Below are 288,358 nucleotides of genomic sequence, written 5' to 3'. Positions count from 1 at the left end.
GAAGAACTCGTACAGCGAGCAGAAGCCGCCTTACTCTTATATCTCTCTGACAGCCATGGCCATCCAGAACTCCACCGAGAAGATGCTTCCACTGAGCGACATCTACAAGTTCATCATGGACCGATTCCCTTACTACCGGGAGAACACACAGCGGTGGCAGAACTCTCTGCGACACAACTTGTCCTTTAACGACTGCTTCATCAAAATCCCCCGGCGGCCCGAACAGCCGGGGAAGGGCAGCTTTTGGGCCCTGCACCCAGACTGTGGAGACATGTTCGAAAACGGCAGCTTTCTACGCAGGAGGAAGCGCTTCAAACTGCTGCGCGCTGAGCACATGGCCTGCAAGAGCTCCCCAATGATGCACTATTTCCACCACCAGGGCAAGCTGAGTGGAGGGCATCATGAGCACCAAGGCCCCGCCGCGGCAGTGGGAAGGCTCCCCCACTTCCAGAGCTACGGCAGCATCAACTGCGGACAGTCCGGCGGCTTCAAGCACCCGTTCGCCATTGAGAACATCATAGGTCGGGACTACAAGGGCGTGATGACAAGCGGGCTGCCCATCACTTCGGTAATGCAGCACCTGGGCTACCCTGTGCCCGCGCAGCTCAGCAGTGTGGTCAACTCAATGTGGCCGCACGTCGGCATGCTGTCAGATTCCATGAGCGCCATGCCCCTACCAGTCTCCTCAGAGTACGCTCCCTTTGGCGTGTCCATGAAGGATCTCTACCACCACGCGAGCGGACAGACGCTACCCACCATGCCCGTGCCCATCAAACCGACCCCGTCTATGGGTCCGATGCCCGGTCTTTCGGGCCTTCCGCCCGGCCCATCGCATCTCTGCTCCCCTTCTTCCTTGCTGGAGAAGAATGGTTCCGATCCTTTGGAGGGCATGGGCAATCCGATACACCCGGTTCTCCTGCTGCCTTAACCGGATAAAACGTCAAAAACTCGATTCTGTATCGACGAGGGAACAAACAACATAAGGGGCAAGAGCAGTATCTAAAATGTTAATCATTTAGCCTATAGTTGCCTAAAAGTTGAGCAGGTATGGTGACCTGTGAAGGAATTCAGACTGTAGGCCTATCATTCTAGTGATGAGTTGGCTACCACGCATTTCAGCATAATTTGTTCTTACTCCATTAGCACATTGTGAAGGCATTTGCCACATTAAAAGTGGCACTGAAATACAATCAGGAATTGACCCAAAGAGAGTTTTGATTTAATAATCATAATTAATTCAATAAAAATATAGAGGAAGATCAAAACTTGCTGCCTCAGTTTTTACATGTTTGAGTGGATAATATAAATTGTTTTAAAGTTTTTGTTCATTAGATTTAATTGAATAATTAAATGTGTAGTTTAATAATAACACAATGTATATGGACTGTTGTTATTAGCACGTAAGATAAATGTTATAACTGTAAAATAACATTATTTATCTTAAGAGATTTATAAAGAACTTTAAACGAAATACATGATCTGTCATGAGTTATTGTGTTAAGTTTTAATTGGAATGATTTCTTTGAATTATCGAGACGTTATTTTTCTGATGTTGTTTGCTAGTTTTCATTTAGTGCGTGACACCTCGTGCGAAAGTCATGAGAGCAAGTTCAACTATTTTGCACCTTATTAGGCCTATAGGCCTACACACGATATTTCAGGTTTCAATTTATGCGGTTACATTCAAGCTTATTCAAACTCATTCACACTCTTGAAAATGTTGTAATACAAACATAAAGGCAAATGTTTGCTTTGAGGGGTATCGTGATATTCACAGAGCTGGTCACGGAGCTGAAGAGTAGTTTATGCCTTTTATGGTTATTGTTAGGTTTGAAACATCTACACATTATCACACACATGGGCGAGGCCAATAAAGCGCCAAAAAAACGTTCTGTCTCGCGCGGAACCTAACCCAAATGAAACCGTTTATTAACGAGTGATTTCTCAGTGTTTGTATACAAGCCAATGTCCCACATATTGAATTATATTGAAACATCCTGTTAGGCTATGCTAACATCAAATATAATTTCCAGAATATTGTTGTAACATGTAGCATATAGGCCTATAATTGGAAGCTCTAAACGTTAATTATTAAATGAATAGGTTATTAAATCTGTCAATCAAATTCAGTTTTTTGCAAGAACTCAAGAGGTAGCACTGTGTGTGCATGTGTGCCTATGAGTGTGTGTGCCACAAAAGATGGATGGGGGGTGGGGGGTATTATATATCTCCATAACTTCAAAAGCGGGCATTAGATGAAGTTTTCTTTTGTTTTTCTCTTTTCAACATAATCCCACCTTTGAAGTCCAGGGAGCAGGTCCCCTCCAGAACACAAAGGGCTTGGTACTGCCCACTGACAGTGACTTACTTTCAGGCTGTCTTCCTGTTTAGCATGCCAAAGGCAACCATAACCCATGCCATTGTCACACCAGCCTCTGAACAAATAATTGAGATGCACAAGTGGAGGAAAGACGTGGGAGCTAGGATTGAAATTGGTCTGTGTCATTATTAACGAGGTCTCTGTCACACAAACACACACGCATGCACACACACTCTTTTCTTTCAAATTATATTTTTTATAATTAATCTCTCTTTCTCTCTCAAGTCATATCAAATCAAGAGACAAAAGACACAGAGGTATGAATCTGAATAGGGTTGAAAGTGAGATTATGACCATTTGTTTGCAAAAGGCAAAAACTTTATTATATCTTATAAAAACTGTTAGCATGAACTAAATTGTATGACATGAATATGAATCTAACTTTTGTTCTGTGAAAATCTGTTAATCATGAATAATATGACTGTTAAGATGAATAAAATATGAGGTCAGGGGGTCGTTGCTGCGCGACCCTCCCAAGAATAATGCTCCAGTCTTGAATAGGAGATGAGACATTAACCATAATTACCCAGACTCCATCGGGCCAGGGTGACAAATTCTACATGCGTTTTTTTAATGACCAACAAGAACAGGCCATCATAATGAGCAGCTTAATTCATTAATGCTCTCATTCATCCACACACACACGCACGCACGCACGCACACACACACACAAAGCAGAGCAGAGCAGAGCAGAGATATGATATTCTCTGAAACGGATCGTACATTTTAGTATAATGGGTAACATTGCATGAGAGAAATTTAGTCAATTGGTAAAAACATATAATTGCATTGATAGATTCATTATTTAATCCAGTAGAATTTAGGGTGAACAATGAGATTTCTCTGTGCCACTGCTGCAGTTATCTATAGTCAAGTTAAACCATCAGTGCGGACATAAACGAACAGGTCTACTCATCCACACAGGCTAAACTATAGAGAAAAGGGGTGTGTTTGAGATTGACTACATTGCAGTTGGGGATGGCAGACTACCAAAAAAACACAATGAGCCATCATCACTAATGGTGAGGTGATTTGTAGATCATCAGTTAGTCTCCCTTCGCCAACTGCAATGTAGTTATTCTCAAGCATGCACAAAGACCCTTGGACTGCAGCAGTGCATTTTTTCTCCCTCTCTGCACAAACTCGTGGATTTAGAAGACGGGAGACAGTAGAGAACGAGACCCCACACAAGGGCACAAGGGCTTCACTATGTAGCAGTACTAATGAAATTATAATATTCTTAAGAGGTTTCTTTTTCAACTAGAATCTTCAGTGCCAGAAGAAGTGTGAGCTCGGAGATACATCTCAGGACCTTGAAAGAGCAACTCCACTGTGCAACTGAGAAACTTTACACACTCGATCCACAACATTAGAATATATCAAAATGCTGACATTTAACCATTGTAATTATATGTCACCTACAGTATGCTGACGTGCTACTTACTATACATGTCACTCCTGACAAACTCCTGCAAGCCTGAGGGCTAGCACACTACCACCTGTGCCATAAAGGTCCACACATCTCTTGCCAGAGGCCGTAGAAGTACAACCACACACAAGGAGGCTACTCTTTTGTTGACCAGGTAGTAGTAGTACTATGCACTCCAATAGCCTACATCTGTACACAGCTGTCTTCAAAGCCAGCCTTACAGACTGCCTGAAAGAGTTAGCTTCATCGTGCTAACGTATGTGATTCACTGCTAGCGGGCGCTGGGAGTATGGACCACAGCTGCTGCCACTCGGTAATGGCCGCCTCACCGTCTGTACCACACCAGCCTCTTGACGGTGGGGATAGTTGGCACGTGTCTGCTGCCCGTGAAGCCAGCCAAGCCTGACCAATGAACAGCTCACCTAGGCAGCATTAACCATCAGCTCAGGCGACAGAGAGAAGCTGTCAGCGCTAGCGCTATAAATGGTAGGTCACCTAGAGAGGACCACAGATTACAATAACTCTCTCTATTCATTGTCTCTCACTCTTTGCCCCACCTCTTCTCTTTCTCCAACCCTTTCATTCTCCCTCTCCGTTATATCCACCCCTCTTTCCTCTTGCTCTCAATCCCTTTCTCTCTTATGTTCTCTCTCACTCTATGATTGAGGGTGATTCAGTGCTCAGAGGGTCTAGCTGCCCTCCTGGCTGAAGTAAGCAATCTCCGTTGAACAAGGTCCTCTGACGCAGCTCATCCAATCTCCATTCTGCTGTCTGCTTTAATGGTTCACATTATTTTACCTGATTAGACATTATTACTCTTTATTATGGATTGCAAAAAGAGGTTAGGGGGCAGTCTTGTTGGCCTCTGTCCCAAACTTTCTCCTCTTTAAATCTTTTCTCCTCTTTCATCTCTCATTTTCTCACATTGAGACACAGTCCAGTCGGAGAAGAGGTCCCAGAAACTTTCCAACCTTTTGAGGAGGTTAAGGTGGGAGGGGATAAGCGCTCATATTCTTATTTATGGCCTCAACAATAGAAACGGAGGGTAAAGTACTCAAAAAATACTGAAAGGACAAAGTCAATATTTGTATTTTCTCTGTATGAACGATTATAGTTTGAACAGTTACATTTAAATCTGCTGCTGCCTACTAGACTTTCACACATGGGTTGTATACATTAGACAAAACAGAAAAAAAGAAGAAAAAAACAGCCTGAAAACGTGAGGGACATTCTGTGCTCGTTTTTGTTATCCTTTACAAAACATTTTGCTATGGTGTGCCCTAATGAATATGACCATGCCCTGATTGGGCTCTACACTGTTCCAGCTATTTACCTTCCCATCCCCATGTCATTACCCACCTCAGGGGATATTAAGGATCTATAGTTGGATGTCTGACCGTCGGACTGAACCACAGCCCTCTTTGTCCAGTAAGAGAGTAGAGGCAACAGGACTCTCCCTGCCTTAAGGCCACAGATATGGAGTTACCGGGCCTGCGGGGAAGGAGGAAAGAGAGAAACAGAGAAGAATCAGTATGTATATTTCTATGATGTCTGTTTTAGATGTTTATTTACAGGGGCGTTGCACCCCAAAAATCTGAGGGGGCACAAATTAGGTGAGGATCGCTTTTTCTGCATTCTGCTTAATTCTATGTAAAAAAATAAGTATATTTTACTGCATATCTATGTATCCCTCTGACTGGTGGTTATTTATTTATATATGTTTACCCCATCTTGTCTCATCGCTGCAACTCCCCAACACGCTCGGGAGGCAAAGGTCGAGTAATGCATCCTCCGAAACGTTACCCTCCAAGCTTCTTAACTCCCACCAGCACCAATGTATTGGAGGAAATACCATTCAACTGACGACCAAGGTCAGCCGGCAGGTGCCCGGCCCGCCACAAGGAGTCATTAGATTGTGATGAGCCAAGTAAAGCCAAGTAAAGCCCCCCTGGCCAAACTTTACTTAATAATATACAGAACCAGTCAAAAGTTTGGACACACCTGTCACGTCTCTCATCAGAAGGCATGGACCAAAGCGAAGCGTGGTAAGCGTTCATGATAAATGTATTAATCAAAACACTCAAACAAAATAACAAAGAGTGAAAACCGAAACAGTCCTGTCAGGTGCAGACACTAAACAGAAAATAACTACCCACAAAACCCAAACAAAAAAGGACAATATTTTACCTTCATTTAACTAGGCAAGTCAGTTAAGAACATATTCTTCTTTTCAATGATGGCCTAGGAACAGTGGGTAAACTTCAATTTCAGGGGCAGAACGACAGATTTGTACCTTGTCAGCTCGGGGATTTGAACTTGCAACCTTTCAGTTACTAGTCCAACGCTCTAACCACTAGGCTACCCTACCGCCCCATATATGATCCCCAATCAGAGACAACGATAGACAGCTGCCTCTGATTGGGAACCACACCAACATAGAAATAAAGAAATTCGATTGCCCACCCTAGTCACACCCTGGCCTAACCAAGACAGAGAATAAAAGCCTCTCTATGGTCAGGGCGTAACAGTACCCCCCCCCCCCCCAAATCAAATCAAATCAAATTTATTTATATAGCCCTTCGTACGTCAGCTGATATCTCAAAGTGCTGTACAGAAACCCAGCCTAAAACCCCAAACAGCAAGCAATGCAGGTGTAGAAGCACGGTGGCTAGGAAAAACTCCCTAGAAAGGCCAAAACCTAGGAAGAAACCTAGAAAGGAACCAGGCTATGTGGGGTGGCCAGTCCTCTTCTGGCTGTGCCGGGTGGAGATTATAACAGAACATGGCCAAGATGTTCAAATGTTCCTAAATGACCAGCATGGTCGAATAATAATAAGGCAGAACAGTTGAAACTGGAGCAGTAGCACGGTCAGGTGGACTGGGGACAGTAAGGAGTCATCATGTCAGGTATTCCTGGGGCATGGTCCTAGGGCTCAAGTCCTCCGAGAGAGAGAAAGAAAGAGAGAATTAGAGAGAGCATATGTGGGGTGGCCAGTCCTCTTCTGGCTGTGCCGGGTGGACATTATAACAGAACATGGCCAAGATGTTTAAATGTTCATAAATGACCAGCATGGTCGAATAATAATAAAGGTGCGGACTCCGGCTGCAAAACCTGACTCTAAAGGGGAGGGTCCGGGTGGGCATATCTTCACGGCGGCGGCTCCGGTGCGGGACGTAGATCCCTCCGCTTTGGTGGCGGCCCTATTGCATGGACCTTCACTGGAGGAACCGGGCCGTAGATCATCGCCGGAGGAACCGGGCCGTAGATCATCGCCGGAGAAAACAGACCACCGATCATCGCCGGAGGCTCCGGACCGGGAACCGTCGCCGGAGGCTCCGGACCGGGAACCGTCTCTGGAGGCTCCGGACTGGGGACCGTCTCTGGAGGCTCCGGACTGGGGACCGTCTCTGGAGGCTCCAGACTGGGGACCGTCGCTGTAGGCTCCAGACAGGGAACCGTCTCTGCAGGCTCCATGCCATGGATCGTCACTACAGGCTCCGTGCCATGGATCGTCACTTGAGGCTTCGTGCCATGGATCATCACTGGAGGCTTCGTGCCATGGATTATCACTGGAGGCTCCGGGCCATGGATTATCAATGGAGGCTTCGTGCCATGGATCATCACTACAGTCTCCGGACCATGGATCATCACTGGAGGCTTCGTGACATGGATCATCACTGGAGGCTCTGGGCCATGGATTATCACTGGAGGCTTCGTGCCATGGATCATCACTACAGGCTCCGGGCCATGGATCATCACTACAGGTTTCGTGCCATGGATCATCACTGGAGGCTTCGGACCATGGATCATCACTGGAGGCTTCTTACGTGGAGCCGGAACAGGTCTCACCGGACTGAGGAGACGTACTGGAAGCCAGGTGCGTGGAGCTGCCACAGGGTTTACCAGGCTGGGGAGACATACTGGAGGACTGGTACGTGGAACAGGAAAAGGTCTCACCGGACAGGGGAGATGCACTGGAAGCCTGGTGCGTGGAGCAGGCACCGGATACACTGGGCCGTGGAGGCGCACTGGAGATCTCAAGCGCAGAGCTGGCACAACCCGTCCTGGCTGGATGGTTACTTTCGCCCGGCAAATGCGGGGCGCTAGCACAGGACGCACTAGGCTGTCCAGACGCACCGGTGACACAGTGCGCAGAGCCGGCGCAGGATATCCTGGGCCGAAGAGACGCACTGGGGGCCATCCGTCCTGGCTGGATGCCCACTGTAGCCCGGACAATGCGAGGAGCTGGAATATAGCGGACTGGGCTGTGACTGCGCACTGGAGACATTGTGCGCATCACCGCATAACACGGTGCTCGACCAGTCACACGCTCCCCACGATAAGCACGGGGAGTTGGCTCAGGTCTAAACCCTGACTCCGCCAATCTCCCCGTGTGCCCCCGACCCAATTTTTTGGGGGAGCTGCCTTTCAGGCTTTCGTACTAGCCGTGACCCTTTGTAAAATTGCTCCTTCCTTGTGGACACCCCTTCAAATTAGTGGATTCGGCAATTTCAGCCACACCCTTGCTGACAGGAGTATAAAATTGAGCACACAGCCATGCAATCTTCATAGACAAACATTGGAAGTAGAATGGCCTTACTTAAGAGCTCAGTGACTTTCCACATGCCACAGTCATTTGTAAATGATGTCTGAGTGTTGGCGCGTGCCTCTGGCTATCCGGAAGAAGAAAATAAAATAAACAAGTAAATGATTCCTGATGGTTTGCTTTAGATAAGGATTTTGAAATGATTTAAACGTTTACTTTTGATCCTTAAGTATATTTTAGCAATTACATTTACTTTTGATACTTAAGCATATTTAAAAACAAATACTTTTAGACTTTTACTCAAATAGTATTTTACTGGGTGACTTTCAGATTTACTGAGTATGAAAATTGGGTACTTTTTCCATCCCTGCTTATATGTGTATTAAAGTACTAAAAAGTGAAGTATTTGGTCCCACATTCATAGCACACAATGACTACATCAAGCTTGTGACTCAACACATTTGCTGTATGTTTAGAAGTGTTGAGAAACATATTCGATACGTATTCGTATTTACAATAAAAGTGATTCCAAAATGCTATGAATATGGGACCAAATTCTTCATTTTTGACTACTTTAATACATATATAAGTGAATTTGTCCCAATGAATTTGTCCCTTTCCTCCCCTAAAGCAGGGGGACTATGTACAAAAAGTGTTGTAATGTCTGAACGGTTCACCTGATATGAATGAAAATAACCTCAAATTTAAGCTGACAGTCTATACTTTAACCTCACAGTCATTGGTTAATTTCAAAATAAGATAAAATACTTCACTGTCCCAATAATTACGGAGGGCACTGTATATTAACAGGACAAATCTAAAGGGGGCACGTGCTCCTGTGCCCCCTATGGGCATGATGCCTCTGTTTATATAGTATGTTATGTGTGCCTGTGCGATATGAATGTGTGATATGCATAGGAACATGTCTCTGTGTGTAGTTATGGGTATGGGAGAGACACACAAAGGGAAAGAAGGAAGAATCTGCATGTGTTAGTACTGTAGTGCAGTAAAGGGGCGTGAGACCTGGGTTTGAACTCTTAGATAAACCACAATGGATAAGTATGGCATAACTTGAGCAGGTATAATTCCGAAGCTCACATCAATCACATGAGCCCTGAGGGTGTGTGTGTGTGCGTGCGTGCGTGTGTATGTTCGTATGTAAAGTATGAGTGAATGTATGTTAGAAGATACAGGTGCTCACATTACAGGTAGGTGTAGATTTCTTAATCACAAGGAGGACAATCTGTCTTCTGCAACCAACAGTTTGACATTGACATAGACATTAGGGTGCTTGCTTTCACATTACACTGTAAGTACACTTCCTATAACACAGGGCCCGTAATCATAAAGTGTCTCGGAGTAGGAGTGCTGTTCTAGGATCAATTTTGTCTTCAAGAATATAATCAATCAACAGCGGGGACCTGGTCTTAGATCAACCCTCCTACTGTTAGAAGCTTTATGAATATGGACCCAGGTTCTAGCTACTACACACTGTTCTCTCTCTCTCTCTCTCTCCTTAGTGTTAATTGAGGCTGTGGCAGTAGTGAAAGGAAAGGTCCTCCACTGACTCCCTGATCATTTATCTCTCCATTAGAGGAAGCACTTGGGTTTTTATTGGCACAATAAAATATATCTTAACTCCCACAAAAAGTCACCTGACCCCTGAGATCGTGGGGGCCCCGACTCACTCTGCATATTCATCATCTCACTCGGAGCGCGAGGGGACACGGGCATGTTGTTCCTCCCAATCACTTAATTAATGTTGTCTTTAATTAGGCAAAGAAGGGGAACTAATCGCACAGACAAAGACCCTGCTGCGTAGTGTATGTGTGTGTGCATGCGGGTGCGTGCGTGTGTGTGTGTGTGTGTGTCAAGGCATGTTCTCTCTCCGGGCTCCCGAGTGGAGCAGTGGTCTAAGGCACTGCATCTCAACGCTAGAAGCGTCACAACAGACACCCTGGTTCGATTCCAGGCTGTATCACAACTGGCCGTGATTTGGAATCCCATAGGCTGGTGCACAATTGGCCCAGTGTTGTCTGGGTTTGGCTGGTGTAGGCCGTCATTGTAAATAAGAATGTGTTCTTAACTGACTTGCCTAGTTATATATATATATATATAATCAAATCAAATGTATTTGTCACATACACATGGTTAGCAGATGTTAATGCGATTGTAGCGAAATGCTTGTGCTTCTAGTTCCGACAATGCAGTAATAACCAACGAGTAATCTAACCTAACAATTCCAAAACTACTACCTTATACACACAAGTGTAAAGGGATAAAGAATATGTACATAAAGATATATGAATGATTGATGGTACAGAACAGCATAGGCAAGATGCACTAGATGGTATCGAGTATAGTAATGTAGGGTATGTAAACAAAGTGGCATAGTTTAAAGTGGCTAGTGATACATGTATTACATAAAGATGCAGTAGATGATATAGAGTTCAGTATATACATATACATATGAGAAGAGTAATGTAGGGTATGTAAACATTATATTAAGTAGCATTGTTTAAAGTGGCTAGTGATATATTTTCCATCAATTTCCATCAATTCCCATTATTAAAGTGGCTAGAGTTGAGTCAGTGTGTTGGCAGCAGCCACTCAATGTTAGTGGTGGCTGTTTAACAGTCTGATGGCCTTGAGATAGAAGCTGTTTTTCAGTCTCTCGGTCCCTGCTTTGATGCACCTGTACTGACCTCCCCTTCTGGATGATAGCGGGGTGAACAGGCAGTGGCTCGGGTGGTTGTGTGTTGTCCTTGATGATCTTTATGGCCTTCCTGTGACATCGGGTGGTGTAGGTGTCCTGGAGGGCAGGTAGTTTGCCCCCGGTGATGCGTTGTGCAGACCTCACTACCCTCTGGAGAGCCTTACGGTTGCGGGCGGAGCAGTTGCCGTACCAGGCGGTGATACAGCCCGACAGGATGCTCTCGATTGTGCATCTGTAAAAGTTTGTGAGTGCTTTTGGTGACAAGTCGAATTTCTTCAGCCTCCTGAGGTTGAAGAGGCACTGCTGCGCCTTCTTCACGATGCTGTCTGTGTGGGTGGACCAATTTAGTTTGTCTGTGATGTGAACGCCGAGGAACTTAAAACTTACTACCCTCTCCACTACTGTCCCATCGATGTGGATAGGGGGGTGCTCCCTCTGCTGTTTCCTGAAGTCCACAATCATCTCCTTAGTTTTGTTGACGTTGAGTGTGAGGTTATTTTCCTGACACCACACTCCGAGGGCCCTCACCTCCTCCCTGTAGGCCATCTTGTCGTTGTTGGTAATCAAGCCTACCACTGTAGTGTCGTCCGCAAACTTGATGATTGAGTTGGAGGCGTGCATAGCCACGCAGTCGTGGGTGAATAGGGAGTACAAGAGAGGGCTCAGAACGCACCCTTGTGGGGCCCCAGTGTTGAGGATCAGCGGGGTGGAGATGTTGTTACCTACCCTCACCACCTGGGGACGGCCCGTCAGGAAGTCCAGTACCCAGTTGCACAGGGCGGGGTCGAGACCCAGGGTCTCGAGCTTGATGACGAGTTTGAAGGGTACTATGGTGTTAAATGCTGAGCTGTAGTCGATGAACAGCATTCTCACATAGGTATTCCTCTTGTCCAGATGGGTTAGGGCAGTGTGCAGTGTGGTTGAGATTGCATCGTTTGTGGACCTATTTGGGTGGTAAGCAAATTGGAGTGGGTCTAGGGTGTCAGGTAGGGTGGAGGTGATATGGTCCTTGACTAGTCTCTCAAGCACTTCATGATGACCAAAGTGAGTGCTACGGTAGTCGTTTAGCTCAGTTACCTTAGCTTTCTTGGCTTTCTTGGGAGTGTGTGTATTTTAAACTCTGTAATTGTGTCACTTTGTTATTTATTGTCTGACTGTTAATTTTACAACATAATAAACATGACAAATTGTTGCCGTGCTATAATAGACCCATGGAAAGAATCAAAAACCATCCATTGAAAGATACTTAAGATACGAGACACTGTGGATTTCTTCTTTGATATTTATCCATTGAAAAAATAAATGTTAAAACCCCCAAATAAAGCCATATACAAACATGTTTGAAGAAAAATCTAAGTAAAATCACCCTGGATCTAGCCATATTGGCATCCAAGGTTAAATTCAGTCTGCTTGCACCCTCTAGTGGCCATTAGGATTCATGTTTTCATGGACAAAACCTTTCAAATCAAATGCTGCATTTTTTTTATTAACCTTTATTTAACTAGACAAGTCAGTTAAATAACAAATTCTTATTTACAATGACAACATACCAGGGAACAGTGAGTTAACTACCTTGTTCAAGGGCAGAACAACAGAACAACAGATTTTGACCTTGTCAGCGCAGGGATTTGATCCAGCAACCTTACTCTCTTAATGTTCTAACCACTGGGCTCTACCTGCCACCCTGAATGTAGAACAGGTGTAGGCCTTACAGTGAAATGCTTACCTACAAGCCCTTAACCAACAATACATTTTTAAGATTTTTTTTTTTTAAAGAAAATAAATAAAAGTCACAAATAATTAAAGAGCAGGAGTTAAATAACAATAGCGAGGCTATATACAGGGGGAACCAGTACAGAGTCAATGTGCGGGGGCACCGGTTAGTCAAGGTAATTGAGGTAATATGTAGATGTAGTTTATTAAGTTATTAAAGTGACTATACATAGATAATTAACAGAGTAGCAGCAGTGTAAAAGGGGGGGAGGGGCAATGCAAATAGTCTGGGTAGCCATTTGATTAGATGTTCAGGAGTCTTATGGCTTAGTTTCGCTTCGTTTATTAATTCAACCATTTAAAAAAACAAGCACACATAAAACTTGAAAAAGCCATACATGCACATTAATAAAATCATTGAGGATAACACACAATAAAGTCTGGGACTTATTTCCATTGTGGTCCTTTTGTGACAAGATGGAACACAGTATGGCAGTGAAATAATAAAACAGAAAGAGAGAAGAATAACATCTATCTCATCATTCCAGTTACATCATAGTCATATGGTCGCAGAAGACAATAAACATATTTTACTTTATTTTTTAAAGCTGCCCAGAGAGGACATTGTTTTTATGGGCAGAGGCAACACATTCCATTCAGAGGCTCCAGTATACAAGAAAGTACCTTTCCCAGCATTACTCCTGAACCTGTATAAGCACACATCAGCAACACCTGATCTGGTGCTGTGATTGTGTGCATCCCTAACACGAGAAAAGTAATCACTTAGATATCTGGGCGCAGGACCATAAATACTCCTGTAAACCAAACCTAGTCTAATCTGGGACACCCTAGCCACAACAGACAGCCAATTGAGTTCCTGAAAGCAGCTCCTGCTTATGTGAGTACATGGACTCACCTTCAATACTACCCTGATCAGCTTCTTCTGGGCTATCTGGAGCTTCCCCTTCATAAGTTTAGATAAGCCCCCAAACCAGGAAGTACTAGCATAGTCAAAATGGCATTGAATGAGGGCAGTAGCTAGCACTTTCATGGAGTCCTTTTCAAACAGCTTGAACTTTCTAGCCAGAAACTTAGTCCTGGCATTAACTTTCCCTTCCACTTTATTGGCCATGCTCACACCTCCCAAGCTTCCATCAAGGATACATCCCAAGTAGCTAACAGAGGTTTTAGTAGTCAGCATCTCGCCCCCTAATTACACACTGATTTCAGAGGACCTACTCAATTTAGGTCTGGATCCAAAAATAATTGCTTCAGTTTTCCCTAAGTGCAGAGATAGCTTATTATCTCCAAGCCATTTGCTAATGTTAGTAAGCTTTGTGCTAAGTATGCTCTCCAACAAAGTTTAACTTTTGTGAGACACCAGAAGTGTAGGGTCATCATAATAAAGAAAAAGACGGTAAGAACAAGCATCTTTCATATCGTTAATATAAAATAAAAACAGCAGAGGCCCAAGCACGGTCCCCTGCGGAACACCACAACTAGTTTGTTTTGCCCGAGACAGTGATTAATACCTGTTAAGACTAGGCATAATACTGCCCCCTTTGGATGAATTGCGTGCCCATAGTAAACTGAAAAGAATTATGTCCAAAATTGCTAATATATGCATATAATAATTATTATTGCATAGAAAACACTCTAAAGCTTCTAAAACCGTTTGAATGATGTCTGTAAGTATAGCAGAACTCACAGGGCAGGCAATCTCCCAAACTAGTTTTGGAATACTGAAAGTTGGGGCAACTTTAACGTCATCGCCCCCACCCTTCCCAACCAGCTATGGATCTGGAGACACTTTCTATGTCTTCCACTAGATGTCCTCATTCAGTAGAGCGTTTAATTGTGCAAATCCCGAGTTTTGACCCTTTGGGAGGCGAAAGAGTGGGTGTTGCGAGAAAATACAAGTGCGTTAGGGTGCGCTTTGGGCACAGAGCTTCCTTTGTTCCAGCTCGTCTGAGAAGAAGTGTGATTGTCCGGTTGAATTGAGAATTGTTTTGTACGTTTATAACATCCTAAAGCTTGATTCTGCACTTAGTTTGACCAGTTTAGTCGACATATAATATGTAATTTTGAAGTTTTGATGCGCAACTGTTCGGGACCAGAAGTCATTTTGGGTGCATTTCAGCTGAAAGTGGTAGCATATGCTAATACAAAGACACACGACTTGAAACCAAACGATGTATTGGGTAAGTATGACCCCTTCCACTACATTCTGATCGAAGACCATCAAAGGTAAAGGAATATTTATGTTGTAATTTTGTATTTCTGTTGACTCCAACATAGCGGAGAAATATTGCTTACGTCTGAGCCCTGCCTCAGATTATTGCCGAGTGAGCGATTTCTGTAACGTTAAAAATAAATGTAACACAGCGGTTGCATTAAGAAGCAGTGTATCTTTCTAACTATATGTAGAACATGTATATTTAGTCAAAGTTTATGATGTGTATTTCTGTTATCTGGCGGAGCTATCTATAATTTCTCCGGACATTTTTGAGCATTTTCTGAACATGGCGTCAATGTAAACTGAGATTTATGGATATAAATAGCATATTATTGAAAAAAACATAAATGTACTATGTAACATGTCCTATTACTGTCATCTGATGAAGACTTTCAAAAGGTTAGTGAATTATTTTTCTTTTAATCCTGCGTTTGTGATTGCATCTTTTGTTCGACAAAATGGCTGCATATCGTCTGTGTCTTTTTGGTGGTTTGACATAAATATGTGCTATGTTTTCGCCGTAAAACATTTTAGAAACCTGACTCGCTGGGTAGATGAACAAGGTGTTTATCTTTCATTTGAGCTATTGGACTTGTTAATGTGTGGAGATTAAATATTTCTAAGAATATTTTTGCATTCCATGGGGGGGGGGGGGCGTTCCCTGAGAGGAACACCTCGCTTTAACAGGTTTTAACCTCTACTACTTTCTCACTTCCTGATATATAGGACTTTACCCAGCCTAGAGGGATACTGCTTAACCCCAGTGCCTCCAGTTTGGAGATTAGGAGATAGTGTTTAACTGTATCAAAGGCCTTCTGTAGGTCAAGCATTACCATTCCACACAGATTTCCCTCATCAATCTCTTTCCTGATGAAGTCAGTCAAGTAAAGTCGACATGAATCAGTGGAGTATGTTTTTCTAAAACCCGACTGAAAATCATACATTAGACTTTGTTTGTTGACATTCATAAATTTGCTCATGTACAATTCTCTCCAGGATCTTTGATATTACATAGAGGATAAATACAGGATTATAATTCCCAGGGTCAGATTTTATCCCCTTCTTATACAGAGGTATAATTTTAGCATGTTTCATGTCCTGGGAAAGGTACCTTGTTCAAGAGAGAGATTAACAATATGCATAATACAAGGGCCAATTTGCTCAGCAGAATCTATAAGAAACCTTGCAGGAATATTATACAGGCCTGTGGCTTTGGAGCATTTAAACTCTGCCAGCATACTGACTATTTTGGCTGTTGCTACCTTTGCAAAAGAAAAAGAGTAGAAGGTGTTTAGAAGCCTCTTGGACCTAGACTTGGCGCTCCGGTACCGCTTGTTGTGTGGTAGCAGAGAGAACAGTCTATGACTAGGGTGGCTGGAGTCTTTGACAATATTTAAGGCCTTCCTCTGACACCGCCTGGGATGGAAGTCCTGGATGGCAGGAAGCTTGGCCCCAGTGACGTACTACCCTCTGTAGTGCCTTGTGGTCGGAGGCCGAGCAGTTACCATACCATGCAGTGATACAACCAGTGAGGATGCTCTCAATGGTGCAGCTGTAGAACCTTTTGAAGATGTGAGGACCCATGCCAAACCTTGTCAGTCTCTTGAAGGCAAATAGGTTTTGTTTTGCCCTCTTCACGACTGTCTTGGTGTGCTTGGACCATGTTAGTTTGTTGGTGATGTGGACACCAAGGAACTTGAAACTCTTAATCTGCTCCACTACAGCCCCGTCGATGAGAATGGGAGCGTGCTCGGGCCTCCTTTTCCTATAGTCCACAATCATATCCTTTGTCTTGATCGCATTGAGGGAGAGGTTGTTGTCCTGGCACCGCACGGCCAGGTCTCTGACCTCCTCCCTATAGGCTGTCTCATCGTTGTCAATGATCAGGCCTATCACTGTTGTGTCATCAGCAAACTTAATGATGGTGTTGGAGTCGTGCCTGGCCATGCAGTCATGAGTGAACAGGGAGTACAGGAGGGGACTGAGCATGCACCCCTGAGGGGCCTCCATTTTGAGTTTCAGCGTGGCAGATATGTTGTTACCTACCCTTACCACCTGGGGGCGGCCTATCAGGAAGTCCAGGATCCAGTTGCAGAGGGTGGTGTTTAGTCCCAGGGTCTTAGCTTCATAATGAGCTTTGAGGGCACTGAGCTGTAGTTCCAATCCCAAAGCAACCTCTAAAACCCTACCTACCAGAGGGCTATCACTTTTGTACTGCTGTCATTAGGCTGCACTGTAAATAAAACCTATATTTGCACCACATATTTATTCTCTGGTTTATTCTGTGTGCTCAAACACTCCTAATTAGACAGTGGGATCCCACTATATCTTAAAAGACTGGAAAGGAAGGCTATAAGCAACATGTCATATTGCCTAAAGGGATAGTTTGGGATTTTGGCAATGAAACCCTTTATCTACTTCCCCAGAGTCAGATGAACTGGATACCATGTTTATGTCTGGGTCCAGTACTCTGGGTCCAGTATGAAGGAAGTTATAGATAGGTAGCTTCACGAGCCAATGCTGACTAGAGCTAGTGCAATGACTGGAAGTCTATATTGCGCTAACGCTAGTTACCATTTGCGCTAACCCTAGTTGGCCGCTTCCTTCAAACTGAACACAGACATAAAAATGGTATCCATGAGGTCATCTGACTCTGGGGAAGTAGATACATCTTGATCTATCCCTTTTAATATATCCATCTAACCTCTTTAGATCCTATCCCATGACATACTCTGTTTCAGTCGTCCCATCATTTCATGTGAAGATGAAAAGAAGAAACAAGAAGACAAGCCCACTAGGACTATTCATATGCAGCCGCAGTATACAAGGAGACAAGCCCACTAGGACTATTCATATGCAGCCGCAGTATACAAGGAGACAAGCCCACTAGGACTATTCATATGCAGCCGCAGTGTACAAGGAGACAAGCCCACTAGGACTATTCGTATGCAGCCACAGTGTACAAGGAGACAAGCCCACTAGGACTATTCATATGCAGCCACAGTGTACAAGGAGACAAGCCCACTAGGACTATTCATATGCAGCCACAGTGTACAAGGAGACAAGCCCACTAGGACTATTCATATGCAGCCACAGTGTACAAGGAGACAAGCCTACTAGGACTATTCATATGCAGCCACAGTGTACAAGGAGACAAGCCCACTAGGACTATTCATATGCAGCCACAGTGTACAAGGAGACAAGCCCACTAGGACTATTCATATGCAGCCACAGTGTACAAGGAGACAAGCCCACTAGGACTATTCATATGCAGCTGCAGTATACAAGGAGACAAGCCCACTAGGACTATTCATATGCAGCCACAGTATACAAGGAGACAAGCCCACTAGGACTATTCATATGCAGCCACAGTATACAAGGAGACAAGCCCACTAGGACTATTCATATGCAGCCGCAGTATACAAGGAGACAAGCCCACTAGGACTATTCATATACAGCCGCAGTATCAAGCCTGCCTGACACAGAGGACATGAGAGCTATTAGCCTATATATCACTAGGTGTCACTATTTGAACGGCCTGATATTACAATGGGCCAGGGCTGCCTTTCTCTCTCTACAGGACAGTATGTACAGAGGCTACAGTGGTGGCAGAGGGGCGGGGGGTCGGAGGGAGGTACGGGGTGTACTGAGTGTTAAGGTCAGTCTTTGAGGTGGTGTGTGTGTAGGCCAGGTTAGCTGCTGTCTTTGAAGGTCTTTGATGTAGACTTCAGTTAGAGAGAAGAGTACAGTGACAGTGATGCTACTTTTAGAGAGGTTTGAAACTATGTAATATGGCACACATTACACATTTCATTGCCTTGGTCAAATCAATCCTGTAGCTATAGTCACATCATGCAGTCCCCTCTTTATCTCACCACCACCGAAGTCTATTTGACCTTTTGGAGGTCTTTTCTGTTTTTTTCTTGATTGCTTGAATACTGTCAATACAACTGTGTGTGTGTGTCTATGTGTGTGTGCAAATCGTTTCCTGGCTGCGGGTGCAGCAGACTAGTGACGCAGAGAGTGACATTAGCCTTTAAAAACACCTCTCCTCTGTCTCTCTATCACTCATACACACACTCCCATTCATGGAACACAGCACAGAACACTCCCTCCAAGAATGCTTCTAACGGATTCCTACCCAAAACCTCATTCAATTAAAAAACAGTTAGCACTGTGTGGCCACTAACTTCCAGGAAGGGAACTGTTGGCTTCAGTTGTGGCTGTTTCTTCCAGTTGTAGATCAGTTGTTTGTTGTAAAAGTGCATACCAGTAATTTACAAATCTTTGGACTACACAGGTGAGAAAACATTCATGGTACTGTAAACTTTCTTGATGTCAGAAGTGAATTCTTGCAATGAAACGTGTGTTATTATAGATACCGTGCTATACATGATTTTAGCTTGAGTCGATACACTACATCATGACTTTAGATTTGAGAATGTTCATGAGAATAGTATTCCGATACCCATTTTGTTTTAACAGGGTTAACTAACCTGGACAGCTTGGTCAAGAGTGAACACCTGCTAGCCAGCAGAATGTGGTTCCTGGGAAAGATCCGAGAGAGCATGGAGAACATTCCCCTAGAGCTTGGACGCTACGTGGGAAAGAGTGAGGAGGATCTCTCAGCCAAGGCCAGCCTCTCCAACAAGTTGCACAGTAACATTCTGACTCCGGACAAAATCCCGGAGTTCTGCTTGCCCCCTCGGCTGTGCAGGAGCCTAGCGGCAGCTGAACCTCACGCTGTGAGTCAGAGGCTCACCAGTCGAGACTGTGGTGCTGTTGATTTCTCTGTGACTCCGCAAGTTAAACAGATTGAGGAAATGAAGTTGACAAAAGTCAGTGGGGTGGCCTGGAGGGGTAAGAAGCCACTGCCATTCTCCGCAGAGGGCTACGGTTTGGCAGGGATGTATGAGAGTCCAAACACACGGAGGAAAGAGTCGCTGTTTCACTCCAAGAGCACTGGCTACACACTGGACAGGACCCTACCCAGGCCCACCACAAGGGTGGCGATAGAGCAAAACCATTGTAAAGCACCCCCCATCCATTTGGGGCTTGAACTAGGGCTCTCCTGTAAGAGCCTGTCGGAGTCAGGCAGCACAGAAAGCGATACGCCCTCCTCAAATGACTCCTCCCCTCTGGGCTCTCCTCTGCTCAGCCGCTCTTGCTCTGGCCTCTCACTCTCTATCATCGGGTTAACCGAGGGTCACCCAGGTCTGCAGTCTGCCTTCAGTGGCACTTTGGGACTGGAAGGAGCCCCCTCATGCTCTGCAGTTAACCCCAGAGGACGGAGGGGGGCGATCTCTCCCATTCCCTCCACCTCCCTTATCGAGCCCTGCTTCAGTCCTCCCTTCGTTGTCAACTCCCTGGCGCCCCCTGTCCTGTTCCCGCTGGACGTGCTCCACTGCCAGGAGCGGATGCAGAGAGAACATGTCCTCCCACTGCCGGAGGGCCGCGGCAGAGTCCGCCTCTCGGCCGAGCACACATTGTCGCCCTCTCTTCTGTCCATGGTAGTGCGAGTGAGGGTGGTGTCCGTGGAGGGTCTGAGGGATGAAGGGGACCCCAGAGCCCTCCACTGCTGCCTCAGCCTGAGCTTAAGCCCGGGGAAGCTCCAGAGACAGGACAGCGCCACAATCAGGAACTGCAGGAGCCCCGTGTTCAATGAGGACTTTTTCTTCACTGAGCTGAGCCTGGACAGCCTGGGTGGCTTGCGGCTCCAACTGAAGGTGTTAGACAAGGCCTCCGGGCTCAGACGGGGCACGGTGCTCGGGATCATCATAACTGAACCCTTGGCCCAGCTACTGCCCCTGTGACCAGAGAGGAAATATCTTCTGCTTCAGCCAACCTCTCTATGTGTTATTGTTATGCCCATGGCCAGGACTTTTTCCTGACCATTTCTCCCTTGACCAGGGAAAACACCTAGTACTTGTGGTTATATAGTGTACATAGCCTAATAATCTCCAACCCCTCTGCTCTAGCAGAATTAGCTTTAGCTACCAGGCCAGTAAGTCCTATCCAGGTCCCTAGCCATGCATAATTATTATTAATCGTGGGAAATGCGCTCTTCAAATGACATTTGATTATTATTATTATTATTATTATTATAATGCCTTCTGTCTTGTTGTTCCGGTATGCTTCACTTATGTGAATAGTGAGAGCTATGTGAATCTTTAGAGACATAGTATTTGGTTTTGCCAATTGCAAATGTTGTCTGCAAAAGTGTGCAAAGCAAATCGTGACAGATCATAGAATGTTTTATGGAGCATAGTTTGTTTGGCTGTTGTTCTGTGGTTCACTGCACCATTAGGCTCCGAATCGCTCAAAGGCATCCCTTTCCACATTCTTACAATGTGTACATTGTGTGTGCATTTAAAAAATTTCAAACTTGTTGGAAGGGCTTGACAGTCTGACAGATAGTCATTGACCAGGCAGACAGAGGGCTGGGATGTTATCTTCTACTTTGTGAACCTAACCGTTTATCAATAAATAAACATATAATAATACTGGAATTCATTGACAGCAAAATAAGGCTGTCTCCCTTTTTTCACATGTTGTTATGTTTGGTCCAATGACATCAGTCTCTCCATCAATTTAGTGTTCTACTGGAGAAAAATATACAAAAGAAAAAGAACATGTTCTGGCCAGTGCATATCAGAATAGGAAAAGAATATGAAAATGTGAAAACAAAAGTGTGTTGTACTTTATAAGATGGCGCCGACAGAGATGGTCGCCTCGCTTCAGGTCCTTAGGAAACTATGCAGTAATTTGTTTTTTAAAATGTATTATTTCTTACATTGTTAGCCCAGAAATCTCAAGTGTTATTACATACAGCCGGAAAGAACTATTGGATATAAAAGCGACGTCAACTTACCATCATTACGACCAGGAATACATCTTTCCCGAAGCGGATCCTTGGTTCGGACCTCCACCCTGGACATGGGATCTAATCCCAGAGGCCGACCCAAAACAACGCGGTCGCCGCAGGAGAGGCAGACGGAGCGGCCTACTGGTCAGACTTAGAAGTCGAGCACACCATCCACAGCTTCAGAGCATATTACTCGCCAATGTCCAATCTCTAGACAACAAAGTGGACAAAATTAGGGCACAAGTTGCCTTCCAGAGAGACATGAGGTTGTAACATTCTCTGTTTCACGGAAACATGGCTCACTCGGGATATGTTGTCCGAGTCAGTACAGCCACCTGGTTTCTTCATGCATCGAGCCGACAGTGACAAACATCTCTCTGGTATAAAGAAGGGCGAGGGTGTACGCCTTATGATTAACGACTCATGGTGTAATTATAACACACAGGAACTCAAGTCCTTTTGTTCACCTGGCCTATAATTCCTTACAATCAAATGCTGACCGCATTATCTCCCAAAATAATTCTCTTCGATTATAGTCAGAGCCGTCTATATTTCCCCCCCCCGAGCAGATACCTCAGAGTCCAGTGAAGTTCTTTCAGGGTCATCATGTAAACTGGAAACCATATATCCCGAGGCTGCATTTATTGTTGCTGGGGACGTTAACAAAGCTAATCTGAGAACAAGGCTTCCAAAATTCTGTCAGCATTCTGGTAGCATTCTGGACCATTGCTACTCTAACTTCCGCGATGCATACAAAGCCCTCCCCCGCCCTCCCTTCGGGAAATCTGACCATGACTCCATTTTGTTGCTCCCATCCTATAGGCAGAAGCTAAAACAGGAAATGCCCGTGCTCAGGTCTATCCAACGCTGGTCTGACCAATCGGATTCCACGCTTCAAGATTGCTTCGATCACATGGACTGGGATATGTTCCAGGTAGCCTCAGACAATAACATTGACGTACGTATACGCTGACTAGATGAGCGAGTTTATTAGCAAGTGCATCGGAGATGTTGTACCCAATGTGACTATTAAAACCTTCCGTAACCAGAAACCATGGATTGATGGCAGCATTTGCTCAAAACTTAAAGCACGAACCAATGCTTTTAATCATGGCAAGGCGACTGAAAACATGACCGAATACAAACAATGTAGTTATTCCCTCCGCAAGGCAATCAAACAAGTGAAGCGTCTGTAACGGTTTTCTTTAGGTGAAGGAGAGGCGGACCAAAATGCAGCGTGGTGGTTATTTATGATTCTTTAATAAAGAAAACTATACATGAACAAACTAACAAAAACAATAAACGTGAGAAAACCTAAACAGCCTATCTGGTGAACAAACAAACACAGAGACAGGAACAATCACCCACGAAACACTCAAAGAATATGGCTGCCTAAATATGGTTCCCAATCAGAGACAACGATAAACACCTGCCTCTGATTGAGAACCACTCCAGACAGCCATAGACTTACCTAGAAAACTCTACTAAGCCACAAACCCAATACCTAACAAAAACCCCAAGACAAAACACACCACATAAATAAACCCATGTCACACCCTGGCCTGACCAAAATAATACAGAAAACACAAAATACTAAGACCAGGGTATGACAGCGTCAGTATAGAAACAAAGTAGAGTCGTAATTCAACGGCTCAAATACGAGACATATGTGGCCGTCGATCATGGATTACAAAATTAAAAACAGCCCCCTCGCGGACATCAACGTCTTACTCCCAGACAAATTAAACAACTTCTTAGCTCGCTTTGAGGACAATACAGTGCCACAGACACGGCCCGCTACCAATGCCTGTGGGCTCTCCTTCTCTGTGACCAACGTGAGTAAAACATTTAAACGTGTTAACCCTCGCAAGGCTGCCGGCCCAGATGGCATCCCTAGCCGCTTCCTCAGAGCATGCGCAGACCAGCTAGCTGGTGTGTTTATGGACATATTCAATCAATCCCTATCCCAGTCTGCTGTCCCCACATGCTTCAAGATGGCCAACATTGTTCCTGTTCCCAAGAAACCTAAGGTAACTGAACTAAATTACTATCGCCCCTTAGCACTCACTTCTGTCATCATGAAGTGCTTTGTGAGACTAGTCAAGGATCATATCACGTCCACCCTACCTGATACCCTAGACCCACTCCAATTTTCAAATTTTGCAGTGTGATGACGCAATCGCCATCACACTGCACACTACTCTATCCCACCTGGACAAGAGGTAATTTTCATCATTGGTACACTTCAACTATGACAGACAAAATGAGGAAAAAAAATACAGAAAATTACATTGTAGGATTTTTTATGAATTTATTTGCAAATTATGGTGGAAAATAAGTATTTGGTCACCTACAAACAAGCAAGATATCTGGCTCTCACAGACCTGTAACTTCTTCTTTAAGAGGCTCCTCTGTCCTCCACTTGTTACAAGAATTAATGGCACATGTTTGAACTTGTTATCAGTATAAAAGACACCTGTCCACAACCTCAAACAGTCACACTCCAAACTCCACTATGGCCAAGACCAAAGAGCTGTCAAAGGACACCAGAAACAAAATTGTAGACCTGCACCAGGCTGGGAAGACTGAATCTGCAATAGGTAAGCAGCTTGGTTTGAAGAAATCAACTGTTGGAGCAATTATTAGGTAATGGAAGACATACAAGACCACTGATAATCTCCCTTGATCTGGGGCTCCACGCAAGGTCTCACCCCGTGGGGTCAAAATGATCACAAGAATGGTGAGCAAAAATCCCAGAACCACACAGGGGGACCTAGTGAATGACCTGCAGAGAGTTGGGACCAAAGTAACAAAGCCTACCATCAGTAACACACTACGCCGCCAGGGACTCAAATCCTGCAGTGCCAGACGTGTCCCCCTGCTTAAGCCAGTACATGTCCAGGCCCGTCTGAAGATTGCTAGAGAGCATTTGGATGATCCAGAAGAAGATTGGGAGAATGTCATATGGTCAGATGAAACCAAAATATAACTTTTTGGTAAAAACTCAACTCGTCGTGTTTGGAGGACAAAAAATGCCGAGTTGCATCCAAAGAACACCATACGTACTGTGAAGCATGGGGGTGGAAACATCATGCTTTGGGGCTGTTTTTCTGCAAAGGGACCAGGACGACTGATCCGTGAAAAGGAAAGAATGAATGGAGCCATGTATCGTGAGATTTTGAGTGAAAACCTCCTTCCATCAGCAAGGGCATTGAAGATGAAACGTGGCTGGGTCTTTCAGCATGACAATGATCCCAAACACACCGCCCGGGCAACGAAGGAGTGGCTTCGTAAGAAGCATTTCAAGGTCCTGGAGTGGCCTAGCCAGTCTCCAGATCTCAACCCCATAGAAAATCTTTGGAGGGAGTTGAAAGTCCGTGTTGCCCAGCAACAGCCCCAAAACATCACTGCTCTAGAGGAGATCTGCATGGAGGAATGGGCCAAAATACCAGCAACAGTGTGTGAAAACCTTGTGAAGACTTACAGAAAACCTTTGACCTCTGTCATTGCCAACAAAGGATATATAACAAAGTATTGAGATAAACTTTTGTTATTGACCAAATACTTATTTTCCACCATAATTTGCAAATAAATTCATAAAAAATCCTACATTATGATTTTCTGGATTTTTTTCCTCTTTTTGTCTGTCATAGTTGAAGTGTACCTATGATAAAAATTACAGGCCTCTCTCTTCTTTTTAAGTGGGAGAACTTGCACAATTGGTGGCTGACTAAATACTTTTTTGCCCCACTGTATATGTACATATTCTTATTCATCCCTTTACATTTGTGTGTATAAGGTAGTCATTGTAAATATGTTAGATTTCTTGTTAGATATTACTGCATTGTCGGAACTAGAATCATAAGCATTTCGCTACACTCACATTAACATCTGCTAACCATGTGTACGTTACCAATAAAATGTGGTTTGATTTGATAATAAATTAATGAATTTTAACTAACTGCAATCCAGTGGCAGAGTGGAATCAACACTCCTCCCTCTCGGCCCCTCTGTATCCATCTAACCCATGGAAATCGATCTCCCACCAGGCCTTAAAGCCATCTATTGTTGACTGTGTTGAACCATGTATGTGTGGTGATGGCTGTTGAAACTGGCTGGTAGTAGTACTTTACCACACAAGCACCAAGCACCAAGGAAACTGTGACTTCCATGAACACAGGGATCTCTTCTGAATAGACAGTGTCAATGGCCAGATAGTCTCCTACATTGTATTACACATTGTTCACTGCAATGGACTTTGTCTTGGTGACATATTTTCCTCTGATGGCTTCTCCGAATCTGGCACTTAATACTGCATGGTCAGAGTTTGGAAGAGCATGCAGTGGGACGTCTCTTGTGTCCTTACAGTGTGTTGTTTTGTTGCCAAGGCTTTTGTTGGTTTGCTCCAAGCATGGTCCGAGCTGATGTCTTTTAGGCTGGGTCTTTTCGTTATATTTTTGAAGTTTCCCTGCTGAGAGCCTCTTGAAATATTGGTGTTTCGCTTCAAATCGCATTGTGGATCAAAGGTCCATAGGCAAGTAGCAGGCTAGGATAGTGGACGAGGTAGTGCATCTTTGGGATGGTCTTCCCTGGAAACAGCTCCTGTAAGAGAGCTTGAAATTCAGGGATTTTTTCTGCCGTATATGGGATCCAGGATCTTCTTAAAACTTGGGCCAAGATTATGTTGGATATCTCTCGAAGCAGGAGGCAGAGATCCTAAGCACTGACGTTTTGTATTTGACTACCAATAATTTGAGGGAGAAAACGGAAAAGTGTACATTTTTCTGATGCACTTCCAGATAGATGGCCATTTTTCCTTAGGGTTCTCTCGGATAGTGGGACAGGTTTAGAAGACACATCTTTTTTGCCATAACAAGTTCTCAATCTCATAGTTGATCTGGGCCAAAGTAATTTGCCTCTCTTGAACCAGTTGTTGCAGCACTATTCTGAGCACTGTGGGTATGATGCCCTCATGAAGGTCATTTTATTTTACCTTCATTTAATTAGGCAAGTCAGTTAAGAACAAAATCTTATTTTCAATGACAGCCTAGGAGCAGTGGGTTAACTGCCTTGCTCAGGGGCAGAAAGACAGATTTTTACCTTGTCAGGTCAGGGATTTGATCTGGCAACTTTTCAATCACTAGTCCAACGCTCTAAATACTAGGCTACCTGCAGTCTGGTGGCATACATAACGTCTGGTGGAAACAGATAGGTAATTGGAGATGGCACATGATTCAGCTGAGAGAAGTAACAGGCTTTTTTGATGCCATACATCGATGCATTGTCTGGATTTTCTTCCACAGTCTGCAAATGGTACTTGTATACTGAACAAAAATATAAACACAACATGCAACAATTTCAAAGATTTTACTGAGTTACAATTCCTATAAGGAATTTTAATTAATGAATTAGGCGTCAATCTAAGGATTTCACATGACTAGGCAGGGGTGCAGCCATGGGTGGGCCACTTGGCAGTCAGGCCCTCCCACTGGTGAGCCAGGCCCAGCCAATCAGAATGAGTTTTTCCCCACAAAAGGGCTTTATTACAGAAAGCAATACTCAGAACCCTCCCCTACCCCCTTCAGATGATCCTGCAGGTGTAGAAGCATGGAGGTCCTGGGCTGGCATGGTTACACGTGGTTTGTGGTTGTGAGACTGGATGGATGTACTGACAAATTCTTTCAAATGACGTTGGAGGCAGCTTATGGTAAAGAAATTAACATTAAATTATCTGGCAACAGCTCTGGTGGACATTCCTGCAGTCAGCATGCCAAATGCATGCTCCCTCAAAACTTGAGACATCTGTGTCCTTTTATTGTCCCCAGCACAAGGTGCACCTGTGTAATGATCATACTGTTTAATCAGCTTCTTGATATGCCACACCTGTCAGGTGTGGATGGATTATCTTGGAAAAGGAGAAATGGTCACTAACACAGATTGAAAACAAAGAAAAATAAGCTTTTTGAGCAAATGGAAAGATCTTGTGATTTTTATTTCAGCTCATAAAACACGGGACCAACATTTTACAACAACACTTTACAACTTGATGTTTGCATCGGAAGAGACTGTCACTGGCAAACATGTTTACAGACCCAACAACGTTATATAGTATTCCCTTATCATGAAGAAAAGCACATGAGCTAATAATAATATACAAAGTAAGCAAAATAATTAAATAATTCCAACTTTGCCTAAAATAATGACTAATTTATCCGTTATTTTACCAGGTAAGTTGACTGAGAACACATTCTCATTTGCAGCAACGACCTGGGGAATAGTTACAGGGGAGAGGAGAGGGATGAATGAGCCAATTGTAAACTGGGGATTATTAGATGACCGTGATGGTTTGATGGCCAGATTGGGAATTTAGCCAGGACACCGGGGTTAACACCCCTACTCTTACGATAAGTGCCATGGGATCTTTAATGACCGCAGAGAGTCAGGACACCCCATCCGAAAGACGGCACCCTACACACGGCAGTGTCCCCAATCACTGCCCTGGGGCATTGGGATATTTTTTAGACCAAAGGCAAGAGTGCCTCCTACTGGCCCTCCAACACCACTTCCAGCAGCATCTGGTCTCCCATCCAGGGACTGACCAGGACCCACACTGCTTAGCTTCAGAAGCAAGCCAGCAGTGGTATGCAGGGTGGTGTGCTAAGATACTTATATGATAGACTATGGCATAAGAGAATGATGAGCGTATCATTTTATTTTATTTAACCTTTTTTTAACTAGGCAAGTCAGTTAAGAACAAATTCTTATTTACAATGACGGTCTACCAAAAGGTAAAAGAAGGCCTCATGCAGGGACGGGGGCTGGGATTCAAAATAAAACATTTAATTGAAATATAGGAGAAAACACACATCATGACAAGATAGACAACACAACACTACATAAAGAGAGACTTAAGACAACAACATAGCATGGCAGCAACACATGAAAACAGAGCATTGTAGCAACACAACATGACAACAACATGGTAGCAACACAACATGGCAGAAGCACAACCTGGTAGCAGCATAAAACATGGTACAAACATTATTGGCGACATACAACAGCACAAAGGGCAAGAAGGTAGAGACAACAATATATCATGTGAAGCAGCCACAACTGTCAGTAAGTATCCATGATTGAGTCTTTGAATGAATAGACAGAGATAAAACTGTCCAGTTTGAGTGTTTTTTGCAGCTTGTTCCAGTCGCTAGCTGCAGCGAACTGAAAAGAGGAGCGACCCAGGGATGTGTGTGGTTTGGGGACCTTTAACAGAATGTGACTGTCAGAACGGGTGTTGTATGTGGAGGATGGGGGCTGCAGTAGATATCTTAGATAGGGGGGAGTGAGGCCTAAGAGGGTTTTATAAATAAGCATCAACCAGTGGGTCTTGCGACGGGTATACAGAGATGACCAGTTTACAGAGGAGTATAGAGTGCAGTGATATGTCCTATAAGGAGCATTGGTGGTATAAGAGGCCAATTGTTTTGAACACAGCAAAAGTCATGCTGGATTGACAGCATGGCCAATGTATTCAACATTTTGAATGTTTATTACTTTAAGCTAGAAAAATACACCCTTTCAGACAGATGTTTTAAAACCTTAAACCTAGTCTTGGACCACACACCCTCTCCACCGAATAGCAGGCAGGGGAAGCAAAATAGTGATAGCTTTGCGACGCTCGCAGTTAGCCACTGATTCCATCCAAACCACTCATTGTTAAATTTGCAATTTGTTTTTATCTTCATAAGACAAGGATTTGCCCGTAGATTGTCGCTGTGATTCACAATGTGATTGTCTAGCCTGTTAGCTAAACATTTGAACGTATGATGTTGACATGATCAGTCCAATCAAAGCTATGGTAGATTTGACGTAATTTTGTCAGAGGCCAATGACCTTGAGTCTTCTTGGACGGGCACTTCTAATGCAAATCTATGGTAGCAACCAAGGGAGCTTGAACTGCCTAGCTCTCCCTGTAGATTCTGCAGTGAGGTAGTGTCCCCATGACTGACAGAACACTGAACCAATCACGACACAACTAGAGAAGATTACCAACGCCTACTCTGTATTTTTGCTGGCTGCCCATCCACAACAGAAAGCACTGAGCTAGGCTAAAACCTGCATTTTGGAGCTGCCTTACTCAAAGAGTACGGCAGAGTAATAAAGGCGGTTTTATTTTTAACTCCCTTTTTTAAATGTATTTTTTTACATTGTTTGCAAGCTGATATGTGACACAAATTAATGCCAAAATAACATGCAAAACAGGGACTCTGTCCCACCTGCCCTGAATGACGAGTTGCCAATGATCAACACTTATACAACAATTACCAGCTAGTCTATGTAGCTTGGCTAGCTGATGAAAAAACGAAGAGTACATTACATGATGTATTGTTTTTAAAATGTTTAGATAGAAGTTTCATGAATTATAATCTTAGCTAGCGAATAGCTAAGGTTCACTCACCTTTCACATAGGATCCGTTGCTTGCATCTCCAACCATCCGTGTACTTTCCGCTTGCACTTTAGTGCGTCTTTTGAACAATGTTCTCTGAATTATACTCACAAGAGCCCTTTATTCATGAGCGCACTGATGGTTCCAAAATGAATCCCTCTTTTGAAAAGGGTTCTTTAAAGCACCGTTTAAGTATATAAAAGTTAAAAAAAAATAAACGAGTGGCAAAGTATAGGTTCTTAAATGAACCTTAAGATCCTTAACCTTATATTATCCTAAAGGATCCTTCAGGAACCTCAAGGTACATTTCTTTATCTTAAATTATGCTGACGGTTCCTCCTCAAATTGGCACATTTATAGCCCTACATTTGTGCGCAGTCCTACTTCTATATGCGTAATCAGGTGCACGTCCTTATATAACATTTACTAGGAGCGTTTCAAACAAAAGATCATTAATAAATTGACAAAACTCGTAAATGGAATGAAATAAACAAAAACTTGTTTCTCACAAGTGTAGCATAGGTTGTGAGTTCTGCAAAACACATATCCACTCTGACAAGGAGAACAGTAAATGACGGTAATAATAATGTATTCAATGCATTAACAGGAATTACCGTAATCAAACAAACATTGCAGATTAGAAATGATGGGAATTAATGGTAAATGTATGCTGCTACTGGTGATATATTCATGGGTAATTGATAGACACAGCAAACAATACAAACAATTAAGTTATGAAACAATGAATAGCCATGAAATGGCGGGAGAGAGTGCATTCTAGAGAGGGATGTGCCTGGTGCATCTGAGCCACATGGACCGTTGCATACCCGTGCCTCCTCAACGGATTAGTCCACTGAGACAGGCACAAATCTGAAAGGTGTCTCGTGTGCCATGAAAAAAAATGATCTATTCGGGACTGCTCAACTAAATGAAATCGAATGTTTTCAATACAGACCCCTTTTGTAATACAGTATTCCATATAAGAAACCCAGACCTTGTGAAGGTTGCACAGTATACCCTTAATCTTATAATAAATCAAATCTAGTGATGCATAATTTGACATTTCTGCCATCCATTGTAGCATTGTGGGAGGATAACCAACCTTCCAATTAATAGCAAAACATTTCTTAGCCACTATAAATGCTAGGTTAGACAGTTTCCTCTGATAAGTCTCCAGTATCAACATTTCCAAGCAAACAAAAACAGGGAGAAGGGAGAATCTGTATCTGACAATGCTGAGACAAAAGAACATACTCTTTGGCAGAATCCAGCCAGCCTTCACAAGCAAGATCATACCATATGTAAATATGTCCCCTTTTGTGTTTTACACCTCCAGCAGAGGAATTACATTTCTGAGTGCATGATATTCAGTTTCACTGGCATATAGTATGTCCTATGGATGGTCTTAAACTACAGTAATTTATGCTTGAGATTATATGAACATGACTGGGCATTCAAACATATCTGTATCCATTCATCATCATCAAAATCATTTGATTCAGATGTAGTGTGATTGAGGCAAAAATAATAGCTAAAGTTAGTGAGCTAGCTTGTTAGCTAATGTTAGCCAACTTTTGGCTAGCTCTAATGGTACATCAACTTGCCAAAACTAGTCAAGTTCATTTACTTCTGTGAAATGGGACAAAAAGGCTACAAAACATTCCATACACATGTAACGGATGTGAAACGGCTAGCTTAGTTAGCGTGGGCGCTAAATAGCGTTTCAATCAGTGACGTCACTTGCTCTGAGACCTTGAAGTAGTAGTTCCCCTTGCTCTGCAAGGGCCGCGGCTTTTGTGGAGCGATGGGTAACGATGCTTCGAGGGTGACTGTTGATGTGTGCAGAAGGTCCCTGGTTCGCGCCCGGGTATGGGCGAGGGGACGTTTTAAAATTATACTGTTACACACACAACAGCTGTTTGATGCTGCTACTTGACAGATAGCTAGAGGCTAGAGCTGAACTGGCTGTGGTAGCTACTAGCTAGCTAGTTCATTCTCTTCAGACAGAACACAATTTGAGAGGGGGATGAAACATTAGCTAATGTTACATGTCAGTTACACTACTAGCTTAGCACTGGGAATAAATACTTTTTTTCTGTTAAGTCAAAGAGCTGTTTCCTTGCCAGCTACATCCGTCAAATAAAGAGTAGCCAGTTTCTGCTCTTCTTTCTTTTACAACCCGGAGAAAAAGCGCAACACACAGCGACCGCATCTGCAGACAGCAGCACCATGCGGGTCCTATAATAATAGCTTTGCCTTCACACAGCCTGTCCGCCTGCTCTGTGGTGTCCTTGTGGTCCTAAATCCAGTCGACTGAAACAGCCAAACAGCCTACCCAACAGCACTGAGGCGTCCGCATGGTCTTAAAGCACATTGATGCTGCCTTTGTATCACAGTGCGATTATAAAACTGGGCGGGACACAAATTACGTTTTAGAATGTGGGGGGGATCATGCCCCCCCTCCCCATTCCCAGTCAAAGTTGCGCCCCTGGGTTCGAGGGACATTTATTTTACTTTTACCCTTTTTTCTCCCCAATTTCATGGTATCCAATTGGTAGTTACAGTCTTGTCTCATCTCTGAAACTCCCATATGGACTTGGGAGAGGCGAAGATCGAGAGCCATGCGTCCTCCGAAACACGACCCAACCAAGCTACACTGCTTTCTTGACACAATACCCACTTAACCCGGAAGCCAGCCACACCAATGTGTCAGAGGAAACACCCTACACCTGGCGACCGTGTCAGCGTGCATACGCCCGGCCTGCCACAGGAGTTGCTAGAGCGCAATAGAACAAGGACATCCCTGCCGGCCAACCCCGGTCACGGCCGACTCTAACCAGGATCTCTAGTGGCGCAGTGCCATAGACCACTGCGCCACTCGGGAGGCCACCGAGGCACATAAATAGGGAAAATTGTAAAATATAGAAATAACAAGCAATGCTTATTATGGGTTAAAGGTTTAAATGTGCTTGTTTGAACCATGTTAACAGTAACAAAGAAACTTGAATATACAAACACTCATTCAGATAAACCAGAGAAGAAGAGGCTAAGCGAGGGGGATAACTGGGTCAAAAATCTGTCTTCTGCAGCAGGTGGTGTTTTTTCCACTCACCAAGTGAGGAGATTTGTATGCTTATTTTGGCATATTTGCTATGTGTGGCTCATTTAGTATATATCGAATAGAAGTTTCGTATTGCCTTAGGTTGTTACAAGTGTACTGATATAAGTAGGACACTTGACATCCCCGGCAACTTTGAGAGAAAAAAAACCTTTCAATCAGATAAAAACCTTGTGACCCATTCAAAAGTGTCACACAAGCATGAAGATGTCATGCACCAGGGCAGGGTTGCCAGGATTTGCTAAAATTTCCAGACAATGACCACTCAAATCCCGCCCAAAAGAACTGACACCTATGCCAAATTGATACAAATGTCACAGCAAGAGGAGTTTCCATATTTATACAATAAACTATTTTTTCCATAATTTTATCGAGCCAATTAAAAAGGAATATCGTAGTAACTTGTTACGACGTTATAAGCAAAATTCGGTTTTCCTCAAAATAATAGCTACAGTTACCCATAGCTGGCTAGCTAGTTATATCGTTTGGTAATTTATTCCAATACATTTCAGAATTGCAAAAAATATATTTATGAATCTAGCAACGTTTTATAGGCTCCTCACTACGAGACTAAGCCAATTTGCTAACGCTAAAATCAATGTATATATATATATATATATATATATATATATATCTTTTTTTTTTTTTTGCAAGCTAGCTTCATACTTTTTTCTAACATGCCGAAAATGCAGCCCTGTTTATTGAGTTTGACATGTGACTATAGTTTGCATTGAATTGTGGGTCATATTAACCCGTTGAGGGGATAAAATAATGTGTTTGGAATGCAGCCCTAGTGTATTCATATGTTTTGCGAAAATGGGTTGGAAATAGGTGTCTCCATAACGACCATCTAAATGTACTTATTATTATTTGTATTTATTGCAGAAAAAACAGTATACAAACGAATCTAAATAGCCTATGTACAACTTGGCAAAAAGTTGTCAGGACGTGCGCTGCTCCCTCTTCTCTCGCTCACATGACTCAGCCAATAGCTGTAGTGCTCTCTCAACACACACCCATCCGTCCCTCCCCAACACTCACTCCCTCCCTCAGCAACAACCTGCCTCTACCAGACAGTAAGCAACAAGTCACAGTGAATATATTTAAATATATATTTGTTAAGAGAAATGCCATGGCGGACGCAGTGCAACTTACTAATAGCCCAAAAAACGTAACCAATACATTTTCACGTGCGACATCGTCTTCAAAGTAGCCCCAATTCGCGAGAAAACAGCAAATGTGCAACACTGCTTGAGAGGAACCAATGGGATAATCGAGGTGGGGCACATGCAGGAATGCCCAAACACAGGAACGCCCCAAATTGCGGGCTGCAGTTGCACACTATTGGCCTTTTATTTTCTATATGCCATAGACTATGGTTGGGAGTCGAAAGTAGTCAACTCCTGTGGTTAGAGTTGAAAGAGGCGACTCTTGCTTGACGCGAAAGCACGCTGAAACGGATGCGGACACGCCACCCCATTACAGTCCTACTAGGAAGACTACATGTGCGTTCTAGAGGACTGACATGAGCATGCCCATTTAGTCATCAATTTAGCCTATAAAAGGCCTATTTTGTTTGAATATAGAAAATAATGTGTAGGAACTAGAATATTGCAGTAATATTTATGCTTTGTGCAGCCTTGACGGATCACATGGGATGATGCTGGTACTGTGTTGATACACCTATTCTTCCCCCCCATCCTGCTGATTTGAGCTGCTGAACCATATTTGCACTTGAGATGCGTTTAAGTGAATTTACCATTTCCAAAAAGTTTAGCGGGGATGTCCTGCTTTGACAGCTCTCCAACCCTGTTCATGGAGCGCTACCATCCTTTAGGTTCACTCCAACCTTAATCTAGGGCATCTGATTCAATAATTAGCTGGTTGATCAAAATAATCTGGTTGGAGCGAAAACCTAATTGTATTACTAGGTGTGAAAGATGTCTGTGAAAGATGCGAGAGTTTGTTCTCGAAGTAAAAATACTGAACCTTAGGAGTCTGTCTATTCATAGTGGAATCGAAGCTTGACAACTAGAAATGGGAGTCGACTGGCAAGGAATCGATTATTTTGGATTCGACTCCCCACCACTACTCTACTGACGCAACCAAATGCTTGAGAAACAGGACTAGGCGCGACAGGTAGCTAGCTAGCTAGTCAAGAGAAACTTAATGTAAACAACTTAACATGGTGACCGAGAGGTGAACGACATAGCAACATGGTCTTCGAAAGCGTGGTGGTAGATGTCCTAAACAGGTTTCTGGGGGACTATGTTGTGAACCTTGACACCTCACAACTCAAGCTCGGGATTTGGGGAGGTAAAGTTACTTTGACGATTAAGTGTTATGGTTTGCAAGACAACGGGCACACTATTTTCACGGCACTTAAATACGAAGTGATTTTGGATAGCCCTGGTCCATTTCCTAACCTGCTACGAAAAAGTCACTTCGGTAACGTTACTAGTATCGAAGTGCCGTGAAAAGAGTGTTTCCCAGAGTAATACATGGCTGGTTTGCTGAGGGAAAGTACTGCTACTATGCTTGCTTGTTAAGGTTTTGTTGGCAACTGGCTAGCTATTATGGGGTTTTATTTGCTAACTAGGTAGCTACGTTTGCTAGCCTACATCGGTCAACTAGCCCAGGTAGCCATCTTCACAGGTTTGCTCGGAAGCCCTACCCCCAAAAAGCCAACGTTTTTTGTTTGGCTGGAGTCCAAGTGTGGTCACGCCCGTTTCTTATTATTTGTCTTCTTCTATGGTATAATTGCGTTCGCAACAATTAGAAGTGCATTCCGCCACTTACTGTGCGGGTGGATAATAAGGATCCCAAAAAGGAAAACATTCGAGTAAAAATAAATAGACAAACTATCATTTTTTTATTTTTTATCTACCTGCTTTTCTGTAAAAACCTCATTCTAATCAGGTCCCAATACAGGCTCAGAAGCCTGAGGGCCTCCACATAGGAGAATCGTTATGCAGCCCTGATCTTTGACACCTCGACCTCATTCACCCTAACAGGGCACTCAAGGCAGTTCGGAGTATGATCCCCACCACAGTTGCAACATTTTCCATTCACAGATTATTCAATATCATACTTCTCCCATCTGCAAACATTTGACACGTGGCCAATTTTGCATATTTTTTATATTGATTTTTATCAGCTCTTCAACCAAAACCTAATATTATCTGAGTGAGCAAGTAACACAACAATTACATACTTATTTAATTTATTTCATAAACAAAGTTATGCAACACCCAATGATGCTCTGTAAAAAATGTATTGCCCACTTACACTCAATAACCGGTGCCACCTTTAGCTGCAATGACTCCAACCAAACACTTCCTGTAGTTGTTGGTCAGTCTCTATTGTCGCTGTGGAGGAATTTTGGCCCACTCTTCCATGCAGGACTGCTTTAACTCAGTGACATTTGTGGGTTTTCATTCATGAACTGCGCATTTCATGTCCTGCCACAACATATCAATTGGGATTAGATCTGGACTTTGACTAGGCCATTCCAAAATGTCAAATTTGTTGCTTTTAAGCCATTTTTATGTAGACTTGATTGTGTGTTTTGGATCATTGTCTTGCTGCATGACCCAGCTGTGCTTCAGCTGTGCTTCAATGGATGGCCTGACATTCTCCTGTAGAATTCTCTGATACAGAGCAGAATTCATGGTTCCTTCTTTTAAGGCAAGTGGTCCAGGTCCTAAGGCAGCAAAACATCCCCAATTCATCACACTACCACCACCATGCTTTAGCATTGGTATGAGGTTCTTACTGTGGAAGGCAGCTTTTGGTTTTCGCCAGGCATGTCATCCAAAAAGTTATACTTTTAAATCATCTGTCCATAGAACATTCTTTTTTTTTTGATAATCATCCAGGTGCTTCCAGATGTTTTTGGCAAACTTGAGTCAACTTTTTGTACATCACATCATGGGTCCCATTATGCCTGGCGAAAACCAAACAAAGCATTCCACAGTAAGAGCCTCATACCAACGGTCAAGCATATCAGAGAATTCTACAGGAGATTGTCAGATCATCCGTCTGTGAGCTGAAGCTGAAGCGCAGCTGGGTCATGCAGCAAGACAATGATCCAAAACACGCAATCAAGTCTACATGAAAATGGCTAAAAAGCAAAACATTTGACATTTTGGAATGGCCTAGTCAATTTTGGAATGGTCTAATCCCAATTGAGATGATGTGGCAGGACTTGAAATGAGCAGTTCATGCTTTAAAACCCACAAATGTTGCATTTCTGCATGAAGAGTGGGCCAAAATTCCTCCACTGCGATGTGAGAGACTGATCAACAACTACAGGAAGCATTTGGTTGCAGTCATTGCACCTAAAAGTTGCACAATCAGAAAGATATGATACTTGGAGTTGTAAGTTCAAAGCCTGACACATTGCCAACAGACAGAGCACATGATAACATAAGGCGCCGCTTGCCAATATTTGTATAGTGAAATGAGGCAAAGTTATTTGTCAGCTTAGGTTCAGCCCTATATGTTTCCAACCTCATGGTACTATGTATCTATTAGCGCTGTATATTCATGTAACAGTGCTTCTTGAGTCTTTTTAAACCAATATGCTTTTTTCCCCCCTAGGTGATGCTGTGCTCAGAAATCTTGAAATAAAGGAAAATGCCTTGGTAGGTTTTACATGAATGGCTAGGCCTACTGCTAAACGTATCAGTTGTTAATTATGTAGGTACATTGACATTATATTGTGCTGAATATTTTTGTTCTTGTTTCAGAGTCAACTTGACATTCCTTTTAAAGTAAGAGCCGGACATATAGGTAAGATTTGTACGATGACTCTCAACCCAACACCTACCGTAACCCTATGACATTTACTATAGTGCCTCCCTCCGACTCCCTCTTTCTCACTCTTCAACCTCTTTCTATTTGTTCTCTCCCTCTGCTGTGTGTGTGTGTTTGTGTGTGTGGTTCTGTCAGGACGTTTGGAGCTGAAGATTCCATGGAAGAATCTGTACACCCAGTCAGTGGAAGCTACACTGGATGGAGTTTACCTGCTCATCGTGCCCACAGCCAGTGAGAACCTGACCGTATCACCGATATGCATGAACCCTAGCTGTAGTGTGTGTGCATGTGTCTTTGCTTTTGTTAATGGGTAGCCTATGTCTTTGCATGTTTCAGGTATAAAGTATGATGCAGAGAAGGAGGAGAAACAGCTTCAGGAGGCTCGTCAGAGGGAGCTGCAGAGGATCGAAGAGACCAAACAGAAAGCAGCGGAACAAGGTCAGAGTTCATGTGTCTGTCTGTTTTTGGCAGTTAGTTACAGTATTATACATTTTGAGTCTTTGTAAGTTATGTATAGCTTCAAAATGTTTAAAACCGTCATGTGCATCTCAGACTGTCAGTCAGTGTTTACATTTCCCCAGATGCACCCCTTGGCGGGGCTGCCTTTGGGTTAAAACACAGACTCAGGACTGTGACTTTAATGCATGTGTTCTTATATCATGTTCATTGGTGTCACAGAAAACCCCGCACTTGAGAAACAAGACACCTTTGTGGAGAAACTGGTGACACAGGTGATCAAGAACCTTCAGGTGAAGATCTCCAACATCCACATCCGCTATGAGGATGACGTGAGTATTCTGCCTAGTGTACTACAGTAGTACTACACTAGTTCTACAGTACTAGAACTATGTATATTACTACTGTGTTGCATTACTGTAAGTTTCTTTCTTTCTCCTCTCATCTCTTTCTCTCTTCTCTTTCTCAGGTCACCAATCCCAAATGCCCATTATCATTTGGAATGTCTCTACAGAACCTCAGCCTTCAGGTAATGTGTGTGTCGCCTTCTCATGAAATCTTTCATTCATTGTGGATGATGTACAATCTAAATTGCAGCGGTTCGATTTAGTTAATGTCTGGATGTGGGATGTGTGATGTTGCCGTGGTTAAAGGGATAGTTCACCCAAATGACAAAATGTGATATTGGTTTCTTTACCCTGTAAGCAGTCTATGGACAAGGTATGACAGCAATCCATGCTTTGGTTTTGTTATGGTTGTGGTCAGAGTTATGGTCTATTTGTGGTCTGATGCTGAAACAGTATCACGTAACTTCTCAACCCCAAAACTGTGTTACCCCACAGACCGCAGATGAGAACTGGAAACCTTGTCTTCTGAATGAGAAAGCCAAGCTATTTTTCAAGGTAGAGTATTCTTTACAGCAATGGTTATTCTGTAGATGAGTTTTACATACATTATGACACTATTATACTGTCAACAGCATTCTAAGCTGTTTTCTGTTGTGCTTTTTCCTCCTCAGCTTGTCCAGTTGGACAATCTCTTTGCCTACTGGAACGTGAACTCAATGCTGTACTCCAATCACATGCCAGACGAGGCCCTGGTGAGTGACCGTGTCATCATTCAGCACCGTTGCTGAGCGGTGTGTCTCTTAAGTGAGAGTGATGTCTATCTATGATGTCTAATTAAGTGTCTCTTCCTGTCTGTCGTTTCCACAGCGATGCCTCCAGAACAGCATGGATATCTACAGTTCCACCCCCATGAAACACGATTTCAGTGAGTGTTGCCTAGTCGATACAGGGGTGTGACATCATTCATCGTCTGGATCAGTCTTGGTATTCATGTTGCCATCCACCTGATACAGGGAATCCAATCAGTCATTTGAGTGTATTGTAATTGAATACTTTTTCTCATTATTTAAACCCACTGTTGAATTGTTGTTTAATTTGGTATCATATCCTTATTAACCTAATTTTCCTGTTCAATGCTGGCAGTTTTTCGTCCGATAACGGCCAATGCGAAGCTGAGCATGAACCCCCGGTCAGACGTAAACTTCTCTTCACCCAAGGTAGACTTGGTAGTCAACCTGAGAGAGGTGGCCGTGGAGCTGAACAGGCCACAGGTGAGACAGGAAAGAGGCCATGAAAGAGAGGGCGAGAAAGGGCTACATTTTCTTCAAGCAAAAGAGCACATTTGCCCCAAAAATACTGTAAAACTCATTAGAATCTGCATTGTAACTTCAACTATGTGCATAATAAGGAGGGTGGCTATTATTTAACCACAGTGAAGGACACTGATACATGCAATTTCCACAATTTTGCTATCCTGTCTATTTGAAATGTTACAGTATTTTTACCAATATAAAATCGGGTTTATTATTTCCCTCTCTGTCTTCTTCGTTGACCCCTGAACTCTGACCCTTTCCCTCTCTGCAGTATATCAGCATTCTGGAGCTCCTGGGCTCGGTGGATATGATGTCACGCAACCTGCCATACAGGAAATACCGGCCGCAATTCCACGTGCACACCAACGCCTACATATGGTCAACACTCACTCTTTTGTTTCTTATACAAAAAAATACTTAAACCCTTTTCTCTTGATGTATTGATAACAATTGTGGTTATTGTTAATGTTTAGGCAGTGAATGATAATTGTGTCATGTTGCATGCCACCCAGTATAAGATTATTAGACACATTTTTCCAATCAATTGAGTTACAGTGATGTACACAGACTAGGCCCATTGTGACTGTCACTCTGCTTGTGTTTTCATCTAGGTGGCAGTATGTGATTATGGGCATCATGGAGGTGGACGTGAAGCCACGGCTGCACATGTGGTCGTGGCAGCGCATCCACCGCCACCGGCAGACAGTCAAGTGTTACAGAGCGCTCTACAAGTCCAAGATCACCAACAAGAAGCCCACTGAGAAGCTGCTCAGGGAAGTGGAGGTGTGTGGAGATCAGGGTCATGTCCATTAGGCACCAAATGGAGAAAAACTGACAAATATGAAGGGACTACCTGGACTTGTACAAAAAGAAGCACACATTAAAATGTTCTATTGCAAAAGGTTTTGAAACATTTTCCGTTGCGTTCCCTAAAGAGCGGAACCCAGACCTGCATTCAAATAGTATTTGTTTTGTTTCCAAAACTTGAGCAGTGCTTGATTGAGCTTGCCTGGCTATAATTTGACCAATGGAATACTCCCCAAAGTTCAAGCCTTGCCCATCTGGCACTTCGGGCTGACTCAATCAGGCACTCAAAGTATTTAAAAGAAAACAAAATGCTCACCAGGTTTGGTGGAGATTGAGAAGGGCCTACTCCTCCCTCGCTTTCAGAGTTGCAACCCCAGTCCTTTTCTCTACTCTGCTGCATTGATTGATGGACGTTAAGTAATTGATGAAGTAATAATTGATCAATTCCCATAACGGTCCGGGAACAGTTTTAATGGGTCCATCTTTCCCTCCATGTGCCCAGGAGACTGAGCGGACTCTGGATATTTTTAACATCACGCTGGCCAGGCAGCAAGCTGAGATGGAGGTACGGATTGAGCTATCTGTTGAATTATTCCTAGCTAACTACCTCTCTTCTCTGCATCTACTGTAATGTGTTTAGCCTGTCTGTCCGTCAACTAACTAATTTGTTCAAAATGGCAGTAAAGCATGACAGAAATAACCCAACTTAGTCACACTGCCATAGCGTAACCACCAGTGCAACACGTGGTCACAGTTTAACTAACAGTGGTTCCAGCTAGTGGTTGTGGCTGAGGCGTTATGTGTAGACTGTGACCAGCAATGGTTGGTTGTTCCAGGCGAGCAAGGCGGGTCTGCGTATCTTTCGTCCGGGGGTGAAGGTGGAGGAGGAATCTCAGGGCTGGTTGGGCTGGATGTGGTCCGGCTGGTCAGGAGATGACGGCGCCAAGTCCAAGGAGGTCAAGACCGGAGGTGAGACTGCCCACATACCCAATCACCATGCCCCATTTTGTACATACATTCTTATTAATTGAGACATTTCACATTTGATACAGGGTCTCACTTTGACTAATAAATAAACGCAGAATGTCTGTTAGTGCCAGCATCCTGCCACAGCTGCAATCTTTTTGGCTTGCAAGCTTGAAGTAGGCAGTGGCTAGCTAAATGGCATTGTAGGCCTACCAAGTACAAACCTAGCTACAAAAATTGACAATGGCGAAACAAGGCACTTGAAAAGACCCCATACTGATATTGAGGTGGAGAATTCCTGTCAATCCACTGTGCATGTTGTTCCTCGGCCTAGTCCTTTAGCCTTGGTTTCTCAAATGATTGCCTCGCCTGGTTCACCAACTACTTCTCTGATAGAGTTCAGTGTGTCAAATCGGAGGGCCTGTTGTCCTATCCTTCCTATTTCGCAACAAAGCATCCTTCACTCATGCTGCCAAACATACCCTCGTAAAACTGACTATCCTACCGATCTTTGACTTCGGCGATGTCATTTACAAAATAGCCTCCAATACCCTGCTCAATAAATTGGATGCAGTCTATCAGTTTTGTCACCAAAGCCACCACTGCGACCTCTACGCTCTCGTTGGCTGGCCCTCGCTTCATACTCGCCGCCAAACCCACTGGCTCCAGGTCATCTACAAGACCCTGCTAGGTAAAGTCCCCCCTTATCTCAGCTTGCTGGTCACCATAGCAGCACCCACCTGTAGCACGCGCTCCAGCAGGTATATCTCTCTGGTCAGCCCCAAAACCAATTCTTCCTTTGGCCACCTCTCCTTCCAGTTCTCTGCTGCCAATGACTGGAACGAACTACAAAAATCTCTGAGACTGGAAACACTTATCTCCCTCACTAGCTTTAAGCACCAGCTGTCAGAGCAGCTCACAGATTACTGCACCTGCACATAGCCCATCTATAATTTAACCCAAACAACTACCTCTCCCCCTACTGTATTTCTTTATTTATTTAGCTCCTTTGCACCCCATTATTTCTATTTTGCACATTCTTCCACTGCAAATCTACCATTCCAGTGTTTTACTTGCTATATTGTATTTACTTTGCCACCATGGCCTTTTTCTTTTTTTTTTGCCTTTACCTCCCTTACCTCATTTGCTCACATCGTATATAGACTTATTTTTCTACTGTATTATTGCTGTATGTTTGTTTTTACTCCGTGTGTAACTCTGTGTTGTTGTATGTTTCGAACTGCTTTAATTTATCTTGGCCAGGTCGCAATTGTAAATGAGAACGTGTTCTCAACTTGCCTACCTGGTTAAATAAAGGTGAAATAAAAAATAAAAACCGTCCATTGTCCAGGAGGCTGTCGCTCCTTTCCGCAGAATCCTCTGACACAGGTGAAGCACGGTTGGAGTTTAGAAGACCGCATCGGCACATGCATTCTGAACCAACCAAACATTTATTTTATTGGAAGAAATTGGCAGCAAATCAAAGTTGTTACTTTGCAAAGAGATGCATGGGCACCGTGAGAGGAGAGTGTCCTTGGATTTAGACAGACATATCAGCAATAAATGAGATCAGACGAGTAGGCTACCAGGGCACCAATGCTTAGTCTTCTACAGGTCGCCTTGCCTCTTTTCTCATAAGGCCAACGTGCCAATCATTCGGCTGGTTTACTGTGTGTCATCCAGCTGGTTTCAAAATGACATCATCGGGGCGCATTGTGTGATTTTAACCAATTATGAGCTGGCATTGCCTATTAATTGTCTTGGTTGATGATGTCATTGGAAACACTTTCTCATCTTTTTTACTTCAAAACATAGAAATGTGTCATTTTCACATGTTGATGTCGGGGTGGTGCTGAAGATGATGAATATGAAGTAAAAAAAAAAATTGACATTTCCCTTTAACCCTGTCCTGTCCCACCCTATGAATTATCAAGTATTGAATCATGTTGATAACAAGGTGCTCATGATGATGATGATGATAATAATGGTTTTGGACCAGTTATGTCTTTGACTTGGATTTAATTGCGCACTTGGAATTGCATTTAGCATTTTCTTCCCTTTTGTAAAGTTGATTTGAAATGATCTTGATGATAAGGCGCTCCTGATGAGGATGATGTTTTAATGTTTGTTTTTGTGAAGCTAGACACATTTTATGGACAAAATAAAAATAAACATCTTTATTCTCCTCAGCTTTTGGTGAGCTTATGACTCCTGCCGAGAAGGCCAAACTCTACACCGCCATTGGCTACAGTGAGGTAGCTGTCAATCACAACCTGCCAAAGAACGTGAGTGGCTACTGTATATTTCCTACACATCGTAGTGCAGTACAGCAATCCCTGGATATAGAAAGATAACCCAGTACACTATTCACAATCTCTCTTGTCCCTCTCTCATTTTGTTTTTGCAGTTTGAGGACATTAAGATACATTTTCACATGAAGAGGATGTCTTTCTCAATGAAAGACAACAAGGATCAGAATGAAATCCTCAAGGTCACAGTTGAAGACCTGAAATCCATGCTGACCCAGAGGCCCGGAGCACAAGCCATTAAGTATGCACAGTACACACTCTGGGGTGTGTTCGGTGAGGGGAAACATTCAGAACGTTGCACACAGAAATGAAGAGCTGACATGATGTCAAAATTTACATGACAGAATATCATATCTGTTCTACAAAATCTATTTATAATCGGTAACTCTGTACACTTGTGAACAGACCCTGCGTTTAAATACTTCCCCCTCCTTCCCTGTTGTAGTGCTTTATCAATGGGATATTGTTGCCAGGTTTTTGTTGTCGTGCCATAGTCCAAGAGCAAACTTGAGAACAGCTGACGACACTATTTTGCGATGCTCGGTTTGTCGGTATCTCTCTCATTCTCCCCCTATGCTTTTCCCTCATCTATCTCCCCTTTCTCTCTCTCCCCCTTTCTCGCTCTCCAGACTTCTCTCTCTTCCACTGCTCCCTCCACTCTCTGCCCTTGGTTCTGATTCTGCTGGTGTTGTTGTTGTTGTTGCCCTCAGGCTGTCGGCCCAGCTTAGTCTGTTTGAGGTGAAAGGACTGGCCAATAATCGGCCGGCGCCCACGCTGCTGTCGTCGAGGAAGGCTGCCACGGTAACAGGGACCCCCCTACTTGACATCCTGTTTGAGACCAACCCTCTGGATGAGAGTGCTGACCAGCGGCTCCACGTCGAGTCCCAGCCTCTGGAGATCATCTATGACGCTGTTAGTGTGTGTGTGTGTGGGTGTGTGTGTGTGTGTGTGTGGGGGTGGGTGGGTGTGTACCTGTTTACATTACTATATCAGTTGTTCCTCGGTTCAATCTGGCGTGGAGTTGTTAGAACAAAAATGAGTGTGTTTGCTTGTGTAACAACATGGGTACCTGTGTCTCCCTCCGGCAGGTGACGGTGAACAGCATGTCTGCGTTCTTCTTGCCGCCTGATGACCTCCAGCTAGACGAGCTGACCAACGCCACTCTCATGAAGCTGGAACAGTTCCGAGACCGCACCTCCACAGGTCAGAGCCCCGCCTCTAGCTCTGACTGACAGGCCACACTCACTTTCCTGGGCTGAAACACAACACTGATGGATTTGTTTACATATGCTGCAGGCCCAAATATGGAGATCTATTCATTTATTTTCAATGGACATGGAGGTTGGTGAGGTAAACTTATGATTAATCAGCCAGGATATCCGCCTCATTGACCTCAATCTCCAATCCATACTTCTTATTTCCTATTGACAGACACCCCTCCCTCCCCTTTCATATCCTATATTATGTAAGAACGTGTTGAAGTATGCCGTCCATTATATATTGTTGTCTGCAGGGCTGATGTACGTGATTGAGACCCAGAAGGTTCTGGATCTGAACGTCAACCTCATGGCCTCCTACGTGATCGTGCCCCAAACCGGCTTCTACGACTCCACTCAGAACCTCATGCTATTGGACCTGGGTCACTTCAAGGTAGGTCACTTCAATTGACACAGCACACACATTTGTGTAGAGACAGCGGTTCGATCTGACTTGAGTGAGTGAGAGACGATATACGGAAAATTTGCGAACTGTGATTGATCCTGTCATGTTGCTATATTTCACTTGCCCAATAAGGCAACCACTGAGCAGACTCAACTTGCCTGACTGTTTAGTTTACTAGCCCCGGGCAGCCGAACCCTGCATAATAAACAGGACCTCATCCAGGTGTGCTATGACAGGGATTTTCAAACTGGGGTCCATACATTTTAGCTTTGTTTTGAAAAACTATTTGGGGTATTTTTGTACGTGAAAAATGATTAGTTTATGAATATCGCTAGCTGCAACAGAATACTGTCATGGAAACCATTTGAATGTCTCTATGTCCAGTATGAAGGAAGTTAGAGGGAGTTTCACGAGCCAATGCTAACTAGCGTTAGCACAATAACTGGAACATCTACAGGAACATTTGGCATACTAGCTGTTCCTGTTCATCCGACTCTGAGGTAGCAGATGAAAAGGGCTTTATTGCCTGGGAAGAAAAGTTAGAAAATCCCTGTTCTATGCCATTGTGTTATCAGGTGTCTAGTCTGAGTAGAACGGGGCTACCCCAGCTCTCTGTAGGGAGCAGGACTATACAGGACATCATGTCCCAAGCCTACGACAGCTTCAACATCAAGCTCAGCAGCCTACAGTTCCTCTACAGCAAACCAGGTACACACACACGCATACAATTATCTGCCCAAAATGTGTCATGTGACACAACTATGCAGGGAAGTCGTTTTCTGTAGCTTATTGCGATCTTGCGTTGCATACTTAGGTAGAATATAGTTAAATTAGGCTTAACAGTGGTTGTTGTGTTGTGTATTAGACGGGGACTGGAGGAAAGCCCGTAAGCTGAAGCAATCGGCCCTCCACATCCTGGAGCCTGTTGATGTCAAGGTGGTGTTCAGCAGAGCCATGGTGGTCACAGACTCACGCATGCCCAAGTAAGAGGGAGGGAAGAGGGGTGGGTTCTGGGGTAGAGAGAGGGGTGGAGGAGGAGGGGGTGGGTGGGTTCTGGGGTAGAGAGGGGTGGGGGTTGGTGGGTGGGTTGGTTCTGGGGTGGAGAGAGAGGGATGGGTGGGTTCTGGGATGGAGAGAGGGGTGGGTTGGTTCTGTGGTGGAGAGAGAGGTGTGGGTAGGTTCTGGGGTGGAGAGAGAGGGGTGGGTGGATTCTGGGGTGGAGAGAGAGGGGTGGGTTGGTTCTGGGATGGAGAGAGAGGGGTGGGGGGGTTCTGGGGTGGAGAGAGAGGGGTGGGTGGGTTCTGGGATGGAGAGAGAGGGGTGGGTTGGTTCTGTGGTGGAGAGAGAGGGGTGGGTGGGTTCTGGGGTGGAGAGAGAGGGGTGGGTGGGTTCTGGGGTGGAGAGAGAGGGGTGAGTTGGTTCTGGGATGGAGAGAGAGTGGTGGGTTGGTTCTGGGGTGGAGAGAGGGGTGGGTGGGTTCTGGGGTGGAGAGAGAGGGGTGGGTGGGTTCTGGGGTGGAGAGAGGGGTGGGTGGGTTCTGGGGTGGAGAGAGAGGGGTGGGTTGGTTCTGGGGTGGAGAGAGAGGGGTGGGTGGGTTCTGGGGTGGAGAGAGAGGGGTGGGTTGGTTCTGGGGTGGAGAGAGAGGGGTGGATGGGTTCTGGGGTGGAGAGAGAGGGGTGGGTTGGTTCTGGGGTGGAGAGAGAGAGGGGTGGGTGGGTTCTGGGGTGGAGAGAGAGGGGTGGGTTGATTCTGGGGTGGAGAGAGAGGGGTGGGTGCGATGCCTTTTTTGGACTACCACTATGTATAATCGTGTTTGTCAAAAAGCTGGTCAGATGAATGATATGAATAAAGTGTGTGTGTGCGTGTGTGTCAGGTTTAAGCTCTTCGGGGAGATGCCTCTCTTGTCTCTGAGGATCTCTGATGATAAGGTGCGGGCCGTGCTGGAGCTGATTAACAGCATCCCGCTGCCGGAGAGCAGGCCGGCCCCGCGCAGCACCAACACACACTCTACACCTAAGGTACTAACTACTGGGAGTCTCTCTGCCTGTCTGTGAGTTGACTTTCTCTGTCTGTCTGTGGGTTGACTGTCGGTCTGTGGGTTGACTCTCTCTATCTATCTCTGCCTGTCTGTGGGTTGACTCTCTCTATCTATCTCTGCCTGTCTGTGGGTTGACTCTCTCTTTCTCTCTGCCTGTCTGTGGGCTGACTCTCTCTTTCTCTCTGCCTGTCTGTGGGTTGACTCTCTCTCTCTCTCTGCCTGTCTGTGGGTTGACTCTCTCTCTCTCTCTCTCTCTCTCTCTCTCTCTCTCTCTCTCTCTCTGCCTGTCTGTGGGTTGACTCTCTCTCTCTCTCTGCCTGTCTGTGGGTTGACTCTCTCTCTTGCTCTCTCTCTGCCTGTCTGTGGGTTGACTTTCCCTCTCTCTCTGCCTATCTGTAGGTTGACTCTCTCTCTCTCTCTCTCTGCCTGTCTGTGGGTTGACTCTCTCTCTCTCTCTCTCTCTCTCTCTCTCTCTCTCTGCCTGTCTGTAGGTTGACTCTCTCTCTCTTCCTGTCTGTGGGTTGACTCTCTCTCTCTCTCTGCCTGTCTGTGGGTTGACTCTCCCTCTCTGCCTGTCTGTGGGTTGACTGTAATGTTGGTTGTTGTTTTGTGTGTAAATAGATTTCTATTGGGTTGTGTGTGTGTTCGTGTCTAATTTCTGCTTGTTTTTCTTCCGCAGGCTCCAAAGCAGTCGTACACCCCTCAGCTAACCCCCAGGCAACCAACCATGGCTGAACTGCGCAACTCCCTCATATGGGAATCAGGTGAGAGACATGCACGCACACATACAGCCCATACAGCCCATTACAAATGGATCTTTGTACTTTACGTGTGTGTGTGTGTGTGTGCAGGCTCAGAGGAGGACCTGTTCTACGATGCTCCCAGCTCTCCTATAGGCGACAGTCCGTTCTTCCCCGACAACATGCCCAGCCCCTTGCAACGCTCCGACTCGGTCAAGAGGAGAGGTCTGGTCAAGAAAGACCCCAAGAAGAACATGACAGAGTTCCTCATGACGTTTGAGATCAACAAGGTATGCTTAACATAATATACATCTGTGTGTGAGAGAGTCCTTAAACACTTCATTTAGATGTTTTCACTCTGATTGCTAATAAAGCTGTGTGTGTATATGTGTGTACTTGAACTCCCTCATTCTGCTGTCTAGCTGTCTGTTCAGCTGTGTCGTCTGTCTAGAGGCCAGGAGGTCACAGTGTTACACCTGGACGTCGAGCGTCTCGGCACCGAGCTAAAGATTCGCACCTTCGACATGACATCTAACACCTTTCTACGCGAGATCTGCCTAGAGTGCTCAGAGTATATGGGTAGGTGAGGGTGTGGGTGGGAATCATTGTCTCTTAAAGGTAGGCCTGTCAACTAACTGATCCAGAAATTCACTATCGAAAATGTATCTTAAACATTTCAATATTCAAATAATAGTTTTAATATAATTAGCATAGATTTACATAAATACGTAAATGTACAAATCTGGGTCTTCTGCGCCTTCGCTACAGCCTTCTCCATACCAGCTCTGACATTAGGGGAGACGCCAGAAAAGGTAGCCACACTTGAATGTGCCTGTTTATGCCATTGAAACCAGCATTTCTCTCCTGTTCTATTTGTTTTTCAACTGAACTTTATTCCGTTGTCCACCACATTCAAACGTAGTAATCTAGTCATGTTTGATAGCAACCTATTCGAGTTGTTGCATCTTTACATTGCCCCTCTTTCCACGCTTTTAACATATGTCACATGAAATCGCTTGCATCTGGTGTGTTTTTTGAATGGTGTTTTTCCCTCGATTGCATTTTTGGAACATTAGCAAGACGGCTCTGTGCACCTTGCTGCGTTTGGAATGCGAAGAAATGATTGTCTAGATCTTTATGAAATAAACGTGATATGCTGCTTCCTCGTTGGCGGTTGTGTGGCATGTCTGCAGACTTCTCTGTGTGGTTTTGGTGTGATATGATTTTCTGGTTTGATATACTTGTCCAGATTCAGAGGAGAAGAAAGTGCACCTGATCACCACTCTAGACAACACAGAGGAGGACCTCCTCACATTGGAGTACACTAAGGTGTACACACACACACACACACACACACACACACACAGTCAACACTGTTTCATACATTCTTCATCCAATGTAGATTAACAGTAAAGCAGGTCTAAAAGCTTCAATGTCTCTTTCAGGCTGATAAGAACGGGCCAGAATTCAAGTCTCAGTACAAGAACACTGAACAATCAGTAAATGTAAGATCTTACAATACAACTGTGTTAACCCACATTTGGAACTTCAACATGATGTTGATTTGAGCTCAGTACTCTGCTCAGTTGTGTTAGTGTGTTCATTGTGTCGGTGGTGTGTGCGTGAAATCTCTGTCTCAGGTGAACTTCTCATCTCTGGATGTACACCTGCACACGGAGGCTTTGCTCAACGCCATGAACTTCCTGAACAGCCTCCTCCCCCCGACCAAGGAGGCGGTGCCTAGCAAGGAGGAGCTTCCCACAATCGCAGAGGAGGACGAGGGAGAGGGGGAGGAGGGAGAGGGGGAGGAGGGCGAGAAGGAGGAATCGGCCGTGGCAAAAATAACATGTAATTATCAGTTTCATGGAATCCATTCCGGTTACTGGAACTAAGACTTTTCCACTGTTGAAATGTATTAGAATTTATTTCATGAATCAAAGTTAGTCGAAAGTGGAAGAGAATTTGGTTCGGTAATATACCTGCTGTATATTTGTTGCATGTAGAGATATTGAGTAGACACATGTCCTCCATGTATTCTCCTTCTAATACGTAGCTAGCTAAACCAAATGTAAATTCTCTGCCATTGTATGGACCACTTGACGTTTGATGTATTGTGATGCAAACAAAATCATCTTCTCATCAAAGCGTCTTTTACGTTTGGACAAAGGAACTACTCTTTCATCAATGTCTCTCTACCCCACTCTCCTCAGCTTCTAAGAAGTCAAAGTTTGCGGACGTGGTGAATTTGCACATCAGAGCTGATCTCAACTGTCTGAAGGTTTTCATCCGAGGCCATAGCCACATGATAGCAGAGATCTGCATTGAGGGTAACACAAGTCACCGTCCGCAGCACAAGTCACCGTCCGCAGCACAAGTCACCGTCCGCAGCACAAGTCACCGTCCGCAACACAAGTCACCGTCCGCAACACAAGTCACCGTCCGCAGCACAAGTCACCGTCCGCAACACAAGTCACCGTCCGCAACACAAGTCGCCGTCCGCAACACAAGTCGCCGTCCGCAACACAAGTCGCCGTCCGCAACACAAGTCGCCGTCCGCAACACAAGTCGCCGTCCGCAACACAAGTCGCCGTCCGCAACACAAGTCACCGTCCGCAACACACGTCCGCAACACACGTCTGCAACACACGTCTGCAACACACGTCTGCAACACACGTCTGCAACACAAGTCACCGTCCTCAACACAAGTCACCGTCCTCAACACACGTCCGCAACACAAGTCATCATCCGCAACACACGTCCGCAACACAAGTCATCGTCTTCAACACAAGTCACCGTCCGCTACACAAGTCACCGTCCGCTACACAAGTCACCGTCCGCTACACAAGTCACCGTCCGCTACACAAGTCACCGTCCGCTACACAAGTCACCGTCCGCTACACAAGTCACCGTCCGCAACACAAGTCACCGTCCGCAACACAAGTCACCGTCCGCAACACAAGTCACCGTCCGCTACACAAGTCACCGTCCGCTACACAAGTCACCGTCCTCAACACAAGTCACCGTCCTCAACACAAGTCACCGTCCGCAACACAAGTCACCGTCCTCAACACAAGTCACCGTCCTCAACACAAGTCACCGTCCTCAACACAAGTCACCGTCCTCAACACAAGTCACCGTCCGCAACACAAGTCACCGTCCGCAACACAAGTCACCGTCCGCAACACAAGTCACAGTCCGCTACACAAGTCACCGTCCTCAACACAAGTCATCGTCCGCAACACACGTCCGCAACACAAGTCACCGTCCTCAACACAAGTCACCGTCCGCTACACAAGTCACCGTCCGCTACACAAGTCACCGTCCGCTACACAAGTCACCGTCCGCTACACAAGTCACCGTCCGCTACACAAGTCACCGTCCGCTACACAAGTCACCGACCGCAACACACGTCACCTTCCGCAACACACGTCACCTTCCGCAACACACGTCACCTTTCGCAACACACGTCACCGTCCGCTACACACGTCACCGTCCGCAACACACGTCACCGTCCGCTACACAAGTCACCGTCCGCTACACAAGTCACCGTCCGCTACACAAGTCACCGTCCGCTACACAAGTCACCGTCCGCTACACAAGTCACCGTCCGCAACACACGTCACCGTCCGCAACACACGTCTGCAACACAAGTCACCGTCCTCAACACAAGTCACCGTCCTCAACACAAGTCATCGTCCGCAACACAAGTCACCGTCCTCAACACAAGTCACCGTCCTCAACACAAGTCACCGTCCGCAACACAAGTCACCGTCCGCAACACAAGTCACCGTCCGCAACACAAGTCACCGTCCGCAACACAAGTCACCGTCCGCAACACAAGTCACCGTCCGCTACACAAGTCACCGTCCGCAACACAAGTCACCGTCCTCAACACAAGTCACCGTCCTCAACACAAGTCACCGTCCTCAACACAAGTCACCGTCCGCAACACAAGTCACCGTCCGCAACACAAGTCACCGTCCGCAACACAAGTCACCGTCCGCAACACAAGTCACCGTCCGCAACACAAGTCACCGTCCGCAACACAAGTCACCGTCCGCAACACAAGTCACCGTCCGCAACACAAGTCACCGTCCGCAACACAAGTCACCGTCCGCAACACAAGTCACCGTCCGCAACACAAGTCACCGTCCGCAACACAAGTCACCGTCCGCAACACAAGTCACAGTCCGCTACACAAGTCACCGTCCTCAACACAAGTCATCGTCCGCAACACACGTCCGCAACACAAGTCACCGTCCGCAACACAAGTCACCGTCCGCTACACAAGTCATCGTCCGCAACACAAGTCACCGTCCTCAACACAAGTCACCGTCCTCAACACAAGTCACCGTCCTCAACACAAGTCACCGTCCGCAACACAAGTCACCGTCCGCAACACAAGTCACCGTCCGCAACACAAGTCACCGTCCGCAACACAAGTCACCGTCCGCAACACAAGTCACAGTCCGCTACACAAGTCACCGTCCTCAACACAAGTCATCGTCCGCAACACACGTCCGCAACACAAGTCACCGTCCGCAACACACGTCCGCAACACAAGTCACCGTCCGCAACACAAGTCACCGTCCGCAACACAAGTCACCGTCCGCAACACAAGTCACCGTCCGCAACACAAGTCACCGTCCGCAACACAAGTCACCGTCCGCAACACAAGTCACCGTCCGCAACACAAGTCACCGTCCGCAACACAAGTCACCGTCCGCAACACACGTCTCCTTCCGCGACACACATCCACAACAGCGTGCATGAATTATGATATTACATACAATTATGTGTTTGTGTGATTAGTTGTGTGGACAGGACATGCACGCACACACATTATAATGATGCTAGTGCTACCTTGTGGTAAACATGAAGAAATACTCAGGCCACTGATGATCTTTTCCTATTGGTTCTGGAACTGATATGAACACACCTTTGTGGTGCCCCACCATGAAATCGGGGGGGGACTATGGATCTGTCGCCGTCCGCTAGTACGTATGTTAGTTAATCATGTGATATCTCAGACACCGCTGGCCCGATTTTGACAAAACTTTGGTGAATGATGTGCCATACCACAGAGATATGGCATTTACAAAATTACACTGATTGGCCAAAGGGGGCGCTATAGTAATCAACTGAAGTTCCAAACTTTGAACAAGCTTGCATCATTCGTTATTTGTGGGGGACGACATGTTTACTGTTGCCTTGTTTTAGACTTGTTCTAGACCTAGACCTGCTCCTCAGTGTTCTGCCTATTTGTTCTATGTTCCAGGCCTGGTGTCGGAGGTGCTGATGAGGAGAAAGGCGGTGGAGGTTCTGGCCAACCTGAAGAACATAGTCATCCTGGACTGTGATAAGGAGGCACTGTACAAGCAGGTAACTTTTGCTCAATGTTTTCCTTTGCGTTCCCTAATGAACACGACCCAGCAGTCATTGACATTTGTTTTACTTTAGAGATGTTATTTTCCCAGTCAAGGGGCCACATTCACGAGAAATGATGATTGTTGTTTTTGCTTTCTGCTGCTATATTTGTACGCCGTCTGCATCCTAGTGTGTGTCCATAGCTGATAAGGAGGTGTTTGCTTTCCGCATGGTGAACCACACGGACGCCACTGAGGGCGATGCCTATCTAGACATGGGTAAAGTGGACACCAGCATCACCCTGACGGTGGGCTGCATCCAGGTCATCTTCCTCAACAAGTTTGTCTCCTCCATCCTGGTAAGAGACACCATCTCTCTTAACTCCACTTAACTATCACTTATCCTTTTATGTGTTTCAAAAATTCAGCTGCCAACAACACTTTTCCAGAGTGTCGAAAACCATGGCCTTACTTATAGTACCGGTACCAAAATGCCCCAGAACTTACCAAGCCTAATCACATTCGGTGCACTTTTTCGGTTCTGGATTGTCCTACGTCATATGACCATCGATGAGAACTCTGTAACGTGACTGCTCTTTGTCCCACCCCTTCTCTTCCTCCTCATTCACCTCCCTCTCCCCCAGGCTTTCATCAACAATTTCCAGGCGGCCAAGGAGGCCCTGGCTGAGGTGACGGTGCAGGCAGCGGAGAAGGCAGCCACAGGGGTGATGGAGCTGGCTGAGCGCAGCGTGCGCATCTCTCTGGATGTAGACTTCAAAGCTCCTCTTGTCTTCCTGCCGCAGTCGTCCTCCTCCACCAACGTCACTGTGGCTGACCTCGGTATGGTCACGGTCAAGAACTGCTTCGCCTTGGTCGACTCCCAGACGCATGTCAAGATCCCTCCCATCATCGACACCATGACCGTGGTCCTCAGTGACCTGAAGATGTACAGGTGAGACAGAACAGGGTTGCTAGTAAAGCACACCAGTAGTCAGCCAATTCTGTATACAGAACCAGAATTAAACCTCATGGATTCGCAGTTGTTTAAAGTGAGCGGATGACTTCATTTGTTCACAGGGATGTGAGGTGTTTCTTGACAATAGACAGATTTCTGTGTGTCTCAGTTACTTTTGTATATCAGGTCGATGGACCTGGATGTGCAGAAAATCAGAACCTGTAAAGCCGTTTCTTTGTTTGTTGTGTTTGATTGTGCAGAACCACATTTGAGAAGGGGAGATTTCAGGGGGAGATCCAGGTTCTGAAGCCGGTCAACCTGGACCTGTCCATCCAGAGAAACCTGTCAGCCTCCTGGTACCACAGCATCCCTGACATAAAGATCACTGCCCACCTCAAACCTATGAATGTGAGTGTGTGTCTGTATGTGTGTATGTGTCAGTGTGTGTGTCTGTGTTAGTTAAAGCCAACTCTCAATAAACAAGAAATGTTCATTTGAAATGATGGTTGTTGATACATTTGTGTAACGGTGTGGATGTGTGTGTGTGTTTTTGTCTTACTAGCTGATCCTGAGTCAGGATGACATGACGGTGGTGTTGAGGACTCTGGGTGAGAACATGTCAGAGACGTCAGACGCTGTTTCTCCTCGTCCTCCTCCGTCTAGAGTGGATCACTCCGACACTGCCACTACAGGAGGTACTGGTACTATCTCCACCAGCGGTGAGAACAGTTGGGTTGAATGTGTGTGTGAGTCTTAATATTTGGATGATTGTGATATTGATAATCATGTTGAACCCTGTCTGTAGGCAACATAGTGGTAACTGCTGCAGTGGTCGAGACCCAGAAGAGCACTAAGCTGAAGAACATACTCAAAGTAGACTTCAAGTTTGACTCCATGACTCTGGTCCTGTACAGCCCCAATGGGACTGAGGTGACTATTGCATCACTGCACACCTTCACAAACACTAATTGACCACAGAAAACTCCATCCGCTTAGATATTCTTACCAGAAAGTGTGTGTATGTGCCTGTCTCTGTGGGCGTGTGTCTCTGCCTATGTGTCTGTGCCTGTCTCTGTGGGCGTGCGTCTCTGCCTATGTGTCTGCCTGTCTCTGTGGGCGTGCGTCTCTGCCTATGTGTCTGTGCCTGTCTCTGTGGGCGTGTGTCTCTGCCTATGTGTCTGCCTGTCTCTGTGGGCGTGCGTCTCTGCCTATGTGTCTGTGCCTGTCTCTGTGGGCGTGTGTCTCTGCCTATGTGTCTGCCTGTCTCTGTGGGCGTGCGTCTCTGCCTATGTGTCTGCCTGTCTCTGTGGGCGTGCGTCTCTGCCTATGTGTCTGTGCCTGTCTCTGTGGGCGTGCGTCTCTGCCTATGTGTCTGCCTGTCTCTGTGGGCGTGCGTCTCTGCCTATGTGTCTGCCTATCTCTGTGGGCGTGCGTCTCTGCCTATGTGTCTGCCTGTCTCTGTGGGCGTGCGTCTCTGCCTATGTGTCTGCCTGTCTCTGTGGGCGTGCGTCTCTGCCTATGTGTCTGCCTGTCTCTGTGGGCGTGCGTCTCTGCCTATGTGTCTGCCTGTCTCTGTGGGCGTGCGTCTCTGCCTATGTGTCTGCCTGTCTCTGTGGGCGTGCGTCTCTGCCTATGTGTCTGCCTGTCTCTGTGGGCGTGCGTCTCTGCCTATGTGTCTGCATTCAGGTGCAGGTGTTGGACTCCAGGGATGATCAGCTGATGCTGGCTGAGTTCACCTTGGGAACTATCTCTACATCTGTCCACATGTTCTCAGACGGATCCATGAAGGCCACCGTCAAACTCACAGACTGCCTGCTAGACGACAAGAGACGCAGAGTCAAGAATATCACTGCCAGGTAAAACACACACACACAGTTACCTTGGTACTGAGCCTACGTACACATTCACAGACACTGGGAGAGATACCGCAGAGTGGTGTGTGTACTGTGAACATATGAGCGCGTGGCTCAGTGCTGGCGTTGATGTACGAGGCTCAGTGTGTGTTCTCCAGCGTGGCATAATGTTCATCACTGCTTCACCATCTGTCTGTCACACAGGACTGTCACACAGCTAAGATGAATGGCTTTGGTTAGCAACCCCATGATAGTCAAAGCAGCTTTAATTTAATCTCGCACTCCCAGTTCATCAAAACCCATGAGTATTTCCATCTGCAATCTCCAATGTCAATTGTTTTGAGAGAATGGAATCTTTGAATCTGTAGAGTAGAATAAAAAGTTACTCACTCTTCTATGTAACATCATATGACAAACAGATTACAAGGTATTTAGTGCACTTATGATAGGGTGTGTTATTAGGACCCTTGCTGTAGGGATTGTAGGGATTGCTCTTTCTGTAGGAATCATCATGTACACCTGTCCCTCTGGCCTCTGTCTGTCAGGATGATGGCGATTCGTCCGAGCGCTGAGAGGAACGTGATGGTGGAGGTGAACTACAATCAGGGACGTGAAGGCACCTCTCTGGAGACGGTGGTGCAGGATGTCTACCTCTGTGCCAGCATGGAGTTCCTGCTCACCGTGGCCGACATCTTCCTCAAGGCCAGCCAACAAGGTTTCTCCTCAGCCGCCCCCAAGAACAGCAGCACTAAACCCACAGTTACAGCCACCGCCGCTTCCAAGGAACCTGGTACGACATGTTCACATTTCACACTACACAATATTCACCACAAATGTCATGTTTGTATGACGTACAATTAGTGCAAAGTGAAATGTCCAATAGTTTCACTCCGTTTCTGACAGTCATCAAATGGTAGAAAACTAATGAACACACCCCTGCTTTCCTCTCTGTCTGTACTCCAGCTCCAGTGGCAGTCAAGTCGGAGATGAATGTTCTGGTGAAGAACCCAGAGATTGTCTTTGTGGCTGACCTGACGCGTGCCGACGCCCCAGCCCTGGTCATGACCATGGAGTGCGAGCTGGTGATGAAGAGCAACCCGGATGGTCAGCTGATGACGGCAGTGGTCAAGGACCTGAAGGTAGTGGCCTGCCCCTTCCTGAGGGAGAAGAGGAGGAACAAGGAGACCACTGTGCTGCAACCCTGCCAGGTGTTCTTCAAGAGCGCACAGTCCTCCACCTCCCCGCAGGCCATGGAGGTCTCCATCAAGGCACTGACACTCAAGGTAGGCCATGGTCAAAAAACGGAACAGGAAGTGGCATCTCACTAATAAAATACCTTGTCACTTTTTCTTATGTTTTTATTTCTGGCACAGCTGCCACAACCAGAGTAATGTGTCTTACATTCCATTCTCCTCTGTGCCCCCTTCCCACAGGTGTCGCCCATCATCATCAACACAGTGATCACCATCCAGTCGGTGCTGAGCCCGGCCGGTGCAGACATGCCCCAGTCGGAGCTGGAGAGCCCCGTGCCCCCAGACCTGTGGGAGCGCCGGTCCTGGCGGGATCTCAAGCTGTGGTTCCTGGAGGAGGAGGGTAAAGACGAGGATGCCCAGTCCCTGGTCCGGCTGATTCCCCAGGGTGAGTCCCTGCAGGTGGCCATTTCCTCCATCTGCCTGACCCTGGAGGCAGGGGTGGGCCACCGTACCGTCCCCATGCTGCTGGCCAAGTCCTCCTTCCACGGGGACGTCAAGAACTGGAGCACCCTCATCAACCTGCACAGCCAGCTCAACCTGGAGGTCAGGCACCGCACATCTCTGCATGCGACCTCTACACTACCTCTAAACAACATCTACAAAACATTTACACAACCTTTACACATCTACACAACATTTTCACAACTTCTACACAACCTCAATTCAACTAAAATATACAGTTGAAGTTGGAAATTTACATACACCTTAGCCAAATACATTTAAACTCAGTTTTTCATAATTCCTGACATTTAATCCTTGTAAACATTCCCATTTGCGACCTGACTGATGTCTTGAGATGTTGCATCAATATATCCACATCATTTTTCTCCCTCATGATGCCATCTATTTTGTGACGTGCACCAGTCCCTCCTGCAGCAAAGCACCCCCACAACATGATGCTGCCACCCCCATGCTTCACGGTTGGGATGGTGTTCTTCGGCTTGCAAGCCTCCCCCTTTTTCCTCCAAACATAACGATGGTCATTATGGCGAAACACATCTATTTTTGTTTCATCAGACCATAGGACATTTCTCCAAAAAGTACGATCTTTGTCCCCATGTGCAGTTGCAAACCGTAGTTCTTCCTTGCTGAGCGGCCTTTCAGGTTATGTCAATATAGGACTCGTTTTTACTGTGGATATAGATACTTTTGTGCCTGTTTCCTCCAGCATCTTCACAAGGTCCTTTGCTGTTGTTCTGGGATTGATTTGCACTTTTCGCACCAAAGTACTTTCATCTCTAGGAGACAGAATGCGTCTCCTTCCTGAGCTGTATGATGGCTGCGTGGTCCCATGGTGTTTATACTTGCGTACCACTGTTTGTACAGATGAATGTGGTACCTTCAGGCTTTTCGAAATTGCTCCCAAGGATGAACCAGACTTGTGGAGGTCTGCAATTTGTTTTCTGAGGTCTTGGCTGATTTCTTTTGATTTTCCCATGATGTCAAGAAAAGAGGCACTGAATTTGAAGGTAGGCCTTGAAATACATCCACAGGTACACCTCCAATTGACTCAAATTATGTCAATTAGCCTATCAGAACCTTCTAAAGCCATGACATCATTTTCTGCAATTTTCCAAGCTGTTTAAAGGCACAGTCAACTTAGTGTATGTAAACGTCTGACCCACTGGAATTTTGATACAGTGAATAAGTGAAATAATCTGTCTGTAAACAACTGTTGGAAAAATTACTTGTGTCATTCACAAAGTAGATGTCCTAACCGACTTGCCAAAACTATAGTTTGTTTACAAGAAATTTGTGGAGTGGTTGAAAAACAAGTTTTAATGACTCCAACCTAAGTGTATGTAAACTTCCAACTTCAACTGTGGGTTTAGTCAGACTGCATTTGGTGTACTGTAACATAGTGTTGTGTGTTTAGGTTCACTACTTCAACGAGGTGATGGGGGTGTGGGAGCCTCTGCTGGAGCCCCTAGAGGACGAGATCAGAGATGGCTTCAGATCCTGGACTCTGGGATTAAAGGTGACCCTTAAAGGTCGACTTTGGGCACGAAAAACGGTCCAACTCCGCCTCTTACTCAATTTTCTAACAGAAATGGGGTGTGCCTTTGGTGGTTCATCGATGTGTCATTCTGGTCATGCACGCCGCAACAAACGTTGCTAGTTCGTTAGCTAAGCTAGCCACTGTGCAAATCAAATTTTATTGCTCACATACACAGATAGCAGTTAGCAGATGTTATTGTGAGTGCAGCGGAATGCTTGTGCTTCTAGTTCCAACAGTGCAGCAATATCTAACAAGTAATCTAACAATTCCACAACAACTACCTAATACACACAAATCTAAGTAAGGAATGGAATAAGAATATAAATATATGGATGAGCAATGTCAGAGAGGCATAGGAAAGATGCAATAGATGGTATAAAATACAGTATATACATATGAGATGAGTAATGCAAGACGTGTAAACATTATTAAAGTGGCATTATTAAAGTGGCTAGTGATCCATTTATTAAAGTAGCCAATGATTTTAAGTCTGTATGTAGGCAGCAGCCTCTCTGTGTTAGTGATGGCTGTTTAACAGTCTGATGGCTTTGAGATAAAAGCTGTTTTTCAGTCTCTCGGTCCCAGCTTTGATGCATCAGTACTGACCTCGTCTTCTGGATGGTAGCGTGGTGAACAGGCAGTGGCTCGGGTAGTTGTTGTCCTTGATGATCTTTTTGGCCTTCCTGTGACATCGGGTGCTGTAGGTGTCCTGGAGGGCAGTTCGTTTGCCCCCGGTGATGCGTTGTGCAGACCGCACCATCCTCTGGAGAGCCTTGCGGTTGTGGGCGGTGCAGTTGCCGTACCAGGTGGTGATACAGCCCGACAGGATGCTCTCAATTGTGCATCTGTAGAAGTTTGTGAGGGTTTTAGTTGACAAAAAAGCTAGCCAGTAACTCTTCCAGTATGTGTTGATGTCATTTCACAGGATTTATTTTTGGACGGAAGCTGTAGAGATATGGTATGATAGTGCATTGATCAGTTATACAGCAGAAAACGTTTTTTTTTAAGATTTTCTGCCCAATGTCAACCTTTAAATAATTTCTCAGTCACACCACACACACACAAACTCACAAACACTGTCCCATGTTCCACACACATCGCTCATCCAGATAGTGTAAACACACTGTCCACCACACACTTAACGGCCATGATTTCCCCCAACTGCAGATGAAGAAGAAGCCAGTAAAGTACTCAGGTATATCAGATGAAGTAGACTACAGCATCCCAGACTACAAGACTATCATCAGCATCAGCAGCAAGGACCAGCTCAACATCACCCTCTCCAAGTGTGGACTGGGCATGCTCAGTAACCTGGGCACGGTAAGTCAATGACGTCACACACCAGCACTCTTGTATGTGCTATTCAATTGACTAGCTGAAAATATTACTTTTTTGTGAACAATTTAAAAAATAAATTATGGAATCACGTAATCTATACTGTCAATAATAATCACAATAAAACATTTTAAAGAATAACTTTTTATGTCTAAGTGGGTTTTTTGTTGGGATAGCTTGGTGTAGTCCATATTTCTTGTACATCCCAACGTGCTTGTGAATGCATGGCAGGCCTTTGCGGAGGCGGCCAAGCAGACATCAGAGTGTTTCCAGGAGGACGAGGCGCCGTTCGTGGTGAAGAACCGTCTGGGTCTGACTGTGTCAGTGGTGTACAGTGAGATGTTCTGCCCCCTGGGCTGTGAGGCCACAGAGAACCGTGTAGAGCTGCAGAACGGCGAGAGTGTCAACATGGACTACCGTCGCACCACCACCCACTCAGACCAGTTCTCTGCCATGACCTCGCTGGTGGCCAAGGACTACTACATACAGCCCAGTAAGCAACACAGTTACAACAGTTACACCAGTGCAGACCAGCACCCATATTCAGAGTAGGACTTCTAATCTAGGGATCAGTCTTGCTTTTTATATCATAATGAATAAGATTATATGGACACGGGACCTGATCCTAGATCAGCGCTCCTACTCTGGGTTGCTTTATGAATACGATCCTTGATATTTAGACCCTGGGTCAAAGACAGTGTTGGCGTTCTGACCTAATGCTCTGGCATTTGTTTGGGGAGCTAACACAAGTAGTTCGCTGGGTCTAGGGTCAATTTAGTCGTTGATCTCATGGCTTTTGATGTTCTTGTCCTCAGCTCCGGCGGGCCACACTTCAGCCAGCATGATTCCGTTGATCAAAGTGGGGCGTGGTATGTACAGTGTCATGCACAAAGTCTCTGGGGTCACCCGCTTCCTGGTCTGTCAGATCTACTCTGTGCAGGGAAGCAAGCACATCAAGATCCGCTCTCCCTTCCAGGCAAGTTACAGTCACCGGGGGGGGGATTGCTTCCCTACCCCTCTTCCTTCTCTCTCCACTGTACTTAACTCGAACCCCAGAATGTACTAAACGTGACCCCAGAGAATATAATTTATATCTGAACAACGTGTCTCTTTCTCATGTCTCCCTTACAGATCATAAACCACTTTTCCATCCCGTTCAGAGTGATGGAGGGCTCCATGTGTCTGGGGATGTCATTACCTACAGAGGAGTTCTGCGTGCCTCTCGACTCCTACAGGTAGCACACATACATTTAAATACTTTGAGTCCACCAATCAAATTTACAGTAAAAAAGGATCCAAACATTTCATAGGTTCCTGTATGCATGAGGCTGTCCAAGCGTGCCACGAGGGGCTGGTATTTCAGCAGCTTATCGGCAAAGGCCTGCCCCATGTAGCCGTCAAATGAGTACCCCCCCCACAACAACAACAACATCTGGCGTATTTGGTACACAGGAAAACACATTCATAATTTAGATCAAACCAGCTTCCTGGATGTGTGCTGTTGGTGAGACTACCGGTCTCACCTCGCTGGCTATCAGGTCGACAAAAGGTCATGACTAGCAATAGTACAAATCCTTGTATGAACAGCAACCATTCACAACATGGACTCCATTACATTTGACACATGTATAATACAAAATGGGTTATGGCTTGCAGGGTACCAGAGTACTAGTTTATATTTTGTTGGTAGAACTTGCAGCCTCGCCTTAACAGTAAAGGTGATAATGTCCTTGCCAATGGCAGCATTCTGGTACATGGAATTTTATTTTATTTTACCTTTATTTAACTAGGCAAGTCAGTTAAGAACAAATTATTATTTTCAATGATGGCCTAGGAACAGTGGGTTAACTGCCTTGTTCAGGGCAGAACGACAGCTTGTCAGCTCGGGCATTCGATCTTGCAACCTTTTGGTTACTAGTCTAACCACTAGGCTACCTGCCTCCAATGGGCGACAGTGGTCAGCACAGTCCAGGGCAGTGAGTTTCCCCTGCTGCCTCAGGCCAGTCCAGTGTTGCAGTAGCTGCATCCGTCTGATACCAAGAAGTGTTGTCCTGGATGTAGGATGAGATGTTCCATCATGGGTGACAGAAGCCTCCACAAAAACACTGCAATCTGCCACAATTGCATCAGAGGCAGTCACTGGCTCAGTTTGCATATCAGTCCATGTTCATCAGAGCTCCACTCTATTCCGGTTGCACATGTCATTGAGGTCTGACCAGACTCCAAACCCTGCAGCACGAGTGTCCAATTTTCCATTGGCCTTCCTCCTGAAGCCCGGGAAGTTGTCCTCAACACACACACACACCACACACACACTGACTGCTGTGTGTCCACCCCCCTTAGGTCAAAGTTGAGCCTGCAGCCGGTAACCGAAGGAGACAATCAATATGATTCTTCCGAGGGCTTCAGCTACGAGTCAGTGAGTCAGCAGCCTGGCGCACGTGTACAGCAGACCTGTCATCGACATGGCAACAGCGCCAGCGTGCTAATGGTCAACATCGTACCTCTGAAAGACACAGTGACATCACAACACACGGGAGTGGCCGGGGAGCACTTTGATGAGCCCTACATCCTGCACCTGTGGCCCTCCGTCCTGCTCCGGAACCTTCTACCCTACCCCATCACCTATCGCCTACAGGTACACACACACACACACACACTTGTTTTTTTATCCTTGTGGGGACCAAACGATCAATGAACAATCATCGTCATTGAAAACAATTGATAAGCCTAAAATAGCCTTTTCCTTGTGCGGACCGGCGAAATCTCCCTACTTGTCCAAATTTGACTTCTTTCACTATTGTTGTGAAGAAAACCAAAACACACACACATAGACAGATCAGTGGCTACTACCCACATTACTCCTGAGTCCCTACGCACCAGCAGAGAAATGGACCTACAGTATGTTACAACTGCTCCTCTATCACCTTCATACTGCACATAGATATACAGTTGAAGTCGGAAGTTTACATACACCTTAGCCAAATACATTTAAACTCCGTTTTTAACAATTCCTGACATAAAAATTCCCTGTCTTAGGTCAGTTAGGGTCATCACTTTATTTTAAGAATGTGAAATGTCAGAATAACAGTTGATAGAGGGATTTATTTCAGCTTTTATTTCTTTCATCACATTCCCAGTGGGTCAGAAGTTCACATACACTCAATTAGTATTTGGTAGCATTGCCTTTAAATTATTTATCTTGGGTCAAACGTTTCGGGTAGCCTTCCACAAGCTTCCCACAATAAGTTGGGTGAATTTTGTCCCATTCCTCCTGACAGAGCTGGTGTAACTGAGTCAGGTTTGTAGGCCTCCTTGCTCGCACAAGCTTTTTCAGTTCTGCCCACAAATTTCCTATAGGATTGAGGTCAGGGCTTTGTGATGGCCACTCCAATACCTTGACTTTGTTGTCCTTAAGCTATTTTGCCACAATTTGGAAGTCTGCTTGGGGCCATTGTCCATTTGGAAGACCCATTTGCGACCAAGCTTTAACTTCCTGACTGATGTCTTGAGATGTTGCTTCAATATATCCACATAATTGTCCATCCTCATGAAGCCATCTATTTTGTGAAGTGCATCAGTCCCTCCTGCAGCAAAGCACCCCCACAACATGATGCTGCCACCACCGTGCTTCACGGTTGGGATGGTGTTCTTCGGCTTGCAAGCATCCCCATTTTTCCTCCAAATATAACGATGGTCATTATGGCCAAACAGTTATATTTTTGTTTTTACGTCTTAGTGTTGGAGTGTGTCCCTGGCTATCCGGAAATTAAAAAAAAAACAAGAAAATGGTGCCACCTGGTTTGCTTAATATAAGGAATTTGAAAGGATTTATACTTTTAGTTTTGATACTTAAGTATATTTTAGCAATAACATTTACTTTTGATACTTAATTTAAAATGAAATACTTTTATACTTTTACTCAAGTAGTATTTTACTGGGTGACTTTCACTTGAGTTATTTTCTATTAACGTATCTTTATTTTTACTCAAGTATGACAATTGGGTATTTTTCCACCACTGCAATTGAATGCAGGAAATGCAGAAATTATAAAAGTGCTGTAATTTGTTTTGGTTGAAGTTGAATTGAACAGTATATAACAATCAGAATGGAGAAAGACTCATTGATATCACTTAGAATGTATGTGTCGCCACCCTAGGATCACTCACTACTCATAAAGCAAATGTATAACTTTTATTATTCAAAAACTAAAAATACCGTCATACCGTCCATTTTTTTTTAAAAATACCATGATATAATATTTTGGCCATATTGCCCAGCCCTACCGTCTGCTTTGCTTTATTTAAGGAATTTGAAATCATTTCTACTTTTACTTATATTTTAGTAATTACGTTTACTTTTGATACTTAAGTATATTTGAAACCAAATACTTTACTCAAGTAGTATTTTACTGGGTGACTTTTACTTGAGTCATTTTCTTTTTAAGGTATCTTTACTTTTACTCAAGTATGACTACTGGGTACTTTTTCTACCACTGGATATATATGTATGTCATATATCCTCAGACCTTCACATGACTATTATTGGTCACTGATTGATATTGTGTGTGTTGATTGGCTGACAGGATAGTGAAGAGCCCGCCCCCATCACATTGATGGACGGCCACTCAGCAGAGCTTCACACCGCCGTCATGGACCTGTCAAGCCTGGAACTCCGCCTCCTCAACTACCTGGGGCAGGATTGGAAGGCCCACTATGGTCTCCGTGGCGACCAGGACGAGATCACCTTCATTGTGTTCCACTCCCTGCGCGATGAAGAGGAGGAGGATAGATTAGGGGAGGGTGGAGAAAGGAAGCGGGCAGAGCTGGACATTGCGGTGCATGTGAAGTACGATGCGGGCCTGACTGAGGTGGCCATCCATTCTCCCTACTGGATGGTGAACAAGACGGGTCGCCTGCTACAATACAAGGCCGACGACATCCACCGCAAACACGCCATGGACTATGACATGCCCCTGCTCTTCTCCTTCAAGCCACGCAACTTTCTGCACAACAACAAGGTAGTGGGTGGGGATTGACTTAGGTCAAAGCGCACACCAAATGGCGGGCCTGCTATTTTTTTATTTAAACAAGGACTGGGCTTTTAAATGATAATGCCTAATCTTAAAGACCTAATCCTTACTGCTTGTCTCGCCGAACCTTTCTCTCTCCCCGTGGCAGGTGCGGCTGATGATCTCGGACAGCGAGCTGTCTGATGATTTCTCCCTGGATACCGTGGGTAGCTATGGTGAAGTGAAGTGCAAAGGGAGGCTCAAAGATTACCTGGTAAGTGGTGGTGAATCAAGACTACTAGCAGAGAACCAGCTGGGAGTTTATTTGAAGTGACACCAGCAGAATTATAGTGTTGGTTGATGTTCACCCTTTCAACAACTTTTAGAATGGTCTTGGAGTGTGATTTGCTGAAAATTGAACAATCCACAGATGATGAGTGGATTGATTCAGGTTGATTGTGGCTTTCTATGGTTTGATTGAAGATCGGGGTGAAGATCGACCCCAGCAGTTTCAGCCTGACCCGTATCGTGAGCTTTGTGCCATACTACCTGTTGGTGAACAGGACCAAGCATGTGATCTGGGTGGGAGAGGAGGGCCAGGACCACTGGACCAAGGCCAAACCACACCAGGTACCACAACTAGAGCTACCTACTACCCCCAATGCAATGCAATTCAATCCATTCAGGAAGTGCAATGAAAAGTGCTAATAGTAAAAATATGTTCAAATCAGGGCTTGAATATCAGTTATTTTCCTAAATTGACAGAATTTTTTAATGGAATAATGGAGCCCTACCCTGCATACAGTAGCATATCCATGTAGTGAAACTGACCTCTCTGTTTTTGTCTCACTCTCTTCTCTCTCTCTCTTCTCTCTCTCACTTGCTTCTCTCGTTCTCTCTGTGCTACTCAGGCAGCCATCCCATTCTGGCCAGAGAGGGACTCCAAGAAGCTCAAAATCAAGGTAGAAGGCTGTCAGTCAACCCCTCAAACCATGGACTTCACCAAACCAGAAAACTGCCTGTTGCTGCACCTGGACAACACTGTGAGTAATGCCTGAAATTGCACTACACACACACACACAAACTTAAGGACTCTACTGGAGTGTTTGTGGGTAACTACTGTATGAGCTGATGATGTGGCGATAAATACATTTTCCAAGTTGGGTTCCTTAATGTACTAGTACTACCACTTTTAATTTGGCTTTCCTCCTGTATTTTCCAGCTGGGCGGAGTCATTGTGGACGTGAACCTATCAGACCACTCGATCATTATCCGTTTTTCGGACTACCACGATGGAGCCGCCCCCTTCCTCATCATCAACCACACCCTGGAGCAGACGCTGGAGTTCTACCAGAGGTAAAGGAAAGACTGGAGGGAGGGGGTGGATGGGGGAGGAGGGGAAGGATGGGGAGTGAGGAAGGTAGGTAAACGGGGCAATAAGCAGAAATATGTTAAATGGGTGACATTTTATTCTTAAAACAGGTGCAATGCACTGAAACAACCTATATTCCTCATAAATCGTAGTCTATCTTGAAGTGGGATGTCTCAACTTTCCTTTTAGCAGTGTCCTTGAGATGGCGATTATTTATGGGGACATAAGTTAACAGTACAAAATAAGTGTTGAGGCTGTCCTCATTGGTTTCTGAATGAAACCTGCATGTTTACAGCCTCAGGTTCAGCAAACTTCCCAGGCTGTGCTGCGTGCAGGATACACCCCTATCTTTTGTTTTTACTTGTTGTTCCTCAGTTTTCTTTGTTGTTTGCACTTACTTTTTATTTGTTTTAATACAGGGTTTTTGTTTTCTTCAATTTTGTGTTTTGTCTGTATTTGCCCTGTTTGCATGGATGAATTTCCTTTGGTTAGTGACTTGTGATTGACACTTATTTTGCTTTAAGTCAGAATTCTTTGCTAGTGACACATTGTTTGTCTGAAATGTGAATTTGTGCTCTTTCTTGTTGACAGAGTTTGTGTGTATTTATGGATTTGTTTGGTTTTTGTTGGGACGGGCAGATTGCGGAGAGACTCGTCAAAATGCTTGGCAGACGAGCTGCTCGAACTCTCCTTCTCACTAGAGGAGACCCAGCGCAGGTAGCAGGATCCAGCCCCACGGGTACTCTGGCTCTCACCCACTCAGACCTTGGGGGGAGGGAGAGGGATATGGGGTAGGAACAGACTGAATGAGTGACTTGCTTCAGATGGGGTGGACATATTGGGGAACTTTAAATTCTCTCCCTAGCATACAATTACTAATGCAGAAGGCATGGGCCATAGAGCGAACGTACACATATACGGTGGTGTTTGCAGTCTGTGTGTTCCCATTTCATGGTTCAGGAGTGGTCAGAGTGTGGTCAGAGCTGGACCCCCAGGTAACCGCAGGTGAAGGGGAAGAGCCTTTGTTCGGTTTTGGTGCTTACATGCCACTCCACAAGAAAATAGATTATGTGCATTATATAAATGCTTAAAAATATTGTATTACATATTAATATCACTGTATGGTTCAACAACCACGAGTCAACTGATTGTTAGTGACCAAACTACAGAGTGTGGAGTGATCAAGGAGGAACTCCGGCTTCACAATGTTATAACTGTTTGCCCTTTGACCTCCCCCTATATTCCAGGTTCATTTGCTTCATAGTGGGGCTCTGCTGCTGCTTGGATGGGACTATGGCAATGGGATCTGACCTCTGCTTACTAGTGCCTTCCATTTTCCCCAACCCATTTCCATCACCCATGTTTTTTTCTGACTGTCAGCAATCTTCCTAGTGGTGGGGTTTGCGTTGTCTTCTGTGTGTGCTTTCTAACTCTTTCCCGTTACATGTGTGTGTGTGTGCGTGCGTGTATGCACAAGTAGCAGTCAGAAGGAGAAGGACAAGCTGAGCCCGGGGAAGGCGGTGTACTATACCTGGGCTGAGCCCACCGGGTCACGCTCCCTGGCCTGGCAGTGTGGTAGCTACAGTGGCGAGCTGAAGAGTGAAGAGGTACCGTAACACAGCTTTCTATTCACTTCTACTAGGGTTGGGTATATTACCATAGCACCGTCTATCGGGGATGATGAAAAATGAGTACAATTGCATGAAATGTGTTATAAAATTCTAAAAGTCTTCTCTCAACCCCAAAGCAAAATGTGTAGAATTGCAACATTGCTTTAAAACTGCAACATGTTCTCTACGCCCCATTATGAAAATGTGTAGAATTGCATGAAATATACTCTCTGTCAAGAGGGGAGCTGCTAAAAGGTTTTGCTTGCAATACGGTGTTGGGGTGGTATGCACATGTGGGTACACAATCCCGCAAGCTATTTTTTTCTCTCTCTCTGGATATGACTTGACCTATTAAGCTTCTCAGTTTTATGCATCCTGGATTTCTCCCACTGCGCTATTTCATGACTAAACAATAAATGAATTGAACAGTTCTAGTAGGCTTAGAAAGTTTTTAATTGTATTTGAATAAGATAAAAACATGGTAAGGTAATAATGAGATTGATAGAACAAACAATAGCAAGATAAGAAAACATAAAATGAGTTGTTTCGAACGAACCTTACATTTGAGCAAAGCTTGTAGGCTAGTATAAGAATGAAATGAAGCATGCATGACAGAAATAAAATGCCTCATTGCCATTGTGAACCAAATGGCCAAACGCCTAGACTAATCCAAATAACTGAAATATCATAAATGACAAGTTATGAAGTGTGTTTCCCAAATATTATAATAACGTGTTTGTCCTGAAGTTGCACTTTCAAATGGGAATGAAAGTCGTAGTCTATAGCTTGGCTATTCTCAATCACAGTTTTATTTTGAATGACAAATATTTCAGGCCACAGTAAGTGAAATTGAGCGAACAATACCAAAATGGAAATGACTGAGAAATCAAACAATACCAAAATAGAAACGAATGAGAAGTCAAACAATACCCAAATGGAAATGAATGAGAAGTCAAACAATACCCAAATGGAAACGAATGAGAAGTCAAACAATACCCAAATGGAAACGAATGAGAAGTCAAACAATACCCAAAATGGAAACGAATGAGAAGTCAAACAATACCCAAAATGGAAACGAATGAGAAGTCAAACAATACCAAAATGGAAACGAATGAGAAGTCAAACAATACCAAAATGGAAACGAATGAGAAGTCAAACAATACCCAAATGGAAACGAATGAGAAGTCAAACAATACCCAAATGGAAACGAATGAGAAGTCAAAAGAAAACTTTATAGCTGAGCAAAATAAAATAATTGATGGTTGGCCTAGGCCTATTTCCATATTATTCGAGCAATGTGCAACCTACCTACAACGCATAGTAGCTTAGGTCTTGCGCTCCATTCAGACCGACAGCATCACTGCTGAGTAATACATTCTGAAGTTAAACTTTTGTCATTATGTAATCCCAACATTTTTGTCTATGTGTGCAACTAAAGTTAAACATTCACCTTTTGCTACTATTTCTGTCAAGTCTAGACATACAATTTAATGCGTGGTGTAGTACAATTGTTTTAGGGGAGGGAGCTCTTTAAAAAAAAAAATATGACAACATAATTTCTCAATCAAAGTTTGTACCGAATATCATTATGGAATATGCATAAAATGGTTCCTCCAATTGCATCGTCTGCCCACACATATTGTCTCAAAAACAATATATATATATATATATATATATATATATATATATATATATATATACATACAGTTGAAGTCGGAAGTTTACATACACTTAGGTTGGAGTCATTAAAACGTGTTTTTCAACCACTCCACAAATTTCTTCTTAACAAAATATAGTTTTGGCAAGTCGGTTAAGACATCTACTTTGTTCATGATAAGTAATTTTTCCAGCAATTGTTTTCAGACAGATTATTTCACTTATAATTCACTGTATCACAATTCCAGTGGGTCGGAAGTTTACATACACTAAGTTGACTGTGCCTTTAAACTGCTTGGAAGATTCCAGAAAATTATGTCTTGGCTTTAGAAGCTTCTGATAGGCTAATTTACATCATTTGAGTTAATTGGAGGTGGATGTATTTCAAGGCCTACCTTCAAACTTTGCTTGACACCATGGGAAAATCAAAAGAAGTCAGCCAAGACCTCAGAAAAAAAAGTGTAGACCTCCACAAGTCTGGTTCATCCTTGGGAGCAATTTCCAAACACCTGAAGGTACCACGTTCATCTTTACAAACAATAGTACGCAAGTATAAACACCATGGGACCACGCAGCCATCATACCGCTCAGGAAGGTGACGCATTCTGTTTCCTAGAGATTAATGTACTTTGGTGCGGAAAGTGCAAATCAATCCCAGAACAACAGCAAAAGACCTTGAGAAGAGGCTGGAGGAAACAGGTACAAAAGTATCTATATCCACTGTAAAACAAGTCCTATATCGACTTACCTGAAAGGCCGCTCAGCAAGGAAGAAGCCACTGCTCCAAAACTGCCATAAAAAAGCCAGACGACTACTGTTTGCAACTGCACATGGGGACAAATATCGTACTTTTTGGAGAAATGTCCTCTGGTCTGATGAAACAAAAACAGAACCATTTGGCCATAATGACCATCGTTATGTTTGGAGGAAAAAGGGGGGTGCTTGCAAGCAGAAGAACGCCATCCCAACCGTGAAGCACAGGGGTGGCAGCAAGTTGTGGGAGTGCTTTGCTGCAGGAGGGACTGATGCACTTCACAAAATAGATGGCATCATGAGGATGGAAAATGACGTGAATATATTGAAGCAACATCTCAAGACATCAGTCAGGAAGTTAAAGCTTGGTCGCAAATGGGTCTTCCAAATGGACAATGACCCCAAGCATACTTCCAAATTGTGGCAAAATGGCTTGAGGACAACAAAGTCAAGGTATTGGAGTGGCCATCACAAAGCCCTGACCTCAATTCTATAGAAAGTTTGTTGGCAGAACTGAAAAGGCGTGTGCGAGCAAGGAGGCCTACAAACCTGACACAGTTACACCAGCTCTGTCAGGAGGAATGGGCCAAAATTTACCCAACTTATTGTGGAAGGCTACCCGAAACGTTTGATCCAAGTTAAACAATTTAAAGGCAATGCTACCAAATACTAATTGAGTGTATGTAAACGTCTGACCCACTGGGAATGTGATGAAAGAAATAAAAGCTGAAAATCATTCTCTCTACTATTATTCTGACATTTCACATTCTTAAAATAAAGTGGTGATCCTAACTGACCTAAGACAGGGAATTTCTACTAGGATTAAATGTAAGGAATTGTGAAAAACTGAGTTTAAAGTATTTGACTATGGTGTATGTAAACTTCCGACTCCAACTGTATATATATACTAACGTTCACAAGTTTGGGGTCACTTAAAAATGTCCTAGTTTTTTAAAGAAAAGCAAATTTTTTGTCCATTAAAATAACATCAAATTGATCAGAAATACAGTGTAGACATTCTTAATGTTGTAAATGACTATTGTAGCTGGAAACGGCAGATCTTTTATGGAATATCTACATAGGTGTACAGAGGCCCATTATCAGCAACCATCAGTCCTGTGTTCCAATGGGACGTTGTGTTAGCTAATCCAAGTTTATTATTTTAAAAGGCTAATTGATCATTAGAAAACCCTTTTGCAATTATGTTAGGACAGCTGAAAACTGTTGTCCTGATTTAAAGAAGCAATAAAACTAATCAAATCAAAGTTTTTGTCACGTGCGCCGAATACAACAGGTGTGGGGTAGACCTTACAATGAAATGCTTACTTACAGGCTCTAACTAATGGTGCGGAAATAAAGGTGTGTGTGTGTGTGTAGGTAAGTAACGAAATAAAACAACAGTAAAAAGACATTTAAAAAAAAGAGTAGCAAGGCTATATACAGACACCTGTTAGTCAGGCTTATTGAGGTAGTATATACATGTAGGTATCGTTAAAGTGACTATGCATATATGATGAACAGAGAGTAGCAGAAGCGTAAAAAGAGGGGTTCTGGCTTTCTTTAGACTAGTTGAGTATCTGGAGCATCAGCATTTGTGTGTTCGATTACAGGCTCAAAATGTCCAGAAACAAATAACCTCCTTCTGAAACTCGTCAGTCTATTCTTGTTCTGCGAAATGAAAGCTATTCCATGCGAGAAATTGCCAAGAGACTGAAGATCTCATAAAACTCTGTGTACTACTCCCTTCACAGACCAGCGCAAACTGGCTCTAACCAGAATAGAAAAGAGGAGTCCTGGGTGCACAACTGAGCAAGAGGACAAGTACATTAGAGTGTCAAGTTTGAGAAACAGACGCCTCACAAGTCCTCAACTGGCAGCTTCATTAAATAGTCCCTGCAAAACAACAGTCTCAATGTCAACAGTGAAGAGGCGACTCCTGGATTCTGGAGTTATGCATACCTAATTTCAAAATAGGCCACCATCACTGTCAATTGTGAATGACATTATTCAGTTTTACCGGTGAAATGTCGAAACTGCATGCCAATAATTTTTTCTCAATTAGTTTACATCTTCTTGAATTACTGTTTTGTGAGCAAATTAGAGCAGATTGTGTTAACTAATAGCCTTTCTTGCATTTTGTTTCAATACAAGCATACAGTGCATTTGGAAAGTATTCAGACCCCCCAAACTTTTTCCACGTTTTGTTACGTGACAGCCTTTTTCTAAAATGGATTAAATTGTTATTTTTTCAATCTACACACAATATCCCATAATGATAAAGAAAAGCTAAATAAATAACTGATCACATTTACCGAAGTATTCAGACCCTTTACTCAAATATTTTGAAGCACCTTTGGCAGTAATCACAGCCTTCGTGGGTATGACGCAACATGCTTGGCATACCTGTTTTTGGGGAGTCTCTCCCATTCTTCTTTGCAGATCCTCTCGAGCTCTGTCATGTCGGATGGGGAGCATCGCTGCACAGCTATTTTCAGGTTTCTCCAGAGATGTTAGATTGGGTTCAAGTCCGGGCTCGCGTGGGCCACTCAAGGACATTCAGAGAATTGTCCCGAAGCCACTCCTGCATTGTCTTGATGTGTGCTAAGGGTTTTCCTGTTGGAAGGTGATCCTTCGCCCCAGTCTGAGGTCCTGAGCGAACTGGAGCAGGTTATCACCAAAGATCTCTGTACTTTGCGCCATTCATCTTTCCCTCGATTCTGAGTAGTCTCCCAGTCCCAGTCACTGTAAAACATCCCCACAGCATGATGCTGCCACCACCACGCTTCACCGTAGTGATGGTGCCAGGTTTCCTCCAGACGTGACGCTTGGCGTTCAGGCCAAAGAGTTCAATATTGTTTCTCATGGTCTGAGAGCCTTTAGGTGCCTTTTGGCAAACTCCAAGCGGGCTGTCATGTGCCTTTTACAGAGGAGTGGCGTCCGTCTGGCCACTCTACCATAAAGGCCTGATTGGTGGAGTTCTGCAGAGATGGTTGTCCTTCTGGAAGGTTCTCCCATCTCTACAGAGGAACTCTGGAGCTCTGTCAGAGTGACCATCAGGTTCTCGGTCACCTCCCTGACCAAGGTCCTTCTCCCTCGATTGCTCAGTTTGGAAAGGCCAGCACTAGGAAGAGTCTTGATGGTTCCAAATTTCTTCTATTTTAGAATGATGGAGACCACTGTGTTAGTGGGTACCTTCAATGCTGCAGAAATGTTTTGGTACCCATCCCCAGATCTGGGCCTCGGCACAATCCTGTCTCAGAGCTCTACGGACAATTCCTTCGATTTCATGTCCTTGTTTTTGCTCTGACATGCACTGTCAATTGTGGAACCTTATACAGACAGGTGTGTGCCTTTCCAAATCATGTCCAATCAATTGAATTCACCACAGGTGGACTCCAATCAAGTTGTAGATGATCAATGGAAACAGGATGCACCTGAGCTCAATTTCAAGTATCATAGCAAAGTGTCTGAATACTTATGTAAAGGTATTTCTATTTTATTTTTTATTTTTAGAAATGTGCAAACCTGTTTTTACTTTGTCATTATGGGGTATTGTGTGTAGATTGATACAAAAATATATACAGTACCAGTCAAAAGTTTGGGCATACCTTCTCATTCCAGGGTTTTTCTATATTTTTACTATTTCCTAAATTGTAGAATAATAGTGAAGACATCAACACTATGAAATAACACATATGGAATCATGTAGGGACCAAAAAAGTATTAAACAAATCAAAGTATATTTTATATTTGACATTCTTCAAAGTAGCCACCATTTGCCTTGATGACAGATTTGCACACTCTTGGAATTCTCTCAACCTCCTTCATGAGGAAGGCTTTTCCAACAGTCTTGAAGGACTTCCCACATATGCTGAGCACTTGTTGGCTGCGTTTCCTTCACTCTGCGGTCTAACTCATCCCAAACCATCTCAATTGGGTTGAGGTCAGGTGATTGTGGAGGCCAGGTCATCTGATGCAGCACTCCATCACTCTCCTTCTTGGTCAAATAGCCCTTACACAGCCTGGAGGAGTGTTTTGGGTCATTGTCCTGTTGAAAAACAAATGATAGTCCCACTAAGTGCAAACCAGATGGGATGGCGTACCGCTGCAGAATGCTGTGGTAGCCATGCTGGTTAAGTGTGCCTTGAATACTAAATCAATCATAGACCGTGTCACCAGCAAAGCAGCCACACACCATCACACCTCCTCCTTCATGCTTCACGGTGGGAACCACAAACGCAGAGATCATTCGTTCACCTACTCTGCATCTTACAGAGACATGGCGGTTGGAACCAAAAATCTCAAATTTGGACTCATCAGACCAATGAACAGATTTCCACCGGCAAGTCTCTTCTTATTGGTGTCCTTTCGTCGTGGTTTCTTTGTAGCAAATCGACCATGAAGGCCTGATTTGACGCTTGCTTGCTAACCCGGCCTGCTAACTGCTAGCTTGCCCTGGTCTACTAGCTGCTAGCTTGTTTAGCTCCGGCCTGCTAACTGTCTGAATCGCCGTGTCCCCAGCCAGCCCAACCACTCACTGGACCCATATGTTCACTTGGCTACGCATGCCTCTCTCTAATATCAATATGCCTTGTCCATTACTGTCCTGGTTAGTGATTACTATCTTATTTCACTGTAGAGCCTCTAGCCCTGCTCAATATGCCTTAACCAACCATGTTGTTCCACCTCCTACATATGCGATGACATCACCTGGTTTAAACATCTCTAGAGACTATATCTCTCTCTTCATTACTCAATGCCTAGGTTTACCTCCAATGTACTCACATCCTACCTTACCTTTGTCTGTACACTATGCCTTAAATCTATGCTATCGTGCCCAGAAACCTGCTCCTTTTACTCTCTGTTCTGAACGCGCTAGACGGCCAGTTCGTATAGTCTTTAGCCGTACCCTTATCCTACTTCTCCTCTGTTCCTCTGGTGATGTGGAGGTTAATCCAGGTCCTGCAGTGCCTAGCTTCGTTTCATGCATGTTAACATTAGAAACCTACTCCCTAAGTTTGTTTTACTCACTGCTTTAGCACACTCTGCCAACCCAGATGTCTTAGCCGTGTCTGAATCCTGGCTTAGGAAAACCACCAAAAACCCTGAAATCACCATTGCTAACTATAACATTTTCCGCCATGATAGAACTGCCAAAGGGGGCGGTGTTGCAATCTACTGTAAAGATAGAAAGTAATACAGAACTCTGCAGGCTAAGTCTGTACCCAAACAATTTGAGCTTCTACTTCTAAAAATTCACCTTTCCAGAAACAAGTCTCTCACTGTTGCCGCTTGCTATAGACCTCCCTCTGCCCACAGCTGTGCCCTCGATACTATATGTGAACTGATTGCCCCCCATCTATCTTCTGAGCTTGTGCTACTAGGTGACCTAAACTGGGACATGCTTAACACCCCGGCCATCCTACAAACTAAGCTTGATGCCCTCAATCTCACACAAATTATCAATGTACCTACCAGGTACATCCCCAAATCAGTAAACACGGGCACCCTCATAGATGTCATCTTAACTAATTTGGCCTCCAAATACACCTCTGCTGTTTTCAATCAAGATCTCAGCGATCACTGCCTCATTGCCTGCATCCGTAATGGGTCTGCGACCAAACGACCACCCCTCATCACTGTCAAACGCTCCCTGAAACACTTCTGCGAGCAGGCCTTTCTAATCGACCTGGCCGGGTATCCTGGAATGACATTGACCTCATCCCGTCAGTAGATGATGCCTGGCTATTCTTTAAAAGTGCCTTCCTCACCATCTTAAATAAGCATGCCCCTCTCAAAAAATGTAGAACTAGGAATAGATAGAGACCTGTCTGCCCTTGACCAGCACAAAAACATCCTGTGGCGTTCTGCATTCTCATCGAATAGCCCCCGTGATATGGAACTTTTCAGGGAAGTTAGGAACAAATATACACAGACAGTTAGAAAAGCTAAGGCAAGCTTTTTCAAACAGAAATTTGCATCCTGTAGCACTAACTCAAAAAAGTTCTGGGACACTGTAAAGTCCATGGAGAATAAGAGCACCTCCTCCCAGCTGCCCACTGCTCTGAGGCTAGGAAACATTGTCACCACGATAAATCCACTATAATTGAGAATTTCAATAAGCATTTCTCTACGGCTGGCCATGCTTTCCACATGGCTACCCCTACCCCGGTCAACTGCCCGGCACCCTCCACAGCAACGCGCCAAAGCCCCCAACATTTCTCCTTTACCCAAATCCAGATAGCCGATGTTCTGAAAGAGCTGCAAAATCTGGACCCCTACAAATCAGCCGGGCTAGACAATCTGGACCCTCTCTTTCTAAAATGATCTGCCGAAATTGTTGCAACCCCTATTACTAGCCTGTTCAACCTCTCTTTCGTATCGTCTGAGATTCCCAAAGATTGGAAAGCTGCCGCGGTCATCCCCCTCTTCAAAGGGGGTGACACTCTAGACCCAAACTGCTACAGACCTATATCTATCCTACTCTGTCTTTCTAAGGTCTTTGAAAGCCAAGTTAGCAAACATACTGACCAATTTGAATCCCACCATACCTTCTCCGCTATGCAATCTGGTTTCAGAGTTGGTCATGGGGTGCACCTCAGCCACGCTCAAGGTTCTAAACGACATCATAACCGCCATCGATAAGAGACATTACTGTGCAGCCGTATTCATCGACCTGGCTAAGGCTTTCGACTCTGTCAATCACCACATTCTTATTGGCAGACTCGACAGCCTTGGTTTCTCAAATTATTGCCTCGCCTGGTTTACCAACTACTTCTCTGATAGAGTTCAGTGTGTCAAATCGGAGGGCCTGTTGTCTGGACCTCTGACAGTCTCTATGGGTGTGCCACAGGGTTCAATTCTCGGGCCGACTCTCTTTTCTGTATACATCAATGATGTTGCTCCTGTTGCTGGTGATTCTCTGATCCACCTCTACTCAGACGACACCATTCTGTATACTTCTGGCCCCTCCTTGGACACTGTGTTAACTAACCTCCAGACGAGCGTCAATGCCATACAACTCTCCTTCCGTGGCCTCCAATTGCTCTTAAACGCAAGTAAAACTAAATGCATGCTTTTCAATCGATCGCTGCCCGCACCTGCTCGCCCGTCCAGCATCACTACTCTGGACGGCTCTGACTTAGAATACGTGGACAACTACAAATACCTGGGTGTCTGGTTAGACTGTAAACTCTCCTTCCAGACTCACATTAAGAATCTCCAATCCAAAATTAAATCTAGAATCGGCTTCCTATATCGCAACAAAGCATCCTTCACTCATGCTGCCAAACATACCCTCGTAAAACTGACCATCCTACTGATCCTCGACTTCGGTGATGTCATCTATAAATAGCCTCCAACACTCTACTCAACAAACTGGATGCAGTCTATCACAGTGCCATCTGTTTTGTCACACCATCCGTTTTGTACACTCTTGTTGGATGGCCCTCGCTTCATACTCGTCGCCAAACCCACTGGCTACAGGTTATCTACAAGTCTCTGCTAGGTAAAGCCCCGCCTTATCTCAGCTCACTGGTCACCATAGCAGCACCCACTCGTAGCACGCGCTCCAGCAGGTATATCTCACTGGTCACCCCCAAAGCCAATTCATCCTTTGGTCGTCTTTCCTTCCAGTTCTCTGCTGCCCATGACTGGAACGAATTGCAAAAATCTCTGAAGCTGGAGACTCACATCTCCCTCACTAGCTTTAAGCACCAGCTGTCAGAGCAGTTTACAGATCACTGCACCTGTACTTAGCCTATCTGTTAACAGCCCATCTATCTACCTACCTCATCCCCATACTGGTATTTATTTATTTATTTTGCTCCTTTGCACCCCAGTATCTCTACCTGCACATTCATCTTCTGCCGATCTACCATTCCAGTGTTTAATTGCTATATTGTAATTACTTCGCCACCATGGCCTATTTATTTCCTTAACTTACCTCATTTGCACTCACTGTATATAGACTTTTTGTTTTCTTTTGTTCTACTGTATTATTGATTTTGTTTTGTTTATTCCATGTGTAAATCTGTGTTGTTGTATGTGTCGAATTGCTACGCTTTATCTTGGTCAGGTCGCAGTTGTAAATGAGAACTTGTTCTCAACTAGCCTACCTGGTTAAATAAAGGTGAAATAAAATAAATAACAAATTTCACGCAGTCTCCTCTGAACAGTTGATGGACTTGGTCTTTTACCTAATAGGGCCATCTTCTGTATACCACCCCTACCTTGTCACAACACAACTGATTGGCTCAAACAGATTAAGAAGGAAAGAAATTCCACAAATATACTTTTAACAAGGCACACCTGTTAATTGAAATGCATTCCATTTTAGAACAAGGCTGTAACATAACAAAATGTGGAAAAAGTGCACTCCGAATAGACTGTATATCCGGCCTAGTGGCTTGCTGTGTTGAGGATTTTTTAAACTATTCAGCTTCAGATAAATTACTAAGGAGGTGTTTTTGGTGTATTATCAAATACTAATGAATCATTGTGATCTTGTGAGATATTGATTCAGCTTTGATCTAACTATACTAAACAAGCACCATTGTGATAAGTGATAATCTTCTATTTGTAATAATAATAAGTGATAAGTAGGATTATTAGGTGTTCTTGTTACATCGGATTTGGCCCATTCAGCACCCCTAAATGTTGTCATGAATACCGATTCCTCTCGTCCCTCCCGTAGCATGCGAGCTTGCACTAGCGTCCTATTCAGATTTTTTCTGTTTGTTTCTTAATTATAATTTTTTTTTAAATACAAAAATGTCTGGCCTCTAGGGGGGCGATAACATTGTCTATCGGGCGATTTTATATGTACAGAATCACGATTGAACAAAAGTTGATTGCCCAACCCTAACCACCATTCACCATTTGCGCTAGCGGTGTTGATATGTTACATTCTCACACGGTTTGATTGATAATATGGTTCATTCTTATTTATACCAGTGTTTCATATTCGTGTGATACACATTTTGTATTGAGTACATCAGACTAATATGACACACAGGCGTGAGGCTCAACCATAGTATCTCCTCAGACTAATATGTAGGCTATACGTATACATATTACATATCACACTAAAAATGAACTGATATGAAACAAACTAGGATCTCCTGCTTAGTGTTTAACAGAGCTGCTTAATAAGGTGTAGTAATCACACAACTTTAATCAGATCATTATTCAGGTTCCGATCCTCAAAAGGCTTAGTAAAGGATTTAGGTAAGTCCACCAGAAACTTTGAAAGTGTTACTGCATTTGTATCCCCTTTATACTGGTCTGACAGTTTTACAAGGGAAGCAACATGATGATAACCAGTTTAAAATTCTACAAGACAGACAAAATACGTACAGTAGTATAAGCATAGTGTAAAAAGTTGTTGAGGCTTTCTTTGCATCTGATGTGCACTTGATCCGTTTGTAGGACCTGCGGTTGGACGTGAATGAGGAGGGTAAGCTGTACCTCATCTCATTCTACGAGGGCCTCCAGCGGGTGGCGCTGTTCACCGAGGACAGGCGGGTCTACAAGCTGCTGTGTGAGAGTGAGAAGGCCGAGCTGGCTGAACAGGAGATCATCCTCTCCCTGCAAGACGTGGGTGTCTCCCTGGTCAACAACAGCAACCACCAGGAGGTGTCCTTCATTGGCATTACCAGGTATACACACACTCACATAGTATATACACTTACTCACTAGGGTATGATAGTACTACAGTTGATTGTACTGTTCAGTGTGCTTTCCTGTGTGTGTAGTTCAGACGTGGTGTGGGAGTTCAAGCCAAAGAAGAAGTCTCGCTGGAAACCCCTGAGTTTTAAATATGCAGCGCTGCTGGAGACCCACTTCAGAGAGTACACCGAGAGTGGATCAGTGGACAACGCCATCTTAGACCTGGAGAGCAACTTCCAGGTCAGACAGCAAATGGATATGCCACTGTACAGTATCCATGTGTCTGATACCATGTACCATCCACTTGATATCCTGCCCCTTGAAAATGATACAATTTGTAAAGGTAGATGTGGTTCTCAATTTGTGCACAGCTCCAGTATAACCTGTGTGTGTGTGTGTGGGCTAACTCCGTTATCAGGTGTCTCTGACGCCAAATAGGCAAGACATGAGGATGATGAAGCCATGTGATGCTCCAATCAGGAGGAACTTCCTTCCGGGGGTGAAGGTGGAGTACAGCGTATCGGCCCGCCAGAGTGCCTACCGTGTCCAGATCAACCGCATACAGGTGGGTTCCAGAGAGTTGGAAAGTGCGCACTCTATCCAACTGTCGGGTCCCCACCCGACCTGACTATCATACCATAGATTTTTACATTGACCATTTAGTAATTTGGCCAACAATTCAGTTAAATTAAATGCCATTCCTTTCATGCTGACCTTTTTTTTTGGTTCCATTGTTTGAGTGTTTATTTTTCCACAGATCCAGAATCAGCTGCCTGGAGCAATCTTTCCCTATGTCTTCTACCCAATAAAACTACCAAAGTCTGTCACCATGGACTCAGGTCAGTACCAAACTCTGTCCAAGTCCTTTGGTGTTGTGCAGTCACACTTACATGGGCCTAAGTGGGTCTCTAAAGGGGGCCATTTCGAACGCAACCATACACATTGTTAGAGTGGAGTACTCTGGATAAACACATATCTATGGGTGTTTTTGCTCCACACTGTCCTTTAGAGCCCAAACCTCTGACCGACATCAGCATTGTTACCAGGGCAGCCGGACACTCAGATATCTCCCGCATCAAGTGAGTCCATCACTATAGTTCATTTTCTCCCACCTATCTTCCATCTCTCTCTCTCCTTCTGTTCCATCTCTTTTCTGTTCCATCTCTCTCTCTCTGTGTCTTCTCTATCTTCTGTTCTCTCTCTTCTGTTCTCTCTGTGTCTTCTCTCTCTCTGTTCCCTTACCTTCCTTTCTGCCAACTTTCTCATTGCCTGTCTCTATATCTTCCACCCCCTGACTTCATCAGGTATTTCATGGTGCTGATCCAGGAGATGGACTTGAAGTTGGACCTGGGTTTCCTCTACGCCATCTTGGATCTGTTCACCCCGGAGAATGCCAGCGTGATGACATCAGAGCAGATGGTAAGACCCTGACCTTCCCCTCAGTTGACCTCCACACATTATCCCCACTACATACTCGAGGACTGGAGTTTGGAACCAATGATCTAGCATGTGCAAAGAGCCTACAGATCAGGGGTCGGCAAACGAAGGCATGCGTGCCAGCCTTGGCATGCGAGGGTATTTGCCTTGGTACGCTAAGGCTTGGCAAGCCACCCACCCAAAAAAAGCCTAATTTAAAAAATGTATATATTTTTTTTTCTTATTTATTTTATTTTTTATGCTTGGTGTGCTAAGCCTTGCCTTGACGTTTATTATCTCACTTATTTTGGTCAGTAATTTTTTATATAAACTGGAGAAAATGATTGAAATTGCATGCACTGGTTTCAAAATTGCATTGATATTCACTGCAATGTTGTTGTTCCCAAGGTATGTCAATCCTGATTAGCCAGTGGGCTTTCATGATTTTGCAGGAGTTTCATATTATTAGTTCAATGCAAGAGGACCTGCCTCGCCTCTCTTGACAAATTCAAAACCAAGACCGCACTGAAGATGAGAGCTAGCTTGTTATTTAAAGAAGTTCAGGGCGCAAAATGACATCAGCAAAGAAAAGTTCGGCAGATGTCCACACATTTATTCCCTCTTGGACAAAGGAATATGGAAGGGCCGGGCTCTTTGAGCTCTCTGTTGTAAAACTGTTGTTTGTCGGACATCAAGTGTACGCCATCATTTTGAAACGAGATGGGAGAAAAACTTGAAGGATGAGCGGAAAAGGCTGAAGGAATCAAAAGGGCTGTGTCCAGGTATGATAAGCAAGCAGTTATGTTTACAAATCTACATGCAGTCAATAATCAAGCTACAGAGGGGAGCTACAAAGTTGCGCTGTACATTGCTAAACATGGAAAAACATTTACTAATGGGGAATATATCAAGGAGGCTTTCTTCAGTAGTTCACAGGCTTTATTAGATGGATTGCCTAACAAAGACACAATCATCTCAAAGATAAAAGCCATGCCTGTGTCTGCCAGAACTGTTGAAAGGCGCGTTACCGAGATGGTTGAAAATGTAAAGGAGCAGCAAGCTGTAGCTTTGAAAGATGCACCTGTGTGGCTCTTGATGAGAGTGTGGATGTGAATGGCATTCCACGTCTGACAGTTGTTGCAAGATACTGTGACTCAGAGCCGGTACGTGTGGAGCTGCTTTGTCTATAGGATACTGTGACTCAGAGCCGGTACGTGTGGAGCTGCTTTGTCTATAGGATACTGTGACTCAGAATAGGTACGTGAGGAGCTGCTTTGTCTATAGGATACTGTGACTCAGAATAGGTACGTGAGGAGCTGCTTTGTCTATAGGATACTGTGACTCAGAATAGGTACGTGAGGAGCTGCTTTGTCTATAGGATACTGTGACTCAGAGCCGATACGTGAGGAGCTGCTTTGTCTATAGGATACTGTGACTCAGAGCCGGTACGTGTGGAGCTGCTTTGTCTATAGGATACTGTGACTCAGAATAGGTATGTGAGGAACTGCTTTGTCTATAGGATACTGTGACTCAGAATAGGTACATGAGGAGCTGCTTTGTCTATAGGATACTGTGACTCAGAGCCGGTACGTGTGGAGCTGCTTTGTCTATAGGATACTGTGACTCAGAATAGGTATGTGAGGAACTGCTTTGTCTATAGGATACTGTGACTCAGAATAGGTACATGAGGAGCTGCTTTGTCTATAGGATACTGTGACTCGGAGCCGGTACGTGTGGAGCTGCTTTGTCTATAGGATACTGTGACTCAGAATAGGTACGTGAGGAGCTGCTTTGTCTATAGGATACTGTGACTCAGAGCCGATTTGTGAGGAGCTGCTTTGTCTATAGGATACTGTGACTCAGAATAGGTACGTGAGGAGCTGCTTTGTCTATAGGATACTGTGACTCAGAATAGGTATGTGAGGAACTGCTTTGTCTATAGGATACTGTGACTCAGAATAGGTACATGAGGAGCTGCTTTGTCTATAGGATACTGTGACTCAGAGCCGGTACGTGTGGAGCTGCTTTGTCTATAGGATACTGTGACTCAGAGCCGGTACGTGTGGAGCTGCTTTGTCTATAGGATACTGTGACTCAGAATAGGTATGTGAGGAACTGCTTTGTCTATAGGATACTGTGACTCAGAATAGGTACATGAGGAGCTGCTTTGTCTATAGGATACTGTGACTCGGAGCCGGTACGTGTGGAGCTGCTTTGTCTATAGGATACTGTGACTCAGAATAGGTACGTGAGGAGCTGCTTTGTCTATAGGATACTGTGACTCAGAGCCGGTACGTGAGGAGCTGCTTTGTCTATAGGATACTGTGACTCAGAGCCGATACGTGAGGAGCTGCTTTGTCTATAGGATACTGTGACTCAGAATAGGTACGTGAGGAGCTGCTTTGTCTATAGGATACTGTGACTCAGAATAGGTACGTGAGGAGCTGCTTTGTCTATAGGATACTGTGACTCAGAATAGGTACGTGTGGAGCTGCTTTGTCTATAGGATACTGTGACTCAGAATAGGTACGTGTGGAGCTGCTTTGTCTATAACCCATGCATGCTACTACTAAAGGGGAAGATGAAGCAAAAGCATTCACAGATCATTTTGAGGAGAGAGGTGACTATTAAAAACATTTTCGCTATTACAACTGACGGTGCCTCCGCTATGTTGGGAAACATAAAGGATCCACAAAGCTGATTGAAGATAAGATTGGCCACTGTGTGGTTAAATGTCACTGTATCATTCACCAAGAGAATCTGTGTTCAAAGATTAAGCCCGTAGTGCTTAATCTTGGATAGGGCCTCTGTTTAGCGAGCTATGGAATTCTTCAGTTTGTGAGCAATTAGATATTCAACAGACACAGTTAGTTGTAATGCACATATGAAAATCATAACTGGCACGCAGATCGTTAAAAATCTTAGGATAAATTGTAAATTGGCACTCCACACAAAAAAGGTTGCCGACGCCTGCTATAGACCTTTTCAACTGTCCAAACAATAACACTTTCTGCACTGAACAAAAATATAAACGCAACATGTAAAGTGTTGTTCCCATGTTTCTTGAGCTGAAATAAAAGATCCCAGACATTTTCCATAAGCATAAAAAGTATTTCTCTCAAATGTTTTGCACAAATTTGTTTGCATCACTTTTAGTGAGCATTTCTGCTTTGCCAAGATAATCCATCCACCTGACAGGTGTGGCATATCAAGAAGCTGATTAAACAGCATGATCATTACACATTGTCATTACTCAGCTGCACCTTGTGTTGGGGACAATAAAAGGCAACTCTAAAATGTGCAGTTTTGTCACACAACACAATGCTACAGATGTCTCAAGTTTTGAGGGAGCGTGCATTTGGCATGCTAACTGTAGGGATGTCCACCAGAGCTGTTGCCAGAGAACTTAATGTTAATTTCTCTACCCTAAGTTGCCTCCAACGTCCTTTTTAGAGAATTTGGCAGTATGGCCAACCAGCCTCACAAATGCAGACCAACGTGTAACTACGCCAGCCCAGGACCTCCACATCTGGGTTCTTCACCTGCGGGATCGTCTGAGACCAGCCACCCGGACAGCTGGTGAAACTGTGGGTTTGCACAACCAAAGAATTTTTGCACAAACTGTCTAGCTGAAGCTCATCTGCGTGCCCGTTGTCCTCACCAGGGTCTTTACCTGACTGCAGTTCAGCGTTGTAACTGACTTCAATGGGCAAATGCTCACCTTCAATGGGCACTGGCACGCTGGAGATGTGTGCTCTTCACAGATGAATCCCTGTTTCAACTGTACCGGGCAGATGGCAGACAGCATGTATGGCGGCGTGTGGGCGAACGATTTGCTGATGCCAACTTTATGAACAGAGTGCCCCATGGTGGCGGTGGGGTTATGGTATGGGCAGGCATCAGCTACAGACAACAAACACAAGTACATTTTATCAATGGCAATTTGAATTCACAGAGATACTGTGATGAGATCCTGAGGCACATTGTCGTGCCATTCATCCGCCGACATCACCTAATGTTTAATCGTGATAATGCACGGCCCCATGTCGCAAGAATCTGTACACAATTCATGGAAGCTGAAAATGTCCCAGTTCTTCCATGGCCTGCATACTCACCAGACATGTCACTCATTGAGCATGTTTGGGAGGCTCTGGATTGATGTGTACGGCAGCTTATTCCAGTTCCCGCCAGTATCCAGCAACTTTGCACAGCCATTGAAGAGGAGTGTGACAACATTCCACAGGCCAAAATCAACAGCCTGATCAACTCTATGCGAAGTAGATGTTGTGCTGCATCAGGCAAATGGGGTTCACCAGATACTGACTGGTTTTCTGATCCACACCACTAACTCCACGCCATCATCTGGTGCTGTCACCCACCCTGAGACCTAAAGTACTGTTATCCTAGCATAACCAAGATCATGGGTTTGGTAGGATAATGGATGCTGCTTTGTGGGTAAGAAGTGCTGTTGTAGAGAGGGGTTGCATCTTAGGTCAGCCATATACAGGGATTGATACACCTACACCAATGATCAAGGACATCAGCTACAAATATTTGTAATATCATCAAACAAAATGAGAGTGAGTGACAACCAAATAAAAGAGACAAACAGGGAATGTTCACTGACCAAAAAATATGCTATACTTAAATTCAGGAATCAACACTGTATTTCCTATCATTCAAAGAACGCCTATGTAAACAGTTAATGGGTTTAGACATTCATCTTACTCCAAAACAAGAGATGATTGAATAGTTAAATTAATAGTGTCTAATACAAATAATAAGCAGAATGGCTGGGCTGGAACAAAAACCTGCACACCCAGTAGCTAGATCTCTAGGAGCAAGAGAAACTACAATGTATATAACCCGTTGGAGATATACCCTTCAGTCTCTCCAGGACTTGAGACTCTCTTTGTGACCTTCATCTGCAGAGTTCGCAGGTCTCTGTATCGGAGGTTAGAAAACATAGAAATTAGACTAGGACTTGCGTCATTATTCTCAAGTAATATAACATTTGTTTCATTTTTCTATAATTTGTCATAGTTCTCTCTTTGGGATTGAAAATCTGTTCATTAGCTAGCTAGCTTAGCTACTATCTAGGTAGCTAACATTGTTTTTAGCAGATCAAGCTAACGTTTGTTTCATTAAAATAACAAATATTGGATGTCTGTCTATCCTATTTATATGTACTTAGCTGACATTACCTAGAATATATAGTTAACTTGATAAACAATTTACCCTTGTACCCACATCCTGCTGCTAACATTACTATCCATGCAGGCAATGCAGCCCGTTGCGATGCTTCTTTGTGAAATCTATCAACTTTAATATTCTAAAATAGATTTGTCCCTGGACGTAAGACCCATCCTACCTGCGAATACTATGAAAACAACTAGACTAAGTTTAGAACTGTGACGAAACAGCTGTTGTTTACAAAAGCAATTGAAGTTATTTTTGAGTTCCTGGGTTCACTTCCGCTCCTCGTCAATATCTCTCTCCTCTCCCTCGGTGGTGTTCAGGTGGAGTTGTTTGAGAAGGACATTAAGTATCTGAAGACTGAGCTGAACAACATCTCAGCCGCTGACACGTCCCCTATCAGTCTCTATGAGTACTTCCACATCTCTCCCATCAAGGTGAGCTTCAGTGTCATTACAGTGCATTTACTACCTGTATGCTATATTACGTTAGGGCCAGGAGATTTTCCAGACAGCATGGCTTGACCAGTAGGCCATCTAGTCATGAATTGTTATTGGCCAGTTATGCACCATAGCAAGGGATTCTATCATGGGATGATGTAGCTATATCAAGGTGTGTTTGTGTTTGTTTGATAGTTGCACCTGAGTTTGTCTTTGAGTTCTGGAGGAGAGGATGGTAATAAGGAGAAGAGGGAGACTGAGGTCATCCCTGTCCAATCCCTCAATCTGCTGCTGAAGAGCATCGGAGCAACCCTCACTGACGTGCAGGACGTCGTCTTCAAGTATGGACACATACAATGGCACACGCGCGCACACACACACACACATATGTACATATACAGTACCGGTCAAAAGTTTGGACACACCTACTCATTCCAGGGTTTTTCTATATTTGTACTATTTTCTACATTGTAGAATAATAGTGAAGACATCAAAACTACGAAATAACACATGGAATCATGTAGTAACGAAAAAAGTGTTAAACAAATCAAAATATATTTGATATTCTTCAAAGTAGCCACCCTTGCCTTGATGACAGCTTTGCACACTTGGCATTCTCTCAACCAGCTTCATGAGGTAGTCACCTGGCATGCATTTCAATTAACAGGTGTGCCTTGTTAAAAGTTAATTTGTGGAATTTCTTTCCTTCTTAATGCATTTGAGCCAATCAGTTGTGTTGTGACAAGGTAGGGGTGGTATACAGAAGATAGTCCTATTTGGTAAAATTAGTCAGGGAATTTTTACTAGGATTAAATGTCAGGAATTGTGAACAAAACTGAGTTTAAATGTATTTGGCTATGGTGTAAGTAAACTTCCGACTTTGTGTGTGTGTGTGCATGCGTGCGTCTAACATACATACACACATACACACACACACACACTTTGTTTTTTTACAAAAAGGGGACATGGTAAAATAAAGCTTTTCCAAAAGCAAATAAATAGCATGAAGTGGTTTTTAGAGTGTCTGTTCTGTTCTGTTATATGTATATATATATACACACACACACACACCAAACAGAGACTCTACAAAAGCACTTCTTGACATTTATTTGCTTTTGGAAAAGCTTTATTTTACCATGTCCCCTTTTTGTAAACATTTACACTAGCGTCTGACCCACTGTCATTTTCTGTAACTTCCCTAGATTGGCCTATTTCGAGCTGACATTCCAGTTTCGCACTCGCCAGCAACTACAATGGGAGGTCATCAGACACTACTCGAAGCAGGTAACATCTCACACACACTCTACTCCAATTGGGAACTAATGGCCAAATCCTAGCAAGTCACTCATTCACTTCAATTAATGGTTTATGTGAAAACTTTGAGTTCCTCTAGTTAGGATCCCCCCCCCCAACAAGTAATGTAATTACTATGATACACAAGACAACTGAGCCATGTACCCATCCATGTCTCAGGCGATAAAGCAGATGTATGTGCTGGTATTGGGCTTGGACGTGCTGGGAAACCCCTTTGGACTGATCCGAGGTCTGTCTGAGGGAGTGGAGGCTTTCTTCTATGAGCCCTATCAGGTAAGACCCCAGTGCAACCAGTATGAACCACGCCAGGTCAAACTACGCATGAACTAAATCACTTATAGTGCCAAACACTATAAATGTGTAATACTTGACACAGTGCGGTAGTTATCTGTATAGATGGTATGTATCTGAGTAACTCTCTTTTGGGGTTCTCAAGGGAGCTATCCAGGGACCAGAGGAGTTTGTGGAGGGTATGGCGCTGGGGGTGAAGGCACTGGTTGGAGGAGCAGTGGGTAAGTGCTGTTCTTGTTCATCTCTTTTCTGCTCACCTTGATTCTCCTTAATTCCCTCATTGCCATCCTTCCACTTCAGACTTACTTAACTATATTTACCCCCTGACATTTCTCTCTCGCGCTCTCTCTCTCTCTTCCGTTCTCTCTTCTTTGTCCTTCTCTTATGGGTCTCTCTCCCCCCCTGTCTTCTCTCCCCCCTGTCTTCTCTCCCCCCTGTCTTCTCTCCCCCCTGTCTTCTCTCCCCCCTGTCTTCTCTCCCCCCTGTCTTCTCTCCCCCCTGTCTTCTCTCTCCCCTGTCTTTTCTCTCCCTTGTCTTCTAACTCCTCTCTTCTCTTCCCTTCTCCCAGGGGGCATTGCGGGCGCTGCCTCCAGGATAACAGGCGCCATGGCGAAGGGTGTGGCTGCCATGACGATGGATGAGGAATACCAGCAGAAGAGACGAGAGGCTATGAACAAGCAGCCCAGCGGCCTGAGAGAGGGCCTGACTCGTGGAGGCAAAGGACTGGTCTCTGTGAGTCTGACCCACTATAGAACACTAACACCAGTACGGCCTAACTGGTGTCCGAGAATCAAACCCAGAAACATCAGCACAACAGAACCGGGATGTGTGCAGTAGTACAACGTAACCTACTACGTTGCAGGGGAAGTTGAAGATAGGGTTGCGTTTACACAGGCAGCCTAATTCTGATCTTTTTCCACTAAATGTTATTTTGACCAATCAGATCAGCTCTTTTGCTAATAATTGGGCAAAATATTAGAATTGTGCAGCCTTTGTAAACACAGCCTAAGAGACATATTACTGTATAAATATTTTTAAAGAAGATTTATGAATAGTTTTTATTTTTAACTATAAGAGTAGGACTAAAATGGCTCCATTCTCAGAACTTACAAACAGTTTTCTAACTTGATATGCTTTGCGGATATGTCCCCAAAACTGTTGACAATAATTGGGCAAAATATCAGAATTGGTATGCCTGTGTAAACACAGCCTGGTTGTTTCCTAATGACCAAGTTCAGATAGTCTCCATTTCAACAGTCTTCACCCATCGGGTGCCTACAGAACACAATCGAGCTGTCTGTGAGTCTTACCTGTATAGCTGAGCAGTAGAAACAGTCTCTCAGACCTGTTCTCCCTGTCTGTAATACTCCCATTCTCCATCTCAGGGCTTTGTCAGTGGGATCACAGGGATCGTCACCATGCCCATTAGAGGTGCTCAGAAGGAGGGTGCGGCAGGCTTCTTTAAGGGTGTCGGGAAGGGGCTGGTGGGGGCTGTGGCCAGACCCACAGGAGGTATCATCGACATGGCCAGCAGCACTTTCCAGGGCATCAAGAGGGCAGCTGAGACGTCCCAGGATGTGGAGAGTCTGCGTCCGCCTCGCTTCATTCACGAGGACGGGGTCATCCGACCATATAAGGAGAGAGAAGGCGTTGGCAGCCAGATGCTACAGGTAACAGGAATTATCTTTAAAACATAAACTAACCCTTATATCCTCTGTAAACAGAGGACTTCTCTGATATTAGCCACCAAATAGAAGAACACTAACTAAAATTGGGAGGGATTATGTGAACTCCAATAAGAGACGCTAATCTTCCTTCATGTTCCAAATTGTTATTCCATTCGTGTCCTAATGAACACGATGCCACAAGGTCAGATGTCAGGGTTCATGTTAATGTGTGGCCTCGCATAAAAACATCCCCTTTCTCCTCCTCTCTCACTCCACTTCTCAGCCCCTTATTGCATCTCAAAGTCCAGATAGATTTTCATCTTCATTGTCTCTTTCATCCTAAATCTCAGATTTATGTGCGTTAACCCACCTGGTCTATAGTTATCCTATAGAGTATGGCTGTTGTAGCTCTCTGTGTGTGGAGTTCGACATAGGCTGTGTTTACACCCGAAGAACCCAATTCAGTTTTTGATTTTTATATCCAATCTTTTTTTCCATCTGTCAATACGCAAGTTGTGACCCATATCTGATTTGCACATTCACACTGAAGCAGCGCACAGATGCAATGCTCATTTCACTGTTCCTTTCAATTTTGGTAGGTCATGTGCAAAAAAAAAAAACATAACACAAAAATATCTGATTTGAGAGTCACATATGGAGCATCAGAATTATATCAGCATTGAGATCCACATAAAGATGTGATATAAATCGGAAGTCAAAAGATCATATTCCATGTGTTTTTGTTGCTGTTTACATATTAGGGAAAATATTAGATATGGAAATAATTGGCAAAAGATCTGAATGGGCTACCTGTGTAAAACCAGCCTTAATGATGTTAGGCCTTGTTCTCACTGGCAGTTTGAAATGACTCAAATCTTATTTTTTGGCATATCCTATTCTAATCCGATCTTTTCCTGCAATCTGAACAGACAAAAAGCACACGGAATCAGATGTTTTCCAATCACATTTAAACCACATTCATAGGTGGTTTGAAATCAGATACAAATCTGATTCCTGGGCATGTGACTTGTCTGAATGTTCAGTTCAAATTTCTTTGCCCTCAAGTGTTTTCTTGACTGTTATTTGGCATATCTTGTTGCTTGCTAGATACTCTGTTGACAGTTTGACAAAAACATGGGGTAGCTAACTAGCTTGTTAATTGTTTACAAACAAATTAGTGAGTGCACTAACAAGCTAAATAGCTAGCTATCTTGTTGACGGTTGAATTTGAGAAAATTCAAAGCAATTGGGGAAACTTCCAAGACAGGCGTTGTTGGCACCTTAACTTGCTACACAAAAACTTGTGTGAGTGAGAGGAAGCACGAGCACGAGCACCAGTCAGCCTGCACCACTCCCGCCAGTCAGCCTGCACCACCACCGCCAGTCAGCCTGCACCACCATCGCCAGTCAGCCTGCACCACCATCGCCAGTCAGCCTGCACCACTCCCGCCAGTCAGCCTACACCACTCCCGCCAGTCAGCCTACACCACTCCCGCCAGTCAGCCTGCACCACTCCCGCCAGTCAGCCTGCACCACCCCCGCCAGTCAGCCTGCACCACTCCCGCCAGTCAGCCTGCACCACCCCCGCCAGTCAGCCTGCACCACCCCCGCCAGTCAGCCTACACCACTCCCGCCAGTCAGCCTACACCACTCCCGCCAGTCAGCCTATACCACTCCCGCCAGTCAGCCTACACCACTCCCGCCAGTCAGCCTACACCACTCCCGCCAGTCAGCCTACACCACTCCCGCCAGTCAGCCTACACCACTCCCGCCAGTCAGCCTACACTACTCCCGCCAGTCAGCCTACACCACTCCCGCTAGTCAGCCTACACCACCCCCGCCAGTCAGCCTACACCACCACCGCCAGTCAGCCTACACTACTCCCGCCAGTCAGCCTACACCACTCCCGCCAGTCAGCCTACACCACTCCCGCCAGTCAGCCTGCACCACCCCCGCCAGTCAGCCTACACCACTCCCGCCAGTCAACCTACACCACTCCCACCAGTCTGCCTACACCACTGTGCACACACCTGTCATTACTATGACAACTAGCGTAGCCATGTCAGCTAATGACTGCTGTTTGAACACATGAATCTGATTTGTTCACAAGTAACTTGCTGTTTGGACAGTCAGTATTCCAAAACTGATTTCAGTATTAAGGCCTGCAGTAAGAACAAAGCATGGCAGAGGTCGAGTTCCTCCTGCCTGACTAGATACGCAGGTGTTGCATTGCATCAACCAATTGTTTCATTCCACGTCATCGACAGGCGTCAGATTGGTATAACTTGTGATTTTGGTTACCTGGTATGTTAAATGCCTATCCAGGCTTTGTAACATCTGGCATGTGTCAGCAATGTAGATGGCCAGAGTTTGGGTCGATTTCAATTCAATCAATTAAATTTGGCCTGCAGGGCTGGAATGGAATGGGACCGTCATGAACTGTAGATGTCGTGAGCTAAGGCATTGAGATAATAATGTTGTGTTGTTTTGTAATAATGTTGTGTTGTTTTGATGTTTATTGACCCAAAAAGTGGGCAGGCAAAGACAGGTCAAAGGCAGGCAGAGGTCTGTAATCCAGGGCAGAGTCAATAAGGTACAGAATAGCAGGCAGGCTTGGGGTCAGGACAGGCCGAAAGGTCAGAACTGGGGAGACTAGGAAACAGAACTTGAGAAAGCAGGAAGACAGGAAAACACGCTGGTAAGATCTGACAAGATGAACTGGCAACAGACAAACAGAGAACACAGGTATAAATACACTGGGGATAATGAAGAAGATGGGCGACACCTGGAGGGGGTGGAGACGAGTACATAGACAGGTGAAACAGATCAGGGTGTGACAGGTAATGATTTGGTCTTTCATAGTTGTTCTTGAAGCTGCGCTGTACTGATGTTTTGAGTGGTGAAATGATGTGATAATTTGCTTCCATGGAAACAAGATGTTTTTGTAGAGCTGGATATTATTAGCGACGGGCTTGTCTGTCTGCCCTGACATTGGCTTGGTCTACTCTCTTGTCATGTCTACAGAAAAGGGTGGCCTTCACTGATTGGAGTAGGACTGGCAGTGATAATGATGATGACAGCTAGAGTGTAATTGCTAAGTCCTAGTTAACGCTTTGGTCTTCCGTAGCTTTTAATGTGTACTGTATGTTTGTTTGTGTCGGTCACTGGGGTGTAGCCTGCTCCAGCAGGACATTTTAACACTAGGCCTCCTGAATAACCAGCTGCCAGGCTGTTTGTCATTCTCGTCTGTTCTTTATTTTTTGTTAACTCTGTGCCCAGCATTGCAAGGGCAGGACCCCTTTGCATTTTGTCATGTAAAAGCATCATTTTATTTATTTTACCCTTCATCTGTCATCCAACCTTCTGCCCTATCATGTAAGGGGGCGGAGTCAGACATCTTTAATCATAATAATTTAATTGATTTAAAAAATATGAATGTTATGCTGTCGTAGAGCCAGGATTTGGGGGAAAAGTAGATATTATTAATTTTAAGTTAATATGAAATACAGTGGGTTCCAAAATTACTGGCAATGCACAAACAATACTTAAAAACATATCATTGTAGAGAAACTCAAAAATACCAACGTGAGAAATACTGTACTTTATTAATGTTTCAATGGCAAAATCATACAATTATATAATACAAAATACATTTAACCAAAATCAAGGTTTCATAATTATTGGCACTGCTCATTTAGTACTTAGTGCAACTACCTCTGGTAAGGATAACAGCATGGAGTCTTTTTCTGTAATGTTTGACAAGGTTAAGGAACACATTTGGAGGGATTTTGGACCATTCCTCTATGCAGATCCTTTCACGATCCTTCACATTCTTGGGTTTGCGTTTATCAACTGCCCTCAAAATTGCCTGATACTTGGTGGAATTCATTATGCCATCAAGCTTAACCAGTGCCCCTGGACCTCTGGAATTAAAACAGCCCCAAAACATTACTGACCCACCACCATATTTCACCGTGGGTATGAGGTGCCTCTCCTTGTATGCATGTCTGTTTTGACGCCAAATATGCAGATGCTGTATGTGACCAAAATGTTCCATTTTGGTCTCATCTGACCAGAGCACCTTCTTCCAGTCATAATTTAAATGGCGTTTGGCAAACTCCAAGCGCTTGCGTCTGTGTCTTGGGTCAGAAAGGGCTTTCTTCTGGCAACCCTTCCAAAGAGCCTGTGGAGGTGGCGTGTGATGGTGCTTTTTGAAACCTGGTGACCCCAAGACACTACCAAGGCCTGCATTTCTTTCACAGTGATTCTTGGGGATTTTGTTGCTTCTCTCACCGTCCTCCTCCCAATCCTGGGGGGCAAAATGCATTTGCGTCCTCTACCTGTGAGGTTTCAACTGTTCCATATCTTTTGAATTTTATTATAATTGCCCTGACACTGCTCAGTAGTAGTATATTCAATCGTTTGTGGATCTTCTTGTAGCCATTACCAGATTAAGGAAGGTTTACAACCATCGGTCTCTTTTAAACTGCCAGTTCTTTTGTTTTCTTCATGGTGTTGGATGACAAAGGGATATTGCATGCGTGTTACCTCATTTTTATACCCTAGTGAAACAGGAAGTGATGTAATGGCGCAATATAGTTTCTTAAGACTTAAACTTAAATAAGTGGAATGTAATTCCTGTTTTAATTTTGGTAGATATTATTTCCAATCATCTTTAAGGATGCCATTAATTGTGAAACCTGGATTTGGAGGACATCAGTTTTTAATTAAATCAATAAATGATTTGGGTGTCTTCCAATGAAACCTTAATAAAGTACAGTATTTCTTATATGTTGGTATTTTGAGTTTCTCTATAATTATATTGTTTATGCATTGCCAGTAATTTGAGCCCACTGTATATTGTATTGGTCTGGAGTGATGTAATGGTCAGTCAGCAGTCCTCCGTCATGGCATTTTGGCCCTCCCTCTTTCAGTCATTGCTATGCACTCAGTCTTTCACTCATATCCATCACTGCTGCTCTTCCTACTGAATAAAGTGCATTTTAAAACATCTATTTCATCGTCTTCTCATCCAAACCTTTTCTTATCACTTCATCAACATTCATTACCATGCAATTATGAAAGGTTTAAACGGTTTATAACAGGTATGCGTTAGACTCAATAAAGAAGTATCAGTGTACCACAGGGGAGTATTTAGATGGTCACATGACAGATGGTCCACAAGTCAAGTGGAAAGATGATGGCCCTGTTTGAATACTTCAAAAATACACCCGTCTTCCTTCTTTCTTCCCTTGAAGTTATCACTGATCTAACACACATTTATGTGTGTAAGCAACTGTTGTAGCACAACTTTCTCCAATCCAACCATGTCAGATCAGGGATTTCTTCAAGGAATGGAGAAAGGAAGGATGCATCCATCACGTATTCAAACAGAGCCTAGGATGTGTCCTGCATGCAAGCCATTGTCAGATCCGTAGGGGAAGTATGTAGATCAGTAACAGTACTCATCAGATCTCCTGCCAGAGCCCGTGTGAATGGTGAACATCCCAAAGCCATTTTAATCGAAGTGTGAAAAGGGTACCAAATTTCTCTTATCATATCAGCAGTAGACTTAGCATTTAGTTTAGCATATCGTATGTTTAAATGTCCAATTTGATAAAGACATGTGCCTATTTTCTAGAATTGTGTTGAAATAACCTGATAAGCAAATTCCTCTCTTTTAGAAAATTGAGAATGGACAGTTCGCCAAGTACAGATACTTTGCTCACGCCAAAGTAAACGAGTCAGATTTCTTGATGATCACCAAAAGGTAAGAGGCTGGCTGAAGTTTGTAGTATTAAATGTAGACTGTAATGGCTGTCTGAATGTTCTGAGGCTCTATCTATCTCTTGTCTTGCTAGTGGAATCTTTTTCGTGACCAAAGGCACATTTGGGCAGCTTACCTGTGAGTGGCAGTATCTGTTTGACGAGTTCACCAAGAAGCCCATGATCGTGGAGGGGAGGAGGCTTCGGATAGAGGCAAAGGTATCCTCATCTGCCCAATACAGTGTGATACACACACACAAAGTAGTACCCGATACTACGTGAATGAAACTCATCTTAACCAAACTGCTTATTATAACCATCTGAATAAACCGCTCCCCATTTGCAAAGGAGTATCTCCCTCTAGCTGGAAACGCCTGCGTATGGAATACCCCTTCACTCATTTGCATCCAAACAGTTTGTTCCTCTACATTATATCATAGTACAGCCCCCTATTTCTCAGAAATCATGTGTTATCTAAAAGAAACTAATACAAAAAAAACTTTCCTGTATGTGTTTCAGGAGAGAGTAAAGTCTGTGTTTCATGCCAAAGAGTTTGGGAAGATTATAAACTTCAAAAGTCCAGAAATAGCCGAGGTGGGTTAGCATAACATAAACTGCTGCCATTTTTTGCTGTCGTTGCACACGCCAAACAATATTTGTCAGCAAATGACACCAAACTGTAATTCTATGGTTTAGTATTGAAATGTGTGGTTTTGTTTATCTACAGTGGGTTCTTACCAAGCTGGAGGATGCCAGGGAGAGTCTACACAAGTACTGACTGGTCACTCCAATAGGGCCACCAACCAGCACTGAGACATGGCAAAAGTACAACGTTGACTGATAGTGTGTGTGTGTGTGTGTGCGCAAGGGTAGGGTGTGCCTCTGTCAGTATACTACCTACTCACCCCCAGGTTAGACTTGCTCTTTCATTCACACAGACACTCATACACACACACACACACACACACACACACACACACACACACACACGGACTGTCTGGACATCTTGCAGACACACAGGCTGCACTAGCTAACACTATCACTGCTCCGGTTGTACACAGCCATGTGGCAGAAATATCTCCTTGCACTTCCTTAAGCCAGTTTGGTCTGCCAGCAGTTGTAGAAGAGGCCGCGGTGGGAGTATTCAAAGGCAGTAAACTACTCGCTGATGTTCTCTGTGTCGTTGGCACAGGTGAAGTGGGAGTAAACAGTTTCTCTGTCTAGGTTCTGCTCCTGGTACATATTCAGGATGAACTCCCTGGTTGCTTTAGGGTCATTCTGTGTGCGTTTCTCTATCAGAAGGCAAGTCATGTCAGGTTGCAGTCCGTGTGTCTGTAAAACAATGTGTTTGTATGTGTGTCAATGTCACTGCTATGATTGTACACAATTATGTGCCAGAAATGTCTCCCTTTCCTAAATATACATGTTTGTTTTTGATATTTTCTTTGAAGAAGTAGGGTGCCTGAGGGACTTTCCTAACGGAGCTCTGTCATCACACTACAATTTGTTTGACAGTTACTGAATGACGTGCTTGTAAAGATATTGTGGCCAAATCATTGTGGGACTCAGAGCACTGTTTTTAACTGCATTGGTGTGTCTATGTTAAACAATTATTTTACTGTTGATATAGGAGGGGGAAAAGCATTTAAACTTTTTGTAAAATCAGCTTGTTAGCGGAGTCCAGTCCAAGATGCTAATGATTCTGTTCCAAGACTCGCCCTATTCCATTCCACCTCTTCCTAAATCACTAACTGTTGTTTTTCTACACATTTCTGCATGCATTTTTTTATATGTTAATCTGCTCTACATTAATTTCAGTGGAGTGTGTGGGTGTGTATACTGAGTGTACAAAACATTAAGAACACCTGCTCTTTCCATGACATAGACTGACCAGGTGAATCCAGGTGAAATTTATAATCCCTTATTGATGTAACTTGTTAAATCCACTTCAATCAGTGTAGATGAAGGGGAGGAGACAGATTAAAGAAGGAATATTTAAGCCTTGAGACATCGATTGTGTGTGTGCCATTCAGAGGGTGAAATGGCGTGACAAAAGATTTAAGTGCCTTTGAACAGGTTATGGTAGTCGGTGCCAGGCGCACCGGTTTACAACAAGAACTGCAATGCTGTTGAGTGTTTTACACTCAACAGTTTCCTGTGTGTATCAAGAGTGGTCCACCACCCAAAGGACATCCAGCCAATTTGAGACAACTTTGGCAAGCATTGGTTTCAACATGAGCCAGCATGCCTGCAGAACGCTTTTAACACCTTGTAGAGTCTATGCACTAACGAATTGAGGCAATTGAGGGGAGGGTGCGTAATGGAGTGGCAGCAGTGTTGGATTTTCTGGAAACCTGATTTGCCGTGGCTACAGATAGAGATTTACATGTTAGTCATTTAGCAGGCACTCTTATCCAGATCGACTTACAGTTAGTGCATTCAAGATAGCTAGCTGGGACAACCACATCGCAGGCATAGAAAGTACATTTGTCCTCAATAATGTAGCTATCAGTAGAGTCAAAAGACATGATCAACATGGTCATACAAAGTTATCTATTTTTTCTTTACTTTTCACCCCCTTTTCTCCCCAATCGGTAGTTAGTCTTGTCCCATCGCTGCAACTCCCCTACGGACTCGGGAGAGGTGAAGGTCGAGAGCCATGTGTCCTCCGAAACACGACCCTGCCAAGCCACACTGCTCGCTTAACCCGGAAGCCACCGCACCAATGTGTCGGAGTAAACACGGCCAAGTGGCAACCATGTCAGCGTGCATGCACCCGGCCCGCCACAGGAGTTGCTAGAGCGCGATGGGACAAGGACATCCCAGCCGGCCAGACCCTTCCCTAACCCGGACAATTGTGTGCCGCCTCATGGTTCTCCCGGTCGGCTGCGACACAGCCCGGGATCAAACCCAAATCTGTAGTGACGCCTCTAGCACTGCGATGCAGGGCCTTACACGGAGCCCAAACCGTCTGCGCGTGTGCGCCATCGTGCATAATTGTATTTTGTCCCCCTACACCAAACGCGATCATGACACAGGTTAAAATATCAAAACAAACTCTGAACCAACGACATTAATTTGGGGACAGGTCGAAAAGCATTAAACATGTATGGCAATTTAGCTAGTTAGCTTGCACTTGCTAGCTAATTTGTCCTATTTAGCTAGCTTGGTGTTGCTAGCTAATTTGTCCTAGGATATAAACATTGAGTTGTTATTTTACCTGAAATGCACAAGGTCCTCTACTCCGACAATTAATCCACACGTAAAACGGCCAACCGAATCGTTTCTAGTCATCTCTCCTCCTTCCAGGCTTTTTCATCTTTGAACTTATATGGTGATTGGCATCTACACTTTCATAGTATTACCATGACAACCGGCAAAACATTTAGTCTTTCAATCACCCACGTGGGTATAACCAATGAGGAGATGTCACGGTTGTCGAGCTGCCGTGTCTATCGGCGCCATATCAAGCACAAGCAAGACACGCAGTCTTATTGGCGATTTAATGTTGTTTTTTAAATCAGAATTGCAAACATTGGCTAAGCAGGAGTCAGACGGGCAGTCTAAGTAGTAGTTATTTTTCAGCAACTGGGTTTGCTGTGCAGGGTTTTCCAAACTCGGTGCACGTTTTGGTTTTTGCCCTAGCACTACAGAGCTGATTCAAATAATCAACTAATCATCAAGCTTTGATCATTTCAATCAGCTGTGTAGTCCTGAGGACCGAGTTTGGAAGGTGCTGGCGCTAGTGGCAACGATATGGCAGCAACCACATTACCAAAACACAGAACGTTTTTGCCCCAATTCAATGTGTAGGGACTGCGTCCTGCTTGTGTGACTGCATTATCCATTACAACAGATGGAGAAGCTTGTAGCCTTCATAATGGCCTTGAATGTCTGTTCAAATCGCTGAAGGGTTTTAGTTGTAGCTGTTCAGGAATATCCGGCTACATCATGGTTCAGAAGACGGTGTGTAAAGTGAGGGAGGTGGAGTGTGAGCAGCAGCTACGTAGAAAACGTGTGCGTAAAATAACACATGCACAGAATGTGATCTGTAGCTTTTGAGAAATAGGTTTCCAGAGGGGTGGGGGCAGAAACTCTGGATTCGCAGCCAGGTCCTTTAACATCTATGGGTGGGCTTGTGTCTCCTCATTGGCAATTGTCATGTTTTTATGCAGCAGGTATGCAGTGCCATTAACGACAGAGATTTTAAAATATATATACAGTACCAGTCAAAAGTTTGGACACCAAACTTTTTTTGACTATTTTCTACATTGTAGAATAATAGTGAAGACATCAAAACTATGAAATAATACATACGGAATCATGTAGTAAACACTAAATTGTTAAACAAATCAAAATATATTTTATATTTCATATTCTTCAAAGTAGCCAATATTTGCCTTGATGACAGCTTTGCTTGTTGTAGAAACATCCCAAGGATGATCAATGGAAACAGGATGCACCGGAGCTCAATTTTGAGTCTCATAGCAAAGGGTCTGAATAGTTATGTAAATACGGGATCTGTTTTTTCTTTTTAATACATTTGCAAACATTTGTAAAAACATGTTTTTTTGTGGGTTTTTTTCATTATGGGGTATTGTGTGTAGATCTATTACTTTTTTTACAATTAAATCTATATCTGTCACACTTCAACTCAACAAAATGTGAAAAAAAAAATTAAAGGTGGTATAGATCTATAGGCACTGTATATGTCTATCCCCCAGTTCTGCTTGACATTTTTTTTACTGACACGCACCAATAAAGATTTTACATCAAATAACATTTGATTTGGCACAGTTTAAGGCAGGTATGAAATGTTTATGTGCTGGCTCCCTCAACAATGCAGAACATTAATCAATAAAAGTCTACAGTACATTTAACTACTGTAACAATTTATTGAAACGTAACATGTATCTTGAATTTATTTTTGAAAGAAACAATGTAGAAAATAACAGATGCACATAATGAATAAGAAAATAGTCACAACAATTTATGAACAGAATTCTTTCATGACCAAAAATCTGTTATTGTTAGAATACATATACACTTAGGGGTGAATCCTCACTGCTGAAAATTTTAATTAAGTGGAAGGATTTGCTCCTAAATGAATTAAAGTCTCAGGTAAATGTCCCTATGTTATTCCTCTCGCAAGGCACTTTGGACAGATTACTTGGCTAAAACATGCACGCTTGCTTCACTGTTTAGATGTATGGTGATGTATTGAAATAATATATAAATACAGTATCTATATGAAAACCAAAACAAATAGCATTTTTTTCAGCCAAGTGTTGCTTTTCTCACATTTAAACAAGTAAAAGACTTGGCCAAATAATGAATTCACAATTCCACTTGCACTCTCATCACACTAGTGCTCACTGAGGAGTGTTAGACAGGGTTAGGTAGGTTGCTTTCTAAATGTTATCCATTACAGTTATTAGTTACCTGTCCAAAATTGTAATACATTTTTTAAATTATGGACTACCCAAACTCAGTAACATAATCTGATTACTTTCAGATACTTTTGAATTATTGTCCCCTTAAAAGTCATTAGAAGAAGACAAAAAAGTATCCATCAAATGTATTTGGTGTGTCATAGTGGTCTCTGACTTGTGGTCAGGCTCGCTCAGTTGGAACAAACTTAATCTTGCACCTCTTAAATTTTTAGGTAATCCAAGAAGTAGTCTTTTAGTTTTTCAAAAGTATCTAATCTGATTACATTATTTTAGCTGTTAACGTAACTGATTACAGTTAGTTTTTGTAGTTACCTGTCCAAAATTGTAATCAGTTACTCCCCAAACCTGTAGATAGATCATAGTTTTACTGTTATTTTTTTTTGTAAATCAAAAGGTGCTATACATAACTCCTTCCTCCATACAAGATAAATCAATTCAAGTCATCCATTTCAAAGAACGACAAAGACGATACAAGAAAAATATATTTTACGTTAAAAAAATACTTTGGCATCCTCGTCACAGTGAGTAGACTTTTCTTTCTTTCAAAAATATATGTACAGGAGATTCTCTCTTTAGTGATCTGATGGTTTTTATTCAGATACTATTTCCAAATGGTATAGATGCTCAACCTCTGGACAGAAAAACAGCATTACAAATCATGTTGGAACCAAAATTATTTTCCAATCGTTTCGTTCTGAACAGAACAACACTTTTTTTTTGTTCCATTCTACTGTTCCGAACAGCAAAATAAAGTTCTGAACCAGTTCGAATCCCCAAAAAGTACCGGTTTATATCATTCCTTTCTGTTCCTTTTTTTAAATCTGTGAAATCAACAGTTTTGTATGTACAAGTCTAATTAAATTACTTCAACAAACAGTGCAGATAGAGCAGGCAAGCTAGTTGTTTACATGCGTGATTGACAGAGAAGTGTAGCCTATGGACTAAGATGCAACTGAGGGTCTCTGGGAAGAGAGAGTGTTGAGGAGGAGGTTTGAAGCACTGGGCATCTTGTTATGACATGCATTATCTGAATTAGGTCCACAGGATTATACCTAGGAGGAGCGGCTTCTATGGAGGAACTTTGAATGTTTTTAACAAGCTTGAGTGTGCAGAATGAAACACTTTTTATAGTTAATAAATCCTACGTGAAACGTTACAACAATGCACATAGCATCCTAAACTAGCATATAAAAAGTTAATCCATTCTTCTCTAGCTAATTAAAAATTTCTCTCCCCATCTTCTGAATCATGTTTGTAACATAAGTACAGAATCCTATGCTTCTGATGGGGGAGGGGCAGGTAGCCTAAGCACGCACCCACACTGGCAAAGATTCTCAGCTTGCAGGCAAACACTGGAAAACGTTTCTGAGTGACACAGTGAGGGCTTTGCATAGGCGCATTGTTGTGTTTTGTGAGACTAGAACAAAAATGCCTGGAACGTAAAATAACGTTATTAACTGATTCCCATGCTTTTCAAATAACGGTTCTGTTCCGGAACAGTATGGATCACTTTCATTCCCAGTTCTGTTTCTGTTCCTTGAAAAATGTTATTGTCCGGTTTTTGGTTCTGTTCCCTGAACCGGTTCCAACCCATGCTACAAATCTTGCAGTCAAAGCATTTTCTTCTACCGCATCAATCTAACGTTCCAACCTTATACATATACTCTCAAGTCTCTTAGCCTGATCCTAGATCTGTATGTGCTTTAACCAACTCATGTCAATGACAGTTAGAGGAGTTGTCTAGAGCACATGCTACAGATCTGGGACCAGGCTAGATGTCTCTTAACCTCACAGGAGCCTTGGCTCTCCTCTAAATAATGGCGAAGTCCTTGAGGTGATTTTTGATGATGGTCTCTCTGATAGCAGCAAAGACAAAGCGGATGTTCTCTGTATCAGTGGCACAGGTGAAGTGGGAGTAAACAGTCTGTCTGTCTAGGTTCTGCTCCTGGTACATCTTCAGGATGAACTCCCTGGCTGCTTTAGGGTCATTCTGCGGCCCTGGAAACAACAGCTTTAGTTATGGCGTGTGCATGCGTAGCGGAGGTTTTTCGGTGAACTGCCCTCTTGTGATGAGTAACCTTGCTTGAGACCTGAAAACCTGTGTTAGCTCCCACAACGAATACCTAGGCTTTAGCTCAGTGGGCTAACATGGCATTGAGTCATGTGGCCATCTGGGTTTGATACCTGGTTGGTCGTGTGTGTTAACTAATGGGTTCTCTTACTATACTGATAAGAATAGCGGTCACACAAACACTACTAGAGCTTACCAGTGTATTCTGGGAAGTAGTTGACAAGGTGGGAGCGCGTGATCTTCTCCTCTAGGATGTCGGTCTTGTTAAGGAATAGGATGACAGAACATTGCTGGAACCAGGGGTATGTGATGATGGTCTTAAAGAGTGCTTTGCTCTCCTCCATACAGTTCTAGGGGACAGACAATGCATGTATAGTAAGCAGAAAGCCCATACTTAAGCCATAAGGCCAGAGGAGGTGTGGTATATGGCCAATATACCCTCAGCCATGGTGTATATCACAAACCCCCGAGGAGCCTTAATGCTATTTTAAACTGTTTACCAATGTAATTAGAGCAGTATAACTACATGTTTTGTCATTCCTGTGGTATTCGGTCTGATATACCATGGCTTTCAGCCAATCAGAACTCAAGACTCAAACCACCCAGTTTATAATCTCACATAATGTGTGAGATACAATTGACTTTTACTTACCAATTTTACACAACAGCATGTTTGCTCATGGATGCGGCCCACAGGTGTATCAGTAAAATATGTCCAGTGCCTGAACACTGTGCTCTGACTGACGGGGAGCTCACCTGGTCACATTCAGCCAGCACCTGGTCGTATTCACTGAGCGCGGCCAAGAAGATGATGGACGTGATGTTCTCAAAGCAGTGGATCCACTTCCTCCTCTCTGATCTCTGACCCCCCACATCCACCATCCTGTCACATCAAGCCAATGTTAGGAGCGTTGCTTGTTGGTAATAGTGTTTCCTCAAAACATGTGCTCATTAACAGAACCAAAGTTTCACCTCACCTGAAGATGACTTCTTCCATGTCAAAGTGGTACTCGATGATTCCCGTGGTCGGCACTCGGACCCTCAGGATGTCCTGCTCAGTGGGAAGGTAGGAGGCCTTTGCGATCCGGTCCAGGTCACTCAGATAACTGAACAACACAGCATAAAGAGAATATGTTTATGGGAATTGTGTGATCACCCAAAGAACAAAAATGAACAACAATACTACAAACAATTAATTAAAAACTTCAGACTGGTACAGTATATGCCCCCAAAAGAGTGTCCTTTGAAAGACTCAGCTAGAGTCTTAACATTGTCCATGTAATAACAGCATGCTGGCAGCAAATTTACATTCCAGTGTGAAGATTGATTTAGTTCTCTACCAGGACATGCAGGGGGAAACAATTGCAGCAGCACAGATTTAATCTTTAATTAAAGTTCTTTGAATGGCTTTGCCGTCTTACGTTATAGTGTAATTACTTTTGTCAATAGAGATGTGGTCTTTGTTACCTGACCAGGAAAACTCCAGGCTCTAGTTATAGCCCATAACCAGGGCCTGTGTTTTTTTCCTGATCGTTATCAGGTTAAGAGCAGCTCCTGCCCTATGACTTATGTCTACTCACTATTTGGCGGCATCAGATAGCTGGTACTCCCTGCGGCGGGCATAACACTCTTGCACTCCACCGTCCCTCCACAGGCTCCTGATGGCGTCCACATGGCCTCTCTCCAGATCATTCACCATGTCCACCTCCACCTCACTCAACATGCTGGCATAGCCCTGAGGGGGAGGGAGCAAACAACAAGATGGTTGGGGTGTTCATTAGGGCACACAAGGCAAAATGCTTTAAAACTCTTCATAAATTAAAACTAAAATGTAATTTAATTTTGGAAAAGTCCTTGGATCCGTGATCAGCTGGTGCGGAAGCAGACCTGAGGTGTGATGTGGCTGGGATTCTTGCCTTATTCTGGGCCTCCAAGAAGGGGATGTTGAGGGTCTCCATGGCGTGAATCATGGACTGCATGGCAGTAAAGATGTTATGGTACACCAGCTTGGTGAAGCCTCGCTTGTCCTCCTCTGAGTAGCCGGCGCCATGGATGATTCTCATCTGTTTAATGAAGGTGCTCTTCCCACTCTCTCCAGCACCTGGTAAAAGGGGAGAGGGGTGAGTTGAGGATGGGGAAGGAAGGAATACATGGGTAATTGAAGAAGTGCGAGGCACTATATCCAGACAAGGATAGCATCTGACCCAGAGTCAAGACAAACAAACCAAAATCCATAATCACCTATTACAGCCCTATTCACATTTAGACACACACATTCTCAATCTCCTTTCCCAGCTGCTCCTGCCAGCTCCTTCGATTTCTTGGCCTGGTCAGTGACCAAGAACAACATCTCTATGGATACAATAACTATTGTGATGTGAGCTCTAGATAATGATCCTGGAGAGATCATTGACAAGGTTCCTCAACAGAACCTAAATGTACCTCTACCACCATAACAGAACCTGTCTGTTATGGGCACAATTTATTAAATTTTTTTACTGAAACAGGGAGTGACTACCAGAATATATATATATATATATATATATATATATATATATATTTAACTAGACAAGTCAGTTAAGAACAAATTCTTATTTACAATGACGGCCTACACCAGCCAAACCCGGACGACACTGGGCCAATTGTGCTCCGTCCTATGGGACTCCCAATCACTGCTGGTTGTGATACAGCCTGGATTCAAACCAGGGGGTCTGTAGTGACACCCCTAGCACTGAGATGCAGTGCCTTAGACCGCTGCGCCACTCGGGAGCCAAATATAAGCAAATATAGGACCAAAATCTGATTTGGACCAAACGTCTTCGTTCCATTGAGTAAGACATGAGGAATCCAATAAACTAGTTAAAAGCCACCCACGGACCCCCCACATCCCACCCAACAACCAGTATCAGTTTTCTATGTCTGACAAGTAGAATGGAGGTGCGGTTTGGAGTTTTGCTTCTTCATCCTTTGTAATGTATTATCTGTGAATTTGGTCATTTTTTTTTTCCCCTGTTTAGAAAAATTTGCAATTGAAGTGGTTAGCATTATTTAGCATAAATTAGTGTGGAAATACTAGGTTTTGTCCACTAGATGCCACTGTTCATGCTACTGCCACAGTGTGTTTGGGATTTTTTATATATTTTTCATTTGTCATTTAGCAGACGTTCTTATCCAGAGCGATTTACAGCTAAGTGGGACACACATATCACAGTAAGTACATTTTTACTCAAAATAGTAGCAATCAGCAAACGTGGAAAGAAAGTGTGAGTTAGATCACAAAAAGGGTTTTATTGGGAAGGGGGTATTATTTAAGATACTGTATGAAGGGTTTCAGAATAAAAATAAATACAAAAAATTGCCCCTTTTTCGTGGTATCCAATTGTTTAGTAGCTACTATCTTGTCTCATCGCTACAACTCCCGTAAGAGACGAAGGTTGAAAGTCATGCGTTCTCCGATACACAACCCAACTGCTTCTTAACACAGCACGCATCCAACCCGGAAGCCAGCCACACCAATGTGTCGGAGGAAACACCGTGCACCTGGCAACCTTGGTTAGCGCGCCCGCCACAGGAGTCGCTGGTGCGCGATGAGACAAGGATATCCCTACCGGTAAAGCCCCACAGTCGCCCCACAGTCTTCCCGGTCACGGCCGGTTACGACAGAGCCTGGGTGCAAACCCAGAGTCGCTGGCAGCACAGCTGGCGCTGCGGTGCAGCACCCTTAACCACTGCGCCACCCGGGAGGCCCCGGGTTTCAGATATTTTAGGAAGATGGGCAGGGACTCTGCTGACCTAGCTTCAGGGGGAAGCTGGTTCCACCATTGGGGTGCCAGGACAGAGAAGAACTTGGACTGGGCTGAGCGGGAGCTTTTTCCTGGACACATATTAAGCCTAAGTGGACAAACTGAATTGCTTTCATGGAGGACTGGCTTGAATTGTGTGACCACACTATTTCTTTTATCATGAGCATACGCTATTGGTTTTCTACCCAAAGTTGCAAAGGAAATATTGTGATTCCTTTAATAAACACAAGAGACCAGCAAAATTGATAAACTTGTGGCAGTAGCAGGAACAGCAGCATCTAGTGGGGGGGGGGAGGGGGTACATGGGTGGCTTTTGATCATTTTATTAGATTCCTTGTCTTACTCATTGTTAGGAAGAATTATGGTCTAAATCGGATGTTGGGTACTATATTTATTGAAGATTATATGAATCCTATTAATTAAAATGGCCAATTTGGGTGCAATTAATTTGCCAAATTTCTGAGATCAAATTACATTTCAACAAAATAATGTTTCAGGAATGGTAATCTCATTTGTTTATAACTACAGAAACGATTTCAGCACAATTTGAGATGGTGGGTGTCAATCCTGTTTCTTGTGCTTTTTGAGGTGGAACGACCCACCTGCGGGGCGCAGCGGTCTAAGGCACTGCATCTCAGTGCTAGAGCTGTCAGTCCCGGGCTGTATCACAACCGGCCGTGATCGGGAGTCCCATACTGCCCTACCAAGCAAAAAGGCAGTAACTGCTAATTTAGTTGAAAATTAGTTAATGGCATTTTTTTATACATTAAATACATGCTTAATTATGTGGACAAGTATCCTGCCTCTTATTGTGTTTTGGAGAAAATGGGGGTCATGTTAGCAGTAACTGCATAAAGTTACTGTGAAACCAAGGTACAGTGCCTTGCGAAAGTATTCGGCCCCCTTGAACTTTGCGACCTTTTGCCACATTTCAGGCTTCAAACATAAAGATATAAAACTGTATTTTTTTGTGAAGAATCAACAACAAGTGGGACACAATCATGAAGTGGAACGACATTTATTGGATATTTCAAACTTTTTTAACAAATCAAAAACTGAAATATTGGCCGAATGAATGAATGAAAAAAAAGATTCTGCCAGTAAAGGTGAGTAATAGCAGTTCTGATGTCCAGAAGTTATTTTCGGTCAGAAGAGAGGGTAGCGGCAACATTATGTACAAAATAAGTAAACATAACATGTAAAAAAAAAAAAAAAAACACAAATAAACGAACAAAAAAACAATTTGTTGGGGACACATAAAACATCTGCCTTCTTCTCCGGCGCCATTATGTGACAGAAATGTTGCCTGTAATCCATGGCTTCTGGTTGGGGTATGTGGAATTGTTAGATATTACTGCACTGTAGGAGCTAGAAACACAAGCATTTCACTACACCCGCAATAACATCTGCTAAACATGTGTATGTGACCAATACAATTTGATTTGATTTACCATACCATTACCCATGTGGTTACCACCACCAGTCAGTTTCTCTGTCTGTCTGTCTCTCTGACTGTCTGCCCAGCTGGCCTCTCTCCCACTCAGAGGAGTATTTTGCTGTAGGCATTAGACATTACCATAACCACCCAGCCTGCCACATTGACCACAGGAACAGACACACACACCTACACTTCCTCTTTCTTAGGAGGTGTGAGGACAGTAGCCTACACAAAGCCCTGCCACAGAGTCTGTATAGTCTCTCACTGAAGCATGAGGAGGCTGTAGCTGATGTTGGTGTAAAACAGTGGTGGTTCACTTACCTTGGGGAATTTCCATCGAGCACCAACAAGTTCATAGGAAAATATTACATTTGGTGTCAAATGACAGCTAAGACTCTATATTTTTGGGAAGTGAAGGCAGACACATTTTCCAACCATTTTCCCAAAAAGTAAAGGTTTTAATTTCTAGATAAAACAGATAGAAAAGGGCTCTTAGAAAACATCATACCAGAAATAGTCTTAAATGGATCAGAAATACACAATAATGTTGACGTAAAGACCCCTGCCAACTAATATCAACACATATATTTTGTTTTGGAGAAAATCTTTACCTTCTGTAAGTTTAAGAAATATTACCTTGTGCCTTGTATTTCCATTACCAGAAACCCACACATCTTTAAGATATACTATATATACAAAAGTATGTGGACACCTAGGGTTGAAAAGGGTCGGAAACGTTACGGTAAATTTCCGGACATTTTCCATGGTTTTAGGAATTGTGCTTAAATTCATCAAAAAAAGTTAGCTTATAACAGTGAACTTTTTTTGTGGGATACACATAAGGCAATGCTAGGTCTTGGGGATAGTTTAACCAAAATGTGTCACAATTCAATGGAATTGCAACCCCGTGTGTTCTTCCATCACATGTACAGCTGATTTTCAAGATCTTACACACTAATGAGATGCTATTGAGTCCACACTACTACACTGTCTGAGCCAAGGACTACATACTTTCTGATACATTTTGATTACAATACTGGGTGGGGTGAATATATTTTATATGACATACATCATTTTTTTGTTAACTAGTAATTAGTAGCCTACAGCAAAGTGTGTTTAAATCATTTCTAACTTGTTAACAATTTCTGCTAGTTAGTTTTTGCTACCATTTGGGTTTTAGCTTGCTTGAGTCTGCTAACTTAGGAGTGTTAATTCACCTGTTTCCATACATTGCATTTTAAAAATGTATCTTACAAAGGAGTTAATCTAGCTGCTCCACTATTTATCTGTATATGCAATTGTATGTTGTTGTTTTTTTACACATTTTTTTTCTAACCTTTACAGGATAATGCCACGGGCACTATCTGATGTGTGGAGACATTTCACTGCAGCTAATATAGAAGGAAAAGTTGTGTACATTTGCAAGTACTGTGCCAAATCATGTGTGAAGAATGCAACAAAGATGCAAAATCATCTGGCCAAGTGCATAAAGTTCCTTCAGCACAACAAGCAACGTCTGACAAAAGTCCCTCTAGTTCTATTCGAGGTGAAAATGATGAATCAGACACCTTATTGATAGCAAGAGCTCATTGTCCTCCTGGAATCCGAAGTTTGTTTGACTCAATGGAGGAACGTAGTCAGAGAAATGCTGATGAATGTCTTGCTCGAGCTGTGTATGCAACTGGTTCACCTCTGATGCTCACAGGCAATGTGTATTGGAAGAGATTTCTTAATGTTCTTCACCCAGCATACACCCCTCCAACCAGACATGCTTTATCTACTCATTTGCTGGATGCAGAGTTTTTTATTTATTTTATTTTTTTATTTTACCTTTATTTAACCAGGCAAGTCAGTTAAGAACAAATTCTTATTTTCAATGACGGCCTGGGACGGCCTGGGAACAGTGGGTTAACTGCCTGTTCAGGGGCAGAACGACAGATTTGTACCTTGTCAGCTCGGGGGTTTGAACTCACAACCTTCCGGTTACTAGTCCAACGCTCTAACCACTAGGCTACCCTGCCGCCCCAGGTGAAGGTCAGGTGAAGGTCAAGCAAATCATAGAGAAAGCAGACTGTATTGCAATCATCTCTGATGGGTGGTTGAATGTTAGTGGGCAAGGAATAATTAACTACATCATCTCCACCCCTCAAACAGTATTCTACAAGAGCACAGACACAAGGGACAACATACACACCAGTCTCTACATTGCAGATGAGCTGAAGGCAGTCATCAATGACCTTGGACCACAGAAGGTATTTGCACTGGTGACAGACAATGCTGCGAACATGAAGGCTGCTTGGTCTAAAGTGGAGGAGTCCTACCTTCACATCACACCCATTGGCTGTGCTGCTCATGCATTAAATCTAATCCTCAAGGACACACTCCACAAGAGAGCCAAGGAAATAGTTAAGTATGTGAAGGGCCATCAAGTTATAGCAGCAATCTACCTCACCAAGCAAAGTGAGAAGAATAAGAGCACCACATTGAAGCTGCCCAGCAACACCTGTTGGGGTGGTGTTGTCATCATGTTTGACAGTCTCCTGGAGGGGAAGGAGTCTCCAAGAAATGGCGATATCACAGTCTGCCGATATGGACAGCCCCATCAAGAGGATCCTCCTGGATGATATATTTTGGTAGAACGTGGTAAGCAGCCTGAAACCTATAGCAGTAGCCGTTGCACAGATTGAGGGAGACAATGCCATCCTGTCTGATGTTCAGACTCTGCTTGCAAATGTAAGACAAATCCGTACTGCCCTGCCCACTTCACTGTTGCTCCAAGCAGATGAAACTGCAGTTCTGAAATACATCAAAAAGCGTGAAGACTTCTGCTTGAAGCCCATACACACCGCAGCGTACATGTTTGACCCCAAGTATGCTGGCAAGAGCATCCTGTCTGATGCAGAGATCAACCAGGCGTATGGTGTCATCACTACCGTGTCTTGCCACTTTGGCCTGGATGAGGGCAAGGTTCTTGACAGTCTGGCGAACTACACTTCCAAGCAAGGGCTTTGGGATGGAGATGCAATATGGCAGTCGTGCCATCGTATCTCATCAGCCATCTGGTGGAAGGAACTTTGTGGATCTGAGGCTCTTTCCTCTGTTGCCTCCATCATTCTCCAAATCCCACCAACATCAGACCGGTGTGTCTGTTGTCGCCTCAGAGCACAACTGGTTCTTGTTTGGGAACACACACAAAAGCACGCAACAGGCTGACCAATACAAGGGTTGAAAAATTGTGACAGACTGGACAGAGACAGACTGGACAGGACTAAATCTGAACCAATCAAGTTTAGATAGTACAGTGAGTAGGGCACAGGAAAGTACAAGTACACCACAGTATTGTACCGTAAGTAGAGCACAGTCCAATATGGTACAGTAGTACAGTGAATAGAATGTAGTGTATTGTGCTGAACTATACTCTACTCCACTGTACAAGGTGACATGTCATAGCTGACACCCCATTCTTTCTGCAGACATCTTTGACCCTTAATTCGGAGCAGGTATTGGAAAAGGTGGTCGTATAAGAACCTGAGGGAGATTTTACTGTGATTTCGTTACGAAAGTTTGCATCTGCGCAGTTCTTCCAATAAATTCGTTTTTGTACATTTTTCAGTGGAAATGGTAAAACATTGTCCTTGTGCATAGAGTTGTATGGTTTGTTACACTTTGAAATCAATGGTTTTTGTTTGGCATACATTTCAAAGTGAAAGAACTGAGTCAAATCTTAATTCTGTTACTGTAGAATAGCCCCTTGACTGTGCAATATGAAAGTGTTACAATACACATGGTGATCATATGTAGATCTGGACCAGAAACCCTTTTCATCATATGCTGACTGTCTCCCACGAGTTTTACTGTGGCCAGTCACGGGTCTAATGATACCTTTAGGGACATGTACAGTTGAAATCGGAAGTTTACATACACTTAGGTTGGAGTCATTAAAACTCGTTTTTCAACCACTCCACAAATTTTTTGTTAACAAACTATGGTTTTGGCAAGTCGGTTAGGACATCTACTTTGTTCATGACACAAGTAATTTTTCCAACAATTGTTTACAGACAGATTATTTCACTTATAATTCACTGTATCACAATTCCAGTGGGTCAGACCTTTACATACACTAAGTTGACTGTGCCTTTAAACAGCTTGGAAAATTCCAGAAAATGATGTCATGGCTTTAGAAGCTTCTGATAGGCTAATTGACATCATCAGTCAATTAGATTTGTACCTGTGGATGTATTTCAAGGCCTACCTTCAAACTCAGTGCCTCTTGACATCATGGGAAAATCAAAAGAAATCTACCAAGACCTCAGAAAAAAAATTGTAGACCTCCACAAGTCTGGTTCATCCTTGGGAGCAATTTACAAATGCCTGAAGGTACCACGTTTATCTGTACAAACAATAGTACGCAAGTATAAACACCATGGGACCACGCAGCCGTCATACCACTCAGGAAGGAGACTCGTTCTGTCTCCTAGAGATGAACGTACTTTGGTGCGGAAAGTGCAACTCAATCCCAGAACAACAGCAAAGGACCTTGTGAAGATGCTGGAGGAAACGGGTACAAAAGTATCTATATCCACAGAGTCCTATATAGACATAACCTGAAAGGCTGCTCAGCAAGGAAGAAGCCACTGCTCCAGAACCGCCATAAAAAAAGCCAGACTATGGTTTGCAACTGCACATGGGGACAAAGATTGTACTTTTTGGAGAAATGTCCTCTGGTCTGATGAAACAAAAATAGAACTGTTTGGCCATAATGACCATTGTTATGTTTGGAGAAAAAAGAGGGACGCTTGCAAGCTGAAGAACACCATCCCAACCGTGAAGCACGGGGGTGGCAGCATCACGTTGTAGCGGTGCTTTGCTGCAGGAGGGACTGGTGCACTTCACAAAATAGATGGCATCATGAGGAAAGAAAATTATGTGGATATATTGAAGCTACATCTCAAGACATCTGTCAGGAAGTTAAAGCTTGGTCGCAAATGAGTCTTCCAAATGAACAATGACCCCAAGCAGGCTTCCAAAGTGGTGGCCAAATGGCTTAAGGACAACAAAGTCAAGGTATTTGAGTGACCACCACAAAGCCCTGACCTCAATCCTATAGAAAATTTGTGGGCAGAAGCTGAAATAAATAATTCTCTACTATTATTCTGACATTTCACATTCTTAAAATAAAGTGGTGAACCTAACTGACTTCTGACAAGGAATTTTTACTAGGACTAAATGTCAGGAATTGTTAACTGACTAAATATATTTGGCTAAGGTGTATGCAAATTTCCGACTTCAACTGTAGTGGCTCACACACTTCGCTGCCTCACGCACACACAGGACAGGAGAGCACAGAACAAGGTATTCACTTAAAGCATAACTATGCTTGTTGGCTATATGGAAAACAAAGATATTCAAGTTATAAACATGATCAATTCGGATGTATTCTTAACGATAATATATGGCTTTAACGTGTTTTATGGGAGTATGAGTAGAAACATAAAATATCCAGTGTTTGACATTTTAATACGAGTTAACATGTGCATTGCAAGCTTTCTTTTTTCATGCTAGCCTTTTGTGTTTGAGTTTAGAGCACACTTTCGAGGAGAGTTGATCAGGCAAAACTGATATGAAACTCGCGGCTGTATTTGCATGGCTTTGCATGAGAGCATAACTCCGGTACACCAGTTAGTTACCTGCGACTACAAACACTTCGTTGTGGCCAAGGCCCAACGCAAGCCACCAGAATCTCGTAATTAAAAGCTTCCCAGATAGTTAGTATTAGTTAGTTTTTGTCGACATTGAAAGTGAGGCCATCCATTTCTTTCAATTCAACATTGAAAAAAGGCGCAAATTTGTTGCACCTGAACTAATCTGAGCATAAATCAGAGACCGCTATGACGACACACCAAATGAAAGTAAAATAATATTAAAACTAATGCGCTCCCATGTCTGCACAGTATTTACATTTTACTACATATATTACTATTATTCTAACTTTAAATTGGTACGTCTACAACACTCTGATAGCCTACTGCTCCCTTCTTCACCTGATTTTACACGTGTGGTCCAGGCTTTACCTAAGTAGCCTAGGACCCTAGGCTATGCACTAAGCAGTGTGCACTACTTGACAGATGTGACAGCTCTCACCTAATAGCAGCAGTTTGAGTTCACTGCCCGAGTCTTTCTTGTCCTGTCTCAGCTGCCTGTCAATCTCCTGATTGATTCTGTGATTATCCTTCTCCTCGGCCGACATACAACATCCAGCCATCATTAACCAAACTTTGCAGGCGTAAAATTAACGAGCAATGATTATCATTGAAGCAGTCACTATTACATGGGGCTCTGGTACATCTGAACTCCACGGTCGTAGGAGGACGCATCTCCACGGGGGCGTGGCGGGGACGGGCGCGCCTTACACCTAGTAGATGCCCGGCGGAATGGTTACATACAGGTAACACACTTTGTATCCCTCATTTACTCAAGTATCAGCCTGGTCTCATAGATTTGACCTAATATAGTAAAGGTAAATCCAGGACACTCAAATTAGTATGTTATGTTATTTTTGGTATGGTTACATAAGACAGAAGGTTACTTATGGCAAAAGTGAAAGTGGGGTGGATGGTTGGGCATATACTGCTAACATCCGGCAACTCGAAGGTTGCATGTTCAAATCCTATCATGGACCATTTTAGCTACTTAGCATGTTAGCTAACCCTTCCCCTAACCTTAACCCTTTAACCTAACTCCTAACCTTAACCCCTTACCCTAACTCCTAGCGAACATCTAGTAACCCAAAGGTTGTGAATCTCATCAAGGAAAACTTTAGCATTTTAGCTAATTAGTAACCTAACTACTAACCCTAACCTTACCCCTATCTCCAAGCCTTGCTAATGTTAGCCACCTAGCTAATGTTAGCCACAACAAATTGGAATTTGTCAAATATCATGTGTTCTGAAAATTCGTAACATATTGCATGAATTGCAATTCTGAACATAACATTCAAATTGTAATTCGTAACATATCATACGATATGGATGATGGAAATCCGCAAATTAATACATACCATATGAAACATAACATATCATACTAATTGGAGTGTCCAGGATTTACATTTTCTACAGTATTGTAATGAAACAGCAGGGAGTAGGTCTCAAACCCTCGACCTTCGAGGGTTCGGCGAGGGTCCGGCGCGCTATCGACTGTGTCGCAAAAGCATGCTCAAGCGGCAGAGTCGATTTCCGCTTATAAACCCAGGGTCGTTACACTACTCCCACCTTTCAAAGAGCGCGTCCTCGCGCTAGCTTGCGACTCTACGTCTTACAGGAACGCGCTCACCAGCCAAGCACACGCACTGTCGTGGATGCAAGGTCCGATCCAACTTCTGACACCAATGTAATGAAACAGCAGGGAGCAGGTCTCGAACCTTCGATCCCGAGTTCCGGCGCGCTATCGACTGTGCTGCAAAAGCATGCTCAAGCTGCAGAGTCGATTTCCGCGCTTATAAACCCAGGGTCGTTACAGTATGTTATGTCTATCCCTGAGACCAGGTTGAGTAAATTGAGAGCAGGTGCTTTCACACAGGTGTGGTTCCTGAGTTATTTAAGCAATTAAAACATCCCATCATGCTTAGGATCATGTATAAAAATGGCCAGTTGCCCATTATTTTGGCTACCATGGCTAGAAGAGATCTCAGAGGAGCATAGGGGGTTTAAAGGGTGTGGGGGTGTGTCACCAGATGTTAACCCAATTTAACAGATTCTGGAGCTGCGCCTCAGACACTGTTTTCCACCACCATTAAAAAAAAAATATATATATATATATATATATATATATGGAATTTATCATGGAGGAATGGTGTCACATCCCTCCAGTAGAGTTCCAGACACTTGTAGAATCTATGCCAAGGCGCATTGAAGCTGTTTCGGCGGCTCATGGTGGCCCAACACCCTATTAAGACACTTTATGTTGGTGTTTCCAATATTTTGGCAGTTACCTGTAGTTACAAGGAGACTAAGGCACTGTTATGTTTCTATAATACCTAGGCTCATATGACAAAAGTAACACTAAATCAAGACTTCCAATTTAGAGTCTTCCTGCTTTAGAAATAGATTAGTTTAATTATCTATTTTGGCTAATAATACTAAACAAAAAATATAAACGCAACATGCAACAATTTAATTGATTTTACTGAGTTACAGGAGGAAATCAGTCAACTGAAATAAATTAATTAGGCCCTAATCAATGGATTTCACGACTGGGAAGGGCATGGCCATGGGTGTGCCTGGGAGGGAATAGGCCCACCCACTTGGGAGCCAGGCCCAGCCAATCAGAATTAGTTTTTCCCCACAAAAGGGCTTTATTAAAGACAGAATTACTCCTCAATTTCATCAGCTGTCCAGGTGGCCGTTCTCAGATGATCTCACAGAAGAAGCCGGATGTGGAGATCCTGGGATGGCGAAGGTACACGTGGTTTGCGGTTGTGAGTAGGGCTGTGATGGTCATGAAATGTTGTCAGCCGGTGATTGTAAAGCAAATAACTGCCAGTCTCATGGTAATTGACCGTGAATTAACATAAAATACATTTAGCTTCTCTCGCCTTCCAGGCATAGCCTGCAAGCCACAGAGGCAGACCTTTGGAACATCTACATTTAATAAATGTACCATCGCAATAATTCCAATATTATTTTAGACAGGTTTAAAGAAACATGATATTAAGAAAATGTAGTCTATTTCATAAGAACAGAATAGCATACTTTGAGTTGTCATTATGTGATGCTGTGATCTGGCTATGCCATATGGCTGTGGGTTACATTAGTTCATTTAGCAGACAAGATTTGCTTAGAATTCTGTGGCATTAATTTATAGTATAAAGAATTCAATTGAACAAAGCTGAATAAAATAGAACCAATATTTTCTCAAAACAATTTGAGGTAGTACGCACATGCGGCTATTCTGTGTTGAGCAGTTAACTAAGAAACATACTCCGATATGCTTAATTTAGAGTTATTAATGTAACTTAAGTTATGATACGAACGTTGGGCTAAATGGTTTGATTTTTTAATACATTCTAAGTCTGCATGATGTGACTCTAATGATGATTTGAAAAAAGTCGCTTGAAAGGCAAGAGCTCAGCTTGTTTTTTTGCGTAGGCTATATGCACTTTATCAGACTCTCATTCACAATTCGACAAGCACTTGATAATGCCTCGAGTTTCCCGGTGGCATCCCCTTTGTGTGGCCTGAATGCCTCCTAAAAAAATCCATGCATTTTACAGCCAGTGGTCCGTTGTGCCCTTGGACTGAATATAATAATTATAATTCCCTTCTACCGTCTGCATGCTCCGAATGCACTCTCACTCACATGGCTCTCGGTCATGTGACCAGTGAAGACAGATACATTCGGGACGCAACTGCGCGTGTTCTTATCCAAATCCGAGGCGCATATTGAAGATATTGGAAGAACTGTCCACATTTACTTTTCGTCAACCAACAAGATGAGTTGACCTAACAAACAGCAAAAGCTCTAGCCTATGTCAATCTACTATCCCCTATGGTGCAAAAGTTTACCTATTCTGTGCGAGAAAGAAATATTCCAAAACTAGTCTGGGACAGATGTGGGATGCGATAGATCCCAAATTAATACAACCACTAGCATCAAACAAAAAAAAATTAAGCAATGAGGCTGACGCAACAGATCAAAACGTTAAAATGTTGATAAACTATTAGGCTATTTCTTCACATTATAAGCGCAGCCATGCTCACATGGCAGTAGGCTATAAACTCAAATGTTGCATTAATGGGAAAGTCACCACAAATGCGATTATGCATGTAATGCTTTTTTTAAATAATGGTGCATTTTTATGTTGAAATGATCTTCCCCAGATCTGAAACTCACACACTGCGTATACCAGTTAGGCTCTACGCCAGTTGTAAAGCAGATTCATGTGATTCATTTTAAGAAGTTATTTGGCCACTTTAGTTGTGATTCTAACCTTTTCAAAACATATAGGCCTATGAGCTAGGCTATGATTTGTAGAAGTTGCAAAAAAAAGCCATGCACTGTTTCTTGCCTTACTTACTGCCCACAAGCTGGTCATCATTCACAAGTGATAATATATAATTCACAAGTGACAGGCTAATATTGTCACCTATCAGACTATTCTTGATTTAATTTTGTCTTTACATATACTAAATAATGTGTTACATTTGTTTTGATTTAGAATGTACCATTATCATGCACCTGTCTCGAAACAGGAGCAAGGGGGAAAAAAACAACATTTCATCTATGCACTTAAATAGCAAATGGAGGACACTTTTCCCGTGGTTCATTTTCATGCCAGCCAGGTAGGCTATAGAACTGTTGTAAAGAGAAGAAATGTGCTTAATATTAGGACAAGTTGAGAAATAACATAGTAGGCCTAGCCTATAGAAAACTGTTGGAATCCTCCTCTTTTTAATAGAGGCCATCACTCTGTTTTGTCACGCAATTCCATAGCCTAGTTGCACAAGTTGTTCCTTGTCATGGTCTCTATTGCACCAAAGCCAGTGACCTCACAAGGTAAATATCTGTCAAGCACCTCTAGGAAAGGAATTCATTATTTTAATTGAACTCTTATCCAGAGTGCATTTGAGAAGTAATTATGCTTAAGTTCCTTGCTCAAGGGCAAGTGGAAATGTTTTTCACCTAGTCGGCTCAGGGATTTGAACCAGCAACCTTTTGGCTACTGGCCCTACACTCTTAACCGCTAGGCTATCTGCCACCCTTTATGGCATCTATCTACACTGTGTGTGTGTGTGTGTGTGTGTGTGTGTGTGTGTGTGTGTGTGTGTGTGTGTGTGTGTGTGTGTGTGTGTGTGTGTGTGTGTGTGTGTGTGTGTGTGTGTGTGTGTGTGTGTGTGTGTGTGTGTTTCAAATATACATTTAGCTGTCTTTCCTGTTACTTTCTGGCTGGCTTCGTGACCTAGCCTTCTGGTCTTGATGTGAATACTGAAACATGTTCATACAGGTGTCATACATACTCATTTAGAGAGCGGAAACATGATGAAGTGTTCCTTAATTAAATAAGAGCAGAAGGCACATGCACATGTTAACTTTTTTCTATCACTTTTATGTAGTTCATAAATACATTTGAAAGAATGTACATTCTGATGATTGGCCATCAAAAGAAATGCAAAAGCTTCTATTAATGTACATTCCTCAACTGGATTTGAAATCTATTCAAACAAATGTGTGTGCCTAGCATATTGTGAGCGTGGTGCACGTGCCATTATGGAGAGTGCCACATTTGATCCCCTACCTGCATTCTAACCCATGACCCACTCTGGTAATCAAGTGCTGGTAAAAATACACCCCCACGTCCCATTCCCTAGCCCCTGCCCCCTACTCCTTCAATGTTACAGATCTGAAGGAACTGGGTCGTGCTCATTAGGCACCAAATAGAATAAAACTGACAAACCTGGCCTTGTCCAATAACAAACTCTTTATTTTTCGAAAACATTTGCCGTTGCATGCCTAATGAACACAACCCAGGATAGGTTCAAGCATGTTGGAACTCGGAATGGTTATAATCTAGGGTTGTTTTCGTGGACCCTCGACAGCAAAAAGACACTGGAAGGTATTTTTGAGAGGCTAACAGCTTACTCTTACTGGGCATTGGAACCGTTGCTTGGTCACAGCTCAGTCTTAAACATGAACATAAGAAACTTCAGGGGGTGCAGCATTACGTTAAATGGCCCCTGAACAATAAGCCCCAACGGAACACAGTAGTCCCAGTGTGGGGAGGACTAGGGGAAACCAAAGCCCTGTTTGAATACTTTCATACATCCTTCCTGCCTCCCTTCCTTGGAGAAATCACTAATCTGGCAGTGGGATCCCAGTGGACAAAAACTGATTAAATCAATGTTGTTTTAGTCATTTCAACTCAAACTTGGAAAATCTACTTGGAAAACTGATTGGTTTCAGGGGAAAAAATCATTGTAAGAGTTTTTTTTCACCTAACTTTTAACCTAAATCCAATGACATGGTGTTTTTTGTTGATTTCACATTGAATTCCCATTAGTTGACAACTCAAACAAATGAAAAATCTAAACTAGACGTTGAACTCACATCTGTGACCAGTGGGATTCTTGCTTTAACATATCCAATCATGCTAGATCAGTGACTACTCCAATGAGGAAAGTAAGAAATTAAGTGTTTTCAAAACACTCATCTAGTAATACTTAGGACAAGTGCTCATTTCCTGAAGCCAGTATTTCGGTCTAAACCAATGGAATTAGCCCTGTAATTGGAGTCTGCAGTCTTTCATACAAAAGTGAATGAACAAAAGCTATTGCAGCTTCTGGCAAACCGTTCCGTTAGATCATATTGATTGCTCATTATGCAGAACTAAAACTGCACTTGGTTTCTTGTTGAAAAATGAACTGGCAAAAAAATATATACATTCTCCTCTTAACATGTTTTTTCACAAATGAATTAGCCATATATTAGACATACATATTTTCAATATTGCACATTCAATCTGGCAAAAAAGTAATGATTACAAAGCCAACATGGATGTTGCCATACAGTTGAAGTAGGAAGTTTACATACACCTTAGCCAAATACATTTAAACTCAGTTTTTCACAATTCCTGACATTTAATCATAGTAAAAATTCCCTGTCTTAGGTCGGTTAGGATCACCACTTTATTTTAAGAATGTGAAATGTCAGAATAATAGAGTCATTTATTTCAGCTTTTATTTCTTTACATACACTCAATTAGTATTTGGTAGCATTGCTTTTAAATTGTTTAACTTGGGTCAAACGTTTTGGGTAGCCTTCCACAATAAAATGAGTGAATTTTGGCCCATTCCTCCTGACAGAGCTGGTGTAACTGAGTCAGGTTTGTAGGCCTCCTTCCTCGCACACGCATTTTCAGTTCTGCCCAGAAATGTTCTATAGGGTTGAGGTCAGGGCTTTCTGATGGCCACTCCAATCCCCTGACGTTGTTGTCCTTAAGCCATTTTGCCACTTTGGAAGTATGCTTGGGGTCATTGTCCATTTGGAAGACCCATTTGCAACCAAGCCTTAACTTCCCGACTGATGTCTTGAAATGTTGCTTCAATATATCCACACAATTTTCTTCCCTCGTGATGTCATCTATTTTGTGAAGTGCACCAGTCCCTCCTGCAGCAAAGCACCCCCACAACATGATGCTGCCACCCCTGTGCTTCACGGTTGGGATGGTGTTCTTCGGCTTGCAAGCCTCCCCCATTTTCCTCCAAACATAACGATGGTCATTATGGCCAAACAGTTCTATTTTTGTTTCATCAGACCAGAGGAAATTTCTCCAAAAAGTACAATCTTTGTCCCCATGTGCAGTTGCAAACAGTAGTCTGGCTTTTTTAAGGCAGTTCAGAAAGGTCGCTCCTTGCAGAGCGACCTTTCAGGTTATGTCGATATAGGACTTGTTTTACTGTGGATATAGATACTTTTGTACCCGTTTCCTCCAGCATCTTCACAAGGTCCTTTGCTGTTGTTCTGGGATTGAGTTGCACTTTCCGCACCAAAGTACGTTCATCTCTAGAAGACAGAACGAGTCTCCTTCCTGAGCGGTATGACGGCTGCGTGGTCCCATGGTGTTTATACTTGTGTACTATTGTTTGTACAGATGAACGTGGTACCTTCAGGCGTTTAGAAATTGCTCCCACAGATGAACCAGACTTGTGGAGGTCTACAACTGTTTTTCTGAGGTCTTGGCTGATTTCCTTTGCTTGACATCATGGGAAAATCAAAGAGGCACTGAGTTTCAAGGTAGGCCTTGAAATACATCCACAGGTATACCTCCAATTGACTCAAATGATGTCAATTAGCCTATCAGAAGCTTCTAAAGCCATGACATCATTTTCTGGAATTTTCCAAGCTGTTTAAAGGCAGTCAGCTTAGTGTATGTAAACTTCTGACCCACTCGAATTGTGATACTGTGAATTATAAGTGAAATAATCTGTCTGTAAGCAATTGTTGGAGAAATTTCTTGTGTCATGCACAAAGTAGATGTCCTAACCGACTTGCCAAAACCATAGTTCGTTAACAAGAAGTTTGTGGAGTGGTTGAAAAATGAGTTTTATTGACTCCAATCTAAGTGTATGTAAACTTCCAACTTCAACTGTATAGATAAATAAGAGAGAGATGTACAATGATTATAGCATTCATAATTGCACTATGCCTCAATGTCAATTACAGGCTTAGGGCATTGTTACAAAAATATATACTCAGAGAAATAACTGGGGGTCAGAGCCACTGAGAAGTGAGGGATTACTTAGGTACAAATCGTGCTCAATGCTCCGCCCCCTTTAACGTGGGAAACAACTAATCATCTCCACTGCTAACAAACTAAAACAGTCGGACAGCCGTGCTGTGATCGTACAACAAAAGGACACAGCTGCATTGTGGTTGCTCAGCTCAGTCCAGGCAGTGAGAGAAGACTAGCAGCCCCTCTACAAGAGAATAACCTCTTCCAAAGGCAGATTCTCACATCTGACTGTCACCCATCAGTAGCGCAAGGTCCTCCATCAGCCAGTCCCTGCCTCTGTCTGGGCAAAATAAAATAACCATTTCATACTTTGTAAGGATTACCAAACTCAAGCCTTTAATAAAAAGGGGCTTATGGTTACAACCGTCCACATACTCACAACCGGTCACTAGCGGAGTTCGGCTTCTACTGTCAATAGTATTATCATATCCTCACAATGGCCACTACGATTGGCATTAACAACAACGACCCTATGGACTCCAGTGAATGAGTGTTTTGTCAGGCTTGGCTTACTGACTCAAACAAGTGGTTTTGGCATTCAACAATTAATACAAGATGGGGGAGAAAAGTCTAACCAAAAACGTGGTGAAACACTTTTAAAAAGGCCACGTGCGCACGGTAAACTCTTGGATCCTTCAAAAGGCTGTGTCCTGTCTTGCCTCCAATACTCTTTCTAGTTAACGCTACATCCTTTTGGCATTGGCAATAAATAGGACCTTAAAAAGCCTGGTACAGCACAACTTGATTCCAAAATAACTGACTCCTGACCCTAGGGACTGCGATGGGTGATGAGCATCATGATGCCCCCTCACTATACAGCCCAGTTAAATGACTGACCTCCTGCCCTACCGTGTGGCTGATTGTACACGTCAAACGGTACTAAAGTGGATGCAATAATCAAAACAATCATTTTAAGAAATCACAGTGTCAACACTTTTCACCCTGTCAGGGGAAGAAAAATGTGTTCATTCATGAATTAGAACTCCAGAGGTCTTAGTTGACAAGCAGGAGAGTGGGGCCACAGACTGGCGCTGGAATGGACCGACTAGATCGAATCAAAAACTAAATGGCGGGAGCACCTTGGAATCAAGTTCAGAGGCATTGGACAGAACCCAGCAGTCACATTGAGTGTCTTAAAAAATAAAGCTAAAAACAATTAGAATAATTGGAGGAACTGTGCTTTACACATCCAACAGTGACCTTCAAACCCCCTAAATCCTTCAATCATGTTCTTTTAAATAGAAAAAAGGGTCAACAATGGCAATAAATTAATATTATGCAACCATTCTTTTTTTCTTCACAGATTTGACATAGAGTAAGTTGGAGAAAGGTCTCTGGGCCCCAGCCTTGCTGTGCTCATGCTGAAGTCCCTTCTAGTATTTGAACTCTATGGTTTCACACCAGGTTGTACTCCTTCAGGTTGAGCTGCAGGATGGTGTCTTTGACAGCGGCAAACACAAAGCGGATGTTCTCCGTGTCTGTGGCGCAGGTAAAGTGGGAGTAGATGATCTTGTCGCTGTCTGGGTTCAGGTCCACAAACATCTTCAGGATGAACTCGCGGCCAGCCTGGGCATCTCTCTGGGGACCTATGTTAGAGACATAAACATATTATAAGCCTTGTTATTACACATTATAAAGAGGCTCATAAATGCTTTTAACAAGTTATAAACCATTATACTCATGGGCTTTAAGTAAAAAGGAACTATATTTTTCCCCAGAGGCCACTCACCGTCAAACTCTGGGAAGTAGTCGACCAGGTGGGAGTACATGATCTTCTCCTCCAAGAGGTCCTTCTTGTTGAGGAAGAGGATGACGGAAGAGTTCTGGAACCAGGGATATGTGATGATGGTCCTGAACAAGGCTTTACTCTCCTCCATTCGGTTCTGAGAGAGAAACGAGAGTAGAAGAACACAGTTTAAGTCCAGCTGCTTTCATTAAAAAGGGATAGTTCAGCTACACTATCCCGTTAAGTACAGGCTTTAAATCAGAGAGAGAGACATGGCCTCCAGATGCCTTTTCATTTCACCACTGGGCTGCTATGTACTTTCTTTTAACCTTTACATTCACTGCTAGATATACACCGCACCTAAAGTGATCCACAAAGTCCATTTTATGATGCCATATCCATTTAGACAAGAGTATTGTCACAAATCTCTGCTCATTTGTGTGCAGTGCTCCACAAGCAATCTTTCAGGTCTCATAATTCTCAGATTTGCATGGAGGTCTGAAGTACAGATGACAAAACAATCCAATTTCACAGCTTTACATCCAACCAACAGGTCTTATGCTGTTTCTATTGTATCGTCACCATGATGTTTTAATGGTCTCAGTTATTTCCCCCAAGGACACAGGCAGTGAAAAAACCAAGAGCATGCTGGAAACTGCTGGGAACAAACAGATGGTGTGCCTTCGAGGAAGTTCTGTCGCCCCGAGGCTGTATTCAAAACAGCTGCAGGAGTCATTTACAACTGCTTTCCAAATGGAAGGGAAGTCTAGCTGGAAAAAGCACTTATCTTCATTATTTTAATAAGGAAAAGCCTTTCACCTTCAAAAGTGCAGAGGTGTGCCTCTAATACACGTCTATTGTACACCATAGTTGAGAGAGAAGACCATAGCCACAGATATTCACATCATTTTGTCCATTGTAATAATGTAATTTGAGTGACAGAATTGTACGTTTCAGAGACCTGTATTTAACTTGCTTTTTTGGATATTATTGGGAGTCCTATTGTCAAATTATGTAACTTTATGCAAAGTGCTGCTGTTAACTTTGTGTGTGTGTGTCAGGGCCAGCGCCAGAACGAATCATTTGGACGGGCATTTGATTTCCATAGGTGGGTAAGGTTTTTTTATTTCATTTTTTTCTTCACGGGACCGCCTGTGTTTTTTTTAATGGGTTTAATAGTAAAAGACATGTCAATTAACTGTAAAAATGTATTACCTTTTTAATGTGGCATTAACACAACCAGTCAATTTTCTCATCTGATTGTCAAACAAATCCCTTCAAAAAGTAGGTTACTTTCGCACGTTCGTCCAAAATCATTCCAGCATCTGAACAGCATCCTGTGAAACGGCCAGCATTCCTTTAATTCGCAAGTAGCTGAAACTCACTGGAGAAAGCATCTGAGCGAGTGATACAGCACCCCTCTGTCTTACTATATATATCCAGGGCCGCAGGTAGCCTAGTGGTTAGAGCGTTGGGCCAGTAACCGAACGGTTGCTAGATCGAATCCCCGAGCTGACAAGGTAAAAATCTGTCGTTCTGCCCCTGAACAAGGCAGTTAACCCACTGTTCCCCAGTCGGCCATCACTGTAAATAAGAATTTGTTCTTAACTGACTTGCCTGGTTAAATAAAATATCCCATGTATCTGATGCTTTATGGCCAAAAAGAGTACTCCAAAAAGAGTATGACATGCCATAACCCTTTTTAGCCAGACAGCATCAGATACATGGGCTACACATACTGAGACAGAGGGGCGCTGTTTAGCTCGCTTTGATGCTTTATCTGAGATTGAGTCTTTGTCATCGCTCGTCTCAGTAAAAAATGATTTAAATATTTTATTTGGACAAGCAAGGAAGTACGGTAGGGCAGACCCCCTAAGGCCCACCCATAACACCGGCCTTGTTGTGTGTGTGTTAAATAGACATACAGTACAGTTGTTAATAACAACACTCACCTCGTTATCAGATTCTACGAGCACCTGGTCATACTCGCTTAGTGCCACCAGAAACATGATGGATGTGACATTCTCAAAGCAGTGTATCCACTTCCTCCTCTCTGACCTCTGACCCCCCACGTCCACCATCCTGTCATAGGAACAGAGGAGCAACGTTAGGTGCAGATGACTTGAGTACCACTCGAGTTGGCATGGAAATATACTGTAGGTCCTATTCGTGTTTGCTACATGATCATTGTTTTAGTGAACTTCCAAGCTGGTACTACACACTTTATTATTAGGTACACCACCCCATTGCCAAAACGGTTCACTCCTACAGACAGTGCTCATGTGGTCTTGGGATGCTATATAAAAGCAGACCGACTGGCATCGAGGCATTCACTTACTGTTCAATTGAACATTAGAATGGGCAAAACGAGTGACCTGAGCGTGGTATGTTCGTCAGTGCTAGGCACGCTGGTTCCAGTATCTCAGAAACGCTCTGTCTTCTGGGCTTTTCATGCACAACAGTGTCTAGAGTTTACAGAGAATGCTGCGAAAAAAGAAAAAAAACTTCCAGTCAGCGGCAGTCCTGTGGTCGAAAATATCTCGTTAATGAGAGGTTGAAGGAGAATGGCGAGAATTGTGAAAATAACAGCACACTACAACAGTGGTGTCAAGAACTGTATCTCGGAATGCCCAACTGGCCAGTCCTTGTCACAGATGGGCTACTGCAGCAGATGACCACACAGACTTCCACTCCTAATATCTAGAAACAAGAAGCGGCTCCAGTGGGCATGTGATCACCAACACTGGACAATGGAGGAGTGGAGAAACATCACCTGTTCTGACGAATCCCGGTTCCTGTTGCATCATGCTGATGGCAGAGTCAGGATTTGGCGTAAGCAGCAGGAGTCCATAGCCCCATCCTGCCTGGTGTAATGGTGAAGGGAATGTTTTCCTGGCACACATTAGGTTGCTTGATACCAATTGAGCAACGTTTCCATCCCCTGAAGAACTCTGGCTGTTCTGGAGGAAAAGGTAGGGTCCAACCCGGTACTAGATGGGTGTACCTAATTAACTGGCCACTGAGGGTAGATACCCCAAGAATATAACATCAATTGATAGAGCTCTACCCACTGGTCTGTTCTCCCCACTACATCATTATGGAAGTGGAATAGTACATATAATCAGTGGTTAGTGTGAGAACTGAGACAATCCTTCATCTCAGGGTGTCATTCTATTCCATTGTTCCTTTGTTAGAATAGAATAGCCCAGTGAGCTTGAAGGTTGGCATACCTGAAGATGACACTCTGGAGGTCAAAGGGGTACTCGATGATGCCCGTAGTGGGGACCCTAACTCTCAGCACATCCTGTTGGGTGGGAAGGTAAGAGGCCTCTGCGATCCGGTCCAGCGCATTCATGTAACTACGGAGACAAACGTATTGTGCCCACTGACAGGTGATGATAATATATGAAAGTATAGAAAAAAATGACCAAAGACATGGTCGGACATTTTAAGTTGGCAGCCTAGGGAACAGTCGACCATGAAATCTTGTATTTACTAACTATTTGACCATAGATAAAGTACAGTATTTATAACATCGTGACCATTGAAGTTGTCTGTCTGGGATTGAAGTTAGCAACTCGCAGGAATGGCCTTCATAAGTAGAGTTAGAGATCTCATTTACTCACTATTTGGTAGAGTCCGACAGCTGGTACTCCCGTCTCCTATCGTAAGCTTCCTGGATGCCTGGATCGTTCCATAAACACTTGATGGCGTCTATGTAGGGGTTTACCAACGTGCTGACTTTCTCCACATCCACCTTTCGGACCACGTTAGCGTTGCCCTGAGAGAGAAAAAAAACTGATTAAGGTTTAACCTCCAGGTTAGACTTTCAGTCTAGAGAAACAAACATATCAATTAAATGGCATCAATTCAAGGTTCTATGTGTCTGAAATGGGACTAAAGCATAACCCAGGCAGAGGCAGGAAATCTTGACGGTTGATGAGTATGGACGCGTTCCAGGTGGTCTATTTTGCAATTGTAGTCCACAGATGATCAGATCCCATGACTCCAGGAGAGGTGTTTAATTAACGTCTCAGGAAGTCCAATAATATCATATAGGAATCTTCTGAGATGCACAGCCTGCAAAAAAATCACCTAAAACGCAGCCTTTTCTTTCACTATGCCGTTCCACAGATGACTCTTAGGGCCTAATATGAAGCTACCACATAGCCCAACTCCAGAAGTATCACGTTCTAATGATACTTACAAAAAGGAAAATGAATTCCTGTATGTCACATGACTGTCTTCACTTCCTTATCTGGCCTCACCTCATGACTTATTTCTACTGTACCTTGTTACCAAAACCCAAAAAGGAAGTGATTGTTTTTTCCTAGTGACAACCTGGGAATGACATGCTACTGCCCCCTGTTGAAAGTATCCAATCGTTAAGCCAGCACAACAGGAAAATACCACAGGCTTCATATACAATACGGGCCACTTGTGATTTAATCAATAAGACTATATGAACACTAACAAACAACAGAAACCACTGAACATACATAAGGGAACCATCCGATCCTCAAATAACAACATGAGACTACATGGTCAGATGTCACACCAGGCCTAGGGATTGAAATGAGACCTGGCCAGTTGATAACAGATGGGTCTCAGTTCCTCTATTGGCCAGTTTCATGTGGAATTACCTGCAGTTCTAGATGTGACTTGAGAACTTTATTTTCTGCAGACCCAACTTTTTGTAACCAGAAGGGGATAGCACCACTATTTGGTCAAACGAATAGGCAGAATTAGGTTTAGTACACCAGATGACTTTCCTCTCACTCACACACAAACCCTTGGCTGGATGACATGGAAGGGGGTTGGATGAGCGTGACAGGAAGACACAGGAAGTGCCAAAACAGACAGGATGTGATTGTGGACAACTGTTCCATGAAAGATAGCATAAAGGAGGAGATTACTCTCAGTAACACATCTCTCTCATTCTCACTGTCACACACATACTTCCATTCCCTCTTTCCCTCCTTACCTTGTTGTGCTCATATTTGTAAGGGATCCTTAGGGTCTCTGTGGCACGGATCATGGACTGCATGGCAGTAAAGATGTTCTGGTACACCAGCTTGGTGAAGCCTCGCTTGTCCTCCTCTGAGTAGCCGGCACCATGGATGATTCTCATCTGTTTAATGAAGGTGCTCTTCCCACTCTCTCCAGTACCTGGTAAAAGGGGAGAGGGGTGAGTTGAGGATGGGGAAGGAAGGAATACATGCTTTTTTTTAAATTCACCTTTATTTAACCAGGTAGGCTAGTTGAGAACAAGTTCTCATTTACAACTGTGACCTGGCCAAGAAAGCAAAGCAGTGCGACACAAACAACAAGACAGAGTTACACGTGGAATAATGCTCGAACATTATAACAAAATCAACGGGGCCTGATTGTCTAGCTTTTATTTTGTTGATTGTAAGTTCTCAAAAATATACAAGTCTCTTATCTTTTCTACATACTTTTTTTGATTTTAGTCATTTAAGTTCACACTTAAATGTATATATTTTTTTAATAACAAAATATATTTGTTTTTGAAATGCACACAAAAAAAATGGCATCCCGCGACACACCCGGACCCCTGCCGTGACCCACAAGTGAGTACCGACCCACAGTTTGGGAACCACTGGTCTATATACAGTGGTGGAAAAAGTACCCAGTAGTCATACTTGAGTAAAAGTAAAGATACCTTAATAGAAAATGACTCAAGTAAAAGTGAAAGTCACCCAGTAAAATACTACTTGAGTAAAAGTATTTGGTTTTAAATATACTTAAGTATCAAAAGTAAATGTTCAAATATTCTTAAGCATCAAATGTAAAAGTATAAATCATTTCAAATTCATTATATTAAGCTAACCAGACGGAACCATTTTCTTGTTGTTTTTGTTTACATTTACAGATAAATAGGGGAACACTCCAATACTCAAACAAAATTAACAAACTAAGCATGCGTTTTTAGTGAGTCCACCAGATCATCAGTAGGGATGACCAGGGATGTTCTCTTGATAAGTGTGTGAATTGGACCATTTCCCTGTCCTGCTAAGCATTCAAATAACGAGTACTTTTGAGTGTCAGGGAAAATTAATGGAATAATAAGTATATTATTTTCTTTAGGAATGTAGTGGAGTAAAAGTTGTCAAAAATATAAATACTTCAAGTAGAGTACAGATACCCCAAAAAACGACTTAAGTAGTACTTTAAAGTATTTTTATTTAAGTACTTTACACCAATGTCTATAGAGCATTGATGTGATTGTCACAAACAGAGCAGCAGGTAAATCAGGCCTAAACCATAGAGACCAGTACTGTGTTCTAATGCTCCATTTGTAAACAAGTGGGAGTTGGGATTTACCAGTTGTGAAGTTGTAAATACCAGTTGGATGCATTCACGTGCTTTGAAGTCATTGATAAATGCTGATTGACTAACGGCCAACAAGATGCGTAAACCATAACCTAAATGTACAGCTATCAAGCTTGTAAGCAATTTAAAGAGTAAAAAAATATATATTTATAGTTTGCTTTTTATAAATACTGTTTTGTTACATTTAACTGCCAAAAATGCTGTTTGAGGTCATTTCCTTAGTAGGTGACATTTGAGTTCCGCACGTGGGTGAAATTGGAGCTCAGGGATGATCGACGAGTTTCCCACTAGTAATTACCAGTTGGAGGGTCGTTCAAGTGGATTTTTCCTAGTTGTATGTGGTAAATTCCCACTTGGTTACGAACACAGAATACGGCTGGCCTGTATCCAGGCAGCAGTCTTCCCCCATCACTCTACCAGCTTCTCTCACACGGATTACATCATAACATTGACACAAGTCATTTTTTAGGGAACTAACGCAACTTTGGAAATATTACATCATAGACAGACTGCTTGCATTTCTTTTTACTGTGAATTGTGCATCTACTTTCTATGAGGACGTGTAGCTGTAGACAACACAAATGATGGTCAAGGATAAATAAAATAATAATGAAGTAGCCTAACATAATACAGTTAATTTATAGTGCTTTCTATTATAATATTGATGTTCTTATATTATGCATCTGAAGTATCCTATACACTTGCACCAGACAGTCCAATGGTATGTGATAGAATACATGTTACCCAGGATCCCACCTGAATTCACAGACTGCTTTAGGGGTGGTCCCATTAAGATACTTTAGGTAAGGCGTCAGCATTCTTCAGTTCGGCTGGCGGTTAGTCAAAGTCGTCTAGGTGAACCGAACGAGTGTGCTGGCATACTCTCTTAAAAGACCTTCGCTTGAAAAACTGAAAAAATTGACAAAGAGCCAATGAGCAGACTGAGGCCCCACCTGTTTGCACTCAACGTAGAGTGTCAGAACTCTATAGGGTTTGCCTGGTTCTAGAGACCCCCTGTATTCTGAGTGGTGTATGAGGGGTTGCATTCAAGTAAGGAAACTGACACATGGCCAATGCTCTAGTATAGTTATAATAATAATAATAATAATAATAATAATAATAATAATAATACAACTACGCCATTTAGCAGAAGTGTTTATCCAAAGTGACTTACAGCGACTTAGGAACCTATTATTCTGGAGAAGGCTGCAATTATGTTCTGCAATTCAGGGTGTTCCTGCATGTGGGCATTCCTGCATCTGCAGGAACCCCTTTTTATACTTCTATTGGTACATGTTAAGTTTGGACAGGCGGAAGCTCTCCAGTACCTCCAGTAGTAGGTGGTGTTAATGCATAATAATGTTGGATGCCAGAAGAAGGGGCGGAACCGACAACGGTAGCTAGCTAGCAGTACATGGGTAGCCAGTGTCCTTCGCCCCAAGGCTGTTCGGCACCGTTTTCACGCAGTTCTGTTATCGACTGCGAAGGCAAGTTTTCGGCAGGCGGGAGTGAAGGACACTGTGTGCTAGCTTAGCCAGCTAGTCCTAAGGAGGACTCTGGCAAACACCAAGCGGGAGGCGAGGGCAACACCGTGTGCTAGTTAACTAGCAAGCACACGGTGTCGCTAACTATCAAGCTAGCTAACACACCGTGTTGCCCCAGCCTCCCCCTGCTGTGCTAGTGGGAGGCGACCGATAGACAGTGTCCTTCGCTCCTGCCAATCAGGCACTGTTTTCCTGAAATTCTGTTAACGACGGTGAGGGCAGGTGTTTGGCAGGTAGGAGCAAAGGACACTGTCTACCGGTGTCACTCCCGCTAGCTAGCAAGGAATGCCCACATGCAGGAACACACTGAATTGTGAGCTGCAATTGCACACTATTGCTATCCTGGCTAACTGAGCTGCATTCTTCTTAAAGAACGTCAATGATGCAAAAATGTCAACAATGCTAAAGTTCACTGTATATGCACTCCCCAAACTCATTTGGTGACAGAGTCGTTTAACAACTGTTGGACTGCTTCGATACACCCATAAAACTAAAGTGAACGATCACGGTTAGTGTGTTAGTAATGACCCCTCACAATGACCTGTTTCTTCTGTGAATTACCAATACTGCATTTCAAAGAATTGTTGTGGCTGCTGCCGTGCAGAAAGTGTGAGGAAAATGCAGTTTACTGACCCAGAGCTGGCTTTCAGTTCAGGCAGCTAGGAGTTGATTTGATGACATCGGCCCATTTCAAACCAAGTCCATTTACAACCCAGCTTTTTACATAAGTAACTTTCATCATACAGTATGCCAGGCCTATATCCAAAACATATCAAAACAGACAGACTTGAATAATGAATAGTAACTTGGTAAAAGATGGTCCATTAAACCTACATTCTAGGATTAAAAAATTAACAAAACGTTTTCCCTGCCACTTACTGATATAGGCCTATACAGAAGCTGAGGGATGGAGCTGGGGAAATGTAACCCCTCTCAAATTCATAGACATAGCTCTAGATGCAAAGACTGACAATCCATGACATCTACATGATAGCTTTAAACATATTTTGAAGGTATTAGCCTATTTCTTGCTTACGGTCTTCATGTTTGTAAACACGAATAAACCTTTATATTTGGGGGGTGTGATAGAAAAAGACAGCTGTGCTAAGCATTCATAAATTATATTCTTCATGGGTCAATGGGTAGGTTAAATGTCAGGAATTTAAATTACCATTGAACAGAAAGCTGTATCCCAGAGTGTACCTTTAAAAAAAGGCTGTCTTATTCAGAGACGTGGGAGAGTCGCGTGCACAGATTGTTGGGCCAAACGTTCCGACTCGAAACAGTCAAGAACGTCTACATGTGTTATATGTAGTGCACAGTGCAGGTAAACGCATGTTTAGCGCAGGATTTCTCGACCCTGTAATTGCTACCAGTAAAACGCCTAGACTTTGGCCTCGTCCGTAAACAGACAGACACCACAAGTCTATCATCCTAGTTACTACGTAATGAAATGAATAGTTGGATGGTTCGTGCGATGTTTTTTTGTATTCTAAATGGTAGCAATATTCAAATACAATTGCTTTGGAACACTTGAGATTGATAGAACTGCTACAATTTGGCAACAAAGTTAGTCTGGTTTTCAGGAGTAGCTTGCGCAGCACCACCCAAAATGAATTTTCGCCTTTATTTTCATCACTCATCATCACCACTAGCTTACCGAGAAGCAACAGCTTCAATTCCCGGCGAGCATCCCTCTTATCCCGGCGGAGCTGTCTTTCGATCTCGTCGTTGATCCGCCTGGATTCTTTCGCCTCCTCGCTTAGGCAACACGCCATTATGGCGTCTAGGGTCATATTTTTAAAATCACCTTTCCTCCTTCTTTATGCACTACGCAGATTCCAGTTGCGATAAATAACAATTAACGAATATCAAATCACGCCATTACAGCTGCAAAAAAACATGGACGCGTTATAAAGTGGCATAGCCTGGGGGGAGAGGAAAATGTATAGGCTATTTGAGAAATTGTTGCCCCCCCCGTTTCGCTTCGCTTTCTGACGGACTGTCAGGCAGCAAACAGTGGCTCGGGGAGTTAACTAAATGTCAGAAATTCTAATTGGGTAGACTGATTTTCCTTCTAAATATGATCATCAGCACCGTTTAAAACAATCATACGTAATGTTCTATGTGATAAGCATTCTCATTCTTGCCAAGTCATCCTCTTCACATATTTTTTAAAGCATGTCTTCGTATCCTAATAGTCCCATAATCCATTCGATGAGAAAATACATGAATAAACGTGTTCGCTTTATTTCCAATTGCTCGACTCCCGGACGTGGTAAAGCCGAATATGGCGGATTTACACTCCAATCCGCAAGGCAGGAATACTGTTATTTCTCTCTGACGAAAGAAAAACACAAGAAAAAACGCACCAATCTCACGTTAGCCTACATCCAAAAACGGAAAAACGCGTCATCCGTGTGCTTTCAAAAACAGGAAAACTTAAATTATTCTGCTATACGTTTGCTTATAATAAAGTTGAAAAAAAAAGTAAGTTTTTCGTTCAGCCTTCCCCTGTCCTTAATTCTCCATGTGTTTTTATAACAGAGACATCCACTCCTAGTCGGTGACGTCGGACAGTGGTAGCAGGGAGTGTCCTCAGAAGAAAAGCGACTCCAAAGTATCCCACCAACCGAATAGACAAGCGGTTGGTGGGATACCGCTACCTGCTCTTATTACCCAAAAGCTATTCAATTTATGATACATACACTACATGACCAAAAGTATGTGGACACCTGCTCGTCGAACATCTCATTCCAACATCATGGGCATTAACATGGAGTTTGTCTCCCCTTTGCTGCTATATCAGCCTCCACTCTTCTGGGAAGGCTTTCCACTAGATGTTAGAACATTGCTGTGGGGACTTGCTTCCATTCAGCCACAAGAGCATTAGTGAGGTCGGACACTGATGTTGGGCGATTAGGCCTGGTGTTCGATGGAGTTGAGGTCAGGGCTCTGTGCAGGCCAATCAAGTTCTTCCACACAGATCTCGACAAACCATTAATTTATGGACCTTGCTTTGTGCACGGGGGTAATTGTCATGCTGAAACAGGAAAGGGCCTTTCGCAAACTGTTGTCACAAAGTTGGAAACACAGAATCGTCTAGAATGTAGTTGTATGCTATAGCATTAAGATTTCCCTTCACTGGAACTAAGGGGCCTGGCCCGAACAATGAAAAACAGCCCCAAACCATTATTCCTCCTCCACCAAACTTTACAGTTGGCACTATGCATTTGGGCAGGTAGCGTTCTCCTGGCATCCGCCAAATATAGATTCGTCTCTCAGCCAAGCTTCTAGCCCCAAGGCAAAATGGCGCCGATAGAGAGGGCAGCCGAGCTTCTAGCCCCTAGCCAAAATGGCACCGATAGAGAGGGCAGCCGAGTTTCTAGCCCCTAGGCAATTTGCAGTATTTCGTTTTTTTTTGTGTTATTTCTTACATTATTAGGGCAGAATTGTTTTGTTGTTATTACACACAGCCGGCACTACCAGCATTACGACCAGAAATACGACTTTCCCGATTCGGAACCTTTGTTCGTACCCCCCAGGGCAATTTAACTGATTTCAGAGGCTGACCCAAAACATCGCCGGCTTAAAAGAGGTACAAGGAGTGGACTTCTAGTCCGACTCAGGAGGCGCGCACACCACCCACTGCTTCCGAGTATATTACTCACTAAAGGTCAGTCTCTGGATAATAAAGTTGACGAGCTGAGGGCGAGGATTTCCTTCCAGAGAGACATCAGGGATTGTAACATACTCTGTTTCATGGAAACATGGCTCTCTCAGGATATACTGTTTGAGTCAGTACAGCCAGTTGGGTTCTCAATTCAGACAGGAATAAATATCTCCCCGGGAAGAAGAAGGGCCGGGGTGTATGTTTCATGGTTACTACTCATGGTGTGATTGTGATAACATACAGGAACTCAAGTCCTTTTGTTCACCCAACCTAGAATACCTCACAATCACATGCCGACCGTATTACCTCCCAAGATAATTATCTTTGGTTATAGTCACAACCGTGTATATTCCCCATCAAGCCGATACCACAATGGCCCTCAAAGAACTTCACTGGACTTTATGCAAATTGGAAACCACATATCCTGAGGCCGCATTTATTGTAGGTGGGGATTTTAACAAAGCAAATTTGAGGAAAACGCTACCAAGTTCTATCAACATATGAAATCAAATCAAATTTTATTGGTCACATACACATTGTTAGCAGATGTTATTGCGAGTGTAGTGAAATGCTTGTGCTTCTAGTTCCGACAGTGCAGCAATATCTAACATGTAATCTAACAATTCCACAACAACTACCTAATACACACAAATCTAAGTAAAGGAATGGAATAAGAATATATACATATAAATATATGGATGAGCAATGACAGAGCAGCATAGGCAAGATGCAATAGATAGAATAAAATACAGTATATACATATGAGATGAGATGAGTAATGCAAATATGTAAACATTATTAAAGTGGCATTATTAAAGTGACTAGTGATCCATTTATTAAAGTGGCCAATGATTTCAAGTCTGTATGTAGGCAGCAGCCTCTGTGTTAGTGGTGGCTGTTTAACAGTCTGATGGCCTTGAGATAGAACTGTTTTTCAGTCTCTCAGTCCCAGCTTTGATACACCTGTACTGACCTCGCCTTTTGTATGGTAGTGGGGTGAACAGGCAGTGGCTCGGGTGGTTGTTGTCCTTGATGATCTTTTTGGCCTTCCTGTGACATCGGGTGTTGTAGGTGTCCTGGAGGGCAGGTAAAGCGAAAACAGGTTTTCTGAAATGTTTGCATATGCATTGGTAATAAAACACAGAAAAACATTATTTATATACAATACCAGTCAAAAGTTTGGACAACCTACTAATTCAAGGGTTTTCCTTTATTTTACTATTTTCTATATTGTAGAATAATTATGTAGTAACCAAAAAAGTATTAAACAATTCAAAATATATTTTATATTTGAGATTCTTCAAAGTAGCCACCCTTTGCCTTGATGACAGCTTTGCACACTCTTGGCATTCACTCAACCAGCTTCATGAGGTAGTTACCTGGAATGCATTTCAATTAGTAGGTGTGCCTTGTTAAAAGTTCATTTGAGGCCATCAATTATGTTGTGACAACGTAGGGGTGGTATACAGAAGATAGCCCTATTTGGTAAAATACCAAGTCATATTATGGCAAGAACAGCTCAAATAAGCAAAGAGAAATAACAATCCATAATTACTTTAAGACATGACGGTCAGTCAATCTGGAACATTTAAAAACCGTAGAAAGTTTCTTCAAGAGCAGTCGCAAAAACCATCAAGCGCTATGATGAAACTGGCTCTCATGAGGACCACCACAAGAAAGGAAGACCCAGAGTTACCTCTGCTGCAGATGATAAGTTCATTAGAGTTTACCAGCCTCAGAAATTGCAGCCCAAATAAATGCTTCACAGAGTTCAAGTAACAGACACATCTTAACATCAACTGTTCAGAGGAGACTGCATGAATCAGGCCTGAATCAGGCCTTCATGGTCTGATTGCTGCAAAAAAAACACTACTAAAGGACACCAATAATAAGAAGACTTGCTAGGGCCAAGAAACACGAGCAATGGACATTAGATTAGTGGAAATCTGTCCTTTGGTCTGATGAGTCCACATTTTTGGTTCCAACCACTGTGTCTTTGTGAGACGCAAAGTATGTAAACAGATTATGTCTGCATGTGTAGTTCCCACTGTGAAGCATAGAGGAGGTGTGATGGTGTGGGGGTGCTTTTCTTGTGACAATGCCTGTGATTTATTTAAAATTCAAGGAACATTTATCCAGCATGGCTACTGCAGCATTCTGCAGCGATATGCCATTCCATCTGGTTTGCGCTTAGTGGGACTATCATTTGTTTTTCAATGGGACAATGACCCAAAAATACACCTTCAGGCTGTGTAAAGGCTATTTGACCAAGAAGGAGAGTGATGGATGCTGCATCAGATGACCTGGCCACAATCACCCGACCTCAACCCAATTGAGATGGTTTGGGGTGAGTTGGACTGCAGAGTGAAGGAAAAGCAGCCAGCAAGTGCTCAGCATATGTAGGAGCACTTGTTGGGAAAGCATTCCAGGTGAAGCTGGTTGAGAGAATGCAAAGAGTGTGCAAATGTGTCATCAAGGCAAAGGATGGCTACTTTGAAGAATCTAAAATATTTGTTGAAGACGTTTTTGGTTACTACATGATTCCATGTGAGTTATTTCATAGTTTTGATCACTGACAGCACTCCAGGGTTCCTCTGTGAAGATGGTTGTCCTTCTGGAAGGTTCTCTCATCTCTACGACACTCTACCAATCAGGCTTTAATGGTAGAGTGGCCAGATGGAAGCCACTCCTCAGTAAAAGGCACATGACTGCCCACTTGGAGTCCGCCAAAAGGCACCTAAAGGACTCTCAGACCATGAGAAACCAGATTCTCTGGTCTGATGAAACCAAGATTGAACTCTTTGGCCTGCATGCCAAGTGTCACGTCTGGAGGAAACCTGGCACCATCCCTATGGTGAATCATAGTGGTGACAGTATCATGCTGTGGGGATGTTTTTCAGCAGCAGGGACTGGGAGACTAGTCAGGCTCGAGGCAAAGATGAACGGAGCAAAGTACAGAGAGATCCTTGATGAAAACCTGCTACAGAACACCCAGGGCCTCAGACTGGGACCAAGGTTCACCTTCCAACAGAACAATGACCCTAAGCACACAGCCAAGACAACACAGGAGTGGCTTCGGGACAAGTGTCTGAATGTCCTTGAGTGGCCCAGCCCGGACTTGAACCCGATCGAACATCTCTGGAGGGACCTGAAAATAGTTGTGCATTGACGCTCCCCATCGAACCTGACAGATCTTGAGAGGATCTGCAGAGAAGAATGTGACTAACTCCTAATATAGGGCTGCCAAAGGTGTTTCAAAAAGTACTGAGTAAAGGGTCTGACTAATTATGTATATGTGATATTAAAAAAGAAATACAATTGCAAAAATGTCAACCTGTCTTTGCCTTGTCATTATGGGATATTGTGTGTAGGTTGATGAGGGGGGAAAACCAATCCATTTTAGAATATGCTGTAACGTAACAAAATGTGGAACAAGTCAAGGGGTCTGAACTTTTCCCAAATGCACTGTATAGTGTAGATTTGCATGATGGTAGCTACTCAAATCATAGGGCGTTGCTGTGCTTCCTGTCTGGGGTAATTGACAGGATACTGCACTTCCCTAATTTCCTAGAGTACTTCTAATATGCAAATTGTAATTAAATGAGCAGCGACGGCAGCTTATAACCGTTTGAATTCAATCTTAAAAGAGCTTCACTGGTCCATGCTTTTGGCCTAGCCCCCATTCCCGAAATATAATTAATACAGGTTGGAATGCGCCCTGTGCTGTACCAGCACTGAAAAACAAATTATTTCTGCATGCGGGTAATAATGTTTAATTGACATGGTCATGATATTAATAGCTACATTAGGTGAAAGTTAATGGAACTAGTTATTGATGACCTCATTGATGTTTCCTTTGGTTTGGTCATGTTTGTTACTGGGTTGTAATTTTCCATGACAAGTCTGCTCCAAAATATAGTAGGCATACAGAACAAATCATTTTACATGTAGAATTATAACCCTAGATTTCAAATTTTACCAGGAAGAAAATGGTTACCAAGAAAATACAAAGACTTTGAGTTATCATCCTTTTAAGAATGTGCAGAGATTTTGTTGATAGTTCTTTACTTTCTTACCACATTTCCTCCGTCTTGAACACAGGTCAGATTAATACCATCGACCCCTGTGTTTTAGATTGTGTTATATTATGAACAGGAAAAGGCCTGCTCCTTCCGAGGTTGGGAGTTCTGTGACATTTGACAAAGTGCCATACACTTGTTTGTTTGTTTAATTGAACTACATACCAACTGAATTATATTTTACACTTATTCAAGGGTAATCTAGTTCTTAAATTGCTAAATATCAGTGTCCAGTGGCCTCCAGCAAGGAACTAAAACCTATTATTGAGCCATGCAACTTGGCTCATGTTTTTCTGCCCCTGAACAAGGCAGTTAACCCACTGTTCCTAGGCCGTCATTGAAAATAAGAATTTGTTCTTGTTGACTTGCCTAGTTAAATAAAAGTTCAAAAAAGGTAAAAACAAATTCAAGCCCTGTGGCTCTTGTCTTAAGTAGAATAATGGTTATGAATTTAAACAATATATTTACAAGGAGAGGAACATCACATTTCAAAGGTACCAGGCTTTCAGTTCCTGAAAGACAAAATTACATTTCAGAGAATCATGCACCATAACATTCAACAGATGATTATTCTTTCACATCTAGTCTTGGAAAAGTACCTAAAATGTTTTTTTTCCAGTATCATCACGAGCTGACTATAGAGACCCAAAACCTCAAAATACGTCCATAAAGATTCTTTCAAACCCTCCAGTACAGTTCATAGAAAAATCTGTCAATTTAAATAAATTATGCCCTAATATATGGATTTCACATGACAATGAAAATGCAATTACCTGGCAACAGTTCTGTTGGGCATTCCTGCAGTCAGAATGTCAATTGCGCACACTCAAAACTTGAGACGTTTGTGGCATTGTGTTGTGTGACAAAGTTGAGAGAAATAAGCTTTTTGTGCATATGGAAGATTTCTGGGATCTTTTATTTCAGCTCATGGGACCAACACTTTACATGTTCTGTTTATGTTTTTCAGTATAATAATCATTACTTTTAATGCTGTTAACAACAATGTCAATGTTATAATATAATTTGTGCTATAAAAGCGATTAAATGTATTCATTTTTTCCTATTGTTAAACAACATTCTAAGTCTGCTAACATTTCAACATAAAATGTTACGAATTTCGACCATTTTTTATTATTTTTTACCATCTTCTTTGCGGGACTTTTATTTCGAAAGAAAATCGCCGAGGTCACGGGCTTATTCTTGCTATGTCTTGCTTATGTACCATAGCCGTTATTCTTGCTGGCGGAACAGAGGTGGGTTTGCACAGTTTTGACTGTTGGCGCGGTTAGGAAACCAAGGAAACAATAACTCCTATAGCAACTGACAGGTGAGCGGTTGCATGTTGTGTATCTTGGTAGCTAACTTTATAATCATAAGACATTACAACAATTGAAAGTGAATGTATGTTTATTAATGATAGCTTGTGGTTTAACTGGGGCCATTTCTGGCTAACTGTTCACTATGTACTCTGCAGCTAACTAACGTTAGCTAGCATTAGCAAGCTGTAATGGCTAGCGACTAGTAGGAACGTTGGATGGCATCTCATCCATCTGAAGCTTATTCCCAAATGCTATCAGTGTTTTAACGTTAACGTAGTCAGCTACCACCAACTTTTGTACTCTACAGTGTGTTGCTAGCCAAGGTTGATGTATTTACATTTTTTTTACTAACTAGCTAAATTATTAGCCAGTTTCCCCACTTGCAAGTTAATTAGCTATAGCTACATCAGCAACATTAAAAAATTCACAATACAAGGCCCCAGGTAATTGTAGAAAGGTGCCAATAACCTGTATTCATGATATATGAAACATAATTGTCTACACATTAACAATTATTCATATTTGTTCATATTTAAGTGACATTTGCATTAAATTTGGGGTTTAAAACATTTTCAAAGGTAAATTAAATGCCCCCAATGCGAATCACTGTTTATGGAATACCTATTGGTTTATAGAGCAAAAACTATTCTGGGTGCTGATGTAAAAGTGTGGTGGGGAGTACTCAGTAGGGTCTGTAGAATCTATATATGGTGTAATTTCATGGGGTTCTGAATAATACAGATTGTTGCTGGACTTTTACTGTGGTCAAACAGCTTAAAATAGGGTGCCTGAACACTATACTGTACAAATATAGCACTGTGAAGGAAAAATAATAGATTGTGTGTACATGAAATGACACCCTATATAGATGCTGGAAGAGATGGAGACTGCACACTGTAGAAAAAAAGGAATAAATCCAAAACTGAGGCTTGAATGCAAAATAAAGATGTTTACTAAAACATAATGGTTCCCAAAAAAATCAGTGCAAGAGTGCATAAATGAAAACAAAACACAAACGTTTCGCCATCATGCCATCATCCGTGTAAATCGTTGGCACACACACATGGCTTCTATTTCAAGAATAATTGCAAATGTCACTTGATCAAGCAAGAAAACACATCTGAAAATCTATGAATTAGTACCTAGTACAATAGAATGCATGATCTAGATTAAATACAAAAGCAGACAGTGAAATATCACATAGTTTAACCATATATAGATGCCCTATGAAATGACACCATATACAGATTCCACAGACCCTACTGATTACTCCCCACCCCACTTTTATATTGGCACAAATTGTATGTTTTTCTCTCTCTAAGTCATTATGCAATGCCTATACAGTGATTTGCATTGTGGCCATTGCAATGGGTGTAGTAAAAGGCCAGCAACACTGTATTAATCAGAGCCCCATGAAAGGACACCATATATAGATTGTACAAACCCTACTAAGTACTCCCCATATACTTTAACACCGGCACAAATAATTGTATTTTTTTCTGTACAGTGCTATATTTGTACTGTATAGTGTCCAGGCACTCCATTTTAAGCTGTTTGGCCACAGTAAAAGTCTAGCAACACTTTCTAACTCATCTGATTTGTTTTCTACGGACTAGTGAGTAGACTGGACCCTGGTTTTATGGATACACAATCGATTGTTTTTCCTTTACAGTGCAATTTGTTTGTGCAACACAACAAAAATACAGTGACTTTTCTTAAACATTACATTTCAAAATTGTATCCTTGAACAATAGCACTGGTAAATAAACAATAATATACAATCAAAATAATAATTTATTTGTTAAACATTTTAATTGTATATTTTTTACCAGTAGGCTAATGTTCTTGACATTAATTTACTTAAGCACCAACCATTTCTTAATGTGCTCCACCTTATAATATTCTTTATCTTTATAAAGTTGTTAAATAAAGTAGCAATTCTCTTTTAGTTTTTAGTGCTACTAAAATGTCCTTACAAGCCAAAATGTTGAATAAAATTAAATATAAACTTACTCTTCCGGTTTTCTGTGTGGGTTGTCCTTCAACTAGAGGTCGACCGATTAATCGGAATGGCCGATTTAATTAGGGCCGATTTTCAAGTTTTCATAACATAAAAAAAAAAAAATGTGGACACCGATTTGTCCGATTTACACCTTTATTTAACTTGGCAAGTCAGCTAACCTCTCTGGGATCGTTTGGGACGCTAGCGTCCCACCTCGCCAACAGCCAGTGAAAGTGCAGGGTGCCAAATTCAAAACAACAGAAATCTCATAATTAAAATTCCTCAACCACACAAGTATTTTACACCATTTTAAAGATACACTTCTCGTTAATCCAACCACAGTGTCCGATTTCAAAAGGCCTTTCGTCGAAAGCAGAGCATATCATTATGTTAGGTCAGCAACTAGTCACAGAAAGCATTCAGCCATTTTCCAACCAAAGAGAGGTGTCACAAAAAGCAGAAATATAGATCAAATTAATCACTAACCTTTGACGATCTTCATCAGATGACACTCCCAGGACTCAATGTTACACAATACATGTATGTTTAGTTCGATCAAGTTCATATTTATATCCAAAAACCTCAGTTTACATTGGTGCCATGTTCAGAAATGCCTCCAAAACATCCTGAGAAATTGCAGAGAGCCACATGAAATACTCATCATAAACTTTGATGAAAGATACATGTTTTGCATAGAATTAAAGATAAACTTGTTCTTAATGCAACCGCTGTGTCAGATTTCAAAAAAGCTTTACGGCAAAAGCACAATATTCAATAATCTGAGAACAGCGTTCAGCCACAAAAGCAAGCCATACCTGCCAAGTTATGGAGTCAACAAAAGTCATAAATAGCATTATAAATCTTCACTTACCTTTGCTGATCTTCGTCGGAATGCACTCCCAGGACTCCCACTTCCACAATAAATGTTTGTTTTGTTCGATTACGTCCATATTTATGTCCAAATACCTCCGTTTTGTTTGCGCGTTTAATTCACTATTCCAAAGGCACAATGCGCGAGTGCAAAATCCAGACGAAAAGTCAAAAGAGTTCCATTACAGTTTGTAGAAACATGTCAAATGATGTTTATAATCAATCCTTAGGGACTTTTTATAATAAATCTTCAATAATATTCCAACCGGACAATAGCGTATTCATTACAGAGGAAAAAGAAGGAACGGCGTACCTGCGTGGCCGCGCAGTAAACTACTGATTGGCCACAGCCTAGTCCACTTGTTGAAACAGCTCTTATTCGACCCCCTTCCACAATAGAAGCCTCAAACAACTTTCTACAGACTGTTGACATCTCCTGGAAGCCTTGGGAAGTGCAATCTGCCCCCATAGACACAGCATATTGGATAGGCAATCACTTAAATGAAACTACAAACCTCAGATGTCCCACTTCCTGGTTGGATTTGTCTCGGGTTTTCACCTGCCATATGAGTTCTGTTATACTCACAGACATCATTCAAACAGTTTTAGAAACTTCAGAGTGTTTTCTATCCAATACTAATAATATGCATATATTAGCATCTGGAACAAAGTAGCAGGCATTTTACTCTGGGCACCTTATTCATCCAAGCTACTCAAAACTGCCCCTCGTCACCAAGAAGTTAAGAACACATTCTTATTTTCAATGACGGCCTAGGAACGGTGGGTTAACTGCCTTGTTCAGGGGCAGAACGACAGATTTTTACCTTGTCAGCTCGGGCATTCAATCTTGCCACCTATCTTGCCAACTAGTCCAACGCTCTAATCACCTGCCTCTCATTGCACTCCACGAGGAGCCTGCCTGTTACGCGAATGCAGTAAGAAGCCAAGGTAAGTTGCTAGCTAGCATTAAACTTATCTTATAAAAAACAATCAATCAATCATAATCACTAGTTAACTACACATGGTTGATGATATTAAAGGACTGTCATTGCTCCAACGTGTACCTAACCATAAACATCAATGCCTTTCTTAAAATCAATACACAAGTATATATTTTTAAACCTGCATATTTAGTTAATATTGCCTGCTAACATGAATTTATTTTAACTGGGTCAATTGTTTCACTTCTCTTGCAACAGAGTCAGGGTATATGCAGCAGTTTGGGCCACCTGGCTCGTTGCGAACTAATTTGCCAGAATTTTACGTAATTATGACATAACATTGAAGGTTGTACAATGTAACAGCAATATTTAGACTTAGGGATGCCACCCATTAGATAAAATACGGAATGGTTCCGTATTTCACTGAAATAATAAACGTTTTGTTTTCGTAATGATAGTTTCCGGATTCGACCATATTAATGACCTAAGGCTCGTATTCCTGCGTGTTATTATGTTACAACTAAGTTTCCTTATTTATTTGAGGCTAAATAGATTTTTATTGATGTATTATATTGAGTTAAAATAAGTGTTCATTCAGTATTGTTGTAATTGTCATTATTACAACAACAAAAAAGAAATCGGACGATTAATTGGTATCAGGGTTTTTGGTTCTCCAATAATCGGCATCGGAGTTGAAAAATCATAATCGGTCGACCTCTACCTTCAACTGCTCAAAATTTTATACAAAATATCCACAGGAAAGTATTGTTTACCCAAAGTTTTTTAGAGAGCTGGTATATGGTTCAGTTAATTTTATATTGGATAATTCGGGTCTTTCTCATCAATAGCTATTGAACCAAGCATTCCATGACAATGAAAATGGTATATTCTCAATCAAGGGGAGGATGGAGAACAATCCACATTTTTTTTTTTAAAGATTGAAATCCGAAAAAAACATTGAAATATATAAATTCACACAGTGTCAATTGTTTCCACCCTCCTAATTATCATGGCTAGCATAATATTGGACTAAAGAAGCTTAACATTACTCCTTAGACCAAGGACCTTACATGTTCTGTTTTAAAGGGCGAATTGGCTCTGGAAGCCAAAACAGCCAACTACTCCACCTAAAAGTGAATTGATTATCAATTGCGGTACGGTTCTAGAAACAGAAATCCCTCTGCTTTCATATCACATCAAAAGAATTTCACAAATGCAAAATACATATTTCCTTTACACGGTTTTAAGACAGTTGCAGCCGACAGTATTTTTCAGTGACAACTTGTTTGTTGCGTCTATCCTCCGTTCATACACAGGTGTTCTGAGACGCAGAATGCTAATTAGTACAGGTAGTCAGTCCACTCTGTCTTCCGTCTGGTTTCCATAAAGAGCTGCAATATGGCCATGTGGGAACATTAACTCTAAATGTGTGTATCAATTTAACATTTTAGTTAAAAAATAATAATATCTAGCTGATATTATGCTTCCCCCCCCCCCCCCCTACAGAAAACGCCTTCGTCCGATGACTCTTACAGTATGTGTAATATAATGGAACTGAGAGTCATGATAAGGGTTGCAGAGGGTCGGAAATTTCCCAGTAAATTTCCAGAATTTTTGCAGACATTTTCCAAGGGAAGTTAAGCCCTGGAATTCTGTTTAAATTCATCAAAAGAGTTAGCTTATAACAGTGAACCTTTTTTTGTGGGATTAAAATAAGGCAATTCTAGGTCTGGTGGCATATTTTAGTTAAACTATCCTCAATTCAATGGAATTGCAACCCTCTGCATGCACAGTGCGTTCTACCATCACATGTGCAGTGCACTCTTCCATCACATTACTACACTGTCTGAGACAGGGACTACATGCTTACTGGTAAGTCTTGATTACAATGCTGGGTGGGGTGACTATATTTTATGTGACATACATCATTTTTTTGTTAACTTGTAATTAGTAGCCTACAGCAAAGTGTGTTTAAATCATTTCTAACTTAACAATTTCTGCTAGTTAGTTATTGCTACCATGTGTGTTTTAACTTGCTTGAGCCTGCTAACTGAGTAGTGTTAATTCACCTGTTTCCATACATGTTTCATCTTAAAACATGTATCTTACAAAGGAATGGTTTAATCTAACTGTTTAACTATTTATCTGTACATGGAATTGTATATGGTATTTTTTTCTAATCTTTACATGAAAATGACATGGGCACTATCTGATGTATGGAGACATTTCACTGCAGCTAATGTAGAAGGAAAAGCTGTGTACATTTGCAAATAATGTGCCAAATCATATGGGAAGAATGCAACAAAGATACAGAATCATCTGGCCAAGTGCATAAAGTTCCATCAGCGCTCACAACAAGCAACGTCTGACAAAAGTCCCTCTAGTTCTATTCGAGGTGAGAATGATAAATCAGACACCTTATTGATAGCAAGAGCTCATTGTTCTCCTGGAATCCGAAGTTTGTTTGACTCAATGGAGGAACGTAGTCAGAGAAATGCTGATGAATGTCTTGCTCGAGCTGTGTATGCAACTGGTTCACCTCTGATACTCACAGGCAATGTGTATTGGAAGAGATTTCCGAATGTTCTTCACCCAGCATACACCCCTCCAACCAGACATGCTTTATCTACTCATTTGCTGGATGCAGAGTTCAAGTGAAAGTCAAGCGAATCATAGCGAAAGCAGACTGTATTGCAATCATCTTTCATGGGTGGTCGAATGTTCGTGGGCAAGGAATAATTAACTACATCATCACCCCTCAATCAGTATTCTACAAGAGCACAGGCGCAAGGGACAACATACACACCAGTCTCTACATTGCAGATGAGCTGAAGGCAGTCATCAATGACCTTGGATCACAGAAGGTATTTGCACTGGTGACAGACAATGCTGTGAACATGAAGGCTGCTTGGTCTAAAGTGGAGGAGTCCTACCCTCACATCAAACCCATTGGCTGTGCTGCACATGCATTGAATCTGCTCCTCAAGGAGAGCCAAGGAAATGGTTACGTATGTGAAGGGTCATCAAGTTACAGCAGCAATCTACCTCACCAAGCAAAGTGAGAAGAATAAGAGCACCACATTGAAGCTGCCCAGCAACACCCATTGGGGTGGTGTTGTGATCATGTTTTGATAGTCTCCTGGAGGGGAAGGAGTCTCTCCAAGAAATGGCCATATCACAGTCTGCCGATATGTACAGCCCCATGAAGAGGATACTCCTGGATGATGTATTTTGGGAGAGAGTGGTAAGCAGCCTGAAACTCCTGAAACGTATAGCAGTAGCCATTGCACGGATTGAGGGAGACAATGCCATCCTGTCTGATGTTCAGACTCTGCTTGCAGATGTAAGAGGAGAAATACGTACTGCCCTGCCCACTTCACTGTTGCTCCAAGCAGAGGAAACTGCAGTTCTGAAATACATCAAAAGATGTGAATACTTCTGCCTGAAGCCCATACATGTTGGACCCCAAGTATGCTGGCAAGAGCATCCTGATCAACAAGGCCTATGGTGTCATCATTACCATGTATATATGCCAATATGGCAGTCGTGCCAACATATCTCATCGGCCACCTGGTGGAAGGGACTTTGTGGATCTGAGGCTCTTTCCCGTTGCCTCAATCATCCTCCAAATCCCACCAACATCAGCTGCCCCAGAGTGCAACTGGTCCTTGTTTGGGAACACGCACACCAAAGCACGCAACAGGCTGACCAATACAAGGGTTGAAAAATTGGTGTCCATCCGGGCAAATTTTAGGCTTTTTGAGCCTGACAACGAGCCATCCTCAACAAGGTTGGAAAGTGACAGTGAAGATGAGGCCTCAGAGTCTGATGTTCAAGAGGTGGACATTGAGGTCCAAGGAGAAGACATGGAAGCCTGAGAGGAAGACAACCAAAGCTTTAGTTTCTAGACTCATTTTACAGATGTATGTTGAAAATGTTTTTGGGAGATGTGATGGATCATTCAATATTCCTTTTTGTTGTTGAGTGAAATCATCCCATGTGAAGAGTCAACTCATTTAATTAAAGTTCAATTTGTAACTAAATTATGTATTTTTTTTTTATTGGAAGGATTTAATAATTTGCAATTATGTCTACTTATGTGGCAAAAGGTCGCAAAGTTCAAGGGGGCCGAATACTTTCGCAAGGCACTGTATATATGGTAAATATATAGCGATCACTGCCTCATTGTCTGCATCCGTAATGGGTCAGCGGTCAAACGACCTCCACTCATCACTGTAAAACGCTCCCTGAAACACTTCAGCGAGCAGGCCTTTCTAATCGACCTGGCCGGGGTATCCTGGAAGGATATTGATCTCATCCCGTCAGTAGAGGATGCCTGGATATTTTTTTTAAATGCCTTCCTAACCATCTTAAATAAACATGCCCCATTCAAGAAATGTAGAACCAGGAACAGATATAGCCCTTGGTTCTCCCCAGACCTGACTGCCCTTAACCAACACAAAAACATCCTATGGCGTTCTGCATTAGCATCGAACAGCCCCCGTGATATGCAGCTGTTCAGGGAAGCTAGAAACCATTATACACAGGCAGTTAGAAAAGCCAAGGCTAGCTTTTTCAAGCAGAAATTTGCTTCCTGCAACACTAACTCAAAAAAGTTCTGGGACACTGTAAAGTCCATGGAGAATAAGAACACCTCCTCCCAGCTGCCCACTGCACTGAAGATAGGAAACACTGTCACCACTGATAAATCCACCATAATTGAGAATTTCAATAAGCATTTTTCTACGGCTGGCCATGCTTTCCACCTGGCTACTCCTACCCCGGTCAACAGCACTGCACCCCCCACAACAACTCGCCCAAGCCTTCCCCATTTCTCCTTCTCCCAAATCTGCTCAGCTGATGTTCTGAATGAGCTGCAAAATCTGGACCCCTACAAATCAGCCGGGCTAGACAATCTCGACCCTTTCTTTCTAAAATTATCTGCCAAAATTGTTGCCACTCCTATTACTAGTCTGTTCAACCTCTCTTTCGTGTCGTCTGAGATTCCCAAAGATTGGAAAGCAGCTGCGGTCATCCCCCTCTTCAAAGGGGGTGACACTCTTGACCCAAACTGCTACAGACCTATATCTATCCTACCATGCCTTTCTAAGGTCTTCGAAAGCCAAGTCAACAAACAGATTACCGACCATTTCGAATCTCACCATACCTTCTCTGCTATGCAATCTGGTTTCAGAGCTGGTCATGGGTGCACCTCAGCCACGCTCAAGGTCCTAAATGATATCTTAACCGCCATCGATAAGAAACATTACTGTGCAGCCGTATTCATTGATCTGGCCAAGGCTTTCGACTCTGTCAATCACCACATCCTCATCGGCAGACTCGACAGCCTTGGTTTCTCAAATGATTGCCTCGCCTGGTTCACCAACTACTTCTCTGATAGAGTTCAGTGTGTCAAATCGGAGGGTCTGCTGTCCGGACCTCTGGCAGTCTCTATTGGGGTGCCACAGGGTTCAATTCTTGGACCGACTCTCTTCTCTGTATACATCAATGAGGTCGCTCTTGCTGCTGGTGAGTCTCTGATCCACCTCTACGCAGATGACACCATTCTGTATACTTCTGGCCCTTCTTTGGACACTGTGTTAACAACCCTCCAGACAAGCTTCAATGCCATACAACTCTCCTTCCGTGGCCTCCAATTGCTCTTAAATACAAGTAAAACTAAATGCATGCTCTTCAACCAATCGCTACCTGTCCCTACCCGCCTGTCCAACATTACTACTCTGGACGGCTCTGACTTAGAATACGTGGACAACTACAAATACTTAGGTGTCTGGTTAGACTGTAAACTCTCCTTCCAGACCCATATCAAACATCTCCAATCCAAAGTTAAATCTAGAATTGGCTTCCTATTTCGCAACAAAGCATCCTTCACTCATGCTGCCAAACATACCCTTGTAAAACTGACCATCCTACCAATCCTCGACTTTGGCGATGTCATTTACAAAATAGCCTCCCTACTCAACAAATTGGATGCAGTCTATCACAGTGCAATCCGTTTTGTCACCAAAGCCCCATATACTACTCACCATTGCGACCTGTACGCTCTCGTTGGCTGGCCCTCGCTTCATACTCGTCGCCAAACCCACTGGCTCCATGTCATCTACAAGACCCTGCTACGTAAAGTCCCCCCTTATCTCAGCTCGCTGGTCACCATTGCATCTCCCACCTGTAGCACACGCTCCAGCAGGTATATCTCTCTAGTCACCCCCAAAACCAATTCTTTCTTTGGCCGCCTCTCCTTCCAGTTCTCTGCTGCCAATGACTGGAACGAACTACAAAAATCTCTGAAACTGGAAACACTTATCTCCCTCACTAGCTTTAAGCACCAACTGTCAGAGCAGCTCACAGATTACTGCACCTGTACATAGCCCACCTATAATTTAGCCCAAACAACTACCTCTTTCCCTACTGTATTTAATTTATTTATTTATTTTGCTCCTTTGCACCCCATTATTTTTATTTCTACTTTGCACATTCTCCCATTGCAAATCTACCATTCCAGTGTTTTACTTGCTATATTGTATTTACTTTGCCACCATGGCCTTTTTGCCTTTACCTCCCTTATCTCACCTCATTTGCTCACATCGTATATAGACTTGTTTATACTGTATTATTGACTGTGTGTTTGTTTTACCCCATGTGTAACTCTGTGTCGTTGTATGTGTCGAACTGCTTTGCTTTATCTTGGCCAGGTCGCAATTGTAAATGAGAACTTGTTCTCAACTTGCCTACCTGGTTAAATAAAGGTGAAATAAAAAAATAAAATAAATCCAATGCAAAAAACATCTACATTTAAATGGTATTCATTTTAATTTGCATATATTTCCGTCAATTCCCATATATATTCCTGTTAATTCCCACGGAAAGTTTCCACCTCTGAATAGTCCCCAAAATGTGCAACCCTAGTCATGATCAAGGGCTATGTCATGGTATGGTTGATTCAATAGCTATTGAGGAGCAAACCGAATATCCAATATAAAACTAACTTTTCCCCTGTGCTGAACTGAACCATATACCTACCAGCTCTCTAAAAAGTTGAGTAAACAATACTTTCCTGTGGATATTTTGTCTCAAATTTCAAGCAGCTGATGGACAAACCGCACAGACAACCGGTAGATTAAGTTTAAATATAATTTTACTCAACATTCGGGCTTATAAGGAACATCTTAAAATATTTTTCAGGCATTAGTATAAGGCTATATATACCCATTTATTGTGTATTAAAGCCTGATTAATCAGACTAGGCATTTTCAAAAGTATTAGCTATGTTTGCCTAAAACTAAGGATTTATATAGCTACTTTCCATTAAATACAATTTATTCATATTATTTATATGATATTAAATAAACATTCAAGCCACAATTTGACGCAGACAAGTTCCTAAACCTCCATATTGCGTCCTTTAAGTTAACTCTGTTTTTTCTGCCACTAGATTGGAAATGTTGGACACAGTCCAAATTCGGCGCAGAGGTGCCCAAGACTTCGAGGCATATTATGATTATGCATGCGCTATGCAGGACTCAGTCCCATTGCCAGCAGTCAAGGCAAACCTGAGTCAAGGGATGCTTGACTTTAACGGGGATCGGCTCAAACTGACAGACTGGACACCCATACTCAACTCTCTGACCATCAATAAACAGCTACAACATGTTGCAGTCAGAAGCTGCTACCAAAGTGGTCTCGGCATCGGAGAGCCAGGTAAACATCAAGTTGGCTAAACAACTTGAAGTAGGAGCCCCTTGCTTTATAACCTATCCTTATTCCTTGTACGGTCTCTTCTCATGACCTTTCTCAGAAAGGTACAGGGCTGGCAATAGGAAGAAGATTCCAGCCATCCGCTCCAAGGAGATGACGTTCAAACTGTGTAAAGCACTCAGGGAGTGTCTGACAGCTTCACCAAACCTCAAGACCCTCCAACTCCATGGTCTTCCATTTAGAGAGAGAGACCTTATCACTCTTACCAAGGTAGCAAGTTGCAGAGGAAGATTCACCTGAACCAACTTAAGGTTCTGCAAGGCACCCACTAATGCTAGTTTGTTGTTATTCCAGGGTTTAGCCAAAAGTGTCTCTTTGGAAAATCTCTCTTTGGCTCATTGTCCTATAGCAGACGAGGGGTTAGAAGGTGAGTGAGACGTAGTGGGAAAATGTGTTCTTGTGTGCAAGTTATGACCACATTATCTTTTTTGTCTGATTTGGTGTTTTCTAATGTTCAGCTATCTGCCAGAGTGTGAAGTACTCTCCATCTATAAAGACAGTGGATTTCACAGGCTGCAATCTGACCTGGAGAGGAGCGGAGCATATGGCCAACATCATCAAGGTACTGGACCTCTGTTATGAGCTTAGTCTTACCAAGCCTTCCTTTGCAAATATTTATATATACACTAGATGACTGATCGGAGGCGCTGTGTTGAAGCCACTGTGCCTCCATCTTGGCACTCCCCACTGTTTGTAAAAAATATTTTGGCTGTAGAAATGCATTTATTAATGTCTACATTAGTTTTTCCACGTTTATTCTATTACAGACACCGTACTGCATACTTTTAAATTATATTATGAGATATAAATAAAAATATAAACGCAACATGTAAAGTGTTGGTCCCATGTTTCATGAGCTGAAATAAAAGATCCCAGAAATGTTCCATATGCACCAAAAGCTTATTTCTCTCAAATTGTGTGCACATTTGTTTACATCCCTACTGTATTCCCAGTCATGTGAAATCCATAGATTAGAGGCTCATTTATTTCAATTGACTGATTTCCTTATTTGACCCTTATCTCAGTAAAATCTTAGAAATTGTTGTACTTTATTGTGCCAGTGACACATTTTTAGTTGTTTTGGCTCTACTCCAGCACTTTGGAATAATAAAATGACTGAGGTTAAATGGCAGACTGTCACCTTTAATTTAAGGGTATTTACATACACATTGGGTGAGCTGTTTAGAAATTAGAGCACTTTATTTTTTACATAGTCCACTCATTTTAGGGGACCAAAAGTATTGGGGCAAATTCACTTGTGTATTAAAGTAGTCAAAAGTTGATTTAGAATATGTCTCAACACTTCTACATTAATGTGGATGCTACCATGATTACAGATAGTCCTGAATGAATCGTGAATAATGATGAGTGAGAAAGTTACAGACAAGTTTCACCCGCTGTGGATGTAAATACCCTCAAATTAAAGCTAACAGCCTGCACTTGAACCTCATTGGCATTGTATCATTTTAATTTCAAAGTGCTGGAGTACAGAGCCAAAACGACAACAAATGTCATTGTCCCAATACTTTTGTAGCTCACACGGAAAGTATTCAGACCACTTGACTTTTTCAAAATGTTGTTACGTTACAGCCTTATTCTAAAATTGATTAAATACATACAAATTCTCAGCAATCTACACACAATACCCCATAATCACAAAAAAAAAACAGTTTTGATTGGAGTCCACCTGTGGTAAATTCAATTGATTGGACATGATTTGGAAAGTCACACACCAGTTTTATATAAGGTCCCACAGTTGACTGCATGTCAGAGCAAAAACCAAACCATGAGGTCAAAGGAATTGTTTGTAGAGCTCCGAGACAGGATTGTGTCAAGGCACAGATCTGGGGAAGGGTACCAAAGCCTTTCTGCAGCATTGAAGGTCCCCATGAACACAGTGGTCCCCCATCATTCTTAAATGGAACAAGTTTGGAACCACCAAGACTCTTCCAGGGAGGTGAACAAGAACCCAATGGTCACTCTGACAGAGCTATAAAGTTTATCTGTGGAGATGGGAGAACCTTCCAGAAGGACAACCATCTCTGCAGCACTCCACTAATCAGGCTTTATGGTAGAGTGGCCAGACATAAGCCACTCCTCAGTAAAATGCACATGACAGCCTGCTTGGAGTTTGCCAAAAGGCACCTAAAAATTCTCTGACCACGAGAAACAAGATTCTCTGGTCTGATGAAATCAAGATTGAACTGCTTGACTTAATTGCCAAGTGTCACAGTGGAGGAAACCTGGCACCATCCCTACAGTGAAGCATGGTGGTAGCAGCATCATGCTGTGGGGATGTTTTTCAGCAGCAGGGACTGGGAGACTAGTCAGGATCGAGGCAAAGATGAGCGGAGGAAAGTACAGAGAGATCCTTGATGAAAACCTGCTTCAGAGCGCTCAGGAACTCAGACTGGGGCGAAGGTTCACCTTCCAACAGGACAACGACCCTAAGCACACAGCCAAGACAATGCAGAAGTGGCTTCGGGACAAGTGTCTGAATGTCCTTGAGTGGCCCAGCCAGAGCCCGATCTAACATCTCTGGAGAGACCTGAAAATAGCTGTGCAGCAACGCACCCCATCCAACCTGACAGGGCTTGAGAGGATCTGCAGAGAAGAATGGTAGAAACTCCCCAAATACAGGTGTGCCAAGCTTGTAGCGTCATGCCCAAGAAGACAAAAGGCTGTAATCGCTGCCAAAGGTGCTTCAACATAGTACTGAGTAAAGGGTCGGAATACTTATGTCAATGTGATATTTCAGTTTAAAAAATATATATAAATTAGAAAATAATTCTAAACCTGTTTTTGCATTGTCATTATGGAGTATTGTGTGTCGATTTGATGAGGGTAAAAAAAACTATTTAATGCATTTTAGAATAAGGCTGTAACCTAACAAAAAATTTGGAAAAAGTCAAGGGATTTGAATACTTTCCAAAGGTGGAGGGTCTGTCATGGTCTGGGGTGGTGTGTCACAGCATCATGGGACTGAGCTTGTCATTGCAGGCAATCTCAACGCTGTGCGTTACAGGGAAGACATCCTCATGTGGTACCCTTCCTGCAGGCTCATCCTGACATGACCCTCCAGCATGTCACCAGCCATACTGCTCATTCTGTGCGTGATTTCCTGCAAGACAGGAATGTCAGTGTTCTGCCATGGCCAGCGACGAGCCTGGATCTCAATCCCATTCAGCATGTCTGGGACCCAGAAATGTCTGGGAACTTGCAGGTGCCTTGGTGAAAGAGTGGGGTAACATCTCACAGCAAGAACTGGCAAATCTGGTGCAGTCCATGAGGAAGAGATGCACTGCAGTACTAAATGCAGCTGGTGGCCACACCAGATACTGACTGTAATTTTTTATTTTGACCCCCCCTTTCTTCAGGGACACATTCCATTTCTGTTAGTCACATGTCTGTGGAACTTGTTCAGTTTATGTCTCAGTTGATGAATCGTGTTATGTTTATACAAATATTTATACATGTTAAGTTTTCTGGGGAAAAAACGCAGTTGACAGTGAGGATGTTACTTTTTTTGCGAAGTTATAAACTACTGTTCAAAAGTTTGGGGTCACAAATGTCCTTTTCCATGAAAACATACATGAAATGAGTTGCAAAATTAATAGGAAATATAGGCAAGACATTGACAAGGTTATAAATAATGATTTTTAATTGAAATAATAATTGTGTCCTTCAAACTTTGCTTTTGTCAAAGAATCGTCCATTTGCTGCAATTGCAGCCTTGCAGACCTTTGGCAATCTATTTGTCAATTTGTTGAAGTAATCTGAAGAAATTTCCCCCCATGCTTCCTGAAGCACTTCCCACAAGTTGGATTGGCTTGATGGGCACTTCTTACTTATCATACGGTCAAGCTTCTTCCACAACAGCTCAATAAGGTTGAGATCAGGTAACTGTGCTGGCCACTCCATTATAGACAGAATACCAGCTGACTGCTTCTTCCCTAAGTAGTTATTGCATAGTTTGGAGCTGTGCTTTGGGTCATTGTCCTGTTGTAGGAGGAAATTGGCTCCAATTAAGCGGTGTCCACAGGGTATGGCATGTCGTTGCAAAATGGAGTGATGGGTCTTGAAGAAGGAAGGCTATTTTACCCTGTACAAATTTCCAACTTTAGCACCCCCAGAACATCACATTGCCTCCACCATGCTTGACAGATGGCGTCAAGCACTCCTCCAGCATCTTTTCATTTTTTCTGCGTTTCACGAATGTTCTTCGTGATCCGAACACCTCAAACTTAGATTTGTCTGTCCAGTGTCTGTGTTCTTTTGCCCATCTTAATCTTATCTTATTATTGGCCAGTCTGAGATATGGCTTTTTCTTTGCAACTTTGTCTAGAAGGTCAGCACCCCGGAGTTGCCTCTTCACTGTTGACGTTGAGACTGGTGTTTTGCGGGTACTATTTAATGAAGCTGCCAGTTGAGGATTTACGAGGCATCTGTTTCTCAAACTAGACACTAATGTACTTGTACTCTTGCTGAGTTATGCACCGTTGCCTCCCACTCCTCTTTCTATTCCTGTTAGGGCCAGTTTGCGCTGTTCTGTGAAGGGAGTAGTGGCAATTTCTTGCATGGAATGGCCTTCAAGTTTCAGAAGAAAGTGCTTTGTTTCTGGCCATTTTAAGCCTGTAATCGAACCCACAAATGCTGATGCTCCAGATACTCAACTAGTCTAAAGAAGGCCAGATTTAATGATTATTTAATGAGCACAACAGTTTTCAGCTGTGCTAACATAATTGCAAAAGGGTTTCTAATGATCAATTAGCCTTTTTGAAATTATACTTGGATTAGCTAACACAACGTGCGATTGGAACACAGGTGTGATGGTTGCTGATAATGGGCCTCTGTACGCCTATGTAGAAATTCCATAAAAAATCTGCCGTTTCCAGCTACAATAGTTAATGTTGTAAATGACTATCTACACTGTATTTCTGATCAATTTGATGTTATTTTAATGGACAAAAAATTTGCTTTTCTTTCAACAATAAGGACATTTCTAAGTGAGCGGTAGTGTACGTACATTTTTCTTTATTTTTTACTATTTTCTACTTGGTTGAATAATAGTGAAGGCATCAAATCTATGAAATAACACATGGAATCTTGTAATAACCAAAAAGTGTTAAACAAATCTAAATATATTTTGTATTTGAAATTCTTCAAATAGCCACCCTTTGCCTCTGACATCTTTGCACACTCTTGGCATCCTCTCAACCAGCTTCACCTGGAATGCTTTTCCAACCGCCTTGAAGGGTTCCCACATATGCTGAGCACTTGTTGTCTGCTGTTCCTTCACTCTGCGGTCCAACTCATCCCAAACCATCTCAATTGGGTTGAGGTCGGGTGATTGTGGAGGCCAGGTCATCTGATGCAGTACTCCATCATCCTTCTTCTTGGTCAAATAGCTCTTACACAGCCTGCATATGTGTTTTGGGTCATTGTCCTGTTGAAAAACAAATGATAGTCCCACTAAGTGCAAACCAGATGAGATGGCGTATCGCTGCAGAATGCTGTGGTAGCCATGCTGGTTAAGTGTGCCTTGAATTCTAAATAAATCAGTGTCACCAGCAAAGCACCATCACATCTCCTCCATGCTTCACGGTGGGAACCAGACTTGCGAAGATCATCCGTTCACCTACTCTGCATCTCACAAAGACATGGTGGTTGGAACCAAAAATCTCAAATTTGGACTCATCAGACCAAAGAACAAATTTCCACCGGTCCAATGTTCATTTCTCTTGTTTCTTGGCCCAAGCAAGTCTCTTCTTATTGGTCTCCTTTTATTAATGGTTTCTTTGCAGCAGTTTGACAATGAAGGCCTGATTCACACAGTCTCCTCTGAACAGTTGATTTTGAGATGTGTCTGTTCCTTGAACTCTGAAGCATTTATTTGGGCAGAAATTTTCTGAGGCTGGTAACTCTAATGAACTCATCCTCTGCAGCAGAGAACTCTGGGTCTTCCTTTCCTGTGGCGGTCCTCATGAGTCAGTTTCACCATAGTGCTTGATGGTTTTTCAAATCAAACTTTATTTTTTCACATGCGCCGAATACAGTCGGTGTATTCCTTACCGTGAAATGCTTACTTATAGGCACTTAACCAACAGTGCCGTTCAAGAAAGAGGTATGAAAATATTTTCCAAATAATCTAAAGTAACACAATAAAATAACGAGGCTTTCTACAGGGGGTGCCGGTACAGAGTCGATGTGCGGTGGTACAGGTTAGTCGAGGTAATTTGTACATGTAGGTAGGGGTGAAGTGACTATGCATAGATAATAAACAGCGAGTAGCAGCAGTGTAAAAAAACAAATGTAGGGGGGTGATAATGTAAATAGTCCGGGTGGCCATTTGAGTAATTGTTCAACAGTCTTATGGCTTGAGGGTAGAAACTGTTAAGGAGCCTTTTGGTCTGAGACTTGGTGCTCCGGTAGTGCTTGCCGTGCGGTAGCAGAGCGAACAGTCTATGACTTGGCTGACTGGAGTCTGGCAATTTTTGGGGCTTTCCTTTGACCATGCCTAGTATATAGGTCTTGGATGGCAGGGAGCTTGGCCCCAGTGATGTAATGGGCCGTACGCACTACCCTCTATCGCGCCTTACGGTCAGATGCCGAGCAGTTGCCATACCAGGCGGTGATGCAACCGGTCAGGATGCTCTCAATGGTGCTGCTGTTAATGGGGGCCTGTTCGGCCCGCCTTTTCCTGAAGTCCTTGATCCGCTCCTTTTGTTTTGCTCACATTGAGGGAGAGGTTGTTGTCCTGGCACTACACTGGCAAGGTCTCTTACCTCCTCCCTATAGGCTCTCTCATCGTTTTCGTGATCAGACCTACCACTGTTGTGTCATCAGCAAACAGGGAGTACAGTAGGGGACTAAGGGAGTACAGTAGGGGACTAAGCACGCACCCCTGAGGGGCCCCAGTGTTGAGGATCAGCGTGGAAGACATGTTGTTGCCTACCTTTACTAACTGGGGGCGGCCTATCAGGAAGTCCATGATCCAGTTGCAGAGGGTAGTGTTTAGTCCCAGTGTCCTTAGCTTAGTGATGAGCTTCGTGGGCACTATGGTGTTGAATGCTGAGCTGTCGTTCAACAGAATTCTCACATAGGTGTTTATTTTGTCCAGGTGGGAAAGGGCAGTGTAGAGTGCAGTAGAGATTACATCATCTGTGGATCTGTTTGGCGGTATATGAATTGGAGTGGGTCTAGGGTATCTGGGAGGATGCTGTTGATGTGAGCCATGACCAGCCTTTCAAAGTACTTCATGGCTACCGAAGCGAGTGCTACGGGGCGGTACCTTCGTTCCCTTGGGCACAGGGACTATGGTGGTCTGCTTGATACATGTAGGTATTACAGACTCCATCAGGGAGAGGTTGAAAATGCCAATGAATACACTTTCCAGTTGGTCAGCGCATGCTTTGAGTCCCAGTCCTGGTAATCCGTCTGGCCCCGCTGCTTTGTGAATGTTGACATGTTTAAAGGTCTTGCTCACATCTGCTACCGAGAGCGTTATCACACAGTCGTCCGTAACAGCTGATGCTCTCATGCATGCTTCATTTTTGCTTGCCTCGAAGCGAGCATAAAATGCATTTAGCTTGTCTGGTAGGCTTGCGTCACTGGGCAGCTCACAGCTTTGTTTCCCTTTGTAGTCCATAATAGTTTTCAAGCCCTGCCACATCCGCCGAGCGTCAGAGCTGGTGTAGTAGGATTCGATCTTAATCCTGTATTGATGCTTTGCCTGTTTGATGGTTCGTCTGAGGGCGTATCGGGATTTCTTATAAGCGTCGGGATTAGTGTCCCTTTCCTTGAAAGCTCTTGCCTTTAGCTCGATGCGAATGTTGCCTGTAATCCATGGCTTCTGGTTGGGATATGTACGTACGGTCACTGTGGGGATGACTTTGTCTATGCACTTATTGATGAAGCCAGTGACTGATGTGGTATACTCCTCAATGCCATTAGATGAATCCCGGAACATATTCCAGTCTGTGCTAGCAAAACAGTCCTGTAGCGTAGCATCCTCATCATCTGACCACTTCCGTATTGAGCGAGTTACTAGTATTTCCTGCTTTAGTTTTTGCTTGTAAGAAGGAATCAGGAGGATAGAATTATGGTCAGATTTGCCAAATGGAGGGCGAGGGAGAGCTTTGTATGAGTCTCTGTGTGTGGAGTAAAGGTGGTCTATTGTTTATTTTCCTCTTGTTTCCAATTATTGCACGTTGGCCAATAGAACGGATGGCAGTGGGGGTTTACTCACTTGCCTATGAATTCTCAGAAGGCAGCCCGACCGCCGCCCCCTTTTTCTCCGTCTTTCCTTCACGCAAATGACGGGGATTTTGGCCTGTTCCCGAGAAAGCGGTATTTCCTTCACGTCGGACTTGTTAAAGAAAAAAATCTTTGTTGAGGTGAGTAATCGCTGTTCTGATGTCCAGAAGTTATTTTCGGTCATAAGAGACGGTAGCTGCAACATTATGTACAAAAAAAGTTACAAACAACGCAAAAAAGCCACCAAAATAGCACAGTTGGTTAGGAGCACGTAAAAGGGCAGCCATCTCCGGCACCATTATTCTTTTTCGACTGCATTTGAAGAAACATTCAAAGTTCTTGAAATGTTCCGCATTGACTGATGTCTCAAAGTAATGATGGACTGTCGTTTTTCTTTGCTTATTTGAGCTGTTCTTGCTTTAATATGGACTTAGTCTATTTGCTAAAATACCATGTTCTGTATACCATCTCTACCTTGTCACAACACAACTGATGGCCTCAAACGCATTAAGAAGGAAAGAAATTCCACAAATGTACTTTTAACAATGCACACCTGCTAATTTTAATGCATTCCAGGTGACTACCACATGAAGCTGGTTGAGAGAATGCCTAGAATGTGCAAAGCTGTCATCAAGGCAAAGGGTGACTTTGCTTACTACATGATTCCATATGTGTTATTTCATAGTTTTGATGTCTTCAATATTATTCTATAAGGTAGAAAATAGTAAAAATAAAGAAAAACCCTTGAATGAGTAGGTGTGTCCAAACTTTGGACTGGTACTGTACATACACACATTTTCCTTAAAGTATAATTTTTTTGAGAACTAATGTTCCTGTCCCCACTATAACAAAAGTATTACATGTAATTTTTTTATTTTAATACTTTTAATTGAGAGACTGTAGAATTCCATTAATTCCTATGGAGGACCGCTCCTACTGGGGAGCACCAATATGGCCAACCGGTGGCTTCAAAGCCGCACAATGGCTAGCAATCCAAGATTTATATACTCTGAGTATACAAAACATTAAGAACACTTGCTTTTCCCATGACCGACCAGGTAAATCCAGGTGAAAGCTAGGATCACTTATTGATGTCACTTGTTAAATCCACTTCAGTCAGTGTAGATGACTGTGAAGAGATCTGTTAAAGTAGGTTTTTTAAGCCTTGACACACAATTGATAAATGGAATGAGTATGTGTGCCATCTGTGACTGTCATTACAGTGAGCTCTGTTTCCCTCTAGTGGGGATGGTCAGTATGACATACTCAGAGAAGATCTGTATTGAAGTCATTACACATTCAACAATTGGGCAGAATCGTGCATCCTTGTTGTGTGGTGTTTGGGGTTGTGTGTGTGACCTCCAATTTACTGACCTCTCCCCTGCATTGCAGCATCAGGCAATGCGGAGGCACAGTGCAGCCTGGGCCGAATCTCTGAGGTACAGGAGGCCTGAATTCGAGGGCATGGGAGGCCTCCGCCGGGTCACTCTCAACTGCAACACCCTGGTGGGAGACAGAGGGGCGGCCGCCCTCGCACAGGAACTGGCTGAGGACCTCTGGGTCAAAGGTCAGAGGACATGTTCAGTCTCATTGACCCACTTTCAAGTCAAGTTTCCTTGGGCTCGAATCCAGGGTTGTGTATATTAAGGAACACTATATCAAAACTTCTTTGTTAATAGTGCTATTGACTGTAGTTTTTTGCATTGTTTTCCTAGCCTTGGATCTGCAGAAGTGTGGTTTGTCCAACGATGGGACACGGTCTCTGCTGGAGGCTCTAAAGTCCAACTCTACTCTCTGTGTCCTGGATATCAGGAGGAACCCCTTGGTGGGTAAGTTCCAACTGACACTGCTCTGATTGGATGGGATTGTTTTACTCATGGCACCTGTCAAAAGGGTATATTTTGGAAGTAGACATCTCAGAATGATCATATGGGGCGGCGGGGTAGCCTAGTGGTTAGAGCGTTGGACTAGTAACAGGAAGGTTGCAAGTTCAAACCCCCGAGCTGACAAGGTACAAATCTGTCGTTCTGCCCCTGAACAGGCAGTTAACCCACTGTTCCTAGGCTGTCATTGTAAATAAGAATTTGTTCTTAACTGACTTGCCTAGTTAAATAAAAATAAAATATCTACTCGTTTTGCAGTTTTTTCCTTTGAGAGTTTGTTATAGGCCTAACACGAGTGGTTCTTACTCCTCTCCTCCTCGCACAGACAACGACCTGATGAAGTCTGTGATCGAAAGAGTTCTCATGAACGCTAATGGTCAATCCTCTCAGGTAGGGATACATTTTCTCCTGGCCTATCTGGCTATTAAAGTAAACATACATACATACTGTATTATACATGTGTGAAGATGTGTCTTGGGGTTGATGATGGTGGTTTCTCAGTAGTATGTGCTCCGTGTTTTATGTTGTAGTACTCCTGGATCAAGCCCCCAGCCCTCAAAGACTCACAGAAACCTCCAATCCTTAAGAGAAGAATACTGGGAAATACAGCTAGAGGAAAAGCAACATTTAGGATAGGTACTTTTGATCATCAACTCTCAAGGGAGTAGATATTTGTTTCCAAGGCATTCTCTCTTTGACCTTTGCCCCCCCAGTGATGCAGAGATGTGCCCACAGTCGTGTTCATTATAGGCTCCAAACGGAAAACAATGGACTGAAATATAGAGGGCCCACCTAGACTTGTCCAATAGGAAACATTTATTTTGTTTCCGGTTGCATTCCATAATGAACACAATCCAGGTCACTGTTAACTCTCCCTTAGCCATCAGCCTCTCAATACTAAGCCTCCAAACACACAGTCACCCTGTGGTACTATACACTATAACAGTGGATATGTTTTAAATGGGTAAATGTAACTAGAGCCACCACATCCTTTCTGGAGCTAGGAAGTAGCATTACGGTTGCCCGGTATCTAAAAGTCTAATAGCGGTAGTTAACCAATAGTAAATACATGTAACTAACTCTGGCATCCTCTCTCTTTGCTTGCTACCAGTGTACGTAATGCTTTGTTTGACATGTGTGACGTATCCAGTTTCATATCGTGTTGAGATGAAACTTCCCTATGTAGTTACCATACGAATGAACCCTGTGATGTTCTATTAATAATCACATTATTTTCAACTGCCGACCTATCATTTCCTGCTGGCGTTGACCATATATGGTTCTGCCCCAGGTCCTCGCAGGTTGTCGTTGGCCGGTAGGCGGAGTCCAGTTGTTGCCCAGCAGCCACACCCCTGCTCCAGCAGGTGTATCCCATGGCGCACTGCAGAACGTGCTGGACGACAGAGGTAAGGGCAGTCGTTGAGGAGAATGACTACAGGAATCTTCCTCCTACAAGATGAAACGCCTTTATTTATCTTAATTTCAATAATAAAGACTAAAATCAACTTCCATTGTCCTCCATGAGTGGTTGAATATCCTCTTCTTTTCATGTCCTTTCATGTCCTCCTATCTTGACAGAGGACTTCCTCCAGGTAATACAGTGGCAGAGCAGAGCTTTGAGGTAAGCAATCAATTTGTCTAACACACTGTTAGAGACTAATTCTGACACTTTCTGGCCACATGTAATCGATATGTGCCTGGCCTGTGTTGTGGTCATATGTTCTGTTGATGTCTAATATATGGTCTTCTTCAGGGGGCTGCCACTGTCAAGGTGACAATGGAGACTGAGTCAGAGGAGGAGGGAGAGGAGGAAGCGGTTGAGACAGAAAGTCTGTCACCACTTAGTCTTCATGAGAGGATCACTGTCAGACAGTACAGACGTGTACAGGTAAAGCCCATATGGTAGCAGACAGTGCACATGCTGTACTTAGTGGGGCATTTTGAAAATGGATTACTTCAAACTGAGGTGCATCCTGATTGACAAGCCCCACAAACACCAGGCATGTTTTCTCTCCCACTGACTGACGGGCAGGCAGACATACTGACACGGGTGTTTTGATTTGACAGTGATGGAGTGCAGTTCTCCTGTTTTTCCTACAGGTGGAGCTGGAGGAGTGTCGGCTCAGACTAGCAGAGGAAAGGAGGGCCAGAGTGAAGGCAGACACTCGTCTCATGGAGGTACGGACTGTCATCCCAATCTTTTGTACTAGTAAGACTAAAATGCAGAGTATACAATATTCTACCATTTTTGTGAGAAGATGGTATGACTTGCATACATGTACAGTACCAGTCAAAGGTTTGGACACTACTCATTCAAGGATTTTTCTTTATTTGTACTATTTTATACATTGTAGAATAATAGTGAAGACATCCAATCTATGAAATAACATATGGAATCATGTAGTAAATACAAAATTGTTAAACAATTCAAAATTTATTTTATATTTGAGATTCTTCAAAGTAGCCACCCATTGCCTTGATGACAGCTTTGCACACTCTTGGCATTCTCTCAACCAGCTTTATGAGGTAGTCACCTGGAATGCATTTCAATTAACAGGTGTGCCTTGTTAAAAGTACATTTGTCAAATGTATTTCCTTAATGCGTTTGAGCCAATCAGTTGTGTTGTGACAAGGTAGGGGTGGTTTACAGAAGATAGCCCTATTTGGTAAAAGACCAAGTCTTTATTTTTTTCACATTTTATTTAACCAGGTAGGCTAGTTGAGAACAAGTTCTCATTTGCAACTACGATCTGGCCAAGATAAAGCAAAGCAGTTCGACACATACAACAACACAGAGTTACACATGGAATAAACAAACACAGTCAATAATACAGTAGAAAAATCTATATACAACATGTGCAAATGAGGTAGGATAAGAGAGGTAAGGCAATAAATAGGCCATGGTGGCGAAGTAATTACAGTATAGCAATTAAACACTGGAATGGTAGAATGTGCAGAAGATGACTGTGCAAGTAGAAATACTGGGGTGCAAAGGAGCAAGATGAAAAAATAAATACAGTATGGGGATGAGGTAGATTGGATGGGATATTTACAGATGAGCTATGTACAGGGGCAGTGATCTGTGAGCTGCTCTGACAGCTGGTGCTTAAAGTTAGTGAGGGAAGGAAGAGTCTCCAGCTTTAGTGATTTATGGCAAGAGCAGCTCAAATAAGACAAGAGGAACTACAGTCCATCATTACTTTCAGACATGAAGGTCAGTCATTGCAGAACATTTTAAGAACTGAACGTTTCTTCAAGTGCAGTTGCAAAAACCAAGCGCTATGTTGAAACTGGCTCTAATGAGGACCGCCACAGGAAAGGAAGACCCAGAGTTACCTCTGCTGCAAAGGATAAGTTCATTAGTTACCAGCTTCAGAAATTGCAGCCCAAATAAGTAACCGATCCATCTCAACATCAACTGTTCAGAGAAGACTGAGTTAATCAGACCTTCAAGGTCGAATTGCTATAAAGAAACCACTACTAAAGGACACCAATATGAAGAAGAGACGTGCTTGGGCCAAGAAACACGAGCAATGGACATTAGACCGGTGGAAATCTGTCCTTTTGGTCTGAGTCCAAATTTGATATTTTTGGTTCCAACCGCCGTTTCTTTGAGATGCAGAGTAGGTGAACGGGATGACCTTCGCATGTCTGGTTCCCACAGTGAAGCATGGAGGGAGGAGGTGTGATGGTGTAGGGGTGCTTTGCTGGTGACACTGTCAGGAATTTCTTTAGATTTCAAGGCATACTTAACCACCATGGCTACCACAGCATTTTTCAGCGATACGCCATCTCATCTGGTTTGCACTTAGTGGGACTATCATTTGTTTTTCAACAGGACAATGACCCAAATCACACCTCCAGGCTGTGTAAGGGCTATTTGACCAAGGAGGGTGATGGAGTGCTGCATCAGATGACCTGGCCTCCACAATCACCCAACCTCAACCCAATTGAGATGGGTTTTGGATGAGTTGGACTGCAGAGTGAAGGAAAAGCAGCCAACAAGTGATCAGCATACACTAACGTTCAAAAGTTTCTGGTCACTTAGAAATGTCCTTGTTTTAAAAGAAAAGCTTTTTTTTTGTCCAGTAAAATAACATCAAATTGATCCGAAATACAGTGTAGACATTGTTAATGTTGTAAATGACCCTTGTTGCTAGAAACGGCAGATTTTTTTTATTTTATGGAATATCTACAAAGGCTCTTCAGAGGCCCATTATCAGCAACCATCACTCCTGTGTTCCAATGGCACATTGTGTTAGTTAATCCAAGTTTATCATTTTAAAAGGCTATTAGAAAACCCTTTTGAAATTATGTTAGCACAGCTGAAAACTGTTGTCTGATTAAAGAAGCAATACAACTGGCCTTCTTTAGACTAGTTGAGAATCTGGAGCATCTGCATTTGTGGGTTTGTTTACAGGCTCAAAATGGCCAGAAACAAATAACTTTTTTCTGAAACTCGTCAGTCTATTCTTGTTCTGAGAAACGAAGGCTATTCCATGCGAGAAATTGCCAAGAAACTGAAGATCTCATACAACGCTGTGTACTACTCCCTTCACAAACTGGCTCTAACCAGAATAGAAAGAGGAGTGGGAGGCCCCGGTGCACAACTGAGCAAGAGGACAAGTACATTAGAGTGTCTAGTTTGAGAAACGGATGCCTCACAATTCCTCAACTGGCAGCTTCATTAAATAGTACCTGCAAAACACCAGTCAAATCAAATCAAATTTTATTTGTCACATACACATGGTTAGCAGATGTTAATGCGAGTGTAGCGAAATGCTTGTGCTTCTAGTTCCGACAATGCAGTAATAACAAGTAATCTAACTAACAATTCCAAAACTACTGTCTTGTACACAGTGTAAGGGGATAAAGAATATGTACATAAGGATATATGAATGAGTGATGGTACAGAGCAGCATAGGCAAGATACAGTAGATGGTATCGGGTACAGTATGTACAAATGAGATGAGTATGTAAACAAAGTGGCATAGTATAGTATAAAGTGGCTAGTGATACATGTATTACATAAGGATACCGTCGATGATATAGAGTACAGTATATACGTATGCGTATGAGATGAATAATGTAGGGTAAGTAACATTTATATAAGGTAGCATTGTTTAAAGTGGCTAGTGATATATTTACATCATTTCCCATCAATTCCCATTATTAAAGTGGCTGGAGTTGAGTCAGTGTCAGTGTGTTGGCAGCAGCCACTCAGTGTTAGTGGTGGCTGTTTAACAGTCTGATGGCCTTGAGATAGAAGCTGTTTTTCAGTCTCTCGGTCCCAGCTTTGATGCACCTGTACTGACCTCGCCTTCTGGATGATAGCGGGGTGAACAGGCAGTGGCTCGGGTGGTTGATGTCCTTGATGATCTTTATGGCCTTCCTGTGACATCGGGTGGTGTAGGTGTCCTGGAGGGCAGGTAGTTTGCCCCCGGTGATGCGTTGTGCAGACCTCACTACCCTCTGGAGAGCCTTACGGTTGAGGGCGGTGCAGTTGCCATACCAGGCGGTGATACAGCCCGCCAGGATGCTCTCGATTGTGCATCTGTAGAAGTTTGTGAGTGCTTTTGGTGACAAGCCGAATTTCTTCAGCCTCCTGAGGTTGAAGAGGCGCTGCTGCGCCTTCTTCACGATGCTGTCTGTGTGAGTGGACCAATTCAGTTTGTCTGTGATGTGTATGCCGAGGAACTTAAAACTTGCTACCCTCTCCACTACTGTTCCATCGATGTGGATAGGGGGGTGTTCCCTCTGCTGTTTCCTGAAGTCCACAATCATCTCCTTAGTTTTGTTGACGTTGAGTGTGAGGTTGTTTTCCTGACACCACACTCCGAGGGCCCTCACCTCCTCCCTGTAGGCCGTCTCATCGTTGTTGGTAATCAAGCCTACCACTGTTGTGTCGTCCGCAAACTTGATGATTGAGTTGGAGGCGTGCGTGGCCACGCAGTCGTGGGTGAACAAGGAGTACAGGAGAGGGCTCAGAACGCAACCTTGTGGGGCCCCAGTGTTGAGGATCAGCGGGGAGGAGATGTTGTTGCCTACCCTCACCACCTGGGGGCGGCCCGTCAGGAAGTCCAGTACCCAGTTGCACAGGGCGGGGTCGAGACCCAGGGTCTCGAGCTTGATGACGAGCTTGGAGGGTACTATGGTGTTGAATGCCGAGCTGTAGTCGATGAACAGCATTCTCACATAGGTATTCCTCTTGTCCAGATGGGTTAGGGCAGTGTGCAGTGTGGTTGAGATTGCATCGTCTGTGGACCTATTTGGGCGGTAAGCAAATTGGAGTGGGTCTAGGGTGTCAGGTAGGGTGGAGGTGATATGGTCCTTGACTAGTCTCTCAAAGCACTTCATGATGACGGATGTGAGTGCTACGGGGCGGTAGTCATTTAGCTCAGTTACCTTAGCTTTCTTGGGAACAGGAACAATGGTGGCCCTCTTGAAGCATGTGGGAACAGCAGACTGGTATAGGGATTGATTGAATATGTCCGTAAACACACCGGCCAGCTGGTCTGCGCATGCTCTGAGGGCGCGGCTGGGGATGCCATCTGGGCCTGCAGCCTTGCGAGGGTTAACACGTTTAAATGTCTTACTCACCTCGGCTGCAGTGAAGGAGAGACCGCATGTTTTCGTTGCAGGCCGTGTCAGTGGCACTGTATTGTCCTCAAAGCGGGCAAAAAGGTTATTTAGTCTGCCTGGGAGCAAGACATCCTGGTCCGTGACTGGGCTGGGTTTCTTCCTGTAGTCCGTGATTGACTGTAGACCCTGCCACATGCCTCTTGTGTCTGAGCCGTTGAATTGAGATTCTACTTTGTCTCTGTACTGGCGCTTAGCTTGTTTGATAGCCTTGCGGAGGGAATAGCTGCACTGTTTGTATTCGGTCATGTTACCAGACACCTTGCCCTGATTAAAAGCAGTGGTTCGCGCTTTCAGTTTCACACGAATGCTGCCATCAATCCACGGTTTCTGGTTAGGGAATGTTTTAATCGTTGCTATGGGAACGACATCTTCAACGCACGTTCTAATGAACTCGCACACCGAATCAGCGTATTCGTCAATGTTGTTATCTGACGCAATACGAAACATCTCCCAGTCCACGTGATGGAAGCAGTCTTGGAGTGTGGAGTCAGCTTGGTCGGACCAGCGTTGGACAGACCTCAGCGTGGGAGCCTCTTGTTTTAGTTTCTGTCTGTAGGCAGGGATCAACAAAATGGAGTCGTGGTCAGCTTTTCCGAAAGGGGGGCGGGGCAGGGCCTTATATGCGTCGCGGAAGTTAGAGTAACAATGGTCCAAGGTCTTTCCTCCCCTGGTTGCGCAATCGATATGCTGATAAAATTTGGGGAGTCTTGTTTTCAGATTAGCCTTGTTAAAATCCCCAGCTACAATGAATGCAGCCTCCGGATAAATTGTTTCCAGTTTGCAGAGAGTTAAATAAAGTTTGTTCAGAGCCATCGATGTGTCTGCTTGGGGGGGGATATATACGGCTGTGATTATAATCGAAGAGAATTCTCTTGGTAGATAATGCGGTCTACATTTGATTGTGAGGAATTCTAAATCAGGTGAACAGAAGGATTTGAGTTCCTGTATGTTTCTTTCATCGCACCATGTCACGTTAGTCATAAGGCATACGCCCCCGCCCCTCTTTTTACCAGAAATATGTTTTTTCCTGTCTGCGCGATGCGTGGAGAAACCTGTTGGCTGCACCGCTTCGGATTGCGTCTCTCCAGTAAGCCACGTTTCCGTGAAGCAAAGAACGTTACAGTCTCTGATGTCCCTCTGGAATGCTACCCTTGCTCGGATTTCATCAACCTTGTTGTCAAGAGACTGGACATTGGCAAGAAGAATGCTAGGGAGTGGTGCGCGCTGTGCCCGTCTCCGGAGTCTGACCAGAAGACCGCCTCGTTTCCCTCTCTTTCGGAGTCGTTTTTTTGGGTCGCTGCATAGGATCCACTCAGTTGTCCTGTTTGTAAGGCAGAACACAGGATCCGCGTCGCGAAAAACATATTCTTGGTCGTACTGATGGTGAGTTGATGCTGATCTTATATTCAGTAGTTCTTCTCGACTGTATGTAATGAAACCTAAGATGACCTGGGGTACTAATGTAAGAAATAACACGTAAAAAAACAAAAAACTGCATAGTTTCCTAGGAACGCGAAGCGAGGCGGCCATCTCTGTCGGCGCCGGAAGTCAACGTCAACAGTGAAGAGGCGACTCCGGGATGCTGACCTAGGCAGAGTTGCAAAAAAAAAGCCATATCTCAGACTGGCCAATAAAAATAAAAAATTAAGATGGGCAAAAGAACACAGACACTGGACAGACATCTAAGTTTGAGGTGTTCGGATTACGAAGAACATTCGGGAGACGCAGAAAAAATGAAAAGATGGAGTGCTTGACGCCATGTCAAGCATGGTGGAAGCAATGTGATGGTCAGGGGGTGCTTTGCTGGTGGTAAAGTGGGAGATTTGTACAGGGTAAAATATCCTTCCTTCTACAAGATCATCACTCCATTTTGCAACACCATGCCATACCCTGTGGACGGCGCTTAATTGGAGCCAATTTCCTCCTACAACAGGACAATGACCCAAAGCACAGCTCCAAACTAGGTAGTAACTATTTAGGGAAGAAGCAGTCAGCTGGTATTCTGTCTATAATGGAGTGGCCAGCACAGTTATCTGATCTCAACCCTATTGAGCTGTTGTGGGAGCAGCTTGACTGTGTAAGAGGTGCCCATCAAGCCAATCCAACTGGTGGGAAGTGCTTCAGGAAGCATGGGGTGAATTCTTTTCAGATTACCTCTACAAATTGACAACTAGAATGCCAAAGGTCTGCAAGGCTGCAATTGCAGCAAATGGAGGATTCTTTGACGAAAGCAAAGTTTGAGGGACACTATTATTTCAATTAAAAATCATTATTTATAACCTTGTCAACGTCTTGACTATATTTCCTATTAATTTTGCAACTAATTTCATGTATGTTTTCATGGATTCCTAAGCGACCCCAAACTTTTGAACAGTAGTGTATTTGGGAACTCCTTCAAGACTGTTGGAACAGCATTCCTCATGAAGCTGGTTGAGAGAATGCCAAGAGTGTGCAAAGCTGTCATCAAGGCAAAGGGTGGTTACTTTGCCTAGGTTACTACATGATTGCATATGTGTTATTTCATAGTTATTTCATTGTGATGTCTTCACTATTATTTTACAATGTAGAAAAATAAAGAAACCCTTGAATGAGTAGGTGTGTCCCAACTTTTGACTGGTACTGTATGTAACCTATGCCCCTTTTTTATTCTTATTGTGTGTGTGTTTTAATTGTCGATCAACTGCTCTGTCTGTTCAGTATGAGTTGGAGAACGCTCGGCTGCGCAGTATCAACTTCTCCCTGTCGGAGGCACTGCATGCTCCTGCTACTGGCCCCTCCAGTGTTCTGGAGGACGATGCGGTTCTGGACAGCATCGAGAGCTCCTTCGGCAAGTTCCACGCCTTCCTGGACCTGCTCAAGGATGCTGGGTAAGCCTTGTGACTGGCAAAATATATATTGGTGGGTTCACAAAGTTCCTCGGTAAAGAAAGAAATGGACAGTTTTTCTTTGAATGTGTGGAGTTTCATCTCAATGGGACAAATATTGAGACTTACTTCTAGGCTGGGGGGTTTAGATGTGAGGGGACGTTACTTGTTGTGTAATGATTATCCTGCTTCTCCAGTGTTTATCCTGTGTATTCTAACACATACCCTATGCTCTGCTATGTCTCTCAGACTGGGCCAGTTGGCCTCCATGGCAGGGATTGACCAGTCCGACTTTGGCCCACCCCAGCTGTCCTCCAGTGTTGGACAGCCTCTTGTTGGGGCAGGGGACCAGGACACGGGAGATAAGGTTGATGCGGCACCTTCTGTAAATAGTCTCAGTGCGGTATGGGTGGTGTACAGTATGTATGTACTAAGATTGTCGTCAGGGATGGTGTTTCTTTGGTAGATATTCAAGTGTTAAGCAGTGTAGATTCTGAGTGTCGGTGGTGAATATCTGTCAGTAGCTTGGGTCCTATTCAATCTCATTCTCTGGGTTGTCTTTCCAGGGAGGCGACGGCCCCAATGCTCCGTCAGAGGGCCCGCCCAACGGATTCACCCCCGGAGCTCCAGCCACCCTCAGAGGGTTAGGGTTAGAGGGTGACCCACAGGAAGTGCCCCCCATCCCTGCTAGTGAGGTAGCCAGTGTGGCGAAATCTGGTGGAGAGAATCAGCAGAAGGATCCCTCGCCCTCACAACCGGAGGGGCGACAGGTGTCAGGGACTGAGAACAGTATCCATAGCAACGGCTCCCATGGAAATTACTCGTATGCCAAAGGCTCCCTTAGCAATGACTCTCAGGGTAGCGGTTCCTATGGCAAAGGTTCCCGTGGTCGTAATTTCTCTCACCAAAGTAACGGCAAAGGCTCACATGGTTACAGTTTTAATTACAGCAACTGCTCCTACAGCTCCATCCACAGCAACAGCTTCCATAGTAACAGCTCTGTAAGGTCCAGTCTGAGTGACATGAGTGAGCGTTTGGAATCTGTTGGGTCATTGGGGTCAAAGGCTTCTGGAGAGAACAGGGTAGGGTCAGGAGCTCAGAGGTGAAACTCTGAATAGAGTTTGAGATGTTGGAACAGATCTGCTCTCTAGGGAGCATGGGTGGTGAGTCTGATGGGTTCTGAACCCACAACTCTGCCCCTTGTTGAGTATTTGTTTTTAATATTTTCATGTTATATCTGTGTTTACCTTGTGCCATTGGTGCCAAATTGGAGTACTATTAAAATGTTATTGTGCTAATGATGCCTAATCTTAAATGTGATTTTAGCCTTTTGTTAGATTAATACTTTTTGGGCTTTTTAGTTGTTTTTTAAAAACCTGACTTTTTTTATACTGTTTTTATACTGTTTGTATATATAATATATGTATATATTTTCTACAATAAACTTTGTTTAAAAAAGTTTATATACATTGATTGTAGGGCACTACTTTGTTTACACTGTTCAACCATATGTACAGTGCCTTGCGAAAGTATTCGGCCCCCTTGAACTTTGCGACCTTTTGCCACATTTCAGGCTTCAAACATAAAGATATAAAACTGTATTTTTTTTGTGAAGAATCAACAACAGGTGGGACACAATCATGAAGTGGAACGACATTTATTGGATATTTCAAACTTTTTTAACAAATCAAAAACTGAAAAATTGGGCGTGCAAAATTATTCAGCCCCCTTAAGTTAATACTTTGTAGCGCCACCTTTTTCTGCGATTACAGCTGTAAGTCGCTTGGGGTATGTCTCTATCAGTTTTGCACATCGAGAGACTGAATTTTTTTCCCCATTCCTCCTTGCAAAACAGCTCGAGCTCAGTGAGGTTGGATGGAGAGCATTTGTGAACAGCAGTTTTCAGTTCTTTCCACAGATTCTCGATTGGATTCAGGTCTGGACTTTGACTTGGCCATTCTAACACCTGGATATGTTTATTTTTGAACCATTCCATTGTAGATTTTGCTTTATGTTTTGGATCATTGTCTTGTTGGAAGACAAATCTCCGTCCCAGTCTCAGGTCTTTTGCAGACTCCATCAGGTTTTCTTCCAGAATGGTCCTGTATTTGGCTCCATCCATCTTCCCATCAATTTTAACCATCTTCCCTGTCCCTGCTGAAGAAAAGCAGGCCCAAACCATGATGCTGCCACCACCATGTTTGACAGTGGGGATAGTGTGTTCAGGGTGATGAGCTGTGTTGCTTTTACGCCAAACATAACGTTTTGCATAATTGCCAAAAAGTTCAATTTTGGTTTCATCTGACCAGAGCACCTTCTTCCACATGTTTGGTGTGTCTCCCAGGTGGCTTGTGGCAAACTTTAACCGACACTTTATGGATATCTTTAAGAAATGGCTTTCTTCTTGCCACTCTTCCATAAAGGCCAGATTTGTGCAATATTCAACTGATTGTTGTCCTATGGACAGAGTCTCCCACCTCAGCTGTAGATCCCTGCAGTTCATCCAGAGTGATCATGGGCCTCTTGGCTGCATCTCTGATAAGTCTTCTCCTTGTATGAGCTGAAAGTTCAGAGGGACGGCCAGGTCTTGGTAGATTTGCAGTGGTCTGATACTCCTTCCATTTCAATATTATCGCTTGCACAGTGCTCCTTGGGATGTTTAAAGCTTGGGAAATCTTTTTGTATCCAAATCCGGCTTTAAACTTCTTCACAACAGTATCTCGGACCTGCCTGGTGTGTTCCTTGTTCTTCATGATGCTCTCTGCGCTTTTAACGGACCTCTGAGACTATCACAGTGCAGGTGCATTTATACGGAGACTTGATTACACACAGGTGGATTGTATTTATCATCATTAGTCATTTAGGTCAACATTGGATCATTCAGAGATCCTCACTGAACTTCTGGAGAGAGTTTGCTGCACTGAAAGTAAAGGGGCTGAATAATTTTGCACGGCCAATTTTTCAGTTTTTGATTTGTTAAAAAAGTTTGAAATATCCAATAAATGTCGTTCCACTTCATGATTGTGTCCCACTTGTTGTTGATTCTTCACAAAAAAATACAGTTTATATCTTTATGTTTGAAGCCTGAAATGTGGCAAAAGGTCGCAAAGTTCAAGGGGGCCGAATACTTTCGCAAGGCACTGTATTTGTTTGTTTACACTAGGAAAAGTTATGGGAAAAATCAGTCTTGGTCATTCTACAGGGCTATTCCTGGGGTCAAAAACAATGGGCTCATTCGAGCGGATCACTTTTGTCAAGTCTGTGGCCATTGCTGGTCACTGCCTTTCAAAGTGTTGCATTATGGGGATAAAATGTTTCCGACTTGCGCCTACATGTAGACTGCATGAACTTGACATAAATCATGTGATCAAGGGTAATTTAGTTTTGACTGCAAGTTTCTGAAGTTGTTCTTCACCAACATAATGCTGCAGCCATTGCATGCATTGTGGGCAGTGTTGCCAACTAATTTTCAGGGGAAGTTGCTAGAGGCAGGTCAATTTGTTGCTAAAAGACGTTGTGATGTCATTGTGTGATGACGCCATTACGTAATAACGTAAAACTGCGTCATTACGTAGAATATACAATAACGTTACTCAAATTGACTGGCCATCTCGGTGAAAAATATGATTTGACATTTGTTAGTTTAGATTTGTTTATCATATTTTTTTATTTGTAAAAGTAATATAAACACAACATATTTTATATTTTTAAACACAACACATTGAATTATTGAACAATTACACATTATTGAACAATTACATTTCATTTATTTTCTTTTTAACTAGTAAACCTACACATTCTGAACAATTTATAGTTTTATGCAGTGTATTGGTAGTTAACATGCTACCTAACTGATCAACAATTATAGGTACAAGCTAATAACAAGGTATATATGCTATCTTATTGAACAAGCAACTTAACTCAAATAATGATGTGTGCGCTAGGCATCACTTTCCAGCTCTCTCCAGGTTGTTGTGCTGCTTGGCTGGCTAGCTGCTCAATGGTTTCCTCCAGATATTGCCACTGTTCTCGTTGACACTGCAGTGCCACCATCAGCTGTGTGTCTCCGCCAGTTCCAGAAAGTCCACTCCTTGCATATGTACTGTAAATATGATGAATCATAGATTGGCAAGGAAATCCTCTTCATCTTCACTGTCCAACGGCATTGTCACAGAGCTGGAACCAGCAGAAGAGGATGGAGTGGCCTTAAAGCTGTACGCTGCTGTGGTGCCAAACTGCTGCAGAACTTCAATTGGTAGTTTATGCTGGTAACAGGTATCACCAGCCAGCTTCAGTCCACGCCGCACTAGGAGTATGGAGTTGAGAGTGTGCAGTGACACTATTTCTTAACTTTGACTTGACTACACTCATTTGGCTGAACAGCTGTTCAACCTCCGCATTTGAGTGTGGCAAGGAGAGGGCAGTGAGTGCAGCTTTGCACAGTTCTTCAAATGGATTTGACCCAGAAGAGTCTGTGTAGTTATTGACTTCACTCCAAAACTTGACTATTTTCAGTTGAGTTCCACCTAAACAGATTGTCCTCTGGTGCAAGACTGAGTTGGTACACCATGCTCTCTAAAAGGTACCCAAGGTATGGTGATGGACTGAGATGTCCATCAATGGCGTCCTTCAGGACATACATTTTTGCCATAGGGTTGACTACTCTGCTACTCTGCTGCAACTTTTTGCCATCTAGTTTGCTTAATATAAGGAATTTTATAAATAGCATTTACTTCTACTCATATGACAATTGAGTACTTTTTCTACCACTGTCCCTAATAACATTTTAAAACCAAATACTTTTAGACTTTTACATTTTTTATTAACCCTTGTGCTTTGCTGAAAAATAAGTATGTCCATTGTGGTATGGGTCAGATTGATCCGCACAGTTTAAACGCACTCATGACAGTCAAAGAATAAAGTAAAAACAGCCCAAACTTTATTTTGTCTTGTCAGACCTTTCAAAAAGAATACAACATTTGATTTCAAAAACTCAATATTTGTTATATTAACATAACATATTTCCTTCTCACAAACAAGCATTTTCTATTTCCCTAAGTATACATTTTTCTTGTATTTCCCAGTAACACTTGTGTGATTTTACCCTATTGGTCAAAATGATCCCTTCAGTCTTTCTCTCCACATGTTGAACACAATGTACCTGTGTTCTTTATGCAGGTGTATTTATTGCATTCTACACAAGTGGTGCTGGTTTTACTGTCTTGTCGAGGGGGACAGAGCAAATCGTGTAGGCCCCGGAACAATTTGGATTCAATTGGAAGCTAACAGTCTACCTTGACTTTGTTGTGGTGATGGTGTCCATTCTATATGACCATCTTTAGACTTCCATGTCCTCTCTTCTCTGGATGATGGTTGTTGCATGCTCTCTCATCTGATGGAGGGGATGGTATGGCAGACTCCCCTGAATCCTCTTCACCAAAGAAAAATTCACAATCTGGATCATCAACAGCATTGTCCTCTATCTCTGAAATGTCCTCTGTCTCTGAAACCTCTTCTAATTTACTGTCACAGTCCAGAATTTGTGATTAGGCTTCATTCACTGAAAATCTTTTGGAGCTCGTTTTTGAGTGTCTGTGTCAGAGATCTGCTGATCTCGCGCAAAGAAAGAGATGCTTGGGAAAGCTCATTTTCACCCAAACATAATTATAAAAATGCAACCAGAACCAGTCAAAACAAAATACATCAAATTTACTTGTGTAATTTGGACCTGAGCAAATATCTATACAGATGAAAAGCCTCCGGGTCAAAATGACCCACAACATCATGTTTGTATACAAAATCTACAGACATTCCACAACGCATCAGTTCGTGTCCACATTTTGAAATTAGGTTCATGACCTAAATGAGGAAAACTAATTTAAATCCATGGAGAAAAAGAGACATTAACTAGTATTTTAGACAACTCAAAAGTGGAAATGGGTAAAATTGACCAGCAACATAATAGTAGGGTTAGGGTATCTTTACCTATACTCAAGTATGACAATTGGCTACTTTTTCTACCACTGCTATCAATTTATATGGTTTAGCGCAGAAGTGCGAAAAAGGCGTCCTTGATTTAGAGGGGAATAATGAAAACCAGAAGTGTCCTCTCCTCAAAATGTGTGGGAGGAAAAGTAAAAAAAAGTTTTTTTTAAAATGATTGTACTGAAGGTACAGTTGATAAACTATGTCCTTTCAATTTGGCATCCATGCCATTTTCTTGTTTTGTTTGTCTCTAACGTGCTTGTATACACCTTCCATGGGACTACTACTTGCAGAAAAGGGCTGATTACAGCTTCCATAAATGGCTGCCTGCTACTTTTAGCAGGATCGGTGGTAATCCGGGATATTGGGTACGTACCACCTCTGAGGTTACCCAATTGAAGTAAGTTGTGGACATCCCAAGGAAATCGAATGGCACTAACCCTTGTTGCAGTGTTGGCATCACTTGACTCCACTTCCGCGTTTTCACGCAAGCCAGCTAAACATCACAGCTTCCTCCCCCTCCCAACGAGAATGGAAATCAGACTGCAACAGTGCTGAATATTAATTGAACTAGCTATGTAAAGAGTCTCGTAGCTAGCTTATAAATTGAACGGACCATTCACTGTCAAAACATATCCTTGCTTAAACAGTGAAGCGGCTTTCAGGTAAGATTTGTCAACAACTAGCTACGCTACCTAGCCTTAACTGTTGTTAGCTAGCATAAAGGTTGGCTACTGTACATGAATCAGTGGCACATAGTTGCTTATCAGAGGCAGACTCAGATGTTGATGTCCTGAGATTTGCTCTGTGTTACCCTCACTTTTCAGAATACATTTCACTGATTCAAAATATCATAGTTAGCTAAGCTAAAGTTGTAACCATTTCCAGATATTATATTCTAGCTAGCTACTAACGTCGTAACTAGGCTACATCATGCTTAGCTAAGCGCTAGCTAACGTTTGCTGTTTTAGCCACAGCTAGGTAACTAATTTGTCTGTTCTGCCAACTTTTCAAAAATAGGCTTTTTTATCATGTCGGATCAGTGTTCCCTAATGACTTTAAACAAATCAGATTAATCTGACCTAATTAGCGACCAATACATTAGGCCACACAACCCATATCGTTGAGTTTAATCAGCTACTGCTAAAAGCGCTTTAGTCTCGTACGAACCATTCTGACTTTGCGGATACCTTGACGCGAAACAATGTGAGCTCGCGAGATCAGGATGGTTCGTACAAGGTTATGAGTCTCTTACTCGAGCTAGCTTGCTCAACTGGTTGTTTTTACTGTCCTTGTAGTATGTACACTGAACAAGACTAGAAACGCAACATGCAACAATTTCACAGCTCATAAGGAAATCAGTCTATTTAAATAAATTCATTACGCCCTAATCTACGTATTTCACATGACTGGGAATACAGATCTGCATAGGTTGGTCACAGATACCTTTTTCAAAGTAGGGTCATGGATCAGAAAACCAGTCAGTATCTGTTGTGACCACTATTTGCCTCATGGAGCGCGACATATCTCCTTCACATAGAGTCGATCAGGCTGTTGATTGTGGCCTGTGAAACGTTGTTCCACTTATCTTCAATGGCTGTGCGAAGTGGCTGGATATTGGCAGGAACTGGAACACACTGTCGTACACGTCGATCCAGAGCATCCTAAACATGCTCAATGGGTGACATGTCTGGTGAGTATGCAGCCAGTGGAAGACATTTTCAGCTTCCAGGAATTGTGTACAGATCCTTGTGACAAGGGGCTGTGCATTATCATGCTGAAACAACATGAGGTGATCTCGGCAGATGAATGGCACGACAGTGAGCCTCAGGATTTCGTCACAGTATCTCTGTGCATTCAAATTGCCATCGATAAAATGCAATTGTGTTCATTATCCATAGCTCATGGCTCCCCATACCATAACTCCACCGCCACTATGGGGCACTCGGTTCACAACGTTGAAATCAGCAACCTGCTCGCCAACACGACGCCAGAGTGCCATCTGCCCGGTACAGTTGAAACCAGGATTCATCTGTGAAGAGCACACTTCTCCAGCGTCCCAGTGAGCACTTTCCCACTGAAGTCAGTTACGACGCCGAAATGCAGTCAGGTCAAGACTGGTGAGGACTATGAGCATGCAGATGAACTTCCCTGAAACGGTTTCAAAATGTATTCGGTTGGTCAAACCCAGTTTCATCAGCTGTCTGGGTGGCTGTTCTCAGACGATCCCGCAGGTGAAGAAGCTGGATGTGGAGGTCCTGGGCTGGTGGGGTTACACGTGGTCTGCAGTTGTGAGGCCAGTTGGACATACTGCCAAATTCTCTAAAATGACATTGCAGGAAGCCTGTGGTAAAGAAATGAACATTAAATTCTCTGGCAACAGCTGTGGTGGACATTTTCAGTCAGCGTGCCAATTGCTCGCTCCCTCAACTTGAGACATCTGTGGCATTGTTGTGACACAACTGCACATTTTAGTGGCCTTTTATTGTCCCCAGCACAAGCTGCACCTGTGTAATGATAATGCTGTTTAATCAGCCTTTTGATATGCCCCAGCTGTCAGTTGGATGGTTTATCATTGGTAAATGAGAAATGTTCACTAACAGTGATGTAAACAAATTTGTGCACAGTTTGAGAGTAACTTTTTGTGCATATGGGACTTTTCTGGATTTTTTTATTTCAGCTCATGGAACATGGAACCATCACATGTTGCGTTTATATTCAGTATGTTGAGGTGCCTACTTTCTCCTGACATTACCGTGGTTTGAGCAAGCCCCATTAGCAGTATTGTTAGCTAGCTAATCGGATAGCTATCATTACCTATGTAGATATGGTTTGACAGAGGTAGGTAATTTGTTCATCGTGAAGCATGATTCATGATTTGCATGCTCTTCCAGTTAAGTTGGTTTCATGCATTATCAGCTCCCTATAATTCCGGATACTAATAAAGCTGTTCCTGTACCAGTTATTTGCATTGACTAACTTGAGAGGCAGACACACAGTACAGACCTGAGCACAACAGTTTATGACATGCAAGAAACCCGAAACCTTCTGCAAAGAACTAATGTAAAAAAGGTCTACCCAAACCTATTTCACAGCACACCCACCAAGGACTGTAGACACCCAGATTTAAAGGGATACTTCTGGATTTTGGCAATGAAGCCCTTATCTAGTTTCCCAGAGTCGGATGAACTCATGGATACAATTTTTGTTGTCTCTGCATCCAGTATGAAGGACGTTAGAGGTATTTTCGCAAGTCAATGCTAACTAGCGTTAGCGCAATGACTGGAAGTCCATCGTATATACGAGCATGTTAGCAGTTACCATAGATTCTGTCATTGAGCAAACGCTAGTTAACAACTTCCTTCAAACTGCACGCAGAGACCTACATGAGTATATCTTGACTCTGGGGAAGTAGAAAAGGGCTGCATTGCCGAAATCCTCATTTATCCCTTTTAACCTTTCACTGAACTGCATGATAGATTTTTATGCCCTGTGGTCACTAGGGCCCTGTTTTGTAGGTGTTTAACCAATGTCTCTCACTCTCGTCTTCAGGAGGCAATGGGGGGGTTGGGTAATGGTCGTCGAGGGGGGCGGTCTCCTCCTCTTATGATTGGTGCTCTGATCGCTTGTGTCCTCGTCCTGGGTTTCAACTACTGGGTCTCGAACTCACGGAACTTGGAGTTACAGGTGTGTGTGATCTTTAATCAAATATATTTATAACTAAACCAAGATAGTTAATCTGTGTTTACTGTGGGGGGGTGGTGGTGTAACTAATGGCTGGGGTTTAGGTTTAGAGAAGGGCATAAACTAATCCCAGGGTTACAGTCCGTGTTTTTGAAGTGGATTGGAAACGAGGCCGAGCCAGTGGGAGAAGTTGTATGAAGAAAGGCAAGCTGTTTAGATTAATGAATATGGTAAGCTGAAGTATGTGATTAGAACAAGGGCCATGTCACAGAGAGCAGAATGAGTAAGCTAATTTTGTACCGCTTTTTTTAAGTGTTTAAAGATTCTCTAAGCCTTTGTTTTGAATGATGCTACTCTGACCCTGTGACACCCTGCGTGTGCTGTGGTGGCGGGCAGACAAAGCTGTACGAGTTGGAAGCGCAGATGCGTCGGGCGGCGTCAGAGCGTGGGGCAGTGGAGGTGAAGAAGAACGAGTTCCAGGAAGAGATTCAGCGGCTGAAAGAGGAGAGCAGCCGCATGCAGAGCCTGAACAAGAGGCTGGAGGGAGTCCACAACACCTGTAGCCAGGAAAAGGTAGTTTACTGTACTGGAGTGTACTCACCTGAGCACTGCATCATAGATGGATGCATAATACACACCTGAGCACAACACCACTTCTAACTTGCACACACACAGTTGTTCATCTACACGCAACCCTCAGGACAATGCAACATATAAAGTGTAATCAACACATTTGTATATTCTAAACGTCATTGAATCAGTGCTAGGGATTTTTCTGCCATTCAAAAGTCCAAACCGTGTAATAAAAAAATGATACATTTTCAGACTGGAAAAACACTAAACTTAAATGACTAAAACCAGAGATGAAATATGTAGAAAAGATCATTTGCCTATATATTTTTCTTTAATAATCTTTGAGATTTTACAATCACCTAAATAAGAGACTGAATTGAAAATTCCAAAAACAAGGAATTTAGCAGTGAAGGATCACCGCATTAGCAATGGTAAAATGCATTGAATTGCAGGACATTTGCTTTAAAACGGCAACAGTTTCTCAGCTCCATGGCAAACTGTGTAGAATTGCAGGAAATTAACTTTGTAGTTTTGAACGTTCCTCTTAGCTCCATGTAGAAATCTGCAGGAATTTGGCTTGATAATGTGAAAATAATAATCTACACTGCCAAGATGTGGCCTCTAAAGTTAGTGCTATCAGTTTCTTTGTGATCGAGGACTGTACTGAGTTGCCCATACTGTATACGCCACCTTGCTGGTAGCCAGTCCTGAGTTTTCCTCCCTCAGATAGGTTCCTTCATCCGTAGATCAGTGTACCTATTGTTTATGGAGTGTGTTTGTGTGTGAATTCCCAGTAAAGGTGTGATAGCATGGAAAGGGAATTGTGACCATCTGAGTACCTACTGGGTTCACACACACAGATCCCCAAAAAAATGAGTCATGTCTGTTTTCCTTTAGGCAAGCCAACTGATAAATATATCCTCCAGTACCAAAGTAATACAGGACCTGAAAAGTAAGATGCTTTTTTTTTTTTTTGCTTCTGCCTACCTGTCTCTTTTCTGTCTGTAGTGTTGTGAAATCTCACTCTCTTAATTCAAAGTGTATTATTTTTTTATCCCCAGTCAGGACTTAATACTATCTGTGAATTTGTCTCCGCAGGTCAGTTAAATGAGCTAAATGAGGACCTGGGTAAAGTTCAGAAAGAGTTCCAGAGTTGCCAAGGCAATCTGAACACCCTGAACAAAAAACTCACCTATGACATGTAAGGCCCTCTATTATACACAGTCCCGCCATTTATGGAACGTGTATGACAGATAATCAGAGGTAATTTATCAAATCTTAATGTGCAAGTAATAACATGTGGTGTTTGTATAGGACTCAGTGTAACACTCAGATACTAGCACAGAGGGAGGACTGTGCTGAAAAGGTGGCTGCAGCCAAGCGGGAAGTTCAAAAGAAACTGGAGATGAAGAACCCAGCAGTGTCCTCCCAGGTAAACCGGTAACCATGTTCAACGCTCACATCGTAGACCAGGGATCATCAGCTAGATTTAGCTGTGGGACAAGGTTTTTCTTGAGCAGATGGTCGGGGGGCCGGAACACAATAGTTTGTAGACTGCAAATTGACCGCAAGAAGCCCAAACGGATCATATTTGACAAATACACTGCTCAAAAAAATAAAGGGAAAACTAAAATAACACATTCTAGATCTGAATGAATGAAATATTCTTATTAAATACTTTTTTCTTTACATAGTTGAATGTGCTGACAACAAAATCACACAAATTATCAATGGAAATCAAATTTATCAACCCATGGAGGTCTGGATTTGGAGTCACGCTCAAAATTACACACTACAGGCTGATCCAACTTTGATGTAATGTCCTTAAAACAAGTCAAAATGAGGCTCAGTAGTGTGTGTGGCCTCCACGTGCCTGTATGACCTCCCTACAACGCCTGGGCATGCTCCTGATGAGGTGGCTGATGGTCTCCTGAGGGATCTCCTCCCAGACCTGGAATAAAGCATCCGCCAACTCCTGGACAGTCTGTGGTGCAATGTGGCGTTGGTGGATGGAGCGAGACATGATGTCCCAGATGTGCTCAATTGGATTCAGGTCTGGGGAACGGGTGGGCCAGTCCATAGCATCAATGCCTTCCTCTTGCAGGAACTGCTGACACACTCCAGCCACATGAGGTCTAGCATTGTCTTGCATTAGGAGGAACCCAGGGCCAACCGCACCAGCATATGGTCTCACAAGGGGTCTGAGGATCTCATCTCGGTACCTAATGGCAGTCAGGCTACCTCTGGCGAGCACATGGAGGGCTGTGCCTCCGTGACTGACCCACCGCCAAACCGGTCATGCTGGAGGATGTTGCAGGCAGCAGAACGTTCTTCACGGCATCTCCAGACTGTCACGTGCTCAGTGTGAACCTGGTTTCATCTGTGAAGAGCACAGGGCGCCAGTGGCGAATTTGCCAATCTTGGTGTTCTCTGGCAAATGCCAAACGTCCTGCACGGTGTTGTCAGGCCCTCATACCACCCTCATGGAGTCTGTTTCTGACCATTTGAGCAGACACATGCACATTTGTGGCCTGCTGGAGGTCATTTTGCAGGGCTCTGGCAGTGCTCCTCCTGCTCTTCCTTGCACAAAGGCAGAGGTAGCGGTCCTGCTGCTGGGTTGTTCCCCTCCTACGGCCTCCTCCACATCTCCTGATGTACTGGCCTGTCTCCTGGTAGCGCCTCCATGCTCCAGACACTACGCTGAGACACAGCAAACCTTCTTGCCACAGCTCGCATTGATGTGCCATCCTGGATTAGCTACCTGAGCCACTTGTGTGGGTTGTAGACTCCGTCTCATGCTACCACTAGTGAAAGCACCGCCAGCATTCAATGTGACCAAAACATCAGCCAGGAAGCATAGGAACTGAGAAGTGGTCTGTGGTCACCATCTGCAGAACCACTCCTTTATTGGGGGTGTCTTGCTAATTGCTTATAATTTCACCTGTTGTCTATTCCATTTGCACAACAGCATGTGAAATTTATTGTCAATCAGTGTTGCTTCCAAAGGGGACAGTTTGATATCACAGAAGTGTGATTGACTTGGAGTTACATTGTGTTTAAGTGTTCCCTTTATTTTTTTGAGCAGTGTATATTTCACCTCTTGCTTACATTTGTATACAATCACATGTCTATATTACGCGTGGGGAATTCTTGAACAAAATTAAAATCACTTGGTGCTATAACAATGTTTTGCTCAACTTGAGGGGCCAAGTTGAGGGGCCAGAAAATAATTTGGTCCGTGGGCCACTAGTTGGGGAACCCTGTCGTAGACCTTACCTATCCCCCATTAACTGGCTCACTCATTAAGTACATCCAGGGATTTGACTCACAATCAGAACATTACCCGACATGACCCTGAACAGTGGCTGCCTGGCAAAAGTACCAACACAATTTCCATAATCTAATGTACTGAGTTTAGTTCACCATTGTATCTATCCACCACTGATAAAAGACCCTGAACATCATGCAGTATAGCTTGGCTGACCTGTGTGTGCACACAGTGGTGAGAAAAAGTATGTGACCCTTTGGAATTACCTTGATTTCTGCATGAATTGGTCATGATCTGATCTTCGTTTAAGTCACAACGATAGACAGTCTACTTAAACTAATAAAACAAACAATTATAAATTAAAATGTAACACTGTAAACATTCACAGTGCAGGGTGGGAAAAGTATGTGAACCCTTGGATTTAATAACTGGTTGACGCTCCTTTGGCAGCAATAACCAAAACCAAATGTTTTCTGTAGTTGCGGATCAGACCTGCACAATGGTCAGGAGGAATTTTGGACCATTCCTCTTTACAAAACTGTTTCAGTTCAGCAATATTCTTGTGATGTCTGGCGTGAACTGCTCTTGAGGTCATGCTACAGTTGGGAATCTGACTGGGCCACTCCAGAAGGCGTATTTTCTTCTGTTGAAGCCATTCTGTTCTTGATTTACTTCTGTGATTTGGGTCGTTGTCCTGTTGCATCACCAAACTTCTGAGCTTCAATTGGCGGATGGGTAGCCTTACATTCCCCTGCAAAATGTCTTGATAAACTTGGGAATTCATTTTTCCATCAACGATAGCAAGCTATCCAGGCCCTGAGGCAGCCCCAAACCATGATGCTCCCTCCTCTGTACTTTAGAGTTGGGATGAGGTTTTGATGTTGGTGCTTTGCCTTTTCTCCACATAATGTGTGTTCCTTCCAAACACAACTTTAGTTCCACAGAATATTTTGCCAGTAGCACTGTGGAACATCCAGGTGCTCTTTTGCGCATTTCAGACTTGCAGCCATGTTTTTGGACAGCGGTGGCTTCTTCCGTGGTGTCCTCCCATGAACACCATTCTTGTTTAACGTATCGTAGACTCGTTGAGATGTTGGCATGTTTCCAGAGATTTCTGTAAGTCTTTAGCTGACCCTCTAGGATTCTTCACCTCATTGAGCATTCTGCGCTGTACTCTTACATTTATCTTTGCAGGACGGCCACTCCTAGGGAGAGTAGCAACAGTGCTGAACCTTTATAGGCAATTTGTCTTACCGTGGACTGATTAACTTCAATGCTTTTAGAGATTCTTTTGTAACCCTTTCCAGCTTTATGCAAGTCAACAATTCTTAATCTTAAGTGTTCTGAGATCTTTTGTTCAAGACATGGTTAGCTGACTCCTGATTCGATTGGTTTAGCAGATGTTATTGCGGGTGTAGCGAAATGTTTGTGCTTCTAGTTCCGACAGTGCAGCAATTTGCTTTTGGAGAAGTCATTAGCCTAGGGGTTCACATACTTTTTCCATCCTACGCTGTGAATGTTTAAATTATGCATTCAATATAGACAAGGAAAAATACAATGATGTGTTTAAGCACAATTTGTCTTATGACTTAGTGGCAAGAAAATGTATTATGTCATTAGTGGTTTTGTTTGGTAAATAAAAAATACACAAGATGAAATTGGATACAACTTTGACTGTATTTTCCCTGCAGACAAATGCAGCACCCACACAGAAAATTGGCTCCACTGAGGTGGGCGTGCCAGATAAAGAGGGGCCTGGAAAGGCAGGGCTGGATGACACTAAGACTACTCCTGTCCACGGCCACGCCCCTGAACCATCAGCGGCCAAAGGTCCTGCCGTGGACCTCAAAACCTCAGAGCTGGAGACCAATGAGATCGCAGTAGACAAAGGTACAGGACAAGATGGCTGCTCTCATTGAGGGTGGAAGGATCTGGGCCAATAAGACAATTTCATACCAGCTCTCCCACTTCCTTACCGACTCATCTTTGACATTACATTACATACACACCATTTATACCACAGTCATATTCACCATTACCCTTTAAGCAAGTACAACATGTCTTGAATTGAATTGGTAGTTTTGCTTCTGAGATGCTGACATGTGTATGCTGTCTGATACGAACTGGATGCTGCCCTTTGTCTAGCTCTCGACACTCCTGCGCTATCCCCTAAAGAGTCCCTGCCCTCCGCTGATGCTAAGGGGGCCCAACCGGGGCCTGTGGAGGGGGCCAGTAAGCCCCAGAAAAATAACCTGACCGAGGACACGGAGCTGGAGGTGATGGACACACACGGAGGAGAGCCTCAGATAGAAGGTATGACTCGCACAGCCTCAACCCTGCACCCACCATCTCAGAAACTGTACAACCTCCTCCAGACCAGATGTTACACAAGTCCAGGGAGGATAAGCCAGTTTGTCCCGCCATAATTATAAAATAGTGTACTTTGTGTGAAAGTATCTAAAATGGGAAATAGTGAAACCTAGTATTGCCAAGGTTTTCGCCTTTACAGAGTCAAAGATGTGAGAAATGGAAACAGACGCCAATCTTTTTCCCCTCCAGAAGCCGACCCTGGTGCTGATGACATTCAGCTAAGCCAGTGGAAGGAAGAAGAGGCTCCTATTGGTCAGGAGAAGGTGGAGGATCCTGAGGAGGATTACGACGCAGACAAGCCGATAGTGGGCGGGGTCGACCCAGACCAACGGAACCAGATGGCTGAGAACATAGGTGGGTCACACTCGTATAGGGGGGGGGTCCTACCGTCACACTCGTATGGGGGGGGGGGGGGGGGGTCCTAACCGAACTTCACATTTCTCTAGTAAAGGATACTTATTGTAATGAACGAAGTCAGCAAAATGCCTGCGATAAGTGATTGGTATAGTCCCAGCTCTAATGTATAGTAAAGATGCTGATGTGTTCACTCGTAGATAAGGAGGCTGAACGGGAAATGCAGGAAGAGCTGGCTGACTACAACGGAGACGACGAGAACGAAGGAGAGTTTGAGGCTGACAAACAGGCAGAGCTCGCTCAGTTCTGAGGTAACACACGCACACAGTCTGTTTTAGTGATATAAATACATCTAATTTTTGGTCTTGTTAGGTGGTTGGAGAAAGGTGGGAGCTAAGACCCTCCTCAATCCACTACCGAACCAGGAAGGGACTACAGCTCCTCAACAGAACTGTTGTCAAGACTACCGTCTGTGTAAGACTTCTGCTCTTTCAGTGAAGGCATCTCACGGTTCGCCTTAATATACTCAAGTCTTCTGCAGTGAATGTATATTTTGTCGGGAAAACAGACTTTGGATTTCAGAACTGCTATAACCATGGGTTAAATGATAGTTTGTGATAACATCCCAGATTGTGCTGTTAGAGAACTGTACTCCGATTCACTCTAGTCTTGATAATGACTTAATGTGCAGTTAGTTACACTTAGCAGTTCTTACAGTAGTTTCATAAACCAATAGAAAATGAGATGTCCTGCTGTATGACAATGTGAATAAGGTTTTTGTTTCATAATTTGAAATGTTTGCAGGGATCATTCAACCCTGCATAGTCTAAGCTTGATGGTCATGTGTCCTGCTCACCATAGAATAACTATTTTGTAACTTGTTGGTAAAAGTGGCCTCTGTGCACCAGGCAGACCCACTACTGTAAATGTTTCAGTTTTTACGGCCGACTCAAAATGGTAATTATGGTTGAACACAGGTTTGATTTTTTTTTCTTTTTCTATTTAGATTGTTACAATGGATTTGTTGCTTACTGAACTGTTAAATAATCTTTTTTTATTGAGGAAATGTAGCACAGAAGGATGACAAAATAAATCATTTTAATACCATAGTCGGACAAGTTTGTTTTTGGTATTGTGAAGGATGTAGTTCTTCTGTCCTTTGGGATGTCTGGTATTTGTAGTCCTTTGTGGGTCAGGGCCAAAAAGACAATTGGGTAAAGGATGATCTTGTCCTGGTCAACCAACTTCAGACACTGTCTCCCTCTGTCCTATCATAGCGACCGACCACAGTTACGCAGATGGAAAAAGTTGGTGTATGTAGACCGGGTCAGGGAGGTGGGTACGAGTTGTCATAGTAATGCAGGGCTCTGATTCAGATGATCTTGACCACAGGGAAGTACTTGTGAGTGGAGAAATCAAACTCCGGTAGTACCTAGAAATGGGGAGTACCATTTGATCAATGTTTCAATTTCCCAATATATTTTGTAGTGCGTTTTGCTCCTCCCATTGTTACCTTTGTCTCCTTCTTGTGCCCACCGGCAAGTAGTTTCATGACCACAATGTTGGGTTTGGCCACTTTTAGGATGCGATTCACCTGCAACAATCAGCAATGTAAAAAAAACTCACATTTAGACCCACAAACTTGAGGCACAACCTCTCACTATTAGGGGTTAAAAGGCTTTACTGACCTCTGGGTCAGGGCTGGGGATGTTCTCCAGGATCAGTTTGGCCTGCTGGAAGTGTTTACTGGCTGCCATGTAGAGGTCAGCTGACTGAGGAGGAGGACTGTACTTCTTCAGATCAGACATCTCCTACAGCCAACATAAACCGAGAGGCACAGGTCGTCTTTTTAATCTCCGCTATAACATGTAATTCCTGAGCTATTCTGTGCAGCATGTCTGCAATTTAAGTCAACCTGGAATGCACCACAGATGCATACAATCAGAGCTAGCAATGGTTGGTAACACTACTGTACCTTGAACTGGACGTAATGGACTGGCGGGGGAGTGACCACACTGTTGAAGGGGGCAAAGCGATGCTCGTATCGCACCTGCTCGCTGTCCAACTCAAACTGCGGCTTCCGCACCTTTCCGTCCATATCCAGGGCTATCATAGTCTGCACCAACAGACAGGAGTTCAGTGTGTGTGTCCATCCAAGTGAGGATGGCTTTCACTTCAGCAGTAACAAATTCATGAACTTCTTTGAGGAAAAGATAATGATTATTAGAAAGCAAATTACGGACTCCTCTTTAAATCTAGGTATTCCTTCAAAGCTCAGTTGTCCTGAGTCTGCACAACTCTGCCAGGACCTAGGATCAAGAGACACTCAAGTGTTTTAGTACTATATCTCTTGACACAATGATGAAAATAATCATGGCCTCTAAACCTTCAAGCTGCATACTGGACCCTATTCCAACTAAACTACTGAAAGAGCTGCTTCCTGGGCTTGGCCCTCCTATGTTGAACATAATAAAACGGCTCTCTATCCACCGGATGTACCAACCTCACTAAAAGTGGCAGTAATAAAGCCTCTTGAAAAAGCCAAACCTTGACCCAGAAAATATAAACTATTTTTATCTTACCTAGGCAAGTCAGTTAAGAACAAATTCTTATTTTCAATGACGGCCTAGGAACAGTGGGTTAACTGCCTGTTCAGAGGCAGAACGACAGATTTGTACTTTGTCAGCTCGGGGATATGAACTTGCAACCTTTCGGTTACTAGTCCAACGCTCTAACCACTGGGCTACCCTGCCGCCTATATTGAATCTTCCATTCCTCTCAAATTTTAGAAAAGGCTGTTGCGCAGCAACTCACTGCCTTCCTGAAGACAAACAATGTATATGAAATCCTTCAGTCTGGTTTTAGACCCCATCATAGCACTGAGACTGCACTTGTGAAGGTGGTAAATGACCTTTTAATGGCATCTGTCCTCGTGCTGCTTTTGATACCATCGATCACCACATTCTTTTGGAGAGAGAGGAAACCCAAATTGGTCTACACAGACAAGTTCTGGCCTGGTTTAGATCTTATCTGTTGGAAAGATATCAGTTTGTGAATGGCTTGTCCAAATCAACTGTACATTTCGGTGTTCCTCAAGGTTCCGTTTTAGGACCTATTGTTTTCACTATATTTTACCTCTTGGATGTCATTCGAAAACATGTTAACTTTCACTGCTATGTGGATGACACACAGCTGTACATTTCAATGAAACATGGTGAAGCCCCAAAATTGCCCTCAGACATAAGGAAGTGGATGGCTGCAAACTTTCTACTTTTAAACTCGGACAAAACAGAGATGCTTGTTCTAGGTCCAAAGAAACAAAGATCTTCTGTTGAATCTGACAATTAATCTTAATGGTTGTACAGTTGTCTCAAATAAAACTGAAGGACCTCGGCGTTACTCTGGACACTGATCTCTCTTTTGATGAACATATCAAGACTGTTTCAAGGACAGCTTTTTTCCATCTACGTAACATTGCAGAAATCAGAAACCTTCTGTCCAAAAATGACACAGAGAAATTAATCCATGCTTTTGTTACTTCTAGGTTAAACTACTGCAATGCTCTACTTTCCGGCTACACGGATAAAGCACTAAATAAACTTCAGTTAGTGCTAAACACACCTGCTAGAATCCTGACTAGAACCAACATTTTTATCATATTACTCCAGTGCTAGCCTCTCTACACTGGCTTCCTGTTAAGGCTAGGGCTGATTTCAAGGTTTTACTGCTAACCGACAAAGCATTACATGGGCTTGCTCCTACCTGCCGTACATACCTACACGTACGCTACGATCACAAGATGCAGGCCTCCTAATTGTCCCTAGAATTTCTAAGCAAACAGCTGGAGGCAGGACTTTCTCCTATAGAGCTCCATTTTTATGGAATGGTCTTCCTACCCATGTGAGACGCAAACTCGGTCTCAACCTTTAAGTCTTTACTGAAGACTCATCTCTTCAGTGGGTCATATGATTGAGTGTAGTCTGGCCCAGGAGTGTGAACGGAAAGGCTCTGGAGCAACGAACCGCCCTTGCTGTCTCTGCCTGGCCGGTTCCCCTCTTTCCACTGGGATTCTCTGCCTCTAACCCTATTACAGGGGCTGAGTCACTGGCATACTGGTGCTCTTTCATGCCGTCCCTAGGAGGAGTGTGTCACTTGAGTGGGTTGAGTCACTGATGTGATCTTCCTGTCTGGGTTGGCGCACCCCCTTGGGTTGTGCTGTGGCGGAGATCTTTGTGAGCTATACTCGGCCTTGTCTGAGGATGGCAAGTTGGTGGTTGAAGATATCCCTCTAGTGGTGTGGGGGCTGTGCTTTGGCAAAGTGGGTGGGGTTACATCCTTCCTGTTTGGCCCTGTCCGGGGGTATCATCGGATGGGGCCACAGTGTCTCCTGACCCCTCCTGTCTCAGCCTCCAGTATTTATGCTGCAGTAGTTTGTCGGGGGCTAGGGTCAGTTTGTTATATCTGGAGTACTTCTCCTGTCTTATCCGGTGTCCTGCGTGAATTTAAGTATGCTCTCTCTAATTCTCTCTTTCTTTCTCTCTCTCGGAGGACCAGAGCCCTAGGACCATGCCTCAGGACTTACCTGGCATGATGACTCCTTGCTGTCCCCAGTCCACCTGGCTGTGCTGCTGCTCCAGTTTCAACTGTTCTGCCTGCGGCTATGGAATCCTGACCTGTTCACCGGACGTGCTACCTGTCCCAGACCTATTATTTGACCATGCTGGTCATTTATGAACATTTGAACATCTTGGCCATGTTCTGTTATCTCCACCCGGCACAGCCAGAAGAGGACTGGCCACCCCTCATAGCCTGGTTTCTTTCTAGGAAGTTTTTCCTAGCCAACGTGCTTCAACACCTGCATTGCTTGCAGTTTGGGGTTTTAGGCTGGGTTTCTGTACAGCACTTTGAGATATCAGCTGATGTACAAAGGGCTATATAAATACATTTGATTTGTGTGTGTAGTCTTGATAGAAAATGGGACTGCAACTGAGCCAGGACAGAGTACATGTTTAGGACAAGTGTGTGTGTACACTTACCTTGTACATGCCAGCACACATGTTTTGGTAGGCTTGGCTCATGGTGATTTCTCTGCTGAGGGGGCGAGCTGCAGGCAAACACATTCTTATTGAGGAGCATGTTACGGCTGGGTGGCGGCAGTGTAGTACCAGATGGATTAAATTAAATGTAAATACTGTGATGTAATCCTGACCTCCTTGACCCTTCTTCTTCTTCTTGGTCTTCTTGCTGCTGCGTCCTTTCTGCTGCTCCTCCAGGAGGCGCTCCTCAGCCATCTGAGAGCTGTCCGCCCGACTCAGAGTGGACATGAGCCATGCATACAGGAACTCTGACAGATACCTACACACCACCTCAGTCAAGCATACCTCAATCAAGTGAACACCGAACATATTTTCTTACGGCACAAATCGGTCAAGTGTACACATGGCACACACTCACCAGTAGATGTAGTAGTACTCGTGCATGCTGTAGAGTTCCAGCTCGAAGCCGCTGAGCAGGTACTGGATCATGATGCGCAGGTTGTGGTAGAGGATCCAGGTGCCCAGGCAGGCCAGGTGCTGTCTCTGGGGCTCCAGCTTCATCAGCAGGCTGTGCAGTGCTGCGTCCACCTTCTCTGCCTGCAGGGGGCGCCCCCACACCACAGTCAACCACAGGAGAACAGCAACATACAGTCGAGCACACCCACATTAGATAATTTACATCACTAAACAGCAATGCATTCTCACACCTCATCCTGCAGTGTGGCAAACTCCTCCAGGATGTGGCCTAGTTTGTCTCTCTGCCGAGCGCGGTTGTGTCCGTGAATCTGGATGAGACTGCAAAAGGGCTGCAGGGAAACAGTCCAGGGTTGTTTTACTCCATTGTTTGGGAACAATATTATGTTTACAACTATCATGTTGATATCAAGGACTGTCAGAGCCACAGCTTCATCTATGCATTTGAGTGGTTACATTTCCCCTTATGCTAACCAAGTGGAGGGGATGCCATTTGGGCTGGAAAAAAAACAAATGAAGGATTGTGGCATTAATATAGAGAAGGTGTATTGGAATGCAGCCAGGTGACTTACTCTCGAGCAGTGTGCGACAAAGGAATCAATGTAGTCCTTGGCCTGGTGGTTATTATACAGGCAGCACCTGCAGAGGCAGTGCATGCATCAGTCAGTTTCAAAGACAGAGGTAGATCTCGAACTTGAATACCTCAGAAATGCATCCTTATTTCCTTGAGATATTTGAACGTAAGAATGCCACCATATACCAATTCAGATCTCTAACGACTTCTAGGAAGGAAGGATGCATTTGAAGGTAGGGCCATAGAAAGAAGCACTCCAATCTTCTATGACTTACTTGGAGGAGAGCACTGGTGGGCTGACAAAGTACCTCAGAGCATCTTTGATCATGTCCTGCATTGGTAGGGTCCCAAACACTTTCTTATTATCGATCAGGAACGTTGTCTAGAGACAGGGAGGGTATTCCTCAGAACTGGATCAGAGAATTGTCCAGATGCACCAATCATGAGGGAGAATGTTCCTTACCTGCAGCAGAGACCTGGAGAGGACGCAGGGGGACTGCTCACTGAACTCACAGAAAAAGTCCTGAAAGCAGAATATTAAAACGACATTACTACAACCTTTAACAAATGCTCAAACAGGCAAACCATTATACAAGTATTGTCAGAATTTTATATTACAGTAACGTTGAAGTACAATAGTATTGTCAAAATTATTCTTGTAGTATTTACAGATGTAGTACCAGAATTCCATGAAGGTTAGTTGTGTTGATGACCTCGCACACGGTCTTAATGCGGTCGATGAGCTTGCTGAAGTAGTTGATCATCTCCTCCCTTTTGATGATCTTGGCGTAGCGGGGGAAGGTGGGGGGCAGCAGTCTCTGGTTCACAAGTGGTTCAAACCCCATCATGATCGGGTGATCTGGAACGCAGGGTTCAGAACTGAGTGGTTCACTTGCGGTTAGAGTTTTTCTAAGTGAGTGAAGCATTCATTTTATGGTAGTGAGTGACACATTGGGCCTAGGTAACATTGTGGAGTGTGTGTGTGTTACCTCCTTTAGTAGTATCGTTCTGGGACTGAGTGCCATGTTCGATGCTGGAGCGGAGGGCTGGGAGGAGATCTGCCGCCTGCTGCATGAGTTTCTGAGCTTCACTCACTGAGCTGGTCTGACAGAGCCAACATGACATCACATGCTCAATCAAATAAATCAACCATTTGTTCCTTTTTTTTAGTAAAGCTAAGCGAAAAGTGTGTGGTGTGCTTCTACATCTGCATTGCTTGCTCTTTGGGGTTTAGGCTGGGTTTCTGTATAAGCACTTTGACATCTGTTGATGCTTTATGAATACATTTGATTTGTGTTACCTCTTTTTTCGTGAAGGCGATCAGCGCTGTCAGTAGAAGGCGTGTGAACTTGATCCGACTGAAAAGTGCCAAACACTGCTGATGCTGAGAAAGGAGGCAGAGAAACAGGTTAATAACAAGTCTCTCACACACTATACCGTGTACAAAACATTAAACACCTGCTCTTTCCATGACAGACTGACCAGGTGAATCCATGATCCCTTATTGATGTCACCTATTAAATCCACTTCAAATCAGTGTAGATGACTAGGTGGAGACAGGTTAAAGAAATATTTTTAAGCCTTGAGACAATTAAGACATGGATTGTGTATGTGTGCCATTCAGAGGGTGAACGGGCAAGACAAGATATTTAAGTGCCTTTGAACAGGTTATGGTAGTAGGTGCCAGGTGCACCGGTTTTAGTTTATCAAGAACTGCAATGCTACTAAGTTTTCCTGTGTATCAAGAATGCTCCACCACCCACAGGACATCCAGCTAACTTGACAACTGTGGAAAGCATAGGAGTCAACAAGGCCAGCATCCCTGTGGAAGGCTTTTGACACCTCGTAGAGTCCATGCCCCGACGAATTGTTAATATTAGGAAGGTGTTCCTAATGTTTTTGTACTCTCAGTATCTTTGTAGGGACACAGATTTAGCTCTGTCGTAAAATGGAGATTCCGAACATCTAGAGACCTCTCAATTTTGGGGTAATGGGTGCTTTTTTTCTTTTTTTACAGCTGCATATTCCATATTCTCAATGAAAGGCTGCCTCATTCCCACGCTCTGGTGGACTGGCCAGGGCAGAAGGCAGGGGTAATAGATATTGCTAATCCGAAATGGACCCCCACACTACAGCCTATGCACTCTGACCGAATTGGATGTAGAGATAAGGTTGTAAGTTGTCCTCTGATAGGATAGGAGGGATTCTCACCATATTGCTAACACCTATCAAATCCTCCATAGATCTCCACAAGTGCATAAGGTTTAGGGGTTGATTTGAGATTGGCCATAGATGCAGTAAAGAGGTCAAACTGTGGAGGATAGAAGGGGGATGCCAGATTGGCAAACATTCAACAAATCTAACAAAGTGGATAGATATCATATTCGTCATGATTGATGTATTGCAACAGGCCCACAAAGTGGATACTAAAGTCAGATTTTGATATATTTGGCTATTTTCGCTGCATAACATTTAGAAGTTGTTCCTTTTCAGGTTTAGAAGAAGTGATTGCTAAATGCCTACTTCCGTTCTTATAAGCTGGTAGCATACAGAAATCGGTGGTGGTAGTCTGTAACTGTAATGCATTTGATTGGTGACGCTGACATGAACATGTATTGGGGTTGACATCCATACCAGCTTTATACAGATGTTTACCTCAACATAGTGTGGAACACACATTGGCTATTGTTTCGAAATGTAGGCACATTTTACTGTGGGGGAGTTAAGAGATTCAGGATCTTTCCCTCATGCATTTCTATTGTTTGGTTTGAGTTCCATTGACAGCTTTACCGCATCTATTGGATGGGAGAAATGATGGGGTGGACTGGTTGATATACTCAGAGACCGAGTGACTGATAGTCTTACCTCCAACTCCACCTCCGGGTCCCGCTGCTCACCCTGGCGACTGCGTGTGCTCTACAGGAGATGAAAGATAGAGGGGGGAAAAAAGAGGATAAGGAGAGCGAGGAAGAGGAGAACGCGTGACGGACGAGCTGTGGAGTTATGTTAGTGGCACAAAGAGTTGTATACACTAGCAGCCATCTCAGCTAAGTATCAGATACATTATTTAGTCATGTATTTCGTCACTTTGCCAGAGTCTGGTTAGCTGTATTCGCACCGGTTGTGAGAGTATAAGTGGATGGTGAAGACAGTAGTATGCATGTACCTTAACTTTCCTCTGTAACTCATCCTCCACATCCTTTAGCATACCTGTTGGTGCCATTGACATGTATAAAGTTAACTTGGCACACACACATCACTACATTATTATTTTATACCTGCAATGCCAAACATGGAACTTAAGCCACCACATGAAAATCACCTGTAACCCGCAAGTCTGTCACATTGTTGGCCATCTTGAAACCGTACGTCATGGCCTGGAAATCTTCCTAGAGACAGGACATAGAACAGGATCTTAAATATTATACCTAGAACTAAACTAAGCGTTGTTTCAGATCAGAAGACCTAGGAGGAACAGTGGACATACAGTGCATTCGGAAAGTATTCAGACCCTTGACTTTTTCCACATTTTGTAATGGTACATCCTTATTCTCAAATTGATTAAGTAAAACATTTTACTCAGCGATCTACACTCAATACACCATAATGACAAAGAAAACAGGTTATTAGACATTTTTGGCAAATGTATTACAAATAAGAAAACAGAAATACCATATTTATTCAGACCCTTTCCTATGAGACTCGAAATTGAGCTCAAGTGCATCCTGTTTCCGTTGATCATCCTTGAGATGTTTCTACTTGTGGTAAATTAAACTGATTTGACATGATTTGGATAACTGTCCATATAAGGTCCCACAGTTGACAGTGCATGTCAGAGCAAAAACCAAGGCTTGAGGTCGAAGGAATTGTCCATAGAGGTCCGAGACACACATCTGGGGAAGGGTACCAAAACATTTCTGCAGCATTGAAGGTCCTCAACACATCATTCTTGAATGGAACAAGTTTGGAACCACCAAGACTCTTCCTAGAGCTTGCCAAACTGAGCAATCGGGCAGAAGGGCCTAGGTCAGGGAGGTGAACAAGAACACGATGGTCACTCTGACATAGCTCCAGAGTTCCTCTGTGGAGATGGGAGAACATTCCAGTAGGACAACATTCTCAGCAGCACTCCACCAATCAGGCCTTTATGGCAGAATGGCCAGTCGGAAGCCACTCCTCAGTAAAAGGCACATGACAGCCCGCTTGGAGTTTGACAAAAGGCTCCTAAAGGATTCAGACCACGAGAAACAAGATTTTCTGGTCTGGTGAAACCAAGATTTAATTGGCAGCATCATGCTGTGGGCATGTTTTTCAGCAGCAGGGACTGGGAGACTAGTCAGGGTCGAAGAAAAGATGAACAGAGCAAAGTACAGAGATCCTTTATGAAACTCTGCTCGAGAGCGCTAAGGAACTCAGACTGGGGCGAAGGATCATCTTCCAACAGGAAAACGGCCCTAAGCACACAGCCAAGACAACGCAGGAGTGGCTTTGGGACAAGTCTTTGAATGTCCTTCAGTGGGCCAGCCAGAGCCCGGACTTGAACCCGATCGAACATCTCTGGAGAGACCTGAAAATAGCTGTGCTGTGACAATCCCCATCCAACCTGACAGAGCTTGAGAGGATCTACAGAGAAGAATGGGAGAAACTCCCCAAATACAGGTGTGCCAAGCTTGCAGCATCATACCCAAGAAGACTCGAGGCTGTAGTCGCTGCCAAAGGTGCTTCAACAAAGTACTGTGTAAAGGGTCTGAATACTTATGTAAATATGATTTCAGTTTTTTATATATATATACATATATACACACACACACACATTTGCAAAAATATTTGAAAAACCAGTTTTTGCTTTGTCATTATGGGGAATTGTGTGTAATTTGATAAGGGGGGAAAAAACAATGTAATATATTTTAGAATAAAGCTGTAACGTAACAAAATGTGGAAAAAGTAAAGGGGTCTGAATACTTTCCGAATGCACTGTAGTTTAACTGTGTCCCATCGACGGGACTATAGGAGGTATAGAGACAGTTTGTGTTAACCTGGTCCCAGATCTGTTGGTGGTGTCTTGCTAATTTATTTGGCATGACAGAGTGTGTGAGTGATAGAGAATGTGTTCCGTTCCGTGCAAAAGCCCAAAGAGACCAAACGTCTTACCTCCTCGAACACGGCGGCTTTGTTGACCTTCTCGCGGGCGATGTCGCACACCTTGAGGATGCCCAGAGTGAAGGCCTTGAGGGCAGGGTCCTCGATCAGGTCGGGGTTGTGGACGTAGAGGCAGGTGAACACTGTCTGGGCTAGGGAGTGACCCTCCAGCCAGGTGATCTACACACAAACAACTTAAAAGTACTTACGTTTGTTTTGATTGGTAATTATTATGCATAGTGGGTTGATGCAGTTTGGTATTGATAAAGAAATACAACTGACCAAGCAGCAGAAACAGGTGTCCATGATCCCAATCAGCTCAGGAAGACTGAGGTCCCTCACTCTGATAGCACCATCCTGGAGAGAGCAAGAGAGGAGAGAGACAAAAAAGGAGAAGAGAGCGCGAGCGACAGAGAGGAAAAGGCGAGGTGGGGGAGAGTCTTAATGGACTATAATGCACCTCACTAAAGGTTCAACATAAAACCAACATTTTCATTTCACAGGCTGAAACTCCAGGAATCAGAGCCATACCTTGACTGCCTGTTCAAAGTTGAGGACTTTCCTGTTGACCTGATTACCAATCATCCCTGCGTCCATCTTGGGGTCCATCATCTCAATGGCAGACATAGCCTCGAACAGGCCAAACCTGCTGAAAACGCTGCATTAAAAGACCTAATGCTGTGTGTTGTCTAGGGATAGATGCATGTATATTGCAGCACTTCAGTATTTCACTAACACAGCACATTTGAATTAATGGCATAGAGAACAGTGTGAGAAACAAACAGAAACACTCACAACTTGTCATGGAGCAACTCCCCAAGGTTGAGCTCTGTAAATACAACACGAGAAAACAAATACAAGAGTACTCAGTCATCTGAACTATGCTAATCTGTGCCATCCAGCTTGCATTTCAGACTGGTGGCACCAAATTCCCAGAGAGCTGAAATCACTGGGTCTACATTAAGAATTACTTTACTGTATTGGCCTTTCTTTTACTGGTTGTGCAGATTTACACCAATCTTTTGATGAGAAACCTGATTTACCAGGGAAGGCATTTCAGAACTGTCCAGCAAACAAATGAGAGGAACAAGTATCATAAACCCCTGAGACACAATTCAAATCATCAGCACATCCTGAAAAACGGTGTTAACGCATGTAACAGAACACACAGACAGACACACGCACACTGAGTTTGTACCTCTGCATGCCCCTTTAAATTCATGTGTAATGTCCACCCAGTTTGCATTGTTCCTCATCTTCTCTGGGACACCCAATCCCCATCCTACATCGTCATCCTCTACTGACGACTTCATCACCATGGTTACAGCTGAAAGTAAAACCAGTAGGTTGTCAAATTCAAATAAGATAAAAATGTATAGAGCTATTGATGCAAGGACTGACCATCCATGATATCAAATAATATAATTTTACCCATGTGTTGAGACTATACAGTGTTCGTTTACATGTACGTTGTTCACAAACATCATTTGAGTAAAGCAAGGTTATATGGGTTCTGATTGGAGTACAACTCAGTCACCGGGGGAAGGTCCAGGGGGAACTCAGCAGGCTATCATTTCTGCCAGTCAGAGTTGACTGTGAGGTCTGTGGATTCATTCAATACGATAACTAGCTAACCGCAATTTGTAATGAGGCACCGGAGTCTAATGTCATTGCACTAGCTAGCCAGTGTTAATAGCTAGTTATGCTAAATATCTTTGCTACGATTCTTTCCGAGCTGGAGCATAATAAATCAGTCGAGCTGGCTAATATTGATGATACTGTAGCTAGCTAACGTTAACTAGTTTGGTCTCTGCATCAACACAAATGTTTAATCATACATATTATTAATCAAATTGCATAAAACATTTGGGCATATTTTGGGGACATTTGATGGGATCTTTTCGTTGTAAAATCACATAGCTACATACCTTGCTAACTGCTAGCGCTTCTAGATAGTCGTCCGAGGCTGCTTCTCCTTCTTCGGCGGGGTTTATCGGCGGTTGGCATCCAACGTGATGGTGCATTACCGCCATCAACTGTACTGGAGTGTGAGCCAGGGACAGGGAGAAACTAAATCCTACCTGCCAGCCCCGTTGCTCTAAAAAAAATAGAACAATATACAGTGCCTTGCGAAAGTATTCGGCCCCCTTGAACTTTGCGACCTTTTGCCACATTTCAGGCTTCAAACATACAGATATAAAACTGTATTTTTTTGTGAAGAATCAACAACAAGTGGGACACAATCATGAAGTGGAATGACATTTATTGGATATTTCAAACTTTTTTAGCAAATCAAAAACTGAAAAATTGGGCGTGCAAAATTATTCAGCCCCTTTACTTTCAGTGCAGCAAACTCTCTCCAGAAGTTCAGTGAGGATCTCTGAATGATCCAATGTTGACCTAAATGACTAATGATGATAAATACAATCCACCTGTGTGTAATCAAGTCTCCGTATAAATGCACCTGCACTGTGATAGTCTCAGAGGTCCGTTAAAAGCGCAGAGAGCATCATGAAGAACAAGGAACACACCAGGCAGGTCCGAGATACTGTTGTGAAGAAGTTTAAAGCCGGATTTGGATACAAAAAGATTTCCCAAGCTTTAAACATCCCAAGGAGCACTGTGCAAGCGATAATATTGAAATGGAAGGAGTATCAGACCACTGCAAATCTACCAAGACCTGGCCGTCCCTCTAAACTTTCAGCTCATACAAGGAGAAGACTGATCAGAGATGCAGCCAAGAGGCCCATGATCACTCTGGATGAACTGCAGAGATCTACAGCTGAGGTGGGAGACTCTGTCCATAGGACAACAATCAGTCGTATATTGCACAAATCTGGCCTTTATGGAAGAGTGGCAAGAAGAAAGCCATTTCTTAAAGATATCCATAAAAAGTGTTGTTTAAAGTTTGCCACAAGCCACCTGGGAGACACACCAAACATGTGGAAGAAGGTGCTCTGGTCAGATGAAACCAAAATTGAACTTTTTGGCAACAATGCAAAACGTTATGTTTGGCGTAAAAGCAACACAGCTGAACACACCATCCCCACTGTCAAACATGGTGGTGGCAGCATCATGGTTTGGGCCTGCTTTTCTTCAGCAGGGACAGGGAAGATGGTTAAAATTGATGGGAAGATGGATGGAGCCAAATACAGGACCATTCTGGAAGAAAACCTGATGGAGTCTGCAAAAGACCTGAGACTGGGACGGAGATTTGTCTTCCAACAAGACAATGATCCAAAACATAAAGCAAAATCTACAATGGAATGGTTCAAAAATAAACATATCCAGGTGTTAGAATGGCCAAGTCAAAGTCCAGACCTGAATCCAATCGAGAATCTGTGGAAAGAACTGAAAACTGCTGTTCACAAATGCTCTCCATCCAACCTCACTGAGCTCGAGCTGTTTTGCAAGGAGGAATGGGAAAAAAATTCAGTCTCTCGATGTGCAAAACTGATAGAGACATACCCCAAGCGACTTACAGCTGTAATCGCAGCAAAAGGTGGCGCTACAAAGTATTAACTTAAGGGGGCTGAATAATTTTGCACGCCCAATTTTTCAGTTTTTGATTTGCTAAAAAAGTTTGAAATATCCAATAAATGTCGTTCCACTTCATGATTGTGTCCCCCTTGTTGTTGATTCTTCACAAAAAAATACAGTTTTATATCTTTATGTTTGAAGCCTGAAATGTGGCAAAAGGTCGCAAAGTTCAAGGGGGCCGAATACTTTCGCAAGGCACTGTATGTGAGACTATATCTAATGATGTTCTTCTCAAAATACTCTTTAAACTAATTTCCTGTATCCCCTTCTCCCTCATAGATCTCAGCCGCTCTTTTTCCCTCTGATACTGCCCACACTGTAGCAATACCAGCTCCACAGTTTCTGTTTCCTGGCAATAATCACACTTTCCTGTTGGATGCTTTCCTATCACATTTAAGGTATTTTTCAACTGGCTGTGTCCCACCCTTAATCTAGTAAAAATAGCCTCCTCTCTTCTGTCCCTTCCTGAAGTTCTCCCCTCCCCGACTTTCCTTTGTACTTGAAATAAATGCCTGCCCTTAGTATCTCTATTCCACTGCTCCTGACATCTCTACACCATCACTGTCCATATCAGGCTTTTTGCCACTACCTTGCTCGTTGAAACTACAACATCAACATTCCCACTACTAAGTGCTTGTTTAGCCAGTAAATCAACTGCCTCATTCCCCTCCACCCCCACATGAGCTGGGACGCAAGTAAATCTTATCTGTATACCCATCTGTCTAATCCTGCCATGGGTTTGTAGCACCTCATAAAGCAGGTCTTGTCTGCTACGTGAGCTGGACTGGAGACTCTAACACTGCACATGAATCAGAGCAAATAACTACTCTGTCTGGCTTGACTTCCTCCACCCACTGCAAGGCCAACAGTATGGTCATCAGCTCTGCCATGTATACAGCTAGATGATCAGTTATACATTTCCTGACTTCCACCCCACATTCCTGCACTACAAATGCTGACCCAGTACATCCTGTCCTTGGATCTTTTGAACCATCTGTGTAAATGGCAACAAAATCCTGATACGTCTCCATACTGTGTATCTTAAACAAATCAGATGGATCAACACCCTCTCTATCTTTCTGTAGTCTCTCCAACATTTCTAGATCAACTACTGGAGGCGGGAGTAGCCATGGAGGATTTACAGGAATAGCTACCATTGGACTAAACTCCCTTCCATACAGTCCCATTCCCTTCGCCTGGGTATTACCCACCCACCCAAAGCTTGTGTTCTGTCTTTGCTCATGTTCCCAGCGTGCCTGTAAAATCCTGTTCGCAGGACGAGACACCCCATGTCCTTGTAGGTTGACCCAATAATTAATTGCCTGCTACTGTCTCCTAATCTGCAATGGCATATCCCCCATCTAGTGCAGCCACTGGGGACGTCCGAAACGCCCCACTACATGTTCTGAATCCTTGCTCCTGTATGAGATCTAGCCTTTCCAATGAGGTCCGGGCTGCCGAACCATACGCTATACTGCCATAGTCTATTACAGTTCGGATCAATGAGGAACACCCAACCCACCACTCCTTCCCTGTCAGACAGCCATCACATTTAGCACCTTCTTACACTTTCTCAATGTGTTGTGCTCAGGTTAGTCTAGTGTCAAAGTATAGCTCAAGGAACCTGGGTATACTCCAAGTTTTTCCCATATAACCTCATCTCCCACCTTCCTCCTGGTAAAGAACACTGTCTGAGTTTTCTCTACAGGGAACCTGAATCTCCACATTAATGCCCACCACTCTACCTCATCAATTGCTTCATGTAGCTTCCTGACTATGTATGACACATTTTTTTTGTTTAACTAGGAAAGTCCGTTAAGAACAATTTCTTATTTACAATGATGGCCTACCGGGGAACAGTGGGTTAACTGCCTTGTTCAGGGGCAGAACGACAGATTTTTACCTCGTCAGCTCAGGGATTCAATCCAGCAACCTTTCGGTTACGAGCTCAACGCTCTAACCACTAGGCTACCTGCTGCCCAGGAGGAGGATTGAGAACAGAGAACAACTAATCACGTTCCCCTGTGGTGTACCATCATCCACCAGGCCTGATAGACTTCCCCACCCTCAGCTGGATAGACCTTCCAAACAGGAAATCCTTTACCTACACCAATAATATCAAGCTTAATTAAAAAAAACCTCCTTCCACATCATATCATATGCCTTCTCCACATCAAAAAAGACAGCTCTGCTTCTAAACAGAGCACTGGGTCCATAGTTCCCCTACCCTTCCTAAAGCCACTCTGATGTGGCAAGACTAGCCCAATGCTCTCCAGGAAGTAAGTTAGCCTCTCCGTAATCATACGTTCCATAATCTTACATAGAGTTGAAGTTGGAAGTTTACATACACCTTAGCCAAATACATTTAAACTCTGTTTTCACAATTCCTGACATTTAATCCTAGTAAAAATTCCCTGTCTTAGGTCAGTTAGGATGACCACCTTATTTTAATAATGTGAAATATCAGAATAATATTAGAGAGAATATTTATTTCAGCTTTTATTTCTTTCATCACATTCCCAGTGGGTCAGAAGTTTACATACACTCAATTAGTATTTGGTAGCATTGCCTTTAAATTGTTTAACTTGGGTCAAACGTTTCGGGAAGCCTTCCACAAGCTTCTCACAATAAGTTGGCTGAATTTTGTCCCATTCCTCCTGACAGAGCTGGTGTAACTGAGTCGGGTTTGTAGGCCTCCTTGCTCGCACATGCTTTTTTTACCCCCAAATGTTCTATAGGATTGAGGTCAGGGCTTTGTGATGGCCACTCAAATACCTTGACTTTGTTGTCCTTAAGCAATTTTGCCACAACTTTGGAATTATGTTTGGGGTCATTGTTCATTTGGAAGACCCATTTGCAACCAAGCTTTAACTTCCTGACGGATGTCTTGAGATGTTGCTTCAATATTTTCACGTAGTTTTCTTTCCACATGATGCCATCTATTTTGTGAAGTGCACCTGTCCCTCCTGCAGCAAAGCACCCCACAACATGATGCTGCCACCCTCGTGCTTCACGGTTGGGATGGTGTTCTTCGGCTTGCAAGCCTCCCCCTTTTTCCTCCAAACATAATGATGGTCACTATGGCCAAACAGTTCTATTTTTGTGTCATCAGACCAGAGGACATTTCTCCAAAAAGTACAATCTTTGTCCCCGTGTGCAGTTGCAAACCGTAGTCTGGCTTTTTATGCCGGTTTTGGAGCAGTGGCTTCTTCCTTGCTGAGCGACCTTTCAGGTTATGTCAATATAGAACTAGTTTTACTGTGGATATAGATACTTTTGTACCCGTTTCCTCCAGCATCTTTACAAGGTCCTTTGCTGTTGTTCTGGGATTGATTTGCACTTTTCACACCAAAGTACATTTATCTCTAGGAGACAGAACACGTCTCCTTCCTGAGCGGTATGACGGCTTGTGGTCCAATAGTGTTTATACTTGCGTACTATTGTTTGCACAGGAGAACGTAGTACCTTCAGGAGTTTGGAAATTGCTCCCAAGGATGAACCAGACTTGTGGAGGTCTCCATTTGTTTTCTGAGGTCTTGGCTGATTTCTTCTGATTTTCCCATGATGTCAAGCAAAGAGACACTGAGTTTGAAAGTAGGCCTTGAAATCGATCCACAGGTACACCTCCAATTGACTTAAATTACGTCAATTAGGCTATCAGAAGCTTCTAAAGCCATGACATCATTTTCTGGAATTTTCCAAGCTGTTTAAAGGCACATTCAATTTAGTGCATGTAAACTTCTGACCCACTGGAATTGCGATACAGTAAATTATAAGTGAAATTATCTGTCTGTAAGCAATTGTTGGAAAAATGAATGGTGTCATGCACAAAGTAGATGTCCTAACTGACTTGCCAAAACTATAGTTTGTTAACAAGACATTTGTGAAGTGGTTGAAAAACAAGTTTTAATGACTCTAACCTAAGTGTATGCAAAACACCGACTTCAACTGTACATATGATGTTAAAGCTTTTGGCTGATAGTTTGTTGAACCTTGTTGGGTCTTTTCCTGGCTTCCGGATTGGTACAACTACTGCCTCCTTCCAACTACCTGGTAGTTTCCCCTACTCCCAGACTCTGTTGTACAACACCAATACCTTATCCAGTGACTCATCACTAAGATGGGCACTCACCTGGGCCTGGGCCTATTTATACTGAATCAGATGTTGGAAGTTATGCGTCCTTTTCAGTACTCTAAATGCCCTGTTCCTACTCCTCACCATTGCCCCACACTCATCCGTCCACTATGGGACAGCTTTCCTCCTCCCTGAAGTCTTAGGTATAGCCTCAGTAGCTGCCCCCACAAACGCTGTTCTCACCCAGTTATTCATACTATCCACATCCCCTCTCATATCCACATGAGCCATCACCTGCTCACTCAGTTCCTGAAACTGATCCAACTTTTCCCTTCCAACACGCACCTGCCATCCACTGACATCTCCCCCTCCCTCTGGCCTACTGTGCATGCTATGGGGTAATGATCACTCCCTACTGTCGACTCCTCCCATACAGATTCCTGCCATCACACTAGATACCAGAGTGCGGTCTAAGGCAGACTCTTCCTGTGGCTACATCAATCCTGGTCCCTCAGCCATTATTCAGGCACACCAGATCTTTCATTTCAATCAGGTTTTCCATCACTTGGCCATTTCCAACCATCCGTCCCAAGAGCATATTGTGGGCATTAAAATCCCCTCACCCCATTACCTTACTTCTATCCTGGCCCTCCACCCTCTCCAGCACCTCCAGGTCCAATATCTGACAAGGATTATAATAGTTTTCTACCACTAGCATCCCTCCTCTCAACCACACCTCCACCACCACCACATATTCCTGTTCAATACCTTTGCCTAGCAGTCATCCGAGCCTGGGAAAAAGCACAAATAGGATGGTATTACGTTGCACCTTTGGAAGTCCCACATCATAGCTAGCTATCGCAATAGCCAGCAGATCCGACCCGCTCACTTACAGCTGCAGCGTCAGACAGCATTCCTCTAAATATTAAAGCTGCTATATGTAACTTTTCTGGTGACCCCACCAAATTCACATAGAAATTCACATATAATTAGCACTAGCGCTAATTGGTAACTGCCGTTATCACAATGATGGAAGTACCAGATTACCTATAGACTTTGTGTACCAGATACCCATAGACTTCCAGTCATTGCACCAACCCTAGTTAGCATTGGCTTTCAAAACTACCTCTAACATCCTTCATACGGGACACAGAGACATACAAATGTTATCCCCTAGTTCATCTGACTCTGGGGAAGTAGATAAAGGACATCATTGCCTAGTTTTTGCATCTTTTACTTTAGTTTTTTTACACCAGACTCAAACAGCTGAAAATACAATATTTTGGTAATTGAAAAGATATTTCACAGCGGTTTGTCACAAACTGAAATTAGGCAAAAGATTAGAATTTTTGCAACCAGGAAGTGGAGGAGCAATTTCTTCTTATTGCACCTTTAAAACACCTCGTAGCCACTTCGAGATATAGTCCAAAAAACATACCTCAACCCAGAGATGACAGATATTGCATATATGCATTGTACTCTAAATTGTCTCATTATCCCAACTCTTACACCAAGAAGATTGAACTACTATTTCTTGCAGTCGTTCAATCTTCTCAGTTTAACAGTTGGGATAATGGGCCAATTCGGTGTACATTGCATTTCTCATCCCTGGATTGACGTACGTTTTCCGAGCCATATCTCGAGCCGGCTCCACAGTAATGCTGTCCAACCTTAGTACAGCTGTAAATAAGCTGGTCGGTTATGCTTGGAGGTTCGCTTTGGGTGATCATTTCAGGCCCGTATGGGGGTTTTGCACCCTATTTTGTTAATGGTGTATGTGATGTTTGATCCGCGTTTATGAACAGCTTTCATTCGTGCCGTGTTCACATGCTAGTCGGAATTAGGAAACTCTGAAATGTACGACTTGCTAACTGGTTGTAGTTATACAAGTCCCGTGTTCAACAAATCAACAAGTCGGAAATGTCAGAGTTTATTCAATTCAACTAGCATTTGAACGCAGCATCATCGCTGCTCCTTTTGGAACGCCGTCTGGGTCTTTGCGTGTCAAAAAAGATACACGTCAAATAACACGATTTGACGTGTAAAATAAGCTTATTGACCAAACAGGGCCTGAATATGACCTCACGTCAAATAATAATTTAACATGTTCATACATTTTGGTTGTAGTTATACAAGTTGGAAATGTCAGAGTTTCCTAGTTCCAACTATCCCATGAACGCAGCATCAGAGCTGCTAGTCATCATTTCGTGTCGCGTCTAAAAACTAAATGTGCTTTCTCGCCTTGTTCACGCGTCCTGGCAGATCTTCTTGACATTGAGGGAGTTATGTTAACGCCCCGGGTAAAGCGGGTTAGCATTGATTGCATTCGTTTTGGAACTGCGTTCGAGCCAGGTGATCCGTTTTAGCCGACGGCGAAGTCGGCTCAAAACAAATGTGATGTAGATTAATTAAGCACGTGGATGAATAGCATCAAATATTGTGTACTATATTGTCAAGTGACCTCTCTAAAGATGGAAATACATGTCCTAAAATATGGAAGGAGGCGAGATCAGGTGGGACCATTTTAGCCAATGAGAGGACAGATGTGTGTGGAACGACAGGTCATAGATATAGACAGCTATGATATAGATAGAGGCTATGAGTCTGTGACAGCATGGGCAGTGCCTTTAGGTTTTATTTTTTTTATTGAACCTTTATCCATTTAAAGGAGTCAATTCTTCTTCATTGTCTAATTGTTTCCAACTTATAGGAATCCCCACACAGTTGACTACTTTAAAATGGTGGAAGCGGTCTTAGGCACTGCATTTCAGTGCAAGAGGCGTCACTACAGTCCCTAGTTCGATTCCAGGCTATATCACATCCGACCATGATCGGGAGTCCCATAGAGCGCAGCACAATTGGCCCACCATCGTCCGGGTTTGGCGGTATTGTAAATACGAATTTGAATTAGTTCTTACTTGACTTCCCAAGTTAAAATAATAATAAATTGGCTAAGTACATGCTAAATCAGGTTTTATCCATGATCAATCCTCTATCTCTACAACAGGCACAACCTGATATAAAGTCGTTTCCCCCCCCGAAATGACACGTGCGTCCACTTATATAAGTGCATTGTAACAATACGAAATTAATATTCGATCAAATAAGCCTCATGTAGCAAATTAGCAATTCCATTTTTTCAACCAAATTCGACACTATAATTAACCTCCATACAACATTTCCTCACTTCGTTGTTTTATTTTCGTGGACAGATTTTAAACGAGTAAAACTTCTCGATTTGCCTCTTTCCCTCTGGTAAGGATTCTGTTTTCACACGGGTCGGTGATGCAATTAAAACTAGTTTGAATATTCGAACATATATTTTATGGAGAATATATGTATGTTTCTGTACAATGCATCATGCTGCCTTGTTGACAACATGACCGTGCGGTGCAGATTACTGTTCGATTTTCGATTTTTCCTGTTCTCGTCGAGGGCTGAAAGCCCTCGTTTCTACAACCCAAATCAAGGTCCGGACCCTAAATTCTCCAGCTGAGTAGGGGGTTTGTGTCATAACGTCGGGGTTTTTCAGACAACACAAATACGTCTATGGATTGGCTCGCCCTAATGGGACAACAATTCCTTTCAATATAGGTTCGGGAAATGTATTTGTTTGAAGTATTTTGCATGGCTAGTACATGTCCCTGTCATTGTTTACAAATTTATGTCTAGCTAGGTAGCCAAATTAGCAGGAATGTTAAGTTATCTAGCTACGTTAACGTCAGCTAGCAAACTGAATGGACACTGACTGAGCAGGTGCAATGTGGGCTGTGAAGTCCTTAGCTCGCCAGCCAGTTATCTCGTAAACCAGTCAGTCACTGCTAGTTAGCAGTCTAGCTGATTTCGCCGTTGTGCTAACTCTAGTTCTGTTGTTGTCAATGAAGATCTGCAACACACTTGACAGATGGGCAGCCTGGCCAGATTACGCTGTTCAATTTGATTAGGCCCTTCTAGCTACATCAGTTGGGTCAAGTTAGCTAGCTAGATAGCTGGGCTAACTACAACAAGCATGCACTGCATCGGCTGTACATGTAGTCCCACTAGTTACACCCTTGTACTAAAATGATGGCCTCCAATTTCATATCCAGGAATAGTGCATGTGATAGGCTACACACTTATTAAAATCATCAATGACATAATGAATGGTAATAACTCATTAATGACACCGGTCAAGTACTGTATCTACACACGTCTACACTCTTGTCCTCTATCTCTTTACTAGTGTATTTCTCCTGTTGGCTTGTCATGCTTTTGCGCTGATTAAGTGTCTTAATGACATAGTCAGGGCTGTTTTGTTTCCTGACACTGGAGCCATTTAACTCTACTGGACACCCTTTTGTTTTGGTTAAACAAGTTGAGCTGGTTAGAGCAAAACTGGCCCTATTTTGTTACATTGCATATACCGATATGGGTTGTTCATTCATGGTCATCTCTCTATGTTGCTGATCTCATCTTGCCACAGGACAGCGAGAGAGTATAGAAAGCATAGACTGTGATTTCCACGGGTGAACACACATGTCCGGACCGGGAATGACAACTGAATTGCATTGCCGATCCTTGCGTTTCTTTACTTGCAGTTGATGTGAAATGTTGACGTGTGAGAAAAAATGAATAAGCACAAAATGATTCCTGAGAAAGGGTGAGTAACCAGTCTTGAACACATGCGCCAGGTTCTTTCTGTGTGATATGTGTGTGTGTGAGAACCCAAGTGTTTCTGCCAGATTCTCTTAGTCTCTCACACACTGCCCTCATATGCTACACTCTTGTTTGCTCTATGTCTTGTGACAATGTAAGGTCAGTCTTAGGACAGCAACATCGCAGATCATTAAACCTGCTAGGGCCTGTCATGATGCCATCTTGACCCTAGCTATTGTGTTGGGTTCCTCTGTCAAACATTACTGTTTGGGGTCAATCACTTTTTGGGGCCTTGTAGTAACTAGCCTATTGTCACTTTAGCCTTAGTCTTGCGTCGCCAGACACTGAGGCAGAAGCTAGCCTATTTTTGATTCTCCACCTGTAATCATGATCTTTTTTCCCTATAGTAAGAAGGCCTAACATTTCAATGGCAAAGCACAGTTTCTAGGCTACATTTTGATAAGCTATGAACTCTGAAAACAGTGGCAGAATGTTTGACTCTGAGTGTGGATGTCTGTTCTCTTTAGCCTAACTAATGTGTCTGAGTGTGTTAGTAATGCATGAAGGTATATGTATGCGCATGTGTATTTTTGCTTTGGTAGATTTGTTTGGGCAGTATCTTACTCCATCTCCCTCTCACTGTATTTTGGTCTGTGAGTTTGTTTGTCTCTCTTTTTTCTCTGTCTGTCTGTGTGTATCTCTCACTCTGTCTTTATAAGGTCATATGAGAGACATTGGGTCTATTTCTACATTTTGATTATCTCTCCCATGGCTGTTGTCATTCCAAAGTGACCTTTGACCTCACTGCCCCTTATGAGCTTAATATAACCATAGAGCAGGGTCATGTTCATTAGGGCGGTCTACGGAAAATATTTGCTTTATGAGAGCATGGGCTGATCATGTCTGGCTATGTGTCAAGTATTAAACCTCTCTCTCTCTCTCCCTCCCAGCGTTCCCAGTAACTCCAGGGTGCTGATGTTGTTTGGCCAGCTGGAGAAGCTGAACAGGGAGTCCATGCTGGTGGACCCTGAGATCGCCAGGCAGATCACTGCCAAGATCCTTCACCTCATACAGACTCAAGGTGAGAAGAGTGCTAGCCTACTGTATACTACCCCTTTCACACTCACTGAGCCTAGCTGATCAAGCTAGCCTGTTACTCACTGACCATATAGTTGCTGAAACCATGCCATAAAGGCCAATGGGAAATAATATCCTATTTCAGAGTCAGCAAACCGTAAAACTTCCATTAAACGCTGAGTCTCCAACAAGTGCCTGTTTCTTGTGATAGCTGGGTATAATTTCACATTTTTGCAAATAAACGCTAGCCTCTAATAAACGCTTGTTCAAAAAATAATGATATAATTAAACTGCACACATTTTGCCAGTCTACTTGGTGGAATTTCACAGCATCTCTAGCTCACACTGAATGATTGCTGGCAATACAGCCTGATAATAGCTGCACCCTATCATATTTGTATCACAGACATATCTGATCATACCTGTATTGCATGTCTTTGTGGAACCTCTCAAACAAGTCAAGCTGAGGCACTTGTGCTACAGATGTAGGATCTTAATTTGATCACCCTGTTGTAGTATAACTTTCCTCAATGCAGGACATTTTAAAGTTGTAATGTATTTGAGGCTTCAGAGTTGATTTTCCCAAATGAAAAATGTATATGTACAAAAATTTCCATTTAATTATAATCCAAATAATAATTCACATTTACTGCTGCAGGATTATTTCCCTGCTGTAGCAAACTGGCTCAAATTATGATCCTACATCTGTACCTTTGTGGCTGCATTACACCTGCACCAAACCTCTACCTCACCTGCGTCGCCAAGCCCCAACAACGGCTCATAACAACACTTCAACATTATTTGTATTCTTCTTATGGCTGCACTTCCCTTCAGCTCAACCCCATTACAGTATTACTCTCATTACTTACAGTATTATGCACACATGACATTCACTCACTCACCCCTGTTATTCCAGCTGGCGCATATAGCATTATCAAAGGTTGTCTTGGCCATCTTCTCCTCTGTACCTTTACTCTAGTGCTGATGTTGTTGTAGCTCATTCTCTATGGTAATCCACCATGTTGTCTTGGGCCTTCCTTCTGGAGTCCAGATGCCGTTTATGATTCTTCGGATACAAGTTGTGTGTAAGGTGTATATATTTTTTGGTCATTTTCAGCACTTAGAATAACCTTATAGCCCTGCTCCTAGAATTGTTGTTAGTAAACCGCTCTGGTAGATATTGAGTTTTGTGTTGTCTTGAGCTTAAAATTAGTTTGAACTTTGAAGGTTGTTTGTTAGGCTGGGAATTGCCAGCGACCTGACAATACAATATTATCACGATACTTAGGTGCCGATATGTATTGCAATTTGATACTGTGGTTTTTATTGCGATTCGATGTTCCAAACATTTTGATCACCATATGTTGGCTCTGCAAGACAGAGCCTTGAGAAAGTTTTGAGCAGTCATGGAAATAAAAGTGCTCCCTATTTAAAAGAAGATTGAGAACAAGCTAGGAAGGAAAAATACTGTTTTGGTGTAGGTACAGCCAACTAGCGCTTAAAGGACATTGCGATATTGTCAACGCAATATATACTAGTCGTTTGTTCTTTGTTGATCCAAGTGCTGGTACACTGTCATGGCAGATGGTGCTCCCTAGGTATGTTAAACTTTGTCAAGTAACTTCAGGTCATGTTTCTTTTCTTTCTTTCTTTTTGTTGCTGTGTTGATGGGCATGACCATTGTCTTGCAGTTAATAACCAGTCTGACTTGCATCTCAGTTTTTTTTTCTTGTAGGGTAGTTATTGGTGAGTTTTGTTGGTGTGTGTGTGATAAAACATCCTGGTCATCAGCAAAGTCGAGGTCTTCTGGAGTTGAATACAAGGTCCATCGTAATTCCTCTTACCTGATCTTGTTTTTTTTAAGCTGACCACACTTACTGTCCTGTCCTGTAGCCTGTCTTTAGCATCTCAGGGTAGATGAGGACTCTGTTCAAGTGACAGCCTATAGGATATGTGAATAGGTCAAAAGGTATTTGGGTGGCTAAGTAGATGTTTGGTGACATCAAGGGTATGTGTTTGTTGGTCAGGGGAGATTTACGAGGGTGAAAGGAGTGTTGGGATGTTAGTGGGTGGTTGTCCTAGGATGGCATGTTGCATGTCTTTAGTGGTGGAAACATTTTAGCAGAGGGACGGTTAGCTCTGTAACTAGACCCCCCCCACCCAGTGAATGCTCAGCTCTCTGCCCCATTGGGAGTGATACCTGACCCCCTCCACCCCTCTTGGACTGCCCAGCTCCCTCACCAATGTGAGTTCCTCTTAATCCTTCCTCCTTCCCACCCCCCTGCTGGCTCTTACGTCACAGAGAATCTGACATTTGAGGAAAAGCTGTTTCACTCAGTTTATAATTACCCAGCCAGCAGCCATCAGTGAATCTTCTCAGACAGACTGCACTGAGGAAGGCCATCGAGTGTGTGTGTGTGGACACACACACAGGTCCTGGTTTGAGTGAATAACAAACATTTGCATGCCGTTATGTCGTTATGCTTCAGAAAAAAGAAAAGCCTGACAACTAATCTGGTGTATCACGTCATTCCGAGTGAAGACTGCTGGGTCAACAGCTGATGGAGAAAGTGAGATCCCGTCACTTCGTTCATTAGTCAGCAATGTGATACTGTTTGGAAAAAAACACATTGGCCTTTTGCTATTGAGATAAATGGCATAGCTAGAAATATAAATGTCAGAGACTCGCATGACACAGCTGTGTTGTGGACACTCACATCCATATATAGACATCTGTTGCGATGACAAGGGTCAGTGGTGGACCGGTGGTGCTAGGTTTGTGGCGCTAGAGCAAAGTTGAGACTTTGAAAATGGAAACAAGAGAACTGGACGTCAAACATTGATTGAAGATCACTTCAAGATCAGCATTGACACATGGATTGGTTTGTTGTGCCAAATTGAGTTAGCTGTACAGCACAGGAGGTTGGTGGCACCTTAATTGGGGAGGACGGGCTCATGGATAACAGCTGGAGTGGAATGGAATCAAATGCATCACACATGATTTCCATGTGTTGGACGCCATTCTATTCACACCGTTCAAGCCATTATTCTGAGCTGTCCTCCCCTCAGCAGCCTCCACTGATGTAGAGGTCACTTGGCTGGATCAAGTTCTTCATTCTAAGCTCATAGCCACTTAGCAAAACTTAGCTTTCAGCCATTACACCTTTTGTTTTAGATCTGTTTCTTTGAACATGGGCAGCACAGACTTTCCAATGTCTGATGTAGCCAGTAGAAGTCACGCTTCAGCACTTTTGGATTCATTGAAGGTTAATCTATTATCACATTATCTATTCGGTTGTTGTTGCTCAAATAAGTTTTCATTCGAAAAAACATGATACTGTATGTGTCTATTATGGAAATATAGTCTTCTAGAGAGGGAATGCTGTCTCACAGCTGTAGTTTCTAGCTGAAATCAGAGCAGCGGTGCGTGTTGAAACGTGAGCGTGTCTCTTGGTGGGACGTCCCTCTTGCAGTGATACATCTCTGTGGCCCTGACTCCTGCACGCACGGCAGGCTACAGCTCTTCTCGGGCTTGTCCTCAGGCCACACCCTGACACAGTCAGCCCCACTTGGGAGACATCCAGAACTGTTTCACACAGTCATCATTAGGGCATAGAATTGTCAGGGACCTCAGTATATGATATAGAATTGTGAGAAAAGCAATACATATCGACATCAAATTATCATGATTATATGTATTTAGATTGTTTTGTTGTGGAAATTCTAAAGAGAGACTGTAGATTCTTCAAACAACTTTATTATAAGATTTGCAAAAATGGAGCAATCAACAATCACTCAAATAGTTCAGAGTTGAAAGCCCAACGAACAAAGTTGGCTCTCTCCTTTTATAGAAAGTACATCCTCTTATCTATGTGACAGTTAGCAGATGTGCAGAAACAGGGCTGGGGAACAGAGTTGCAAGAAATAATTTGGCTCATCTGTGCAGATCAAGATAGCTGATATCGCCACCATTCTCTGTTCCTCCGTGCTAAATTCCTGCCGATTGTGGACACAGGAGGTCACATACTGTGGTCGCACCCAAATGGCTCATGAATTTGTACGCTCAGATGTATGACTAAGTCAAACAAGACAAGTTTGTATGAGTAAAAATTACTAGCATATAACAATGGACAATTATTTAAGTAAAAAACAGCATAGTGTGTAATTCATTTCCTCCAGTTTCCTCTCAATGGTTTTGGGGGGGGGGGGGGGTTGGGTTCTGGTGCGGGTCCGTGAATCCCCCCCAGGATACTTTTTATATAGAAGTACTGAAGGACAGTTCTAGGGACTTTTTAAAATGACATTCTACTCCAAAATTTATGAAATAAATGTATAAAATATCAATTCCACCTATAGAAATGAGCCCAATAACAAACATATTGGTACAATTATTTGTTTAAATTATTTTAACATATTGGACCATGGATATAATAACAAACATGTTTTATTGTCACATACACCAGATAGGTGCAGTGAAATTGGTTGTTTTACAGGGTCGGCCATAGTAGTAAAGCACCTCTGGCGCAAATCATGATTAAGTTACTTGCTCAATGGCACATCGGCAGATTTTTCACCATGGTGGTTCGGGTATTTGCACCAGCAATCTTGCGGTTACTGTCCCAACGCTCTAACCACTAGGCTGCCTGCCTCCCTATCCATAGTGCCAACTAAAGTTTGGTGGACGAGGAATAATGGTCTGGGCCTGCTTTCCTGGTTCGGGCAAGGCCCCTTAGTTCCAGTGAAGGGACATCTTAACGCTACAGCATACAATGACATTCTAGATGATTCTGTGCTTCCAACTTTGTGGCAACAGTCTGGGGAAAAGGCCCTTTCCTGTTTCAGCATGACAATGCCCTTTGCACAAAGCGAGGTCCATACAACAATGGTTTGTCGAGATCGGTGTGGGAGGACTTGACTGGTCTGCACAGAGCCCTAACCTCAACCCCATCGAACACCTTTGGGATGAATTGGAATGCCGACTGCCAGCCAGGTCTAATTGCCCAACATCAGTGCCCGACCTCACTAATGCTCTTGTGGTTGAATGGAAGCAAGTCCCCCAGCAATGTTCCAACATCTAGTGGAGGCTGTTATAGCAGCAATGGGGGCACCAACTCCATATTAATGCCCCATGATTTTGGAATGAGATGTCCGACGAGCACGTGCCCACACTCCTTTGGTCATGTAGGGGTGGCAGGGTAGCCTAGTGGTTAGAGCGTTGGACTAGTAACCGGAAGGTTGCAAGTTCAAACCCCCGAGCTGACAAGGTACAAATCTGTTGTTCTGCCCCTGAACAGGCATTTAACCCACTATTCCTAGGCCGTCATTGAAAATAAAAATGTGTTCTTAACTGACTTGTCTAGTTAAATAAAGGTAAAATAAAATGTAGTGTATATAGGCTGAAGCATGGGTTGTCTATCTGCATGTATCCTATTGGGCTAATTACTCGGGGGGGCTCTGAATCTCAGTGCTAGAGGCGTCACTAAAGACCCCGTGGTTCAAATTCATGCTGTATCACAACTGGCCGTGATTGGGAGTCCCATAGGGCGGCGCCGGAGTAGGCCATCATTGTAAATAAGAGTGTGTTCTTAACTGGCTTGCCTAGTTAAATAAAATAATTAGCTAGATCCCAAATGTGATCTTTTGACTAGTTAGCATCCTATAGTCTATAGTCTAGCCTACTAGTCTACTATGGGGTCATTTTATGTCCCAAAAAACTTGCATACCTGTTAGACTAAGTAGGGATAACTCACAACCCAGGGTAACATGCCCCCTGCCTGTACTTCTCACAGAAACCTCTTAATGTCTTCCCCCACCACTTTCCATTGTTTCCACTACTCTTGCTCAACTCAAATTGTAATCTGTCTCATTATAATATAAGTAACTCCAAAACAGTCATTTTGAAGTAGGGTGGCATTTTTAACCAAAAAATCCTATAATTGACCCATGTTACATTTAGCCCCACTCCCCTATGCACTCACAGAAAATTGCTGCGCAGTAACATGCTTACAAAGCAGCTGATAAAAACAGGGTTTAAAATAGTACATATTTAGGAGTTGAGAAATAAGAAAGTAGGAATGGAAAGCTGGGATCCCCCTCTTTTTAACAAAGGCTGTTTTAAAACTGCTGTTTTCCCCGTAATTGCAAGAATTGTTGTGCATTGACTGCACGTTTCCCTCCCTATGGCACTCCTAACTTGAATGCGCCTCGAGAGGAATATTTATCTTGCATAGGTCGGCTTGTTGTGTGTTCTATGTAAATACTATAGATTTAAACTAGTCTACTATGGGGTAATCTGATTTTTCTATTCCTTACTCGTTTTGTTTGCCGACAAAGTCAATGTGGACTGTTCAAGCATAAATATTTTTTCATGTTACATATTTTATAGGCGTGGTGGCAACAATTTTGCCGTGGTGCAGCAGATAAATGACTGCAGTGGAAACACTGGCAATTTGATACGGTTCATTTTATTGCAATTTGATGTTCCAAAGATATTGCTCTCTATATGTCTGCTGCAGAGAGACGCGTCACTTATTTCCATAATCAGTCATGGAAATAAGTGCTGAAAACATGTTGGCTTGCTATTTTAAAAAGAAGATGGAGAAGAAGCTATAGGATGAAAAATAAGTGTTTTTGCACAGGTACTGCCGATTAACGCTACCTAGCAAAACTAAATCAATTTGCAGTCAAAGTATTGACGTGATATCGTCCAAAATAATATTGTGATATGGAACTGTATCCATCGGGAGGGAGAGCGAGATTGGAGGCAGTTGTCCTTTTATCTTTCTATCCATGCCTGGGTATTGTGCTCGCTGTCTGCATAGGAGGTGCTGTCTGCATGGCTGGAACGCAGTCTGGTCTGCCTGTCCGTCGGTCTGGGCTTGAATGCTGAGTGGATGCTGGGTAGTGTAGTAGCCTTCTAGGTCTAAACTTTTAGAGTGCAGGAGGAGGTGCCAAGAGCTGTGTTCTATCCTGGTCTGGTGGTTGGGCTTGGGGGCGGTTAGCGTCAGTGTACTCCTGGCTGGTTGGGGGGATCCTACCTCTGAGAAAGATGGAATATAGATGCACCGAGAGACCTAGCCGCTTGGTGGAGCCCGCAGAGCGATCCACCTCCCCAGGTAAGGAATGGGACTGGGACTGAGACTGGGGGATGAGGAAGAAAAGTTCTACAGTTGTGCAGCCCCTGTAGTGCAGAACACCATTAGTTCTACCACAGCTACTGTAGCTACTGCTTTGAGCAGTTTGTGCAGCTAGGCTACTGTTCAATGGGACAAAGGTTTCTATAGAATCTGCAAATCTTGTATTTGCACAAAATAAAATCACTACTCTGTTAATAAAAGAAAGTTGTGTAAAGTTTAACGGATTTCTGAAGTGTTTACGGTTCACCTTGCCAGCCAATATGTCAGTGTAAACCCCACTGTATTCTATTATCCTGTAGATTACTTCAATAACCAATAAAACCCTTGTATTGGTTATTTCTTGTGCAGATAACACAACATGAATACCATAATACTGGATAGGTAGTGCCCGTAATAGTTACTTACTATCCTATTACAAGACTGTTACAGTAAAGCCATTGGCATGTCCGTCATCACATCAATAGTAGCATTTGATTTGAACCATTACGTTTATTTTACTTGATACATTTCTTTGATAGGTATTTGCATTCTTGTTTTGGTTTTCAAGATCAGCTGTGAGCTGTTGTTTTTGTTTTCGAAGAGCTTAAAAAGTCTAGTATGACAGAAATGTTTTTAGAGGTCACTTTTTCGCATAGCCACTGACTGTTGAAGTGTGTGTGTGTGTGTGTGTGTGTGTGTGTGTGTGTGTGCGCGCGCGCGCTGGGGCATAGATGAGAGACTGGTCCGGGTCTTGTGAAGTTGAATAATGCACCAGGGGGTCTGTGTGGGTGCACGTCTGGTCTGTGTATGCACATGTTTGAGCTCGTTGGCTGCCCCACTGCTGAAACCTGATTTGTGACGTGTGCTTTATTTATGAGTCTATAAATCAGAGGGGGGATGTTTCACACTTTTCATCTCCATATTCCCATTCATCCTGGTGTTCATAAGGTCCGCTCCATCAACCATTTATTGGTCCGGGTGGTGAGACTCTATTTGATGGGATATGAGCTGCCCTGGGTGCTGTTGACTGAGTTTTATAGGCCTTATTTTGTTTGCGTTCCTGGACTTTCTGTTATTTCTGTTGGTTTCTGTTGGTGCTGTTGGTCAGAGGGTATACATTAGGGCACACAAATTAGTTTTAGTTAGTGTTTTGAGCTTTTGCTCCGTTGGTTTTTAGTGTGTTTGTGTGTGTGAGTGAGACCCCCTCTAGTATTTTTACAAATTGTTGAGGAGCCGTCACAGAAAGGTTGCTGGAGTTTCTTGTCCATCCGTGTGGTTAGTGTTTCAGAGAGAATCTATGGCAGGCAGACCCATCATTGGGGAGGAAAATGTTGCTTATTTTGTTACGTTACAGCCTTATTCTAAAATGGATTAAATTCATATTTTTCCTCATCAATCTACACACAATACCCCATAATAGCAAAGCGAAAACAGGTTTAAGAAGATACCTTATTTACATAAGTATTCGGACCCTTTGCTATGAGACTCGAAATTGAGCTTCGGTGCATCCTGTTTCCATTGATCATCGTTGGGATGTTTCTACAACTTGATTGGAGTCCACCTGTTGTATATTATTTTGATTGGACATGATTTGGAAAGGCACACCTGTCTATATAAGGTCCCACAGTTGACAGTGCCTGTCAGAGCAAAAACCAAGCCATGAGGTCGAAGGAATTGTCCGTAGAGCTCCGAGACAGGATTGTGTCGAGGCACAGAACTGGGGAAGGGTACCAAAAAATGTCTGCAGCATTGAAGGTCCCCAAGCACACAGTGCCCTCCCATCATTATTAAATGTAAGAAGTTTGGAACCACCAAGACTCTTCCTAGAGGTGGCCGCTTGCCCAAACTGAACAATCGGGGGAGAAGGGCCTTGGTCAGGGAGATGACCAAGAACCCGATGGTCACTCTGACAGAGTTCCTCTGTGGAGATGGGAGAACCTTCTAGAAGGACAACCATCTCTGCAGCACTCCACCAACCAGGCCTTTATGATAGAGTGGCCAGACGGAAGCCAATCCTCAGTAAAAGGCACATTGACAGCCTGCTTGGAGTTTGCCCAAATCAAAGTTTATTTGTCACGTGCGCCGAATACAACAGGTGTAGGTAGACCTTACAGTGAAAAGCTTACTTATAGACCCTAACCAACAGTGGTGCAATTTTTAAGTAAAAAAATAGGTATTAGGGTAACAATAGATAAGTAAGGAACTTAAAAACGACAGTAAAAAGACAGTGAATAATAACAGTAGCGAGACTATATACAGTAGCGAGGCTATGTACAGGCACCGGTTGGTCGGGCAAATTGAGATAGTATGTACATGTAGGTATGGTTAAAGTGACTATGCATATATGATAAACAGAGAGTAGCAGTAGCGTTAAAGAGGGATTGGTGGGTGGTGGGACACAATGCAGATAGTCTGGGTAGCCAATGTGTGGGGGCACTGGTTAGTTGGGCTAATTTATGTTGTATGTACATGAATGTATAGTTAGTGACTATGCATACAGTGGGGCAAAAAAGTATTTAGTCAGCCACCAATTGTGCAAGTTCTCCCACTTAAAAATATGAGATAGGCCTGTAATTTTCATCATAGGTACACTTCAACTATGACAGACAAAATGAGAAAAAAATCCAGAAAATCACATTATTTGCAAATTATGGTGGAAAATAAGTATTTGGTCAATAACAAAAGTTTATCTCAATACTTTGTTATATACCCTTTGTTGGCAATGACAGAGGTCAAACGTTTTCTGTAAGTCTTCACAAGGTTTTCACACACTGTTGCTGGTATTTTGGCCCATTCCTCCATGCAGATCTCCTCTAGAGCAGTGATGTTTTGGGGCTGTTGCTGGGCAACACAGACTTTCAACTCCCTCCAAAGATTTTCTATGGGGTTGAGATCTGGAGACTGGCTAGGCTACTCCAGGACCTTGAAATGCTTCTTACGAAGCTACTCCTTCGTTGCCCGGGCGGTGTGTTTGGGATCATTGTCATGCTGAAAGACCCAGCCACGTTTCATCTTCAAATCAAAATCAAATTTATTTATATAGCCCTTCGTACATCAGCTGATATCTCAAAGTGCTGTACAGAAACCCAGCCTAAAACCCCAAACAGCAAGCAATGCAGGTGTAGAAGCACGGTGGCTAGGAAAAACTCCCTAGAAAGGCCAAAACCTAGGAAGAAACCTAGAGAGGAACCAGGCTATGTGGGGTGGCCAGTCCTCTTCTGGCTGTGCCGGGTGGAGATTATAACAGAACATGGTCAAGATGTTCAAATGTTCATAAATGACCAGCATGGTCGAACAATAATAAGGCAGAAGAGTTGAAACTGGAGCAGCAGCACAGTCAGGTGGACTGGGGACAGCAAGGAGTCATCATGTCAGGTATTCCTGGGGCATGGTCCTAGGGCTCAGGTCCTCCGAGAGAGAGAAAGAAAGAGAGAATTAGAGAGAGCATATGTGGGATAGCCAGTCCTCTTCTGGCTGTGCCGGGTGGAGATTATAACAGAACATGGCCAAGATGTTCAAATGTTCATAAATGACCAGCATGGTTGAATAATAATAAGGCAGAACAGTTGAAACTGGAGCAGCAGCACGGCCAGGTGGACTGGGGACAGCAAGGAGTCATCATGTCAGGTAGTCCTGCGGCATGGTCCTAGGGCTCAGGTCCTCCGAGAGAGAGAAAGAGAGAAGGAGAGAATTAGAGAACGCACACTTAGATTCACACAGGACACCGAATAGGACAGGAGAAGTACTCCAGATATAACAAACTGACCCTAGCCCCCCGACACATAAACTACTGCAGCATAAATACTGGAGGCTGAGACAGGAGGGGTCAGGAGACACTGTGGCCCCATCCGAGGACACCCCCGGACAGGGCCAAACAGGAAGGATATAACCCCACCCACTTTGCCAAAGCACAGCCCCCACACCACTAGAGGGATATCTTCAACCACCAACTTACCATCCTGAGACAAGGCTGAGTATAGCCCACAAAGACCTCCGCCACGGCACAACCCAAGGGGGGGGGCGCCAACCCAGACAGGATGACCACATCAGTGAATCAACCCACTCAGGTGACACACCCTCTCCAGGGACGGCATGAGAGAGCCCCAGTAAGCCAGTGACTCAGCCCCTGTAACAGGGTTAGAGGCAGAGAATCCCAGTGGAAAGAGGGGAACCGGCCAGGCAGAGACAGCAAGGGCGGTTCGTTGCTCCAGAGCCTTTCCGTTCACACTCCTGGGCCAGACTACACTCAATCATATGACCCACTGAAGAGATGAGTCTTCAGTAAAGACTTAAAGGTTGAGACCGAGTTTGCGTCTCACATGGGTAGGAAGACCATTCCATAAAAATGGAGCTCTATAGGAGAAAGCCCTGCCTCCAGCTGTTTGCTTAGAAATTCTAGGGACAATTAGGAGGCCTGCTTCTTGTGACCGTAGCGTACGTGTAGGTATGTACGGCAGGACCAAATCAGAGAGATAGGTAGGAGCAAGCCCATGTAATGCTTTGTAGGTTAGCAGTAAAACCTTGAAATCAGCCCTTGCTTTGACAGGAAGCCAGTGTAGAGAGGCTAGCACTGGAGTAATATGATCAAATTTTTTGGTTCTAGTCAGGATTCTAGCAGCCGTATTTAGCACTAACTGAAGTTTTATTTAGTGCTTTATCCGGGTAGCCAGAAAGTAGAGCATTGCAATAGTCTAACCTAGAAGTGACAAAAGCATGGATTAATTTTTCTGCATCATTTTTGGACAGAAAGTTTCTGATTTTTTCAATGTTACCGTAGATGGAAAAAAGCTGTCCTTGAAATGGTCTTGATATGTTCTTCAAAAGAGAGATCAGGGTCCAGAGTAACGCCGAGGTCCTTCACAGTTTTATTTGAGACGACTGTACAACCATTAAGATTAATTGTCAGATTCAACAGAAGATCTCTTTGTTTATTGGGACCTAGAACAAGCATCTCTGTTTTGTCCGAGTTTAAAAGTAGAAAGTTTGCAGCCATCCACTTCCTTATGTCTGAAACACATTCTTCTAGCAAGGGCAATTTTGGGGCTTCACCATGTTTCATTGAAATGTACAGCTGTGTGTCATCCGCATAGCAGTGAAAGTTAACATTATGATTTCGAATAACATCCCCAAGAGGTAAAATATATAGTGAAAACAATAGTGGTCCTAAAACGGAACCTTGAGGAACACCGAATTTACAGTTGATTTGTCAGAGGACAAACCATTCACAGAGACAAACTGATATCTTTCCGACAGATAAGATCTAAACCAGGCCTTGTCCGTGTAGACCAATTTGGGTTTCCAATCTCTCCAAAAGAATGTGGTGATCGATGGTATCAAAAGCAGCACTAAGGTCTAGGAGCACGAGGACAGATGCAGAGCCTCGGTCCGATGCCATTAAAATGTAATTTACCACCTTCACAAGTGCCGTCTCAGTGCTATGATGGGGTCTAAAACCAGACTGAAGCATTTCGTATACATTGTTTGTCTTCAGGAAGGCAGTGAGTTGTTGCGCAACAGCCTTTTCTAAAATGTTTGAGAGGAATGGAAGATTCGATATAGGCCGATAGTTTTTTATATTTTCTGGGTCAAGGTTTGACTTTTTCAAGAGAGGCTTTATTACTGCCACTTTTAGTGAGTTTGGTACACATCCGGTGGATAGAGAGCCATTTATTATGTTCAACATAGGAGGGCCAAGCACAGGAAGCAGCTCTTTCAGTAGTTTAGTTGGAATAGGGTCCAGTATGCAGCTTGAAGGTTTAGAGGCCATGATTATTTTCATCATTGTGTCAAGAGATATAGTACTAAAACACTTGAGTGTCTCTTGATCCTAGGTCCTGGCAGAGTTGTGCAGACTCAGGACAACTGAGCTTTGAAGGAATACGCAGATTTAAGGAGGAGTCCGTAATTTGCTTTCTAATAATCATAATATTTTCCTCAAAGAAGTTCATGAATTTATCACTGCTAAAGGGAAAGTCATCCTCTCTTGGGGAATGCTGCTTTTTAGTTAGCTTTGCGACAGTATCAAAAAGGAATTTCGGATTGTTCTTATTTTCCTCAATTAAGTTAGAAAAATAGGATGATCGAGCAGCAGTAAGGGCTCTTCGGTACTGCACAGTACTGTCTTTCCAAGCTAGTCGGAAGACTTCCAGTTTGGTGTGGCGCCATTTCCGTTCCAATTTTCTGGAAGCTTGCTTCAGAGCTCGGGTATTTTCTGTGTACCAGGGAGCTAGTTTCTTATGAGAAATGTTTTTAGTTTTTAGGGGTGCAACTGCATCTAGGGTATTGCGCAAGGTTAAATTGAGTTCCTCAGTTAGGTGGTTAACTGATTTTTGTCCTCTGGCGTCCTTGGGTAGACAGAGGGAATCTGGAAGGACATCAAGGAATCTTTGTGTTGTCTGTGAATTTATAGCACGACTTTTGATGATCCTTGGTTGGGGTCTGAGCAGATTATTTGTTGCAATTGCAAACGTAATAAATCATCTTCAATGCCCTTGCTGATGGTAGGCTTTGTTACTTTGGTCCCAGCTCTCTGCAGGTCATTCACTAGGTCCCCCCGTGTGGTTCTGGGATTTTTGCTCACCTTTCTTGTGATCATTTTGACGCCAGAGGTGCTTCAACAAAGTACTGAGTAAAGGGTCTATTTCAGTTTTTTTTTTTTTTGCACAAATTTCTAAAAACCTTTTCTTGCTTTGACATTATGGGGTCTTGTGTGTAGATTGATGAGGGGGGAAAAACTATTTTAAGGCTGTCATTTTAAGACTGAAACATAATAAAATGTGGTAAAAGTAAAGGGGTCTGAATTATGCACCGATGGCACTGAATGTTATTTTTTATCTTTGCTTATACACTACTACTCACTTTCACATGAATTCTGATATTTGATTAAGAAATGGCATGGTAAAAAGGCCAGCATGATGATGATGATTGATTATTTGTACTACAGTAGCCTATTTGTAAGCGCTAACATAGTGGAGGGAAATGTAATGTAACTAAGGTCCCTGTTTGTGTTACAGAGAAGACACGGAAGGAGATCGTGTCCAAGGGCTCCAGTGGCATGGAGGTTATCCTGGCGACTTTGGAGGTGAGTTCCCGCCACATTCCACTATAGAGTTAAGTTAGTGCCAAACATTGAGCTCACATGTCACTAATTTAACTCCATATTCCGCTACTGTACAATACCACAACATAATAAGGAGAGGGAATAAGGAGACTAACACATTCATAACAAGGAATATTGTGCTGGCGTTGCTATTTTCTTTTCAGTTTGCCTTTTTTAGCACTTGTCCAGCAAGTATGGTGGATGCGTAACCAGGCCAGTACTGTACAGCTTGGTTCAGTAGTGTTATAACAATAACTATCATTTAGGGCTGGGCGGTATGGGTTTTTACTTTACCTTCTGTAACGGTATTTGAATGTTTGGTTTGTTAAATGTGATACACCATGTTTAATGTCAATTTTTATAGTTTATTTCGCTACTTGAGTCATCTTTCTCCGCTCTACTAACCACACAGACCTAGCCACGTCCCCTGTCACTCAAGGAGTCCATTTGATGTTTCTCAACCACAAGGCACTTGTGTTCAGTCTGCATGGTCAATGCAGCACATGCAACAATGTTGATGACAACAATGCTGCTTTCACTTAGCTTCTTCATATAAATCCACTAGGGTTCTATAATGACACTATTAGTTTGTGTTTCTTACATCAGCAAACAGCTAGTTTGTCTTTTCATAGCATGTTGCCCTAAATCTTGTGAGACGCTAATTGATAGCCGCTAATGCTAATAGCTAGCTAGCTAATAAATATACTGAGTAAGAGCAAACGTAGCAAGCTAATACAGCCTGATAATACCAGTGATAGTGTAGACCTAAATCAGCATGTTGTTTGTGCAACAGTATCTTCTAAATCAAAGAGGAATATGCAAAGCAAGAATATGTTAGCTACATGAAGTAGATAAGAGAACTTGCAATATAGCCAAAGCTTATAGGGTCCCCTAGGAAACACTTATCAACACTTTAGTTCCTACCATGTCACAATTACTCTTCCCTGGCATTTGAATTAATTGTCTCAAATGACACTGTATTCAAAGTGCCTGTATTCAAACGACACTGTATTCAAAATAGTCATTCTATTTCCATGATTCCAATATTTTTGCCCTAATTCACAAGTCAAATTGCAATTGCAACATTTGGTTAAAAATAAGTCCTAGATTATTTGCCTATATAGTGCAGCCCTACGTGGCAGTGTGAAAGTTATCTCAATTGAGTAGTGGTGTAAAGTACTTAAATAGTACTTGAAAGTATTTTTTACTTCAGTAGTTTTTTTTGGTATCTGTACTTTACTATTTTTTATTTTTGCCAACATTTACTTCACTACATTCCTAAAGAAAATACTGTACTTTTTACATGATTTGGACCATTTCTCCTGACACCTAAAAGTACTCATTACATTTTGAATGCTTAGCGGGACAGGAAAATGGTCCAATTCACGCACTTGTCAACAGAACATCCCTGGTCATCTACTGCCTCTGAGGACTCACTAAACACAAATGCGTTGTTTGTAAATTATGTCTTAGTGTTGGAGTGTGCGCCTGGCTATCCGTAAATTTAAAAAACAAGAACATTGTGCCGTCTGGTTTGCTTAATATAAGGAATTTGAAATTATTTATACTTTTACTTTTGATACTTAAGTATATTTAAAGCCAAATACTTTTATACTTTTACTCAAGTAGTATTTTACTGGCTGACTTTTACTTGAGTCATTTTCTATTAACGTATCTTTATTTTTACTCAAGTATGACAATTGGGTATTTTTCCACCACTGCAATTGAATGCAGGAAATGCAGAAATTATAAAAGTGCTGTAATTTGTTTTGGTTGAAGTTGAATTGAACAGTATATAACAATCAGAATGGAGAAAGACTCATTGATATCACTTAGAATGTATGTGTCGCCACCCTAGGATCACTCACTACTCATAAAGCAAATGTATAACTTTTATTATTCAAAAACTAAAAATACCGTCATACCGTCCATTTTTTAAAAAAAATACCATGATATAATATTTTGCCCATATCGCCCAGCCCTACTATCAACGTCATGGTATCCTAAAAGTATTGGAAATAATTGTCCTCCCGAGATGCAGTTTACATAGCACACACTTGGTTTTGGCAATGGCTTCTAAATCTCCCCGTCTAGTTATATCTCCCTATGTCTTTATATACCACTTGTTGACAGATCAATTTATGAGTTGAGGAAAAGCCATTTTGTAGATTTTGTACTATTTGTAGAGACTGAAACCTAAGTGAGAAGGTTTGTGTGTATGTGTAGATTTGGTGGTGTGTGCATGAATGGTTGTGTGTCTGTCTGTGTGTGCACATACAAATGTCTTTGTCCATGCTCACGTGTTATTGAGTGTGTTGGTAATACCCAGCATGCTTTCTGTTTTTGATAGAACACACAGGATCTGCAATCTATCCTGAACATTTTGTACATTCTGAATGAGCTGTTAACCGTGGGTAAGTGGTAACCGCTCTGTAATTGGATAATGGGGGCAAACGGTGTTTTGTTTGAGTGTCCTGATCTCTGATTTGACAAGTGTCAATTGTCTTGGGTGGAAACAGTTCTTTGATTGGGTAGGTTTTGTTTTCACGCAGACCATCTAAGAAAATGTAGACTCATTTCAACTGGTGTAGATTGTCAAGTTATAGAAATTTGGAAACTGTTCACAAAATCTGAGACTGATCAAGAATCTTTCAAAAAAATGTGAACAGGATTTTGTTTGTTATCTTTTTTTCCCCGGTCACACTGCCAGACCAATGGAATCCAGTTGAGATCAGACTAGATTTTCTCACATGGTTTGTGTGAACTCTGCTCAATAACAGCTGAACTGATAGGTTGGTTTTGTGGAAACTGATGGGGATCATTTGACTTAAAAAAATGTAAATGGTGAATGATCAATTTGTGGAGGCTGTAGTAATAGGTGTTTGTGTGTGTGTCTCTCTCTGTCCCAGGTGGGGGTCGCAGGATTGGTGTGTTTGTGTCCAAGGGTGGCACAGGCATCTTGCTGCAGCTGGTCATCAGTGCCAGTAAAGAGTCTCCCCCTAGTGAGGAGGTCATGCTGCAGCTCCACTCAGTCCTGGCCAAGGTTGGACCAAAAGGTATGTATGTTAAGGTACTCTATCGCTGTACCAGGAGCCCCAACATTGTCATTCAAACTTCTACCATAAACTAAATCCATACCAATCTTAGCATGTACACCCCTTCACGTCTGTCTTTCTCCAGACAGGAAGTTTGGTGTGAAAGCCCGTCTGAACGGAGCTCTGAACGTCACTGTGAACCTGCTCAAACAAAACCTGCAGAACTACAAACTGCTGCTGCCCTGTCTGCTGGTTCTACAGGTCTACTCCTCCAACAGTGAGTCTGACCTTACATACTGTAGGAACCATACATCTGACTGACAGTTACTAACACAACCTGCTGTTGCCATAGGAACCATACATCTGACAGTTCCAAACCCAGCCTATTGTAGTATGACTTCAACTACAGCCAACTACTTTCTGGTGGTTTTGTTGAGGGCATTGAGGTTTGTCTGCCTTCAGCTGTGAATGCTGTGTCCCTGGGGAAGAATGGAGTGGTGGAGCTCATGTTCAAAATCATTGGACCCTACAGCAAAAAAAACACCAGTCTGCTGAAGTAAGTGGCGTGTGTATGTGTTGAGGATGAATGGTGTGGGTGCTGCTGTTTTTGACCCTTCTCTGGCTGTCTTTTACTCAACAGAGTATCCCTGGACACACTGGGGGCCTTGCTCAAATCCAGTAAGTGTCTCTCTCTCTTCCCCCGTTCTCTCGCTCTGCAGTGTTTAGAACAATGTCCTGTCATGGTTCTTCAATAACAGTGCTATTGTCAGTGGCTATTATCAACCAGTCTCTCTCTCTCTCCATCCTTCTCCCCTCCCTCCCCGTCTCTCCTTACATCCTTCCCTCGCCCACTTCCTCATTCCTTCTTCTCTCCATCCCTCAGAGACGAACGCCCAGCGGGCGGTGGTCCATGTGCCCGTCCTGCTGTACATCTATCAGGATTGGCACCGCAACGACACGCGCCACCGCCACATACTCATCCGCAAGGGCATCCTGAGCTGCCTGAAGAACATTACCAACATCAAACTGGGCCGCAAGGCCTTCATCGACGCTGACGGGATGAGGATCCTCTATAACACCTCCACTGTGAGTAGGGTGACAACATTACCAAAACCTGAGCTCAGTCTCAGCCACCCTCTATGTTCCTAGCTTTATCCCCAATGCTGTCTCACCTTTTACATTACACCAAAACGGATGATTATGGTGGTGAATATTAATGATGGTGATGTGTTGTTTTTAGGAGTGCCTGTCAGTGAGGACTCTGGACCCTCTGATCAATACCTCCAGCCTCATCATGAGGAAGTGCTTCCCCAAGAACCGCCTCCCTCTGCCCACCATCAAGAGTGTCTTCCACCACCAGCTGCTTCATGTACCTGCAGGAGGGCCAGTCGCTCAGCTCTACAACCAGCCACTGGGGAGTGAGGCTCACACACAGACACACCCATTCTACACTCACAATACTTGCGAGCCACTTAAATCACCCCAATGGTCATTGCACACAGTTAACTCTCACGCTCCACACGTCCATTTCAGGAGGACCCATTTACCAGTTCTACACCAAGCCCCCATGGGGTAAGACTTGTCACAATAAATAGCAGCAGACTAACCACTACTGACTCTCACACTCCTCAGTCTGTCACACTGCTAACAGTATAATACACCCTGTCTTACATCAAGGATCTGTAACTCGTGAACTTTCACACTACTTAGTTGTTCATTGACGTCACCTCACTCAACAAGCCAATCAAGACACCAGCTCTCTCTCATCTCACTCCTGGCTACTTATTCTCAGTCACCTTTCTCTAGTGCACAATCCAACCAACCAATCAGAAATCATAAATATCATCTTTAGCATTTTAACATTTTATTTAACCTTTTATTTAACTAAGCATTGATCATTGTTCATCCTTTGCTTACAAATGGACTTAAGATTGTCTTTGTTTTTTGGAAACGCTACCCCCTGTAACCTGTTACGCCTTAATCTTGGGCTCAATTCAGGAAGTAAACTGAAAGTAAACTATAATGTATGTTTTACTTCCTGGAAAGTAACACGATCAATATGATTCCCTTTGTAATTTTTGTTAATTGCAAATGTACATGATCATGTACATTTGCAATTAACAAAAATTACAAAGGGAATCATATTGATCGTGTTACTTTTCTGAACGTTAAGGCATTAACACACAAAATAACCGTGAAAAAAAAGCAAGTTAAGCGGTTCTAACCGCTGATTAGAAATGGAATTGATGCTAACCCTGCCTGTTTCCCTGTGTGTGCTTGCCAGTGGATGATGTGGTGGACGAGAGCGACAATAATGAGGAAGCAGAGGCCGAGAACGACATGGAGAACGAGGTGGAGGACCACCACGCTGGGGTACAGTGACCATGACCACAGCCTTTTAATTTAAACCGCACCTTGTTTGACTGACCGCAGAATGACCACAAGATTACAAAAGGTTACACTGCAGTGACCAGACTGACAGACGTAATATGCAAACATATATACTGACCACAACCACAGCTGCTCTCTCTACACAGTGCCTTGCAAAAGTATTCGGCCCCCTTGAACTTTGCGACCTTTTGCCACATTTCAGGCTTCAAACATAAAGATATAAAACTGTATTTTTTTGTGAAGAATCAACAACAAGTGGGACACAATCATGAAGTGGAACGACATTTATTGGATATTTCAAACTTTTTTAACAAATCAAAAACTGAAAAATTGGGCGTGCAAAATTATTCAGCCCCCTTAAGTTAATACTTTGTAGCGCCACCTTTTGCTGCGATTACAGCTGTAAGTCGCTTGGGGTATGTCTCTATCAGTTTTGCACATCGAGAGACTGACATTTTTTCACATTCCTCCTTGCAAAACAGCTCGAGCTCAGTGAGGTTGGATGGAGAGCATTTGTGAACAGCAGTTTTCAGTTCTTTCCACAGATTCTCGATTGGATTCAGGTCTGGACTTTGACTTGGCCATTCTAACACCTGGATATGTTTATTTTTGAACCATTCCATTGTAGATTTTGCTTTATGTTTTGGATCATTGTCTTGTTGGAAGACAAATCTCCGTCCCAGTCTCAGGTCTTTTGCAGACTCCATCAGGTTTTCTTCCAGAATGGTCCTGTATTTGGCTCCATCCATCTTCCCATCAATTTTAACCATCTTCCCTGTCCCTGCTGAAGAAAAGCAGGCCCAAACCATGATGCTGCCACCACCATGTTTGACAGTGGGGATGGTGTGTTCAGCTGTGTTGCTTTTACGCCAAACATAACGTTTTGCATTGTTGCCAAAAAGTTCAATTTTGGTTTCATCTGACCAGATCGATCACCTTCTTCCACATGTTTGGTGTGTCTCCCAGGTGGCTTGTGGCAAACTTTAAACTACACTTTTTATGGATATCTTTAAGAAATGGCTTTCTTCTTGCCACTCTTCCATAAAGGCCAGATTTGTGCAATATACGACTGATTGTTGTCCTATGGACAGAGTCTCCCACCTCAGCTGTAGATCTCTGCAGTTCATCCAGAGTGATCATGGGCCTCTTGGCTGCATCTCTGATCAGTCTTCTCCTTGTATGAGCTGAAAGTTTAGAGGGACGGCCAGGTCTTGGTAGATTTGCAGTGGTCTGATACTCCTTCCATTTCAATATTATCGCTTGCACAGTGCTCCTTGGGATGTTTAAAGCTTGGGAAATCTTTTTGTATCCAAATCCGGCTTTAAACTTCTTCACAACAGTATCTCGGACCTGCCTGGTGTGTTCCTTGTTCTTCATGATGCTCTCTGCGCTTTTAACGGACCTCTGAGACTATCACAGTGCAGGTGCATTTATACGGAGACTTGATTACACACAGGTGGATTGTATTTATCATCATTAGTCATTTAGGTAAACATTGGATCATTCAGAGATCCTCACTGAACTTCTGGAGAGAGTTTGCTGCACTGAAAGTAAAGGGGCTGAATAATTTTGCACACTCAATTTTTCATTTTTTGATTTGTTAAAAAAGTTTGAAATATCCAATAAATGTTGTTCCACTTCATGATTGTGTCCCACTTGTTGTTGATTCTTTACAAAAAAATACAGTTTTATATCTTTATGTTTGAAGCCTGAAATGTGGCAAAAGGTCGCAAAGTTCAAGGGGGCCGAATACTTTCGCACGGCACTGTATCTGCCTGTCTGTGGGTTGTCTCTCTCTCTCTTCTCTCTCTCTCTCTCTCTCTCTCTGCCTGTCTGTGGGTTGTCTCTCTTCTCTCTCTCTCTCTCTCTGCCTGTATGTGGGTTGTCTCTCTTCTCTCTCTCTTCTCTCTCTGCCTGTCTGTGGGTTGTCTCGCTCTCTCTCTCTCTGCCTGTCTGTGGGTTGTCTCTCTTCTCTCTCTCTCTCTGCCTGTCTGTGGGTTGTCTCTCTTCTCTCTCTCTCTCTCTCTCTGCCTGTCTGTGGGTTGTCTCTCTTCTCTCTCTCTCTCTGCCTGTCTGTGGGTTGTCTCTCTTCTCTCTCTCTCTCTCTCTCTGCCTGTCTGTGGGTTGTCTCTCTTCTCTCTCTCTCTCTGCCTGTCTGTGGGTTGTCTCTCTTCTCTCTCTCTCTCTCTCTCTCTGCCTGTCTGTGGGTTGTCTCTCTTCTCTCTCTCTCTCTCTCTCTCTCTGGTTGAAGTAAAAACAATCTAATACAGGGTTTTCTATTGGGATCCTGTTCCTGCTTTTTCAGGTGTTTGATGATGATGTTTTCCCCTCTGCAGAATGATGACATAGAAACGGACATCAATAAACTAAGACCCAAAGAGACCCATAGCAGGCCGTTTGAAGAGCTGAAGATCTATGAGAGATTCTTTATGGAGCTCTCAGAGGATTTCCAGGTAATGCAGTACACCTTTGTGTCTTTGGTTTAATAATAGTATTTTGGGGGATGTTTTCATATTTCCGGTATACACTTGTACTAGTGTGTAATGGAAATGTTTCTTGCAACTCACCCTGAGACACCTGCAGGGAGTGGGGTCATGGCCAGTGACCCCATTGTCCAGTGCCCCTGAAGCAATTGGGTATTGAACCAGTGACCTTTTGGTTCCTTGCCCAACGCGCTAACCTCGAGGCTACCTGCCCCCCACATTTTCAACATTCCATCTTAAAAGTTACAGAAGTGTGTTTTTAACCTGGGGACCACACTGTGGTAAGTGATCAGAAAGCTGCCTGAAGTCCAATTTCCTTTGTGTCTATGCAGGTGTTTAAATTTGACAACCCAAAGAAAGGTGTGACGGCCACCCCAGAAGCTCCCAAGTCTCACCGCCCAATCATCGTTCCCACCGCCCAGGCCCTGCCCCCGAAAAACCCCACTGCTGCCCCCCTTCAGGGGGAGTGCCCCCATCCGGCCCCAGTCTCTGCCCTGGACCTTGACACCATCAACATCACCAAGGACCAAGATGGCTGCGGTGACCACACCCACAGCCGACCCCACCCTGGGGCGGGGCTGGAGCAGGAGCTGGTGCAGGGACTGGAGCGGGTGGCCCTGGATGGGGCTGGACCTCAGGGTGGAGAAGGAGGGGGCAACAAGCACAATAGACAGCCCCCAATACTGGCTGGGGGTGTGGCTGCCCGACTGGGGGGAGAAGGTGAGGAGATGTTAGCTGAGGACTGGGCTGAGGAGGAGGAGAGCAGCGAGGAGGGAGTGCTGCATGTGCCAGACACGGCCTTGCTCCTGCCACTCCACGACCCTGACCTGTACGTGGAGATGGTGAAGAGCACAAGCTCTGTGCCACAGTTTTCTGAGGTGGCCTACCCAGACTACTTTGGCCACGTGGCGCCCACCTCCCGAGAACACATCCTGGAGAGGGTCTACGGCGTGCAGAGGTGAGACCCCTAGACACTGATCTAGGATCTATATGACTGCCCCATCCCCCCCCGTTGTCTTACTGCTACTGTTGTGTGATGGTGATGATGTCACTCAGTCCTCTGCCCCCCTTCAGGACTAAGATCTTCCAGGACATTGAAAGGCTGATCCACCCCAACGACATCCTGGATAAGGTGGTCTACGACTTGGACATACAGAGGTGAGCACCATCGTCCGTCCAGGGAATTGTGTGTGTGTGTGTGTGTGTGTCTCACGGTGTGGGCCCTGTGTGTTTCAGTTGTCCAGTGGTTGACGGCGGTGAATCTCTGAAGTTCAACTCTCAGTTTGAGTCTGGCAACCTGAGGAAAGCAGTTCAAGTCAGAAAGTGAGTGTTGTGTCCCATTGTTACATAAACTGGGATAAAATAAAAAAATAAAAAATGTAGTTTAGTCATACCTGTATACGGGTTCAAAATGGCAGATTTGGACACTAATAAGTTTGAACGTAGTGGCTGTCATTACACTGGGGTCTAGGGTTTCCAGAGCTCTGGCTCTGCTCTTCACAGTGTGGGTTTTCAATGACAGCCATTCTGAACTTGAGCAACGAGCGCGACAAGATGATTCTCTGATCACTCATGCTAATTGGGAAACCTTTGCTAATTTTTTGTTGTCAAAGAGAGGGGAAATGCTGTAAATTAAGATGACTATGTATTTTGAAAGATGAGACGCAAGCCAAACACCCATGAGTCCAAATATGCTCTTCTCATTTCCGTCTCATAAAACTAATGTCCTATACAGTGTCAATGTTTATGATCACTGTATTTGATGTACAGTTACAAGACAACATGGCGTCATACACTGGGTTGTTCTGAACAGAATGAGTCTATGTTTTTTATTGTGAAGAAGATTTGCTGTGGCACTCGCACCTGAATGCAATCAGGACTCCTTTCTTTTTTGGGTGTGATCATTTTTTACAATTCAAAGCATCCACATACAAACGACTACATACAGATGTACACAAGCATCCCCAATATCACCCCTTCCCAGATCCACCTGCTCACACCCCCATCTCCAGCCCGCATCCCTTTCCTCCACATGGCCTGAAACTACACATTTTGTTTCTTTCCGTCGCACACACACTTTCAACATTTAGATCATTTAAGCATGACTCCTTTCTATTCACACTAAAATGATCTGTTTCTCTGAATTACCTTGCGAAAGCCTAAAACTGTAATATTATATTTTGTAATTTAGCTAGTCATGTTGGCAATAGACCCTTTTCCAGTACACGACCCACTGACGTCAGGTACAGATACCCGCCACTCTTGGAGGCTGTAAGAAAGCCATCGCCAGCTGCGCCCATTCAACATCGCCTAGATCTATGTTTTTATTACTTCTAAACTAAATAACTTTTGGGGGTTTCTCATATGCTTACAGTGATGTTTTAATTCTTGCTTGAACAGTCACTTAGATTATATTTGTTTGTGGTCTTTGCAAAATAATTATTTTGGATGCTGCAGTTGTTAGCTAGAATGCTAACCCTCATTGATATAGGCTGTAGCAAAAGCTAGCCAAAGAGCCATTTTACTGCTTGAAGTTTAAATGTTTTTAAAGTATAATGGTATAATAATAGTACTGTATAGTTGAAGACTCTTTCAGTCATAAGTGCAGAACTGTGTACACGTTGGAGAAGTGTGTGTCCACTTGGAGAGACAAGTTACTCCTCTCACTTAAACCCTTGTCATTGTTTTGTCTCATGTTGCACCTACCCTACATTATCCAGAAATATTCTTATCATGTTACTGAATGTATCCAGAGTATTTTCAGATTTCGTTATCAACAAATGCGGTAAAGTACAGTAAATGTAAAATGCACATAAAATCAACAGTGTAGTATTTGGATTCAGTCTTGTCAGGTGAACTGTTGTGTACTCACCTTTGGTCTAATCATTTTCCCACGGTCTCCAAACTGTTCCTTTTCAATTGCTACCATGGTTATGCATATGCTTCTCATATTTCTTAATTTTGCCCTGTCCATATAGGCCAATTCCCACAACTGTAAAGAGTTAATTAAATGTAAAAAAAAAGTAGTAGTTGTTGTATTCAATCGTCTTTGCCCACATGTATGGGCCATTTGGTTTGCGTAAAGGTTGAGCTGATGTGATCTGTGTGTGTTCCAGGTTTGAGTACGACCTGGTCCTAAACTCCGACATCAACAGTAACCACTACCACCAGTGGTTCTACTTTGAGGTGAGCGGCATGCGCGTGGGAGCCCCCTATCGCTTCAACATCATCAACTGTGAAAAGTCAAACAGCCAGTTCAACTACGGTAAGTGACTGACTGACTCACTGACTTGGTCATTTTTGTTGCATTATTTAGTCAATGATGTTTGGCAAAGCTTCTGTGTTTTCGAAAGAAATGCTAGTTCAGTTTTCTGTGTGTATGGTATTAACGTCTCCTTGGTACTGTCTTCAGGTATGCAGGTTCTAATGTACTCTGTACAGGAGGCCATTAGCGGCAGGCCCCGTTGGGTTCGCACCGGAACAGACATATGTTACTACAAGTAGGTGTGACTGTCCTCCCTCACCCCGCCAGCAGAGGCAGTAATCCCACAGCCCACCGGACAAGTAGTGTACCTGTCAGGAGAAATGAGCCCCGTTCCAATACTTTAGAAATGCATCCTTCCGACCTGTACCTTGAAGTAACCCCAGATCTAAATTGATTAGTGTGGTGAAAGTAATAGGGCTGTAACTTTGCTTTCACTTATAAACTCAGCAAAAAAAGAAACGTCCGTTTTTCAGGACCCTGTCTTTCAAAGATCATTCGTAAAAATCCAAATAACTTCACAGATCTTCATTGTAAAAGGTTTAAACACTGTTTCCCATGCTTGTTCAATGAACCATAAACAATGAATGAACATGCTCCTGTGGAACGGTCGTTAAGACACTAACAGCTTACAGACGGTAGGCAATTAAGGTCACAGTTATGTAAACTTAGGACACTAAAGAGGCCTTTCTACTGACTCTGAAAAACCCTGAAAGATGCCCAGGTTCCCTGCTCATCTGCGTGAACATGCTTTAGGCATGCTGCAAGGAGGCATGAGGACTGCAGCTGTGGCCAGGGCAATATATTGCAATGTTCGTACTGTGAAACGCCTAAGATGGTGCTACAGGGAGACAGGACGGACAGCTGATCGTCCTCGCAGTGGCAGACCACGTGTAACGACACCTGCACAGGATCGGTACATCCGAACATCACCCCTGCGGGACAGGTACAGGATGCGACGGTGCTACAGGGAGACAGGACGGACAGCTGATTGTCCTCGCAGTGGCAGACCACGTGTAACAACACCTGCACAGGATCGGTATATCTGAACATCACACCTGCGGGACAGGTACAGGATGGCAACAACAACTGCCCGTGTTACACCAGGAATGCACAATCCCTTCATCATTGCTCAGACTGTCCGCAATAGGCTGAGAGAGGCTGGACTGAGGGCTTGTAGGCCTGTAGTAGGCAGGTCCTCACCAGACATCTCCGGCAACATCGCCTATGGGCACAAACCCACCGTCGTTGGACCAGACAGGACTGGCAATAAGTGCTCTTCACCGGCGAGTCGCGCTTTTGTCTCACCATTGATGATGGTCAGATTCGCGTTTATCGTCGAAGGAATGAGTGTTACACCGAGGCCTGTACTCTGGAGCGGGATCGATTTGGGGGTGGAGGGTCCGTCATGGTCTGGGGAGGTGTGTCACAGCATCATCGGACTGAGCTTGTTGTCATTGCAGGCAATCTCAACGCTTTGCGTTACAGGGAAGACATCCTCCTCCCTCATGTGTTACCCTTCCTGCAGGCTTATCCTGACATGACCCTCCAGCATGACAATGCCGGATCTCAATTCCATTGAGCACGTCTGGGACCTGTTGGATTGGAGGGTGAGGGTTAGGGCCATTCCCCCCAGAAATGTCTGGGGGCTTGCAGGTGCCTTGGTGTAAGAGTAGGGTAACATCTCACAGCAAGACCTGGCAATTCTGGTGCTGTCCATGAGGAGGAGATGCACTGCAGTACTTAATGCAGCTGGTGGCCACATCAGATACTTACTGTTACTTTTGATTTTGACCCCCCTTTGTTCAGGGACACATTATTCAATTTCTGTTAATCACATGTCTGTGGAACTTGTTCAGTTTATGTCTCAGTTGTTGAATCTTGTTATGTTCATACAAATATTTACACATGTTAAGTTTGCTGAAAATAAACGCAGTTGACAGTGAGAGGATGTTTCTTTTTTTGCTAGTTTAGGTCTGTGCTTACCTCAAGGAAGCGAGGAAGGAAGGGTGCATTTTGTAGTTACGTTTTTGAACAGGGCCATGAAATAGGTTACTTGTTGGTCACTTCCGTAGATACTGGTGTCATGTGAATGTGTTTCTGTATGTTATTGTATCAAGCTTTTGTGAACTTCTCAACATCCTTTTACCTAGAAACCACTTCTCTAGGAGCTCGATAGCAGCAGGTGGTCAGAAGGGGAAGTCCTACTACACCATGACCTTCAGCATGACCTTCAACCACAAGGACGATGTCTGCTACTTCGCTTACCACTACCCTTACACCTACTCGACTCTAAAGGTACTGTATACCACTACACCTACTCTACTCTAAAGGTACTGTATATCACTACCCTTACACCTACTGTAAAGGTACTGTATATCACTACCCTTACACCTACTCTAAAGGTACTGTATATCACTACCCTTACACCTACTCTAAAGGTACTGTATACCCTTACACCTACTCTACTCTAAAGGTACTGTATACCACTACCCTTACACCTACTCGACTCTAAAGGTACTGTATACCACTACACCTACTCTAAAGGTACTGTATACCACTACACCTACTCGACTCCACAGGTACTGTATACCACTACACCTACACTACTCCACAGGTACTGTATACCACTACACCTACTTTAATTTAAAGGTACTGTATACCACTACACCTACACCTACTCTAAAGGTACTGTATACCACTACACCTACTCTAAAGGTACTGTATACCACTACACCTACTCTAAAGGTACTGTATACCACTACACCTACTCTACTCTAAAGGTACTGTATACCACTACACCTACTCTACTCTAAAGGTACTGTATACCACTACACCTACTCTAAAGGTACTGTATACCACTACACCTACTCTAAAGGTACTGTATACCACTACACCTACTCTACTCTAAAGGTACTGTATATCACTACTCTAAAGGTACTGTATACCACTACACCTACACTACTCTAAAGGTACTGTATACCACTACACCTACTCTACTCCATAGGTACTGTATACCACTACACCTACACTACTCCATAGGTACTGTATACCACTACACCTACACTACTCTAAAGGTACTGTATACCACTACACCTACACTACTCCATAGGTACTGTATACCCCTACACCTACACTACTCCACAGGTACTGTATACCACTACACCTACTTTAATCTAAAGGTACTGTATACCACTACACCTACTCTACTCTAAAGGTACTGTATACCACTACACCTACTCTACTCTAAAGGTACTGTATATCACTACTCTAAAGGTACTGTATACCACTACACCTACACTACTCTAAAGGTACTGTATACCACTACACCTACACTACTCCATAGGTACTGTATACCACTACACCTACTCTACTCTAAAGGTACTGTATACCACTACACCTACACTACTCTAAAGGTACTGTATACCACTACACCTACTCTAAAGGTACTAGATACCACTACACCTACTCTACTCCATAGGTACTGTATACCACTACACTACTCTAAAGGTACTGTATACCACTACACCTACACTACTCTAAAGGTACTGTATACCACTACACCTACACTACTCTAAAGGTACTGTATACCACTACACCTACTCTACTCTAAAGGTACTGTATACCACTACACCTACACTACTCTAAAGGTGCTGTATACCACTACACCTACACTACTCTAAAGGTACTGTATACCACTACACCTACACTACTCTAAAGGTACTGTATACCACTACACCTACTCTACTCTAAAGGTACTGTATACCACTACACCTACTCTAAATGTACTGTATACCACTACACCTACTCTAAAGGTACTGTATACCACTACACCTACTCTACTCTAAAGGTACTGTATATCACTACACCTACTCTACTCTAAAGGTACTGTATATCACTACACCTACACTACTCTAAAGGTACTGTATACCACTACACCTACACTACTCTAAAGGTGCTGTATACCACTACACCTACACTACTCTAAAGGTACTGTATACCACTACACCTACACTACTCTAAAGGTACTGTATACCACTACACCTACTCTACTCTAAAGGTACTGTATACCACTACACCTACTCTAAATGTACTGTATACCACTACACCTACTCTAAAGGTACTGTATACCACTACACCTACTCTACTCTAAAGGTACTGTATATCACTACACCTACACTACTCTAAAGGTACTGTATACCACTACACCTACACTACTCTAAAGGTACTGTATACCACTACACCTACACTACTCCATAGGTACTGTATATCACTACACCTACACTACTCTAACAGTTTCATTAAAAAGTATTTGCCCCTTTTTCTGATTTACTTTATTTGTGCATATTTTCCACACTGAATGTTATCAGATCTTCAACCAAAACGTGATATTAGATAAAGGGGATCTGAGTGAACAAATAACACAAAAATGTGATACTTATTTCATGTATTTTAAGAAACAAAGTTATGCAACACCCAATGCTCCTGTGTGAAAAATTAATTGCCCCCTTTCAGTAACACAGGTTTTGCCACCTTTAGCTACAATAACTGCAACAAACACTTCCTATAGTTGTTGATCACTCTCACATCACTGTGGAGTAATGTTGTCCCACTCCTCCATGCAGAACTTCTGTAACTCCACGACATTTGTGGGTTTCAAGCATAAACTGCTCATTTCAGGTCCTGCCACATCTCCATTGGTTTTAGGTATGGACATTTTCCAAAACTTTACATTTGTTGCTCTTCAGCCATTTTGATGTAGACTTGCTTTGGTTCATTGTCTTGCTGCATGACCCAGCTGCCCTTCAGCTTCAGCTCACCAATGGATGGCCTGTAGAATAAAAGACTGAATCTCTCCATTACACTCTTGATTTTATGTGAATGTTATATTTACTGTACTTTTTGCTGCATTTGTTGATAACGAAATCTGAAAATACTCTGGATACATTCAGTAACATTATAAGAATATTTCTGGGGCCTCCCGGGTGGCGCAGTGGTTAAGGGCGCTGTACTGCAGCGCCATCAGAGTCCCTGGGTTCGCGCCCAGGCTCTGTCGTAACCGGCCGCGACCGGGAGGTCCGTGGGGCGACGCACAATTGGCCTAGCGTCGTCCGGGTTAGGGAGGGATTGGTCGGTAGGGATCTCCTTGTCTCATCGCGCACCAGCGACTCCTGTGGCGGGCCGGGTGCAGTGCGCGCTAGCCAAGGTTGCCAGGTGCACGGTGTAGCCTCCGACACATTGGTGCGGCTGGCTTCCGGGTTGGATGTGCGCTGTGTTAAGAAGCAGTACGGCTGGTTGGGTTGTGTATCGGAGGACGCATGACATTCAGCCTTCGTCTCTCCCGAGCCCGTACGGGAGTTGTAGCAATGAGACAAGATAGTAGCTACTACAACAATTGGACACCACGAAATTGGGGTAAAGGGTAAAAAAAAGGGTAAAAAAAAATGTAAATTAAAAAAAGAATATTTCTGGATAATGTGGGGTGCAACATGAGACAAAACAAATGACAAGGGTTTGAGTGAGAGGAATAACTGGTGTCTCTAATTGGACACACACTTCTCCAACGTGTACACAGTTCCTAAGTCATTTCAATGCACTTTTATGATTCAAAGAAGAAGAAGAGTCTTCAACTCTTGTGCTATTTTTGTGCTATTTTGAGTTCTCCTAACTGTGCTGTTTGGAACAGAACCCTGCATCCCCGCCCTCACACAATTACTGTTGTTTAACCAATCCATTTATAAATCAAACTTTTGGTTACTGGCCCAACACTCCTGGGCGGCATGCACGCTAGGGTGCATGCCGCCCAGCCAGCATAGCACTACCCCTACTGTACTCTAAAGGTATAAAAGATAAATCAACTCTTTAAAAAACTAAAGTTTCACTGTTTTGATGTTTGCGCAACAGAGCTCCACCGTTGTGTAAAGCCTTCTTACGTCTGTGTTCCTGCCCAGATGCACCTGCAGAAGCTAGAGGCGCTGAGGACCCCTCAGACCTACCTGCGCGAAGACGTCCTGTGTGAGACTCTGGGGGGCAATAGCTGCCCCCTCCTCACCATCACGGCCATGCCCGAGTCCACCAGCAATGACCAGATCTGCCAGTTCAGTGAGTACTGACTGACCACTGACTACTGAGGTAGGAACACTGACCTGAACTGAGTTAAAGATATCACTGTCTGTCAGATAATTGTCTCCTCCTTCTCTGGGGGGGTGTGTGTGCTGCTGAGTGTATTTCTATGTACTGTGTGATGTGTGTGTGTCCAGGGAACCGTCCGCTGGTGTTCCTGTCATCGCGGGTGCACCCAGGGGAGACCAACGCCAGCTGGGTGATGAAGGGCACCCTGGAGTTCCTGATGGGTAGCAGCCCCCTGGCACACAGTCTCAGGGAGGCCTACATCTTCAAGATAGTCCCCATGCTCAACCCTGACGGAGTGGTCAACGGCAAGTAAGTGTACACACACACACAATGCGCGTATGAACATGTGCGCACACATACGCGAACACACACACACAACCAATACTATATTGCAGACACGTGCGCACACAAACTCAAGTTCTCTTTTTCTCATTCCATTTCTCCCGCCCCTCCCTCCAGTCACCGTTGTTCTCTGAGCGGGGAGGATCTGAACCGACAGTGGCAGAACCCCAGTCCTGAGCTGCATCCTACCATCTACCACACTAAGAGCCTGCTGCAGTACCTCGCTGCCATCCAGAGGGCGCCATTGGTGAGCCCCACGGTTGATTACCGTACCCACCATATGTGCCATAGCCCGACACCCTTACAGCGCTGGTCGCACGTGGCTAACTCTGTCACGCTAACCATTTCCCTAGCCATTACCTTAACCTTTTCTCTTTCCCTAACAGTCATGGCAGGAAAGCCAGGTTGATGAAGTTTGATTGTCTTCATACATTCACAATCTCTGTCCCCTTCCCTGTGTGTCTGTCCTCTCCTTCCCTGTGTGTCTGTCCTCTCCTTCCCTGTGTGTCTGTCCTCTCCTTCCCTGTGTGTCTGAGTCTTCTCCTTCCCTGTGTTTCTGACTCCTCTCCTTCCCTGTGTGTCTGACTCCTCTCCTTCCCTGTGTGTCTGACTCCTCTCCTTCCCTGTGTGTCTGACTCCTCTCCTTCCCTGTGTGTCTGACTCCTCTCCTTCCCTGTGTGTCTGACTCCTCTCCTTCCATGTGTGTCTGACTCCTCTCCTTCCCTGTGTGTCTGAGTCTTCTCCTTCCCTGTGTGTCTGAGTCTTCTCCTTCCCTGTGTGTCTGAGTCCTCTCCTTCCCTGTGTGTCTGAGTCCTCTCCTTCCCTCTGCTATGTAGGTGTTCTGTGACTACCACGGTCACTCCCGGAAGAAGAACGTGTTTATGTACGGTTGCAGTTTGAAGGAGACTGTATGGGAGACCAACATCAGTGCTACATCCTGTGAGCTACATGAAGACCTTGGTTATAGGGTGAGAACACACACACACACACACCTAGGGCTGTGACGGTCATAGAATTTTGGATGACAGTAATTGGCCAGTCAAATAACTGCGGTCTCCGTAATTACCGTTTGGGGTGCATTTTCTCCTCCGGTCCTGACTGCATGTGCTGCCATAGAAATAGAAGGAATAGAACGGGCGTCCCCATTCAAGTGAATGATTGCATAATGGGTGGGACTGGCGGCCTTTGCAAGTGTACATAGGAGCAAAGCAGGGAGCGTACCCATTAATATGTGTTGGGATTTGTTGATTCAACTGACATTACAAAAAATACATTCCATTGCATGAGCCACATCCGTTATCACAATTTTAATGAACATTCTACATTACCATGGAAATGATTGCATCACAATACCAGGCAGCCATTGCGAGTGTACCCATGACTTTACCAGTCAAATTTTCAGGGTTAGACGTTCCAAGCCCATTCTATTGATTCTATTTCTATGCTTTGCTACAACACGCTGCTTGTTTCAGAAAGGAGCAACAAAGTTTCATCACCTTGTTAAAGTCCATGTCACCACAGAAACAGAGTCAACCGCACAAATGCTCGGTAATTGTGCCAGCCCTACACACACACACACTATCTTCCCTTATGTTCGTCAAGGTATTAAGGCTCTGGCTCAGAAACATATTACTTGCATTTAGCCAATGAACCCCTGATGATAAATCAGAACAGATTACCATCAGTACAGCTGTGATCCCTCTTATAGGAATCTCTGGATATGCTTTCCACATTTTTCATGGAATTTTCATGGCTGTACAATTTATCTCAGGTCAACTCAGCAACAATATCTCTCAAATAATTTGCATACAGGGAGACATCAGGCCACCTGGAAACAATGCGGACACAGTGTATAGTTACACACACACACCGACTGTTTCTCTTTTAGATCCTCTCACGTACATCCATCCACAGGCATGCCCTCATTGTCTATTGTCTATGGGTGTTGAGCTCAAACTCTTCCCCCGTACTCCGTCCCTCAGACTCTGCCTAAGATCCTGTCCCAGATGGCACCGGCCTTCAGCATGGCCAGCTGTAGCTTTGTGGTGGAGCGCTCCAAGGAGGCCACGGCCCGCGTGGTGGTGTGGAGGGAGATCGGAGTCCAGCGCAGCTACACCATGGAAAGCACACTCTGCGGCTGTGACCAGGGCAAATACAAGGTGGGGTGGGTGTGTGTGTGCCGATACAGCCTGGTGTGTGTGTGTGGACTAACAACCAGCAGGGGGAGCTATAGTCCTGTAAATCATACTGTCAGTGACTAAAAGCAGCATCATCGGGCTTATTATGTCATATCCACTAAACACGGGACAGAACTGTGTGTGTGTGGTTTTACTGTCCCTGTGGGGACCAGAAGTCCTCACAAGGCTAGTAAAACATGCGCCTGTCCCCACAAGGAAAATGGCAATTTTAGGCTTTGGGTTACAATTAGTGTTAGGGAAAATTGGGTTATGAATGGGAATCAACTGTTTGGTCTCCACTAGGAAGGTAGAAAAAACACAATTGAGTGTACCGATGTTCTGCCTGTCAGTCAGTGAGTGCAGAAACCTCTGGCAGCTCCTAGCCCTCTCAGCACTGGAGTTGCCAATGTCAACATCTGCAGAGCCCAGGGGTAGGCTAGGGTTGCCAGTTTGGTACGGTCCCTTTCTCTCATCCTTCCTGATTGGGTTATGTATTTATGGGGAAATTGTTTGGACAGATGTCAGAAGACAGAAGCCCATTTTGTTGACGTTCTATTTGTCATGCTCGTGCCAAGCCAGTGTCCTCTTTATTTCTTTTTTACATGTATTTAACTTGGCAAGTCAGTTAAGAACAAATTGTTATTTTCAATGACGGCCAAGGAACAGTGGCAGTTACATATTAACTGCCTTGTTCAGGGGCAGAACGACAGATTTTTACCTTGTCAGCTCGGGGATTTGATCTTGCAACCTTTCGGTTACTGGCCCAACGCTCTAACCACTCGGCTACCTGCCTCTGCTCTGAATCACAATGCTCCACAACACAACCATTTTACTGTAAGCCCACTGTAGACTTGAGATTGCGCATGGGACAGACGTGTGTGTGTGTGTGTGTGCGTGCGTGCGTGCGTGCGTGCGTGCGTGCGTGCGCGCGCGTGCGTGCGTGATGTTTTTAAGTGTAAATAATACAGCGCTGACTTCATTTAGAGGACTGGTCGATTGTTTGGTCGATAGGCTGTTGGTCGACCGAGATTTCTTAAGTCGAGCGGTAGCAAAAAATAATAATTAATGGTGTACAAGACACCTGTCTGATTGGCGCCTGTCTGAGTGGACTAATCCACTGTGGAGGCCGTAGGGATGGCACAGTCCATCACTTGTAAGACGTGCAACTGACATTGTATATGGTTATATTACATAAGAACAATGGTGCAACACTAATAAAAAATATTATTTTATAACAGATGCACTTTCTCCCGCGTTAGTTAATGGTCGCTGTCCATGGTTTTGAAACACATCAGTGCGCTGTTGAATTGGCGCCTTTTCCTAGACCATGTTGCTATGTATACAATAGCAAGGTTAACCAGCATATTGGTGTTGAGAACAATGCAGTGGAGGCAGCAGCAGAGTTCGAAAACAGCCCTTGCCTTAATTGTCTAGGAAAAGTGAGGAGAGAAGAAACCCCAACTTTATTAGGTCTATAATCAATAGCCTAACTGTTAAATGTGCCTGGCTTTATAAATCATCCCTACTGTATATAACTAGCTACAGACATATGACAGATCCTGCTTGAGTGTTTGTTTAATAGCCTACTGATTCAGTGAGTGCCAAGCCTCACGCAACCACAACATGTCGGATCAACAATTTAACAAATTTGGCTGTTTTTTAATCTTCGCTATTCTGTAATAAATGCGTTACACTTTTTTCCCCATTAGAACAGCCTTTGATATGATTTATAATTGATTTAAAAATAATAACCCTCCTTTTTCTTGATCTCCTTATTGTTATTCTTATGATCATAATTCAACTAATAAGTAATGTCATTATCATTAGTAGGATCGGCATAGCAACCTTTAATAACCACCTTGATGCTGGAGGCCAAAGACCACATCCTGTATAGTCTTAATACCGTAACTTACTTCGGCCTATATTTCAACTTTTTATAGGCTACAGTACTGTATCAATCATTCATTTGTTCATGTCATCTCACAGCATATGAGTCATTCATGATTTGAAATGCAATTAAGCATTTTAGTTTTTAAATAAAATAATAAAGCCACTTGAATAATTAGCGTAAACAAACTGTTCCATTTCAGAAATTGCATTCACGAATGAATGCAACAGTTTTTAGTCTTTGCTGTAATAAATGCTCCACAAAAAAACGTGCTTATAATTGATTTAGTGTTTACATTGTTCCAAACGGTCAGAAAAATGATATTCTAATATAACAGCACCTGTTTGGCACACATAATATGCAGGCAGACCTTGCTCCTTACCTTCTTGTTCTTGATCTCCAGTATTTTCCACAAATAGTCAAATTTATACCACACATCTGACTGGGGTGACAGAGACAATTGGGTGCTAATCACACAGTCACTCGCTGTCTTTTTTAATTTTTTACACAGCTCAGCAAGTCTTCGTCTGGCCCAGTACAATCAAATCAATTGCAGTCGGACTCCATTTAGTAATTTGTGTCTTAATTATTTAATCAAAGAGTGCGCTGAAAGCATCTGACAAGTTCAGTGCATATATTTGATTTGATTTAAAACACAGGATCTATCTATATATGGAAAATATACGTTTTAAAATGGAAGAACTCTCGGTCAACCAAGAGTTTTTTTTAGTCGGGGACAGCCCTAAAATAATATGTGTGTGCACTGAGTATGCATGCTTGTGTATGTTTATATAATGTTTGTACAGTAAGTGATTGTGTGTGTGTCCAGGGTCTTCAGATAGGCACCAGAGAGCTAGAGGAGATGGGAGCCCAGTTCTGTGTGGCTCTGCTAAGACTGAAGAGACTAACTTCCCCCCTGAAGCTGAGGAACCACGCACACCTGCTGGATGTCGAGAGTGACCTTACGGAGACACGCTGCAAAGGCTCCAGGTCAGACACACACCCCCTCACCAGGTCACTCACTCACACGCACACTTAGACACGCTCACACTTACCAGGTCACACACACAATCCCACTTACCAACAATAAACCATACATGGCACACTAGTTTGAGAGTTGCAGCATGGCCAACACTCAGGACAGTAGTGTAGCTGCACCGTCCGCTGTCATCCTCAGAATCCTCATGACATTTAAATGTGGCTTTTAACAAATCTCCTCTTGCATTTATTGATTTATCCATGTATAATTAATGTATTTACAGTGCATTAGGAAAGTGTTCAGACCCCTTGACTTTTTCCACATTTTGTTATGTTACAGCCTTATTATAAAATTTATTAAATAGTTGTTTTCCCCTCATCAATCTACACAAAATACCCAATAATGACAAAGTGTTTGTTTGTAAATGTATTAAAAAAAAATGAAAACCACATTTGCGTAAGTATTCAGACCCTTTACTCAGTACTTTGTTGAAGCACCTTTGGCAGCGACTACAGCCTTGAGTCTTCTTGGGTATAATGCTGCAAGCTTGGCACACCAGCATTTGTGGACTTTCCCCCATTCTTCTCTGCAGATCCTCTCAAGCTCTGTCAGGTTGGATTGGGAGGGTCGCTGCATAGCTGTTTCCAGGTCTCTCTAGAGATATTTGATGGGGTTCAAGTCCAGTCTCTGGCTGGTCCACTCAAGGACATTCAGAGACTTGTCCCGAAGCCACTCCTGTGTTGTCTTGGCTGTGTGCTTAGGGTCGTTGTCCTGTTGGGAGGTGAACCTTTGCCTCAGTCTGAGGTCCTGAACACTCTGGAGCAAGTTTTCATCAAGGATCTCTCTGTACTTTGCTCATTTCATCTTTCCCTCGTTCCTCGAGAAACGCTTGGCATTCAGGCCAAAGAATCTTGTTTCTCATGGTCTGAGAGTCCTTTCGATGCCTATTGGCAAACTCTAAGCAGGCTGTCGTGCCTTTTACTGAGGAGTGGCTTCCGTCTGGCCACTACCATAAAGGCTTGATTGGTGGAGTGCTGCAGAGATGGTTGTCCTTCTGGAAGGTTCTCCGATCCCCACGGAGGAACTCTGGAGCTCTGTCAGAGTGACCATCGGATTCTTGGTCACCTCCTTGACCAAGGCCCTTCTCCCTCGATTGCTCAGTTTGGCAAGGCCAGCACTAGGAAGAGTCTTGGTGGTTCCAAACTTCTTCCATTTAAGAATGATGGGAGGGCACTGTGTTCTTGGGGACCTTCAATGCTGCAGAAATGTTTTGGTACCCTTCCCTAGATATGTGCCTCAACACAATCCTGTCTCGGAGCTCTACGGACAATTCCTTCGACCTCATGGCTTGGTTTTTGCTCTGACATGCACTGTTAACTGTGGGACCTTATATAGACAGGTTTGTGCCTTTCCAAATCATGTCCAATCAATTGAATTTACCACAGGTGGACTCCAATCAAGTTGTAGATGATCAATGGAAACAGGATGCATCTGAGCTCAATTTCGAGTCTCAAAGCAAAGGGTCTGAATACTTATGTAAATAAGTTTTAAAAAAATGTTTTATATACATTTTTTTACATACAAAATAAAAAATAAACTGGTTTCGCTTTGTCATTATGGGGTATTGTGTGTAGATTGAGGGAAAAAATGACTTTATTCATTTTAAAACAAGGCTGTAATGTAACAATGTGGAATACTTTCCGAATGCACTGTATTCATTGACTCCCATCAAGTAGCCAGGTTAGAGACCTCAGGGCTTGGCTATAGGCTCATCACAGCTTTATGCTTTTTCTCGTTTAATATTTAATCATCAGACCAATGATATCATAACAATAGGATTGGAATTTTGTGCATGTGCGCGTGTGTTTCTGTGGAAGGCTATTCCCCTTGCAGTCTTCACATTTTTCTGCCATAAAATGTAATCTATAAAGTAATGACATAAGTTTTTTTCCCTACAATCTACACATTTTCAAAGTGAAAGAAGAATTATAAAACATTTTCCAAATGACTAAAAACACAAAATGAGAACATATTGATTGTGTATGTCTTCACACCCCAGAATTAATACATTGGTAGAAGCACCTTTTGCCATTACAGCTGTGAATAATTTACAATAATATTCTACCAACCTTGCACAACTCTCAGGGACATTGTTTTTGTCAACATTGCTAGGTTGTGTAAATCTGTTGGACAAAAAATATAATGTATTCACTTTTTAGATTTCATTTTAAGGCAACAAAATTAGAAGCATATGCAAGGGCTGTATAGATGTTCACTAGGCCCTGTATGTGTACAGTGCATGCACGTGTGTGTGTGTGGCCTTTGTGTGCATGCATGTGTGTGTGTGGCCTTTGTGTGCATGCACGTGTGTGTGTGTGGCCTTTGTGTGCATGCACGTGTGTGTGTGTGTGTGTGTGGCCTTTGTGTGCATGCACGTGTGTGTGTGTGTGGCCTTTGTGTGCATGCACGTGTGTGTGTGTGTGTGGCCTTTGTGTGCATGCACGTGTGTGTGTGTGGCCTTTGTGTGCATGCACGTGTGTGTGTGTGTGTGGCCTTTGTGTGCATGCACGTGTGTGTTTGTGTGGCCTTTGTGTGCATGCACATGTGTGTGTGTGTGTGTGTGTGTGTGTGTGGCATTTGTGTGCATGCATGTGTGTGTGGTGTGTGTGTGTGGCCTTTGTGTGCATGCACGTGTGTGTGTGTGTGGCCTTTGTGTGCATGCACGTGTGTGTGTGTTGCCTTTGTGTGCATGCACGTGTGTGTGTGTGTGTGTGGCCTTTGTGTGAATGCACGTGTGTGTGTTGCCTTTGTGTGCATGCACGTGTGTGTGTGGCCTTTGTGTGCATGCACATGTGTGTGTGTGTGGCCTTTGTGTGCATGCACGTGTGTGTGTGTTGCCTTTGTGTGCATGCACGTGTGTGTGTGTGTGGCCTTTGTGTGCATGCACTTGTGTGTGTGTGTTGCCTTTGTTGTGTGTGTGTGTGTGTGTGTGTGTGTGTGTGTGTGTGTGTGGCCGGTCCGGTGTAAGTGCGGCCCTTGCAGTCTTTCTCTAATGGACTGTAATGGCTCAAGCTCTCTCACTCTGGGATCTTAATACTCCTCTCCAGACAGCACTCTGTCCATCCCATTACAACCCGTCATACCCTCCTCCTAATCCACTTTACCCTTTTCTGGGGCAGAGAGAGGGTTGGGGTGGGGAGCAGGGGTCAATGACTGAACCCCAACCATCCACTGTCTCCACAGGATCCTCTTTCAAAGACCTCACACCATTAAAAACCATTTAAAAAACACTAAAACCACTAAACATCTGAGACATTTATCCATTAAACCACTAAACCAATGCGTAAGAAGAGATGTCTCTATCAAAAACGCAGCACAACTAGTGATTGATTTGATTTTTGTCATTGGGTTTGTATTATTTTACGTGCCTGAACAGTAGTTTTATCTTCTGAATTTCTTTCTGAAATCTTATAAATCATTATACCTCATTTCTGTCCAGACCCGTGGTCAAATATTTGTTTTCTTTCAAATCATTTGGTGGGTGTTTTATGTTAGTCCTATTTCACACATTGAGCCTGCCTAGAATGATGGTCTGTCTGTGTGTTGTGTTGTCAAGCAGCACCCCTAGTACGTACTTGTTGGAGGATGAAGAGGCATCCTTCATGGAGGAGGTGGACTACAGCGCCGAGAGTGGCGACGAACCCGACAACGACCCCAACACCGCCGACCCCCACGACAACCACCTCTCCGACTCCGAGTCCAACAACTATAGAGACTCACTCACCTAGCTCAAACCCCCTGATCACTACCCAACCAGATATCCCCATTTTGCTCTGAAGTTACTTACTCCTCTCCCTCTGGCCTTGGTGCATCATGGATACCACATCCATGCTATATCTGCCTTGCATATCTCATGATAATTTAGAGCGTTATAGAATGAATAGACACGTTAGACAAATAACACAAGTTAACACAAGGGTTTTGTTGCAATGTCGCCATTTGTCATGAAAAGTGTTACACAAAGAGAATTTCTAAATCTCTATTTACGTATGTCTATAGGTAATTCTATGGTTAGACACAAGTTGAGATGGAATGTACACCTTGGTCGTATTTGCATAAATAGTACAGTATGTCTCAATGACCTACTAATAACAGTAGCGCACAATTGGCATACCGGAAAGGTAGTAAGCAAAGTAGAACCATTTGCACATGTAACACATCAACATGCATACCGTACGCATGAACACAGGTACAGGGCAGAAGAAAAGGCACTTTTACAATCCACCTCACAGTAAAAGGTCAAAAGCTCAGGCCAAAACTGACATTGATGTTGTGGATCTGTTTTCTGCTACTGAGAAGTATATGTATTTCTCTAGTCTGCCTGTAAGCTTAGTTGGTTGTCCGTACAATGCAATGGTTCTGAGTTTTAGGAAGGATGGTGCTATCTGGGAGTAGTTTAGACATTTTATTTTTTACTTGTATTTTTTCTAGATGTAAGTAGCTATTAGGTTTTGGTTGTGTTTGTACAGTCGGTGCATGACTATTTTAATGTTATTCTTATTTATTTAGTTTTATTTTATTTGTGAGACGCACCGTGTGTGTGTGTGTGTGTGTGTGTTTAGTAGATGGAAATGCTAGACCACCATAGAACTGGGCAGCCAAACGCTCTGTGTTTGTGAGAGTAAAAAAAGAAAACTGACTAAACCTTTTAATTTGATTGTAACACAAATAAGTTGAAGCTTGCAATGAAATCATGGGAAATAAATGTGAATGTGAAAATATCTGGATCATTTTGCAGTGTATTATTATCCATTTAATCATGTGAATGTTGAGCCCGAGGGTGAGTATTTTGTTTTGAAGGATGTGTTTTGTGTATGTGGTGTATGTGTTTTAGAATTATTATTTTTTTATCTCTATTTTTAGAGGTGTTTGTTGATTCTGTTTGAGTGCAAGTGATGTGTGTGCCCACCGCTAATGTCCCTCTGGCTGTATATGCCAATCTGAGGTCGGACCATTGATACAGAAAGTGGACTCCTCTTTATTTCTGTGCCATTATAGCGTCTGTGATAGCATGGGCAGCACCATTGAGGCTACAACCCATAGGAATCCCCACCCAGTTGACTACTTTAAAATGGCAGAAGCATGGTGGAGGCCCTCTATGGCGCTGCCCATGCTAAAAATACATTTTGACCACTAGAGCCCTCTCATTCTCTATGGGTTAGACAAAGCTTCATGGAGAAGGTTCAAGTTCATCAGGGGACACATGGAGAGAGGGTGGTGTCTCCAAACCAACGACCCACAGACAACCTGGACATTGGACAGAGGGAAATCTAGAATGAAAGGAGTCATTGAAGACAGAGCATATTAATTCATTTGTACAGTGTGCATGTCAATAAATCAGCCAAAGAGCCACCTGTCTGGAGGACATGCAGTCAACCTCTCTCTCTGTCATCGCATTGTGCCGCTGATGGGCAGAGTGACAGCGGAGGAGAAGAGAAAAGCTGCAGGACACTGAGAGAGCCTTGTGTTAGGAGGAGGATTAGTAGTGGAGGAAAATGTTAATCAGAGATGCAGAGCATCAACAGCTCTTTCCTCTTTCAGCCCTACGCCCCACTTCCTGTCTCTGCCTGCCCTCCCCTGTGTCAATCACACGCTCGAAAATGTGGTGAACAAAGAACTAAAAGACGTCTTCCGCCCCCAACCCAATTACAGTTCCGGCTTCTCTCTGTCTGACGATGGGGGGGCATTCAGCTGCTGCCCGAAGATCGCCATGTTCATCACACCCACACACACATCACTTGGGCACCATGCACGGCTTTCAGTCTCACAGTCTCTTATTGGCCTAAGCTGAGGCCCTTACACGACATGGGCAATTAACATAAGTGTCCGTGCCCAACTATATACTTTGTCCCTGCCAAACTGGCCATCAGACCTTCAACATAAGCTTTAAAAAAATCCACACACACACACGTTCTCTCTGACATACTCACATGGGCATAATTGGTTATGTGGAAAGCAGAGCTGACTTCAACCTCACGTTGCCACGGTAACTGTAGACCTATTTTCTAGGACGTGCTTACTCCGGTCCAGCGTGTTATTCATTCAGCCTCTTCACAAATGTTTTTCTTTTCTCTCCATCTACATTCTATCTCCCTCTCCTCCGATGCGATCCCTGTTCACATGCATATGCAAATAAACCCAATTCTCGAGACCAATTAAAATGGGATGTGAATGGAACAGGCCGTGAGTTGTGGTAATGAGATAGGGACGGGGTACAGGCTAGAGCTGGGACGATAAACCGAAAATGATCGACACCGACCATACCGATTAATTATCGCAGGCATTTTGCTGCCATCGTTCATTACGATAAGTAGCCTTTACTAGAGAAATGTGACGTTTGAAATGAATGCAATCAATGCAAATTGTCCGGGTAGCTATTTGGTTAGCTGTTCAGGAGTTTTATGGCTTGGGGGTAGAAGTTTAGAAGCCTTTTGGACCTAGACTTGTGCGGTAGCAGAGAGAACAATCTATGACTAGCTGGAGACTTTGGCAATTTTTAGGGCCTTCCTCTGACACCGCCTGGTATTAGAGGTCCTGGATGGCAGACATTTGGCCCCAGTGATGTACTGGGCCGTACGCACTACCTTCTGTAGTGCCTTGCGGTCAGAGGCCGAGCAGTTGCCATACCAGGCAGTGATGTAACCAGTGCTTTCGATGATGCAGCTGTCAAACTTTTTGAGGATCTGAGGACCCATGCCAAATCTTTTCAGTCTCCTGAGGGGAATAGGCATTGTTGTGCCCTCTTCACAACTGTCTTGGTGTGTTTGAACCATGACAGTTCATTGGGGATGTGGCCACCAAGGAACTTGAAGCGCTCAACCTGCTACACTACACTACAGATGAGAATGGAGGTGTGCTTGGCTCTCCTTTTCCTGTAGTTCACAATCATCTCCTTTGTCTTGATCACGTTGAGGGAGAGGTTGTTATCCTGGCACCACAATGCAAGGTCTCTGAGCTCCCTATAGGCTGTCTCATCGCTGCTCACAGCCCTGAGGGGCCCTCGTGTTGAGGATCAGAGTGGCAGATGTGTTGTTACCAACTCTTACCACCTGGGGGCAGCCTGTCAGGATGTCCAGGATCCAGTTGCAGAGGGAGGTGTTTAGTCCCAGGGTCCTTAGTTTAGTGATTAGCTTTGAGGGCACTATGGTGTTGAACGCTGAGCTGTAGTCAATGAATAGCATTCTCACGTAGGTGTTCCTTTTGTCCAGGTGGGAAAGGGCAGTGTGGAGTGCAATATAGATTGCATCATCTGTGGATCTGTTGGGGCGGTATGCAAATTGGAGTGGGTCTAGGGTTTCTGGGATAGTGGTGTTGATGTGAGCTATGACCAGCCTTTCAAAGCACTTTATGACTACAGACGTGAGTGCTATGGGTCAGTAGTCATTTAGGCAGGTTACCTTAGTGTTCTTGGGCACAGGGACTATCGTGGTGTTCTTGAAGCATGTTGGTATTACAGACTCGGCCAGGGACAGGTTGAAAATGTAAGTGAAGACACTTGCCAGTTGGTCAGCGCATGCTTGAAGTACACGTCCTGGTAACCCTGCGGCCTTGTGAATGTTGACCTGTTTAAAGGTCTTACTCACATCGGCTTTGGAGAGTGTGATCACACAGTCGTCCAGAACAGCTGGTGCTCTCATGAATGTTTCAGCGTTACTCGAAGCGTGCATAGAAGTCTAAGCGCGCCTAGGCCGTCGTTGAAGATAAGAATTTGTTCTTAACTGACTTCCCTAGTTAAATAAAGGTAAATAAAATAAAAAGAGCTGGGGCTCTTTGCTTTCTGTGTCTGTGCATCTCTTTGCTCTCTCTGTCTGTCTCTCTCCCTCTTTCTCCCTCTCTCTCTCTTCCTCTCGCTCGCTCTGTCTCTCTCACTCTGTCTCTCTCTGTCTGTCTCTCTCCCTCTTTCTCCCTCTCTCTCTCTTCCTCTCGCTCGCTCTGTCTCTCTCTGTCTGTCTCTCTCCCTCTTTCTCCCTCTCTCTCTCTTCCTCTCGCTCGCTCTGTCTCTCTCCCTCTTTCTCTCTCGGGCATATCAGGTTGTCATTGTGGGAGAACAGGAAGTGGTGCCCTATAGCCAGAGCTCTCACTGGCCTGGTGATAGACGGGGCAGTTAAAAATAATAACATACAGACTGACATACTGTAGTATTTTTGTGCCCTAGTTTATAACTCTGTTGAAAACAGACTCATGAGACAATGTATTACCCAGGGGCTGGTTATTTATTCTGTAGTCTTTCCAATGTCTAGGGTACCAGAGGTCAAACTCACATTTATGTTTGAGGACAATGTTGAGATGTGAAAGAGTGTGAGTGCCAAAGAGAGAGCGAGGGCGAAGAAAAAGGAACATGTATCCTAAATAGCACATAACGTTCAGAGAACCGTATGTTTTCTTAGAGCTTGGTGAAAGCGTCTTTCTCCTATTATTTTTTTTATTTTTATTTATTTTATTTCACCTTTATTTAACCAGGTAGGCTAGTTGAGAACAAGTTCTCATTTGCAACTGCGACCTGGCCAAGATAAGGCATAGCAGTGTGAACAGACAACACAGATGGTCATTTTGCATACAACCTTCCCACAACTTTCTGGTAAAGGTGCATGATAGTTGCTTGGCTTTGGAATATTTAAGGAAATTGACACAAAAAACTATTTCTTGATATTTCATTACTTTTTTGGTAATGATCTAGAAATGTTTTCCAACTATTTCAAATTAGGGATGTTCTCAAATAGTTCAGAGAACGTTAAGAAACAACGTTCTTCTGTGAGAATTTCAGTACTACACCAGAACGTTTCCTACAGGTTTCCTCATGATTCTATTTAAAGCCATGTTCTCAAATTGTTCAGAGAACGTTAAGAACACTTTCCTTAAAAACCACAAGAAAACTTTAGTAACGTTCAGAGAATGATCTAAGAATGCTATATAAAAACATACATTCCATTCTCAGAACGTTTAAAATAAACGTTCCATTCCCACAACTTCCAAATGTACTAGCTGGGATGTTTGTGATGGAGTGAGTGACTGATGGACATTAGCTGACGACTGACGGGCTAGTCCTATGTCAGCGGGTCCTGCCCAGGTCGACTGGGATGTCGATGGACACCGTCTGAGTTAAAAGCAATAACCTTCAGGTTAAAGCAGGGGGCAAGCAGGCTCCAAGAGAGACACTGGAGCACACACACACACACCCTCTCATGAGCATAGTTAACCTGCGAGCATCTCACTCTCTCTCTCTCACGCTTACACTCACACTGACTCACTCACACTGACTCACTCTCTTACACCCACTCCCACCACCAGCCCTATCAAACATGTGCAAGTCTTTAACTGGCCTGAGAATAACAGGTGAGGGAAGAAGAGCATAGCTGCTGGACATGTGACAGGTGAAAGACACAGGATATTTAGTAAGGAATTACAGAATTGTCAATCAAATAGCTCTTCACTTCCATCACAACAAGTCACAACAATCAGAGCCATAGTTTGAGCCTAACATTCTTGTCTGAAAGGTCCTGCTAGCAGGTCATTTAGGGTGCAGTGTTGAGGGGTCAGGGACAGCAAAATAACTATTCACCCCATGAATTTGCAACCTTGGGCAGACACGCCCCATGATTGAGCCGGCTAGAGTCAATGAGAGGACATGTTTGTTTTTACCGCAAGCTGTTCTGATAGAGGCGTTGGTATTGGTGCTGAAATCTCCTTGAGCCTCCAGTTGTTTAGTTGTGACAGGAAGCCCCAGAGGAACCCGTCATTACAACACTAATCTCCCACAAGCCTCTGCTCCCCCTGAGGGTGTTCAAGTGTCATCTCCTTTTCACTGTGTTAGATATCACAGTGTTTGGTTAAGAGTTTAAAACGGTCAGTGTTGAGGGATGCCTGAGCAAGATTATTTTTGATTACCCAGACTTCTAGATCAGCACTCCTACTCTGAGATGCTTTATGCATATAGGCCTTGATGTTTGTCATATCTGAGGTGTCTGGCCCTCCTCATAAGAGCCAATGCAGTACCCGCAAAACAAACCATGATGGTACTGTAGCTAGAGAGGGCTAGCCTAGACTCTAGAGGTGGATGTTTGTGCATGGGTTTGTTGCTCAGATGAGATGGTTAGAGTGAGAAAGGCTGGCTGTGATTAGAGAAACCTGCATCTGTGTCATGGTTCTATTCTGGCCCTGGTGTATGTGGCCTATAGCCATACTATAGAAAGATCACATTATTATGACACATCACATTATTACTCTGGAAACATTTACTGTCTTATGAACACATGTAACGGATGTGAAACTGCTAGCTAGTTAGCGGTGACGTCACTTGCTCTGAGACCTTGAAGTAGTGGTTCCCCTTCCTCTGCAAGGGCCGTGGCTTTTGTGGAGCGATGGGTAACGATGCTTCGTGGGTGACTGTTGTTGATGTGTGCAGAGGGTCCCTGGTTCGCACCCGGGTATGGGCGAGGGGACGGTCTAAAGTTATACTGTTACACACTGCTTTATTTTTGTGAGTAAAAATGTTAGACCATTAAACCATTCAAAATCCATATTCCTGCTAGCAGGTTTATTCCCGTGCAGTGGTTAAGGGCGCTGTGCCACCAGAGACTCTGGGTTCGCGCCCAGGCTCTGTCGTAACCGGCCGCGACCGAGAGGTCTGTGGGGGCGACGCACAATTGGCCTAGCGTCGTCCGGGTTAGGGAGGGTTTGGCCGGTAGGGATATGCTTGTCTCATCGCGCACCAGCAACTCCTGTGGCGGGACGGGCGCAGTGCATGCTAACCAAGGTTGTCAGGTGCACAGTGTTTCCTCCGACACATTGGTGCGGCTGGCTTCCGGGTTGGATGCGCGCTGTGTTAAGAAGCAGTGCGGCTTGGTTGGGTTGTGTATCGGAGGACGCATGACTTTCAAACTTCGTCTCTCCCGAGCCCGTACGGGAGTTGTAGCGATGAGACAAGATAGTAGCTTCTAACAATTGGATACCATGAAATTGTGGGTAAAATTCTAAAAAAATTCTAAAATAAAAATCCATATTCCCTAAACCTAACAAACCCTAATCCCAAAACCCTAACCTTAACCCCAAAACCTAACCCTTAAGCTTAAAATAGCATTGAACAAATTGACACACACTCTTCGAAGGGTAGAGGTTCTTTCTGGATATGTCAATTATTAAGTGGTATAGAAAGAGCATTATTGATTGATTATCATAATGATTAATAATTTATCTGTGTAATTGCTACTGGAGGGAGATGGGAGGAAGGAAGGCACGGGAGACAACTTGGAGCTTGGGAAGGGGGGGCTGTGGGGAGAGGCACACAAGGGAGGGGGGTCCTGGGGATAGCAACGTTACATCAACATTACCAAGGTTATTGTTGTAAGGCCTATAATGGAGCCAAGTCAGTGTTGTGTGCTTGTTTTGGACCTTTCTGAATAAACCTGTGTGATCCATTTGATATCTGACCCAAAGTCAGTGCTAAAAGTGTGGTTTTCCTTTCATCACATTCCTGTGATCCTCTTGCACCTGACCGTGGATCAGTGTTATTTGTGTGGGTTTAATGAAGCCTCCCTCTCCCAGGGCAGCAGTGGTTAGGTGGTTTTCCAGTGTGCAGCTTTCTTTAGCTTGGCATCAATCTTCTGTCTGCTTCTTCTGATTTGATTTGATTTGATTCACAGTGTTCCAGGTGACCACATGATCCAATTTCATATGGAACTCAACCGTAACATGAAGAGGGTAACAGATAGTGAGCGTGGTCGTGATGGGCGGCTTGTGAGGGGAGGGGCTTCATCGATTGTGTACGGATCAGAACATGCTGAGACGGCAACACAGGTCTTTACACTATTTTCGCATGTTGAAAATAAAAAATGTCAGCCACACTATGAAGCAAGATGGAGTAAATGAAATGTTCAAATCGATCAAGCCTTATCGAAAACAATGGGCAATTTTCCATCCAGAAAGTGGATTTCAATTGAATGAATTGACACCCCTCCCCCCGCCTGTCATCAACTAGTGAATCCAGCTGCACTTAACATGATTTACAGGCAGGCTGTTTTATGTGCTCCTCTGTACAACAATAACAGCCTGTGTAGCTGAACTGTAATGCCACGTGTCCACATGGTACTGTTAAACATTTATACATAAGGGGAGACCTCCAGCAACTGAAGCCTCACTCCGCTTCAAAATTAATGGAAAGGATTTTTAAATTCCTCTTTCTTGTAAGGAAAGCGATTGACTGAATTATCATTCACAATGTCCCTCACCATATTACACACACAAACACACTCTCTTACTCACACTGACCTTGTTACTCTGAGATAAATCATGTTCTCACTTTCCCTGACCTACGAAATCATCAGTACGCAATTATCAAGAACTCATACACTCGCGCAACCACACACACACACACACACACACTATGTACATTAAACACATTTAACGTTAAACCACCTTTCACTTCCATTGAGCTCTTTAAATGGATGGTGGTCAACCCGAGCTGTGAAACAAATCAACAATTCCACTGAGAATGAAACCCAACCAAAATCACAGTTAGTCCTAAACCACAACTCCCATGTTCATGGACCACAACAACTCCTCTCTCCTTGCCTGTCCCTGACAGTATTATGTGTGTGTGTGTGTGTGAGTGTGAGCGATTGCATTATTGATTGTCCTGGATATGTTTTTTTAAAAGCATTTAGCAATCTAGCAATTAGTTAGTGCTTAATGTACAATGTCAAAACAGCTCGCATCGACCGGGTCATTGATCAGTTGACTCATTATGTTCCTGGCACAGGGCAGTCATAACCAATGTGCATGAATTGCCATCAAAAGACCATCCCTCTCTCTCGCTTTGTCTTTCCCTCTTTGTCTTGTTAATTTTCAGTCCATGTCCACTGAAAACCTTTATTATTATCATACTCTTCTTGTTGTCGCCGTGGTGATTTCATGTCTTTCTAAGTCTCCTCAATATTTATATGATCTTTTTAGCAGTCACAAGGTAAACAAATGGATGCATACAGTAAAATGTATTTAATATTTTCAGTACATACACTACCGTTCAAAAGTTTGGGGTCACTTAGAAATGTCCTTGTTTTTGAAAGAAAAGTATTTTTTTTTGTCCATTAAAATAACATCAAATTGATCAGAAATACAGTGTAGACATTGTTAATGTTGTAAATGACTATTGTAGCTGGAAATGGCTGATTTTTTTTTAGGAAATATCTACATAGGCGTACAGAGGCTCAATATCAGAAACCATCACTCCTGTGTTCCAATGGCATGTTGTGTTAGCTAATCCAAGTTTAGAATTTTAAAAGGCTAATTGATCATTAGAAAACACTTTTGCAAGTATGTTAGCACAGCTGAAAACTGTTGTTCTGATTAAAGAAGCAATATAACTGGCCTTCTTTAGACTAGTTGAGTATCTGGAGCATCAGCATTTGTGGGTTCAATTACAGGCTCAAAATGGCCAGAAACAAATAACTTTCTTCCTGAAACTCGTCAGTCTATTCTTGTTCAGAGAAATTAAAGCTATTCCATGTGAGAAATTGCCAAGAAACTTAAGATCTTGTACGACACTGTGTACTACTCCCTTCACAGAACAGCGCAAACTGGCTCTAACCAGAATAAAAAGAAGAGTGGGAGGCCCCGGTGCACAACTGAGGACAGTGTCTAGTTTGAGAAACAGATGCCTCACAACTGATGCCTGGCAGCTTCATTAAATAGTACCCGCAAAACACAACGTCAACAGTGAAGAGGCGACTCCGGGATACTGGCATTCTAGTCAGAGTTGCAAAGAAAAACATATCTCAGACTGGCCAATAAAAACAAAAGATTAAGATGGGCAAAGGAACACAGACACTGGACAGAGGAACTCTGCTTAGAACGTCAGCATCCCGGAGTCACCTCTTCACTGTTGACATTGAGACTGGTGTTTTGCTGACAAGGTACAAATCTGTTGTTCTACCCCTGAACAAGGCAGTTAACCCACTGTTCCCCGATAGGCTGTCATTGTAAATAAGAAATTGTTCTTAACCTTACTTGCCAAGTTAAATAAAGGTTACATTTTTTATTATGTGCGCTACACATAAAATTATACTTTAAGGAAAAATGTTCCATGTTTGCGGCCAGGGAGCACATACCTGGGGTCAATTAAATTGATAAGCCTCTTGAAACCTTCCTTTTCGACTGTGCTAATTGGTAGCATGTCCTTAGTAATGCAATGCATAATAGCATTTGTGATGTTTTTGTCTTTTTGATGCTTGCTTGTAGGGCATAAACACTATCAGTCTTGACTGCTTCGGGCAAACATCCCTAGATTGGCCTGGAGTTTGAGGGGAGTTTATCAATACCATGGCGCAAAGTCAAACTTTCTTCATGTTCCAAAGAGTGATTTTTGCTTCAGATGAAAAAGGTTACCAGACTTCGTAGCCACTGTCGGACTTCAAAAAGCCAAACCACTTCCAAATTACTGAAACAGTTTAACCCTTTTTATCAATAATTTATTAGTTGGAAGCTTCTCCTTCTCCATGGCTATCACTGCCACTGTTTTCACCTACATCACTCATTTTGTGGTTAATAGTGGCTTCTCCATCACTCGAGGTGCTAAGTGGTTTTTAGTGGGCGTATACCTCTCCACGTGCATTTTGTCACTTCTCCGCATGTTCCTGCTGCGTCAGGGGTGAAATGGACTGCTGTACCTAATTATTCTATTTCGAAAATGAATCTAAACGTCTTTATATCGCTATTGAGGGAAGTAATTACCTCGATCATTTTTGATATTGATTTATCGCCCAGCCCTAACCACCACCTCTTCAACCATGTGCCTGTGTTCTTTTACTCTGCACGTATTATTAAGAATTGCATTATAAGTGTGCCTGCGTGCGCAAGCAAGCGTGTGATAGCCTACACAAAGTGTATTTGTATTGGTGTGTGACACCTAGTCATATTCTTTCATCAATGCATAAACATCTTACCTTATTAAAATCAATGGTAATAGTAGATACATTTCCTAATTGCAATCAATAGTGAGCACTTTATTTGGCCACAACAATGAAGCCTTACTTCAATATAATTAAGGATCACCATGGCAACCGGCGGATATGTCTGTATGAGAATTTGAGAGGGTACATGTGGAGGCAGTCTAGACATCTGTCTGTATCAATATGTGTGTTATATTACAAACGATCATTTGGCTTATGAATCTTAATATAGCCGCAGGCTTTTCCGTGTCAAAGACACCTAAAAAGATACTAAAGAAGTGCGTGCAGTCAGAAAGTAAAGTCTCACAAAGGCAGAGGAATGTTTCAATAGTCACCTATTCACATGTCTAGTCCCCTTCCCCACAAAAATGCACTTTCTGCTTTCTGTTAAATTCTTGTCTTTCTTTATACCATGGGTACTCAACTCTTACATCTTTTCCCAAACTCGGTCCTTGGGACCCCAAGGGGTGCACATATTTTTTTGGGGGGGGGCGTTCACTATTACAATAATGCATGATTAAAATAATCAAAGCTTGATGAGCAGTATGCAACACATGCACACACGCATACCGGCCCATTTGTTTCCCTTGAAGCCCCCGTTATTAGCCAGATAATTATATTTTTTTAGCAAAACACCTAAGTTAGACAGGGCCACTGGGCCCCCCAAAAACATCACCACATTACTTGTGAAAACAGTACTAAAGTGATAAAAAAGAAAACTGTAAAATATTGTGGAACACGTTGATAGTAAACTGATAACTTTTCACTTCAACCAAAAGGTGGCGTCTCTAACTTCCTCTCTAACACAAAAGGACCTTTTTGTTCTAGTGCCTTCTCCCAACACAGATACACGCGTGCACATGGTACACATACACACAGAGAGAGAGAGTTCCAACTGCACGTTCTCTGGCCTAAAAAGTATCAAACAAATGTTTCCATGGTGACACTGTGAACATTCATTAAGCCTTCTCTCTTGAGCTCCAGTCAAACTGCCTTCATTGGCATTGGAGGAATCACATCTGCTAGGACACACACACACTACACACTACACAAAACATCTCAATGGAGAGGCACAGGGGTGCTCTGTAGAACAGAGGTTGTATGGGGACAAGAGGTCCTCGACTACCCCCAGCCCTTTCCCTCCTCTCCCTCCACACATCCTTCCTCTTCAACTCCACCTACACTTAAAAAAAATGCAACTAAGAAAATTCCATGTTGTTTAAATATTCAAGTTGGCTAGACTTAAAATTGGGAAATTGTTGAGTTGACATGAAATAATCCTCTAACCCTATTGATTTCTGTTCAATGTGAGTTGAATTTGAAAAACAATGTTGTGTGAACTTGTGTGAACTTAAATATTGTAACACATATAGCTGAGTTGATCACACAAAATAGTTTAATTTGCTAAGACCCCATTTAAAACACTGTATTGGCTTAAAATACATGTCTCATTAACATGTTTTCTGGAACGCCTTTTAGCAAGATGTATTCTGAATTATTTTAGTCAATATACTTGTCAGGGACAGTTTACAATTATAACATATAGACTAAAATATGATGCATTACACCAGATATAGCCAAAAAATGGATTTGTTTGAACCATTAGTGAGATTGTTGTACCTGATTATCTAGTCTGGGGTTAGTCAGGCGTAGTCTGGGGTTAGTCAGGACATATTCTGGGGTTAGTCAGGACGTATTCTGGGGTTAGTCAGGACATATTCTGGGGTTAGTCAGGACGTAGTCTGGGGTTAGTCAGGACATATTCTGGGGTTAGTCAGGACATATTCTGGGGTTAGTCAGGACATATTCTGGGGTTAGTCAGGACGTATTCTGAGGTTAGTCAGGACGTATTCTGGGGTTAGTCAGGACGTATTCTGAGGTTAGTCAGAACGCATTCTGGGGTTAGTCAGGACATATTCTGAGGTTAGTCAGAACGCATTCTGGGGTTAGTCAGGACGTAGTCTGGGGTTAGTCAGTACATATTCTGGGGTTAGTCAGGACGTATTCTGAGGTTAGTCAGAACGCATTCTGGGGTTAGTCAGGACGTATTCTGGGGTTAGTCAGGACATATTCTGGGGTTAGTCAGGAAGCATTTGAAAGAAAACAACTTTCTGGTCCAGTAATTAGATCATGACTGAAACTAGAAATTATCTGTCAATAACAAAGTAATTCCATAGTTGAGGAAACATCTATATTATAGTTCATCCAACATAAATGTATAGTTCATCTGATACCCTTACATCTTTAAGTTGAGAGGACTTGAAATCAAAAGTTGATACATGTTTTTTTTAAATCAAGGCAACTAGCTGCAGTACTATTTCTAGTTTATTCAACATTGGCAAATCAAATCAAAATCAAATCAAATGTATTTATATAGCCCTTCGTACATCAGCTGATATCTCAAAGTGCTGTACAGAAACCCAGCCTAAAACCCCAAACAGCAAGCAATGCAGGTGTAGAAGCACGGTGGCTAGGAAAAACTCCCTAGAAAGGCCAAAACCTAGGAAGAATCCTAGAGAGGAACCAGGCTATGTGGGGTGGCCAGTCCTCTTCTGGCTGTGCCGGGTGGAGATTATAACAGAACATGGCCAAGATGTTCAAATGTTCATAAATGACCAGCATGGTCAAATAATAATAATCACAGGCAGAACAGTTGAAACTGGAGCATCAGCACAGCCAGGTGGACTGGGGACAGCAAGGAGTCATCATGTCAGGTAGTCCTGAGGCATGGTCCTAGGGCTCAGGTCCTCCGAGAGAGAGAAAGAAAGAGAGAAAGAGAGAATTAGAGAGAGCCAGACTACAGCAAATACACTGTACTGTATGGAAGGAAGATACAGTATGTCTGTGTGTGGCGCTATTATGGTGAATGATTATTTGGGTGTGGATGATGTGTCATAGAGATATAGCAGTGTGAGGACAGTGTGTACTCTGTGCTGACTATTTACATGTACACACTGATAGTTTTTCCCAGGCAGGTCACCTGTGATACAATTCAGTATTCGATGTCCATCCTTGCCTAAGGACGTCAGGAGTTGACGTGGAAACGGACCACTAGGGGCAACAGTGAGCGCTGTTACCTTCAGGTAGAGTTGGGTGTTGCTAGGGTGATGTGGATGAGTAAGCATCTGCCTGTGGTTACAAAGGTAGCATGTTTGAATCTAGCAGTAGAAAGTTATTTTTTATATTTTTGTTTTAAGCCTATCCCCAAACCTTAAACTTTACCTTAACCAACCAGAATTAAAGTGGAACTGACAGTGGTTTAGTCGATAGCGCGCCGGACCTCGGGCTCGAAGGTCGAGGGTTCGAGACCTGCTCCCTGCCTGTTTCATTACATTGCTATCAGAAGTGATCGGACCGGGCGTTCCCGCGTTCCAGTAAGACGTAGAGTTGCAAGCTAGCGCGAGGACGCGTTCTTTGAAAGAGGGAGTGTGATGACCCTGCGCTTTATATGCGCGGAAATCGACTCGAGGCCTGCTCCCTGTTGTTTCATTACAATATAATTCTCAGTTTAAGCTACAAAATCAACTTTATAAATAGGTTATATTTGACTCAACATTCCGTGGCGCTAAGGCATTTTTGGCATGATAAATATAATTGGTAAAATATTGCTAGCAGGTTGTAAATCACATCTGGCCTGGTACATTTTTTGCTGCCTCTATTCGGGATGCACTGTTTCAGTTTAAATTACTCAATATTTTGGGAAAAAAATGACAAATGTAACGCTGGGGATGTCAATGCAATCAAACTAGCAAGGGCAATGATATTAGGTCAGTTATAATGTGGCTAATAGGCTAGCATATCTATTCATGTAGGAAGCTAAAAACACGGGGTGTAACAGCTATCTAGCCAACGCTTTGATGTCATGTGGAGTGGGTGAGTGACTGACTTTCCCCTCATATCGTTTTTCAATGGCTATACACAGCTAGAGATGCTGGTGTCATTTGGTTAGCTAGCAAGAACTTGAACGAATGTTATGCAGTTATCCAGCATATCTCTTGATTTCCCAAATTCAACTCTAGCTATCTACTCCGTTTTCAGAGCACTCTCGTCTGTGTGTCAGAGCGCAGAATAACTGATGAATTTACGCAATATCTGCTGAATATGACCGGTGTCAGTAAACGTAGGCAAAACAATAATAGTTAGTCACGAACGCTCTAGATAACATGTAAACAGCCTAGATAACCAGCTCTGCTATGGCGAGTAAAATGGTCAGAGAGAGGTGTTTTCTCATTTGTGTCTGGAAGTAGCTAGCTAGCCAACTTTAGCCAGGCAGGAAAGCTGCAGAAGGAGTAGGCTACAATTCCCAATTGTTTATCAGTGCAATTTTGATGGCCAACTAGCTGAAAAAGTTTGAGAGGGTTTATCTAATGTTCCTTCGTTATATTTGAGCTCATATTGGTCTGGCTAGCATTAGTTGTTCATCTCGTTGTTGTTGATGTGCATAACTGAGGCCCAAGAGTGCTCTGAAATCGGAGGTGTTTGATGGGGTTGAGGTCAGGGCTCTGCAGACCAGTCAAGTTTTTTCCACACCGATCTCGACAAACCATTTCTGCATGGACCTCGCTTTGTGCATGGGGGCATTGCTATGCTGAAACAGGAAAGGGCATTCCTCAAACTGTTGCCAAGTTGGAAGCACAGAATTGTCTAGAATGTCATTATATGCTGTAGCATTATGATTTTTCTTCTCATTGGAACTAAGGGTCTAGCCCGAACCATGAAAACAGCCCCAGACCACTACCTGCCCTCCAGGACACCTACACCACCCGATGTCACAGGAAGGCCATAAAGATCATCAAGGACAACAACCACCCGAGCCACTGCCTGTTCACCCCGCTATCATCCAGAAGGCGAGGTCAGTACAGGTGCATCAAAGCTGGGACCGAGAGACTGAAAAACAGCTTCTATCTCAAGGCCATCAGACTGTTAAACAGCCACCAATTACATTGAGTGGCTGCTGCCAACACACTGACTCAACTCCAGCCACTTTAATAATGGGAATTGATGGGAAATGATGTAAAATATATCACTAGCCACTTTAAACAATGCTACTACCTAATATAATGTTACATACCCTACATTATTCATCTCATATGTATATGTATATACTGTACTCTATATCATCTACTGCATCTTTATGTAATACATGTATCACTAGCCACTTTAACTATGCCACTTTGTTTACATACTCATCTCATATGTATATACTGCACTCAATACCATCTACTGTATCTTGCCTATGCCGCTCTGTACCATCACTCATTCATATATCTTTATGTACATATTCTTTATCCCCTTACACTTGTGTCTATAAGGTAGTAGTTTTGGAATTGTTAGCTAGATTACTTGTTGATTATTACTGCATTGTCAGAACTAGAAGCACAAGCATTTCGCTACACTCGCATTAACATCTGCTAACCATGTGTATGTGACAAATAACATTTGATTTGATTTGATTCCTCCTCCACCAAACTTTACCGTTAGCATTATGCATTCGAGCAAGTAGTGTTCAGTAAAGCCATTCTACTACCAATGCTTCCTATGAAGATTGCATGGTTGTGTGCTCAATTTTATACACCTGTCAGCAACGGGTGTGGCTGACATAGCCAAATCCACAAATTTGAAGGGATGTCCACATACTCTCACATACGCTTTCCCACTCTATATTGCTATAGAATTTTTATAAATGCCTTAGTATACGTAGTAAACGTGAAAATGGCCACATCTAAGTTATCGCTTGTCAGAAAAAAAAATTTAAGTGTCAAATTCTTCCTGGGGGTGTATATGAACAGATTTCATGTTGAACATCTAAATTTGAAGTGAGACTGTGAGAGCTTGTTGGCTTTTCCTCTGTGTCTGTGACATTGATTTGTGTTTATGGCCTCTCTCTGCCTCACTACTCTGTGCACTGATTAAAATTATTTTTATGAGTGCAGAGTCCAGAGATTCTATTTTATACACACCAAAGAGAATTCTACTATCCTTCACTCTTGTCCTTGCACGCACGCAGCATGCACACCGATACAGGGGATGATTTTATTCTTTATACGTTTCTCATTTCATTTTCGACAAAGGTTTTGTTCAGTGGAATAAGAAGATAGAGGTACTTATATTAATATCTTAATTGCGTGAGGGATTTAAAAACTCGAAACTTCATCCACATATGGTCAGACCCCATTGTGATAACTATAATTGGGTTGGCTGTGTATGAGAGCATAGGATCTAGAGGCTGAACACACTAATAAACAAACTAAAGTTGAAGCCTTCATTAGTCCTTTATCAAACATATATACATGCTTCACAAATGATTTGTAAGCAGATGTCACAAAAGATTATGCCACATTTGGCAAAGCTCTAGATGTAAGGACCTGTTATATCACCCTTTGTGACATTAGAACTGATTTATAAAGCAATGTGTAGGCCTAGTAAAGGCCATTTGTTTCTATGTTCTAGCTCTTTTAAAGTGTTCTATAGGCTACTGTACTCAAACACTCCCAACACACACTCATTGCGCTAACACTCCCTCATTCACACAGAGACACCAGACATCAGATCTGCCCAGGATGAGGTAAGACATAACACTTTAATTAATGACACCGTGTCACAACAGAGTTGTCCGTTTCATTGAGAGAAGCTGATCACATTATTATTACACACGTTATGGAACACCTGCCACAGCACTGAGGCTAAAGCCATCAGAACCAGATGGGTTGTATACAGCACATTTTGTTCTGCTCTGCTCCAAGCCTACACACACACACACACACACTCCTCTCACTGACCCATCAGGGAGGTCACAGTTGGACAGTGTAACAGCTGGGAGAGAACACATGAAGAAAGAAAGGGACAGTGAAGATACATTTCAGAGAGGATAATGCTGAGTCACAGTTTTCAGTTCCATTGGAGGAGGGTTGTATAGGGATGTATGGGGTTAGATAGGGATGTATGGGGTTGGATAGGGATGTAATGTGGTTGGATAGGGATGCAATGGGGTTGGATAGGGATGTGTGGGGTTGGATAGGGATGTGTGGGGTTGGATAGGGATGTGTGGGGTTGGAAAGGGATGTAAAGGGTTGGATAGGGATGTGTGGGGTTGGATAGGGATGTATGGGGTTGTAATAGGGTTGTATGGGGTTGTATAGGGATGTATGGGGTTGGATAGGGATGTATGGGGTTGGATAGGGATGTAATGGGGTTGGATAGGGATGTATGGGGTTGGATAGGGATGTGTGGGGTTGGATAGGGATGTGTGGGGTTGGATAGGGATGTGTGGGGTTGGAAAGGGATGTAAAGGGTTGGATAGGGATGTGTGGGGTTGGATAGGGATGTATGGGGTTGTAATAGGGTTGTATAGGGATGTATGGGGTTGTAATAGGGTTGTATGGGGTTGTGTAGGGATGTATGGGGTTGGATAGGGATGTATGGGGTTGGATAGGGATGTGTGGGGTTGGAAAGGGTTGGATAGGGATGTGTGGGGTTGGATAGGGATGTGTGGGGTTTGATAGGGATGTGTGGGGTTGGATAGGGATGTGTGGGGTTGGATAGGGATGTGTGGGGTTGGATAGGAATGTATAGGGTTGGATAGGGATGTGTAGGGTTGGATAGGAATGTATAGGGTTGGATAGGGATGTGTGGGGTTGGATAGGGATGTGTGGGGTTGGATAGGAATGTATAGGGTTGGATAGGGATGTAAAGGGTTGGATAGGGATGTAAAGGGTTGGATAGGGATGTGTGGGGTTGGATAGGAATGTATAGGGTTGGATAGGGATGTAAAGGGTTGGATAGGGATGTAAAGGGTAGGATAGGGATGTAAAGGGTTGTATATATGGGGCTGTATAGGTTTGTTTGCAAGCAAAATACTGTATATCCGTGAAACAGAAGACATTGTTATGTGGCCAATGGCAACTGTCCATCTCTCTTGTCCTTGTCAGACAAACAAGATTCCAATCTAAAGAGTGACAGTCTGAGGGGGTTTTAACATTTATACAGTTTTGTTCATTTTGTCCTCTTGTATTTAAGAAAAGTAAGACGGTATATCACAGCTAAAGACCAATGTTTAGGACTATCACGTACACAGCATGGATGAGGTTGTAACTAGATGAGGTTTGTAACTATGCAACAGGTCACTTGTTGAAGGTTGTGATTGTCAGTTCCTTTTGAGATGTCAATTTCTGACCAAAGAGATCGATACCACTGCGTATCGATGCCTAGAGCATATCGGTAAGTGGACCCTACAACAGAGAGGATTCTGGGAAGGCTCCATTAGTAACAGTAACTGGACTAGGATGTACAGTAGACTCAGACTGGGTCCATTGTGATGGAAGAGAGTTCCATAGAAATGTCTTCCATTGCAGTCCTCTGATAGCTTCTTCCCTCATTAGCAACCATTACCATGTCCCACTTTAGCCAGTTCATGTAGGATAAATCCACACAGAGCATTAAGAGTGGTCCCTTAGTTCGATGGCACATTCGTATTCACACAGTGCTCTTTCTCACACTGGCAGATCTCTCACTGCCAACTACACCCACACCGAAGGCCCATGCACACAATGCTGCTTTGTAATGCACAACATCATTGTATGCACTATTATGGATACACATACACACTCAATACTGTCAGCATAATCAATTTAATCACTCACTTTGAATTTGATTCAGACCTCGATTCAGAACAAAGAATTTACAAGAAATACAAAATGGGCATGGTGAACATACAGTAGATATCAAAAATGATAAATAAAACAAAACAAATAGCAATGAGCATATGACCAAACCAATAAAATGCTGTGTGGGGGGGGGGTTGAGGAGCCCATAGAAATGCGAGGTGTGTGAAGTAAAGAGCTGTGGGTTCTAAAATTGTCCAGACCGCACTATGATGGATGTTATCTCTCTATTTCCCTGCAGACATTCAGGCCTCGTGCTCTCCCTCTTCACTCTTCTCTATCTCGCTGTCTCTCTCTCCTTCTCCCCACTTCCTCATCTCCTTTCCCTCCCATAAAACAATGTCTTACATGTCTGAGGGGAGACTGTGCTAATGGCCAACATGAGCTCCTTAATGAAATATACATTACACCATTACTGACAAGGGCTGGGGCTGCGTGGCTAAAGCACTGTGGCCAGGACTAAAATAATAAAACATGCACAATTAAATTTCCTTCAGAAGCCTTTTGAGTGTTTATGTAGTAGGGGGTGGAGATGTGTGTGTGTGTGTGTGTGTCATGATTCTACCACAGTTGAACCAACCACGCCTAAACAGAGATCCTCACCACTAACAATGAAAGGACCATCTCACACAGACCCCGCCCAAACTCTCTTTCTCAGTTAGAACATTTTTAGTGAGGACCCCATTTTTTCATCAGAATTTATGAGGATCCCATTTTTTCCCCCAAGAATTTCTCACGACCCCAACCAAAATTTTATGACACAACCTTAAAATCATAGAATTTTTACATTCACAATTAACATTAAATTCATTGCATTTTCATATCTTACCAAAATGAAAATAAACAAATAAATAAATATACTGAATAAAATGTTTTTCAAATGATCTTATATTGTCCCATACAATAATCTGTGCTCTTAATTTTTTGGTCCCCCCAACCCCCATTTGTTGCCCTGACTTTGAATACCACTTAGTTATAGCATTTCATTTGTTGTTGTTTGTCAGCATGAGGGGAAATGTCTTATGTCATGCCTTGTTGACATGAGGGGAAATAATAGTCTGGTTGCTTCTATTTTCTCCTCAGATGGTGCAATGCATCTCAAGTCTTTTCAGGACATCGCTGGGGTCTGGTAGCTGTATGTCCGGTATGTACAGAGACAAAATCACCCATCTGCAGTGGAGGCACCTATTCTGGACTCCAGGGGTTTTATTTACAGAAGGATGGAGTTTCCAGAAACCAATTGGACCAAATGGCACCTCCCACTGCCTGCTCGTATATACTATAGTACAGCCCTCTTAGCCATTTACAGTAGACCATTTAGGCGCCGTTAAAAAGCCTTTGAAGAAATGGGAGAAGCCTTCCCACTGCAAACCATTCTTAATGTCTCTTGAGTAGGAAGAAAATAGATGGTGGGTAAAGAGATGCATGACAGAGTAGAAGTAGGAAGAAAGTATGAGAGGGAGGGTAGGGTAGGGCACAAGGGAATAGTTGGGGAATCTTCTGATTGCCTTAAAGAGTTTGATCGTAGCTTCAAACACACACTCAACCATGCGCACACACACACACTCTCTCTCTCTCAGCCAAGGATGTCCAGGTAGACAGGAGAGGCCTTGGCTAGGTTGAGCAGTAAGCTGTGGATATCCTTGATGTGGTGTCTCATGTGGGGTTCCCTCTGCCAGCACCCCAGCATCAGGTCGTACACCTCTTTGGGACAGGTGCGAGGCCGCTGCAGGACACGCCCCTGTGTAATACACTCAATCACCTGTGGGTGTGGGGGAGACACAAGGTTAGGATCACTTCATGTACACTGAACAAAAATATAAATGCAACAATTTCTTAGATTTTACTGAGTTACAGTTCATATAAGGAAATCAGTAAATTGAATTAATTAATTAGGCCCTAATCTATGACTGGGAATACAGATATGCATCTGTTGATCATAGACACCTTAAAACAAAAGGTAGGGGCGTGGATCAGAAAACCAGTCAGTATCTGCTGTGACCACCATTTATCTCCTTTGCATAGAGTTGATCAGGCTGTGGAATGTTGTCCCACTCCCCTTCAATGGCTGTGCGAAGTTGCTTGATATTGGCGGGAACTGGAACAAGCTGCCGTACACATCGATCCAGAGCATCCCAAACATGCTCAATGGGTGACGTGTCTGGTGAGTATGCACGCCATGGAATAACTTTGACATTTTCTGCTTCCAGGAATTGTGTACAGATCCTTGCGACATGTGGCGTGCATTATCATGCTGAAACATGAGGTGATGGCAGCGGATGAATGGCACAACAATGGGCCTCAGGATCTCATCACGATAATTGCCATTGATAAAATGCAATTGTGTTCATTGTCCGTAGCTTATGCCTGCCCATACCATAACCCCACCGCCACCATGGGGCACTCTGTTCACAATGTTGACATTAGCAAACCGCTCGCCCACACGCCTCCATCTGCTCGGTACAGTTGAAACCGGGATTCATCCGTGAAGAGCATACTTCTCCAGCATGCCAGTGGACATCGAAGGTGAGCAAAGACAAACTGCAGTCAAGTTAAGACCCTGGTGAGGACAACGAGCACGCAGATGAACTTCCCTGAGACGGTATCTGACAGTTTGTGCAGAAAATCTTTGGTTGTGCAAACCCACAGTTTCCTCAGCTGTCTGAGTGGCTGGTCTCAGATGATCCTGCAGGTGAAGAACCCGGGCTGCCGTGACTACACGTGGTCTGCAGTTCTGAGGCCGGTTGGACATACTGCCCAATTCTCTTAAACAACATTGGAGGCGGCTTATGGTAGAGAAATTAACATTACATTCTCTGGCAACAGCTCTGGGGGACATTTCTTGCAGTCCGCATTCCAATTGCATGCTCCCTCAAAACTCAAGAGACATCTGTGGCATTGTGTTGTGTGACAAAACTGCACATTTTAGTGGCATTTTATTGTCCCCAGCACAAGGTGCACCTGCGTAATGATCATGCCGTTTAATCATCTTCTTGATATGCGACACCTGTCGGGTGGATGGATTATCTTGGCAAAGGAGAAATGATCTCTAACAGTGATGTGAACAAATTTGTACACAACATTTGTGAGAAATAATCTTTTTGTGTGTATGGAACATTTCTGGGATTTTTTATTTCAGCTCATGAAACATGGGACCAACACTTTACGTGTTGCGTTTATATTTTTGTTCAGTATAGATCAGTAAGTATCTGATATACAAGCTTTATGGATATACAGTGGGGCAAAAAAAGTATTTAGTCAGCCACCAATTGTGCAAGTTCTCCCACTTAAAAAGATGAGAGAGGCCTGTAATTTTCATCATAGGCACACTTCAACTATGACAGACAAAATTAGGAAAGAAAATCCAGAAAATCACATCGTAGGATTTTTTATGAATTTATTTGCAAATAATGGTGGAAAATGAGTATTTGGTCAATAACAAAAGTTTATCTCAATACTTTGTTATATACCCTTTGTTGCAATGACAGAAGTCAAACGTTTTCTGTAAGTCTTCACACACTGCTGGTATTTTGGCCCATTCCTCCATGCAGATCTCCTCGAGAGCAGTGATGTTTTGGGGCTGTTGCTGGGCAACACGGACTTTCAACTCCCTCCAAAGATTTTCTATGGGGTTGAAATCTGGAGACTGGCTAGGCCACTCAAGGACCTTGAAATGCTTCTTACGAAGCCACTCCTTCGTTGCCCGGGCGGTGTGTTTGGGATCATTGTCATGCTGAAATACCCAGCCAAGTTTCATCTTCAATGCCCTTGCTGATGGAAGGAGCTTTTCACTCAAAATCTCACGATACATGGCCCCATTCATTCTTTCCTTTACACGGATCAGTCGTCCTGGTCCCTTTGCAGAAAAACAGCCCCAAAGCATGATGTTTCCACCCCCATGCTTCACAGTAGGAATGGTGTTTTTTGGATGCAACTCAGCATTCTTTGTCCTCCAAACACGACGAGTTGAGTTTTTACCAAAAAGTTATATTTTTGTTTCATCTGACCATATGACATTCTCCCAATCTTCTTCTGGATCATCCAAATGCTCTCTAGCAAACTTCAGACGGGCCTGGACATGTACTGGCTTAAGCAGGTGGACACGTCTGGCACTGCAGGATTTGAGTCCCTGGCGGCGTAGTGTGTTACTGATGGTAGGCTTTGTTACTTTGGTCCCAGCTCTCTGCAGGTCATTCACTAGGTCCCCCCGTGTGGTTCTGGGATTTTTGCTCACCGTTCTTGTGATCATTTTGACCCCACGGGGTGAGATCTTGCGTGGAGCCCCAGATCGAGGGAGATTATCAGTGGTCTTGTATGTCTTCCATTTCCTAATAATTGCTTCCCCAGTTGATTTCTTCAAACCAAGCTGCTTACCTATTGCAGATTCCGTCTTCCCAGCCTGGTGCAGGTCTACAATTTTGTTTCTGGTGTCCTTTGACAGCTCTTTGGTCTTGGACATAGTGGAGTTTGGAGTGTGACTGTTTGAGGTTGTGGACAGGTGTCTTTTATACTGATAACAAGTTCAAACAGGTGCCATTAATACAGGTAACGAGTGGAGGACAGAGGAGCCTCTTAAAGAAGTTACAGGTCTGTGAGAGCCAGAAATCTTGCTTGTTTGTAGGTGACCAAATAATTATTTTCCACCATAATTGGCAAATAAATTCATTAAAAATCCTACAATGTGATTTTCTGGATTTTTTTCTTCTAATTTTGCCTGTCATAGTTGAAGTGTACCTATGATGAAAATGACAGGCCTCTCTCATCTTTTTAAGTGGGAGAACTTGCACAATTGGTGGCTGATTAAATACTTTTTTTGCCCCACTGTAGCTCCATCTTGCCATCTGATAGACCAGATGGAAGCCTTTCAGATCTATACACGTGCCTTGGGGGTATAAGCTAAGGCTAGGGGTCAATTTGGCTTTGGGGTTAGGGGGTTACAGCCTTTTTTAGGGAAGTAACCAGAGATGGGGTTAGGGGGTTCTGACTAGGTGGAACACAGCTACGACCAACAGTGATTTTTCGTTGCAGGTTAGGAGAATTTACGTAGCAGGTTAGAATAATTAGCGTAGCAGGTTACGAAAAGAGTTAGGGTTAGCTAAAATGTTGTCCTAACCTGCTAAGAAAAGTCACTTCCGGTCGTAGCTGTACTCCATCCAGTCACAACCAGGATAGGGTCAAGGTTGGGTGTTAAAAGTACTGTAAAATATAATTGGCCATTCTGTTGGAAAGCTTTGCCAAAAGAATGACTGTGAGGGTAGACTCCAGTTAGCGGTAGCCTGGATGCTAGTCTGTTCTGCTTTCTTGCCATTTCCTCATGGAACTGTTGTAAGGTGGCGTCAAGAGAACAGAAACAGACTGGCACCCAGGCTACGATGGAGGTAGAGTATAGTCAGAGTTGGGGTTAGGGTTGCGGTTAGCTTAGAGGTGAGACTGACCTCGTTGTTGGAGAGCTGGTACCAGGGCTGTTTGCCGTAGGTGAAGATCTCCCAGAGGACCACGCCCAGACTCCACACGTCACTCTCCGTGGTGAACTTCCTGTACATGATGCTCTCTGGAGGCATCCAGCGGATGGGCAGCATGGTGTGACCCCCCACCTACATTAACACAAACACAGTCAGCCTGGACGCTTTATTTGAACGGTACAGAAATGACAATATATTTTCAGTGAAACTACTTGGTAAAATGGTCATAAAACATAAATGACCTTCAAATTATGTTTTATTTCTTTGCAATTTATTAAATCAAGCGCAACTATGCATCCTTTGGTAGCTAGTCACCAGTTGTGTTGCATTCGTTGAGGTAAGAATGCAACTCTAACCCCAACCCATTGGTATCTCAATCCCATACTTTTCAATCACAAATTAGGTCAATAAATGCCAGTTGAAACCAGGGGTTGGAACTGGTTCAGAACCAAAAATCGTAAAAGAACGACATTTTGAGGAACAGAATAAGAAATGTGAACAAAAGTGACCGTTATTTTTAAAAGCATGGGAACTGGTTAATAACGTTCTTTTACATTCCGGGCATTTTTTCCAGTCCCACAATAAAACGCAACAAAGTGCCTATGCAAAGCCCTTGCCAGCGTGTGTCCAGGCTACCTGCCCCTCCCCCCACGAAACAGGCTACTGTACCCTATTGACGTTACAAGCAGGATTCAGCAATTAGGGAGTCCAATTTTTAATTAGAGAAGAATGGATTCACTTTTTCAATGCTAGTTAAGGATACTATATTTATCACTTTTCACACTGGACCAGATATGTTTTTTATTTTAATTCTGGTGCACACACAAGCTTGGGTCCACAGTTAAGACAACTCTCGGAAGATCCTATATAGAAGCCGCTCCTCCATAGGTATAATTCTGTGGGACTAATTCAGATAATGCATGTCATAACAAGATGCCCAGTGCTTCAAGCCAAGCCTTCTCCTCCACGCTCTCTCGCTCTTCCCACACACAAAATGTTAGTCACATCTCGTGCCCTACACTTGTCTGTCCAATGCATGTAGACTAAACAACTATAGCTTGCCCACTACATAGCAAGCTTAAGCTGCTCTATCCTCACTGATTGGTGAAGTCATTTAATGTTGAGCTAAATAAAGAAAAATATATATCAGAGATTTAGAAAGGAATGACATAAACCGTTACATTTTGGGGGTTGGAATCAGTTCAATATTGTATTTTTCTGGTCGGAACAGTAGAACGGAACAACAAAAAAAGAATGGTTCTGTTCAGAACAAAATGATTGGAAAATAATTTTGGTTCCAACCCTGGTTGAAACAGTACTCTAAAATAAAGTGCAAATAAAATAAACATAAAAGAAACGCAGTTATTCAAAACTGCAAATGGTAAAATAATAGGGTACATTTTTTTTACAACTGTTGTGTCTAACACAGACAAATATAGTTATGAGCACTAAAAGGTTATGCTCAGTTTTTCAAAATGCCTTGCTGCAGCAAGGTACATAGTTAATGTGACAAACAAGCAATCATCTAACAATAACCCATGCAATAAAATACATGTCTGAAATATGTCCCTGACCCTTACCATCCCAGACACTGCGCAAGACAGGAAGTTGTGACTGGCCACTGCTGTCTGTCGCCCACTCAGCCCTGAATGGTCTTTTCCTTTACTTTACTAGTCCATTAAAGCCAAGAGATAGTCATCACCGGTGTGTGTTTTTCTGTGAAAACCAATCTAGCTCTAGTCCGCCTTCTCAAAGGCTCTTTCCTCCTCCTCAACACATAACTCACTTTAAGTGTTTTCACATAACTAAAACCCCACTTGAGTTTCCAAGGAGAGATACTGTGTGTGTATGTTTGTTGCGATAAATTCACGGTCAAGTGGGGTTGAGGCCAACATCCAGTGAGTGTCTCATTTAGTTAGTGTGGTTTAGTTTGAAATATTAATGCTGCTTTCCTGATCTTAGTGTCTCCACTTTTTGTGTTTGTGTGTATGCTTGTTGCTTGTGTTTGTATGTGCTTGCTTGTGTATATGGCTCTGTGTGTATGCGCATGTTTGATTGTGTGTGTGTGTGCTTGTTTGTGTTTCTCTGTGTGTGCATGTGTGTGTTTTGTGCATTTGTGTGTTACTTTGTGAGGTAGAAAAGCCCCTGATTAATTGTTCTTAACATCCTGAGTTCATCAAATATTAAGAGAAGCAGTTTTATGGTTTTTAGAGCTCAATAGAGCTCTCTCTCCAGCCGGGTCGAGGCAGATCCACTTCAGTATTCTTAGGGGCAACATGAGCGCCTATTAACAATATCATCTAGTAGGCTCTCGGCTTGCTAGGGCGTTGTGGTTGGGGATAGAGGAAGGGCTTAAAATGCGAGCTATGGCTACGAGGACTGCGGGTTCAATCTGAGCTACAGCTCCGAGGATCGCGGGTTCATCCCCGTGCTAGGCACTTGTTTTTTGACCTTCCATTTGAACCCTATCCCAAACCTTAACCCTTACCTTAATCAGTCGGAATGAATGCCTAAACTTAACCGCCGAGTCTTGACAGAAATATGTTGAATATTGAAGTCAGACCATGAGATCTTATTGCTCTCAGAATTATTAATGAATATTTATAACTAACCCACTGCTTGTCTGTGCCAGAAAACCTCAAAGAAGAAGAAAACAAGGAATTGTGAATTTAGAGTTTAGAGGCCGCGGTATCCATGGCAACCAGGCGGGTTTGAAAGAGACCTTTTGGGATGCTTTAGACTGGCTGCATGGGAGGGGCTTCACTAGGAGACTACTCCTCCTCCTTGTTCCAGTAGACTGAACTGAATTGCCCTGTGTTTCTATGGAGATGGTAATTCTACTGGGAATTACTGTGTTTTTTATACCCAGGAGTGGGTGCAATGAAGCCCTGTCTGTCGGTCTGTAATTAAAGAGCATACAGGTTTGTGTATTCATGTGGATTAAAGAGAAATTATAAAAGAGGCTGCTCTTGGGTTGATGGGTGGGTGGGTTGGTTGGTTGGTTGGCTTTCGCAGCTGTCCATCAAAGCCCTGGGAGGGTGCAATGTGACATCACTGGGCACTATAGTGAATAGGGTACCATTTCAGATGCAGCCACTGTCAGGCATAATCTCTAGACAGGAAGCAACTTGGGCTGGTCTACCTTTTGATCCCTCCTATTACATCCTTGTTCATCATTCTTTCACCCAACTGTTTGGGGAAAGCAGTTTTCAGTCTCTTTCTCTGCATATCTCTATCATTGGCTCCTCTCTCTTTTCTCATGTCTTTCTCTCCACACTCAGTCCCTTCTCTCCACTCTGAAGCCCTCCTTCTCTTCTGTTTTCTCCCATACCCCTCCTTGCATCTTTATTTGTGTTGATTTATTTCACTTGCCCCAACCCTCCCCCTTATCTCTCTTGCTCTTGCTCTCTCTCTCTCTTTGTAGTAGTGGAGCTGCATACTAATATAAGTTATTTAATTACTTTTTTCATAGGGACTCTCTGATATAACTTATGCTCTGTGCTGCCTTTGCCCGTTGCTATGGCGACTCCTCCAGTGGTTAACTTTACTGAGAGGGTGTGTATGTGTGGGTGTGTATATGGGGAGGTGTATAGCAGTTGTATGTTGTCACACACACTAATAGTGAAATCAAAGAGAGGGGGAGGCAGGGAAGCAGGTGGAGAATGTGTGGAAGAGACAGGGTCTGTTACATCTATACACTGACATCTACTTATAAGGCCTCTGCAGTGTTTCTCAACCTCCCGTTCGGGACAGTCCATAAAGAATGTTGCCGCTGACCGACCAATCAATCAGTTAGTTAAATACTTGGTTGGTTAGTTAGCTGGTACCAATTCAATACTATTTGTTATTGAATCAGTTCTGAGACGTAGGCAGACTATATAGCCTGCTGGTCCAGTGGAACATAGAACGTTGAGAAACACTGCTCTATGCAGCTTTCATCTTCTAGATTTTTTACATTTTTATTTATTTAACCATTATTTAACTAGGCAAGTCAGTTAAGAACACATTTTTAAACATACCAGGCCCAGGGCCTACTGATTGATTCATGCCCATGCAGGGAGAGAGAGAGGCCCATGCAAAGGGAAGTAGTAGGGGGCCAAGAAAAAAGAGGGCGACACATACACTTACCCTGTAGTAGTCCGTGCTGTACACATCTCGGGACATGCCGAAGTCACCGATCTTCACCAGCAGGTTCTCTCCCACCAGACAGTTACGTGTGGCCAGGTCTCGGTGGACAAAGTGCTGGGAGGCCAGGTAGACCATGCCTGCAGCAATCTGCTGGGCGATGTGCAGCATCTGGGACTGGGTCAACACCACGGGCCTATTGGTCGGACCGTCACCCATCATCACGGAGTCGGGACCGTGAGCCCTACGGAATGAGAGGAATTCCATTGAAATTCCGAATCACAACCTGAAAGGTGACATTCATTTTCAACTTTATTTATAAATGTTTTACTTCTTGGGTTGGGAGTTTTAACTCACTTTCTGTAATGGCTTCATTGAAATAGATCATGACCAACATCAGTCAATAGAGATTTAGTGGGATTTTATGCAGTGGTGGTGTGGTGGGGCGATTCCGACCCGAGTTAAAGCTGCAATATCTAACTTTTTGGGCGACCCGACCAAATTTACATAGAAATGTGAGTTACAGATCTGTCATTCTCATTGAAAGCAGGTCTAAGAAGCGGTATATCTGTTCTATGTGTGTTATTTCTATGCTTCCCGTTCTTAAGTAAATTTTTTTCCATCTTGTACTTTAGGTTTGGTACACCAGCTTCAAACAGCTAAAAATACCATATTTTTGGTTACGTAAAATATATTTCACAGCAGTTTAGATGGTACAATGATTCTCTACACTATAAACTGAAAAGAGACGAACTGTTAGGATTTTATCAACCAGGAAATGACGGTGCGATTTCTGCATAGTGCATCTTTAAACTTGCGGAAATGGAACGTAATTCTATTTTCTGCACTTACACGTATTCGGACCTTTAACTTAAGCATTAGAATAGTATGCCATTAACCCGCTATTCATTGGGGTTGGAGATCAAAGAAATGAATCTGTGGTGGAGGTGTGTATACAGATACGCCGTATTCTGACTTTGACTTAATTCCCTCATAATTCCACCACCTTTATGCAAGAGGAATCCATGAATAAGGTCTAGTGAACTTCCCGGTTCCAAATGGAAAAAGCATCTACTTACTTTTTTAGAATATAAATTAAAGCATTCTCCATGCTCTGTCATTTATAAATTGATAAGAACTATTGATGAGAGCTAGGTAAATTAGTCATCCGTTTGGAGAAGGGGATTGAAAATACACATAGCAAATTGTTTTAGATTATTTTTCCTTATGATCCCAGAAGACGAATGTGAAACCAGTTATATGGAAGCAAACTGAAAATCATATCAAAATGACATGTATTGCGGCCCATTTTCCACAGTTAAGTAGGGTATAAATAGCTGTACCGTTATTCAGAATTTGTATTGCATGCCCTCATAATCTGTGTGGATGAAATTTGGAGACCCAAGCTATAGACTTCTTTAGGGCCAAGCCTGCCAAAATGATGTATGCAGTTTAGAATGTTTTAATTATATGCCTGGGCTTTTCTCCATTTTATTTTACAATTTGTATCATGTTAAATATTTGCCACTATCGGAGGCCACCATCAGTAATACCCACAAACATTTGTAACGGTCAATTTAGTTTCCTTTTGCATCATTCAATTAAGTTGACCTTTCTTTCCTCTGTCATGTCCATGTAGTTGTTCCTGAGGATTGCTAGCATTAGTGGATTATATTAGGCTAACGTTGTGCAATAATTTGGGACATGTAGCCTATTTGAATCATTATGGAACTCAAACCACACCTAGCAGGTTAAACCTGGAGCCTGGCACATGGTTCACGATGACTGAAACGTTGCCATACAGTTCCATGATTAGGGTAGATTTCTAGGACTATTGGTCAACACCTATTGTACACTTTTTTCTACCTTCAAATATTTCATGGATTCAACTTGAATATGACAACCTTCAAGATTAATTAAGCCACTGTATTTTGGATTCATCAATATATATTGTGCAAAAATACTTCAAAAGAAAATGTCATACATTCTTTCCTGTCCCCCAAATTTGCCTAAATAATCTACAAGATCAGAGTAATTTAAAATCTACCAGTTGGTGCTGAAATTGAGACGAGTATGCATATATTTAGATGGCTTTTTTTCATTGATCCCTGTATTCTGAACCAGTTCTCTTTATGTATTTTTGTGAGTCTGTTGATAAAATTCTAATTAAAGATACATCTTATTTAAAGGGATGCCTTAAGATAAATGTACTGAAAACCCAATTGAATTAAAACTCCAGGAGAAAATCTGTTGTCCAGCAAGTGGGAGGGTTTTCAGCAGTTGAATTAAATATATTCAGTGCGTGCAAGGGAACCAGACTTGCCTTACACACCTGCTTAAGGCAAGTCTGAATACCACCTACTGAGAAGGGTGTAGGAAAGGAGTGTGTAGGAAAGGAGTCTATAGGAAAGGAATAAATTGTCTAAGTCTGAATCGGGCCTTAATATGAATGTGCCCACAGAATGGTTTACCTGAGGAACTTGTTGAGGTCCCCGTGCTTCATATACTCAAAAACCATGATGAGGGGGTCGCTCTCCACACACACACCGTAGAACGTGACAATGTGCTGGTGCTGCAGGTTGGTCAGCAACTCGGCCTCCCGGTGGAAGTCCTTCCTT

General features: G+C 43.3%; 10 protein-coding genes across 20 annotated transcripts in view; 6 read left to right on the top strand and 4 right to left on the bottom strand.

Moving 5' to 3' along the window:
- The window catches only part of LOC139411941 (forkhead box protein B2-like), a 942-nt gene extending 14 nt beyond the window's left edge, over positions 1-928 (top strand). The window contains exon 1 of the mRNA XM_071158706.1: positions 1-928. This exon is cut by the window's left edge and continues 14 nt beyond it. Within this exon, the coding sequence (XP_071014807.1) occupies positions 1-928 (928 nt within the window).
- An 18,631-nt stretch (positions 929-19,559) lies between these two features.
- LOC139411940 (C2 calcium-dependent domain-containing protein 4C) lies at positions 19,560-20,834 on the top strand. The gene has a single exon (XM_071158705.1). The coding sequence runs from the start codon at positions 19,560-19,562 to the stop codon at positions 20,832-20,834; it is 1,275 nt and encodes a 424-aa protein (XP_071014806.1).
- A 14,694-nt stretch (positions 20,835-35,528) lies between these two features.
- Positions 35,529-102,733, top strand: LOC139410704 (intermembrane lipid transfer protein VPS13A-like). The gene is made up of 70 exons (XM_071156123.1): positions 35,529-35,764; positions 38,051-38,094; positions 38,200-38,242; positions 38,402-38,497; positions 38,603-38,704; positions 38,945-39,054; positions 39,192-39,251; positions 39,565-39,624; positions 39,741-39,821; positions 39,937-39,994; positions 40,213-40,340; positions 40,654-40,760; positions 40,994-41,165; positions 41,692-41,754; positions 42,026-42,158; positions 44,346-44,440; positions 44,563-44,705; positions 45,175-45,376; positions 45,553-45,667; positions 45,978-46,114; positions 46,702-46,834; positions 46,992-47,109; positions 48,000-48,144; positions 48,844-48,928; positions 49,016-49,194; positions 49,327-49,483; positions 50,154-50,233; positions 50,350-50,409; positions 50,545-50,752; positions 51,115-51,231; positions 54,183-54,286; positions 54,462-54,629; positions 54,915-55,222; positions 55,486-55,633; positions 55,788-55,944; positions 56,031-56,155; positions 56,912-57,081; positions 57,624-57,868; positions 58,042-58,361; positions 58,512-58,874; positions 60,208-60,309; positions 61,498-61,650; positions 61,897-62,158; positions 62,481-62,641; positions 62,797-62,900; positions 64,009-64,303; positions 66,251-66,685; positions 66,846-66,950; positions 67,160-67,306; positions 67,588-67,719; positions 67,899-68,032; positions 68,688-68,765; positions 69,529-69,655; positions 81,497-81,726; positions 81,823-81,976; positions 82,155-82,301; positions 82,494-82,575; positions 82,746-82,815; positions 83,041-83,155; positions 88,672-88,785; positions 88,984-89,129; positions 89,991-90,072; positions 90,262-90,375; positions 90,539-90,614; positions 90,962-91,125; positions 91,779-92,063; positions 97,745-97,830; positions 97,922-98,045; positions 98,346-98,420; positions 98,554-102,733. Exons 1-70 carry the CDS (start codon positions 35,665-35,667, stop codon positions 98,602-98,604), a joined length of 9,789 nt encoding a protein of 3,262 aa, XP_071012224.1. The 5' UTR covers positions 35,529-35,664; the 3' UTR covers positions 98,605-102,733.
- Positions 102,734-104,908: 2,175 nt separating this feature from the next.
- LOC139410702 (guanine nucleotide-binding protein subunit alpha-14-like) lies at positions 104,909-117,815 on the bottom strand. The gene is made up of 7 exons (XM_071156122.1): positions 116,733-117,815; positions 107,267-107,451; positions 106,931-107,085; positions 106,328-106,456; positions 106,107-106,233; positions 105,547-105,700; positions 104,909-105,277 (listed from the first exon to the last, which is right to left on the bottom strand). Exons 1-7 carry the CDS (start codon positions 116,854-116,856, stop codon positions 105,090-105,092), a joined length of 1,062 nt encoding a protein of 353 aa, XP_071012223.1. The 5' UTR covers positions 116,857-117,815; the 3' UTR covers positions 104,909-105,089.
- Positions 117,816-122,041: 4,226 nt separating this feature from the next.
- LOC139410705 (guanine nucleotide-binding protein G(q) subunit alpha-like) lies at positions 122,042-137,064 on the bottom strand. The gene is made up of 7 exons (XM_071156124.1): positions 136,160-137,064; positions 131,586-131,770; positions 130,228-130,382; positions 129,832-129,960; positions 128,554-128,683; positions 126,605-126,758; positions 122,042-126,461 (listed from the first exon to the last, which is right to left on the bottom strand). The coding sequence occupies exons 1-7, from the start codon at positions 136,293-136,295 to the stop codon at positions 126,271-126,273; spliced, it is 1,080 nt and encodes a 359-aa protein (XP_071012225.1). The 5' UTR covers positions 136,296-137,064; the 3' UTR covers positions 122,042-126,270.
- A 6,410-nt stretch (positions 137,065-143,474) lies between these two features.
- LOC139411939 (centrosomal protein 78) lies at positions 143,475-176,273 on the top strand. 2 transcript variants are annotated; one of them, XM_071158704.1, is made up of 16 exons: positions 143,475-143,578; positions 154,837-155,102; positions 155,200-155,369; positions 155,454-155,526; positions 155,618-155,721; positions 164,808-164,982; positions 165,131-165,244; positions 165,624-165,688; positions 165,829-165,934; positions 166,590-166,704; positions 166,877-166,919; positions 167,052-167,186; positions 167,399-167,476; positions 174,638-174,807; positions 175,054-175,171; positions 175,371-176,273. In XM_071158704.1, the coding sequence occupies exons 2-16, from the start codon at positions 154,844-154,846 to the stop codon at positions 175,908-175,910; spliced, it is 2,265 nt and encodes a 754-aa protein (XP_071014805.1). In that variant the 5' UTR covers positions 143,475-143,578; positions 154,837-154,843; the 3' UTR covers positions 175,911-176,273. The 2 variants fall into 2 exon arrangements, with proteins under 2 accessions (XP_071014805.1, XP_071014804.1); XM_071158703.1 differs by having other exon boundaries at positions 175,054-175,189; positions 175,371-176,262.
- Positions 176,274-181,223: 4,950 nt separating this feature from the next.
- LOC139410701 (golgi membrane protein 1) lies at positions 181,224-192,150 on the top strand. 2 transcript variants are annotated; one of them, XM_071156120.1, is made up of 11 exons: positions 181,224-181,454; positions 184,342-184,476; positions 184,870-185,046; positions 185,944-185,998; positions 186,145-186,247; positions 186,361-186,478; positions 190,006-190,204; positions 190,460-190,627; positions 190,874-191,038; positions 191,239-191,349; positions 191,411-192,150. In XM_071156120.1, exons 2-10 carry the CDS (start codon positions 184,348-184,350, stop codon positions 191,346-191,348), a joined length of 1,224 nt encoding a protein of 407 aa, XP_071012221.1. In that variant the 5' UTR covers positions 181,224-181,454; positions 184,342-184,347; the 3' UTR covers position 191,349; positions 191,411-192,150. The 2 variants fall into 2 exon arrangements, with proteins under 2 accessions (XP_071012221.1, XP_071012222.1); XM_071156121.1 differs by having other exon boundaries at positions 181,256-181,454; positions 191,239-191,569.
- On the bottom strand, positions 192,120-204,253 carry LOC139410700 (N-alpha-acetyltransferase 35, NatC auxiliary subunit). 3 transcript variants are annotated; one of them, XM_071156118.1, is made up of 23 exons: positions 204,190-204,253; positions 203,460-203,588; positions 203,057-203,090; positions 202,793-202,910; positions 202,544-202,618; positions 202,274-202,441; positions 200,445-200,511; positions 200,289-200,332; positions 199,988-200,038; positions 198,423-198,506; positions 198,112-198,226; positions 197,803-197,981; positions 197,586-197,645; positions 197,398-197,504; positions 197,121-197,187; positions 196,782-196,880; positions 196,493-196,671; positions 196,248-196,393; positions 196,075-196,142; positions 193,014-193,154; positions 192,727-192,849; positions 192,552-192,632; positions 192,120-192,470 (listed from the first exon to the last, which is right to left on the bottom strand). In XM_071156118.1, the coding sequence occupies exons 2-23, from the start codon at positions 203,578-203,580 to the stop codon at positions 192,411-192,413; spliced, it is 2,187 nt and encodes a 728-aa protein (XP_071012219.1). In that variant the 5' UTR covers positions 203,581-203,588; positions 204,190-204,253; the 3' UTR covers positions 192,120-192,410. The 3 variants fall into 3 exon arrangements, with proteins under 3 accessions (XP_071012219.1, XP_071012220.1, XP_071012218.1); XM_071156119.1 differs by having other exon boundaries at positions 202,793-202,907; XM_071156117.1 differs by having other exon boundaries at positions 202,793-202,919; positions 204,190-204,245.
- On the top strand, positions 203,803-257,278 carry LOC139410699 (ATP/GTP binding carboxypeptidase 1). Of its 7 annotated transcripts, XM_071156109.1 has the most exons (27): positions 212,967-213,131; positions 214,454-214,515; positions 215,462-215,592; positions 229,717-229,784; positions 232,153-232,216; positions 232,712-232,858; positions 232,983-233,114; positions 233,300-233,393; positions 233,478-233,515; positions 233,721-233,923; positions 234,078-234,255; positions 234,371-234,409; positions 235,122-235,210; positions 237,565-237,681; positions 238,044-238,669; positions 238,786-238,869; positions 238,948-239,034; positions 240,828-240,976; positions 241,124-241,211; positions 243,127-243,271; positions 246,925-247,075; positions 247,234-247,414; positions 247,565-247,694; positions 248,284-248,415; positions 249,430-249,606; positions 252,342-252,502; positions 256,111-257,272. In XM_071156109.1, the coding sequence occupies exons 2-27, from the start codon at positions 214,484-214,486 to the stop codon at positions 256,277-256,279; spliced, it is 3,612 nt and encodes a 1,203-aa protein (XP_071012210.1). In that variant the 5' UTR covers positions 212,967-213,131; positions 214,454-214,483; the 3' UTR covers positions 256,280-257,272. The 7 variants fall into 7 exon arrangements, with proteins under 7 accessions (XP_071012213.1, XP_071012212.1, XP_071012210.1 ...); XM_071156112.1 differs by lacking the exons at positions 212,967-213,131; positions 234,371-234,409 and adding an exon at positions 203,803-203,861 and having other exon boundaries at positions 256,111-257,278; XM_071156111.1 differs by lacking the exons at positions 212,967-213,131; positions 234,371-234,409 and adding an exon at positions 212,134-212,228 and having other exon boundaries at positions 256,111-257,278.
- An 18,798-nt stretch (positions 257,279-276,076) lies between these two features.
- The window catches only part of LOC139410698 (neurotrophic tyrosine kinase, receptor, type 2a), a 55,757-nt gene continuing 43,475 nt past the window's right edge, over positions 276,077-288,358 (bottom strand). The window contains exons 15-18 of the mRNA XM_071156108.1: positions 288,212-288,358; positions 285,744-285,984; positions 281,589-281,747; positions 276,077-277,915 (exon numbers count right to left, since the gene is read on the bottom strand). The exon at positions 288,212-288,358 is cut by the window's right edge and continues 26 nt beyond it. Coding sequence (XP_071012209.1) covers positions 277,730-277,915; positions 281,589-281,747; positions 285,744-285,984; positions 288,212-288,358 — 733 coding nt within the window. The 3' untranslated portion in view covers positions 276,077-277,729. The remainder of the gene's footprint in view (positions 277,916-281,588; positions 281,748-285,743; positions 285,985-288,211) is intronic.

The sequence above is a fragment of the Oncorhynchus clarkii genome, chromosome 6 (genome assembly GCF_045791955.1).
Source record: "Oncorhynchus clarkii lewisi isolate Uvic-CL-2024 chromosome 6, UVic_Ocla_1.0, whole genome shotgun sequence".
Lineage (NCBI taxonomy): Eukaryota > Metazoa > Chordata > Actinopteri > Salmoniformes > Salmonidae > Oncorhynchus > Oncorhynchus clarkii.
This window is presented reverse-complemented; position numbering and strand designations above follow the sequence as displayed.

Bases quoted from the DNA above. Each gene is read 5' to 3' on its own strand.
- LOC139411940 (XM_071158705.1), top strand. From the start codon at position 19,560: ATGTGGTTCCTGGGAAAGATCCGAGAGAGCATGGAGAACATTCCCCTA.
- LOC139410705 (XM_071156124.1), bottom strand. From the start codon at position 136,295: ATGACCCTAGACGCCATAATGGCGTGTTGCCTAAGCGAGGAGGCGAAA. The intron at 128,684-129,831 runs GTATGCCAACCT...TTCCTATGACAG, and splicing joins CTCCAGAGTGTCATCTTCAG to GATGGTGGACGTGGGGGGTC. The intron at 126,462-126,604 runs GTGAGTGGCCTC...TCTCTAACATAG, and splicing joins CTACTTCCCAGAGTTTGACG to GTCCCCAGAGAGATGCCCAG.
- LOC139410701 (XM_071156120.1), top strand. From the start codon at position 184,348: ATGGGGGGGTTGGGTAATGGTCGTCGAGGGGGGCGGTCTCCTCCTCTT. The intron at 185,999-186,144 runs GTAAGATGCTTT...TTGTCTCCGCAG, and splicing joins AGTAATACAGGACCTGAAAA to GTCAGTTAAATGAGCTAAAT. The intron at 186,248-186,360 runs GTAAGGCCCTCT...GTGTTTGTATAG, and splicing joins AAAAAACTCACCTATGACAT to GACTCAGTGTAACACTCAGA.
- LOC139410699 (XM_071156109.1), top strand. From the start codon at position 214,484: ATGAATAAGCACAAAATGATTCCTGAGAAAGG. The intron at 241,212-243,126 runs GTAGGTGTGACT...CCTTTTACCTAG, and splicing joins ACAGACATATGTTACTACAA to AAACCACTTCTCTAGGAGCT. The intron at 248,416-249,429 runs GTGAGAACACAC...TCCGTCCCTCAG, and splicing joins ATGAAGACCTTGGTTATAGG to ACTCTGCCTAAGATCCTGTC.
- LOC139410704 (XM_071156123.1), top strand. From the start codon at position 35,665: ATGGTCTTCGAAAGCGTGGTGGTAGATGTCCTAAACAGGTTTCTGGGG. The intron at 46,835-46,991 runs GTACACACACAC...GTTGTGTATTAG, and splicing joins GTTCCTCTACAGCAAACCAG to ACGGGGACTGGAGGAAAGCC. The intron at 61,651-61,896 runs GTAAGTCAATGA...AATGCATGGCAG, and splicing joins TGCTCAGTAACCTGGGCACG to GCCTTTGCGGAGGCGGCCAA.
- LOC139411939 (XM_071158703.1), top strand. From the start codon at position 154,844: ATGTTGGACACAGTCCAAATTCGGCGCAGAGGTGCCCAAGACTTCGAG. The intron at 155,527-155,617 runs GTGAGTGAGACG...TCTAATGTTCAG, and splicing joins AGCAGACGAGGGGTTAGAAG to CTATCTGCCAGAGTGTGAAG. The intron at 175,190-175,370 runs GTAAATAGTCTC...TTGTCTTTCCAG, and splicing joins AGGTTGATGCGGCACCTTCT to GGAGGCGACGGCCCCAATGC.
- LOC139410702 (XM_071156122.1), bottom strand. From the start codon at position 116,856: ATGATGGCTGGATGTTGTATGTCGGCCGAGGAGAAGGATAATCACAGA. The intron at 107,086-107,266 runs GCAAGAATCCCA...CCTCCCCCTCAG, and splicing joins TCTTGGAGGCCCAGAATAAG to GGCTATGCCAGCATGTTGAG. The intron at 105,278-105,546 runs GTAAGCTCTAGT...TGTTGTTTCCAG, and splicing joins CTACTTCCCAGAATACACTG to GGCCGCAGAATGACCCTAAA.
- LOC139410700 (XM_071156117.1), bottom strand. From the start codon at position 203,580: ATGGTGATGAAGTCGTCAGTAGAGGATGACGATGTAGGATGGGGATTG. The intron at 202,619-202,792 runs GTATGGCTCTGA...TGCTCTCTCCAG, and splicing joins ACTTTGAACAGGCAGTCAAG to GATGGTGCTATCAGAGTGAG. The intron at 192,633-192,726 runs GTCAGTAAAGCC...TGATTGTTGCAG, and splicing joins TCCCCAGCCCTGACCCAGAG to GTGAATCGCATCCTAAAAGT.